We start from the raw sequence: 269,120 nt of genomic DNA on the forward strand, positions 1-269,120 counted from the left end.
GCCCGGCCGCAGCTCCAAAGCCAAGCCGGCGTGGAATTGGAAGAGGTCGAGCACCCCCAGTCCAGCACAATTCTCCACCCGTGGACACCAGTTAGGACCTCAGAAGCCGGCTGGTGGCCTTTCTAGTAGCTATGGGCCGCGGTCCGACTGTGGCCGCGGCGCCGCTTCCCGGGTCGGCCGGCCCCGACTGCGGCTTTGACGGCGCGCAGCAGTTTTTTTCTCAAAGTATACTTACACACAGAGCTGTTATATCTATCTGTTGGTTGTCAGAAGTTTCTAGGTAGGTATATACAATACAGCCAAGGCCGTAGCTATTAGGGGTAGGTAGGGGAAAGTGGGGTAAGACCAGGGGCGTCGCCACGGGTCCCCAACTTGTACGGACACATTCTGTCAGCCGTATATAATACTCGTCAGATGTGTTAACCCACGCGGACCCAGGGAGGGTGTTTTTCGTCCTCCCCTCCCCCCCCCCCCACACACACACACACCTCGGACGAATAGTTGCGATAGCCCCGAATGCCTAGTGGTTTCGGGAAAAAATACAAACACATTTTTGATACCAACCTACATTAGGTCAAAGGGTTAGCGACATTAGGTCAAAGGTTAGGTTAGCGACCCCGAGCTGCGGCTTTTTTTTGCAGATTTCTTCACCAAAAAAGGTCCTAGACCTAAAGCAGTGGTACCAACGCATTCGTCATGTCAAGACGCGTCGAATGACATATAGGTTGTTTGAAAAGGTCAAGTTTTATGTTGACCTCATGTGACCTCGAATGGCCTTTGGTTGACGTTTACACATGATCAGTCTCATTTGCTGTATTTGAAGTCACTGGCCACGATATCGTCATTCCTTTTGATCTAAGCATTCATTTAGAGCCTCAGGATGACAAAAGTGACATGATTAACCTTCCAGGCGGTGGGGGGGGCATTTTTTTGCCCCCCCCCTTTACTTTTTTCGATATATCTCGAGAACCGCTGCGCCGATCGTCACCAAACTTTCAGTACCCTCCCGGGAGCAGCTAGCGCACATGGTGACCAAAAATTTTTCCAAAGGCTATGATAGGTTGGCCGCTAATGACGTAAGAGTGACGTCATTTTTGCCATTTTCGACCCAAAAAAAGTTTCGCGGGAAGAGCTGTCCGGCCTACAGCTTTAGAGATACAGAAAAATGTTTTCGACATAAAAGGTGTGGAATCAATAGGGCTACAAAACTGCTATTTCGGTTTTTCGAATTTTTTGGATTTTGACCCCCAAAAATCAAAAAATAGATTTTTTGAATATTATAGCCAAAAAAAATCCAAAAAGTTTTTTGAATTTCGAAAAAACCGGAATATATGTGATAGTCCCTACCGCCTTCTATCTACATACCAAATTTGAGATCGATACCTCGTTTTTTGGCCAAGTTATAGCGAAAAAAACTGTTCAAAATTGATGACGTCAAATTTTCAAACTCAATTTTTAGCAATTCTAGACCTCGTAGCGCAAAACAAAGACCACCATTAGACTCCCCGTGACGAGCTGCATCGAATCGATACCCATTTTATGCAAAAATATCAACTTTGAAATTTGACCTTTTTGACCTGACCTTGACCTGACCTCCACCAGAAAGTGACCTAAACCGTACCTGATGGTCTTATAACCAACACCATTGAGTTGGAAATAAAAAACTGGCCATAAAACATGCATCACATAACCTTAGTAAAGTTGGGCTCATGTGGTGACCCTTGGTGACCTTTGGTGACCTGACCTGTGACCTGACCTGGTATGACCAGTGACCTCTAATAGCAACATATGTACTAGACAACTGACGCCTTATCGCTGATTTTCGACAAAATGCGTTTTACTCGGTGTTATAGCGCTTTCCCTAGAAGCCCTGTGAACGGTGAAACATTTTATCTTTGACCTGACCTGTGACGTCATCGGTGACCCCGAGGTCAATGAAATTTGGTTTCCTTCGACAAATTTGACAGGGCTATCGAACGCCGTTTGAATTTTCCGGATCCGTCCAGTAGTTTCGGAGATACGGGGGGGGGGGCAAAAAAGTGCCCCCCCCCCCCACCGCGTGGAAGGTGGCTGGTAGGCCCACCGCCTGCCGGGTTAACCCGCGCGGGGCTGGGGTCTCCAGCCGAACGCGCGGGGCTGGGGGGGGTAAATTTTACCCCCCCCCTGTTATCTCCCGAACTAACGGTCCGATTTGGAAAATTCAAACGCCAATCGAAAGCTCTCATCACGAACTACTAAAAACATGTACTTAATTTAAAGTTTGAGGTCAAGGTCAAGGTCAGGTCAAGGGTACAAATTGCAAGTTTCTACAGTATGGGCCTTGCACCGTAGTTGCCGACGAATGGAGTCATGGACTGAGACTGATCGCCCAAAACGTGTTCTTAGGCTACCAAGACAATATTCGTTGCATACAATATCATTCAGAGGTCAAGGTCAAGGTCAGGTCAGGTCAGGTCAGGTCACCAAAAAACAAAATATAGAAAAGGGCATGTGCGACACATGTTTTATGGGTCACTTTACTCATAGAATTCAATAGGCACACTCAATAAGTGAGATGGACCACCTCTGGATGAATTTCAGGTCGAGGTCAGGTCAAGGTCAGGTCAAGTGAGGTCAAATTTTGAAGTTGGTTGTTAAGGCCTAAAAAGGTGTCTATCTGATGCAGTTGTTCACGGCGAATCGAATGGTGCTATTTTTGTTTCCGTACGAGGTCTAGAACTTCCAAAAAAGTCATTTTTCAAAAATTTTGTGTGTCGTGACGTCATAAAATTTTGAATAACTCCCACATTTTTGAACCGATTCTTCTAAAATTTGGTATGTAGGTGCACATAGACCACTTCTCTGACATATATTCCGTTTTTTCGATAGACTCAAAATTTTGGATTTTATAATGATTTTCCCAAAAAAGTCAGTTTTTTGAAAAAAATTAGGCCAAAATCCAAAATTTTCAAAAAACCGAGATAGCCATTTGATAGACAAAGTAAAATTACGTATAACCTTTTTTGTTACGTCTTGATTCCTTTAAAAATGAATATGTTAGCGGCGTTTGAACTTTTGCCGTTTTTGAGGCGAAAATGACGAACATGACGTCACTAAAACGTCAATTTCTCAAAAATTTTCCGACGGATTTCGCTCAAATTTTCAGGGAACGTGTCAAATTGATGTAAGAAAAGGTACTGAAAGTTTGGCGGCGCTGCGCGCCGCCGTTTTTGAGATATCGCAAAAATTCGCGAGGGGGGGTAAAATTTACCCCCCAGCCCCGCGCGGGTTAAATGTAATATGACTGAATACCAGTAAAATAGCATTTAGAAGGATACAGGGTGTAACGAAATCATCCGGTAACCTTCTTCCCGCTGCGATTAAGAAACAAGACAGCCTGAGGTCTTCCTTTTGATGAAGATATCGCCAACTTTCATAAAATCATAATTAAAAATCCCTGGAACATTCCAGCTACTGGGTTTTCAAGCAGTAGGTTTGATGTGGACAGACGCCGTATTAGCATGTGCTCACATACAGTTGGGCGGTCCTGCAGTGCCGGGTGTCCCCTTATTCACCTCCCGCTGGACAAAAATCCTTAAGATCTCTATGAAATCAGGATGACAACTATTTCCAAGTCGTAGCCGGTTAGTCCAGAAGGATAAGAGCTTCTCTCGGCGTCACTTCTCATTCTCCTACGGACTTAAATGTAGCGCTCCAGCCTGCACGAAAGCAGCGTGGCTTGAATCAAACATCAGTGCGCTTTTAGAAATGGAGCCCTCTCGTGCCGTCCGGTTGAGCGGCTCCAATTATTTGTTTGCCAGGATGCTGCTTCAGTAATAATCGTCACTGAAGGTGGTCTTCTGTGACACAATGCACAGCTGGAACATCGCACATAAGCTGAACATGTTCCAGACCTGGATCTTGGCCGGATGTTTGACGCCGGTGACGGCCGGCACGTTTGAGTTACTGGCAGCCAACACAAGGCCGCTTTGACGGCTCAAAGGACAATACAGCGCGAATAGCTGCCCACTCCACCAAACGCTCATGTCTTCCTTCGACCAGTGCAGTGGATGTGTCTTGGTGTGAGGCCAAAGGTGGTGCACTAGCTATTTTCCCGTCCATTGCGTTGTCTTTTTCAGTTTGATGGGCAGAAGAACCAAGTTAAGGGGTGGACAGTGGTGGGCCATGATGTGGGCCTTCTTATTATCTGCCTTGCCAAGAATACAAGTCAATCTGCAGATTGATTGTTGTCGTTTCCTTGTCGCTATCTTGACAACTCTCCTAACCACTTTAGCGTTCGCGGCCGGGCTGAGTTCTAATAAAAAAGATGTCCGAATAATTTCGTCACACCCTATACCTATACCTACTCTTGCGTGACATTGACTTTGGGGCGGCCTTGGATCGTAACTTTAACCACAAATAGGGGGTCTGATAAGCTTTAACCTGCTTCAAACATGTGCGAAGACTGCATTTTTGCGGTCGACGAAACTTGTACGGACATTCCGTACAAGTTTCAGGGCCTTCCAAAACTTGTACGGACACTGTCCGTAGTGTCCGTAGTGGTGGCGACGCCCATGGGTAAGACGGTCAGGGTAGGTAAGACGGGCACCCCTTCTGCAGACCAAACCAATAGCGCTACGCGCGAGAAAAATTAGGACCAGAATATTGCCTTAAAGCCTTTCCCACTACATACCTACCACCATTGAAGTCTGGTAAATTTGTGTAGAGTCGATAATCTTTTAGGTATTTTGATTTCTTTAAACATGGGTGTAACTTTGTATACTTTCGAGGTCCCATGTGGGACCCCAATGCGAACATTTGGGACCCCAATTGTCATTTTGGGACCCCAATAGTGGAGGCCCCCGAGACGCACCAGTCACTACAAATGGAGGTCCGATGTTCATATAGAAGGTTCTCTGTATAAATATAAATAGGAGGCCCTGTTGGACAGATGGGAGGCCCCCTGGACAAATAGGAGGCCCCCTGAACAAGTAGGAGGCCCCCTGAACAAGTAGGAGGCCCCCTGAACAAGTAGGACGCCCCCTGAAAAAGTAGGAGGCCCCCGGAAAACAGGAGGCCCCCTGGAGAAATAGGAGGCTCTCTGGACAAGCAGGACTCCTGGACAAATAAGAGGCCCTAGACAAATAAGAGGCCCCTAGACAAATAGGAGGCCCCATGGACAAATAGGAGGCCCTCTGTACAAATAAGAAGCCCTCTGAACAAATAGGAGGCCCCATGGACAAGTCAGAGGCCCTCTGTACAAATAGGAGGCCCCCTGCAAAAATAGGAGGCCCACTGGACAAATAGGAGACCCTAGACCTAGACAAACAGGAGGCCCCTTTCACAAAAAGAGCCCTGGACAAATAGAAGGCCCTTTCACAAAAGGAGGCCCCCTGGACAAATAGGAGGCCCCCTGGACGAATAGAAGGCCCCTGGATAAATAGGAGGCCCCCTGAACAAGAAGGAGGCCCCCTGGATAAAGAGGAGGCCCCCTAAAAATAGGAGCCCTCTGGACAATAGGAGGCCGCTTGGAGAATAAGAGGCTTCTTTAACCAAAAGGAGGCCCCCTGAACAAGTAGGAGGCCCGTTGGACAAATAAGAGACCTCTTGGACAAATAGGAGGCCCCCTAGAAAAACAGCAGGCCCCTTGAACAAATAGGAGGCCCCCTGGACAAATAGGAGGCCCCCTGTACAAATAGGGGACCTCTTGAACAAAAAGGAGGCCCCATGGACAAGTAGGAGCTAGAGGCCCTCTGTACGAATAGGAGGCCCCCTGGACAAATAGAAGGCTCCCTAAACAAAAAGGAGGCCCTTCAAAAAAGGAGGCCCCTGGACAAGTAGGAGACCCCTGCACAAATATGAGACCCCTGGTCGAATAAAAGACCCCTGGATAAATAGGAGGCCCCCTAGACAAATAGGAGGCCCTCTGTAACAGTAGAGGTTCTCTGTACGTACAAATAGGAGAACGGCGCTCGACCTGTAGAAGCTCAGCTGTATGTACAAAAAGGAGGCTCTCTGTGCAAGTAGTCGAAGTAGGAGGCTCTCTGTACTGTGCCTACAAATAAAAGGCCCCCTGGGCAACTTAGATGCTACACAAATCTGAGGTCACCTATAAAAAGCGGGACTCTGTTGGAGTACCTGTTTAAATAAATTATTTTCCTGATATTCAAATTATTTAATCCTCACCCGCACATGGGGGGGGGCAGTGGTTGCCACCCCCCCCCCCCCCCAGGTAGTTTTTTTCTGCTCTGCGCTCAACATTTTGTTGGCTAGAAGCCGGATGTTTCGTATAGCTGCTTCTCTATCCTTTCTTAGCGTCCACTGAAAATTTCAAGTTTCTGTGGTTTTTTGGTTTCGGAGATATTGATATGACCATTATATGACCTTATTCTTCAGGTGATGTCATAGCCCAAATGACAAATACCCAATACCTATCTTGCGTTGGCTATGGGTCTTGTGAGCTTTTGACACTTTGATTTCGGCCTTTTTGCCAGTCTTACCTCCCACCTATCATGGAACATGTTGTTCGATGGTGTAGAGATGCCAGGGTCAGGGTCAAGGTCAACCTAGGTCGTCTAAAATATTGCGTTTTAGGCAAGCTGAATTTACTTTCGTGAAGTTTCATTGACTGTATTTTTGGTAAAAGCTTCTCAGTTCATGATCTCATGTAATATGGACACATTCACAATCGGTGCAAACATCAGTATACACACAGACACGCACAGACATACAAACACATATCATTGACCTTGACCTAACTTGACCTGAAATGATCACAGCCAGCAAAAACCTAGTCGGATAGTGTGACAAAGAGGTTCTAGCTGGCTTGGCACCACAATACGGCAGCGTCATCGGTATATGATGAGCAGCACACGTGATATTCCAACGGGCAGCGGTGAGCCCAAACAGCAACATTCTTTAGTTTGACCTGACCTGGAAGGTCAATGACTGACCTGATGAGATAAAATTTGGTATCATTGGATTCGTCTCTTCCCAAAGAATCTGTTGCTCTTGACCGGGAACTGGGAAGCTTAAAATCTTGGAAGAAAACATTGTGGTGATGTTGAATAAAATACCTACACAAGCAGCGGACCAACCCATCATATACCGATGACGCTGCCGTATTAGTGCCAAGCCAGCTAGAACAGCTCTTTGTCACACTATCCGACTAATTTGCTGGCTGTGGTCATTTCATGTCAAGTTAGGTCAAGGTCAATGATATGTGTTTGTATGTCTGTGTATGTCTGTGTATGTACTGATGTGTGCACAGATTGGTTTGTGTTTCCCTATTACATGATATCATGAACTGAGAAACTTTTACTAAACATGCAGTCAAAGAAACTTCACAAAAAGTAAATTCAGCTTGTCTAAAACGCAATAGTTTTAGATGACCTAGGTTGACCTTGACCCTGACCCTGACATCTGTACATCGCAAAACAACATGTTCAATGATAGGTGGGAGGTAAGACTGGCAAAAAAGCCGAAATCAGGGTGTCAAAAGCTCACAAGGCCCATAGCCAACGCAAGATATTGGGTATTCGTTATTTAGGGCATGACATGACCTGAAGAACAAGGTCATATCTCCAAACCCAAAAGCCACAGAAACTTGAAATTTTCAATGGACGCTGAGAAAAGATAGAAAAGCAGCTATACAAAAAAAATCAGGTTTCTACCTTTAAAAATGTTCAGTGTAGAGCAGAAAAACTAATTTGGGGGTGGCAACCAACCCCCCAGGTGCAGGCGAGGGTTAACCCTCACACTTTCTGGGGTCGACTAGATTCGTTGCGCAATGCTGTGCCGTTAAATTATTTTTTTTCTAAAATAAAGGCATTTTGTTTTATTGTCGAAATTGAAAAAGCCAGAAATTTTCGTCGATTTCGGACGCCGCGGGGGATATTTACATACAATGTCACCCTGCTGGCCTGGATCCACCAGTAGGGTTGGTGACCTACCATTTCTTTATTAATATTAAAAAAAAATTAGATCATGACATCCGAGCTGTGACGAAAAATAAGTGACCTAAATCCGATGAGAAAACTGGATTTGGGGGTACCCTAAGTTTGGCCTCTGAGCCTCTGGTCCCCCAGTGAAAATTTCTTAGAGGAGGCCCTGGCGTGGTTCGTAAATTACCGCTTCCGCAATTGGAGGCCCCTAATTGCTTGGAGGCCCCCACTAAATGGAGGCCCCCTTGGACGTTTGGGACCCCAATGGTGATGTCAAAGTTTCACCCATGTCTTTAAAACACTCATTTCATTGAAAATATCCATAATGTATTGTGCAAGCTGTTGTGTGCAGCACTATAGTGCTAAAAACTCGCAATCACTTGTGGTACACTCATATGCCACCACTTGGTTCTCCTTCATCCATGACACCACATGACACTGCCTTGCTTATGACTTTTTAGTGACTATCACAACATGGCGGATGGAGTAGGAGGTAGGTACTCTGCTACATTCACACCGCGCGCGCCGGTTTATGCCGCGGAATTTGCGCTGTGATTATAATTGAAGTCGACACGCTTGTCGCCGTCGGCGTGTTTGTAGAAATTCTTAATTTTTGAATTATTCAGAGTGTTGAAGTGCTGAAGTTTCCAGGTTTTGTGTTTTTCATTCAGTTAATGCCTCATAATGTTTCCTTATATCGAATATAAGATTTCATTTGCCACACTGAACTTCACTACAGTGCAAGGGCGTGCTTAAATAACCCATACCCATGCCTTTATTATTACTATTGTTGTCATATTTCCACATTTTTTTTGTAAGAAAAAACAAAGCAAAATAAACTACAGGAATGAACATTAATGAAAATATAGATAAGTTGCTTATTCTTTTCCCACAATTATGGCTGCATAGCTTCATGTATTTGAAAGCCTAAGAATTAAAGCTAGAGCTAAAGATAATTCAGATTTTCAGTAATTTACGATATACCTACAAACAATTAACTCCGTTAGGGTTTTAAATGTCAAGTCGTATGATAGTGCTGTAGGACTAGGTAGGTTTTGGTGCTACTGGTGGTTGGACACGACTGTAAACAGTAAAATTGCCCAATAAATGGGATTTTTCATCTAATTCATAATAATGTTGTAGTCCTGAACTGATCATTTGTGATCACATTAGAATCTCCTACAAAATTAGGGTGAGGCCTGGTGAGATAAGAAATAAGAATCTGTTAGTGCTAATGATAGTTAGCCTTTCTAAAATTGTGTTCTTTAATAACTTAATAGGTAAACTAAATATGAAAATTTGACTTAACACACCACATGCTATATTCACACTTCACACTTGATTTGCTTGTATGTTATCTACTATCTAGCACAATATTTCTTATTCCATTATTTTTATCATGCCAAGAGCTGTAATTGACCGTAATTGACAAATGACAGCAATCCTCAAAACGTAATCTACTATCCATCCTTCAGTATCTTGTCAGCTCTTGGCTGTTGATCTTCCTACAAGTCCAGCTCTAGCTTCCCAGTTCATTAGTCAGTAACAGAGTTATCAATGACATGCTAGGTACCTACCTATTGCAGGTAAACACCTACACCTACTAAATACCATTACCAATATTATCTTACACCAAAGTCAGGTAGGTACTGGACCGGAAGCTAACTGTGTTGTATATCAATGGAGCATATCAGTATCCTCAAACCTGGTCTACAAATAAAGTGGCTGTGGTCTCTGTGATTTAAGATAGAGCTTTTCATGCACACATACAGGGTGTTTCACTAAAAGTGTCAAAAAGTAAAAGGCTCTAATGCACATAATAACAATGTTTTCTATGGACATTTGCACATCATTCCATCCGCGATTGTTGGACATTTGAATATATAAAAATGATATCACCGTCACTCAAACCTATTCCACATATCCGCCGCTTCTTTTGATGCACCGTTTCGGCACGTGTCCGGAGGTGCCTCACAGCCCGTTTTCATCTTCAGCGTCCAGACTGTCAGCAAAGCCTTGCATTGTGCTCTTCAGCTCCAAAAGTGATGCGACTTAAGTCTTCCTCAGCTCTGCGAGAGCTACTGACCAAAACCAGAAGGCTAGCGGTGACAGATCGGGGCCTCGCGCTGGCCAGGGGCGGGCGGTGAGGCAGCTGATTATTCGGCCCGGGAACGGAACTTCTGGTCCAGCCAGTTCTTGGTGGCTACAGCCGTTACGGTGGTTGTTTCTGATAAATTGGGGGCTTGGCTATTTCTGATGTTGAAATAAGCTTCTTGTTATCTTAAAAGGCCCTAAAAAAAACCTGACCTTTTCAACGATTTCCGCCGAGATGTGGGGGCGACCCGCCTTTTTTTGGACTGGAACCGGCATCAAAGGAACCCTTTTAAACCTCTCAAGAAGCCCTTTGAAACTTTTATAATCTGGGTCGTAGCGAGGTGAGAGAGTGAAACGTTTCCTGAAAAGTCGGCGTACGGTTTCAATGTTTCTGATAGCGCCAAATGTAAGTGTAATCCACCGCTCCTGTTGCGGTGTAAATAACCTGTTCTTGTTCTGTATAAGGAAAAAAACGACTAGTAACTTTGGCCTCCTACCCTCGCTCCGTATGAGTGTAAAATATATCTTAAGTGGCCAAAGCATAAATGTCCAAAAATTTGCAACAAAACCACGTGCGCAACCACGTGCTTTGCGTATTTTATATATCTTTAATAAGCATTTACTTTTTGACACTTTTAGTGAAACACCCTGTAGACACACATAATTGCATTGTCCCTGGCTTTCCTATAAAGATGCCTCAAGTCTCAACAGATTGTTGCTTTACCACATGTCTAATGAAGCAACTGAGGTACCCACCTATCTCAGTAGGAAAATAACCTTTTGGCAAATGAAACTCAGTATTACTGAGTCTGAAGCTGAGGTTCACATAATTTTGAACCATAAATTTTGCTGCTTTCCATGTTTTTCAATGTCCTGAATCTAAAAATGATGCTCATTAGTGCAGTTAATATCATGACACCTAATCCATTGAGGGTAGGTCACCTGACCCAACCTTATCTGGCCCAACCCAGCCTGTTTTTCTGCCACAGGCTGGTGTAAGGTGTTAGGTAGGTATAGGTAAGTTTAGTTCAGGTTAGGCTGAGTTGAGTTAGGTAGAGTAGTTGGTGCTAGATCAGGATGAATGAAGTCAGATTAGCAAAAGTAAGGTGCTCTCAACTCGCTGTATCATGATATTTGTTGCACTAATAAACATCATTTATGGATTCAGGGGGTTGTAAAACATAGAAAGGAGCAAAATTTATTCTTGAAAAATCATGTGGACCTCAGCTTCAGTTCTACCAGAAACTGTTAGTTAAGTTTTTTCATGGTGGTAAAAAACTATCATTGTTTGGTGTGGGTAGTTGGGTCAGGGTTCTGTTAAATGTTAATCCTAGACCTACTCTTAGTATCTAGGTACTTTCACTAATTGTATGACAAATTAGGTAACTATTGGAAATGTGTTTTGCCAGAGTTGGGTAGTCATCAGGTCAATTACCACGTTGTGCATACCTTTCCTACAGGTGGAGACTGAATCGTGGTGCCCCGCCCGCGTCTGAGCACTATTCAACATCACCAGTGGTTGTGCTGCCCCTGGTGACGGCCGAGCTCTGTTAGTGCCCGCCCGGCCCTCCCGGTGACTGTGCTATTCTAGCGGCGCCGGTCCAGCTGTCATGTCCGGCTGTGACGATTGGGGCGCGCTGCCGGTGACGGTGGCGCCGCTCTGGAGGCCGCCGCAGCCGGCCGCGCGCGACGAGGACGGCCAGTTCTCGGACGCTGCCGGCTCGGAGGACGAGGAGGATCCGGCCGAGGGCGCCGCCTGCTCCCTGCAGACGGTCGTGGCCGCGCCGGCCGCCGCCGTGCCGCGGCTGGCGCTCAGTGAGATGGTGGCCGCGCCGCAGCCGGTGCCGGCGGGCGGAGGCGACTGGGAGGTGCCGCCGCTGCCCGGCCGGCTCTCCGAGCTCAGCCTGGACGACAGCGGCGCGGACCGGCCCGGCGGCGCCGCCTCGGCCGACGTCAGCCCGCGCTCCGTGGCCGGGACGGCCAGCGTGTCTCTGCGCAGCTACCTGGACCCGGCGGCGGTGGCCGCCGACCTCACGGCCGATATGACCGACTGCGAGACGCTGGACCAGCTGGCAGAGCTGGTGGACACGGGACGGACCGTGCGGCCGGCGCCGTCCGCGTCACCGACCGGCTCCATCAGCCCCGAGACCGCCGGAGCAGCCAGCCGGCCGGCCGGGGACACCGCGGAACACACCGGCCAGCCGACCAGCCAGACTGTCAACTTCACTGCCAGCCACACTGCAAACTTCACTGCCAGCCAACCAGCCAGCCACACTGCACCCTACAGCAGCCAATCGGCCAGCCACACCGCAAACTTCACTGCCAACCCGGCCGCCAGCCACTCAACTAGCCGTGTCACGGCATGGGGTGATCAGGCGAGTCAGCCCGACAGCCAATCTCAGGAACCCAGCGCTCGGTGTGCGGGGACCTACGGCTACCTCCCGACTTTACCCGCCCGATCGCCGGCCGACGGTAGAGGTCTGACGGCAGGACAGGACGCGGTGATCTCAGTGACGAGTGGTGTGACGCTCCAGCGGCCGCTGCAGGAGGGTGAGGTCAGGACGGAGGTGGTGACCGCCGGCGGGCTGACCATGCTGAAGGAGTCATGTCGCGGCGGCACGGTTACGTCGTTCATGATGACGGAGAAGGTGACGCAGTCGGTCCGAGGCGTGGGCGGAGTGGAAGGTGGGATAGTGCTTCAGTCTGGTGAGCAGGCCGCGAGAGGTGACGGAGAGCATCGGCAGAGTCTCGCTGCTGGGCCGGTGATGGAACGTGGTGGCGGCGACCTGGACGGAGCACACAGTGCTAATGTGACCTCAGCGGATGGTACCCGGACCGCAGTCACGGCGCCGGACCGTGGAGCGCCCGCGCCACTCCCGCCGGCCGCTCCGCCGCCGGCCGTAGTGGTCTCACCGGCCCCTCCAGCTCCCTCTGTGCAGCCCGGCCCGCCGGCAGAGTCCTCTGACAGCGGCCGGGGCGACTCTGCTCCTCCCGCCGCCGGCGCGGGGCCGGCGCCGCCCTGTCCCGTGCACGGCTCACCGAGCCGGCGCCGCGCCTTCAAACGGTCACCGGCGCGGCGGCTGTCCTTTACTCTGGAGAGTCCCAGTCCCCTCCTGGTGGAGTACTACATGAAACACCCCGAGGAACGGCTGAAGGTGGGTGCGGCCGGATTACCGTTGTGCGGGTGGCTGGTTTAATTAGTCACTCTGCTGATGGCTGAAGTGAGCAGAGATATTATTTAGGCCTATTACATGGTCTGCCGTTATTATAAGGGCTCACATTGCCAGTATTTCTGCTGTCCGGCTCGTTCGCAAACTTGCACTGGAAAGGCGACTACTTCGTGACAATCATTGCGGCTACCTCTGTGATAATTATTATGTCTCATGGGCGTAAATTTCACTTTCGAGATCCCTTGTGAGCCTGAAGGCGCCACCGTGTGTCACTACAGCAGAGCCCCCATTTCCAGGTTCTGGAGAGCGCGGCGGCGGTGGACCCCGACGTGCTGGAACTGTCGGGGACGGCGCCGGTCGAGCCAGAGTCTCCCGAGCCGCCGGCCCGGCCGGCCGCGGACCCCGCCGACGGCGACCCCCAGGCACCCCACTCGGCAGAGACGGGCGGCGACCGGCCCCGGCGCCGCTGGGCCGACGACGCGGCCTCGGCGGCCGACCTGCGCGCTGCGCTGGCCGGCCGGCGCGCCTCTGAGGACACGGTGCTGAGCTCACCGCGCCCTGAGGAGCCGCCCGCCCCCGCCCCCGCCGCCCGTGCCCGGATCCCAGACATACCTCTGGGCTGGGGCAGCGTGCTGCGAAACCTCTCAGCGACGGAGGAGGGTGGTGCGCCTCCCCCTCACCACCACCAGCACCAGTCGGCGGCACCACCCGCCCGGTGGCGGGTGTCTGCACCACCGCCGCCCCCAGCCACCCTGGAGATGTCCCCCAGACAGGCGGCAGGTGCGTGGGTCTCCGAGGGGTTGGGGTAGGGGTCACTGCTTCAGGGAGGGGTGAGGGGCTGCTGGGTGACGTGCATTAATCGTGCCCTATGATAGTTTGGCCTGTGGTGCGTAGGAAGTTTTGATTTTAGGGTCTAGTCGAAATGCTGGTAGATTATTGGTGTCTCGCTGATAATATGGGTGCTAACTAACTGGTGCCACTTGTGGTTTATACTGACCTTCACACACCAGTCACTGAAGCAGTGGGTTTCAACAGTGTCTAACTAGTGAGTGCGCCTACCTGACTAGTGACTGTGCCGTCCGCCCGTCCGTCCGTTTGCTGACTTATGACCGCCCCATGTGTCTCCCCGTTCCGCAGGGTCTCCGTCCGGCCGCCGTCGCCGTGTGCGCGGCTCCCCCCGGCCGCGCCGAGCGCCACCCGCTCTCTCCCCTCTCGCTCTGTCCCGGCGGCCCACCCCCAACTTTGACTCGCACGCGGTTCAGGTGAGCACAGGCTCTGGGCTCTCAGGGACCGTCTGAGAAGGAGTGATATCTGGCTGATTGTTTGTGAAGAAGAGGGATTTTTCCTGATTAGTCATTAAATTATTTTAGTCGTTTCATTGTAGTTTCGTTTCATTTCATTCCTATGGTTGATGCATTTGGATAGTCCGTGTGAAATAGACGTTTTCCTTACAACAAAAATGAACGAATCATTGCCCAGTGTTCGAGTTCACTGTAACCGAGCGTGTAGTTGGTTAACCTACCCTACCTGCTGCTCAATAATCGTTGATGATACTCAATGCTGTCATATGCTGTTTCAGGAGATAGTTCAGGATCGCAGCCCGGGCGCGGACGTCGGCTGGGCCACGCCCTCCCCACCGCCGCGGGGGCCGATCCGGCGGTCTCCGGCCGCCCCCGCCCCGGCCGCTGCCGCCCAGGACCGCCTCACTGCCACTGGTGCCGCCGACCCGGCCGCGGCTGCCGCTGAGCTTCAGGACGTATTCAGGCTGTGAGTCGCTAAGTGGTTTTTATCGTTTGTGGTGGTGAGGACGCAGATCCACTGACCTTTCACATATTTATACTGGACATCGTAGGATGCTTTACATGGCAGTACACGCTACTGAACCTGATTGAGCCCCGCCAGAAGGTCGTGGATTTACATATACCACTATTTCTTCGGCTATGTCTGTGAGCCACTCCTGTACGCTGAGAAAAGACTGACGAACTTCCGATCGCCGTCAGTGCACCCCTGACTATCTTGCTTTATTCCAGTCCCTTTGCTAGTCTGTGATTATCTCGTCTGACATCCTCAGCTGTCAGTCACTGACCCATCTGAGCCCCTTTCAGTCCGGCGCTGGACGAGCTGCGCCAGCTGCTGTCGCTCCACGAGCGGCAGATGGCGGCGCTGGTGGAGCAGCAGCGGCGCCAGCGGCGCGCCCTGGAGGCCGCCTGCCGCCGCCGCGAGGACGCCGTGCTGCAGCGGCTGCGCCGGCAGCTGGCCGCTGCTGAGCTGCTGGCCGCACCACCGGCCGACAGCCAGCCGCCCTCGCCGCCCGTGGAGGCGCCGATGGCCGGCGGAGACGGCCCCTCCACGTCCCCGGCGGCTGCTGGGTGGCGCCGGGCGCCCCGGCCCGACCCCCGGCCCGAGTCGGGTCAGCTGACCTACCGCTGTGAGCCGCACTCGCCGCCGGCCACCCGCCAGGTCAGTGGACGAGGGAGGGGTGAGGTGGTTATACCACGGGAGAAAGGGCTGCTGGTGAAAATATGCTGAGAAGGCGTGGCTGATATGTGTCCTATTTGCTTCCGATCGTTATAGCTTTAAGCGCCTCATAATGTTCTGCAGAAGCCAAAAACTTCTTTTCATACTTTCTGTACTGATTCCAGCTCAAAGACGCTTCTTTTTGTCACCGCTGGTTGTCTGATTTCTAACGAGACTAATCATGTGCTGAACCGTGAAATACAGCCGAACCCTCACCTGACCTGCGCTACTGTGAACACCCCCAGTCGGAGTCCGACCAGCCGTCTGCGTATGAGCGGTACGAGGCGCAGCCCAGCACCCCTCCCGCCCGCGAGAGGCCGCCGCGGCCCGCCTCGGACCCGGTACCGACTCCGGTGGCCCGCCGGCTGGCGGCGTCACCCGGACTTGCAGAACACCCCGTCTGTGTGCCACCGGAGGTGAGCGGGCGAATAGTGGAGGGAGGGGAAGAGAGGGACAGGAGAGGGGAGAGGTAGTGTGATTGTAGGGTAAATGTACGGAGGAAATGAACTCTGGGCGCTGCAGAGGTCTATTAGAGCTTAATGTATTGGAAGGGGCCTATATCAAGGATGTTTGTGTGCTATCGGTGCAGTAATTGATGCATCGATTATAACAAGAGGTAGCTGCCTGAAGTTTGGAACTTGTCCTTTTTTCCCACCGAGAGCTGTTCTGATTTCACTAATCAACACGACATTCCCTTCGTTCAGCTATTCTCTGTAAATTGCCTTCTAGGTTGTCCCCCTGTGCAGTATCGCCGTGTCCAAGACCCCACCACGTCCCCCTGACTCATCTGACCCCCTGTTGGTCCGTGTCACCAGGCGCTCGCACCGGGAATGGAGGCGCGCTACGCTCGGGTCACGGCCGCCGCCCGCGGCTTCCTCACCCGCAGACTGATGCGCACAGAGAAGGTCAGTAACTCGCGAGTCGCGACACGCATGCTGTTAGCATGGCGCATGCTGCATCGGGTGTCATATCCTGGTTTGCAGGCCTTATCAGAATCATGATTTCATCACATTTGCATCGTAAATCAACGGGACTCTAATTTGCATGTTCAGGCAGCAATATTGTGTAGTAAAATTCATTATTTCCAATATTCCGACTGGCAGTCAGTTGCATATGTTTAGTGTTCTTACCGTCCTTTGCCTCTGTTTCCGTCATGTCACTAATATGAACGCTTCTCTCTCCATTTGCCTCATCCAGGTGCAGTCGCTGATTGCCGCGGTCAAAGAGTCGATGGTTTGCGCGCTCCGACTGCAGAGAGAAGTCGACCTCACCAAACAGATTACCAAGCAGGACCTGGAGCTGCACGAGCGACTCTTCAACCAGGTAGGCCGACCGGCGGCTATCAGTCAGTGGCAGGGATGGTCTCCTGATATCAAATCGTGGTCATTGACAGAGTCTGCCGTGTGATCGAGTGAGAATGGCGGCTGCGTCTTCAGTCGATTCGTAATTATACTTTCTTTTCGCTGGTATTGTTTCGCTTTGTCTGTAATTGTTGTTCGTAAGATTATCATTGTTTACGTGTGATGCAAATATTTGACAAAAATATTGATACTTTACTGTATAGTTTGTACAGGGCAGTAGAATGTGTCACCCTCAACTTCAGCCTCTGACTGTCTGTCCCTCCCTCCCCGTCAGGTGCGCGGCGCGTGCTACTCGCTGCACCAGTTCCACCCTCTGACTATGTGCCCCTCTCCGCAGGTTCGCGGCGCGTGCTACTCGCTGCACCAGTTCCACCCTCTGACTGTCCCTCCTTCCCGGCAGGTGCGCGGCGCGTGCTACTCGCTGCACCAGCTGTGTATCGCCTCCACCCCGCAGCAGCGGCTGGCGGTGATCGCCGCCGACCGGGCGGCCCGCGCGCACGCCGCGGAGAGGAGACGCAGTGGGGACGCCGCTCTGCGACTCTCGCATGCCACGCTGGTCTCACAGCAGCGCAGAAAGTATAGGTGAGGCAACCGCAACCGGTAACTGGAGAAGGTTAGTAGGAAGGGGGTTACTAGGAAGATGGTCAATTATGGCAATTGGCTCAGTGGGATTCCAGTTTGGTGAGAAGAGCAGTGTCTGTCACAATGTGTCGGAGACGTGGATGTGTTAGTATTGTCGTGGGGGGGGGGGTCGCTCTGCCAGCGCAGTTTTACAAAGCCGCCGCATGGTGGTGTCAGCTTTGCCTTACGAGAGCTTACGGACGTCTATCATTTTGTTTGTCACCCGTGATAGCGCAAGCAACCCCTTACTTTTATCGGTCCATGCGTTTTCTTTGCGTCTGTTATTCCATTCGTAGTGTTCAGCTCTTGACCAAGTCCATTCGTTTCCGGATGTATGGCTAATCTTGACTTGGATTTGTGATGTTTTATGGATAATTAGATTATTTTAAGTCTCATGATTTCGCTTTATATGTCTGACGGTACCGCCTCGCCTCTGCCGCACAGGGAGCCGATGTCGGGCCGGCCGGGGTCCGCCGTGCCGCGGCTGAGGGCCCGGCCCTCCTCAGGCGCCGTCTCCGTGTCGCCCAAGACGCGCTCGTCGCCGTCGGGCCGCCCGCGCCGCGTGGTGGCTCACTCGCCGCGCTCGGCCAGCCGCAGCAGCCTCGCCTCCGAGAGGACAGGTATAGTGGGGGCACGGCGGGCTCAGAGACTGGATGTGGGAGGGAATTGGCAAAGGGACGCCCCTTCTTAAACGTCTGTACGAAGTCTGTTAGCACGCCTGTGTTATCACGATTGGATCCAAAGACATAATTATATCTTTGTCGTATTGTCCGCTGGCCCTGTAAGTCTGAAAGTCATGAGGTTGTAGGGCTGTCAGCTGTATGCGGCCCGCTTTATTATGGCCCTTCAGCCGCCGAGCTCATCAGTCCACTACAGCCGATCACAGCCAGTAGCTGGCGGTATTACGTCTCTGGTTCACCTGCGCGGTGGCCCCTACACAGCTGTTCGTGAAGTGAATGCTACCATCGTTATATCCGTTCCCGGGAAATCTCAGACCTGTCGGACAGTAATCCACTAAGAGCCATCGCCGGCCGCCGTGAAGTCCAAAACGGCGCCTGTAGAACGCAGGCCGGGTCGATAGGTGGCCCTTTATACGAGTCGGCGGCGGAGTGGATGGCCCTCGCCGGCCGGTAGTTAGGAGCGAAGGGCCGTTTGATGTCACTGGTGGCTGTATTTACAGTGGACTATGGCAACCGCCAGTGTCCCGGTGAGATTCATCACTGACACGCCGCGTGCTGGTCAATGGATGAGTATTTCTTGCTGAGTTATAATCTCGTGACAGGTCACGACTTAAAAGAATCACGGTCTTGTCCTAGGAAAACACTCATGTCACGACTCCATGATTATTTCCTAAGGTTTTGTTTGTCTTTTCTTCAAAGCAGTATTGCTATGAATTGATCGTAGTGGTCTTCCATCAATAAGTGAGCCACTCGATGAAACATTATCAATTATGCGTAGTTTGGGGCACTAACCACAAGATGTTATCCGTAGCTGTTGTTGTTGTTGTTGTTTCTTCCCCACGCAGCGGTCGCTACGTAGCCTCTCGGCTCTGGAGGTACCTGGCGGCGGCCCCCAGGGCCGCCACCACGCCGCTGCCTCGGACCTCCTCCTCGCTCGGGTGTATGTTGCCTAGATGTCGTAGGCGTAGTCGCATCAGTGCCGGGCAGCGTAGCAGGATGTGTGCCGGCGTGTCTGCCTCCTCTTCGCCACAGCAGCGGCAGCCGGCCGCCCGGCACGTCAGCGAGTTGCACTGCGCGCAGTCCCGGCCGGGGTTCCTGCCGATCCGATGCAGGTACTGCGCAGATCCCGACCAGTGACCAGCGCGCAGTTGGTGCACATCAACCGCCACCTCTCGTGGAGTAGTGCTGGGCAGCGGCGCGGGTAGGTGGCCGTCCATCAGCCGCCTATACCAGCCGTCCGGCCAGTTGCTGATCGCCTCCTTTCTGGCCATCCGGGACGCCGCACGGTACACTGTGCGGACGTCAACCGGGACTCCCTGCTGTGGGAGGGCGGCGGCTTCCTTGGCGATAGCGTCCACCCGCTCATTTCCCTCCAGCTCACAGTGGGACGGCACCCACTGGAGGTGGACCCTACGGTCCCCGCCAGCCACCAGTGCCGCCATGTGCTCCCAGATGGCGGCACCTAGAGGGGACGTCTGGGCCGCTGGTCCTCCTCTCAGCGTCGCAAGTGACGCCTGTGAGTCGGAGCATATGATGATATCCTGTTCGAGGGGTGGGTGCTCCAGGAGATGACGCACTGCCGTCTTCAGCGCCACCATCTCAGCCCGGTAACTAGAGCATATTTTTCCCGCCGCCTCTCGCAGAGCTTCCGTCGTTCCGTCTGGGTGTTCGATTAGGACCCCGGCACCGCCATTCGTCACTCCGCCGGTCGCCGACCCGTCGGTCCAGGCCCACGTCGCACACTGGGGGAGCGCTCCCAGGCACGCCTCCGCAGCGCTTCGCCTCATCGACGCGGTCGCTCCGATCGGGAGCGGGCCGATGTCCAGGCGGATCGTCACGTTTTCCGTCGCTGTCCACGGGGGCGGCCTCGTGGCTAGGCGAGCCTCGACGGGTAGCTCCACGCCGGCGCGGTCCCACACCGCTCTCCCTCGGTCTCTCCATCCGGTCACGGACTTGAGGCGCGGCACGGGGGCGGCCTCCGCCACGGCGTGCAGCGGGTCCTCCGGCGGGAGAGAGTGCGCTTTCGCCAGCAGGCGTGCTGCCAGCGCATCCCTCCTCGCCGCCATCGGCACGACGCCCGCCTCTGCTCTCACGGCGTGTCTCGGGGTGGAGATCGGACAGCCAGTGATGGTGCGTGCCGCCGCCAACATCTCCACTTCCAAGACGCCGAGATGCGTTGTCGCAGCCGCAGGCAGCCACGCCGCCGCCGCGTGTTCTATGGCGCCGCGGATGTATCCGTTTGCCACCGTCCGGAGGAGTCTCTCGCCGAGCCCCCACGACCTTCCGGTGAGCTGTCTGAGTTGGTTGATTCGTGGTCTTGTCTTTCTTCGTAGACGACGGCAGTGCGGCCCGAAGTGTAGGAGTCTGTCCAGTGTGACGCCCAGAAGGTGGAGGGTCTCCTGCGCCTCGACTGTGTTTCCAGCTACCTTGATGCGGCAGTCCTTGGCGTCCTTGGCTTGCTGCGAGAGAACCAGGAGTTGGGTCTTCTCGCCGGAGACCCTCATCTTGGCTTCGCGCGCCCACCTTGTCAGCGCGTCGGCTGCCCTCTGGGCCCTCTCCCTCGCCACTTCAATAGTGTTGCCCGCGCAGAGCACCGCCGTGTCATCCGCATACATGTAGGGTGTGCATCCGGGGATCTTCTTGATGACCTGGACCAGCGGCGCCGCCCACAACGCAAACAAACTGGGCGACAGCACGCTGCCCTGGGGTAATCCGGCGCGAAAGACCCGCTCACCGGACAGAGCCCCGCGAACTTCCACTCTCGTCCTTCGGTCTCTCAGCCACTGCCACACCCAGCGGACGAGGCACAGCGGCAGTCCCTGCTCGGTCAGGTTGAGCCGGAGGAGGCGGTGGTCCACTACATCATACGCTCGGGCAAAATCAAAAGCCACGAGGACGTATTTCTGTGCCACGCTTCCATCAGGCCTCCTCGCCGCCGTTCTTCGATCGACCGCCGGTCTCTGCCATCCGTCCTGCACCTCTTGGACGAGGCGGCCGATGTTGTCCTCCACCGACCGCCCCGCTCGGAAACCCGTCTGTTCTGGAGGGAGCAACCCTCGGCTCTCCGCGAAGTAGGTAAGTCGGGCCAAGATCATGCGCTCCAACAGCTTGCTCAGGTTGCTGGTGAGTGCTATCGGCCTGTAGCTGCCCAAGAGCCTCTTGTCTTTGCCGGCTTTCGGAATCGGTATCACCGTCGCGACGCGCCACTCTTTCGGGACCTCTCCGGAGCTCCACGAACTGTTAAATGTCCTGAGGAGTTCTTTCTTGGCAATCGGGCCGAGGTGGCGGAGCATCTCGTTGGTGATACCGTCGGGGCCCGGCGATTTCCCGTAAATCCGTAGCTCGCTCGTAAGGGCTGTACTGGGGACGGCTCGGGTCAGCCTTAGCCCGGCTCGGCTCAGCCAGCGGTGCCGGGAGCAGCGGCTGATGGGTCTCCGCGGGCCCACCTGGCCGGCCGGCCGGCCGCCGCCGGTACCTCCCCAGTCCAGGGGAGGGGTGTTGCACGTGCAGCCTGTCTGCGGGGGGGGGGGGGGGGGTGGCTGGCGGCATCGATTTTAGACCTGCCCTGGCCGGGCGCGGGTCGGTGCCGGCGACTGTGTCGGCCGTTAGACGCGCCGCCTTACCACAGGCGGGCCGAAATGACCGGGTATGGCAGGGGGCCGGAGGGGCGGTGGGCCGCCACAGCCGGCTGGTCCAGCCTTACCAGACACACTCGGAGCCGCCAACCACATACGATCCAAAGTCGTCGGTCACTGGCGCCGCGCTGTTATGACGGTGTGCGCGACGACGGGTGCTGGCCGTTTGATGTGACGGCGCGTTAAGTACTTTTTGCATTAGCTAAAAAGGGAACCTGTTTGAAGAGCAATTAACTTTTAGCTACCTCCAATGAAATGGCGGCCGTGCCCGGAGCCTGTCTCCTCCCCTGTCTCTGGGTCTGTCTACATGTCCACCCGTCAGTATTTACGGCGGCCTTTCCGGAACCCCGTGCTCGTCCTGTCTCCGGGCGGGCCCGTCCGGTCGGCCGGCTGCGCTGTGCGGCCGGCCGGCCCGTCGGCCTGATGTGAGACGTGTCTGCCGTGCTGATCAGCGGCCCGACCCGTGTCGCCGTGTCGCCCAAGGCCGCTGTCGGTCACCGGGACCCACCGACCCACCGACCGACCGATTGACCGACTGATTGACCGACTGACCGGGGGCTGTGAGGGTGGGAGGGTGGTCGCAGTGGGGCACGGTCGTGTCGAGGGCTGGACAGCAGGATTGGATGGTTTCTGTGCTGATTAGATGGACGAACTGGTCCGATGGAAAACATGTGCGACGTGATGTTTGGAGCTGCTTTAAGTCTGCTGATAACTGCAAGTAGTTTTCAAAGCGTAATAATGTTGTTTGCAGCAACAGTCGCTTTCCGTAGGAAGCTTGTTTTTGCGTTTTTCTGTAGGTGTCTCTGCAATAACGTTCCGTTTCTTTTTCAGCCGCCGCCGGTCGCGCCTCGCGCTCCGCGCGCAGTCTGGTTCAGCTGGCCAACATTTACGCGCCAAATCCGGTGCGCCGCGCCAAATCCAGCCAATCGCAGCTGACGAGCGGTGGTTACGGCGGCGCGCCGCAGACGGCCGAGCCCAAGCGGCGCCAGCGGAGCGGGCGCGCCTGGCGCTGAGCGCCGCCCGCCGCCTCCCGCCGCCCGTGATACATCGCCGGCCGCCGCGCGCCCCCTGCAGGTACGCGCCATGTTCCATTGCACTCATTTGTATCCAACTTTCGGCTGTTATCTTCTTCGGTTAAGGACGTCTAGTCGCACGGCACAACGATGTGTCAACGAATGTGTTTTGTAAAATACGTGTCGCGAACGGACATCCCACAAATGCGCGGTAGAACCATGCACATATCCAGTAATGGCTGCTGATGTTAAATACAGATATTCATGCTTTCCATCTGATTTTTAGCGCTGTTCTTACAACGGTGGCGGCCACAATACCACTTCCAATAGTCGGTTCAGACAAAAGCCGGGATCGCAGCTATTGTTATTCGTGCTGCATTGATCCTGTTTGGAGACGCCGTCGGCCGGGAGCAGAAATCTGCGTGTTCCTTGGCGGCGCGGTACTATCGACTAGCCGGGACTGGGAACTGAGCTGTTGGACTGGCCCAGTTACTGACAGGGGGTACGAGTGGGGGTACGACAGACAACGATGCTTAGCGCAAATTGTTAGGAGCCAGAAGGGCGTCCCACTGACTGCACTGGTGGTCGCTAAATTGGCAAATGAAGAATGAGTGATGGCATTGCACGTACCAGGAAATAGCAACGTGTGGCTGCCCAGCCTCGGTCCTTTTCTCGGAGGCTGGCCAATTTACAGAAGTTTTCATAGTGTAGTTGTGTGTCTATCTTACCCTGTAACGGCACCCGTAGACCGATCACGGAGGCTGACTGATAAACATTAAAAACAATGACGGCTCAGGCGTTCTGGCTGCCTGCCTGCCTGTTCTCCTGTAGCTCGACTCCCCCCCCCCCCCCCCCCTCCATCCCCTACGTGCTGCTAAGGTCGTCTGTGTTCATCCGGCACGTGTCGCACCGGACGCGATGTCACCTTTGTTATACCATCCCAGACCTGTAAATAACCAGTCGTGGATAGAAGATACTTGATGCTGAATGGTTAAAACCCACCTAGCTGGTATTGTGTCGCTCGCATTGCGGCTTTCCGGTTACTAGTGAGCGCTGAACTTTGAGGTCTTCGCTGAATGATGTTATACGCGCCATCCGATCCCCGGCAGGTTATTTCTGGCGTCCCGGTGCCCGATATAGACTCGCCGCCCGACCTAATAGATCCGGGGACGCTAGCGTACGTGGTGACGTCACTCGCTAGCACTGCAATGACTAGTTGGTGGACTGTGCGGCGTATCACTCGATGGCCAAATTGCTACCATCCGGACGTTTTTCGCGGAAAATTAATCCCCCTGGACGATGGACGATGGTTGTAAGCGCTGTTTCGCAAGCCCGTGTACGGCATGCAATTGGCACAGCTTTCCTGGCCCGTGATGATAGTCGACCTCTGCACACGTAGTCATGGTTCCCCGCCAGTCCCGCTTAAAGGGACCCTCCCACCTTAACATTAGATTTGAGTTGAGATAGCCAAAATGGGGTCCCTGGCTCACAATTACCGGTTTCGGCACTCACAACTTCGAGAAATGCCTTAAATCGGAAATATTGAATTTCAAAATTGCAGTATTTTGATTCAGAGGGGCTAATGCATAGGAATACCCCTCTGAATGTGTGACGTCAGCGCAGATATCTAACGATTTTTAAATGTTTGACTAAAACGTTTTGTAGCACGCGGTGGTATATGCTGCTTTGCGCGCAACAAGTGCCGCACTTTCAGCTGCCAAACTATTGCTTCCAAATAAAGTCGCTAGGAACAGCGGAGATCCCAAAAAGTAAACAAAAGTAAAAGTCTAATATCTTGAAAACCGGTGAATATTTTTCGGTGAAATTTGGTAGATATTCGTTTTCGCTCTTTCTGAACCGAGCGACATCACTTTCATGCCAATTCATAAACTTTTTTGAAGGTGGGAGGGTCCCTTTAACCCGCGCCCTGGTGGGGTCTGTTTATAACGCGACCTGGTGGGGGGGGGCTATTTTTTGCCCCCCCTCGTATCTCCGAAACTACTGGACGGATCCGCAAAATTCAAACGGCGTTCGAAAGGCCTGTCAAATTTGTCGAAGGAAACCGAATTTCATTGACCTCGGGGTCACCGATGACGTCACAGGTCAGGTCAAAGATGAAATGTTTCACCGTTCACGGGTCTTCTAGGGAATGCGCTATAACACCGAGGAAAACGCATTTTGTCGAGAATCAGCGGTAGGGCGTCAGTTGCCTAGTAGATATGTTGCTATTAGAGGTCACTAGCAATACCAGGTCAGGTCACAGGTCAGGTCACCAAGGGTCACAGGTCAGGTCACATGAGCCCAACTTTACTAAGGTTGTGTGATACATGTTTTATGGCCAATTTTTCATTTCCAACTCAATGGTGTTGGTTATAACACTCAGGTACGGCTTAGGTCACTTTCTGGTGAAGTTCAGGTCAAGGTCAGGTCAAGGTCAGGCCAAAAAAGGTCAAATTTTAAAGTTGATATTTTTGCATAAATTGGGTATTGATTCGATGCAGCTCGTCACGGGGAGTCTAATGGTGGTCTTTGTTTTGCGCTACGGGGTCTAGAACTGCTAAAAATTGAGTTTGAAAATTTGACGTCATCAATTTTGAACAGTTTTTTCGCTATAACTTCGCCAAAAAAGGAGGTATCAATCTCAAATTTGGTATGTGGATGGAAGGCGGTAAGGACTATCACATATATTCCGGTTTTTGCGAAATTCAAAAAACTTTTTGGATTTTTCGATTAGTATATTCAAAAAATCTATTTTTTGATTTTTGGGGGTCAAAATCCAAAAATTTCAAAAATCCGAGATAGCAGTTTTGTAGCCCTGTCTAATCTACAGCTTTTATGTCTTTATCATTTTTCTGTATTTGCAAAGCTATAGGCCTGACAGCTCTTCCCGCGAAACCCTTTTTTGGGTCGAAAACGGCAGAACATGACGTCACTCTGACGTCATTTCCGGCCAACCTATCATAGCCTTTGGAAAAATTTTTGGTCACAATGTGTAAAATTGATGTCCGGGAGGGTACTGAAAGTTTGGTGACGATCGGCGCAGCGGTTCTGGAGATATATCGAAAAGTCTGGAGGGGGGGCAAAAAATAGCCCCCCCCCCCCACCAGGGCGCGGGTTAACCCTATTCCTGGCGGGCTCCGCCGGGACAAGAAACTGGCGGGGGGGCCGATTCGGCCCCCCCTTCAGATCTCAAAAACTACACATCGCAGCGACAAACGGCGAACGGCGTTTGATAGGTCGTTTTAAGATCTACAACTTTTACAAAAAACATTTTCAGGTCAGGTCAATATTGAGGTCACCAGAGGTCATCAACGATAAAATGTTTTGGAATTAGTTACCTATATAACTTTTAAACTAAGAAACATAGAGACATAAAACCAATACATTTTTTGTTGCTCTCGCCGAGGCGATGCGAAATAAGTATAAGATGACCTTCACAGGTCAATTTAAAATTTGACCTGAGGTCAAGGTCAGGTCATTCATCAATGAAGTTGTGGGGTGTGGTCATGCTGCATACCAAACGACGCGCCTTGACCAGGCGAGCAGTTTGGTACTACTTACAAGTCTTTAGCACCATCATGTCGTGATTTATTGACAGAAAAACGATTACTTACTGGTCTTACTGGTCGAGCGGCAGCGTCGTTAGCCGGCGGAGGCCCAATAGTTGGCCCCAAGCAGCCTCTGCTCCTCCTAGCTGGAACACCCTGGTCAGCGCCGCTCGGGAGAGAGTACCTGTGGCCAGCTGGCACATCGTGTGGGCAGCGCGGCCACGGGAGGTGGATTTCGCCACCCAACCCCGCTGCAGGCCTCTCTCGCTCATCCTCTTCTCCTCCCACGACCCGTCGTCGCGGCTGCTCAGCTGTCGATCCCGTATGATGAGTTGGATGTCCTGCGTCCCGAGCTCCAGGTAGTCGGAAGCAGAACCGCTGCCAGCCAGGTGATCGGCTCTGTCGTTCAGTTGGACTCCGGCGTGCCCTGGGCAGTATACCCATACGACTTGTTGAGGTAGGTCGTGCCACTCCGGAGGAGCCGATCCGCTCTCTAGTTTGCGTAGGAGAGACTGAGAGTCGGTGCAGATGATGCACGCGGCTAGATCAGGGTGGGCGCTTCTGGCAAGATCCAGACCGCGGAAGATGGCCTCCAGCTCAGCCCTCATGCTAGAGAGGCGAAGGTTACAGCCTCCACGGTGGGTCTGCAGGCTGCCGTCTGACTCCCTCATCACACACCCCCATCCCGATCTTGGGGCGCTTGTGGTGACAGAACCGTCAGTGGCCAGGACGACGAGGGGCTGTGGGAGCTCACTGCTGGTGTCGGCCAGGACCTCCTCAAACATGGCGTTCACTACGTGTGGTGGTAGCTCACGGTCGGTGCGGCTGAAGAGGTCGATCTTGAAGGTCCATCGGCATCTGGTGGCGGGAGGCGTCGCAGACCACAGGTGAGATCTGCGGATCTTGTGCCGACCGCAGAGACCGCGCAGAGCTTTGGTCCCATCGCGCAGCCAGCCCGTGCGCTGCAGACGTGCCAGTGGAGCGCGTGCCAGGGCTTGGTCGACGAAGCCGTGCAAGGGATGGCCGCAGTCGGAGGCGACGATGCACACCGCTCTGGCTCGTAGGACTTCGTGTAGGTCGACGATGGAGGGCAGGTCAAACATGTACCTCAGCGCAGTGACCGGCGTCTGTCTGGGGCATCCGGTGGCGAGTCGGAGAGCGCTGTTCTGGATCCGCTCGAGCTTGTCCATCGTTGTCTTCAGCGGATTGATGATCTCGAGTCCGTAGGTGATTCGAGAGAGGACAAGCGAGCGATAGAGATGACTGATCCGTCTCAAGTCAACTCCCCTGCTGTAGGCCGCTTTCAGCGTTGACAGAGCGCGAACGCATCTGCTGCGCACTGAGTCGGCGTGGGCGTTAAAGGTGAGAGCCGGGTCCAGCGTCACGCCCAGCAGCTTTACTTGATCAGAGTAGGAGATGGGTTCACCCCCGTAGACCACCGCTTCCAACGGTTGGGTGGGGCGGCGCTTCCCAAAGACAGTGACGGATGCCTTCTGAGGGTTGATGACCATGTCGAGATGGTCGCATGCGGCCTTCACATTGTTGACCACCTCCTGAGCGGTGCCGATTGCTGAGGAGATGTCCCTGTGCCACGCGACGATGGTGATGTCATCTGCGTAGCACAAAAGGATTGCGTTGTCAGGCGTGATGATGGAGGCGATGGGCTGCAAGTAGGCGTTGAAGCAGATGGGCGAGAGGGGTGACCCCTGGGGCAGTGCGGTGGGAACGTCCGTCCAGTCGGACATCCACCTGCCACACTTCATGGAGCATCTCCGGGATCGCAGCGCTGCCATGATCCATCTGGTCAGCCGCACGTCCGTGTCGAGGACGAGGAGACGATGGGCCAGCTTGGGGAGAGACACCATGTTGTAAGCGTCCTGAAGATCGAGGGCGACCAGGACGGCTTGCTCTCGACGTTCGAAGGCCTCGGAGATGACGTGCGTTACCACCCCTGCGTTTGTCCACGTGGACCGTCCCTTGCGGTATGCGCCCATGCCGGGAGGCATCCGAGGCTCCAGATGTGACGCCAGCCTCTCGCATACCATGGATTCAGCCACCTTCCCAAGCAGATTTTGTACTGCTATTATCCGGTGGCCCTCGAGGCGGTGGTGATCCTTCCCTGGCTTGGGAACTGGGACGAGGACGCTGTCGCACCACTCGGTGGGCACGATGCCGGAGACCAGGGACTCGTTGATCTCTGAGAGGAGCCGACTTTTCGACTGAGCAGAGAGGTTCTTGAGAGCAGAGGCTGGAATCCTGTCGGGTCCTGGGGATACTTGTCCTATGCGCTCGATCGCCCGAGTGAGGTCGTCCATGCCGAAGAGTTCAGATGGAGCGAGTTGCGGTAGTCTGGACGAAAGGTCTCGGATTGCTTCGTCTCTCCTGGCCATGTCGCCGCGGGAGCACTGGTCAACAAAACGCTGCAGAAAGGCGGATCCCTTCTCCTCGTCGGTACGCAGGATGCGGGAGCCCGCCACCATCTGCATGCTGGAGGTCTGCGGTTTTGAGTCGCCCATGGAGCCGATGAAACGCCAGAACTGGCCTGAGTCTCTGTAGCTATCCTGCAAGAAGACGTCCCAACACCTGCGTTTGGACGAGATGGTGATCCGCTTCCATACGGCGTCGGCCTTGTTTCTGGCTGAGCGAGCAGTCTCCCTGGTGGAGGCGTCAGACGATGTTTTGGCGGCACGCCAATGTTTCAGCGCGAAGCGTTTGTTGCGCCATGCTGCATCTACCTCCGGTGTCCACCATTGCTTCCGAGTGGGCATCGCGGCTGCTTCTCGTCCCTGGCGCCGTCTTGACTTGGCTTCATTTATGACGTCACATGACCTCAGATGACCTTTGCCGGTGCCCCTGTCAATTAGCGGCACCAGGATCATCACCGATGAGATAATCTTCCATAATACTGAAAGAACTGGGTGGTTTTAACTCGTTTACACGAAGCAGGAGGCGTTTCAATATTTTCCCATAGGCTTGCAATGTAAAGGTCACGAGTCTGGCCTGACCTCAGGTCACAGATATGAAAATTCTGAGATGTACAAATTGCACATACTGGTACCCTAACTAAAGCCTGAAGAGAAGAAATTGATCGGTCAAAAACTCTAGCTCTGGCGTGATTGCAAACTTTTCTGAGGTAGGGTCACCAAACCGCCTCTGGTGACCTGACCTGAGGTCAGATCAACTCAAAATTTTCAGAAATGTTGCGTAAAAGCCTTTTATAAAAAGTCAGAAAATTTGAGCTTCCTAGCTCAAAGCGTTTGGGAGATATAACCAAAAAACCTCAGGGGGGGGGGCTCCTGAGCCCCCCCCCCGCCAGGAATAGGGTTAACGGGTTTGGCTGTTTGCGATGCTTTCATTTTGTTCTGTTGGCGAATGGATTGTGTATTTCTTTCCTTCTTTCGTCAGAATATTTACGGAGCGATGTGTGGATATAGGGCCCTGGTGTATGACTTCGCACAGGACAAGTTTCTGACATCACACACCGGGCTGGAAAATATGCAAATTGTATTTCCATTGCACACACATTCGAAGCGTTACAACAGCGTGACGTCAACAAGGGTGACCCCTCAGAGGTCACAGGTCACAGGGGTCAGGCCGCAGCGCGCGCTTAGCAGACACAGAGGTGCACCAATGCGACTATTGTACCCTCGCGAGCACCTAAATAAGCCGGACAGCATAGGGACGGTGTCTGAGTGACGCTAACATTGCGTCCGTTAACCACCGCACACATCAGCAGCAGCGCGCACAACGAACGCCGAACACTGGCCGCGTGTATTGAGTGACGGGTGGCTTGGTTCGACCCGCGCACTGCGATATTTTATACCAGTCCCTCCGGCTCCATTGGGATCCAGTGGAACCCAGGGACTGGCCACCCACCCTGATACACCCTGCGGCTCCCTCCCAGCCCCGGGGATGACGCGGGAGGAACGCAGCAGCGGTGACTCGTGGTGACATGGCGGACCCCCGGGAGGGGGCTGCAGATTACCCGAGAGCCGACCCTGACTGACGGCGGCTGGACCGGACCGGGCCGGTCCCAGATGGTCTGCGGTGGTCCCGTCCCACGGGATCTGGTCCCGATGGGAGGGCCGATACCGATAGGGCTGCGCCACTACCCCTGGGTTGTGAGGGTGGATAGGTCGAACGAGGTTTGCAGGGGATCCTCACAGTCCGGGAGGTTCGAGACGGGGCACGGCGGGCTTAACGCTGCGGTACGATCACAGCCGGTCCGCGGGACTCTCGGCTCTTACACTAATGATATGTGGTGCGGGGGACAGCCGGCGGCGCCCTCCCCGTCAACAAGGCATCACCCGGGGCAGCGGCGACACTCCGCTCGAGCCGCACACGGCCGTCCGATCGCCCAGCCGCGCGGCCCGAGACACTCCGTGAGCACCGCTATCAGCAGCGGTATCACCATTATCATCAGCGTCTCGCATCACATGAGCCCCATCAGGCTAAGAGCGTACTGTCCGGAGCGCGCGGCAGTAACATATGACGCCCGTCCGGCCGGGCGGGCCGAGCTGGACACGGAATCGGCCCCGGTCTTATACTGGCTGCGTTTGACAGAGCCCTCTCATAGCGGGACATCAGCGCTGCTGGACTAACGGTTAGCACATCCTCTAGCTGAAAGCATCGGCATCACAATTCACCCGTCTCTCGCATCCAGACATTCTATGAACAAACAACGCGCGTCCACTGATCACATGCCACTCAACGGCGACAAAAATAAACGGCTATCACCGTGTCCCTGCTCTCCGCGGGATATTTGATTGCATGTCCGGTGGTGTCCGCCGCTCTGGCCCTTTGTAACGACCGTGCTGCGGTGTCGGGCGGCGGCTGGCTGACCGTCACAAGGGCTAGGGGCGGCGCGGCCGGCCGGCGGGCACACGGGCCAGGTCACCCGGATCAATACTGACACCGGCGGCCGGCGGCTCCACTGGCGGCGCCGCCGGCGGACACGGACGCACACAGATACACGCGCACCGAGCACCGGGCATCGGGCGGCGGCCGAGTTCGGACTGAGTCGACTGTCCAGAGAGCCGTCAGAGCTACCTCGCGATTAGGACGTGAACGGTTGGGCTATCCAGGACAAGTAAAACTGTGCGTTTCGGACTTTTGCGCGATGTTTTGTGAATAATTCCAGTATTGGCCTTTGAGTTGACGAGTTTGTTGAACCTTACCATAAAATTCGCTCGCGTGCCTGGTCTGCTCAATACATTGCACACAAACTCAACAGCAATAGCAATTAATTTACAACATGGCTATATTACAGTGTTTGCGTAAAAACATTGCCGGCACGTCCACACTATAAACAACTGCGTTGTGTTAAAACTCTTCCATCAACACGAGGAACATTGGACCGGTTTGGGCGAGACTGCTGCCCTCGCCTCTACTCTGGTGACGCTCCGCCTCCAAGCGGGACGGCTCGGCCTTGTGACGGCCTGTGACGGGGCGTCACGGTCACGTCAGTGTCACAGCATGCGTCACACCTCTGTCCGACGTCCGGTCCTACGTCACGTCCAGGAGGTCGCGGCGCAGGAGGGGCGGCAGGCTCAGCAGCAGCGGCAGCAGCAGCAGACTGCCGGTGCCGGCCGGCCGGCCGCCGGCGTCTGTGGCTCCTATCCGACAGTGGAGATTCTCGGCTCGCAGGTCCATGATGGGCGTCTCGGCACCGGTCCTGTAGAGGCGGGGAGGGATTCAGCTCAATGTCAGAGGTGGAAGTTGATCTGGAAGAGTTGACTAAGCGCGCACCGAATGACGCCTGTGCAGCTAAACATCGGTGATGAGAACGCTTGAGTTCACTGTTCAAACAAGCAAGATGGCCCAAGCCCATATGCTACGCATTTATCATCGCAGAAAATCTCTCAGAATAGCAGCTAGTTATCTTGCAGGATAAATTGGACGGCCGCGCTCGCCCGGCTCTCTGACACAATGATTAGACAGTGCTAATGAGACGGACATCAGGGCCCCCGTCCAATATCATTTGGCAGCCGTAATCCCGTTGCGGGGACGGCCAATAACCTGCCTGCCGTCTGGGCTGGGCTGTAATCTGGCCCGTGGTGTGGTCTGTTTATGGTCTGGTCGTTTTTGGTCTTGTTTATGGTGTGGCCTGTGCATAGTCTATCCTATGCGTGGTCTGGGCTTTTGTCTCTTGTCGTCGATGACTTGGGCTGATCAGTAACCTGAGGTCGGTAGAGGTGGTCTGGTCTGTGGTCTGTGGTCTGTGACTGGTCACTGACCTGAGGTCGGTGCAGGTGGCCTGCCGCACCAGTCGCTGCACGTGCTGAGCGTTTCTCGGCACCTCCGTGTGGATTCGGAGGCTCTCGCGCACCCAGCGCCGCTGCCACTGACCGAGCCACAGGAGGCCGCAGTCGCACACCCAGCGGTTGTGGCTCAGAGCGATACCACCTGTGACAAACGTACAGTGAGGGTTACAAAGACAGCCCTGCCTCCGACAGTCGCACAGAGCACACCGGTTGCGGGTGAGCGCGATGCCGCCTGCATTATACACAGAGTCACAGACACAGTGCTGGTTACATGGCCACACCTCCTGCAACACACAGACGGCGACGGTTACACAGACACCGTGGTCAATGCCACGTGAATATGGAACTGGGAATAAAAGGCTTGCTGAAAGCAGGCTTGGAAGCATGACACGTTTAGACAAAAAACTGGAGGCAAAGTTGGCACTTGGCTTCATCGATTTCAGCTTCTTTGTTATGAGATAGCACTATCTCAAAACGGCAAACGAATATTGAAAACAGGTTACCGGAACCGAGCACAAGGCTACAGTACTTCGGTGTAATTTTCAAAGCTTAGGCACCGTCTCCCTTCTTTTCTTCTTTTCTTCTTACATCTTCTCGATGTAAGATGACGGCTTCTCTCACCCCTCAATGTATTTCCCTACAGCCTACATCTACCGATCTGCGGTAGAAACATCCCCGCAGCAGAACTGATCGATCCCGTGGAAAGCCGAGCGGTGCTGACCGCCGTTATCGCCCGCTCAGGGTCGAGGCCGAGCCATTACCACCGGAAGCATCAACAGCGTCTTCACCGCCGGGAACGGCACCGTGCCAAATGCACGTCCGCCACCAGTGTGCGGCCCCCTCGTGAGCGATTCGTCGCGCTGCCTTCTCTCAGTCGGTCAGCTGTGTCGCCCGCCGCCGACTGCTCCGGCTCTGGAGGGTAGGCTGTGCCGCAGTACATGAGAGTCGTGCGGCGCAGTCTACCTCCCAGGTTCTGCTCGACCGCGAGAGAATCGGCCGGCGCGGCGCGGCGGTGGGAGTTTCCTGACTTTTTTCAGAAGTCGATCCAGTGGTAAAATATCATTTTATGTCCCCAATCAAACTTATCCAGTCCTGGGAAAGGACTGTGGCTCAGGTGACAAAAATTTCTCCTTTTTCTATTGTAAGGCATCTGATCCGCCTCCCTCGTCCCTGCGTGGGTTAGCCAGAAACTGGGGCATTGCGGAGCTTAGACAGCCCGTGGGCAGCCATGTGGACGATCGACCCGGCTCTTTTTTATGGCGTTGGGCGGGAATCGGCACAGGGGTGTGGCGTCGGTGGCGACGCCCACGGGCGCCACAACACTTGTGATTGCTACTTCGGAACTTTCAACGGAATTAGGAGTGAAAAGATGACCCCCGCATCGCACATGCAAATGATTTTGAGCAGGTTTGGATGGAGAGGTTGTGTCCTATCGAGACTTGTAGGCGCAGGCTCGTCCTATCGACTCATTTTTGTGCAGCCCACCGTTCAAAGCTAGTTGGTATTATCGGTTGCACATTTGCAGACTGCGTTGAGGTTCGGTTCATAATCGCTTATTTAACTGGCAAATATTTGCATGCGGGCTGCAGAAGTTGCTAACAGCGGTTAGCCTTTTCTGTTCACCTGACGAACGTATTTTGAAAAAGAAAATATAAATAAGATCAAACACTTCTTGCGCGTGCCGTCATCAAAGAACGCTCTGGCAGAGCGGCATCGAGCGCGATCGTTTTTGCCGGCGGCAACATCGTTAATGGGGGTCGTCCGTCAGCTCTGTGGGAGGGCCGGGAGGGAAAGGGATGGGCTGTCGGGGTCTGAGTGAGCGCCGCCTGGTCTGCCAGCGCGCCGCTCCGTCGCCGGAGGGTCAGGGGTCATCAGGAGCCGGTCAGCGCCGGGTCGGCCGGACAGAGGGTCACTGGTGCTGGACACAGCGGCAGACCCAGCGGCCCACGGGCTCAGCCGTCAGCCGTGGTCAGACGCTGTAGTCACTCGATAGAAAGCCCGGGAATCAGGAACAGGCTGGGATAGCACTGCACTTGCAATTTATCCTCCTGAGCTTCACACTCTGCTTTACGACAGCAAAGTGTGACAGCAAAGTTACCACTTCTGCCCTCGCTGAGTTTTTGTTTTCACTCGGTACCCCGTCCTCCTGCCTCCTTGCTCCCGTGCCGTCCCCTCCCCCTCCTCTTCCCGGACACTAAGGGGACGTCCGTGGCCGGCCGAGAAGAGCACGGTGTCTGGAAATCAATGACGCCGGCCGCCCGTCTAATGATGCCCGCTGCCGGCCGGCGCCAAATTAGGCTCGTTACCTGAGAGAGACGCCCGGCTCTGTGTCAGCTCTCGTCTCTAGCCGTGCGACCAACCGTACTGCTGTGCTACCCGACACTCCACAGACAGGACTGTAGTGTTTGATGCAGGGGCGTAATGACTACTGCTGATAAATGATGAAGCTACAGAGGAGGCTCCTTAATAGGCAAACGGCAAACAACCGGTGGGGGCTGGTATAACTGGAAATATGACCCGTTTTTGGCTGTAAAATAATTTGTACGTATTGTACAAAACGCAGATTTAGGTAAGGGCTTTTAAAAATCAAGGTCAGTAAGTCACCTTCTGGTAGCCAAAATGTAGGCTGCTAGCTTCAGATAATTAAGAACCCTTAGGTACAAATGTAACCGCGCTAATGTTTGCAGCCTCTGCACGCAGGCACAAATGAACGGGTGATGCCGATAATGTATGTCGTTCCGTCGGCTGTCCCATATGTTAATGTGTAGCACCCCCGTCCGGGGCTCCAACAGAGCGTTAAATCGCTAACGAGGCGGAACAAAATGGGGAAAATTTGGCACACGGACCTATTTCCATGTGACCCTGATTGGAACGGCGCTGTTTTGGGTCTCCCGCGAAAATGTTTATGAAATCAACACACAGTCGACATACGTTCGATCTAGGTCAGCTGAATGCTCTGCTTCTGTGATTGCTAATGAACAATGAAGAGGTCAACCGTGCGGAGTACTCATCTCGGTGTGGTGGGTATTTGACCTTTCACATTGATGATTGATCACTGATTTTAGTTTACGTTTCAGCATATGAACTATAGCACGGAGAACGATGCAATCGTGTAATCTTTATTTACAAAGCTAGCAGCATATCGCAATACGTTGATTATGCAACCGTGTATGCTGCGCCTGGTCGTTTTTGTGTTATTATACAAATGCTGAAAGAACAAGAAGATGTACCTACCTATGTACTTATGCAGATGGCTGTGTTGTGAATTTGCTCGATTTGCATCGCAAGGCAGTCCGAGTTTTGGTGCAATCAATTGAATATTAAATCGACTTTTGACCTTTCATTGTCAGCGTGACAGCTTCTGTGTTAAGTTCAGACGGAGGTGCGCATTACTCAAGGCGCCGCAGTTGATTTGAGCAGTGATTGCATTACTCAATTTCCGGTGGTCGGCGGAACTCATTACACCAGAGTGACGCGTCCTTCCCGGAGTGGGACAGCATCACCTGGTCCGGAGGCCATCAGCCAGTGGCCAAGTGAAAACAACAGCACCCGTGACGTCATCAGGGGTGGACCTGCGTCACTTCCGCCGCAGGTCGGCGTCAACTGCAGGCGAGGATCGACTGATACCGTCCCAGGACTGTCCAGCGTTCAAGTCTAAACTGATGAGTGCAATCTGCTATATGGCCGAAGACGATGCTGTGCCTTCGTTACATTTCTCAAATGAAACTTATCAAAGGAAACATAACCCCGACAGAAACGACATCGATGACGTCACGCCATTCAATAAAACACCTGAATGATTTGTTTACCATTCACGTCAGCGAGTCGTGCCGTCGCACAAGGCTGGTGATCGGGGTGTCATTTGTATCGGCTGGTGGCGGCGACAGCAGATGGCCGGGGGCCATTTGGCACCGCTCGGCCGGCCAGAGTGGGCGGTGGTCGTCCGTGGTGGGGGCGGAGGGGAGAGGTGGAGGGCGGCGGTGGAAAATACAGGGTTGTGCCCAGGTGGTGGACGGGTGAGTGGGTGGTGGTGTCGGCGGTGGCCGACGGTGGTGGGTACAGGGCGGTGACGTGGGGCGCATAGCGGCACAGAGGTGTCGAAAGGCGTTAGGGGGAGGGCGGTAGGATCGCTGCGGAATTCATGTCCGCCACTCTCAGCCTTTGTCTCCAGTATCAGCGCGGTCACTACTCATTGGTTCATCGCCCGGTAAAGACTGTTTGGGAATCATGGGCCTGAATGATACTGCACTTTGCATCGTACCAGACCAAACCTAGTCGTGGCACGTATGTTGGTTTACTGAAAATAGAAACCCGGGTATTTACCCGATCACTTTTTTGTTTTCCTCTCTCGAGAATGGTATTTCAGGCGCCTTGGTATTTTGCTCGTCTTGTGTGGGTGCTTCCGACGTCTCCTGAACACGTCGACGGCCAGCATTTGACCTTTGTCCTTGCCCAGAACCGTGAGAGACATTTACCTCTTAACCTTTGCACTTTAGATCTTCTTTGTGCCTCTGCTCGACAAAGGACCAGGATGCACTTTGCTGTGCTTTTTATATCTGATAGCTCACCCGATGTGCTATCTCCCACACAATTTCCTCACAAGGCGCCGTGCTCTTTTTCTCTGAAAGTTCACTTCGTTGTTACTTGCCCACACTGTCTTCGCTGACCTTCGGGCAGTTGAGACGCGATCGACCGCATGTGCGGCGCATTGCAGAATGCAGGCCCACCTTTGACCAACATATACCGGTGTTGTCACCTTTGGCCAGTTGTGTTGTGAGGCCCGAGGGTCACACCTTTGACCGTCTGCGTTACTAGAGCCCCATCTTTGGCCAGCTGTGTCCCAGGGGTCCCACCTCTGACCAGCTGCGTTCCGCGGCTCCTATCTTTCACCAGCTGCGCACCGTTGCTCTCACCTTTGACCAGCTGCGTGCCGGGGCTCCCATCTTTGACCAGCTGTGTGTCAGGTGTCTCACCTTTGACCAGCTGTGTGCCGGGTGTCTCCCAGTCGGAGCCGTTGCGGTACAGGGTGCTCGGACTGAGGTTGATGAGTCGGTTCCTGCGCAGGTCGAGTGTCAGCGCCGTGACGTGTCGCAGGTGGCGCAGCAGGTCGTCCGGCAGCTCCGACACCGAGGTGTCCGTCAGCTGCAGCACCAGCTCGTGGTGGCCCTGGAATCCCTGCGGGAGCACAGCGCCGACAGCCATCAGCGACGCAGACAGTGCAGGTTCTGCTTGTCAGTTCCCGACGATTTACGGCCTGTGTTGTAACGCTGTTCACACGAAACTCTGTACGAAAATCAGTTAGTCATATGATGAATTACATCTTTATTCTATATATCACGCTTGTTTCCAGTCTCCGGTTGCACCCTTGCACTTGCCACCGGCCCCACCGGTTGCACCCTTGCACTTGCCAACGGCCCGCTCAGCAGAGCCCCCACCTTGAAGGCCTCCGGGTCGACCTGTCGCAGGCTGGCGCCGGTCAGTCGCAGCTCCGTCAGCTTCGGTCCGAAGCCGCCCCACAGCTGGTCGTCCAGCTTGTTCTCCCGCACCTCGACGTGAAGACGCCGCACCGACTGGAGGCCGTTCAGGACACCGCCCAGTCGGAACCTGGAGAGACGGCATGGACGGTGGGGAAGTACTTACTCGTATAGTCGGTCAAATATGTATCTTTCCCGGCCGGCCCACCCCACGCTGGGCAGGTCGGTAACTTGGCTGAATCCGCCGGCCGCTGCGAGTACTACGGAGGGGAGGGGACAGGTTGTGCGGTTGCCGCGTCGGCCAATGAGCGCGGACCTGGCGAGCGGGCTGGGGCCACGGCGTGTTGACCTAATATGGTCAAAGGTTCATGCCCTGCGGGTATGGTCTGCGGCAGGGGCGCGGGAACTACTTTCCGACTGGGGGGGCACACCATAATAGAGATTAAACTAGGGTACCCCCAAATCTAGGTTTCTCACCGGTTTTAGGCCACTTATTTTTCACCCCTCGGATTTTTCAACAAAAAAAGAAAACATTTGCAAAAAAAGTGTGGTATTCCGTCTCAAAGCTGTGGGGGCACCGCCCCCACGGCCCCAGAGTTGGGGGGGCAAGCTGCCCCCACTGCCCCCCCGGCTCCCGCGCCTATGGTCTGCGGCCAGCTGGCCCACTGATTGAGCCACAGCACCGGGTCGCGGAAAGGTTTCGATAGGTATCCGAATTGGAGAGTGGAGACCGTTAGCTTGAACTTGAGTGTAGTCGCTCTAGGTTTGAGATGCCGTATCACTGCACCGTTTTTGAAAAGGGGAGAATTATTCAGTTGAGTGATGAGGGTAGAACGGTTGCAGAAATCGCACATCAAGTTGGCCGGTCATAAATAAATAATTGGCCGGTCGTAAATAACCGGTCATAATTCGATTAAATATTTCTCTTGCGCTAATCATCATATCACCAAGCATTCGATCGTATCAAGAGCAACCATCTTAATTTTTAGGTCAGCGACCCCTGTTGAAACACCAGATAATCCTTTGATAGCTCATAGCACTCAGTCTACAATTTACACGGCGCATGAAAGCACAGCCATCATTAGACCATCGCGCTGCCCTCACATTCGTTAGATTCCTAACGCATCCGCTTGCTCGCCTCTCCCGGCCAGACCCGCCGGAGCACCCGGCGGCGAGGCCGTCCAGTGCTGGTCTGCGGTCACTCCAGCCGGCCGCTGTGTAGCTCCGCCCCCCGCGCGTGACGTCACAGGGCCGCCAGAGCCGCCAGGGCAGCTGGGGTGTGGGCTCAGCCAACTATCGAATCCAGACCGTAGCGCCACTTGGCGGCCGGGAAAGATACATATTTGACCGACTATACATAGGTCAGTTGGGACCATTGAACTGACTGATAATGCTGTGGCTGTTTCTTTGCAGTTGATGAAAATGAGCAAGGAGAGAAGTGATGAAGACGGAAGACGTGAACGCATGACACAATTGCACGACCTTTGATCATATCCATCCACTGCGGGCGCACGTTCTCACCCCACTGACCAATAAAATGATGACTACATACTGGGAACAATAACACTGGTCAAATAATGCGTCCCGATTACCATATAAATCGCTATTTGCTGTCGGCTGTGTGGCGTTATGTGCAATGCGGACGGCGCGGTATACGGGAGTGCAATATTCCATCTGTGCCTTATGAGAGCGCCTGCCGGCATCCATCTGTGACTCTCTCGGTCAGCCGGAGAATATCAAACAGCGACTGATTGTATCGGTCGCCGGACGGGCGTCCCTCTGTGGTCGTCCTGTTCCGGAGATGGGCTATTGAGCCGTTCCATCTGGCCCCAACGCTTGGTTTTGTTCTTCTAATAGATAGTGGCCGCATAGCTGCATGATGATTGCCGCATCGTTCATAGTAATGAATGTTTTGGCGGTTTCTGACAGCCATCTAGCTCAAGGGTTGAGCCTAGATATGAGTGAGAATTGTTGCGGTTTGGTGGGGTTTAAAGCATCGCATTCATGGGCACTTGGGGCGAAATCATGCCACATTCGAGTTGAATGTGGGAAAATAAAACCTTCATAAAGATCAAACCAACCGAGCTGGGACATGAAAAGGTCGTAGAGGTCCGGTGAGTGCCCGTCGTGGTCGGCATATCTGCCCGATGGCGGCTCCATTGGGCGGCGAGGGCCGGCGGCCGGCGGCGCCCGCTCTGTACGAGGCTGGTCGGCCGTTAGGACGGCTGACCTGACCCGAGTGGTGGTGCCCTGCGGGACCGGCGGCGAACGATAAACCGTGGCGCGGGGAGGGGAGGTGACCGTATCTGACGGGAAACCGACTCAGTGTCCGCAGAAGGGAGATGGATGGGTCGGGAGACCAGATGATAGGCGACGCCGGAAGAGGGCCGAGGAAAAGGCGAAAATAAAGAAGGGGAGGGACGGGAAAAGAATAAGAGGGAGAAAGGAACTTGGGAATGATAGCAAAGAAAAGATAAAATATATGTGGATACAGAGTTGAAGCCGGGATATATCTCGTGCCTATCCTTTTCGATCGGCTATCGGATGGTGTTACGCAGGGCACTGCTCTATCCCCAGTACTTTTCGATCTATGGGCAGGTAAACGCAGCGAACACCTCTCACCTGTACTTTTCGATCTGCGGGCAGGTGGTGATGCGCAGCGTGTCCAACTCTCGCATGCCGAGCAGTGTGTCCGTGTCAAAGCGGATCAGCTGGTGCAGTCCGCCCAGCCCCAGGTCACGCAGGTGGTCCAGCCCGGCGAACGAGTCGCCTGAGGCGGGTCAGAGGTCAGGTGATAGGTCACAGGGTACGCCCCGTCTCCCGACCCGGCAGTGATGACCGGCTTATTGGGCTGTCGGTGGTCTTAATAGAAGCACAGGCTTAGTTCACTCAGGTTGATATCGTACGTAACAAGTATTTCCAGAATTTTTGCTCAATATTGCATTGTCATTTTAGGGAATAAGTCGAAGTGGATGTCGAATATGACAAGAGCAAAAAACAGTCGAAGTTTCAAATGGAATTCCAAGTGATTTTTCGTATCCATATAAACTTACATACCTAAATCAGAAGACCAAACAATATTACCCCCAACACACCTATTTCCACCAAATCATCCCGAAGCTCTCGGGCAACTGACCATTGAGTATCTGCACCGGGTTCCCGGAGATGTGGAGTGTGTGCAGCAAAGGCGTATGCATCCAGGTTTTGCTGGGCACCTGAAAAAAAACGGGATCTCAATGAGCTCGTGGTGGTCGCTGGAACATGTTAATAACGTCAGTCTCCATAAATCCATTGCGCTCAAGCTCACGGAAGTGTCTGACCGGGTTAGCGAAAACATGACGTGGGGCTCACGGCTGTCTTATGCGGTATGAACGCAACACTCGGATGGCGACAGCAACTCACTGAGGCTATATTTTCTAGGAACCATCAGAAACTGATTTCTCGGCAACAGTTGTCACCAAGTGCTGCGGAAGCTTCCGTTCAACTTATATTTCAATCGACCGAATAAGTCTGCTCCGGGTGTTACTGAGTGCTGTTCAAGAGTGTCGGTGACAGATAAGGGGATCAGAGACGAATGCTGAGCGTGATGTCATTTCGTCGTCCACGAAGTCGACATTTATCAAAATGAGCCCTTATGTCAAACACAGGCGGCTGATAAAAAACAGTTTTTAGTGGGAATCGTGACTTCATATCATAAAACTGAGCTATTGTTCCACACGCAGAGTGCCAATGAAGCCTCACCTCTGCGAAGGCGTTGTTGCTCAGGTCGAGCACCCGAAGGCTCCTCATCATGCCGAACGATCCGAACGGAATCTGCGTCATGCCGTTGGAGGAGAGGTTCAGGTGTACCAGGTTCGGTAGGGGCAGGTCGGGCGCCTTCTCCAGACCCACGGAGGCCAGACGCAGCTCCTGAAACGGGGTGAGGTGGCCAGGAAACCACTGACGTCAGAGCTCGGTGACTGGCATAGTTATGTGGAGATGGAACTTTTCGCCTAAACAGTATAATCAATTCATAGTTGGGTCACAGCTTCTTAGCAGTCCTTACAGGCAATCTTTTTTGCACAAACCAATTTCACCTTACGGAGGGAATTCTGTTTGTAAAGTCAGTGAAATAACTTTGGAAATAAGAGCAAGTGCGGTTAGATCGACCCAATCGGTATGTCTTTGCCACCACTAACCAAAGGCGATCGGTGCCAGCGCTGTGGTTGGCTCACCTGCAGCTGTTGGAGATAGTGGAACAGCTCCTTGTAGTTGGTGCGCAGCGGGTTGTCGCTGAGGTCCAGGCTGAGCAGCCGCGGCAGGCTGAGGAACACCGTGTCCGGCAGCACCGAGAGCCTGTTGCGCGCCAGGCTGAGTCGGCTGAGCCGCGGCAGTCGGGCGAACATGATGCCGTCTAGCTGGTCCAGACGGTTGTCGGAGAGGTCGAGTCTGGCCAGCGAGCTGCCGACGGCCGCCAGCGCCGCCGAGGGCAGCACGCGCAGCCGGTTACCGCTCAAGTCGAGTGACTCGAGCGGCGCGTTCTGCAGCAGTGGCTGTGGCAGCGTCTCCAGCTGGTTGTGCGCCAGGGTGAGGTGACGCAGCGCGGTCAGTCTCCGCAGCAGCGTCTCCGGTAGCTGCGCTATGGAGTTGCGGCTGAGGTCGAGGATCTGCACCGCGCCGACGCCCTCCAGCGACTTTTCGTCCAGCTGACGGATAGCGTTTCCTCGCAGATTTAGAACTTGGAGTTTATCTAGCGTCGAGAACGCGCCGCCATCCAATCGCTCAATGACGTTGAAGCTGAGGTCGAGGTGACGGAGTGAGACTGACACACCCTGTAGGAAGCCTGTCGGGACCTCTATGAGACGGTTGTGACTGAGGTCGAGAGTCTTCACGAACAGCGGGGTGCCCGTCGGATACGGATACAGAGCGTTGATCTCGTTACTGCTCAGGTTCAGCGTCAGCGGCATATGCTCGTTGGTGACGTTGAAGAAAGTCTTCATTGAGAAGTCCCGGAGCCGGTTGTTCTGAAGATCCAGCTGAAGGAGGTTTGGCAGTCCGTGAAATGCCGGGGCGCCGAGCTCGGAGATTCGGTTGGAGTCCAGCGTCACTGTGATTAGTCTGACGAGGTTACTAAAGGCCAGATTGTCGACCATTGAGATCTTATTTCCCATGAGCACCACGGTGTTCAGACCCTCCAGACCGCTGAACGTCTCCCTCTCTAGCCGAGTGATCTCGTTGTAGGAGAGACGCACGTCGCTCAGCTTCTTGTGCACATCTTTGTGGAACAGCGCGGTGGGCAGCGAGCGGAGCCGGTTTGACTCGAGGTTCACATACTCCAGCTCAGGCATCGTGTACAACGCGCTGTCGCCTATCCTGCGGAAGCCATTATTGTCCATCACCAGCCATCGAAGCGAGGCGAGCGGTTGAACGAGTTCGTAGGGGAACTCCCTCCCCTGAACAGCAAAACTTGCTTCTAGATTGACCAGCGAACTGGCCAGATCTGCCAGTGACTGGGAAGTAAAGTGCCGCAGCCGATTGAAAGAGAGACTTAGCTTACGGATGTTGGGCGCCGCCTGGAACGTTCGCTCAGGGAGCCACGTCAGGAGGTTGTTTCGTAGCAGGAGGTGCACCAGCTTCCCGGCCCAGCCCACCCAGTCCTGGTCGCTGATATTGCGCAGACGATTTCCGTCGAGGTTCAGCGACGTGAGCTGGGAGCAGCCGCGCAGAGCCGCTGCCGGCACGTTCTCCAATAGATTTTCTGCCAGACTGAGAGACTCCAGCGAGTCCTGGAAGGGGATGAGCGCGCCCGCCGGCACCTCCGACAGGCCGTTGTTGGCCAGTGTGAGAAAGCGCAGCTTCCGGAGCGTCCGCAGTGCAGGCGGCACCTCCATCAGCTGGTTCCCTTCCAGATCTAGGAAGGTCAGACTGTGGCCCACCTGCACGGGAGAACGGACTTTCTGTAACCTACTGCGGTGGTACTTCAACATCATCAACAAAAACAACAACATTGGTATCGCCCAGAAACGGGTACAATGGCCAAGAGCCAGGAGTGATGAGCCACGCGCAGTGGAAGACATGCGATGTTCCACTCACCACGTGGACCTTGGTCCACTCACCCCGTGGAAGGCGTCGGCGTCGACCCAGGTGAGCCGGTTGTAGCCGAGGAACAGGCGCGCCAGGTGGAGGCCGGCGAACGCTGAGCGGCGCAGCGCGCTCAGCTGGTTGTACTGCAGGTGCAGGTCGTGCACGCGCGTCGAGCCGTTGAACAGTCGGCCGGGTAGCTCGGTGAGCAGGTTGTGGGAGAGCCGCAGCTCCACCAGACGGCGCGCACCACCCAGGGAGGTGGCCGGCAGCTCGGTGATGTGATTGCCTGCGGCGGCGGGAGACGAACGGAGGTTAACAACGGGCCTGAAGGAGGAGGACATAAGGGATCCTTCCGAGAGTGACCACTTAGCTACAAGCTTCTTACTTTCCACTAGCTCGAAATATGCCACGAACTCTGGTAAGATTTCATGACTTTGATGAGTAACTATAACTATTATAGAATTCATGACTTCATGTAACCATCAAGGCTGTTCCCGATTTTTTCAACACTCGTCTCACCCTGGAAATAGAGCCAGTTGAGCCGGCGCAGTTTGTGAAGTGCTGCGGTCGGCAGCCGGGTCAACAGGTTGTTGTTGACGTTCAGCATGTGCAGCGTGTCGGGCAGCGCGTCTGCCGGCAGCTCCTTGAGCAGGTTGCCGTCCAGGTTGAGTGTGGTCAGCTGCCTGAAGCCGGCGAAGGTGCCCGGCTCCAGCTTGCACAGCTCGTTCTCACCAACAAAGGCCTGTGTGAGCGAATGGCGCATCTTCCGCCAGTCGGACGGCCGCAGCTCGCTCAGAAAGTTTCTGTCGCGTCAGAAAATGGCCGGTAAGACACAGGAAGAGATATAGCCCATAGAGGCATTCAGGGATAACAGCCAGGTACTCCGTGATTTCGTTTGCAAGTCATCAATTGGCCATCAGTCGTGTATTGATAAATCCCTGCGACCAGCTATTTCTAACAGTGTAGCAAGAAACCAAAACAAATAAAAGGCACTCCGATGATCACTTGTTTTTTGCTAATGGCGCACTATCTGATTGCCTCCGCGGATTGGCTCAGATTGGTCAGCTAATCCGGGCGTGTTGTTTTTTCCGCCGAAAAGGCTCACCGTCGGGCGGCGCAGAGGCAATAAAGACGGCGACTGTACCAGTGTCGGACCACACCTGGAGCTTAGAGCCACTCTCCTTCCTCTCTCTCCGTCTGTCCTTCCCTCTCTTTCTCTCTCTCTCTCTCTCTCTCTCTCTCTCTCTCTCTCTCTCTCTCTCTCTCTCTCTCTCTCTCTCTCTCTCTCTCTCTCTCCCCCTCTCTCTCTCCCATCTCTCTCTCCCTCTCCCTCTCCCTCTCTCTCCCTCTCTCTCTCTCTCTCTCTCTCTCTCTCTCTCTCTCTCTCGGGACACCCTGGAGACACTGAGGTCACTGACCCGCGCAGGTTGACGAAGCTGACGTTGCTCATGGCGCGGAACATCTCGGACGGCAACGAGTAGAGCCGGTTGAAGCTGACGTCGATGGAAATCAGAGATCCGGCCACCGACCTGAGAAAGAGCAGTGAGTTAACCGCACGAGCTGGTTCAATACTGTATTGATCAAATGAATGGAACTGCTGGCGCCAGGTAAAACGCGGACGATTCACGAATCCGATATCGATTAGCACCTAGCAATGTGCATGCAGATACAATGCAGTAGTATTATCCCTCGCCGGCCGAGGGGGGGGGGGCGGGTGCCGCCCTCCCCCCATAGGGTTTTTTCGCGATAGCTCCGAACACGCTGGCGATAGAGAGCTGAAACTTGGCATACCTGACCTTTGATCCAAGCCGCATCTTTTGACACCAACCGCATTTTTGGGTCAGGTCAGGTCACTGACCTATGACGTCATAAGTGAACCTCTGCACGGTCTTCAGATGTCGCAACTTCGCAACGCCCTCACTGCCAGAGGAGATGTCACAGGGAAATGAAACTTGCAGGATCTAGTATCCATTATGAGTCTCACAACTTGTATATCTCGGATTTTTCCTAAAGGTCATATGAGGTCAGGTCATTTTCGTGACCTCACCATTATAAGTCAATGGGGAAAAATTCAAACTGCTATTCTGGCGCCGGGAACGATCTCCAACTATCTCAAGCACACAGAATCGTGATTTGATGCACTCCTTGCAAGGTTAGATGCGTCACTTTTGCAATGTTGACCTTCCGTGACGTCATTTATGACGTCATCAAGGTCATATTAGTTTTTCGTCAATAACTTCCGATCAAATTGAGCTAGCGAGTCGGGAAAGCCACCAATGGACTCAGGAAGACCTGCCGAATCGAATGATATGCGACATGACCTCTTTCGACCAACTTCGTGACCTGGGGGTGCTGACCTGACCTTGACCTGAGGTCAACACCCCAAGTTGACCTGACCCGGACAAAAAGTATATCATTCGACGCGCCTGATCAAGGCGAACACGATGCTGCCAAAATCGCGGCTCTGCGGCCGTTTTTTACGAAGTTATTCACATAAAACTTAACCGTACCCTGGGGCACTTGACCTGACCTCAGAGGTCACCGGTTGACCTAGGACCTTAAAATCGGGTACCAATCTCTGCGTCTCGTAACGGCGCACACGCTCGTTTTTTCCGCGACGCGCTAGCTCCACCAGGGGCGAAACGGCGAGGGGGGGTCGTACCCGCCCCCCCCCCCTCGGCCGGCGCGTATGTAGAAAACCAATAGGTCCGGCGAGGGTTATAGGTGAAGAAACTCATGTTTTATATCGGAGCTGTGGAGCTCCAACCAAACCTTTCCGGAATCCTACATGGAACCGTGCAGATGTCGATAAACTCCTTACGCCCTTGTCTATTTAAATGCATTCTACCTCTTCTCAACTGAGATAATAAAACGACCTGCATCGTCAAAGACCCTTCAAAAGAAAGGGGAGACAGTATTCTAGGAGAAAGATCACGGATGTCGCTCATTGCAGCGCGCACCCCATGAATTTAGCGCTTTCCGGTCACGGCTACTACGCTCTCGTGGAAAATCGGCGCCCGACTTGGGCCTGCAGTTGGCGCTGGGTGGTCATTAACCCTGGTCGTGACGGACGGCTATACGGCGGTCGCTTCCACGGCACCGGCGAGTTTCGAGGGGGCACTGATGGGGAAGTCGCGCCACTTGTCAGCGATTGGGCGCCGACCGGTGCCTTTAATGACGAGTCTGCACACCAGCTGCTATCGGTGCAGGAGCCGGTAACGGCGGTACAGCGGCGCAGGAAACCGTAACACCGCCATAACAGCGCAGCCAATATAGCGCTGCTTTACCTATCTGTGATGGATGGAGATATCGGTGATCAATGCCGTCGGTGCAGAAAAGTTGTTACCCAATATGTTGCGTGATTTTTTCGTCGATTTATGAATTATACATCTACTGGTTTTACAAGCACGAAGAGTGCGTACTTTTGATCCACCACCTTTGTCTGGACCTCTGGACTCCTGGCTGGCTAAAATTGGTTCGGGCTCGGAAAAGGTGTCCATTTTTGGCCCGGATGCTGCTATATATGCTTCAATTCCTTGACACCAGTGGGCTCGAGGGTAGCCGAGAATGCTAAAAGGTGAAAGTTCTTAATCTTTTGTGGAACTTTTAGGTTCTGCTGGCACTATGAGGCGTGTAGAGAACCGGCCATTCTTTGAACCAACCACACGAATGACAATGAAAGCTTGGAAACTTCTATTTATAGGAGATTAATCGTTTCATAATGTATAGCCTCAAAGGTTTCAAAAGTTTAGTTATATGCTGGAAACTTTTATACGTGGACTGGATGTGGCAACTGGCAACTGCCTACGGCTTACTAAGAAAGAACTTGTTTGCATTCGCACTCCATGAAGTACTTACAAACTTCAGATGATAGCCATGTCAACGACGACATGTCGGCGAAAGCCCCCAGAAGTCCCACCCCCATAAGTCGCTGATGTCAAGGTTAACCCAAAGATAACGCCTACCTGAGGGTGGCGGGGTGGGTCCCAGGGTCACTGACCTCAGGACGACGGGTCGACATTAACCCTCGCATGTGTGCGGCGTTTGCCAGCTTCTAATGTGTAGGGGGGGTCGGTTGGACCCCCCCCCCTTGCCGTTTGGCCCCTGATCGAGCTAGAGCTTCGCGGAAAAAACGAGCGTGTTGCCCGTGACGAGAGGAAGCCGATGATACCCAATTTTAAGGTCCTAGGTCATTGGTTGACCTTCCAGGTCAGATCAATGACCCAAAGTCGGGAAATCGGGACCTGGTAGAAAGTCGTAAAGTGTGGCTGCTAAGGGGTTTTTCGGGGTGCTGATCACGAATATCGTGTTAGTTTTGATCACAGATGATGTCTTGAAGCATTTAGACCAGGTCGGGTCAGGTCAGGTCAGGTCAACCAGTAGGCGTCGTGACGGGTATTCGTAGTACGTGTCGACCGCCTCTGACAGCTTCGTAACATGTTACGAAGTCACCAAAACTACTTCGTAAATGTTCAAATGGTTGCTAAATTCGAATTCAGCTCCAAAAACTAGCCTAGAAACATGTAAAACTCGAAAAAGTGACCCGAGGTCACCCGAGGTCACCAAAGGTCAATGACCTGACCTGACCTTCAGGTGACCTTGACACACACGGGAGTAACATCAAATCACATGTTTGAACGTTTGAAACCACGAAAAGCTTGCAAACACGCGGCTAGTGCGAGCCGACATACGCGAAATCGCGATTCCGGCCAAACATGGTCTCGGAAAAGAGGTCACAGGTCAAAGGTCATTTGGGTCAGGGTCATGAAATTTTCAGGGTAGGTGTAAAATTGATCAATGCGAGGGTACTGAAAGTTTCGTCGCGATCGGCCGCTTTTTACGCGAGTTATTCGCGAAAAACCATGGGGGGGGGTCCATCCGACCCCCCCCCCCCTACACATGCGAGGGTTAAGATCACCTACCTGAGGGCGGCGGGGTGGATCCAGGTGATGTGGTTGCTCATCAGGCGCAGCGTCTCGACCCGGGTTCCGCGGAAGCTGTCCTCGTCCAGCCGCTCCAGGCCAGAGTTGATCAGCTCGATGGACGCCAGCGGACCCAGAGGGAGGTCTGGAACCAGCACAGGACGGTGCTGATTAACGACACTGATCATTAAATGGTTTTTAAATAATTTAGGTATCAGCTATGCTTTTGGTAGCTTATTAGTGAATTCACGGTGCAACATATTTACATCCAACTTCTCATCATTTCCTTCTATGTTGCTGCTGTCACAACTTTTGTGACAATGTGACAGAACCAGGCATCAGTTTGGGCTGTTTGGTCGTATTTAGGTTGTTTTAAAGTGTTAGTTAATAATTTTTGCTTTATCTAAATATACAATGTTACGCCTAATGGTTTAGGTCGTTTACAATATCTAAGCAATAGCTGTTATTTATTCGAAATGCAAGCATTGTCACAGATATTCGAGATTCTTGAAATAATTTATCTGCAAAAAATCAACACCATTCCCAACACATGTATGGCAAACCAGGGATGCGGAGCCGTGGAAATTTCAGACGGCTCCGGCTCCGGCTCCGGCTCCGGATAAAAAAAAATCGGCTCCGGCTCCGGCTTCGGCTCCGGGTGAAATGTCATGGCGGCTCCGGCTCCGGCTCCGGCTCCGAGTAAAATGATCCGGCTCCGGCGGCTCCGGCTCCGCCTCCGGCTTCTGCTCAGTACATCCCCTATGCGATCAATTAAATACGGGTGGAAGAAAAAAGGCGATGGGATTGGTACACGTTGCTTCTGTATTTGTATAACAAGGCTATTTTGTATACCACGTTGTTTTACGCCTTGTACTGTCAAACCGAACTAGGTAAATAATTGTTTCCTCTTAAGAAAAGGAGCCGGAGTCGCCCCCTTTTTTGACAGCTCCGGCTCCGGCTCCGGCTCCGGGCTATATTGTTTCACGGCTCCGGCTCCGGCTCCGGCTCCGGCTCCGGCTCCGCATCCCTGGGCAAAACCTATCCAGGTTGCCCCACACATAGGAATTTACGGTGGTGCTGTTTTAGGAACGTGGAGCCACACAGTGCTACAAACAGTCGACATTACGCTAACATTTGCTACAATGGCTCTGGAACCGCTGCAGAACAACACCACAGCCCGAGAAATGTCTACTTAACCCCGGGAAAAGGACGCACTCGGCCCTCCGACGACACTTCACGGATTGCCAATCTGGCCAGAGCTTTCAGAGTTTCTCCGACTCAAAACAATGTCAAAACAAACTCCAGAGCGCCGCACGATTTCCAAGGGCAGTATCCCTCTGCAGTTCATGCGTACCCCCCGGCGGAACATTATCCCCAAACGATCCTCTCGGGCGCTCTCCATCCACACGAGCGGCGGCGCCCGCGGAGAGCGGCCGGGCTGCGTCCGCTAACTTCCCCGTCACCGGAGTTCGTGTGCGAGAATCAGCAATCAGCACCGGTTCAGCCCGGCAGGCGAGTGTGGAGCCGGGGAGCCGCGCCGCACCGGAACTCTTGTTTGGAAAACTGGCACAGCAAATAGAACGTACCGCACATCTGTTTGGGAGAGAGCGGCGACACCAGAATAAGCATGAGAGAAGTCGGTATAGGGCTCGTTCGGGAAACGTGCATCTGAAATGAGGAAGTCCTAATTGGGAATTCAATGGAACAAGGCTAGTAGGACGTTCACAGCTGATTTTTTAGTACTGTGAGATCAGCTAGCATTCCAAGTACGGTGGGAGGGAGAGGGAGAGGGAGAGGGAGAGAGAGAGAGAGAGAGAGAGGGAGAGAGAGAGAGAGAGGGAGAGAGAGAGAGAGAGAGAGAGAGAGAGAGAGAGAGAGAGAGAGAGAGAGAGAGAGAGAGAGAGAGAGAGAGAGAGATCGGTGATTTTCCTGCGTCGATCGCTCGTTTACCGTCGCTCAGAATGGGGCAGTTATCTGCTGAGAGGCCCCGAGTAATGGGTAAGTGTCGAAGGCAATGGGGTGCGCACAATGCCCTGCTTCGGCTCAGTCGACTGATAGCATCTGAGAGGCCGGCAGGGCACCATCATCGAACGTCCACCCGGAGGTACTGAGTAGCGCTACGGTGATAGGGGCTGCAGTGAGGAGGGGAGGGGAGGGCCATGTTGTGATACGATACCGATCGGAGCATTATGGCAGCCCAGCCAATCATCAGCAGCCCGGGACAGCCAATCAGCCCAGTCACCCGGTATCAACGCGACAGTAATCAGTGTTGTCATTTTTCTTTGAATGAGCTGAAATCCAGCTGCCTTCACTTCACAGCAACTTCTTTGAGATTCTTATTCATTTTTCTATCCCCTCCAGACCCCAACTCTGCCTTTTACTGTAGCCGCCACGGCTGTGAGCACCATGTGCTCAGCAGCACACTGCAGTGACCCGCTTTGGCAGTTATGAGTTCGCTCGATGGTCAAACTGTCGCCGTTGTCCCTTCGTGGACGCGGAATTACCGAGTCGTCAAGTGAAGAGAAGAATGACGAATTTGGCCAGCGCTGTCGACGAAAAACGACGGAACGGCTGGTAGTCTGCGCTACAACTCGCCTGGACAAAAAAATGTGTCCGGTTTTATGCTAAGTAAAAGAGAAGTTCACCAAAGTGTTTTCAATGTCCTTCAAAATGGGTTTTTGATTCAAAATGTTTCATTCAAGGGACATCGTCAAACAAGGGTGCATGACGTTATTGTGAAATTTGTCTTATAGGAGCAGTCACGCAAGCGGCGCTACAGTTGTATTGCAGTATATGAAGATAAATGCAAGGCCATGATGAATAAATCTTTACTCCGCACGTTATTGCTCAATTTATTTGAAAATATAGGAAAATTATCATGTTATTTTACCAGAAGGATTCTAACGAGATTCTATCTATAATACCACGGAATGCAATGCGCCTAGCAGGACTCCGAAGGGCACTCAGGCCCGTGAACTCACCTGGCAGGACTCCGAAGGGCACTCCGACGCAGCGCACCTGTTGTGTGTGCGCCCCGCCAGCGCCGGCCAGCACGGCACACGAGCACATGGGATTGAAGTCGCACGGACGCTGCACGGGCCGGTCGAGGCCGGCCGCCGGACCGATCAGCACCACCGTCACCAGCACCGTCACCAGCACCACCGACAGAGACATCTGAAGGCAGAAAAAACGGAGTTACAGTGAGCGTTGTGGAGTTCTGGATTATAGGTATGCGTGCTAGATAATTTTGGCTTTTGGTGCGTGCCTCGGATTTGGAAGATTTTGATGTTGTCAGACCTGATACATGCTGGACACAAAAACATAAGCTCATCACGTTTTGCATCGTTTCCTTTTGTAAAATCATGTTTCCTTTTTTAACGTAAGCTTCATTTTTAATGTAGAGGTATCTAAAGAGAATGAGTGGAACCCTGTGAATACCAAAATGACTTACACCTTTTTTACTTAACTTAACTTACATTCTACTCACCCCACAATAAAACACACCCGTAAGTTGGAAAAAGAAAGCAAGGTTCCTATATGGCCGCACCGCTCAGCAGCCGTTCTACTGAAGGGAGCCAGCCTAGGACGAGCTGACCGCGTTCTTCCTGTCAGCGCCAATAGAATCGGAAGGGCGCCGCAAAAATAGCCGGCTCCATATGAAATAAGTTTCGCAGAGAAACTCGCAGTGGAGTTTCGTCGACGAAAGAAGGAAGTAATTAATAAATCTTACGACGCTTTAGAATTGACGCTTTGGAACTAATTTGTTTATGGGGAATAGTTCACTTTCTCGAAATTAGTTTTTTTGGCAATGGATTTATGATTTTATGCTCAAGGTGGTCAGCAGACGAGGAGCCGTTGTGTGCTGCGGTGAAGGTGTCCATGAAATTGGCCCGTTCAATGGACAGTGATCACATCGATAAACAGCAGTTCATCAGGTACCAAATCGAAGCTATAGCCTGAAAAACAAAACTGAGTTAGGATTGACAAACTTGAAGTGAAACCCCATTCCGGCGCGGCTGCACGAGTTATAACTTCTTCCAAAGTTTAGTTTCATTCGGTGAATGCATGCGTGCTCGTCTTTCGACAGCAGCCTTACTTCAATCAGAGCCCATTCAAAGTTTTTGCCTCGTGAATCATTGAATTCCTTTTCGTGAGTCATTGAATTTGGTACAGTAATTTGTCGAAATAGCCACCACGTCTGGAATCAATGAAGGTGCCATTAAATGGCCGGCATGATGTGAATGAGCGTCACAGTCAATGGTGATTTGACCTAACGACGTCCGCTAACCACGCTTTTTTTACCCAGCATGCCCAAACCTTGAAAAGCCATACATACAAGGCCTGCCTCAAAATAAAGACAGTTGATGGGTGCTTCGACGTGGTAGGTGGCTAAATTGTTTGTTTTTTCAGGTAGTCATAACTCACAAACTTGTTGAGACTTGAGCATAATGAATACTTCAGTGAGAAGTAAACTTCTTACTTATGGCGGACTTAAGTATCATTTGGAGGTGTCATTTCCAGGCTTTATGGACGGAGACGTGGGTGGTTCATTGTCTTTTCTAAGCCATCAGTCAAATCGAGACAGTCTCGCAAGCCGACAGTCTATTCCCGGGTCCAAAACGGTGACTAGCGCAGATATATGGCCGAAACATGCAGGTTGCCGCAAAATCGCAGGCCTGTTGATGGAATCTATTTTGCATTCCTGCTGAAATAAATCCACTCCGGCTCCAGACGGCTAGAATGTCTAGTCGATAAACTGCCTCTGAAATATATCATATAACCATATGTTTAAATGACATATCGACTAACGTCACAGGTAATCGATGCGGTTCTTGATATAAATATTCGCTGTAATCGTGAAAGGAATATAAAATAAAATATTTTACGTTTCAGCCTGCTGTAAATTTTATTTCGATCTATGCTCAGCTGTAGGCCTTTTGTATTGCCATTGTTACCATTCTGGCGCAGTGAGACCGATTGTTTTCCATTCGAGTCTCGGCCCGTTCCCTGTTTACCGACTGGGCGCAGTTTGGTGCGAGTGCTGGTGTAATTCCAGCCGCGTTCGACTGTGCTTATGGGGGGGGGGGGGGCACTGCCTCAGGGCGACTCCAGTCGAGAGAATGACCTGAGTGCCGAACTCTGAACAAATCGACAGGAAATGGGCGGCATTTGTCTCTGAAACTGAGTCATCCAATATCCCCCGCCCAAGGCCTAGCCGTCCTGTCCACCGTCCACCATCCACCGTCCACCGTCCACAGTCAGCCGTCCACCGTCCACCACCCACCGTCGACAGTTCGCCGACGACTGTGGTGACCACCGTCCACCGCCCACCAAACCACAGATTAATGCGATCGATTGAGCCATGGCGCGTCGTCTGCATTCGCTCCGTGACACTATTGAAAACTCCGCTGGTTTCAGCTGCGCATATGTAATGTATGTAGTCGCGCATATGGTCGTGCTGTGACTGAGTTTCCAGCGCGCTTGAAATCAAATATATGCAGATGCTCTGCGTGGATAGAGCCAACTAATTTTGATTAATGATAAACCAGAATTGCTTATGCACACGTATTTTATCACAAGAAATTGTTTTCAACTTCCTCTTTATTGAAATGTTTCACGGACCAATAATAAGAAAAAACTGCACATGAAAATAATTATTATATCTAATAGCGCCCATTGGTTGGATACGTTTCAGCTTCTAGAAATAACACAAGAGTGTCTCCAGTGACTTATAACTAATGCAAGCAAAGATCTCAATGCCGGATCCAAACTCTGGGTCGCTAAGGTCTCAACTTTGGCGCTGTATGACCCGGAAGTGACCTTTGGCCGGCGCGTGGCGGAGTTCCGGTCTGCTCAAAACGGTCACGTATACTCACACCGCGCCGGGGCGACGAGATCTCGGGGACGGGTCACAGGGTGTGTGTGCGGGGGAGGGGAGGTGGGCGCAGTCGGCTCGATACCGTGCAGTGTGTGTTGGCACTCATTTGTAAGCGAGCTGTCAGTTTTTATCCAGCTGCATGTGGTTAACTCGTAAGTTTTTTTTTGCATTTGCCACGTCTGTAACCTAATTTTTTTGGCTTGTCTGGTTCTGACCCATTTTTTTTGTTCTGGGGTTCTCTCTCTCTCTCTCTCTCTCTCTCTCTCTCTCTCTCTCTCTCTCTCTCTCTCTCTCTTCTCTCTCTTTTGTTTTAGAAATTCTCTAATCCACCAAACATACTTTTATCCGCTCTGTTCTATCCTCCTTTGATGTGTCCTGTCCTCTCCCCTGCGTACGATTCCTCCCCGCTCTCTCCCGGATATCCCCACGGAAAGGGAAGCGCGCCACAATGAGCACACACCGTGAGACACGCGCCGCTTTTGTCACTGGCCGCCGGTCGCGTGCAGCCAGGAATTGCGGCGAGGTGTGGCGGCCTATTTGGCGCATCTGCGGCGACCAACTGGCGCGGCGGATCAGTTGGCGCGATATCGGCGCGGTGGTCTCTGCCGCGCCACAGTTGGCCGCGCGGTGCCGCCGGCCGCCGCTGTCTACAGTTGGCCGCCGGGCCGGGCCGGGTCGGGCCGGTGCTCCCCGGCCCCGCTGCCAGCCTGTGTCAGCCGCCAGCAGAGCTGACAAACATGTCACTCGTCTGACACACGGCTCAGATAATGATGACAGATCGAGCGTGTTGTAAACAGATGGCGAGACGGCAGCTCCGGTCAGAGGTGGGCTCCGATGGTCACCCGAGACGCCGGGTCGGAGCAATCGGACGGCTGATGGCGTCATTTTGATCAGGTTACTTCATATCACATGCAGGTACGGGCTACGGTAAACATTCGAAAACCATGCGTCTAATCTGCTGGTCATGCTAGCCATGCCTCACTCTGTTATTGATAAAGCATTTGTGGTGCAAATATATCTCATTATACGGATAAGCCAAACAAAAATGCCTCGTTAGGCGCACCGTGGTGCGGATAGAATGCATCAACCTTCACCGGCAGGTGCTATACGGATGACGCCGCGGCACCGCTGAATATTTCATGAGCAAACATCATCTCTGCTCCGGCCGCCACGTGCTGGTTATTAATTGGCGCGGCGGGTCACACGGGGCTCCATGTGGTGGGAATACGTCCTCAATGATGGGAGGGATGGCGGGGTTTAGATGGAATTAACAGCAGTGCGGAGATGCTGCTATCTGTGTGAGTGCCATGCTGGCGTCACTGATCAGATTGTGAGAACATGCGAGGAAATAGCGTTTGCAAAGGTCGATGATAGGATCCGCTTGTTGCTTCGAAATATTTCTAAATATGCGAAAAAATAGATAATGAATTTCATTTAAAGATGTTCAAGAAGCTCGGAGTTAAAAATATTCAAGATGCAATGATAAACTGCAGTGCTGCAGCTACTCGGCATTGGTGCCACTCTGCAGCTGCCTGCTTTTTAGCAGCTGCAGCTCATTTCACCAGCTACACCAGCCAGGCGACTCAGCAGCCGCCGCCCAGTTCAATATTCATTACACTCAACTTTAAAACCGTCCGCTGGATGTCGCAAAGTTTACGCTAAGTGCTGGAGTTTTAAATTGACTTGGCCAACTGGCCGGGAATATCAGCTCTGTTGAGACTAACTGTTTCACACCACGCTAAGTGGGAGCTCAGTTAACCCGCGCCCTGCTGGGGGGGGGGGGTGTTTGAACACCCCCCCCCTTGTGGTTTTTCGCGAATATCTCAAAAATGGCGGCGCGGAGCGCCGCCGTTTTTGGTACACCTTATCATACATCAATTCTACACATGTTGTGAAAATTTCAGACCAAGGTCATTCAAGGTCAGGTCACCAGGTCACTTGAAGTGACCTCACCTCATAAAAACTTTCAATGTCTGTCATAGCTACACCGAGTGACCGATCGCTTTGAAACTTTCAGCGATTGCTAAGAGCAATAGCATGTACAAAATGTATATCTCAGAATTTTGATATCGATGACCTAAGGTCAGGTCAATTTTGCGACCTTTCCATTATAAGTCAATGGGAGAAAATTGAACTGCGCCTCTTTTGGATGAAAGACATTATAAACACTCCCAAACACCGAATTACAAGTCGTTTAGACACACTGAACTTGAAAATGGTGTCCGTGACCCTTGCTTATGCCCTGAGGTCATCTTAGGTCACGAATGGTATCTAACAGTTTTTCGCAAATAACTTTTGATAGAGGCATGCTAGAGCGATGAAAACGCCTTAGATGTGTTCAGCTCGACGATACAGATCGACTGATATGCAACATGACCCTTTCCGGTCAGGTCATGACCTTGACCTGAGGTCAAATTTTCAAGTTGACCTTTCAAGGTCAAGTTATAGTTCATTCGATGCGTCTTGACGAGAGGAACACGAAAAGTTATTGCAGAAAAACTGTTTCCGAAAAAAAATCGGCTATTTTTGCAGTTTTTGCCCCCTGCAGGCAAAACCGTTGACGTTAGGTCAAATCTGAGAGAATTACTCAGAAAGGGCGTTAATAGGGCTATCGAATGCGCTTTTCCGCGGCGCTGTAGCTCTATTGGTTCCCGAGTTATGCGTTGGCTTCTTGGAAATTTTCGACATTCGACCTGGAAATCGGCGAAATTTTGCCTTCAATGACCTCTGGTGACCTGACCTTTGACCTGACCAAAAAATTGACCGAAGTGATTTCGTCATTATTTTTTACGCTCTTTCGAACGCCGCCTTCCTCGTATCGCTACGTGGCCCAGGAGCCGAGTTAGAAGGGGGGGGTGTTCAAACACCCCCCCCCCCCCAGCAGGGCGTGGAAATCCAGGACCCCCAGCAGGGCGCGGGTTAAGGGATAACGAATGGCACTCTGAAGGGTATATTTGGATAGCACGGAAGATTACAGACGGATTCACAGCCGGGGCTGAAAGGTTTAAAGCGTTCGGCAATGCTGTAAAATCGACCCGTTGAAAGGTAAATGATTTATATGCCTACAAATGGATTTCAGACATACGCCACTGTACGGCAAGACAAATATCAAGCAAGCATAGAGAAGCAGGAAGCACATGAATTAAAATACAACTCGTCATTGTGCCCCGTATATCACAATCAGTGACCACGTGGTTTCCAAGCGTTCCAGATGGATAAGTTTCGAAATCATGGATTGTTGCCAGTACATATACCTAATCTAAAGGAACAGAACTCACCCATTTGCGAGCATTTTATGTTCTTCTTAATCCAGCCCAAGAGCAGCAATAACTCGGTTACCTGGTAGCTACATTTATCATGTCTAGATATGCCATTCAAACCATGTCCGAGGCTCACATTTCCGGAACTAAAACCATCTGTAGCGGTCTCACTTTGGAATCTCAATAGGAACTATCTGAGAGCACATTGTTGGCTAAACCTGTGAGCAGTGTGATATCGCACGGCCCATTTCTTCCACTGAGCTCATCTCACGGCGCTCTGAGACGAGAATGACTCAATTATTCAGATGGCCGCGGATACGAGATTTATGAGCGGACCCGCTTCAAATGGAAGCCGCGAGATTCCGCGCGCCGGTGCGGATTTCCTATCCACTAAGGTGGTCGGCTGAAAAATGGGAGACATAGGAAAGAATCGCTCGGTAAAATGCGAGAACAGTGCGAAGGAAAAGAGCAGGGGCTGGAAACATTCGGGTGCTTGACACAATGACGGCAAAAAAACGCCACAATAGAGGCCTGTCCTGAACCGCTGCAAATGTGTAACGCGCACCCTGCAGTGTAATGGTTTCTGCGTTTACGTGCTGGGCGCCGTTCCCACTCTGTGTACCCGAAATGGCCGGCAGGGCTGGCTACCGACACTGTTCCTCACCCTCATGTGGGTATGCACCCTTCCGACCGTCCCTCGCCCGCCTTGTGCCCGGCTGACTGTCCCTCGCCCGCCATGTGCCCGGCTGACTGTCCCTCGCCCTCCGATCGTCCCGGCGTCCGGCCGACTCACGACCGGTCGATGTGTGCAGCCCGCCCACCCCATCCGTCAGACGGGGGTGCCCTCCCATCTGTACGGTCAGCAACCCCTCCCAGATCCCCCCCCCCCCCCCGGTGGTTAGAAGTGGGCGTGGCCGCTGATGGCGTGGGCCGCTAGTCCCGCTCCGGGACGCATTAGCGCGGCCCCTCAGCACCCGCAGCCGCAGAGGACGAGAGCTCTCGTCCCGATCCCGCCGGCACAGAGGGGGCTATTGCGGGCGCATGCCGCTCTTACTTGTAAGTATCGCCAACACTTGTCGGAGCTCGTGGAGAACCCTGGGGACTGATTTAAGTTGCCAGTTGCAATAAAAGACCGACCCAGGGACGTAGTAGGGTAGTAAGAGGCTGAACGCCGTACTCTGAGGAGGTATAGGAGGTTCTCGAGTCTAAAGGAAAACTGACACTAACAGAGTGCACAACGTGCATTTAGAACTTTCAGTTCAAAACATTGTTATGTCGAACAATGTGTTATGTAAATTACATGCCTATAATCTTACTTCTAAAAAATGCACATGGGTGTTCAAAACTGGGAAAAATAAAACGGGACACAATAGTTCAGACAAATATATCGATCCTCTGCAGCCGCGGCCGTCAGTTCAGTACAGTCTAGGCATGCAGGCTCTGTAGCTGTCCAATCTAGTCCCGGTATGCAGCTATTTGCCGTCAACAGTGAGTGACAGGGCGTGCTCCGGTGGGCCGGAGTTGGGCCGGGCGTGACTCAGGACGGTGATAATTAGAGGTCGTGGGACGTGACCCGACAGAATGGGACTAGCACGCCCCTGATTAGCACCAACTGTGTCCAACTCCGCACTGCATGCGACACGACGCTGCATCGGCTACAGGGGGCCACGTTACGACTATAAAAAGGTTTATGGCTTACCAATACCATACTACTTTTCATTTACTACATAACGGGTTTTCTTACGCTTACTTAGATGTAACTACATATACGCTTCACAATGTTCGAGCGCATGCTAGAAAGTCGACAGATTTGCTTGGAATGGACTGGTTCCAAGAGCAGCATTCTTGGCGAAACTGAGACTTGTTCGCAGGTGGTTTCCTACTGCTGACTCCATTTCTGCATCCCTGGGAGCATTTTATGTATTCTAGGCATGTTCCGCCGGAAGAGCCTGCATTAGAGCCTCTAAACAGCTGGTGATTCTTGTCTGTCAAGTTGCTAGGAAACGTGCTAACATGTCGATATCTTGCAGTAAATCTCTGTCAGCCAGCAGGGATTGAAAAATCAATTGCTTGCTGCATGCCGCTAAAGTCTATCTTCAATCCACTTAACCTGATTTATCAGTTCCTAAGCCATTTCATGCACTTATTTCTATTATCTATGTGCATTTTGTTCCCATAAGAAGTCTGTGTCCCCGCTCCATACAAACCATAGTCCATACTCCATCTACAGAGAGCGGGGGTCCGCCCCCCCCCCCCCCCCGGTTTCCGCCGCTCGCCGGCTTACCGACGCGACTGGGATCGACGGTCAGCGGCCAGCGCGTCCGGCCGGCGCGACAAATGGAGGTGGATCGTCGACCGACGGCGCCTGTCCGGCCGAGAGTCGATGAGTCGGCGGTTAAATCGAGCACCATCCGTCACGCGCCACTCCCGGCCGGTCGAGACGGTCAGAGTTCCGTGTCTGTGGCTTTATAAATCATTTTCTGTCGGCTTATTTGAGACTCCTTGAGCTATGTCTGCTCTGTGTCTCCCGGCACCTTTTCAGCTATTTCAGTTTCCGTGTTCTCACTGTCTCTGCGGCGGTCAGCTCTCGGCCGAACAGGTTCGCTCACAGTTACCCTGTTCGGAGGCGGCACTGACGCCGCGCTGGCCACCGAGTCCGGTACTGACTCCGCAACGCGCGGTCATCTCTCACAGCCCCCTGACACGCCCAATTACTATTAACCCCGCTGATGACGTATGGGGCCTGTGGCGGTCTGGCGCACAGTCAGATATAATCGGGGCAGTGGTAGTAGAACTGTTCTGGTCGGGTGAACACAGCACTCTGATGCACTGTAATGACGGGATGGTAAACGAGAGATGGAACATCTGCGAGCGGCCGAATTTTCGCCGGCAGCTAATAGATTCTGTGTAGGCACCGCGGACGCACTGTCGTGTGCTTGATCCGCATTTCCAGACAGTTTTTTTTTGTATCACCACCTGCAATATTTGAAAATAGTTTTGCATTTATAAGTTCAATCATCAATGTAACTTATTTTTTTACCTGACCTGCAACGGCCTGAACAAACTTGCCCCATATTGAAATATAATAAAATTGTCTTTCAGCTAAATTGGTGCCATCATTCGCATCCGACCCAGAAAGCAATTGAAAACGGACATTAGCCCATCGGAACTCCCAGCGCTATTGTAGCAATAACGCCCCAATCAGTGGCGTTTTCCGGTGATTTTACCGGGGAATCGTAATGGATCTGTGTGCTACTGCGCCATCGAACGCCGTCAGTGCGCCGGCCGGCTTCCGCGGGCGGATGTTGAGCGGCGCTTTTGGTGCTGTTACCGGCCCCGGGCGGGCCGTTACCGGCTCGACCGACGTCACGAGAACACCGGCTAGGGAACCACCGACCGCCCGACCGCGGCTCACCAGTAAAACGGCGGCCCAAATGTGGCCCAGAGTCGGCCAGAAACAGCCCTCATCCCGGCCGTGGCAGAAGCGATGGGACAGGATCGAAATGAGCGTGGCATGCATACAGTGTGATACATTTGACAGCTTGGACTTGATAATTCAGACAAGCGTAAGCGGAAAGATAATTTGAGTCCATTGTCTTGCTGCAGCCTGCACTCATCAAGCTTACTCTGTCGTAAACAGCCAAATAACAACTTCGCTGCAATCCCAAGCATATTCTTACACGGAGTGCGATATTCTACGAGCTCTAAATAATTATCACTTTTATAAATTCCACAAACAGAGCACAGTGCGTCGAGCCTCCCATATCTCTTTGCTCACCGGTAAGCCGGGACTGGTCCTCTGGGCAGGAGATATTTCAGCCGGGACGGCTGGTATGTACGACGACACTAATTTTGCGCGGGCCTTCTGGACGACAGCCGGGCGGCCATTCAGCTGTGGGGCGGCGACACTGCTCACAGCACAGAGCTTGGCACAGGCCACGGAGTGGTGTAGCTCACTTCACTGCTTGTAAAACTTACTGGCCAGATGGTATAGCTCGCTGGATTGCTAAAATAGCGCATAGACCTCTTGCTATAGCTCGTCGGACCGCTCGTATAGCTCACCGACTCGTTGGTATAGCTCACCAAGATTGTTATCTTGGCTCAACGACCCATTGCTATATCTCAGAACCACGCCTGCGGCACATTGATACTCCGGGCCTCAGGGCAGCTTACCTGAGCACTGTGGGTGTCAGCTGTCAGCCGGAGTCTGGGGAACTTCACCGACAGACACCGCTCCCCACCGACCGCCCTCGCTGGCCCGTTGGAGCCAGTCACATGTGAATTCCGTGGGCCGGATCGGATACCGCATGGGTGTGACGTGGGAGCACCTTGCGTCAGGTGTCAGCTGATCGACTGCGCGGCGCCGGGACGATTGCAGAGTCGCTGAACCCGACCGGGCCTGCCAGATCGCCGGCGGCGGCGGAAGTGTGACGTGGGCTGGAGCGGTGCCCGCCGTCAGCGGCGAGGTGCCGACCAGCGCCCCGTCCTGTCACCGACTGTGATTTATTCACCGGCTCCCTGGACCCGCGCCGCCGCTTCCGGCGATTCCCACGCCCCCCCCCCCCCTCCCCCCCTCCCCCGCCGCCTCGCCCGACATCGAAACCGTATCAATCTTGGTAGAAACGGAACTATGAAGAAGCCGGACAATGGACCGCCATGGGAACGGACGAGCGGTATCGGAAATGAAGCTAAGTTTTCATCGGTGATTGGTAGAAAAGGAAACCGTCAAACATTTCCGAAAACAGAGTTCTAAGGAACAAAAACGGGATCGATGTCTCTCTGGCACTCCATCCGGCCGCCTCGCCAGTCCCGGACCGACCCAGCCGGAAATGGCGGCTGCCTGTTGAAAAACTCTGACAGACTGTGCAGATCTGATGCATGGGGCCGTTGATCGTGCCTCTGAGTCACACAAATAATCCACTGTGTTTACGGCGCTGTCGTGTCTTATCTGAGGAGCGGAGCGGCCGCCGGCCCGGAAAACGGCATGGAAATGTCAGCCCTGCCAATGTGAGTTACCGGATACCGTGAACGTTTGACAGATGTAGATATTTTCGAATAGTCAGGCAATCGGAAATCAAAACAGGATAGGAAAATATACTGAGATATCAGCGCTTGAAGAAGGCGATTTTTGCCTACGATTGGCAATGGCTTTCATCACATCGGCGCCACATGAGTTTGCAGCGAAGTGTTTGTGCTTTGTAATATGAATGTCGAATGTTCAGCATCCCATGGTACTCAGCACATTGTTGTAGCCCGTCAGTGTACAATAGGAGCATGAGTTGCCTGCTCAGCGATTAGGTCATTTATTAACAACAAAGGGGTCGCGTGTTTACTACCTACCATTGATCGCGTGTTTACCACCATTGTCTGCGGGCGTAACGATAAGTGTTGACCTGTCATCGCCCGCGGTAACCTGATCCACTCAGCAAATGCGCTCTGCTGCTGTTCTGTCAATGACAGTTGGAGACCTGGCTCGACGTGTGACCTGCCATCAATCCATGACGTAGTCCGCTGCTCCCAAGGCTCGCCTGTTGTGTGGGTGGGATGCCCGTGCACTGGGGACCCTACTGATCGCCCTGACGCCCACACACACCACCCACCCGCCGACTGTGACAGTCCCGGCGGCTCGAGCGAGCGGCGCCGGAAGACCCATACATCCGGCGGGCACCGGGCCGCGGCCGAGCCCGCTGAGGGCAGGGTATATAACTGAGGGGCCGTGGAGGTCAGCCGGCTCATCACAGACTTCTACAGAGTCAGTGCACTGGCAACAGATGAAACGGGACGGCGAGAATCGCACCGACAGCGTGAACACATCAAACATGTCTCATCCCACAGCCCAGATCAGATAGATATGTATATGTAACTAGACGCTCCTCTCGATCGCGTACCCAATTGCCTGCTCTTCCATCTCCTCTTTCTGTCCTATTCTACCTTTCTCCCTTATGCCATCTTTCTCTCATTTACATCCAATTACATCCCGATTCAGGACATCCTGGAAAGCGTAATCTAGCCTGATAAGCTGAGATCAAGGCGCCTACACCGAACCGAAACTCAATATCCAATCGGTGGGAATCCTGTTCGCAGCAAATCGCTTTTCAATAGGTTTTCTGATTACTTATGGCATCGTATGTACGTAAGCACGTAATCATGTCTGGAAAATAATCACATAACTGCAGATTCATGAAACATTTGTCTTGCGTTACTGGCATTGTTCTGCCAAAACTAACATCTGGCACTGAGCTTTCGGAGAGTGAAATAGGCATGCTGGCGTGGGCCGCATACATTCCACAAATGCATTCTCTAAAATGGTTTTTAAATTCAACAGCCGGAAAAAGAGGATGCATTGTGACACATTAATCAAAATTGGCATGCTGAGGATAAAAGCGATATTTTTGCTTTCTATTTATGATACCATAGTCGTCTGATTTATACAAGTACAGCGCGAAACTAAAATATGTGTTAAATTTATGGGACAGCGCATGATATTACATATTTATTCCTTTTTAAGTACACATCAAACATGGATTTTTCAGCCATCGATCATTAACCTTCCAGGCGGTGGGGGGGGGCATTTTTTGCCCCCCCCCCCTTTAGTTTTTTCAATATATCTCGAGAACCGCTGCGCCGATCGTCACCAAACTTTCAGTACCCTCCCGGGAGCAGCTAGCGCACATGGTGACCAAAAATTTTTCCAAAGGCTATGATAGGTTGGCCGCTAATGACGTCAGAGTGACGTCATTTTTGCCATTTTCGACCCAAAAAAAGGTTTCGCGGGAAGAGCTGTCAGGCCTACAGCTTTAGAGATACAGAAAAATGTTTCGACATAAAAGGTGTAGAATTTAAAGGGCTAAAAAACTGCTATTTCGGTTTTCGAATTTTTTGGATTTTGACCCCCAAAAACCCAAAAATAGATTTTTTGAATATAATAGCCAAAAAATCCAAAAAGTTTTTAGAATTTCGAAAAACCGGAACATATGTGATAGTCCCTACCGCCTTCTATCTACATACCAACTTTGAGATCGATACCTCTTTTTTGGCCAAGTTACAGCGAAAAAAACTGTTCAAAATTGATGACGTCAAATTTTCAAACTCAATTTTTAGCAATTCTAGACCTCGTAGCGCAAAACAAAGACCACCATTAGACTCCTCGTGACGAGCTGCATCGAATCGATACCCATTTTATGCAAAACTATCAACTTTGAAATTTGACCTTTTTTGACCTGACCTTGACCTGACCCCCACCAGAAAGTGACCTAAACCGTACCTGATGGTCTTATAACCAACACCATTGAGTTGGAAATGAAAAACTGGCCATAAAACATGCATCGCATAACCTTAGTAAAGTTGGGCTCATGTGGTGACCCTTGGTGACCTTTGGTGACCTGACCTGTGACCTGACCTGGTATGACCAGTGACCTCTAATAGCAACATATGTACTAGACAACTGACGCCTTATCGCTGATTTTCGACAAAATGCGTTTTACTCGGTGTTATAGCGTTTTCCCTAGAAGCCCCGTGAACGGTGAAACATTTTATCTTTGACCTGACCTGTGACGTCATCGGTGACCCCGAGGTCAATGAAATTTGATTTCCCTCAACAAATTTGACAGGGCTATTGAACGCCGTTTGAATTTTCCGGATCCGTCCAGTAGTTTCGGAGATACGGGGGGGGGGGGCAAAAAAATGCCCCCCCCCCGCGCGGAAGGTGGCTGGGAGGCCCACCGCCTGCCGGGTTAAGATTCGGTGATTCGTAGCATCCGAACGAAATGTAAACCTATGCATTATGCGATTTTGTGTCTGATTAGCAGAACAGGAGTCCCATTTAATTCTGTTCACGCCAGTTCGTGCGGGAATAGCCAGTGATTGTTTTTTGGCTGACGATGGTCTGATGAAGCGAGTCGTCTCCACAGAGGTAGGAGACGAACCTGCTGGAGCAGTCCTTTATGGGTGTCTGACGGAGCCAGACACAGGGAAGACAGGCACCTAACGACCAGATTCAGACCCGACTTCAAAACGAACTCCGCAGAAACTGGCAGATCTCGGGGAGGAGCAGAGAGGCAACGACACTTCAGTTACGTTTGAAATTGGTGAAAAATTTCATTTAACTAGTTACAAAAATTGCTACAAACGTAATTTGCTAAATTATTGTTTGATGTCTTTGTCTTGTTTCTGAACGTACCATTCAAGATTGTCGTCAGAAACGATAAGCATTAATGGAAAACCTGTTCAGCACTGTTAATCTTCAGCATTATGAAAAGAGGTCCGTTGTTCGCCATATTGTATGTCTTAACATCAACTACCTGTTGATTGTTTCGGTCTGAAATTGGAGTCTCTTAGTGCCATTAGCCGTGACAGCTTTTAATGATCAACCAAAAAGTTCAGACCCCGTCAGCAACAAGTATGTAGACTGCTGCTTTGAAGATAATTCATAGTACCATTAGCTTTGATTTTTAAGTTGCATTCTGCTTATTGTCAGAGTGGCGTAGTTCTGCCGTTTTCTAGCCCTCATGAATATGCCATTACGGTGGAACTACGGCCTATAAATGTGTTGGTTAAATAAGCTTTACAAAGCAAAGCTCTTCAGAGCCTTTTCAGTTATCGACTCCTAAATTCTAAGCCTTTGGAGTGTTTGCACGAAATGATACCGCGGAAGAGTGACTGCAGGACAGATAAAATGCTTGCCAACTGTTCAAAGTCCATTTGCCTTTTGTGACTACCGCGCAGTTCCAGGGGACCACTCTAGTGAAGGGCCCTTTACAATATATTTTTTGAACCCAGCGCGACAGAAAATAGCGCCCACCCGACCTCTGCTGTCATTTTTCAGGGAGTCGACACGCTCGCTGCGTCAGAAGTCTGTAAAACTAAAATAATCCCGGCCAGGATTGTATGGTGGGGTGGGCACGCTTGGTGGTGGGATGGGATAGGGGGAGGGTATTATACGACCTGTCCAGCCGGGCTCCGAATCCGCCATTGATCCTCATATTGGCCAACTGAATGATTGATGGCTGTGAAACAAGCCCGCCCGAGCGGCGGACTCTGGATTACCAGTGTTGGCTGCCGTTCGCGGTGCTGAACCAGCCGGCCCGGACTGACGTGGTTGGGAAAATCGTTTTGTTTCCAGTTGATTGTTGTTTCAGAAAAACAAGTTTATCTTTCGCATCCCTACTCCACTGGTAACGGGCAGGACGAGCAAGTAGCAGGGACCAGAACCTAGCATCACAAATAGCAGTGCCGACACATTGTAAGCAACACCTTGGCTCGAAAGATAACTAAGTAAAAAATAGTCCGTAATACGGAATATGTTGCCTACTAACAAGAAAGCCAATGGGCAGTTGAAAACTGATTGGTGGTAAACTAAGCATCGTAGCAGTAGCTGACGCCAGACTAAAAACAGCACTTTGTCAGGCAATACTGGTTGTAAGCATGAGCATCGCATAACTTGATTGATACCTCTCAGAAAGCTATCCCTAGATAGCATTATTCCATCAAACATTGTAAGTAAGCCTTGTCAATTTGATATAGTATAAACCGTTGCAACGAAACTAAGATGATGAAACTTTTTGATAATCAATTCAAATCTAGTATTCCCTGCAGGACCATCCATATTCAATGTTTGTGCTTTTCATTCCCTGAGACCAGAGCTCAGCTGTTTTCCGCCATCAGAACTCAATAATGAGCCTCATTTCTCTCACATCCAGCAGAGTAACACCCCAGCCAGTCCCTAATCCCTGATCATGATCAATCGCCCCCCCCCCCCCCCCGTCTCGCTCGGCCGACCGTCCATCCGTGCCGGGTCGAGGTCAGGTCCTCGCCGTGAGTCTGATCCCCCCTCCCCCCGCCCCTGTCCCACCTGACGCGACCTTCGATCGCGTCGTCCAATCGCGCGAGGCGGAAGGCTGAGCCGCTCAATAGCGCCGTGCGGCGGCAATACACGGCTGGGAGCGCTGTTCGCGCCGCTGAGGGCCACTTTCCGGCGGCTGGCGAGGTCAGGTCAACGCCGAGCGATCGACCGCCATAGGATGTAGGTATACAGAGAGGCTACAGGACAGGTGGTGACGCGACGCATCCACTGAGTCTGACTCATTGGACAGCGCCTGTTTTCAATCGAGCGGATTATGGGCTGGAGATGATGTCTGGTGCCCGAGCTATGTTTCAGTATGTTTGAAAATCACGTAAAAGCAAACTCATTTGCCAAGACCCATAATGCATCCGCAGCAAAATCCATTGTATTCATGAAAGTGTTGCAACCAATAATGCTCGAAATGCACAAATGCTTTTTATTGATGAAGCTCGACGGCGTAACTAAAAAAAAATAATTTGTAGGCACAATATGCTTCAAAGATAATGAAAATGGAAACACTAGTTTTCAAATGGTTACAGATGAACTGAACAAACAGTTCAAAAGAAAATAAAGCTAATTTTTCACCTTCTCATCGCATAAGTAAGCAACATTTTAAATATCACATTCCTCACCTTGCACTCGTTTATAGATATCATCGAACCATTTTCAAATGGCTGTAGAAGAAAGCATATTTTAAAACTATTTATTTTAAAAAAAAGTTGATAAATCAAAATTAACACGCTTTGATTAATAAAATAATATTAATGGAAGCATATGGAAGTTATACTAACTAAGCATTACTTAGAAGAAATGTGCCTCCCTTCCATACATAAATGTGCATTTTACAGAATTGTTTGCTATGACAGTGCAAGTGCTCCAGTCTGTGATATTAGCGACATTCACAAAGGTCCGGGTTCAGCATTTATCAAAACAAAGTTGCTTTTGATCTAACTGGCATACTGCAGACGTAAAACGATGACTGGAGTAAAAAACGATTGATCGTTCAAAGACGAAGCATGACGTCATTAAATTTGATTTGTGGTCTTGAGGTTGATGCATTTAGCATTTTTAGCGTAAAAGTTATATTTCAGTGAAGAAAGTAGCATTTAGTCAATGGCCTAGTATACAGTGTGTCAGCCCTCCGTCGGTGACCCAGTATACAGTGTGTCAGCCTCCCGTCGGCGATTGGCACCCGAAGTGGAGCCATAAACCGCGCCTGATCACGGAGCGAGCTCTTACGCCGGCCGTTGGGCGGGAGTGCGGCCGGCCCGGCCGACGAGAGAACTTCCGTCTCAGAACACATCAGCGGTGAGTGTCGTCTGCTCCAGACAGACTCGCGGCTCTAAACAGGAGCGGGCTGTGAGACTGGGGAGGACAGGGAGACCGGAGGGGCCGCGGGACGGCCCTGCAGATGATCTGTTCAGTTACAGCCTGCCCGTCAAGGCAAGTCGTCGAAAAAAGGAAACAAGAGTATTGAGAGCCTAACAATGTCAAGAGAACCTTCTAAAGCAATGCTGTACTAGACAATTGTTTATCTTCACTTACTGAGAGCAGAAGATAAAGCTTTGATTGTACTGCCGTCACCCGGTGATTGGACGCGTCTGTTGACACAGTGTGGAGCCGCAATTACGAGGCCTGTTGGCACCACGCGGCTGACAGCCGAAGAACAGCGGAGGGATAGGCTCGCCCCAAATGGATTTAATTGGCAATCCGGTCAACAAAACACGACATCAAGAGCCGAGGCGGGCGTGGTCACCATGGTAGCCCCTGTCCAAACTCACACCAGCAGCGAATCTGCAGGTGTGCTCCCGTCTCAGCAAGGGATGCGTCATTGAACCTACCTGCATTCCGGAATGGATGTTGGATGGCTGTTTCATGCATAACATCTGTGTTCGGGAAATAGCTCACATTAAAAAACAACTTTCGTTTGTGCTTTTAAACTATTTTGAAGAAAAAAAATGCGCTGCTAAAGAGAGTTTGCTTTCACTGCAAATGCAGGAATGATTTCTAATGCTGAGGTTATGATGAAGTCCAGTGAAGTTCATGCTGAAACTGATAGGCTTAAGCAAAATCTGTTTTTTTTCTTTTTAGGAAAATCTGATCGCCAAATCTCCAGCCAATAGTGTTCGTATTTCCCGGCCAAAGCACTTAACACTGGACGCTCAATAAACAAGCCTTTCAGTACATACAGCCAGCCTCGCACCTGGGTGGTAGGCTGTACCGCAGCTCTTGCCTGCATTGCGGCGCAGCATAACCCGGCAGTTGCTGGGGTATTTCGCCACCCACCGTTTGCTGGGGGGGGGGGGCGTTAAACGCCCCCAGCCGATAACTCGAGAACCAATAGGCGCAGCGAAACGCACGAGGCGGCAAACGAAAGAACGCGACGAGACGCTTCAGATGAGTACCTAAAAGGTGAATTTTGAGGTCACAGGTCGGGTCAAGGTCAGGTCAAACACCTGAAATCGGGCTGTCAGTAGCATGGACTTCAGGACTTCGCAATGGGCGCCTCTCGTCATAAACTCTGTCAAAACGGTGCACAATCCATCATATAAGGCCTACAAGAGTGTCAGCTCCATGTAGGGGTCAGTCAAGCATAGGTCAGGGTCAAGGTCAGGTCAACCGAGTAGGCACATATCCCCGAAAATCAAAACTGATATTCGCAGCCTGTGACACATGTTTTATAGGTAATTTGGGGCGTAGAACACGATGGTGACATTCATTTTATCATATGTGTACGTGTTTGGCTAAAAAAGTTCAATTTAAGAAATGCATGTATCATGGTCGTGAAGTAGTCACGAAAAATTGCCAAGATTCAGTTCAAGATTATGGAAAATGTGGAACGATAATCAATAATCGAAGATAGCCATTTGATTGATCATGGTATTGGCAGTCTAATGGCGTTTACGGCATGTCTGTATGTCTATTCTGTGATTTTATATGATTTTTTGAACATATGCCGTTTTTGGTCGAAAACTCAGAAATCATGACGTCACTAAAACCTCGATATCTCAAAAATTTTCCGACCGATTTTTTTGAAGCTTTGTCACAATAAACTTCAATCAATTCCCTACAAGTACCTAAAATTTGGCGCGCCTGCGGCGCGCCGTTTTTATGCCATGGCCCGGCGAAAAAAGTGGGGGCGTTTAACGCCCCCCCCCCCAGCAACTCGCGGGATAAGCTGCAGGCAGAAAGCCGACCGTGAAGATACGCCTCGCGCCGTAACATCAACATAGTCTTACATATGTTGATGAATGTAAATGCTTGTGGATATTCAGACCACCTCAAGTGCTCACCATAAGAAGCAAAAGACCAAAGGACCTAGGGAACAGTGCGCTCCTTACGGAAATTCAGCACTTAAGCACGCACAACCTGGACGTAATGCAAACTATCTAAAGTGTAAAATATGTATGTACAGGCCCTGCCGAGCTGTCCCTGTGACAGCACATCAAGAATGTGCATTAATTTTCCTACGCTGAGCCAAATCTGAATAGCAAATCATTTTTGGATAATCGCTGCATCTTAGATTACAGCAAAATACAAGTCTAAGAGCTGATTTGTAACTTGATGCTATTGTGATTGCAAGACACTTCTGTCTCATGGCAAAGCTCCTAGAATAAATGCTTATTTTCTTCATATGCAGCAATTCTTAGAACATTTTTAGCCGACGCAATTTTAGTGATGCACGAAACTGGTCGTTCATAAGATGAGATTTTCAGACAGTCTATTTGCCTTCAGCGGCAAAAACCGAGGCTTTCCCAGGCGCGTGTTGGGGACAGCTCACAGCGCACGGCAACTCCCGGTCTCATTTCCTCTCTCAAATACGTGCTCCATTTCCAGACCCTGGTCACCAAACGAGATGGGGTCAATTTGTCTGTAAGCAGCGGGCGGTGTCGGCGATAAAACTCACCGTGAGGAGCGGCGGGTCCAGTGGGCGGCGGACGCCCGGTGCGATGACCGTCCGTCGGCGGGGCCGCGCCGGGCCGGAGGGGCAGGGACGGTCTTCTGTACGGCACTGGCGCTCCACGGCGGTCGATACACGGCGCACCGGAGTCCCCGATGGAATCCCCGACGGAATCCAGGCGGATTCCCCGCCGCGGGAGCTCACACTAAAGGCCGCCGCGAAATCCCAGCAGGATATCCGTGGTTCTTCTAGCAGAGGTCTCAGCGGTCTTGTCAAGCTTTGAGGCAGCGGCGGCAGAGACGAGATATCAATTTGTTTACGCAGGAACCTGAAACACGTGTTTTTAGTGTTTTTTAGTGTGAACAACTCATCTACGACACTATGTCTTGATAGTGTTATGGTGTTATGATGCATAGGTATTGTAATGCATAATAAGGCGTATTGACCAGCTGAAAGCTTATCACAAAGTGCATACGGTGTTCTAGCGATGCATCAGCAACATGATGGGACATTGCATTATGCACCGTAAAGATCCGGCTCAAAGTTTCATTTTCATTTTTGTTTTTGCCACTAGTTGTTCTTTTTCAAAAGGAAGCCAAAATTGTCTAAATTTAAATGGGCACGCAATTCAAATACTTAGCACATTATGTGGTCAGATGATGTTGAATGCAATCATGGCATGTCACAGTCACGCAGTATCTCCTCGTTTGTCCCAGCATCCGCGTCTTTTTTCCTAGCTTTCATTACCTAAGAGCGAACAACACACGTTTTCATAACAAACATAGCAAGTAAAGCAGTTTTTCGTCGACAGATAGCTGACAAGGTTCTAATAGAAAGCTATGGATATCCAGAAACCACGGCGGCCATGGGCAGCTGAATGGCGGCGCTGGGTGTATGATTCATCCCGCTATCGGTCTATCGTCACCTCAGTCGGCGCCGCGCGCCTGTCAGCGAGGCCCACACAGAGCTCACCGGCTAATCCCCGACATGGCATGCCTCAAGTGGTGCGTTCATCCAGCCACTCGACACTCGGCCGCAGGCTGTCACTCGCACCGAGGTTTGAGAGCAGCGCGAGCCTCCAGCGCCGGCTCTGCGGAACTTATACCGGGAAACGCTCGCAGTCGCCGCCGGCGGACTCGGCGTATCTGCGGCGCAGGGCGCTGAGCGATGGGGCCACTCCACTTCCCCAGATTTACTGCGCGGTCACAGCCAGATGTGCTCGCCAGGATAGGAGAGCAGTGCCTTGGGGCAGAAAAAAAAATATTGACAAGCTATATGCTTGTCGCATAACCCTCCCGCAAAATACATAGATGCAAACCGAAGATTAGCAGATCGATACATCAGGAATAAACATAATTCCAGTAATTTTGCTATTTAAATACAATATGCTTCACATTCCTGACTTTTAAAAGTTGGGAAGGCATTGTTTCTTCGTTAAAGACGTATCATCTCAGGGCTCCGTTATTGAAAAGATAGATAAAATACACAATATGCATGGTCAGAGTTCCAGAAATGCGTAGGCGCCCACCTGTCTTTGATCCTTACAGCAAACAGCGGCGATATTCACAAATCCAACGGAAGATAGTCGGCTTGAAGTCGGCAAACGTCGCGGCCCTGTTGGGCCAGGGATTGGGCCAGGGATTGGAGGGATTTGTCGCATTAGCGGACCGATAGCACATCCGGCTGACACGCGATGCCGACCGCTGTCTGGTCTCTGTCCACAGTCTACAGAGGCTACAACGACAGGTGGACAGTGCGGGGGAGGGGGCAGGGGACACGGGTCAGGTCCGTGACAGCAGCGGCAGGAGCGGCGGGCAGTCTGGTCCCAGGGCTCGGTGACTGAACAGTGAACACCCATCTGACAAGTAGTATACGGCGTGTTTTGTGGCCAGGAACTCTTGCAGAAATAATAATCGTCTCTTTTGAAGTTTTCTTTACAGTGGGAATTGCCTTACAATTATGGCTAGGATTGTCAGTGTGTTTATAGCTCTTTTCGCTTCAAGCCTGCCAGGTAAGCCTCCCCATATGTTCACCAACTTCGGTACATTCATATGAACAACACTGCCTCATCACCAACTGATTTTCAACAGTGTCACTTTTCTCTATCTAAATCATGCCGTATCGGCCCAGTTTGAAGGAAATACATCGGAAATTAGAAATGCTTTAATCGTATCGCTCTAGCCTGCAAAAAAAGAGAAGATAACTCCGGTGTAAAAGAAGACTGGAATGTGTACCCGAGCAACGAAGGCGAATTAACTATTGGCATTGTCTTTGATCGCTCTAAGTACTTACCTAAAACCGCTAGCTCATATATTTGTTTCCGCAGGTGTGCAGAAGGTGACAGGACAAGTCGAAACGCCCTCGGACATAGTATTTGGTACCGCTTCTACGCCTTGTAAGTCGCTGCCATTGTTACATTAGTTCTACCATCGAATGTTTAATCGAAATACCAGCTATGAGTGATTCTAAACATATTTCAAATAATTCAAAACTAAAGCTAACATGTAGCTTTCGTCCCATTTCTCCACCTGTTTTCAGCTCCGACTGGCGCGCCGTGCACGCCGCTGCTGTTTGACCAGCGCCAGTATCGCCTACAAACCACTGAGAGCTTCATCGGCGTGCTGACGGTGTTGATTCCGGCGGCCAACTCGGGTGTGAGCGGCTACAACGTGCGCACGCCCGGCTACGGTGAGTCGCGCGCCGCTGGCTTATGTCTGAGTGAAGCAGACTCAAGCAGATCCAGCTTGGGTAAAACGTACTACAGTGGTGAGGTGCATGCTGCACGCTGCATAGCGCTCAGTGCGCGCTGCATCCGTTGCATGCGCTGCATGCGCTCAGTGCGCGCTGCAAAGTTCCGAACTGTACATTTACCGCTGATAGTTTTTTCTCTCTAAAACTCTGGATTGTGTCAGCAATGGTGTATTTTTTCTTGCAGAGTCAAGCCTTATTCTGAACAACATCACAGGAATATTGCAGAAGGCTCGCAAGATGCCATACCAGCGGGTAAGTCCCGAGACCCAGGTCAGATGCACTCTGAGCTGGAGGGACTCTAACCTAATGGACCAGCAGCCTGTTTTTTTTTTTTTTACTCTCGTCAAACAAATATAATACTTACCTTGTGTTCGATTAGACTTTCTCTCGGGGCTAACATGTGAAATAAAGATAAACCATACATACATACTTTCCAACGCAAGGGAGAATCATTTATCTCCCGCGTGTCGCCAGTTCTCAGTGTGGCCCCTCCCGGTTATCGTTGTGTCAACATATACTCGTCTGCCGCGTATGCCGCCCGCTTTCCGGAGTGGCCGGCACCGTTTGTATGCAACTCTGTGTCCGGTGTCCCAGGACAATCTGTTGCTCGGCCGGGCCGCAGGCTGGCCTGGGAGCAAAACATCGGCTCACCGGCCAGCTACAGCGAAACTGGCGTCCAGGGAGCGCCCGGCCGATCTGAGCCGGCGTTACCGGCAGATATTGCTGATATGATGAAGGGCCGTTTTCTGCAAAATAGGATCGACTGCTCCGAGACTTCATTCAAGGAACATGAGTCACACTGGGGCCGTCATGTACCAGCTATACTACTGAATTGTTGACGAGCTGCGCATTGTTGTCAGGTGGAGTTATTGGTGCAGGGCGAGACGGCAACATCTGAGAAGAAAAATGCCACAAACAGCACGGACATCGTGGATGTGGATGAAACATTGATCATCATTGACATTATGGTAAAAATGAATGTTGTCTGACGTTTGATAAGATTTGAATGTTACATCATCAGCGTATTATTACGGAGCGAGCGAAGCGAGCGTAGTCTTTCCTTAGATTAACCCTAGAACGCCTAGGGGGGAGGGGGGGTTGTATCAACCCCCCCCCCTGAGGTTTTTTCAAAGTGCACGCTAAACGGCTTGTCGTAGCGGGCTGAAATTTTCAATACCCTCTGGGGCAACCTTTGCGCATCTTTTGCCGAAAAAAAATTGATCGGGTCATGTCAGGTCACGGAGTTATGACGTCATAAGAGGTACAGCCTCCGGCCGACAGTTACCAAACGTGTGCGCCAAATCCCTAGGTTTTCTGCCGGTGATACCCACATTGTTTGATGGATCATGATGAAACTTCCCATGCATGTTGGGGCAAGCATTGGCTATCGTGTGGTGCAAGAAAATTGACCGGGTCAGGTCAGGTCACGGAGTTATGACGTCATAAGAGGAGCAGCGTCCGGTACTATTTTTGAAAAGCGCCCGAACCACTATTTTGCTAATTCTTGTCACCTCAATGGGAATATGCAGCAATATTAGCTTCTATAGGGAGCAAATGGACCTCTCAAATCCAAAAATACAATCAGATTTCAAAAATTTAAATTTTGATTTTTCGAATTTCTGCCGCCGACTGTGACCTTGCCGACTTCCGGCGCTCCCAACGCGCCATTTTTAGAGCTAGGGAAACGAAATACATACCAAACGATAGAGAATTGATCAAGGAACACGATAGTGAAGTTTTCAAGTCGATATCTCCCACCGTTTTGCCGCAATCGCCGCGGAAAGTTGAAAAAGTCTATTTTTCCGAAAATTTGACCTTTGACCGGTCAAAAGTAGGTCAAATGTTGACCTAGGACCAAAAAATATACCACCAATCGCGAGATCTCGTTGAGAGCAATCCGTTGGTTTTTTCCGCTAAGCTCTACGACCTTCCGTTTCGAAACGCCAGGGGGGGGGCGTAACAACCCCCCCCCCCCCTGGTCGTTCGTGTTATGAGAAATGGCCTGGTCGTGCGAGGGTTAACGGAAATTTCTGAGTATGAGCGGCCGGCCGGCCGGCCGGCCGTGCGGACGCTTTTGCGAGGCTTATATCTCAGCAACCACTTGACCGATTTACACGCGGTAATTTTTGTAGGGTAGCTTCATTCCTTCTACCAAGTATCGGACTATTCCCGATGCATGTGGGTGACCCCTTATGCACGTGCCACGTGCAAAACGAAGAGGTGTCAGTTTTGTAATTGTTGCAATATCTCGGTAACTACTTGGCCGATTGCGCTGGAAGTTGGCATGTAGGCAGGCACCCACTAGGCACTGCATATCCATGTGCCAGAGTTGGGGTGCTGCTGCACGTGCGCACGTGCAGGGGTCGTTTCCAGATCTCGAGAACGGCTGGACCGATGGCGCTCAAATTTGGTACACGGTTAGGGACCAGTTAGTAGGGTGCCGTGCTAAAGTCAGTTGGAGGTACCCCCTCGAAATTTCGCACGTGCAAGACTCACCCCCTCGCTCGCTCCGTTAGTCGCCCCAAAAGGCGCTATACTGGTGTAAATTATATGGCTTGGATACCTTCAATGTATGATCTTTTCTAAGCCAAAAAGCAATGCTTTCTTTAAACTATTTTCTTTTCAGGAAAGCAATGGCCTCTAACAACTTGGCGAGTCGTGCTGCCGCTCAGTTTTGACAATGTCTTTGTTTCAGGATGAAAACGACTCGCCTCCGCTGATGGATTGCTCTCTGTACGGCGACACCTGCGATAATTTAGTGGTGGGGTTCCCCGTGTCGCCGACCGCCGTTCTTCCAGCGCCGCTGCTGCGGCTCACTGTGAGTGAGAGACACGAGCTCAGAGAGCCATGGCTCAGCTCAGAGAGAGGCAGCTCAGCCTTAGGTGTCCCTTAGCTCAAAGAGTCGTACCTTAGCTCAGAAAGGGCGTGCCCTAGCTCAGAAAGGACGTGCCTTAGCTCACAGAGGGCGTGCCCTAGCTCAGAAAGGTCGTGCCTTAGCTCAAAGAGGCCGTGCCTTAGCTCAAAGAGGCTGTACCATAGCTCAGAGAGGCTACACTCGATTACGGAGGCCGCATCTAAGCTTAGCGAGTCGTACCTTGGCTCGCCTCATGGAATCGTACATTAGCCCAGAGCGGCCGTCCGTTAGCTCAGAAGACCGCATCTTAGTTCAGAGAGCCGTAACTTAGTTCATTGAGGTTCGCTGGCCCAGAGAAGCCGCACCTTAGCTCACATAGGCCCTACCTAGCTCAGTGAGCTGTATGTTAGTAGTCACCGTCTACACTATCAGTCACCGTCCTTCTCTCTTGTTGGTCTCAGGTGACGGACGCGGACACGGGCTCGTTCGGTGTGGCTGGTGTCCAGTACTCGGTCAACTCGACCTCCTTCAGCGTGGACCCGAGCGGTCTTCTCTGGCTGGTCGACCCAGACCTGTGAGCGGCGACAGGCCACTTTGCCGGGGACACGGAGGGAATAGCCCGGCGTCCGCTGTGTGACGGGGCAGAGATGTCGGGACCGCTTCAGTCACGCTATTTATTTATAATCCCCTTTCCAGCTATCGTGTCACAATGGGAACGATTCATTGGTCCCCTATACTTATTTTCAGTCCAAAGTTTCCTGTTGGTTAGAACATTAGCATGATTATTCGACTACTTTCCAGAAGTGACGAGCAAGTAGTCGTCCTGACAGCGAAAGACAACTTAGGTCGGCAGCCTTACATGCAGTCGCAAGCTTCAATCACAGTAAGTATTTGGCGTCGAGTCTCCACTCCACCGTTTTTCTATCATGTAATCGCTCAGAATCAACCTCATAACGAGCATTTCACTCACACAGGATTTCTTAAGTCTGACCAGATTCCAGGTCCACCGCTGCCTTGCTGACGATTAGCGCGGTGGTTTTCCTGCCTCGTCTCGTCGTCTGTCAGCTGCCGGCTGTGATCCCGCCTGTCCCGGTGTGGCCCGCAGGCGCTGCCCGTCACCGACCGACAGCTGTTCTTCGTCAGCGCCCAGCGCCAGCTGACGGCCGCTAGTGACGTCACTGAACTGCTGGAGGATATCCGCTCGGCCGGCGGGTTCAGTGCGGTGCTCTCTCCCCAGCTCCAGGGCATCAACTACGGCGGTCAGGTGCGACAGGGACAGAGAGAGAGCTGTTACTGAATGATTGCAGATGGAGTGTGGTCACATGCATACGGAAAGCAGGAGTCGCCTAGGCCTTGGGAACATTGTTGGTTAACGGTCTTACGATTTTCTCCGGTATTCGGTCAATCTTTGAAGTTTTACATCACCTGGAAGCATTGCTAACACACCCATGCGCAAGCTGCAAGCAAATGGTGACAGAATATTAGAAAAACCGTCTTTGTGTCCTGACTCGATTGACCTAGCAGATTCAATTGACCTGTCTGTCCGTGACCTGACTGATAATTCCCTGTCTCATGACCTGACCTTTTCTGGTGTTCTGATACAGGTGGACAGAGTGCCGGCCTCGCCAGGGAACGGCACGAGTCAGCTGTACGTCTACGCCATCGGTCGGGACAGTGACGGAGCGTACCGCGTGGTGGAGCGAGACGAGTTTCTGAGGTGCGGACATCTGGCACTATGGCTAGTTTTGCATTCAGCATTTGTAGTGGTGGTATGGTGGTTTGCAATCCATAAACTATTTATTTGAATGATAGACAGGTTAAGAATCCTTTGTTGAATGTATAAACATGGTAAATAGTTATTTGTCCTTTACATTACACAGAATAATTTTATAGGTACCTAATTCATCAAATTATGTGGGAACTCTTGCTATATTTTCCCTTATTCTCGTAAATAACTGGTGTTTCAAAGTGTTTTAACGGTAAACAAACCACTGAACACATTTTTTTACCAGGCAATATTATGATGAGCTTTGTGTGTTGTGCGCTGAGCCCTTACCCGGTCCTGGTTTCTGTCAGCGCGCTGGGAAAAATGGCGGAGTCAGACACCGTGCGGTACGTCGAGAGCAAGGAAGACCAAATGAACAGAGGTACGTACGGTCAGCCGAAATGGTAAAAATGGTTATTTGGAGTTTCCCGAATGCTCAATCACTTCGTGGTCAATGGTCATGGACATTGCATTTGTGGGGCGTTTTGCGTCAGTGTAGGTTGTTTTATGAGGGAACTTTCCGCTGGATTTTGTTCTTTTTTATTTTTAGGGACATCAGAATACCAAAAACAGGTTTTCCTTATATCTTAGCTCTACAGCGAAATCCGTAACAACTATTATAACAACAGTGCACCACGCCGAGGCCAATAATGGCCATCAACTACACTCTAACGCTGCGTTGTTCGGGGTTGGATTAGCGTGCCCGAGTGGGCCCGTTGACCGAGTCTCCCTTCGACCCCCCAGGGGGCGGGGAGGAGGACACGGAGACGGGACTGATTGTCGCCCTGGCCGTCGTCTCCTGCCTGCTGGCGGCGGTCATTGTCGCCGCTGTGTTCAGAGATTACACAGTTCGACGGCGCAGCAGGGACGACTGAACAGGTAGCGTGTTGCGGAAACAGTAATTTTCCTCACCCTGAATATAGCCGATGATATAAGGCTTACAGCTGAGTGATCTTAGACGTGTCCGTGAAAATGAAATTTCATCGGACTGATGCAGTCTTCTAAATGTAACCAGCCACCACTGTGTGTTTCAGGAGACAACTCAAAAGGAAGCAGTCTGATTAATGGTGATAAGGTTACGGGCCGGACATCAAAGATTCAGCGCCAGGCCTAAGTTATCGAACCAACAACAGGAATTCCGAGAATTGATGAATCGCGTGCAGCATGTTCCGGTGAAAATTGATAGCCTTTTGATGTAGTGCTAAGAAATTTATTTAGACGTGAAAAGCCGGATATATCATTGAATACGGTGAAGGATGAGTGGAATTTACAGCAATGGTGCATCGATTCATTCCAAACAACGAGACAATAACTCTTTTCTAAATACCAATGACCCGGAAGCTATTCAGAGAAAGTCCCAATAATTTCCTACGACGGGCATTCTATTCAATGGCCTAGCCAATAACCATAGGTGAATGTAAGTACCTCATCATAACATGTCTATACATCGATACCCACATGCCGACAGGAATAGCTGCCGTGAGTGGATGGATATACCAGCAGGTCAGGTCACAGAAGGGGTCACATTTTCATTCAGCACACCGTAAGGCGTAAACTGTAGCATACTGAGCATTACATAAGCTTGTAGGGTCATCCACTCGACCGGCAGGCATAGTTAGACACATGAAACATTATGGGAGCTGGCTGGACTGCCCGCTGCCCCTGGTTTGTTTTTAAGTGTCCAGCTGTGTCAGCCGTGGTTTATTCTACCTCAAATAAATAGATAATGTAGCAGAATGTGTGGCAACATGTCAAATGGTGTGATTGTTCGATTATTGCATAGTCAATACCTACATGGATTCTTGTAATAAAATAATGTGTGATGCGAGTAGCATTTAAATATTTATTTTGAACGACAACGGGATGCTGATCAAGTGCATTTTGTTCCATGTTTGTAGATAGCAAATAAACACCGCCATTTTACCTCCCCGTTTACGTTTGTCAACCGCAGACATTGCCTAGTAAGCACAAAGTACTTCGTTCGTTGAAACGCATGCTTTTCATTTCATTTTCTGCCGTCATCTAGTTCCTGTTGTACATCTGACGAGTTCACAGCCAGATTATGAGATAATCTTGCGTATCAGAATGCCATAAAGGAGAGTCATCCATCACGGAGGTAAAGTGTCGCATTCTCTCACTCAACACTCTCTCCTGTGTTTGCGCCCATGAAGATGGTCGACTCTGGGCTGTGGCATGAAGCATGGAAGACGGATTTACCTCGCGGGGTGGACCTCAACCGCTACACCGCATGGGGCACCATCATCGGCCCCACCCCAGCCGCACGGAGCGGTACTGGGACTATAGACGGCCTCCGGACGTACTGGCTTATATATCGGCCTGTGTGGGCTATAGACACCACCGCCTCGCCGGCTGCCGCCCCGCGGGGTGCTGGGACTTTGGTCGATAGCGGGCCGGTCGCCAGCGCGACACCATTGACTAAAACCGCCACCACAATTCAGACACCGCGGCAACAGAGTCCGCGACTGGCAACCAGACTGCTGAAACGGCCGAAACTCTGCCGAGACAGTCTTCAACGCTCATGAAGCATGCTAAACTGGTCCACAACGTAACAGAGACTGCTGAAACAGATTTCACAACAGAACTAATGATTCTGCTGGAATGGAAGTCAGTGGAAGTCAGTGTTTGAAGTCACTGGTCACAAAACATGGCCTCAGACAAAACGGTTTCAATTGCCTGCAACCTTTTTCTCCCCGCTACCTAAACGTACAATTTACCCTACATCAAATTGTTGTCAGATTCAGTCCTGTGTCACCAGCAAACAAGTTTTATAATGCTTCAATTTCAACGTTTTCGAGCCGCCTACACACCTGTAAGCACGGATAATGGCTGTTTTAATCTTCCTACCGCTTGGGTTATTTTGCCTCATATTTCCGCACGGAGTCATCTCGAGTGCTCTGTTGTTTTTCCGGGTGCGTCCCCTCATCCAAGAACTAATTTAGTTAACCCGCGCCCGGCTGGGGGTCCTGGATTTCCACGCCCTGCTGGGGGGGGGGGGTGTTTGAACACCCCCCCTTCTAACTCGGCTCCTGGGCCACGTAGCGACACGCGGAAGGCGGCGTTCGAAAGAGCGTCAAAAATAATGAGGAAATCACTTCGGTCAATTTTTTGGTCAGGTCAAAGGTCAGGTCACCAGAGGTCATTTAAGGCAAAATTTCGCCGATTTCAAGGTCGAATGTCGACAATTTCCAAGAAGCCAACGTATAACTCGGGAACAAATAGAGCTACAGCGGCGCGGTAAAGCGCATTCGATAGCCCTATTAACGCCCTTTCTGAGTAATTCTCTCAGATTTGACCTAACGTCAACGGTTTTGCCTGCAGGGGGCAAAAACTGCAAAAATAGCCGATTTTTTCGGAAACAGTTTTTCTGCAATAACTTTTGACTCAAGCCTTGTACGAGCTTACTTTTACCGGCATCGTGTTCCTCTCGTCAAGACGCATCGAATGAACTATAACTTGACCTTGAAAGGTCAACTTGAAAATTTGACCTCAGGTCAAGGTCATGACCTGACCGGAAAGGGTCGTGTTGCATATCAGTCGATCCGTATCGTCGAGCTGAACACATCTAAGGCGTTTTCATCGCTCTAGCATGCCTCTATCAAAAGTTATTTGCGAAAAACTGTTAGATACTATTCGTGACCTTAGATGACCTCAGGGCATAAACAGGGGTCACGGACACCATTTTCATGTTCAGTGTGTCTAAACCACTTGTAATTCGGTGTTTGGGAGTGTTTATAATGTCTTTCGTCCAAAAGAGGCGCATTTGAATTTTCTCCCATTGACTTATAATGGGGAGGTCGCAAAATTGACCTGACCTTAGGTCATCGATATCAAAATTCTGAGATATACATTTTGTACATGCTATTGCTCTTAGCAATCGCTGAAAGTTTCAAAGCAATCGGTCACTCGGTGTAGCTATGACAGACATTGAAACTTTTTATGAGGTGAGGTCACTTCAAGTGACCTGGTGACCTGACCTTGAATGACCTTGGTCTGAAATTTTTACAACATGTGTAGAATTGATGTATGATAAGGTATACCAAAAACGGCGGCGCTCCGCGCCGCCGTTTTTGAGATATTCGCGAAAAACCACAGGGGGGGGTGTTCAAACACCCCCCCCAGCAGGGCGCGGGTTAAATCGATGATCCTTGTTGCCAGTTTATCGGCCAATTTAACGAGCCGGCGCAGCAGTGTTGGTAAGTGCACTTACGCGGCTCACATTACCAGTTCAAGGACGGTACGAAAGCCGCCTAGGTCAACACACAAGTTCAACTGAAACGCTGGCCTGGCTGATAAAGCTTATTTCTCCGCTGCTCGAACGTTGAAGCTCAACCGACAATACCCCGAAAAGTTCGACCATCCAAATCAGTCAAAGAGATCACTTTGCTGGGTGCTCAGCTGCCGATAGGTAAATGTAGAAAAATCCAGAAGATTTTGATGCAGTGTCATCCAGTACGGCCAATGTATCATAGTTTAGCCCAGTAAAGATCAGCAGACGGTCATGCGCAGAGAGCACGTGTCTGAAAGTCGGCGGTGAAGCCGACCAGACCAGACCCAGTCCTGTATTGGACCACCAGGAGCGGTCCGCCCGCGCTGTGGACAGGTCGGACCCTGCTTTGGTGTCGGTGACGGCGGGCTGGTCAGGTCGGGTCTCGGCTGTGGCGGCAGTAGGCTGATCAGACCAGCCCGGCTGCAGTGTTGTGCCCATATCAGACCAGCGCTGTTGTGACCGTGTTGTGCCGATCAGACCAGCGCTGTTGTGACCGTGGGCTGGCCGGTCGGGAGGGCCCGGCTGTCGTGTTGTGCCAATCAGAGTTCCTCTGTTGTGACCGTGGGCCGGCCGGTCGGGCCACCGTTCGGTCGATGGTGAGTCGTGTCGGTGGGTCCGCTGGCCGGCCACCGGCGCCCCGACTGAATAAAACATCCCCGGCCGGTGCCGGACGCGCCGGTAACTCAGTTACCCTGCGCCGCCGACTGCCGCGTGCCCCTACTGAGGGGGAGGGGGCGTCACGTGACACACAGCCGTCCGTCACGGCACGCACGGCAGTCGTGGGGCGGCGTCACGCGGCACCGTGACGGTCACTGACAGCGGAGACCTTACAGGGACCCCACTGGAATGGGTCTGTAGGCAGTCGGGAATGGACAGATTCCCGAATAAAATTCTGATGGACGCACAAAGTACGAATCGCGCCGCCATAATAGATCCGTATTTCGATGATCAACATAGTGGAAAAATCGAACAAGTTGAAATAATTGTTACCAATTGTCCCACCTAAAGTAATAACGGTAACGAAGCCGTAAAGCTAAAAAGCTTTTCACTTGTTTTGTATTGCTGGCCTCCCATCCTACCACTTTTCCTCTGATAAATTCATCACATGCTGCTGCGCCAGGTTGATGCAACACCGTCGCTTTGTAATACCCAGTGTCTACATGAGCGTCATGAAGTCCAGTTCCCGGGCTCCAATGGAACCGTGCGGCTGCATCCCCCATCGACCCGATCGACCGGGACCGCGATCGTATGGTCATGCCACTGGCCGTGTGTATTATGAACGGCGCAGACATGCTCCAGTGCGATGTTTGTCAGGGAAGCGCACCGATGACTCTATGCAATTTGCAGTTTGTCTTTGCCTGCACGAATTTGCCTTGTACGAATGTGTCTGTTTTTATTGCTCGGTAGAATGAATCTACGAAGTGTTTGGCGTTTGCGTTGCAGCAAACGCCAAACAGTGTCTGACGGTGCAGAGTACGTGCCAAGAGCTCAGGACATCCTGGAAGTGTTCTCTCAGCGCGTGCATTTGTCTGTCCACACAATGTCCACACAGTTTGCCCGGCGCTGACACTCGTCCTTCGTCGCGGTGCCATCACTCGGCTCTGGTGCTCCGCGCCGGCCTATCGCCGCTCTCTGTTTACCCATCCAGGTCCCGTGACACGGCTATAGCCGCAGCGAGACCGACCGTTCCGGGGAGCGGGCCACATCACAGGCCGGCAGCGCCCCCCGGGACCGCCCTCTGCGCCGCGCCGAACTGGTGTTTACTTCCCACTGATGTCGATACGGCCGACACTCGCGGCGCGGCGCGGCGTTTGATGACGCGGCTGCAGCGCGGGATCTCCGGTGGAGACGTAAGGCCAGACAGCCAGACGCCCAAGGAAGGCGTGTGGCCGGATCGTGACCCGAAAACTGGGTCTGGGCTGTGCAGGGTGAATATTAGGTGTTTTCACGACGACCATCTGGTGCACATTTAGTGCAGATTAGGTGCAGATTTGGTCAAATTAGGTTCAGTGTGTCTCTTAGCAGCTATCAGCTAGGGTTGCACTTATTGCTTATATACCTGCTTTGTTATATTATCAGAGAGCATCATCGATTAAAACACTGAAATAAATTCATAAAATGAAGATATTTGCTGTAAAAGAAATTAGGTGCAGATTTGGTCAAATTAGGTGCATTCGCCGAATAGCCCGTCGTGAAAACGGCTATTTCAGGCTGCCTAAGGCTCCTATCAGCAGCTGTGGGTGACCCTGAGCTCAGCACTCGAATCAGGTCACGCCCAAACGCTTTGCGCTGTTTAATCTGCGTCAAACAACGCACAAGAGTAACCAATGGTGCAAAGATTATGTTAAACTGAAGTGTTGAGTGAGTAAGCCTTTTCACAGGCGGTTTCCAGTGAATAGGGGAGAGCGGGGAGAGTTGTATCATGTCCAAGTTGTATCAGGGCGAATTGTGCCAAACTTATCCAATGGATGGCGCTCGCGACACGACCAGCCGACGAGGTTTTCCGAGCGCCATCTTTCCCTGTTCTGTCTTGTGGCTGAGTGGACGCGTCTCGAGGGGAGAGCCGATTTTATGTTTTTTTAATGTCATTCTAAAAAAATAAGTTGCAAGAAAATGTGTGTTCTGGGCATTTAGATGTGCACGAATTTGAAAGATCTCCGCAGCGGTGGTGAGGGTAGGTTCTAAGGCTGCGTGAGTGAAAACGGATTTCTCCAGCTGTCCGCTGTTTTTTAGCACGAGGATGTTTTTTCCAAGATGGCGGCTAGGCACATGTTGTATCAGAGCCGGGTGGGGTATGTTGTAACATGTATGTATGTATGTATGTATGTATGTATGGGTATGTTGCTTTTGATCGCAAAAGCTAAGCCCTGGCTCGCGTTTGTAGGTAGCTAGTCAATGCTCGTTCCATTTCGGCACAATGTGTGGGCTTCTTTGCTCTTAACGGGCCACTTTTGCGTCTAGTCTGTTGATGTTTCGTTCAGATTGCATTGACCTAAGTTTGGTCTAATAAAGTGAAGCCTTTGAGCATACCTATACATTGTATTAACCCCATTTAACCCGCGCCCCAGTGGCGGTCTCCGCCAACTTCGCCCTAGTGGGGGGAGGGGGGCATATGTTACCACCCACCTCTAACTCAAAAACTAAGAGGGCTAGAAAGACGCCGTAAAAAGCAGTCGATAGCTCTTGATGCGTACGTTTGAAAATATTTCGGTCATTTTTCATCTTAGAGCAATATTGGGGTCACCAGAGGTCATCAAAGGTCAAAATTTGCGAATTGTCATTATATTTTTCAGAAAACATGTCATTATCTCAGGAACTATGATAGCTAGAAAAACGCTGGGAAAAGCAATCGATAGCTTTTGAACTCTTCTTTTGATAAGGTCATCATCAAAAATGACCTCAGGTCAACGGTTTAGCCTCCAGAGGGCAAAAACTCAAAAAATAGCTGTTTTTAAGAGAAGTGTTTTTCGATAAAAACTTTTGACTAAAAAAGCTAAGTCATTTCTAATGCCAGAATCGTGTTCCTCTCGCCGAGACGCGTCGAATGAACTATAATTTGACCTTGAAAGGTCAACTTCAAAATTTGACCTCAGGTCAAGGTCATGACCTGACCGGAAAAGGTCATGTTGCATATCAGTCGATGCGTCTCGGCAAGACAAACACAATGAGGCCAACCCCAGCGTTCTATCTCTTTCCAATCGAGAGTTATTGGCAAAAAACTGTTTGTAGCCTCAAATGACCTCGGATGACCTTTCAAGAGGCTATCAGCAAAAAAGACACCTTGGTCGTCACGGGTGGTCCAAATCATTGTTATCCTGAAATATTTGGACTGTTCCTATGCGTACACACGGATCTAGAGGCATTTTCGTTTTTCTCCATTGACTTATAATGGAAAGGTCACGCCACTGACCTGACCTTAGGTCACGCATATAAAAAATCCGAGATATACAAATTGTAGGCACCCATAACATCATGTAATCACCAAGTTTGAAACCTCTCTGACAAACACTGCAGGCTGGACATGATTGCAAACTTTTTTTTAGGCTTGGTCAGTTAACTTGACCTAGTGACCTGACCTGACATGACCTGGGGTCAAAAATTTCACACATTGTCCAAAATTGATGTACCAAAAGCTACCCCAAGCGGCGCGGCGCTACGCGCCGTGGTTTTTTATTTATACGAAAAAAACGCGACAGGGTGGTAACATATGCCCCCCCCCCCCCACTGGGGCGAAGGTTAATGTTGTTGTTATGTTCAAAACCAGTAGCAAGCACACTCCCTGAAACGTGAAATAGTGATACAAATTACCCCACCATGTGATACAACTCATCCAAGCCATGGGGCAAGTTGTATCAAAAACATTGTTCTATTCGGGAGACCGTAGAAGAAAAACTGGTAGAGGTAGCGGAAAAGTTACTTTGCACAAAAAAGCAGAAGAATCAAGGAAGGGGATGGTATGGAAATAATGAGTTTATCACGGATAGTTACGAGGTTATGGGTCTCGGAGTAAAAACTGATACAACCCACCCCACTCTCCCCTACATCAACATTTATTTAAGCTGAGAGCTAAGACAGTGCCAAGGCCAAGAGATGTTAGGTATTCGCCTGGGTAGGACAAAAAGTTTGAGAGTACCGTTATGCAGTTTTGGTGCCCTTTAGTAGACTAAAGCGGTTGAGGAAGAGAAGTAGACAGAAGAAAGTAGAAAGTAAACATATGAAGAAGAAGCATTTTTTCCAGATCAACCAAATGGCGCGTATTACGCATTAGTGAAAATGACGCCTTCAAGATGAACACCTGTCCTTCAGAAGGTGAGAGGTAAGGTTGCGGTTCAATAGTTTAGCAGTCCCTTATTGGATTGCTTTCCCGAGTGGTGTTACAACTTCACAGCAATCAGACTAATGGGGCGCGGGTGTCACCGCAGGGTCTGCACATGTCTCAGTGACGTCAGAGGGCCCCCATGACATCACAGGTGCACTGGCCAATCACCGGGATTCTCGCGTAGAGCTGCAGAAGTAGATCGAGCTGACGGACGGGTCTTGGTATTGCTAATTTCATTGCCCCGAGCAATTAACAGGCATATTAGCGGATCATAAAAAACAATTGTCAAAAATGATAAATGCTTGAGCAATAGAGGCAGAGCTACCATTCAACCAGTGTGGGTTTCGACAAATTACAAAAATTGACCACAAGGAGCATAAATATAATTTTACGACCACGGTTAATGGCTGCCATTTATTTTCGCAGAACAGTCCAAGTTTCCGGTGGCGCCGCAGAGGCACAGGTATATCGGAACAAGGCCATTGGAGTGCATGATGAATACATGTGGATGGCTGCACACATGTGGATAATGACGTAATATTGACGAGTGCGTCAAAGTGCTGGCTGGGATATTTCTCTGATATAACCGATTCTGCGATGGAACGTTGTAACTGATATAGTAGCACAACTTGCTTTAACCTTTTTGCCTGCCACATTTAGGATTTCAGCAAAAGTAATGAAAGATTATAAAAACGGCAACTACAAAGAATGAATTAGAACATAGGCGGCGGAACGGGGAGGGCACCGGGGCACCGTGCCCCCCTTTGATTTTGGCATTTTAACATTAGCCCTATGGGCGTTGCATGGAAAGAATGGGACCAAAAGTCGGCAGTGCCCCCCTTAATTGAGGGTGTTCCGCCGCTACTGAATTAGAATGAGTGGTAAGACAAGTTGCCTTGTTTGCTTGTAGGAATGCACGTGCAGAAACATATAAATAAGATAAGCTGCAGTTTGTGACCTTGCAGCAATGGCAGGAAGCACCGGACCCGTGTCCGAAGATAACGGTTCTAAATTGGTCCTCCGGATTTGTATATTGCTTTCCGGTCGAATACACGCGTCTGCAGCATTCACTGCACGCCTTTCGACTCGAATGTATAAACTGTTTGGCTTTTGACAGGGTGGAATATGGCTGACATCACTTCCTTGTAGGGACTGTGGACAAATCCGTTGCTTTATTTAGGCTACTCACCAGGGATCAATGATCAAGTATACCCGGGGCACTATTCTAGGAGTAATGGGCAGAGAAGGTAGGTAGATGGCGACGAACAGAGATCTAAGAGGGATGATTATAATAGTGCTTGGTGTTATATTCAACTAACATTCAGCCTATCTAGTTGCAAATAAGCAGCAACACACAGTATTTGCGTCTGACACGTACCTCCTGACAAAACTGACCAGTATACGACTGGCCATTTACACGGCGCGGGACTGGTGCCTCAACTTATCGTGCTGGCATTGATTGCGTAGTCTACAATGTGTATAATGAGGCCGCCTGTTACCTGGTTCGGTTTATGCTATGATGTGTGACAACCCCAAGGTAGTGAACGGATCATTGTATTTGTGACCAAAGTTTCTGTTAACATTTCCAAACCTACCTATTAGTATCAAATAGCTAGCATCAAAACAAATCGCAACATCACACATGTATAAGCAGTTGGCAATAACATCACCAGGAACTTCAGATGGTTGTGCCCACGCAAATTTGTGTTGTGTTTTGAAGCATAGGATGCATCTTTTCAACGCATGATGAAGCACAACGATTGAGCAGACGCTTAGAGCTCTCGACCAAGCAAGTCCGTGAAACAAATCCAATAAACTTACCTGTCTCGGAGAAACTTCTGCAACAAATCTCATGCTTCAACGAGCATACTGCGATTTCGCAAATGTTTTTGGCGCCTTTTATCTGCAATATGACCACCACGAAGCGATGCAAGTCACCTTCCAGTGGCGCACCAATGTCCCCCTGGCCACTGCGCACAGAGTCTGCTGTCACTGAGCCACCAGCCCCGGCCCTGTGCTATTCCAGCGGCACCGCGATGGTTTCAGTCTCTCACCTCCCCCGCCGTCCGCCGCCGCGCGCCGCGCCGGCCTTACTGCCTGTCGGCGGCGCCGGCGGCCAGTCGTCGGCTCCGACACGGCGCGCGTCGGCTCCGACGCGGCCGACAGGTGTCGCCACCGTCCCAGGTGCGCCGAAATAGACCTCAATGGCAAAGGGCAGACGTTAGTGGTACCGCGGGGATGAAGCGTGTAGGCAAGAGTGAGGGTCATAGTTCACTGTACGAAAGAACAACGCGTTCATGGCCCGTCGGTCAGCTTGCTGCATTTATAGAAAGGCTCACTCGAACGATTGAATCTATGCCAGCAATCGTGCTTTACATTTTATTATTTGAAGTGCGGTTAAATCAAGGAAACTTTCGATATTTGTCATAATTAAGCATAGCAAAGTCAAACAATTAATTGTACGCAATATCGACCACTCTTATTTCTAATTTATAAACAAATAACAATGAAATTTCGAAAACAGGACCCAAACAGTCAAAGTTATGTATGGCCGAACGGCTAAAGTGACATGTTTTCGCGTGTGTTTCTACTCACACAAGTAACACAAGTGACTTATCGAAATTTAGCTACAACTCTGCGCCACATTCATAGTCTAATAGATATAGTACACATTAAAAGATCCTTTGTTAGGGAAAGCGGGGGGAGCACCGCCACCCAGCTAATATGCGCAGTAAAAACGAAGCTCTTTTGCATTCATGTGAAAGTAGGAATGTTTTCCTACATGTAAGCATAGTTTCCAGCGCTCCATTATAAAATTTCGCTACTTTACAGACATTGAAAACAAGTCCTGCATTTTCCGTCCTCCAAAAAATGTGCGGGTAGCACCGCCACTGATGGCGATGTTATCCACATATCGGCCTTATGGTGACAGCCACCCTTGGAAGCGTTACTGCTGTCTGAAATAGTAACTCAAACTCATATAAGACACACAAGAGTTGGTTGTTTGTTTGTCACAGATCAGACTGTTTGTTGCGGACAATATGCATACAAAGCATGACAAATTCACGTTTATTTCGAAACATCCAGTGAAGTCAAACGTGAGGTTAAAAAACAGACGACGTTTGCGGCCTAACTAAAGCTCTTCTCCGAGCCGTGTGAGTCATCATTGCAGCTTTATCCATTTTGCCACCCCTTGGGGTAGCACCGCCGAGCATGGCGGTGTTACCCCACACACAGTCATGGACCGACAACGCCCCGACATGAAAACAAGCCGGGACGCGATTCTTCTGTAATTCCTTTCTCAACGAAGAGCACTTCATGCCCTCAAATTTAACGTAAAAATCAAGGCATTTCGACTTGAAATGACCACTTACTTGCTGCTAAAACATGCCAAATGATTACAACGATGGTTTGAAATTCACAATATGGGCAATTGCGATCTCAAAATCAAATAAATCTTAGCGAAACCTACCTCACGCGGCGCCCCGTTTCCGTTCGGACACCGAAATGGCGGGTGTTTACATTTACAATTCAGAGTTTTGCCGATAGAGAGGATGGCGGTGTTTCCCACATGGCGGTGCTACCCCCGCTTCCCCTATTTTTTATCATCAAGGCAAAATTGTGTGTTTCACATACAGACCCAATGCGGACCTACTGCTTTACGAATGTCACGTATGTGCGCGTGACAGAGAGTGTATTCGTGCGTGCTCATAGGTGTGCCATCAATCACCAACACACACCCTCGCGTGACTGTCGTAGCACGACGTCTACCATGCCTCCTCAGTCCTCAGTGTACCCGCGAGGAAAGGAGGAAGCTGCGAGAGGCCTCTAGCACCGACAGTTGACACCCCATCCAATCCCGCCGGTTCAATATTGGCTCGGCGGCGAGCCTGTTTGGTGAGCTCTGTGTGGCCGCGCCGCAGGCAGCTGCGATTTGCTCCCACAATCGGGTCGGAGGGTGTCCGCCGCCAGCTGCCAGCGGCTGACAGAGTCGTGACAGCGCGTTATTCCCCTGACAATTACCTATACTGCTGCCTTCTTTGACCAAACGGCAGCGCAGGATGTGTAAAATGGCGTCGTGGCCGGGGACGGTTTGACGCACCCCTAGCAGTATTCCCTCGCAAATGCCTAACACGAAGCTTTATTATACATTTTTTAACCCGCGCACCGACGGGGGTCTGCGCCAGCTTAGAACCGACGGGGGGGGGGAGGGCGGATGACTGCCCCCCTGACATCTCGAGAACGAAGCAAGATAGCGACAAGCGGTAAACGGCATGGGATATGCACGGACAAGGTCTACAATTTTTACAGAGGTCATTTTCAAGTCAGGTTAAAGATGACGTCACAGGGGTCAAAAAAGTCAAAATGGCGGCGCTAGACATGGAGAGTTTTTCTCGAATAACATTCGAACTAGTCAATAAAGGGAAAAACTAAGGACAGCATCGTGATCCTCTCGTCAATCAACATCGAATGATAAATATGTTGACCTCGAAAGGTCAAGATCAAAGGTTGACCCCAGGTCACGTGACCTCGAGGTCATCATGTATATCACTCAATGCGTCTTGACAAGCTGAACACAATGAGACCATCCGCGCGGCTGTATCTTGTTCCTGTACGGAGTTATTGGCAAAAAACCGCTGGTGACCTTTGATGACGTCACATGACCTTACAGCTGCCAACCGCAAAACTGACCTCAAGGTAGTGAAGGTCGATCGTATATGAGGTCATGTATGGTTTATTGGGCCATTCTGACCTGTTTTAGTGGTAAAAACAGGGAGTTGATTTTTCCCCCATTGACTTATAATGGGGAGGTCAAGAGATTGACCTGACCTTAGGTCATCGATATCAAAATTCCGAGATATACACATTGTAGCTACTAATAACCTTATAACATCCTGCGACTTTCAAAGGCCTCCGACATTTACTGCAGCTCTGGCACGGTGACAAAGTTGCCAAGAAGTGACTTGAGGTTGGGTCATTCAAAGTGACCTGGTGACCTGACCTTAACCCGCGCCCTGGTGGGGTCTGTTTATAACGCGACCTGGTGGGGGGGGGGCTATTTTTTGCCCCCCCCCCTCGTATCTCCGAAACTACTGGACGGATCCGCAAAATTCAAACGGCGTTCGAAAGGCCTGTCAAATTTGTCGAGGAAAACCAAATTTCATTGACCTCGGGGTCACCGATGACGTCACAGGTCAGGTCAAAGATGAAATGTTTCACCGTTCACGGGTCTTCTAGGGAATGCGCTATAACACCGAGGAAAACGCATTTTGTCGAGAATCAGCGATAGGGCGTCAGTTGCCTAGTAGATATATTACTATTAGAGGTCACTGACAATACCAGGTCAGGTCACAGGTCAGGTCACCAAGGGTCACAGGTCAGGTCACATGAGCCCAACTTTACTAGGGTTGTGTGATGCATGTTTTATGGCCAATTTTTCATTTCCAACTCAATGGTATTGGTTATAAGACTATCAGGTACGGCTTAGGTCACTTTCTGGTGAAGTTCAGGTCAAGGTCAGGTCAAGGTCAGGCCAAAAAAGGTCAAATTTTAAAGTTGATAGTTTTGCATAAAATGGGTATTGATTCGATGCAGCTCGTCACGGGGAGTCTAATGGTGGTCTTTGTTTTGCGCTACGGGGTCTAGAATTGCTAAAAATTGAGTTTGAAAATTTGACGTCATCAATTTTGAACAGTTTTTTCGCTATAACTTCGCCAAAAAAAGAGGTATCGATCTCAAATTTTGTGTGTGGATGGAAGGCGGTAAGGACTATCACATATATTCCGGTTTTTGCGAAATTCAAAAAACTTTTTGGATTTTTCGATTATTATATGCAAAAAATTTATTTTTTGAATTCTGGGGGTCAAAATCCAAAAATTTCAAAAATCCGAGATAGCAGTTTTGTAGCCCTGTTGATTCTACAGCTTTTATGTCTTTATCATTTTTCTGTATTTGCAAAGCTATAGGCCTGACAGCTCTTCCCGCGAAACCCTTTTTTGGGTCGAAAACGGCAGAACATGACGTCACTCTGACGTCATTTCCGGCCAACCTATCATAGCCTTTGGAAAAATTTTTGGTCACAATGTATAAAATTGATGTCCGGGAGGGTACTGAAAGTTTGGTGACGATCGGCGCAGCGGTTCTGGAGATATATCAAAAAGTCTGGAGGGGGGGCAAAAAATAGCCCCCCCCCCACCAGGGCGCGGGTTAAAAGTTAGGAGGTTCAAACTTGCACACCATGTGTAAAATTGATGAGGTTATAGTCATACCAAATTTCGTGGCGCTATGCGCCGCAGTTTTCCCGCTATCTACGAAAAACCTCAGGGGGGGGGGGGGCGGATATCCGCCCCCCCCCCCGTCGGTGCGCGGGCTAAGATCACATGGTCTCCGGTCGGTCAGGTGACCTCATCATTAGGAAGTCAATGGGAGAAATTTAGAAACTGTTATTTTGGTGCCGCAATGATCTGAAACTTCCTGTAGTTTGTTTCAGATACAGCACACGAACTCGAATTACATTTACCTACCTACTACTCGCAATTCGCAAGGTCCTCTGTTTCGCTTTTGCATTGTTGACCTTACGTGACGTCATTTATGACGCCACTAAGGCGGTATTCGTTTTTCGTCAATAACTTCCGATCAAATCGAGCCAGCTAGTCAAGAAAGTCACCAATGGACCCGGAAAGACCTGCCAAATCGAATGCCATACGGCATACGATATGATCTCCTTTGACCATGTTTTGTGACCTGAGCGGCTCTGACGTGACCTTAACCCGAGGTCAAGGTCACCTTAAGCTGACCTCACCGGAACAAAAAGTAGGTAGGTCCTATACCATTCGACGCACCTGAGGTAGAAAAGAAGACTAAGAAAACACCATGTTGCCAAAATCATCTTTCTGACTCTGCGATCATTTTTGGCGAAGTTATTTACCAAAAACGGAGCCCCATGCTTTGGGCAGCTTGACCTGACCTGACCTCAGTCCTCAGAGGCCACCGGTTAGCTTCAGACCAATCGGGTATCAATCGCTTCGTCTCGTAACGGCGCACACTCGCTCCTTTTTCCGCGAGGCTCTAGGAGAAAGTGGGTGTATTGCGCCCTCCTAACCAATTGCGCCCACCAACATTCCCACGGATTCAATGGCATGTTTAGATTTTTGTGTTCGAAAACATTATTTTCACCACTGGATAGATCATTTTATGGCCCAAACTCTCTGATGAAGCCAATTAGCAAGGCTCATTACGCTATTAAAGATGTTATGGCGTTTTCTTAACTTTTTTGCAGTATTTTGAACCGTTGGCTATAAAAATTTGCGATATTTGTGTGATTTTTAGAGTGATATTTAGAAAGAAAACCCCTTTTTTCATTGTATTTCACTGAAACAGTAAACATCCTTCAACATCTTTATGATAACTTCTACGCTTTTATTAAAAAGTAGGTACCTCAATTTTAATTGCGCCCATGGCAATTGCGCCAGGGGGGCGCAAATAGAATAATGCTGTAGTCATTGTATCACGACAGTATGAATGCATCATTAACTGATTGCAATAAAGCAGGAGTTTAATGTCAGGCAAGGGAGCAGCCCGCTGTCGTCAGTCCGCAAATTATTTCTCTCGTCAAACTTACCTATAATGCACTTGCCATTTAGGCTACGGCTTGTGGTGTAATGGACAAAATACGACATTTTTAACATGGACTCAGGCGTGAGAAGTGACAGCTATGATAAAAAACTAAAAACTGATGTCATTAAGTTTTCAAAACGATAAAAATTATTAATTTTGCGAGAAACGATTGAAAATTTAACTGTATAGGCGCAAACGTTCACATATATCTAGTCGGTTACAATAAACGTTTTCGTTGCACTTTTACAAGCGTACGGACACATGTAAAGTTATCTACCTGGGCAAAAAACATCGCGATTTATATCTACATTTATTATTTATCCAGCCTGAATAACATTATAAATGTTTAGGTAAGCCGCAATGACATTAGACTGCCGGGGTGTATGCATTCCGTCTCATTCACTTAGCCATGTTAAAGTATAGGGCGCAATTGGGTTCTAATTGCGCCTTCCCCCTGGCGCAATTTACAGCAGTTGTTGGCAAATGCGCCCTTTTGCATGTTTCTGAAAAAGCAGATGTCAGAAGCAGACGAAACATTTTCAATTGATCGGGAGGCTCTTAAATCGTAGCTAATGAGTTCCTCTTTGAAATGGTTACCAGTGCATGCTTATATCTCCAGCGGTTTTCTTACAAATAGCGTTTTTCGTTAAGGTGGCGCAATTCACCCTCCTTCCCCTAACTCAATTAGGAGAAATCTGTGAGCGGGGGTGGTATGGTAGTATTATCCCCCCATCGGCCGAGGCATGTAAAAAAAAGGTCTGACGAGGATAAACCCACACCCCGCGGGGACTCCTAGATTTCCACGCCTTGCCGGGGGTTGGGGGACGAATGTGTTTGAACACCCCTCCCCTTCTAACTCGGCTCCTGGGCCACGTAGCGATACCTACGGGGTAGAATGGGCGGTCGAAAGAGCGTCGATAACCTAATGACGAAATTACTTCGGTGACCCTTTTTGGTCCGGTCAAAGGTCAGGCCACCACCGTTGATCAAAGGTCAAATTACGCCATTTTTTTTTGTCGAATGACAACAATTTTCGAAATGGCGCGTAAATCGGAAACCAGTAGACTAGCCCGCGCCCGGCTGGGGGTCCTGGATTTCCACGCCCTGCTGGGGGGGGGGGGGTGTTTGAACACCCCCCCTTCTAACTCGGCTCCTGGGCCACGTAGCGATACGCGGAAGGCGGCGTTCGAAAGAGCGTCAAAAATAATGAGGAAATCACTTCGGTCAATTTTTTGGTCAGGTCAAAGGTCAGGTCACCAGAGGTCATTGAAGGCAAAATTTCGCCGATTTCCAGGTCGAATGTCGACAATTTCCAAGAAGCCAACGCATAACTCGGGAACCAATAGAGCTAGAGCGCCGCGGAAAAGCGCATTCGATAGCCCTATTAACGCCCGTTCTGAATAATTCTCTCAGATTTGACCTAACGTCAACGGTTTTGCCTGCAGGGGGCAAAAACTGCAAAAATAGCCGATTTTTTTTCGGAAACAGTTTTTCTGCAATAACTTTTGACCCAAGCCTTGTACGAGCTTACTTTTACCGGCATCGTGTTCCTCTCGTCAAGACGCATCGAATGAACTATAACTTGACCTTGAAAGGTCAACTTGAAAATTTGACCTCAGGTCAAGGTCATGACCTGACCGGAAAGGGTCATGTTGCATATCAGTCGATCCGTATAGTCGTGCTGAACACATCTAAGGCGTTTTCATCGATCTAGCATGCCTATATCAAAAGTTATTTGCGAAAAACTGTTAGATACCATTCGTGACCTAAGATGACCTCAGGCCTCAGGGCATAAACAGGGGTCACGGACACCATTTTCATGTTCAGTGTGTCTAAACCACTTGTAATTCAGTGTTTGGGAGTGTTTATAATGTCTTTCGTTCAAAAGAGGCGCATTTCAATCCCCCCCAGCAGGGCGCGGGCTAGAGCCACAGCGCCTCGGTAAAGCGCATTTGATAGCCCTAGTATCGTTCTTTCTAAATAAATTTCTCGGATTTTACCTAACTCATTCGCTTGCAAAGGGGCTAAACCTAAAAAATCGACGATTTTTTCGGAAAAAGCTTGATGCGTGGGTTAAAATAGGTTTTTGATGTCATATTAGTAGATGATAATCTCTCCTAAGGCATTGCCTTCGGCACTGCACCGCTTCGCCACGAGCATTCAGACGTCGCTTTCCATATTGTATTGGTGCTTTTAAACTTGTCGGTCGGCAGCGAATCCACCGCTACCAAGGAAAAGCGAAGATGCGGGAAAAAGCGCCCGCGCCGACGGGACTCAAACCCGCAACATTCGTATCATGGTGCAAGCACTTTCACCACTAGGCCAGGCGGTCAGCTGATTCCAAATGAGAGGACGCCCGGAATCCAGCCGGAATATTCGTAGTGCTTAGTCTGATCTGACCAATGGGCGAGCAGAGTCACTGCTCTGACCAATGGACGTTCAGCGTTGCTATGACGTCACATCGTGGTGAGATATACACACAGCTGCCCTCTCTGTGTATTCCTCACCCGGGTGTGATTTACACTACGTAGTAGATTTTGTGTATATCACACCGGGGTGGGTGTGATTTACACAAATGGCCGGTATTGTGTAAATCTCACCGTGGTGTGATATACACGGTCCCTTCTCAATATCGCGAGTGAGCGCTGAGAAACGGCAATACCTGCTCATGATTGCATATTTCCTGCTGAAAATAGGCCTAATACGTCATCACCACTGATTATTGAACATATTTATCTGTGTTCCTGCCTCAGCTGTGTGCACACTTTTTTCATTTTGAAATCAAAGTGGAGCAAAAAGAAAGAAGCTGAAGGACTTAATTTTGTGCTGGTGAGTTGATTATCAAAGGCAATGTAAAATAAATTGTTTCATTGAACAGTCCATTAGGCATTAATGCTACATTTAAGCTATGTGTGCTCTTGATGACAGAGACTGAAATTAATCAAGCTTTACATTTCTTCCCATTGAAGCTTGCATTATGACCCTATACCTACCTACATTCTAGGTAAAGGTATGTTAGGTATTGTTTTTTCATCATTTCAACAATTGCATTTTGCTGTTATTGATTATCTGCTCTGTTGTAGATGCCTTACTGTGTATGACTTTTCCCTATTTATTGTTAGCTATAAAGTATACCTAGCTAATTTAAACTTTGTCATTTCATGTTTCTAATTTTGATTCAGCAGCTGGGGCATTCCACGATAGATCGTACCACTTTTTTCCAATTTGACACCCTCATCTCTCGGAATTTGACGAGAATTGGTCTCAGGGGTAATCAGGGGCTCTGAATCCACCTGTAACAATTTCAGGCTTATCAGATAAGTATTTTCTGAGTTATGGTGTATCACATTTTTTGGATCTTGCTTTGCAGCGCTAAGTTTGGCGGGCTGTAACTCTAAGACGGATTATTCAAATGCCAAATGTTATATAACATTGAACTTGCAATGAAACAGTGATTAATATGTATTTGTGAAATTTCGAAAAATACGCTATTTTTGATATATGACATATCGAGTTTTCTTTCATTTGTATTTTTTGGACTCTGGGACCAAATTTTTTTGAATTTTTATTTCTTTAAAAAAATATTTGGCTCATTGTTAAGAAGTATGCAAAAAATTAGGAAGGTGTTCTTTCTATAAATGTATTTATTTTACGTCACGATAACGGTTTCGAATAGTGATTTCGGGAGGGGAGCTTACAAATGGCGTGGTAAAGCTGCCTAGTGACATCACGGGTTACTGAAATTTCAATTCAAGTCTGAGTCATCTGAAAAAAGTGAAAAGAGGGTTCATTCAACCCTCTTTCCTATAAGCGTGAGGGTGAAAAAGGCTGTTTGGTTCTGACATTGTTTTGGACGCCAATGACCATAGCTGTCCGAGATTAAAGTTACAGGACGCATACATGGTGTCCTCTAGAGGTCTCACAACTTGTATATCTGGGAATTTTTCAAGGTTACATGAGGTCAGGTCGGTCACGTGACATCACTGTTATAAATCAATGGGGAAATATAAAAACTGTTATTTTGGCGCCGAGAATGATCTAAAACTATCCCACGTACATGGCATCGTGATTTCATGCACTCCTTGCAAAGTCCAATGCTTTACTTTTGCATTGTTAACCTTGCGTGACGTCATTTATGACGTCACTAGGGTCGTACGAGTTTTTCGTCAATAACTCCTGATCAAATGGAGCTAGAGAGTCGGGAAAGCCACCAATGGACTTGGGAAGACCTTCCGAATCGAATGATATGCCATATGATACCCTTTGCCTAGCTTCGTGACCTGAGGGTCTCTGACCTGACCTTGACCCGAGGTCAACTACTTAAGTTGACCTCACCCTAGCCAAAAGTATACCATTCGATGCACCTGAGCTAGGCGAACACAATGATGCCAAAATCGCGGCTCTGCGGCCATTTTTTTGCGAAGTTATTTACTAAAAACCGAACCCGTAACTTCAGTCACGTGACCTGACCTCAGACGCTACCGGTTAACCTGAGACCTTAAAATCGGGTACCAAGTGCTGCGATTTGTAACGGCACACACGCTCGTTTTTTCCGCGAGGCTCTAGCTCTATTAGAAGCGAAACGGCGTGCTGGGGTCGTATTAACCCCTCCGAAACCCATTTTGTTTGCGGGAAAATGAGGAACTTATAGAAAGAACACCTTTCTATTTTTTTGCATGTCGATTTGCAATGACATGAAGATTATTTTGAAAAAATAAAAATGTGAAAAATTTTGGTCCCAAAAGTCCTTAGAGGCAAATGAGAAAAAATTATGGTTTTTGCTCAACAATAAAATTTTTTCTTTGGAATTTTTAAATAGTAATATTAATTTTTGATTCATCGCAAGCTTAGTGTTGTTTACTTTTTGTTGGTTGCTTAACCCGTTCTTGAGTTATAGGCCATCAAACTTACCGTTACATACCAAAGTTAAAAAAATGTAATGCAATATAACTCAAAAAGTTTTGATCTGAGAAGTCTGATATTTTGCCAGGCGTCTTTGGGGCCTATGGTTACCCCTAGGACCGATTTTCATTAAAATCTGAGAGATGAGGGTGACGGGCCTGGTACGATCTATCGTGGAATGCCCCAGCTATTAAATGCTTGAAAATAGTTGTTCTGCTGCATATTCCCTGGCCAACTTCTTGATATGCCTACCTATCTCATTGCAGGGCTGAAAGTTTGAAAAATGGCAGGTCAGCTGGCTCGTAAAATACACTTATTGCTGCCACGTGCAGACCTGCCTGCTGCAATGCAGTACTTGCAGAAGAATGGTCCAGACTGTTGTGTTCGGGTATAGGGGGTGTAGACTTGGACCGCCTCTGCGGCCCCACCTCTGTGTGCCTGGGAGCGCCCCTGCCGGCGCTCAGCTGTCCGTGCGCGCCAAGCGGCGTGAGTGGCGCACGGGACGAAAACTGACGCTCGCCATACTTGTTTACTTTTTTCGGGTATCTTTTCGGCCTAACGTCTCGCAGTCAATAAATCGCATTTTTCCGTTTCTACATTTCCATTTCGAACCGATCAACAACAACTTAACATGGCGCGGTCGGTAACTGGTTATGTATGCGGATTTTAAAGTGCAGTGAACAGTGGTAGGTGCGTGATGAGTGACATTGATAAACTGACCCAGCTGCTCCTGCAGCAGGCGCAGCTGTCGGCGCAGCGTGAGGAGCGCCTCGGTCAGCTCGTGGAGCGGCTGGTCGCCGATCGACAGCCGCCCGCTGTCGTCGCCGGGGATGAGGTACCCCCCGCGACCCGGCCGCCGGCGGCCGGGTCCGTGCGGCTGCCGGCTGCTGCGACACCGGCGCCGCATCTGTCGTCATCTACGTCGCTGCGTGACTTCGCCGTTTGGAGGGAAAAGCTGGACGGATATATGCTTCTCACTGGCGCGTCAGCACTACCTGTTACTGCACAGCGAGCCGCTCTCCTAAGCCTCCTGGACGAGGACTGGCACCGGGTGCTGCGTTACGGCCTCAGCGTCACGGACGACTCTCCCCTCTCCGAGGTGGTGGACGCGATGGAGAGCCACCTCCGAAAACAACGCAGTGTCCTGGTGGACCGTCGGGCCTTCTACGCCCGTGTGCAAGAGGAGGGCGAAAACTTTGAGGAGTTTTTGTGTGGTGCAAAGGAGCTCGCCGCGTTTTGTGACTTTTGCACGCACTGTTACGATTCACGGTTGCGTGATAAGATCGTGTGCGGCCTGCGAGATGAAGAAACCGTAAAACGGCTGCTGGAGGATCCGGAACTCGACCTGAAGAAGGCCGTAGATATCTGTCGTGCGTCGGAAAACGCCCGCGCTACCTGCTCTGATCTCCGCGCGCCGAACGCATCGCTGAACCGGCTGTCAGCGTACCGCCGGTCAAAGTCGCGCGATGCGCGCCCCGCGGCCCAACCCGGCGGGCGTTCCGCGGGTGCAGCTGGCGTGCGCCGCCCCCTGGCGCGCGATGCGCGCCCCGCGGCCCAACCTGGCGGGCGCTCCGCGGGCGCGGCCGGCGCGCGCTGCTGCCGCTGCGGGCGGGCCGCCCACGCAGACCCGGCGGCGTGCCGCGCCACTAGCGCCACCTGTAACTCGTGCGGCCAGCGCGGCCACTTTGCAGTGGTATGTGTCCAGGTGGCGCGCGAGAGCACCGTTGCCCCCGTCGAGCACGCAGCACCAGAGCCGCACATCGGCCGTCTAATACGAGACGTCTATGTAAACGGCGTCTCTACACGGCCGACACCTCCCGTGTCTGTTCGACTGTCTACCGCAGCTGGTGTGTTCACCATGGCGGCCCGGGCCGACTCCGGTGCCGAGGCGACAGTCATCGGAGAAGACAGCCTGTCTTCTATCTGCGTGGAACCAGCGCAGTTGGAGCCCTGTATCGGCCAGCCCTTCTCAGCAGTGGGGAGACACCCGCTCACCTGTATCGGGTCGTTCCAGGCTGCTCTGGAGCTGGGCGACCGATCGACCACCGCCGCCGTGTTCGTCATCAAGGAGATGACTGGCCTGCTACTCAGCTGGTTCGACTGTGTGGCGCTGGGGATTCTGCCGAGGGATTTTCCGGCACAGATCCGGTCTGTCGAGGACGCACCGCGCCCCACTGATGACACCACTCACTCTGGTGACGTCACACCCTCTGATGACGTCACACCGTCTGCACTGCCGGCCGTTGCCGGCTCTGCTCGATGCGCCAGCGACCGCCCTACCCCGTGTGAGACGCCGCGTGACAGGCTCTGTCCGGCCACCGGGGCCGAGACGGGCGGGCCGGCGCCGCCGGCCGATGGACCCAGCCCGGCCGCCGGCCTCGGCGGTCCGCTGCCGGCCTGGAACAGCGACTCAGACCCACCGGAGGCGGTCCGTGCCGCTCATGCCGCCGCTCTGGTGCAGTGTTTCCCGCGCGTGTTCGGGCAAGATTCGACTCTCCGAGTCATGGACGGCGGCCCGATGAAGATCGAACTCCGGCCCGACGCGAGTCCGACGTCGGTCACCGCCGCGAGACCGATTCCCTTCGCCTGGCGGGCGGAGGTGAAGGCGCAGCTGGACGACCTGCTGAACCGCGGCATCATCGTACCCGTGGACTACCCGACGGAATGGTGTCATCCCATTTCGTGCGTGCCGAAGAACCCGTCCGGGTTTCGACTCTGCGTGGACCTGACGGGACTCAATCGGTACGTGAATCGACCCACGTACCCCTGCCGGTCTCCTCACGATGCCGTGACGAGTCTGCCCGCCGGGCACCGATGGATGTCGACTCTGGACGCCAAGATGGGCTACTTCCAGGTGCCGCTCGCTGAGTCAAGTCAGGACCTCACCTGCTTCATCACGCCGTGGGGCAGGTTCAAGTTCGTCCGCTGTCCGATGGGATGTAGTGCGTCTGGAGACGAGTACAACCGGCGCGGCGATGCAGCGCTCGGCGACATCCCAAACTGTGTCAAAATTGTTGATGACATCCTGGCCGTGGCACAGACGTACCGGCAGCACCTGCAGCAGGTGATCGAAGTCCTCCGGCGCTGTGACGACCGAGGAATCACGCTGAACCCGCAGAAGTTCAAGTTCGCCCAGAATGAGGTCAAATTCTGCGGCTACAAGATCACACCGGCCGGCTACACCACCGACCATGAGAAGGCCCGCGCCATCGCTGATTTTCCGAGACCGGAAAACGTCACCGACCTGCGGTCCTTCATGGGTCTGGTGAATCAGCTGAGCGGCCTCACACCGGAGCTGGCAGGCTCGACTCAGGCCTTCAGAGACCTCCTCAAGTCGCGCCGGGTCTGGCGCTGGACTGAGCAGCACGAGGCAGCGTTTCTGCACACGAAGATTGTGCTGTCGTCACCGCCGGTGATGGCATTCTTCGACCCGCAGCTGCCGACCGTGCTACAGACTGACGCTGCTAAAACCCGAGGGCTGGGTTTTGCACTGCTCCAGAAGCACGGCGAGGACTGGCGTGTGGTCCAGTATGGCTCACGGTTCCTGACAGATACCGAGAGTCGGTATGCCGTCATCGAGGTGGAGCTGGCTGCTGTACTCTGGGCCTGCAAGAAGTGTCATGTCTACCTGGCTGGCATGCCGCACTTCGACCTGGTGGTCGACCACCGGCCGCTGGTGACCATCCTGAACTACAAACAGCTCAACTCGATCGACAACCCGCGTCTGCAAAGGATGAGAGAGAAGTTGTCGGCCTACAGCTTCACCACCAGCTGGCAGAAGGGTTCGAGTCACGTGATCCCAGACGCGCTCTCACGAGCGCCCACCAGTGACCCCGCCGCCGACGACGACGGAGAGGTGGACGCAGCGGACGACCCGCTACACGCCTGCGTCATTGCCGCGCTGCAGGCCTCCGATCGGTCGGAAGATGGCGTCCAGCTGGCCCCGCTGATCGACTCAGCACTCGACAGAGTCCGCGCCGCCGCGGAGCGCGACCCCGAGCACCGGGCTCTCAGCGAGGTGATTCTCGCCGGATTCCCAGAGAACCGGCACGAGGCGCCCCCGGCAGTGCGAGCTTACTGGGGAGTGCGCCATCAGCTCGCCATCGACGACGGGCTGGTGGTATATGGCGCTCGGCTGGTCGTCCCGTCCGCCCTCCGGCGCGGTGTGCTGGAGAAGCTCCATGACTCACACCAGGGCGTCGACCGCACCAAGCGCCGTGCCCGGCTCAGTGTGTACTGGCCGGGCATAGACAAACAGATCGCTGACACCGTCGCCGCCTGCGCTCAGTGCCGTCAGCGCCTGCCCAGTCACGCTCGGGAGCCGATGTGGCGGGAGGACGGCGTACCGACGCGCGTCTTCGAGTCAGTCTCGGCCGACTACTTCTCCGCTGGAGGACACACGTACCTGGTGTACGTGGACCGGCTGTCCGGGTGGCCGTATGTCACTGTGTGTCCCCGCACGGCCTCGGCGGACCACCTGACGCGGCAGCTCCGACTGATGTTCTCGCAGACGGGCGTCCCGACCGTGTTCCGGTCAGACGGCGGACCCCAGTTTGCATCGGGCACGCTCCGCCGGTTCCTCCAGCGCTGGGATGTACGACATGAGATGTCATCACCGCACTACCCGCGCTCTAACGGGCACGCGGAGGCCTGCGTGAAGACAGCAAAGAAGCTGGTGCTGGCTGCGTCTTCATCGGGCAAACTGGACCAGGACCAACTGGACCGAAGTCTGCTCGAACTCCGTAACACGCCCCGAGCAGACGGGCGGTCGCCGGGGTGGGATGTTGTGTTCGGGTATAGGGGGTGTAGACTTGGACCGCCTCTGCGGCCCCACCTCTGTGTGCCTGGGAGCGCCCCTGCCGGCGCTCAGCTGTCCGTGCGCGCCAAGCGGCGTGAGTGGCGCACGGGACGAAAACTGACGCTCGCCATACTTGTTTACTTTTTTCGGGTATCTTTTCGGCCTAACGTCTCGCAGTCAATAAATCGCATTTTTCCGTTTCTACATTTCCATTTCGAACCGATCAACAACAACTTAACACAGACTACTGCAGTTATGTTCAACTTCCTGTTGAAGGTTAGGAATATTCTGCTCCGTTCAGAACTGATGAATGTTTCAAAATATAACAATGATTTATCTTCCTCAACATGTGATTTATTGAATTGTTTTGTTCTGTTCTCCATCATTATTCAAAGTGAAAATGGTTATTTTTCGATCATTATGACAATATCTTGCTGTTTTTTTCAGGATGCTTAAATTGCCGGCATTTTTTGAATTCCCGCAATGAAATAGCTTGCAAAAATGGTCCTTATATGATGTCTGACATCAATGGCATCAGTAATTGCTAATATTTGAGGTGCTGCAGATGTCAGAGATCGTCTCCCTGGGCTGTTGCAGATGGCGCTGCGATCACGGCCGCCGACCGGGCCGAGCTGGCCTCTGCCGAGGTACTGGTCACCACGGCGCCGCTGCTGGGCTCGACGCTCTACTCCCTGCCGCGGCTGCAGTGGGCGCAACTCACCTTCGCCGGCGTGGAGAAACTCATGCAGTTTTATCAGCCGGACAAGGTAGCTGTTTGAGCGGCATTCACGCGGTCGGAACTTTATCGCAATTCGCAATCAACCTTTGAGCGCAAAAATATAAAATACACAGAAGTTCTTAGGTGTACCATGGATAGTGTGATTCCTCTGTATGTCCTCTGCACTGGCCGTCCCACTGACTGGCCCCCTCTGCCCGGCAGCCGGCGCCGCCGTTCGCCGTCACGCGGATGGCCAGCACAGCCTTCAGCCGCGAGCTGGCCGAGTGGGTGCTGGCGGCAGTGCTGGGACACGAGCGCGGCTTCGGGAGGCTGTGGGCGGCCCAGCGGCGGCGCGCCTGGACCCAGAGCACCTACACGTACCGACCCGTCTCGGAGCTGACCATTGGAGTGCTCGGGACGGGGCAGATGGGGAGAGAAGGTGAGGGGACGAGAGGACGGATGGGGAGGGGAGGTGAGAGGGCGAGAGGACGGACGGGGAGAGAAGGTGAGAGGGCGAGAGGACGGATGGGGAGAGAAGGTGAGAGGCCGAGAGGACGGACAGGGAGAGAAGGTGAGAGGGCGAGATCTCGGAACGGATCAGGAGGGAAAGCGGGGACTAGGGCCGGTCAGAAGGTAGGGCGGGTTGACGGATCACGGGACTGTAACAATAAAAGGTGGATGATGAACATATGTGAGGATAATACGGGGATTGGCGTGAAGGAAGGTCATCAATCGCATAATTTTCAATGGGCTAATGTTGTCTGCATTGATGCTGCGTCTGTAAATTGTGATTTTCGCTAACATTGTGTAAGTTCGTCTCTGTTTAGTGTGCCCCTAGTGTGTGGCGACGGACTATAAGCCATGTTCTCTATATAAGATGTTCTCTATAAGCCGGAATGCTGATGGTGCGTTGACCCGACGGCGGTTCTGTTCGCAGTGGGGCTGCTGTTCAAAAAGCTGGGGTGCACCGTGAACGGACTCTCGCGAACGGAGAAACCCGCCGATGACGCATTTGACAACATGTTGTAAGTGTTGAACTGGGGTGGTGGCTGGGGCGGTGGCTGAGCCTTCTTATCGCGATATGCGCTCACACGGTTAACGTGTTTTGTTCATTAGTTTCCAGCTAATCAGTATGTTACCGATCGTGTTTTGCTACATATCACAAATGAATGTATAGATGTTTACTGGGTGAGCGATCCTGAGCATTGGGCACGTTTTTAATCCATCATCTCATTGTTTACCATCAACTTACAGTTTACACCCATTGAGTTAGACACAGAGCCAACACACCAACAGCCGAAGAGCGCTACCCTCTACTGGCAGCTATTGATAGCCGTCTGACCCCTCCCCCCCCCCCCGGCAGCACGTCCGACCGTCTCTCGGAGTTCCTGCGCTCTGCCGACTACCTGTGCAGCGTCTTGCCGAGCACCCCGTCCACCCGGCACCTACTGACCGCCGCCCGGCTGGCCGACCTGCCCCGCCGACCGGTGCTCGTTAACGCCGGCCGCGGAGACCTCATCACTGAGCGGGAGCTGGTGACGGCCCTGCGCGCGGGCTCGCTCTCCGGCGCCGTGCTGGATGTGTTCGAGACAGAGCCGCTGCCCGCGGACAGCGAGCTCTGGGACATGGAACAGGTGGGCGGAGTGGACATGACGTCACTAAATCCGGCGTTACCTTCACGTACCGCGTGTGACAATAGCCGGTGTGAGCCATCGCCCCTATAGATTAGGGCACACATGCCTGCATGTTAGACTATCTATGTTTGGTATTCACCTGTGTAACCTTGATGTGTGTGGTCTTTGCCGAGTGTTACCCTACTTCCTTATGTCTTCACCTGACATGTTGAATTAACCTGTGTGACATTGTTAGCCCTTTACGTGCCTCATCACCGTGTGACATTCACACATATATAATCCCACGTCTGCGCCTCCCCAGGTAACCATTTCGCCGCACGTGGCCAACCTCAGTCGTCCGGAGCTGGTATGTGCCGCCTTCCTGGAGAACCTGGAGCGGTTCACTGGCGGCCGGCCGCTGCTGCATAGGGTCGAGTGGGACCGCGGCTACTGAGCCAGACGGGAGGTGAGGGCGCCAGTCGACCTGACAGGGAGGTGAGGACACCAGCCGGCTGGGTAGGGGTGAGGGCGCCCGCCGGCCGGCCAGGGACGGGTGGGAGCGGGTAGCTGATGTCTGGTGCGGTATATGGCGGCCCCAGGTACTTTGAAAGAGGTTATTTAGGCGAGATTGAAACGTAGTAGCGAATTGATGGTATTGGTCAGGCGACGTGGGAAAGAAGGAAGCTTGTGGTTGAGTGGGGAAGATATCCGCGGATCGGGTGTTACAAGAACATGGCGACAAGCCCGAGCTATTGCCTGCGAACGAAGCACAGTTTATGTCCTTACGTGACTTTATTGGCAGATGCTGGTTCGTTGTTGGGATTTGTACTTGATGGTACGTTTAGTGCTTGACTGCCTGTTGTACTCGTGAGTAAATGTTCTGGCCTGGCATACCACCGCCTGGGCCGGGTCGTTGGTAATGGCATTGGGCAGTGATACGCTTAAGGGATGGCTGGTAACCCTGCATACGCAATAGTGAGCAATGGAGCACCATGTTTCATAAGATAATATAGATGCCCATTGCTCTTTTATATTTGTAGGCATGTGTGCCAACCTGACTGTAAGTTAAAATACGTTTTCTGCATTTGCCGTATTATAACTGTCTAACAAATGTTAAGAAAACAATATTTTGAATGTGCAATAAATTGCGATGACTTTTTAACTCCGAATCTTGGGGAAAGACCTTTTTAACATTCAACCTACGTCCTACGACATAGCAGAACGTAGGTATGCACGTGCTACATAGCTATATAAAAAGCCATAGTGCCTTTTTATAACAGTCTGCTTTATTGATGTTTACATAATTTGCACAAAACATTGTGTGGTGCAGCGGGAGCTAAGCAACATCTCAACATTCACTGCAAGATGGCGCCGAAATATGTATGATAAAAATTAAAAGACTCGCTGCGTGTTTACCATATGCTATTGCTATGCTACTGTAGTGCAGCACGAGTTCTCACACAGCGCTGATGCATATAAAAATGGACGCCCTGTCACAATGCGATATCCTGCATCGCAACTACCACACTGCTCAAACTCAAACTCCGCCCATAGGAAACTGAATCAGGCCCCAAAGCGCAACACAAAACTTGCGACCCTACAGTAAAAATATCTACGAGCTCATGATTCACCCCTTAAGCGCTCGTAAAAACTTGGCTCGTGTGTTTGGTTTTGAATCTCGATTATTGCATATGTGATAATCGAGATTCAAAACCAAACACTTTCAACACTCATAGTGATGCCAATGATTTGAAGAAAGCTTGTGATAATTGCGCTCACTAAGCTCTACATGTCCGATCCAGTGATAACGACTATAGTCTGTTCCATATCAAGCTTGCAGTCGGAGTTTCTACGGCAGATCGCTCCTCCGCTCAACAATTTATGTCTTAAAATGTAAGTAAGAGCTGTATATACAGAAATCACGCACTGCTTTCAGCAGGGCACTTCGGCTGCAAACTTGAAACGGAACAGAGTATAGGCTGGCGCACCAAACGCGCCAAAGCGTTTTTAATTGATCACGGAGCGCTGATCCAGAACCAAGCTGCATCACAGCTTTCCCAGCTGCACTCAGCCCCCACGCCGAGCGTTCACTGGGCTGGCACCGCAACACTTTGTCCCTGGGGCAGCAACCAACTCGCAAAGGCTTATCAAAATCACCTCATCCACGAGCGGCGGCAAAAAGGCACAAACATATTGTGACCAGAGTTACAAAACGACCACACCCTCACCGGATCACACCCTCATCACACGCAATGATTAAATTGTTTTCACTCGCCTCAGACTGTCGCCTCGAGGCGTTTTCACCGCTTCATAAAACTACGAGTTTCTCGCATCATCAGCACTACCAAAGGCACTCGATGATCACGCGTCCGGCTGTGACCTCTGGTGACCTCATTAACCGTGACCGCTATGGTGACCTCAGGTTAGTTTTGAAGGCTTTAGCGACCTCAGGCTCACTGTGACCGCTATGGTGACCTCAGGTCAGTTGTGACCGATAAGGTGATCCCGGGTGACCTCTGTATGTAGTGACCCGGGGCCAGCTGTTACCTTCGGGTAAGCTCAGGTCATATGACCGCTATGTTGACCCCGAAGTCAGCCGTGACCGTCGGGTCAGCTCAGGTCATGACCGCTGAGAATCCATACCCGGTGGGCGCGTACTGCAGCGAGCTTTCGGTGCTGAAGGGGATGAAACCCTCCTGTTCCGTGTCGGCGGAGCTGGTCACGGGCCGTTTGACTGGTTTGGTGTTGCCGCGGAACTGGAACACAAACTGCAGCTCGCGGCTGATCTCCGTCAGCAGAGGCACCTGGCGGCGGGCGGGCGAAACACAGTGGCGTCAGATAGGTCAAAGTGAACGCCCCGGATCTGGCACACAGTGCAACCGGGAAACTGCCGACTGAAAATACTTTCAAGTCACATTATTTTACTTGATATTGTGATAGAAGTGGCTGCTAAAGGCGCCGACACTTATCCTACCCAACAGTAGACAACTACCGAATTGATTCGTAATGTAGGTACTGTGTGATGCACCGCTTCATTTCAGCTGAGTTGATCAGGAGGCCTCATATCACCTTCAATCTTATTCGGATAGTAGGTACCCAGCCCCCTGGACAATTCTCACCCGTTCTTCCCGGCTGGTTTTGTAGGCCTCCAGCACAAACTCGGCTATACTGACCATGGTGGCCACACAGAGACCGAGCACCAGACACACGAACACGCCGCCCACGTTCTTCAGCGACAGCGGGGCCGTGGCGGTGCTCTCCTTGGCCTGGCGAGAGGAGGAATGGAGTGAATGGGAGCACGGGTGACTAGTGTAGGGGCGTCACCGATCTGGTACAGCGGCAGGATGTCTGCTATGGGTGGTGGTCAAACTCAATGTTTTGGCCGTTTCGGCGGCTCTTTGCTTTTTAATTAGTGGGCAGTCTTGCAGGCAGTAGAACATTGTACCTACACTTATAAATTCGGACCTTATCATATTTTTTTTTTTTAATTCAAGTTCACATACTCCCGAGACTGAGAGGGCAATTGTTGACTTGGTCCTCAAATCACATTTGACAGCACACGTCACATCACACTTGACGCCTTTAAACAGCACAACTGACGTCACCAAGCGACCCAGCTGACGTCACAGTTGAACTCACGTCGCAGTTGACTCCCCCGGTCTCTCCCTTCCACCACTTGTGCTTCAGCTTGGAGAGGTAGCCCTCCTCCTGCAGCTGGATGATGGTGACGCTCAGGTCAGAGGCCTGGATCGGCGACTCTGAAACGATCGATAGCAACACTAAGATCAGAGGTCTGAATCAGTTACTCTGAAACGATCGGATGGGAGTGGAAGGGAGCGAAGTCATATGTCGTGACGGCCTTGTGGCAAGGATTGCGCAGCGTGAATAGCGTATGGGAGAAAATATGGCCGCATTTCTCTGGACATCAGCGGCATTGGCAATCGCGGTTCAAGTTCGATGTTCAAGGCAAGTTCGATGACCTCCTCCGTTGTCTGACTCACGGGGTCCGACGCCGATGCCGTAGCCCTTGTTGTCGAGCAGACCGCCGACCTGGGTCAGCTGACAGCGGCGCGCTACGTAGTACTCGATCGACGACGACTCCATGAAGTAGGCGAACTTGCCGTTGGCCTTGATGACGCTGTTGATGCCGTCCTCGTCGCTGGCTCGGAACTCCTCTGTGCTGTTCATCACTTCCCACATCTCCATGTAGGGCTCCACCTTGGAGCGCCTGCCGCAAACGGGTGCCGTGGTCAACCATGCAGCGATCCATGAGTCAGCCATGATAAAAATCACACTACAATCAAACCCAGATATCTCAACATTTGTAAACAATCGAGCTTTTTAGCGGTGAGTCAGACCAGACAAAAGCGAGGATGGACGCTTTACACGGCTCTCGCAACTCATTCATCAGCGCGAATGGTGTCCACAATGCATTCCCAATATAGACCAATTCCTTCCGTAATCCGTCATCCCGAGCCCCGGCGCCGCGTCACTCACTTGAAAAAGTCGGCCGTGGAGCCCTTCTCGTAGAGCCCGTACTTGATGTGTTTGTTGCGCGGCTTCACCAGGTCGCCGACGCTCTCGATGGGCGAGTACCGCGTCTCGATGGTGAGGAAGGCGGCCAAGTTGGCCGTGTAGGAGGAGATCATGATGAGTGTGAAGCCCCACCAGATGCCGGCAATCATGCGGGTCGACATGGCCCTGGAGGGGTGAGCGAACGAGGAGGCTGGAGTTACAGAACTGGCAGCGAGGAAAGGGGAACGAAAAGCTGGTAATACGATGGTGAGCTTTATAAAAACTGAAACCCTCGGCGTTCGACAGAACAGAACTAATTGCGTACCAGGAGACAACAGACTGATCGATCGAGACAATAATTTAGGAATTAGGTAGATATAACAATTTTTGATGTTTCAACATTCAACAATGTCAGAATAGGTCCTTTTCTGCAACTTCGAGGTGTTTCCTCCTGCTTCAATTTTCAAATAACCTTACGTCGTATATATTATCGGTAGACGGTAACCATGTTTTGTAGCCTTTTAAGTGTATTTGATGTTGCTGATTTATGCGTGTCAAAAATATTTTTTCAATGCAAGCTGTTCATGTCCAAAGTCCGTAGATTGTAGACGTTTTAGGATTATCTGCTCTCGGGAGAGAAAGCTATAACTATATTGCATGTTTTGGACTGTTCATCGTGCCAAAATAATAGTATTTCGGATTTATCAATCTCATTCTTATATGGCTGGAAAAACAATTTGATTGTGATTTGTGGGTATCATAACTTTGCGAGGTATACATTTCTAGCTTGCTGTCTGTGTAAATAAATGACAGTTATTTGTTATGGCACAGATAACAGTAGTACTGGATTGGAAACAGGATTCCGGTGGCTGCAGTAAGAGGCCGAAAACAGAACCGAATATTTCGTGCCTAGACTTCGATATCTCCTCTCACAGGCAACAAAAAAAAATATTGGTTTATGTGAATGAAACTTATAAAGAAGCAATCTAGCCGTGCTCGTGTTTATTGTTGCATTTTTGCATAATGGCAACTTATTTTACTAAACGTTGCTGCACTTTCCTCACCGTAGTGAGGGAACGTATGCCACTGATTTGATTATAATGATTCCTCACTCTCATCCACAAAAAGCACTTTTACATGTGAGTTTGCTCTCTTTATTTACATGCTCATCGACACCAGTCCTGTCACAACGAGCCATCCAAACGTCACAATTCAAACCAACGTCACAAAACACCCCTTCAAGTGTCACTTCGCTTCGCCTGCCCTCCCAATTTTATCAGCGACCTTACTTCCCCGCCTTACATCTTCTTGACCCTGCTGAACTTTGGCCTCTTGTCGCTCCTCGATCGGGTTGCACCAGTGGCTGGGGTGTCTGCTTCCTGACTTTCGATGGACAGCACTGTCTTGAGTGTCTGTCTCACTTATCAGTTACCATGTTTCCACACTTTCCAGCAAATAGATTGAAGACCGTCGCATACATCTCTGGAAGGAGGCTCCTAACGACGTCGTGGCTATGATTGCAAACGAGTTCCGGTCAGTTCGACATCCCGTTTTACGACTATCTTCGTCACTTCTGCGTCACTTCTTGGTTGATCGCAGACCAGCAGCTGGTTCCTGTTAGCTTCCGTCTTCGGCAGTTGCCTCCAAATATGGCAGATCCTTACGATGAGGTCGATGTCTTCCTCGTCTTTCTCCAGTCGTACCTCCAGCGGCGTAGCCCCATGATAGATCAGCACGCTGGCGGAGGCAACGTTACTTGTCACGCCTGGTGGCCGAGCGTGCCAAGGCGCCGGAGCTGTGTCCCAGGGAGGCCTTGGCGCTGTCATCCAGGTCCTCCATTTCAGTGGATTTCGCCACCGCGGCCACTAGCTCCTGGATGACAAGAGCACCATCCTGCTGTCACTCCTGCTGTGATGGTGCCATTCGGGCGGAGGCGTCGGCGGGGCTGAAACGTGACCAGTGACCACCATCTGAGGCCCTTAATTCGACTTTGGAGTACCGCCTCATTCTCCGGGAACTGTCGGACACTCGACCAGTTGTAGTTGCCACCTGATAGCTGATATTGTCATTCGTGAAGAACGCATCGGTCTGGCCCTTCATAACCTGCTTCTGGTGTGAGTGGCGTGCGTATGCCATGGCTGGTTTCGCTGGCCGCTCGTGCACAGGGGGCATCGCGTAATCCACGCTGGTTAATACTGACAGGACTGCGCCGCTCTTGAGCCGACGGCGCTGTCTCTGCATGCCGGTGCGAAATGACCGATCATCTTCGAAATCTTCCTTTCTGAAATGCAGCTCACACACAGCGGAATAGTCCTGATCCCACTCAGCCCGGTCACGGTGACCCATGGCGCCAACCCACTGAGCCCGTAGAGATGTTTCGGTGAGAGAAGCGAATAGGTGGCATGTGAGACATCTCTTGTTCCTCTTGGTTCGTTGGGTTGTAGCCAGAACGGCACTTTTTTACCGCTCATTCCCCTCCTCCATTGTTGATGTACCTAGGTATACGTATGTAAGGCTTTGCACCACAATTTTTCAAAAGAAAACACCACGCATTGTGCCCTCTAAATGATCAAATTAAAAGTGAAATACTTTAAGTTTTAAGCAAATGAAAGTAACATTGGTAGCTTCGATTTTAAATGTAAACGACAAAACACAAAAATGACGATTTCTTGCAATACACAACATTCATTCATTTATTCACAAATTATCCATTCAGCTGCACGCGAGAATCCCATTTTGGCGCCGTCGCATAAAAACATTCGGCCTCTTACTGCAACTGCCAATATTCTGTTTCCAATCCAGTACTACTGTTATCTGTGGTTATGGTTATTTACCCTGCACTACAACAGGTTAGGACACGTATCTACCAATAAAAACTGCTTCAACAGCCGGCGACTGCGCTAATATTGCGTCTATTACGGCGCGCTCCATGCTCCGAGAGGCACCGAGCCGTTTTCTGGAGCAACGACTCGGCGTTTGCCAGCTCCCGATTAACCCGCGCACCGACGGGGGTCTGCGCCAACTTAGTACCGACGGGGGGGGGGGGGGGGGGCGGATGACCGCCCCCCCTGAGATCTCGAGAACGAAGCAAGATAGCGACAAGCGGTAAACGGCATCGGATACGCACGGTCAAGATCTACAATTTTTACAAAGGTCATTTTCAGGTCAGGTCAAAGATGACGTCACAGGGGTCGAAAAAGTCAAAATGGCGGCGCTAAATATGGAGAGAGTTTTTCTCGAATAACTTTCGAATTAGTCAAGATAGGAACAAACTAAGGGCATCATCGTGATCCTCTCGTCAATCCGCATCGAATGATATATATGTTGACCTCGAAAGGTCAAGGTCAAAGGTTGACCTCAGGTCACGTGACCTCGAGGTCATCATGTATATCATTCGATGCGTCTTGACGAGCTGAACACAATGAGACCATCCACGCGTCTGCATCTTGTTCCTGTACGGAGTTATTGGCCAAAAACCTTTGGTGACCTTTGATGACGTCACATGACCTCACACCTGCCCAACAGCAAAACAGACCTCAAGGTAGTGCAGGTTGATCGTATATGAAGTCATGTATGGTATATGGGGCCATTCCGACCCGTTTTAGTGGTAAAAACAGGGAGTTGATTTTTCCCCCATTGACTTATAATGGGGAGGTCGCGAAATTGACCTGACCTTAGGTCACCGATATCAAAATTCCGAGATATACAAATTGTAGCTACTAATGACCTAATAACATCCTGCGACTTTCAAAGGCCTCCGACATCTACTGTAGCTCTGGCACGGTGACAAAGTTGCAAAAAAGTGACTTGAGGTTGGGTCATTCAAAGTGACCTGGTGACCTGACCTTGAAAGGTAGGGGGTTCAAACTTGCACACCATGTGTAAAATTGATAAGGGAATAGTCATACCAAATTTCGCGGCGCTACGCGCCGCGGTTTTCCCGCTATTCGCAAAAAACCTCAGGGGGGGGGGGGGGGGCGGATATCCGCCCCCCCCCCCGTCGGTGCGCGGGTTAAGGCCTTCAGTTTACTGCGGTGCAGACATGCAGTTTACCTGTGACGGCACATAGACACTCGCACACGCACACACGTGACGTCACACACACACGGGAGAGATGACGTCACTGGCCGGTGCTAAAAACGCGCTGCCACTCCCTCTAGTCATCACGAACTGTTAGCAGCCGCTCATTCTGGGCTGGATCCTCTTACTTGGGCGCAATATCGGACCCCTGCTGCATGAGCGAACCAATGGCAAACCAGAAGCTGTTGCGCGTGGTTAGAATGTTCTCGAGCTCCTCGGGCTCGTCGTCGCAGGGGTGCGGGTTCTGCCACTCGTAAGGACTGAATCTGCAACACGCGGTACGGGTCAGAGCTGGTCGGTCCAGTCCGGCCCGGTCCATCTCTCCCCCGAGACTGCCGCTGCTCCTCCGTCCGTCTGTAAACAATGGGAGGTCAGCGCATCAGCCGCGGCGGCCGGGAGCGATGACTTACTTGGGCAGGATGTCGGATCCCTGCTGCATGACCGAGCCGCAGCTGAACCAGAAGCTGCTGCGGATGCCGAAGCTGTTGGTGAGCGTTGTCTGGTCGGCGTGACAGGGGTGCGGCACCGTCCACTCGAACGGACTGAACCTGCGGAACACGGACTGAAACGGACTGACATGGACTGACCGAAATTGTGCAGACTGAGACACACGCTGAGACTGACTGCCAAACGGATTGAAAGACACCGACACGGACTGGCACGGGCTGACATGGACTAAAGGAGACTGACTCGGACTGAAAGAGACGCTAATCGACTGACACGGACTGACACCTTTGATTAAACCGGACTGATTTAAACCTATACGGACTGACACGTATTGACACAATTTTACTTTGTCTCAGAGGAACTGAGACAGTCTGACATGGACTGAAACCGACTGAGACGGACATTACATCGATGGAGACGGGATGTAGGTACTGTGGATGCTAGCATGTAGTTATTCGGTTTTCTTGAATGAGAAGGGCATGAATAAGCATGGGTATAAGCAAATGTTTTTTTTCGAAGTCATCATTGTACGGTACGCTATCGTATGCGTTTTGGGTTTTCATATACCCATGGTATACGATATGCAGCATTCTTGAAACATCTGAAGAAAACAAAGTGAGCCAACAATGAAGAGGTAAGAAAAGCGGCTTGTTAGAGGTGAACGTGTTTACATTCACGAAACATTTATGCCAGTCGAGCTCGTCGGACCGCACTTATGTTTAGATAACTGGTCGGAAAAGTATCAAAGGATCTGAATTTATTGCCGGGTTGGCGTGCTACCTACAGCGAGAAAGAGAGAAGGGGCCACGAAGAAAAATAAATAGAGAAAGAAAGAGAGAGAGAGAGAGAGAGAGAGAGAGAGAGAGAGAGAGAGAGGGGGAGGGAGAGAGCCAGGGCATTCCAGACCTTGTTTCACTAGAGTTGTTCATTGGAAAAATTATGAAGTTATCGTCGCCCAGATGGCCCAGCCGCCCAGTTGACCAGTATCAGGCCAGCTTGGGTCTCTGCTGGCCTTTGACAGACACTATGCACGGAATCGCGGGGTCATGTCAGTTCAAGACGTGCTGTGCTGTGAATTTGATCATTGCCTACAGCAGGAACTTCCGTGACCATTGAACTGAGCCCCCTGACCTACACTGAACGCTTGCGAGTGACACGACCTACCTGGCGAGGACGAACATGAGCAGCGACACGCCCACCATGGCCATGCCCATGTAGGCCCACACCTCCTTGGAGAAGGGCGCCAGAAACGAGAACAGCGACGGCGGCTGCTTGGAGGGCTTGGTGTACACCATGCTGATACCTGGCGGTGCGCCACATGTGCGTCATCGTCATCGTCATCATCATCATCATCATCATCATCATCATCATCATCATCATCATCATCATCATCATCATCATCATCATCATCATCATCATCATCATCATCATCATCATCATCATCATCATCATCATCAGCCGCTCACCTAGACTCATCCACTGGGTGGTGAAGTTGATGGCCTTCCCTCTCGTAGCCGTTATTGTCAGGTCAGCGATGGCAAGATGCGCTTTCTGAAATCACAGGAAGCGTCACCAAAGGCGGAATATCCCCCGCTTCCCAGCCTCCTCGTGTCCCTCCCCGCTCACTGGCTTCTCTCGTGTCTTACCCCTCTCACCAGCCTGTTCTTACTCTCATCCCTCTCGGCCAGTCAGTCTCAGTCTCCTAACTCTTACAGCAGCCCCCTTCTCTCTCTCGCCATCCCACCATCCTTCCTCTCTCGTCCTCTCACCAGCCTTTCATTTCTCGCCTTATCGTCGCCACCTCCAGTCGCTCACTGTTTTACTAGCCCTCCTTCCCTCTCATCCTTTCACCCCCCCCCCCCCCCCTGTATCTCACCCCGCTGAGGAGGTCTCCGATCATGCCGTTCCAGCGGCCCTCGCTGTCCGGCTTCCCGGCGGTGCCCTCCGGGTTGACGATCAGCGTGTAGTTGAAGTTGTGGATCTCGGCGAGCCTGTCCATCAGCTCCACACAGATCCCCGTGTAGCGGTCGTTTCCGTGCTTCTGGTCCGAGGATGGCTTGAGCATCGTGTATGGCGGCTTCTGCGGGTCGGTGGAGGGAGAGGGAGGGAGGGAGAGAGAGAGAGAGAGAGAGAGAGAGAGAGAGAGAGAGGGGGACAGCGTGAGCCTGGCAGTAGATATAAGGCTGGATAACGGGCTGGTTGTTTTGAGAACATGCTGCTCATGTTATGAGTAGTAGGGACCATCACATGCATTTTCCACGTTTTTATGCATTTTCCACGTTTATATTTCGCCAACGAATGGTCTCACAGGCTCTATAACTTACCATGACTGTGGTGACGATGATGGTTTGATTTTTCCTGTTGATGATCTCTGCCAGGTCGAAGTTCATGGTCTCTATGCCGCTTGGCGACCACGATCCAATCTTTACCTGTAATTGGCGCCGGTTGGATGTTACAATGCTAGGTATTTGGGAAAATAACACCTACTAGGCACAAGCCGTTTCCCTGAAAAGTTCCCTGTGATAAATTTTTGTCTACTTAGTTGAAAGAAAATGGCGACATTGAAAGCGCATGTATGGATGTTCATAATCATTGGGTATGCGCGTTTATAATTCAGCAAAAGTTGCATATCTGCGCGTTTGTTAGTCAGCAGAAGTTACATATTGCATTTTTTACTTACCAGTGCGGGCTCCTGGAGCTGGATGATGTCCAATTGAAACGAGCGCCTCAGTCCGCCCGAGTCGAACGAAACGTGTCCCGTCAGACCATCAAACTGAACCTGTAAAATGGAGCACATGCCATTTAAACTGAACCTGTGACGAAGGGTGAAAACCGTAAGTGGGCAGCATGAGCAGCAGAGCTCATTTCAAGCTCGACCTCGTTAGCCAAGTCGTTTGTATCTGCCTGCTGTCAGAACACCGTGTTTCTGTAATCGTTCCTGGAGCGGCCGAAGATCTATGGCTGCCTGCGCTGAGTTCAATTATTTGGTGCGTTCGTCCGTACCAAACCCATCCCTGCACTATGGCTGCCTGGGCGCGCCCGTGCGACATGACCGGGAGTGGGTCGGCCACGCGGCCCGCGCCAGTCATTGACCTGGGAGGCATGAGAGCGGGTCATGTTTTGAGACGGACAGTGTGCGCAGTGGTGCATTATTCAGGGAGTGAATTGCTCACCGCCGACAAGTGACATAATGCTCTGCGTCATCGACGTCTGCTGTGAACTCCAGCAAGCTCCTGCACCACCATTTGCAGCTAAGTCCTGGCACCCGCCACTTCAACTACGAAGTAGTTGGCCCGCACCTGCAGCAGGTAATTGATGAGCGTCTCTCCGTGCTTCCAGGCGCTCTGGGTGCCACAGTCCAGCGGCTCTCTGCTGACGTTGAAGCTGCCCGGCCCGCCGGAGCCGTAGAGGCTGTCCAGCGCTCTGGCCAGCAGCTCGACGGCGTCCCAGGTCAGGGCGGCCTCCGTCTGCGGGGTCAGGGCAGGTCAGGGTGGCCTCCGTCTGCGGGGTCAGGGATCAATGCCAGGTCAGCGCGGCCTCCGTCTGCGGGGTCAGGGCAGGTCAGGACGGCCTCCGTCTGCGGGGTCAGGGCAGGTCAGGGCGGCCTCCGTCTGCGGGGTCATGGATCAATATCAGGACAGGGAGACCTCCGTCTGTAGAGACAAGGTCTGTAGATAACGCTGCCCACTGTGTGCCGGGAGAGGATCTAGTGTTAGGTCAGCATGGCCTGCGAACTGACCTCAGTAACTCAATGATATGTGTATGACTAGATAAGTGATTTTTTTTTTTTAATGTAAAGGTATTGAATTTGAAGACGTCTTATCAACTACAGTGACATTTACTGTATTCACTATTGCATGTCCCCTTATGCTGCTACAAAATCGCTGTCTAACATCCATCCACATAATATGACGTTAGACAGTATAGACACCGCAGTTTCTGCCCGTCCGCCCGCTCTCTCACGGTGAGTTCGGCGGACGGCGGCAGGTATAAGGATCCTGGAGCCACCGCCGCCGTCGGCCGCACCAGCCGCAGGCCGGTGATGTTGCTCCCGCTGTAGAGGAAGTCCTCCAGGGGCAGCGTGTGCAGGTCCTAGCAACACGAGGGGAGGGATAATCGGTCCGGGCTCACACACGGGGTTAACATCACTTAAACAGATACAATCTGCCGAGTGGCGCACCATGATAATACCTTCAGTTTATGATAGGTACGCGATAGGCTCCTAAAAAGTCTTCGATCTTCACCTTCACCGAAACGTATAAGTTTGAGCTGTGGGATACCCAAATGATGACATAAGAGACTTGCGTGACACCATCCAATCGACCAAGCGCCGTCGCCAACTTACCAGAGACGTAATGAAGTACGAGTATTTTTGGATGATCATCCCAACCATCTGGGCGTGCTTCAGGAACTTCAGCACGTTATCTCTGCTGCAGGCGACCAGAAAGTTGACTGCACCTTCGTCCCGCAGTTTGCGCAGCATGTGACTGAAACAAATCACAATTTGTGTACCGATTAAACGCTCCACAGTTCACTTCGTGGCAACTGATGCTGTGCCGCAATAAGTCTATGTCTTGCGGCATAGTATAACGAACGGTGTAGTGAAATAGCCATTCTCCTTCTCGGTTTTATACTACATTGTGCCTGTGTGGCACTGCGCGGCCAGTATTATTTTACACAAGGCGTGCGCAAGGAAACAATTAATGATGTAACATTTACCACTTGCTATGTAAATAGCAGCAATCAGCATATATATGTCGACACATAGGTACAAACGATTACGAATGCGTGCGCATGTCCTATCGGTACACTTTTTGTTTACTTTGCGCTGTCTTCCACGACAAAGACAATCAAAACAAAAAGCAGCAGATGCCTAATTACCTTAGCGAGTTTGGCACGCAAAGTGCTTCGGTGACAGGTGTGGAGAAGGAAATCATGGCCTCCCACTCCCCGATGGAGGCCCCAATTCCCTATCTTGTCTAGACTCTCTTTTTCTCCGTCTGGCTCACTTCTGTCTTCCGTCTGGGTGTCTGGGGCGCCCAGCAACACGGGACCGTCGGCTCTTGGCCGTCGGCCACCCGGTCACGTGACGGCGTCCCGACACCCCATAAAAACCTATGTTTCTGTGAATACACCACTCACTTCTCCGCCACCGTCTTTGCCGGACGCAGTGCCGGACCCGTCTCCGAGGGCGGTCTAATCAGCCGTCCGAAACTCGTTTTGTACTAAATCCCGCGAAATGTGAATTCATGAAAACTCAGATAAAATATTTGGGTTTCATACTAGACAAACATGGAGTTCGTCCAGATATATCCAAATTGCAAGCAGTTCAAGACTTTCCAACACCAAAAGCTGTGAAAGATGTTCGTGCCTTTCTTGGCTTTGCAAATTACTATCGTAGGCATATTCCAAAAATGTCTGAACTTGCAGCTCCTTTAGTCCACTTGACAAAGAAAAATGTTGAATTTATTTGGTCTCAGGAATGCGAAGATGCATTCTCATCAATCAAAGAATCGTTAGTGAAGTATCCTGTGCTGAGATTCCCGAACTTTGAAAAAGATTTTTACTTATCTACAGATGCAAGTGACTTTGCCATTAGTGGCGTATTGGAACAAAAATATGGTGATCATTTTCACCCCATTGCTTTTATTAGTCGACAGCTCAACAAAGCTGAAAGGAATTATTCAACCACAGAAAAGGAGTGTCTTGCAATTACTTGGTCATTTGACAATTTGCGATGCTATCTCTTAGGTCATTTTACTCATATCATGACTGATCATTTACCATTGAAAGGTATTTTCAAGTCGACTAACCCTGGTGGTCGTCTAACCAGGTGGTCTTTGAAATTAACAGAGTACGATTTTGATGTCACTTATGTCCCAGGAAAGTTAAATGTCAAAGCAGATGTCTTGTCTCGTATCAAAATAGATTCACAAACCAAGACGGACTTTCTTGGTCATGTTGCCGCAAATGCCATCAAAAGTGAAGGCTGGACAAGAGAAAAGATCAAAGCAGAACAACGCAAAGACCCAGATCTGATACCGATCATCGACCGTCTCGTCAAACCGAAAGCTAAAGGCCCCGATCTGAAGCTACATGAACCTCTTTCAAATTTTTTCCTGAGTGCAGATGGTTTACTTTACCACGTAGCCACCCAAAACAACAAAACTCGTCCATTTATGGATCAGCTCGTGGTCCCATATACTATGAAAAAGCTGATTGTTCAAAGATTCCATGATACCATTTGGTCGGGACACCTCAAATTTGAAAAGACTCTTTCCAAAATTCGACTTCAATTTTATTGGAGACACATGTACACTGATGTCAAAAAGTACGTAGAATCATGTCGCTTGTGCATGGAAAGAAGCGCTCATAAATCCATCAAACGTGCACCATTACAACGCACGATGACACCTGAGCACCCCATGCACATCTGTAGTTTTGATATCGTTGGTCCACTAAAAACAAGCTATCGTGGTAATTCATACTATCTCTCTTGGATAGAACATTTTTCAAGATGGCCTGAGGCAATTCCATTGACCGCTACTGATACTACTACAGTGGCCAAAGCATTCGTTGAAGGAATCATTTCTCGACACGGCATCAGCAAATATTTACTTAGTGATCGTGGTTCCAATTTCACATCAAAGCTCATGAAAGAAATTTGCAAACTTTTAGGAACAAAACAACTTTTCACTACTCCCATTCACCCGATGGCCAATGGCCGTGTGGAAAGACTGCATTCAACAATCGGCAACATCCTATCTCATTTTGTAGATGAAACTCAGAAAAATTGGGATGAAGTTTTGCCCTTAGCGCTTTTGGCGATTCGTAGTTCCGTGCATCGATCAACAGGTGATACACCTGCCCAAATTTTTACGGGTCGTGATATATCTTTACCTTTTGACGTAGACTCCAAACTTCCTCATGACCCGTACCATTCGATAGACTCATATCGTGATCTTCTAATTCGGCATTTAACAACATTGCATGAAACTGTTCGTGAAAACAACGAATCTGCGATCCAAGCCCAAGAACGGTCACATCCCACACAATCGAGTCCAATTACGTTCAAACCAGGGATGCTGGCATATTTACATCACCCAAGTTTCAAACCAAATTTAACGCGAAAACTTCAAAAAGTTAACCGCGGCCCATATCGTATCCTCGACATGACGAGCCCGGTTAACGCCAAAATTCAACATTTGTCCAATATCGGAGACATCCAAACGGTCCATATAAATCGTCTTCGAAAGTTTGAAGAAGACGACCCGTTTCACACCTGTGTAGACACACCATCTCTCAGCAATGACTCTACCATTCGTTCCGTGCGTAATGCCTCAAAGAGCAGTAACACCGGTGCGCGTCCGCCCGTTACACTGCCGGCAAAGCCAGGGACGTTGGAGGCTCCTTCTGACGAGAATGTGCTCGACCAGGGTGATATTGCCCGGCTGGAGGAGGACTGGCGTATTTATCACGCAGACCACCGTGAGGTTCCCCAGGCTGATCACCTGCGGTATAACCTCCGGCCTCGCACAAATATACGCCCTCCAGACCGCTATGGCAATTGAGAAGCCAACTGATGGCTACATGGTGACTGAGATCCCATGAAAGTTGTTGCGCTAAGAAGGTTGATGGTTATCCCTCGCGCCTATACACCAGCGAAACGCTGAAGGCTACATGGTGACTGAGATCCCATGAAAGTTGTTGCGCTAGTAGGTTGATTGTATATCCCTCGCGCCTATACACCAGCGAAACGCTGAAGGTGTACTGGAGTACACAAGCAATTGCCCTTTCATATCTAGTAGCGCTACATCTGCATTGTATATATAAGCATCCACTGTACATAGTATGTCAGATGAATGAATCTTTGTATGATGATTACCAAAGAATATGTTGTTGCTTGCTGTTGTCATCAATTCTTTGCATATGTTGCAATGCCAAAAACGTCTTGATACTGACACATTAGCCCTGTTTCTTTTTCAGGATCTCACTTCTTGTGGCGGAGCGAGTGCAGCGTCAAAAAATACCCGAAGACAGCATGCATCTCGTTACCTATCATACTAACCATCGGTTAAGTTATACGATTGGCCAACTAAACCGACCAGAAGGTTATTCTACAATATTAACCCTAGTTCTTATTAAATCTATTTATTTAAAACAGTTAAGTTGATAAACTGCAGTATCGAAAGGTTGTCATTGTCGTGAAATCAGTTGTTATTTTGCTTGTATGCCCTCCCAAGCACACAATTTCATGGGTATGACGCCCCTAGGTGCACTCGTTCGCAAGACGCCACTCTGCAAAAGGACTTCAAAATCTAATGATTATATTTTTCCCAACAACTTATCAGACCTAACACAATAGTAAGATTTTCCAATAATACTTAACACACTAACCTACTGGCCTCTTCAATTAATTCTTTAAAGTAAGTCACTTGGCAGTATTATTCGGAACCGGTCATTTTGTAAGTCATTGGCTCATTAGCCGCTATTTTTTTCCCCTCGTTCAACTTTTATCATTAACGATCTCTCGATCGAATGACCGGAGGTATTGCCCGTTTTAACAACAATCAAATGTTTTGCCATCTGCTGTGTCAAAAACGTCTTTTCTGTCATTTCTGTCACACCGTCTTCCATGGTCTTCCGCCTCTACAAATGTATATTTCTATGTTACCATGACTGTTATACAACGCAACGGCAAATGTATATTGGTGACACAGCGATAGCACAACATTAAAAAAAACTACATGTGTGTGGATGTGGATGTTTGTTTACAGACTTACGGAAAGTAGTTCTGACTGTTGACGGATCCGAATGTTTGTGACTATCGTAGTCAATGGGTCCGTGGCACACCTGGGTAACCAACACAACAGAGGTGTCATACAGAGATCTGTCTTTTTCTCTCTCCCTCTGTTACCCAGTGTTATGTATGTGCTTTTTGATAAATGTGTTATACATATAATGCCAATGAATGACTGATTTGTTGTATGATGTATGTTTGTATGGGGCATCGTTTTGGCATACTTTGATCCGTTTTCTTTTCTTTCGCAGTCCTTGAGTTTCTGTTACCCATCTGGGAGTGGCCACTATCCGACTCCCCGAGCAGCGACTTCGGAGAAAAACCGATACGCATCACGGTCTGCAAAAGCTGGCTGTTCATAGTCATGATGGGACCGGACGCTCTTCTCCGACCCGTCTGACTGTCTCAGTCGCTCTGCATCTGGTCCACGCAGCATACACTGCAACAGCGGACGCCATCGCCAACTGCAACGGCTCAAACAGTGCCATGGGTCCACTGCCATCGCTTGGCTGACCCACATCACCTGCCGCGGTAACTCTATCTGCTCATCGTTCACCTGCTTCACCTGCTTCGTCTGCTCCATCTGCTCCATCTGCTCCATCTGCTCTGTCCATTCGTCTCGTCACTCTCGTCGGTGCCAGCCGCTCATAACCATGGCTGGGCACCCACCGTCGCCAACCCGTTGTCAGTTCACAACGAAGGCACCAACAACCTCGCTGGCGGTTTACCAATCTCGACAAGCTGACGACTTCCGGCATCCGTGCTGTGCGGCGGCAGCCAACGCCACGCTGACGGTTACGGCGCCCAACCGTCACGGCACTCCATGGCCGCTGCCCCTCACTATCAATGCGGATGTCATCAGCTTCCCGCAGCAGTGTCTGGCGCCTCACACCGACAACGGTTGACCACCACGGCGACGATGACAACAACGACGATGATGGCGAGACAAGCAGCAGCAGCAGCAGTAGCAGCAGCCGCAGTAGTAGCAGCAGCAGCAGCAGCGGTAGCAGCAGCCGCAGTAGCAGCAGCAGCAGTAGCAGCAGCCGCAGTAGCAGCAGCCGCAGTAGCAGCAGCAGCAGCAGCAGCAGGAGCAGCCGCAGCAGTTGTACTTGGCGTCCCGTGCGCGGTGTCATACGTGGATCAATGCAGTTTAGGACCGTGATTGCTTATTGGTCGCCTCCTCTTGTCGGCTTGTTGGGGGAGGAAAGATATGTGGAGAAGGAAATCATGGCCTCCCACTCCCCGATGGAGGCCCCAATTCCCTATCTTGTCTAGACTCTCTTTTTCTCCGTCTGGCTCACTTCTGTCTTCCGTCTGGGTGTCTGGGGCGCCCAGCAACACGGGACCGTCGGCTCTTGGCCGTCGGCCACCCGGTCACGTGACGGCGTCCCGACACCCCATAAAAACCTATGTTTCTGTGAATACACCACTCACTTCTCCGCCACCGTCTTTGCCGGACGCAGTGCCGGACCCGTCTCCGAGGGCGGTCTAATCAGCCGTCCGACACAGGTCCCGACGTAAACAAAACAGCGGCCGGTGAGTGGTTTGAACAGGCAGCGCTGACAAAAATGACTGCAGTTGTGATCGGTTTTGTTTGTTGATAATAATGAGGTGGAATCTAACTAGGCAAGATGGGCCCATGATGATTATCTAGATGTGATAATTAAAGATAAACAGAGGTGAAAATCCGCCGGTAATCGCTAGTGGACAATCACGGAATTTAATGTATCTTACCGATAGTCTCCGTATGGAGGCAGCTGCTTCACGGTGATTCGGATGGAGTCGTTGCCCATGGTGAGCTTCAGCGCATCCTGAACGCTGATCAGCGACTGGTTATCTTCGTAGACCACGGAGACATTGCGCCAGCCGCTGAGGCGCAGAATGTCGGCTACGGCCTGTTGAGAACGGTGATAATGTCAGTCTCAGTGTGACTGAGAGCAGAAAATGTCAGTCACAGACTCAAAGCCCAGTGACAATGTCAGACATAGCCTATCAACCACAGTGACATCAATAGCATTGCCTTGTAGGGATTGACAGAATACGGCGCAGCCTTCCCACCAACGCAAACATCTGTTTCAGTCTATATGTCGGCCAAGGACGCTGTTATGACGCCTTTGTCGTTTCAGCTACTGGTCATGTGTATGTCCCTCCGCCGTTGGCAGTTGGCACCTACCCTGCTGAGAGTGCTCAGGATATGCGACATCCCCGTTTACCTTACTGAGAGTTCCCGGCTGTGTGACATCCCCGTTTACCTTACTGAGAGTTCCCGGCTGTGTGACATCCCCGTTTACCTTACTGAGAGTTCCCGGCTGTGTGACATCCCCGTTTACCTTACTGAGAGTTCCCGGCTGTGTGACATCCCCGTTTACCTTACTGAGAGTTCCCGGCTGTGTGACATCCCCGTTTACCTTACTGAGAGTTCCCGGCTGTGTGACATCCCCGTTTACCTTACTGAGAGTGCCCGTGTGCGGGTGGAGGTTGATGGAAGCCTGCGGTCGCCGGGAGGCGGGGCTCCACCTCGTCTCCAGCAGCGGCACCGACTTGTGGTCGCACATGGAGCGCACGTGGTCGGAGAGGAGGTCCGAGCTGGGGCCCAGGATGGCCACCACGCCCTTCTCGAATAGCTGACACACTGCCGAAGTGGAAGTAACATCATACAGACGGCCGAAATAGCTGACACTGCATGCCTAAGGCGGAGGGAGGGTGTTAGAAACAACCCAAGCCGGTGACTATCGATATTGTGGTATTTAAAACGGATGTCGAAAAGCACAATAGATGCTGTGAAAATTGAGGAACTAAATGAAAAGCGTAATAGTGGCAGACAAAGCATCGCAAAGAAGAGAGAAGGAGCGTGTGGCCCACCCGGCGGCACTGACCTCGTCTGGAGGTGGTGAAGCTCTGCTCTCCGTCACCCAGTCGCTCCACGGTGATGTTGACGGTGGTGGAGCGGTTACTGTTGTGGTTGACGGCGTACTGGGCGTTCCGCAGCGCCTGCTCCTTCAGCAGCTGCTCTGGGTCCGTGGGCATCAGCAGCGCGCCTGGCGACGCACAGACACAATGAGGCAAGCGACAGGTACTGTCCAGTGCGCCTGGATGGACCGACAAAGAGACTCGGCTCCAGGGCGCCTGGACGGAGGCCGGACCGCCATACATACAAACTCAGTCAAATGGCATGCCAGTCAGCACGCCTGGACGGACTGATCCATAGACATGGCTTCAGACAAAGAGACCGGCATGCTAACTAAAAATAGCATGTGGCATTTCACAACAGACTGTTGTGCTATATAGCGGTAATAACTTTTGCGGGCCTTTATAACAACTTATGACTCAGTACAATGATAGCTCGTGTTTCTATCCCTCCTGCCCACATCGACCAGGAGAGTGAATACATAGTATATTAAAATGGAGCTCCTTGAATCAAAAGTTGAATTGCAAAATACGTGAAATTAGACACCGACTCCAGTCGGTTTGGCGGTCAGTTTTGCTCAATGCTCGCAGCGTCTCGCCGCAGCGATTTTCGCTCCGCTCGTCGATCACGGCCCGTCGGCGGGTTGACGCAACACGGACACGGCTCAGCGCTGCAGGTGCCGATCTGGCGCGGCTCCCGCGGCGGTGCAACAGCTCGGCCGGCAGTGGCACGGCGTCCCGGGTGATCAGGAAATTACACACCGCTGAGACGGGTCGGGAATCCGCCGGCCTGCCAGCGACAACATCCGCTCCAGACGAGCGGCGCCGCGCGGCCGAAAATCACAGGCGCCGGTCTTCAACGGCAAATCACACATCGGTCTCCGCCGGCAAATCACAGTCCACCGGAAAATCATGCACTCTTCTCCACTGCCGGCAAATTACACATCGGTCTCTTCCGGCAAATCACACTTCGGCCGCCACCGGCAAATCACAGTCCACCGGAAAATCATGCACTGTTCTCCACTGCCAGTAAATCGCACACCGCCACCCTCCCCTGGCATACCTATTACAGAAACCAACGGCAAATCACCACGGCACCGATAAATCACCACCACCGGCAAATCACACAGTGCCCTCCGCCGGCCAAGCTACGCAGATTTCTGGGCAGAAAATCGCTGACAAAGTGCTGCCAAAGACCGGTTTCATTGACAGAGAAAGTTTCACGAGCATGCTCGATGTTTATGCATCACGAATTTTATGCTACTGTTTTCGTTTGATTCGAAATGTTTCAAGATTTTTTTTCGTTAGATATGTCTTCATGTTATCCTAGCTCATTCTCATTAGTATGTTCATTGTTCATTCCTGTTTATACCTACAGGTCACCGCAGCGGTTTCCTCTGGTGACACTTGTCCAAACACGGTCTGATTTGCGGCGCTGATTTGTTTGACTGACGAGGCCCGTTGGACATTCGTCTTGTGTGTTCACCGGGTGGTCGCGCCATGAGCAGTCAGCTGGCCGCTGTTGGCGGGCCGCATCTGCACCCCGTCCCGTCCTACCCCACTGCCAGCGCAGCACAGGGTGCCCGCCTAGCGACAGACCAGACAGTTTAATCACGCCTTAATTTGAGACACCCGCATCTGTGATTGTTGCTGAGATAGCTGTGGCGAACGCCAACACTTTTATTCATAACTTATGATAAGCATAAAGTCATTCGGTAGGTAATATTTTGAAAAATAAATAAACTTGAATAGTTATTTTTGATTGTTACTAAGAATGCGTAGAGGATGTTATTTTCTGGCAAACGTTAACTTATAACCTAAGTTATGCTAGGCTCGGATAATTAGCAGAAATAATTTCATTTCATAAATACTCCTACACCAGTATAACGCCTTTTGGGGCGATTAACGGAGCGAGCGAGAGGGTGGGCCTTGCACGTGCGAAATTGCGAGGGGGTACCTCCAACTGACTTGTGCACGGCACCCTACTAACCGGTTTCTAGCGATGTGCCAAATTTGGGCACAATCGGCCCAGCAGTTCTCGAGATCTGGAAGCGGCACCCTGCACGTGCGCACGTGCAAAATGGGTCCCAACTGACTTGTGCACGGCACCCTACTAACTGGTCCCTAACTGTGTACCAAATTTGAGCGCAATCGGTCGAGCCATTCTCGAGATCTGGAAACGACCCCTGCACGTGCGCACGTGCAGCAGCACCCCAACTGTGACACATGGATATGCAGTGCCTAGTGGGTGCCTACCTACATGCCAACTTTCAGCGCAATCGGCCAAGTAGTTACCGAGATATTGCAACAATTACAAAACGGACACCTCCTCGTTTTGCACGTGGCACGTGCATAAGGGGTCACCCACATGCATCAGGAATAGTCCAATACTTGGTAGAAGGAATGAAGCTACCCTACAAAAATTACCGCATGTAAATCGGTCAAGTGGTTGCTGAGATATAAGCATCGCAAAAGCGTGACCACGGCCGGCCGGCCGGCCGCTCATACTCAGAAATTTCCGTTAATCTAAGGAAAGACTACGCTCGCTTCGCTCGCTCCGTAACAAGAAATAAACACTAACCACTGGTAGTAGTCACTTGATAGAATTGTACACTTAAATATGATGTTTTGTTTTGAATTTGTTAATTCTACCATTTATCAATGTCTTTGTTTTAGTTTGATATGACGGTAACCGAGCAATTCACTTGCACAAGCAATGCGTTCAGTTCTGTCAGCTGTGTGTGTCGAGGCTCCCTGCAGGTGCAGCACAACACACACAGTCACCTACATAACCAGCCACACATACACATGCACAGGCGCGCCGGCGGCGTGATTTTCAGCCCGTCGATCCATAAACAATCCATTAGCGTGCCTGTACCAGAAGCGAGCCAACGCAAACAGGTGCATCGTCATCGGCCCGTCCGGCCAGAGCGGGAAGCCGCGGCGAGCCAGCGGATCCGGTCCGCCCGGCGAGCGGCGCAGAGCGGTCAGTGACTAACCCCCCCCCCCCCCCCGGCCCCCCAACACACACTGCACGGTCACTGGGTGCCTACCCAGTACCTACCCAGTACCCAGCTAGCCGCTCCGGTCCGCCCCCTGCGAGCGGTCAGTGAGTGGCTGATCTCACCTCCGGTCACTGAGGGGGCCACCTCTTCCCTTTCGGTCACTGAGTGACCACTTTTTCCGCCGGTCACTGGGTGGATACCCCGTCCGATCACTGAGAGTCCACCTCCCCTCCGGTCACTCTATGACTAACGGATATCATCAAGTCACTGATTCAGTGAAGGACCAACACCGTTTCTGGTTAATGATGAGCTCATGTTAGCATAAGAATGAGTAATTTGTCAGCTCTCAGGCCAATTTGGCCCTACCGTTTAGGCGCCTGAGACGGACCGGACCCCCCTTTCAGAGAAGACCAGCACTTACCGACTATGGCGTCCACCGCGGAGACTGTGGAGACCACAGACAGACAGCAGAGCGCCAGAACCCATAGTCGACACATTGTCTGCACCGTCCTCTGGACCAACGGATGTCTGTCTGAAAAAGCAGAGATTTTATTGTCATCAAATGAGACCAATTGACAGCAGCACAAATAGAAGAGGCCGCCATTTGTCAAGGGACAGCCTCAGGCTAAGGGCAGCCGCAGCCCCGCCGGAGGTGACGAGGCGATCTAGCGCATCATCCAGGGAAGTACTATTCGATTTTTTTTCATTATCTGCGCAATTCAGTCACCAATGTGATGAGAAATGTTTGTAGTGGAGGGAGATAGCCGAGTAAATGCTTCCTCTCTGGGCGGCGAAGACCACTCATAGCGCGAATAAACGCATCCAGAAATAGGTCCCCATGAAATGCTTTTAGCCCGCTATTCACGAAACAAGGCCGCGAGGGTCGGAAAGGTAAACAAATGGTCCGAGCCCGTGGTGAGTTTGTTCCCCCCCCCCCCCTCTGGCTGACCCAGTCCCCACCCCCTCACGTACACACCGCCCGGGGTAGGCTCCGCACTGCCGCCGACCAGCGCATCAGCTAGCACCGCGGCCCGGGGCGGTTTATCCGGGGCTCACGCTGAGAATGAGGAGGGCGAAGGCGCACCTCCCGCCGCCTGTTTATTGAAAAGAGCTCTTGGTAACAAAGCAGCATTACTGGCTCTTCAGAAAGTCTGTACCAAATAGCAGTCATGTGGTAGACATACATATTTTGCCACATGCAGTAAAGTCTCACTGAGATAACGATTCCGCTTCCATGGACACTTGTGATCTGCACAAGCCAAAATTGTTGTACTGTATTTGCAAAGTCATTAGAGATGGACGGTATATGGAAATCGTAGAAAGCTATCGAGTCGTTGTGCTATGGTGTTGCGCCTGAATTCTCTCTTTGTAATGAAAGGTCGTGACTTTACCCCACACCGGCGCTGGTGGGTGCTTTACATACGCCAGTCTCTTAGCTCAGAGCAGCGTTGAGCATAATTTTAGACGCAGAGCAAGGCCTGTCAGCCGGAGGCCGCTCGGTCACTGCCATCACTCCATCAGCCAGTAGACGTGGACTTCTGTCATGCCCCCCTAGGTCACTGTTCCGCCTCAAAGGACTCCCTGTTGATCTGATCACTAAAAACGTCCCACTTTGCTTCAAGGAACGACAAGCGTTACTTGCTTTTCTTTACGTCAATTGTCTAAGTCTTCATGAATATGTAATTGAGAGAGCCGCTTACGAGTCTCTTTGGTGAAGGGATGATGCGCATGCAAGTTGACTTCGAGATTCAAGATGTACCTACGAAAAATATTTATAGAAAACAAGCTTTACTTTTCATTAACTTATCTTTCTTATAGAGTCAAGAAAGGTTTACCTCTCTAGCACTCGCTAGCCTTATTTCTCTCTACCTTTTACCCCAGTGGCGCACAGTGACACTCTTGGTGACGCTCGCTGCTTCCTGAAATTCGCACCGACACGGGGACTTTACGCTGACTGTACCGCATTCTTTCATAATTACGTCGGCTGCTGCGTATCCAGCCCCTAGAGATGATGATAGGTCGCTGCAGGTGCCACACTACGAACCTACTGATTTCATGCCAAGTAGTGTGAGAAGGCACCGCACCACTAAATGCCTGCCGTAATTTGGCAGTGAGTACCTAGGTACAAAATGCTTAGCACGCATTTGTGTTGACAATGACATGTCTAAATAATTTTGCGCGATAGGAATCAGTATCCTGGCGCTTCTCCACATTCGTAACACCCATTTATTAGAAAATCTTTCTTTACCGTGCAACGCCACAAGAGTCCGTTTGTTCGGCTGAGCCCAGGCGTGTATTGCGGGCCTGCCTACCTTCAGTCAAACATGGTGTGATGCAGGTCAGTCTACCACTCAGGCGTCGGCTGTCTGCTATCTCTCGTCGTTTTGAAGGAGGGCGGGCTTTGGCTGTCGGGATGCGTGTGTTTTGTTCGGTTGATGCCTGGATGGCGGCACCGAGAGTTGCGCGGGTACGCTGTTGTGGCTGATGCCGGGTGTGGCACAAACTCGAGAGGCTGCCAAGAGAAACTAGCCGAAGGACTGGAATGAATCAGCAATGATAAGTAACCCTGCCTCGTTGTACCGATCGGGGAGTGAAAGAGAGATAGAGAGAGAGAGAGAGAGAGAGAGAGAGAGAGAGAGAGAGAGAGAGAGAGAGAGAGAGAGGGACAGAGGTGTTAATTGGATAGGCAGGGACGAGACAGGGGTTTTATATATTTTCTCGTTTGCCATCTAATATTTTAGTCTCCGCTCTGTCTGTCTGTCTCTCTCTCTCTCTTTCTTTCTCTCTCTCTCTCTCTCTCTCTCTCTCTCTCTCTCTCTCTCTCTCTCTCTCTCTCTCTCTCTCTCTCTCTCTCTCTCTCTCTCTCTCTCTCTCTCTCTGTCTCTCTCTCTCTCTGTCTCTGTCTCTCTCTCTCTCTCTCTCTCTCTCTCTCTCTCTCTCTCTCTCTCTCTCTCTCTCTCTCTTCTCTGTCTCTGTCTCTGTCTCTGTCTCTGTCTCTGTCTCTGTCTCTCTCTCTGTCTCTCTCTCTCTCTCTCTCTCTCTCTCTCTCTCTCTCTCTCTCTCTCTCTCTTTCTCTCTGTATATCTACTTCTTCCCTTTCTTCTACTTCCTCTGTTTTGGTCAAATATGGAATGGGAATAAATGGATAAAAACCAGTAAAAATAACTCACATTTTGCATCACTAATTAGTAAAAAATTTGGTAGCTTGTTCAGTATCACTGCTTTTTACACTAATGGAATACCTATGCAGAAGCTTTTTTCTTAGGCAGCAACTTACCTTTTATCCAGTGCTCCTCGTCAGTGACGCCCTCCGACACTCGCACAACCTCCCACAATCCGCCGCTGCTGGCGCGGACCGTGTCTCCTCACCCGCTCACACGCCGGCAGATCGGCCGCCCTTTGTTCACCTCTGCTCCACACCTGTGCCGCACTCACTCCCTCGATCCTCGGCCAGTTTTCCGCCGACACTCCGCGGCTCTCGGCTGTCCCAGATCCACCGACCGGGGGCCGGGGCTGAGCGGCGCCGCGCACCTGTGCACGCCCCGCCAGCACCTGGGTCGAACACCGATCGGAGGGATTTATTTTTACCGGCGGCGTGTAGACCCCTGGGGCACGTGCCGTCCGAACAGAACGTAACAACGGTGTACCGCTCGGCTGAGTGTTCCAGCGCGACTGGAGAGGCCACTGCTCCGTCCAACTCCAGACCGTCGGCCGCACGTCGGTTGGACGCCGAGACTGTCGGCTTCGACGGCCCCGTCGACGCCGCGCCCGCCGCCCGGACGCCGGTCTCGGGTTGTCAGCGACCTGCACCTGTTACCGGGGCGATCGATCGAGTTGGAACGAGATCACGACAAGCTGACTCGTGGAGTTATGACGGAAGTGAATTTTCTGCGGAAGACAAATCTGTGTTTAGTAGATCATCCATTTAGGCATGAGCTGTTGTTCTTTCTCATGTAGGCACGTATAATTTTACGAGACCTGAATGCGTTGAGAATGGTTTAGAAATGCTTTTTTTGACTTGATCTTTGCAAACGTTCGCTTATAAGTTGCATGTACATACCTACGTTCCTAAGGAATTTAATGGCAATATCAACGGGATTTGTTTCAATGCTGTGGCTTTGCTATAACTTATGTGTGCGTGATTTCATTGATTTTCATTTATAGTTTATACTTCAGCTATATAAAGACCCGTATCATATGATCACACACATACACAACCAACAATGCAAAAGGACGAAAAGTTACAGGTTTTTATAGACAGTACAAATGCGGATTTCTGCAATCGGATAGCGTTGTGCCGTGGTTTTTAGCGACCACTTCAAAGACAAAGTGATCCTTTTCAGTATCATTTATCATCACCACCTGTTCGCTCATGTAACCTAAAATGTAAATTACAAACAGCCGAAACAGCCTGTGATTTCTGCATAAAGAACAGCACCTATACCCCACCCAGGTGGAAGGGATGGTGACGACTGGCAAATCCCTCGCATTAGTGGCTTTGTTCGAATGCGGTACACTCTTTCATATTGGCACGTGTAGCATTGTGTGAACCTGTCCAAAAACCACAATCTTGCTTGACTCTTGAAGGATCTCGAAACTTAATCTTTTGTAATTTCATATTATAGGTGTAAAATTAACAAAATCAAATTATGAAGCTTCGACCGCGAGACGCCATTTTCATAACGACCATATTTACGCTTTCAGTTATTTCAAATGCAGAACATTGCGATTACAAAGGTTTACAGGAGGAGTGGATTCCATGTTCTGAGTCGTATGAATGTGATAATCCGAAATATCCACTGAAAGTTGTTTCTCTGAAAGATTTTTGCCCCAACGGCTGCCGATGTTTTATTGACGAAGACCCAGACGCGCCTCTTCCCAGCCACTATTCGGAGACCACAAGACCACCTCCGGGTCCAGACTCGGTGCCCACGTGTAACGGTGGCTGGTTCCTGATGGACGGCATGTGCTACACCCTGACGGACAGACCCGTGGCCGGCCACGACATCGTCAGCGCCTGCTCCGAGATGGGTGGTGCCACCCCAGTGTACGAAACCTCTGAGGCTGACAGCGAGTATGTCGTCAAAGTTTTGAAGAACTACAACCGACCCCTGGCCTGGGCGATTCTTCAGGCTAAGACTCGCCCGTCTACGGCCGACTGGACGCACTGGTTCAAGTGTTTGGGTGAAGACTGCAAATGCACAACGATCAATGCTGACTACGGGCAATGGGCCACGCGAAGCTGTGATGACAAATATCCAGCAGCGTGTAAGCGAGAGCCCAGACACCAATACTGAGCCAATTTCGAAGCCTCGAAAATAAAAATTTTCTTATTTCCTGTCAAGTAGGTGACATTATGTAACAATAATGATAATTCCAAAATTGCCAAAATATGTATTCGTTGAAACGCTATTTAGGCGAGCATGAATAAAATAGTTGGCTGTTGTATACGTACCTTTGTTTATTGATAATTAATAAATACAAATGCAAGCTGTCAACTATCCTTTGTAGGCGAAGTAAATCACAATGGTGTGCAAAAATAATTTGATATTATCTCGTCCATATACATAACACATATACCTGTACTCGTAGGTACCTTTATTTTCACTTAAATACACGTGCACCAGATTGTCCCGCGAGGGGAACCTCATACCAGAACCTAGATCACCTGGCCCACAAGAAATTCTGCAAAAAATCAGAGTTTTTGGAGCTGCCATTTTTTCTGGTATCAAGATGTGCTGATCTCAGGCAGCTTTTGCCAAATTGTCAGGAAATTCAGATTTATTTTTCAATTCAATTCAATTCAGATTTCTTTTTCAAACACAATTCTAACGAATAGTGTTTTAACTATATTGACAACAAACCATCGGTTATCTCCAAATCTTCGCAGAGTAGGCCGCTGATGAGAATAACATGCATGTTTTTCCTTTTTAGGTTTCTGCTTGAAAGCATAACTTTTTGAAACATCCCAATGAAAATAACATTCGAGTAAACTAACAGTTTATTTAAAAATAATTCAACCTAGTTTTATTATAAAATAGGAATACGCTCGAACAATTTTTCCAGATCGTTTAGGCTGGTAGAATAGCATCTGATTGACTTCTCACATAGGTAAAACCTCAGAAATCAGTTTCATTTTTGGCCTTTGAGCCCGTTATACAGAATGTATTGTCTTCATTTTGTGAGCTCACAAGAATATTATTGCACTTCCATGATGCTTTTTTGTTGTTATAGATATTTTTGTTTTGTTTTTTTTCTCATAGCTCATTAAATGGTTTGCTGGAAGATCTCCAAGTAATAAGTCACGAATATCCCTACCAGCATATTTGTTGCCCCGCTGTCATTTGAAATCGCCGCTGAAATCATTTCATTTGACCATGCTTCGGGTAAATTATTCAGTTTTAGAATATTTATTGGTATCAGAAAGTTATAAGACTGCATTATTAGAATAACTATGCCGTAGTTACTGATCTCAATAATTGATCTCCGAAAATCTGTCCAATCTTCCGACATGTGATCAAGCTGATCAAAGCGTATGCGCGTCGGCTGTGCGCGTCTGAGTTCACCACGGCGGGGGATGGCTCCCACAGCCTGGCGCCGACTAGGGGAGACGGGTCGCTGGGTCGGCGCCGTGTCGCCGGTGAGGATGGGCTCCAGTACCCCTCGCCGACGGCATCCTCCTCCTCATCGTCATCGTTCCGCTACGACACCCCAGCATCCCGCTCTACGGCATCAACAGCCAGATCTGAGTGTTTGGCGAGCGAGACCGACATCCAGCGCTGGGTACGCACCGTGTCTCGGACCACTCAGTACCTGGCATCGAAAACCTCCGCAGTGGCCCTACCGGCCGGAGCCACGGGCCTGGAAAATCTGGGGAATACCTGCTATATGAATGCCGTGTTACAGGTGCTTGCACAAACACAGGATTTGGTTAACTATATGGTGAGTGAGTTTTTCTACGAAGATTTGAATCAAAATTCAATAAATCAAGGTCAAATAGCGAAGGAAATCGCTCAATTATTGGGTGTTATCTGGTCGCGAAAGTTTCGATATGTGTCGCCTCACCGTTTCCGTAATGCAGTTAGCGCACGCCGAAGGGACTTCGGCGGCATGCGCATGCACGACGCTCACGAGTTTATCATATTACTGTTGGAGTGGCTGCACGACGACCTGAACATTGCGGCCGCGGCTGGAGCGCCGCCTCAGAGACCGTCCGCCGACAACCTGCCCGACCACGAGGCGGGCGAGGCTGTGTGGCGCCAGTTCCGGCGCGCCAACGACTCGATCGTGACGCGCCTGTTCCACGGCCTGCAGAAGTCGACTCTGCTCTGCACTGCCTGCGGCTTCGAGTCGGCCACGTTCGAGACGTTCTCGCTGCTGTCGCTGCCGCTGCCGCTGCCGTCCGCCGGCAGGGCCAGTCTGTACCACTGCCTGGACCAGTACGTGCGAGGAGACCTCACCAACGACTGGAGCTGCCCCAAGTGCCGGCGCCGCCACGACGTCTACAAGAAGCTCGACCTGTGGCGACTGCCGCCCGTCGTCATCCTGCACCTGAAGCGGTTCAGCTTCGCCGGCAGCACGGCGCGCAAGGCGCACGCCCAGGTGTCGTTTCCGCTGCGTGACCTTGACCTCAGTCAGCTGGCGATCGGGCCGCACCCGGACTCGCACAGTCTGGTGTACGACCTGTACGGCGTGGTGGAGCACCACGGCAGCCAGCACAGCGGCCACTACACGGCCTACTGCTTCAACCACCCCGCCGCCAGCTGGCTCTTCATCGACGATACCGTGGTGAAAGAGAGCTCCGCTGCGAGTGTGCGCGACGCCACCGCCTACCTGTTGTGCTACAGCGCCAGGGAGGTGGCGTAGAGGGACGTCCTCTACCTTCTCTGCTACAGCGCCCGGGAGGTGGCGTAGAGGGACGCTACCACCTACCTGCTGCGCTACAGCGCCAGGGAGGTCGTGTAAAAAGGCGCCACCGCCTACCTGCTGTGCTACAACGCCCGGGAGGTGGCGTAGAGGGGGACGCCACCACCTACTTGCTGCGCTACAGTGCCCGCGAGGTGTTGTATGTAGAAAAGACGCCAACGCCTACCTCTGCTTCAGCGCCCGAGAGGTTGTGTAGAGAGATGCTACAGACTCTCCCCAAAGCTATAGTGCCCGAAAGATGGTGTAAAAGGGCATCATCTACCTGCTCTGTTACAGCGCCAGTGGAGTGGCGTGGGGAGGTGTCATCGCCTACCTTCCATGATACAGCGCCCGCGAGGTGATGCTGGTAGTTTGTTCCCATGCTCAACAGCGAAGCCTGGGGCGTGCCACTTTTGATTTGGGTTAACGGTTGCTTTATTTTGTAGCTTAGTTTTGGTATAGTTATCAATGCAATAATTTACGATTTGTTTTTGCCTTTAGCTAGAATATAACAACAATGCAATTATGCCTTTTAATTAACCCGCGCCCTGATGGGGGGGGGGCCATTTTGCCCCCCCCCCCTTTGGTTTTTCCTAAATAGCGAGAAAACGGCGGCGGGCGCCAAATTTTGGTTACCTTACCGGGCATCAATTTGACACCTTTATACAAAATTTCAAGTCACAGGTCACCTCAGGTCAGGAGTTATTGAGGTCAAGCTGAGGTCATGTTCGAGTAAAAATGAGCAAAAAACATGACATCTTGAAACGCTCACCAATTCTACAGTTAACAAGCAATTTTAAAATTCTTTGTGTGGTTGTGTAGAGAAAAGACGGTGCTACAAAACTGCTATCTCAAATTTTCGAAATTTTGGGATTTTGATCCCCAAAAACAAAAAAAAAATGATTTTCTTTAGAAAAACTAAAAAAATTCCAAGAAATTTTCGAATTTCGAAAAACCGGAAGATATGTGATAGTCCCTGCGCTCTTCGATATACATACCAAATTTTAGATCGATACCTCTTTTTTTGGCCAAGTTATAGCGAAAAAAAAACTGTTAAAAATTGATGACGTCAAATTTTTGAACTCAATTTTAAGCAATTATAGACCTCGTAGCGCAAAACAGAGACCACCATTGAACTCCCCGTGACGAGCTGCATCGAATCAATACCGATTTTATGCAAAAATATCAACTTTGAAATTTGACCTAATTTGACCTGACCTTGACCTGACCTTGACCTAACCTTGACCAAAACGAGGCCTAAGCTGGCCCAAAAGTCCGCCTGACCCACATAATCGCATTTGTCATGTAAAATGGACCATAAAACATGTATCACACGACACTTTCATATTGTGACCTCCCAGTGACCTGACCTCTGTGACCTGACCTGGTATCAGTGACCTCAAATAGCAAAATATGTGTTTGAAGAACATTTCCCCATCGATGATTTTCAATGAAATGCATTTTACTCGATTTTACAACGAAATATTATAAATATTTTTAATAAATATTATTTATATATATTATAATTATTTATATATATTATTATTATTTATATATATTATAAATATTACGAAATATTATTTCTTGAAATGCCTGTAAACGGTGAAAATTCGACCTTTGACCTGACCTGTGACGTCATCGGTTTGACCGAGGTCAATGAGATTGAGTCACAAGGTAGTTCCCCGTTGGGGCTATCCAACGCCGTTTACCGCTTGTCGCTATGTTGCGTGGTTCTCGAGATCTTAGGGGGGGGGGGCAAAATGCCCTCCCCCCCATCAGACCGCGTTGCTCGGCAGACCCCATCAGGGCGCGGGTTAAGTATGTACATAGATGTGTGAGAATATCAAAAACGTTACCTGGCATATGCTATAAGATGTATGGAAATGGTAATTACGTTTTTTTTTCATTCCTGTAGAGCTGGGCTTCGTTATACAATTTTGATAAGTATTGGTCAAGTATATTATTTCACAGGTACATTTATACCTACGTTGAATGGTTGTGTGACATAACGGACAGCTTACAGGCATTTCGAAATGAAAATAAGCAGAAATTATCGATATCAGACTGCGTCGCATCAGTAACTTACACACTACACAGTAACGGCAGCCCAGTACCAGCCATCTCGATTTGTCGCCAGCCGCTGCCGACACAGCTGACGCCATCAGTGGAGTACAGCGAGGACGACGGTCGCCAGCAGCGTCAGCCGGGTGACTGTGAGCAGGGCGGCGCACCCGGCGGCGGCGGCGCTGAAGCGCTCCTCGGCGTACGGGTGGAGGATGGGACTGGGTGTTCTGTCCTCCGGGTAACCGGCCGGCTTGGTGGTGTTAGTGGAGACCCAGGCGGGCAGCTCCTCCAACAGCGGAACCGTCGGCACCGCGCAGTACTCGTCGTGCAGCACCCACACTGGAGCGCACACAGACAGACAGGCACATGAAGTCAGCAGGTCACGCGGTGAAACGGGAGAGTTTAAAGGAACCCATTCCAGTGAGGATGTGGCATGTGCCATTGGCTATATGCCCCGGCTTACTGCGTTAGGCATATTGTTGAACACATGTTCTATTGATATCATTCTTCCATTTCACAAACTTTATGAACCGTCTCCGCATTCTCACAGTATTGACCTACAGGCATTTGCGTAACCAGTTTATTACCTGACTCGTTGATTGGTACATAGTTTGATTCAATTCCTTCCACACAGGAGTCGTAAAACTCCATGGTCATTTCGCAGTGCAGGCCAGACGTCTCATACAGACACTGTTGGCCTGAAATCAGATACGGGAAAATTGGTGGTCGCAGATAAATTACATTACAAATATCAGCGCACCTGATTACCGTAAATGGTTGAATGAACAGTTTATTATCTAAATTACATTATACTGAAAATTCAACTCCTGCGGCCAGGCGATACCCTGTTTCTGTTGACCTTTTCTATTCGATTATAATCCATCTAACGCATGTTGATAAGAGAAACCGTGTGTTTGTCATGTATTTTTTTTTTAATAACTTGTTGTGTCTTTCTGTAGAGTTCATTGACCTTTGCTTTGAACTTGATTGACCTTGCGATCCTCGTGTCAATGCAAAGTATAGCAAATGGAATCAACGATTTGAGCACACTTTTGCAAAGAGAAAGATGGAATGTCAATGAGGTATGTAAGTACTTACAGATAAGTTGAGTGGTGGTCAAATTTGCAATCGGATAATCGTCGTTGCTTGCGGTTCCATGTTGGACTGCCAAAATGCTTATCAACAAGAACAAAAGATGTATATTCATGGGTTGAAGACCGATAACATTTGAACCGTAATCGTGCACCTCAAGTGCCAGTCCATTACTGAAATATACTTTGAAGCGTTTTCAAGAACAAAATAATTTCAAATACGATATGGAACCAATTTTGACAGAGCCGATAAAAAGAAAACCATTTGATGGATGTGAGATGTGATTAGAAAAGGCCCTTGAAAAAGGCTACGAATTGAAATAAAAATGTTTGTATATCGTGACAAACATGGGGGCATTCACCCATCCCGCAGAAATGTGCCTAAATAAGTATGTTGATATAATTTCGTACCAAAATTCCGTGTAAGCACATAGCACATTATCGCTTTCACAGGAGCCGCTTTCCTTTCGAAGCCTCTCAAACATCCTTAGCCACCAAACAGCGTGTATTTTACTATCGATGCGCAGAGGGCCTTCAGAGTTTGGAGCGACAAACGGTGACGAGTTGGGGTGGGCGTCTGGCGCGGACCACCCGGGAGCCTGGCAGGCGCGGCGGGACCCGGACACAGGGTGGACTGGACCTATATAGAGTGAGCTATTCAGAGCGCTAAATGCTCGCCGACTACACCTAAACTCAAGTCGGGAGCAACTAGCAACTCGGCAAATGGCAGCCAGTTACACTTGGTCTATGTCGTTCTATATCTGACGGCTAGCAAGCAAATTAGTAATATGGACCATTATGGGGATTTTTTTACATAATCGTCATCGACAATATTCTGAGCACTATTATCAATATTTCTATCAGAAGGGAAACGGTGCTTAATTCGGTTGAACTGTAACGAAATACTGATCTGTCCCTTTGGAAGAATTAAGAAAGAACAAAGTTAGACAATCAGACAAGATTAATTTTGAATATTTCAAATAAAGTTTCCGTTATTAAATCGTGAAAATATCTTCAATTTAAGCGTGGTAACGGATTTGTATCTCCCTGTGAATGTGACGTTGCAGTGACCTCTGAAGAGACCGTGTCCGGGGTCGAGCCCTGCCTCTCCCCCAGAGTCAGGCCGCCGGGTGGTGCCGCCAGGGACATCTGGCGCCAAAAATTACAACTAGCAGTTAGCTAGAGGACAGCACAGTCGCCCTTCGCCGTCCGGCAGTGAAACGGTGCACCGGTGAAACCGGTGCTCGCTGACTCTGGGAGCGATGGGTTTCACTTCGCTCGAGTAACACATATTCTGGTATGAGAAGGTGACATAACACATAACACCAAACACAAAATATTTACTACAACAGTCGAACGGAAACACAAGCCTCAAGATGATCAACGAACTTCCACGGATAGGTAATTTATCGAGCGAGCCTCAGCCTGCGGGGTCAAGTTTTGACATTCACTGGGGACACTACACTTTCTTAGTTAGACAAATACAATGCGAGCAGAACATTCCACACAAACCTCGGACACTGAGAGGCAACACTGTTGCCGCTGGCTCAGGTAGCAGTCGCGCTCTAAATGTCGCATTATTGAGACGGCATGCCCTGACAATACGGTCAGTCGCTCATAAAGTGTACCTTGTTTATAAAAATAGCGAGACATCTACGACAACCCGACGGAAACCTCTCAGATTTTCACCAGAGCAAACAGTGAGACGTGTCATAAGCGCCGTTCTTGGCCCGTGAACGCATCTAAAAGTACAGGAAAATTAATTTGGGAATTGGAGTGAAGTGAACGTGGGAGCGTGAAGATGGTTGGGTATACCATAGCAGTCGCACATTTTTTCTTAATAACTTTAGGCAAAGTATGTTCAGAGAGAAGCGCAAATCTTACACGACATCGAGGAGAGATGGTACTGAATTGCTAACAAAGCAATGCCCTTGTTTATATGACGGCCCTCTAAAAACGGTCAGTTTAACGTATAGAGTCGCATCCAATTTTGAATTGGTGGTTGAAAAGATGTGAATCACTTTTAAAACACCTAACACAATAAATTTGAAAACGTTTACAGTCAGACTACTTGTGAAAGTGATTTGTGTCATGGTGACCTATGACCTATGACCTAGTGACCTATGTAATAATGAATAGAAAGAAAATATTGAAAGAGATAAGGATACATCTCGAATTGGATCTATATACTTTCTAGCTCCGCAGACGTTACAAGCCTTGATACCCAACGAATCAAAGACTGTCTCACGACTCACAGCTATGAATGGCAAAGTGACCTCTCAATGGCTCGTTTCTGAGTCACAATCTAAAAGCTTCTCTTAGAACGTTTCACGTCACCATCAATATACGAAGGTCACCATTTCATACTCGTAGCTCAGTTCAACGCTTTTATGTAAAGGTAATAGTTTTGGGGCGATTTTGGTGATGAAAACGTTAGCTAGCAATCACGTTCCGGAGGAAAATGTGTTCAGTCATGATCAGGAAGCATGAATATCTTTTTGGACGTCCACGATACGCAGAACATAGCGCTTCAGATTGCTTCCATGTAAATCGGCGCACGCAGCAGACGACGCAGGTGGTGCAGACTACAGAATAAGAGTTGAGCAATGAGCATCGATTTGAGCACCATCTATGGTCGTGGATTAGCCGCAGATCCTGTCAGAATTAATTAGCTCATCAGCAGCAACGCAAGGCCTTTGTCTGGTACCGGCAACCGCAAAAATGCGACTCGATAATTGTTCGCCAGCTCGGAAAACTATGTAGAGAACCATTGCAATGCACATAAAATGTTAATGTTTGTTCTTTTGAGGATGGCGTGTGAGAAGACAAAATGGTGTAAGAGTTGGTATGAGTTCTCTTGTAGGGTTAAGTACATCAATGAAAGCACATTTACCACCCGCTGCGCTTCGAATTGAACCATAGGAGGATCAGCATGCCGTACATCAATGGATCCACACATAACATCACAAACGACAGTCGATATCGTTCATAAAAACTCAACAGTTATTTGAAACCAATAATTACCGGGCTATGATTGACAATGAAGTTATGCAAAACATAACTAATTTTATCTCCATAAAGCTCTAAACGAAAGCATTATTGAGATTTTGCAGCTATTTTAAAATCAAACGCAACAATAGCGAACATACCACACGCCTTCCCGTACAGTTCGCAGCGGTCGCAGTCCTTTCAGCTGCCAGCAGCACTGTCGGCTCTGATCCTGCCAGCTCTATGACCCGCCGCGTTTGACGTACCAGCAGCACTGTCGGCTCCTGACCCTGCCAGCTCTACCCGCCGCGTTTGACGCCCATGCGGCCGACCGATTCGCCAGGCGGTGGTCGGCCTTTTGATTAGCACAAAGCTCTGCATTGTTTGCCACTACCTGCGGCCGTCTCTGTCTCTCTCAGATACCTCAGTCCGGCTGTGACGCGCGGACGCGGTCTGACGGCAAGCCGGTCTGATCGCTGTGGTCCACTCTGTTCCCCACATTGGCGCCACATAACACCGGTTCTGAAGACGACAGATACCTCGGACTCGGTGCTTGTCGCTGACTCGTCTCGCCACTCATTATATAAACAGTTAGCTGGGACGGGGCTATATTCGGAGAGAGTACCGACATTCCGCCCGACTCTGAAGTCGCACACGGGTGGGGCTCACCGAGGGTCCGCGGTACTCGTCCCCGGTTCTCACGGACATGGTCCCCTGCCGCGACCGGTGGCTCCGGGTCCGCAGCTCCGTCCCCGGTGCGGGTCGCGCCCCCGGGCCTGTAAAGCGGCGGGTGACCCCCGGGATCGCGCACATCCTACCGACCGCGCTGTCGGCCGACACACAGGTACTTTTGATGACTGTTCCGGCGGCGCTGGCCCGGCGCCCCGCGGCGGCGGCCAGTGTCTGAGCAGCGCGCTCACGGCGGGTCGTAGCCACGGTCCAGGTGCGCCGCTGGATAAAACACTGACCCTCGTGACCGGTACCGGCGGGCGCCGCACGGCTCCGCTCGCTCACTGCTGCCTCACGGCTCCGCCCGCTCACTGCTGCCGGCTTCGCAGCTCAGAGCATACGGCAAGCACTGCACTCGGCAGGTGACTGGTTTCTGCTCAGAACACGCCATGAGCGCAGTAACACACACCGAGTAGCTCTGAACTTTTGGCGAGAGCCCGTCTCGCCCGGACGGAGCGGCGACGAATCCCTCGGGTGACGCACAAGTCACCGTGACGTATGAGAAGCTCAGCCAGGACCGCGAGACCTTCCCTCGGAGTCTCCGCCTGGCAGTCGGGTCCTTCCTCAGACGGCGGTGACGTCCTGTTCCCGACTGCCGTCCGGTGTCGTCACCACGATGTTGTGCTGCCGCCTGCCTCCTCCGAACCGCAGCCAGCTGGGCAGTTTGAGCCGGCGGCGGCGGGTCCCGGCGCGCTGCCCCCCGGCGGTCACCGGCCTCCCGGTGGCGTCCAGTAGGCCCTGGCTCTCGGTGGACTTTGAGCCGGGGACTCCGAGGAAGGTGGCCGGGGGATCGGCGGGGCTGCTGCCGCGGCCCCGCACCGAGCTGCGCGCGCCGTTCACCGAGCGCTGAGAGCGCAGGGAGCTGCGCTTAGAGCTGTTACTGCGCGGGGAGCCGGTTCGCGAGAAGTCCGAGACGTTGCTGTAGGCTGTCGGTAGAGCAGACGGTACACCCGCCGCCTTTCCGAACCAGCACCGGCAAAACGTGACAAGAAATGTCTTGCGGTACTTGTCGCTCAGCGCGCAGTAGAGCACGAAGTTGATGGCGGCGTTGATGGCCACCAGCAGGTTGAAGATGTTGCCGAGGATGCGACGCACGCCGTCTTCGTCGCTGCTCTTGGGCGGTGAGACGGTGTAGATGAGCATCACGGCCGAGGGCAGCTGACAGAGCATGTAGATGATGACCACCGATATGAGCATGATGGTGATCTTGTTCTCCTGCTGCTGTGACTGGCTCTCGCCGGCGCAGAGGACGGCGCGCTGGCGGCGCGACTCCTTCACGGCCAGGATCAGGAACATGTTGAAGACGGCCAGCAGCACCAGCGGTATGAAGGTGAAGACGACGGCGCTGAACCAGTAGAAGGCCTTCTTGTACTCGTCGTTGTCGCCCAGGTGTTCGTTGTAGCCGGTGCTCAGCACGCTGCTGTTGGTCTGAGGGGGACGGAAATATGTCAAGGTCTAGACATGCTCCAACGGGAGAGGGAATAGAACGGGTGGGCAAGCGGGTCCTCTCTGAATGGACAAGTACTCGAACCAGAACGTTAAGCTAGATGGCCGTTTCTGGGACTGAAGGTTCGTGGTACCAGCACAACGTATCCCAGATCACTGTTTCATTTCACACGGCAATCGATGGCCTGAATAAATATAACAGAGGTCATGTCATCAGAGCCTGCAGTCTGTTGAGCTGACAATACATATCTCAACACTGCGAAACTCATAGCCCAACAGCAAACCATCCATCCGACATCGATACCACCCTCCATCCTCTCTCCCACTCAGCGTCATCTGCCCCTCCACGGCGCCGTCCCCCTCTCACCTCCTCATCGAGCCGCTCCTTGACCTCGAACTCGAACGGCGTGGAGAGCGTGGTGAGGAAGCAGAAGAGGTAGACGATGACGATCATCCGGCGCGCCCGCGACTCGGTGCAGTAGACCTGACCGCGGATCGGGTGGCACACGGCGATGTAGCGCTCCACCGTGAACGTCACCGTCAGCCAGGTGGATGTGCTGGCTGAAAAACGAGGGATGGGGTGTTAGAGGTATGTGCTGGCTGAAAAACAAGGGAAGGGGATGTCAGAGAGACGAGCTTGCTACAAAACGAAAGGAGAAAGGGAGTGTCAGAGGCAGGGCCTCGGCTAAGGAATTTTGAATGGTGGGCCACTTGGGCAGCGACATGGACTGACTTTCGTAGCCATAGCCCCCCCCCCCCCATTTTCGATTTATCCCCAGATTTCGGCCACTTTATTCTGCAAAAAACGTCAGGATGGCATTAAAAATGTAAAAAAAAAAAACGGGGCTCGACCCCCCCCCCCCCCGACTCTTCAGAGAGAGAAGAGAGAGTAGGGACCCACAACCTTCTCAGTGGTGATACTCCGGCGGTGCACATAAAATCGCACAAGTATGCACAAAATATTGACGCAGATTATAAAACTTTGGACGATAACTTACGGCCGGTCGTATGTTAAAAATCAGCGAGCCCTGAATGGATCGCTCGCCGACTAGTCGGAGATTCGGAAGCGATCGGACGGGATCGGGCGTTGTCGGGTGGATCGGGAGGAATTGTGAACAGCACGAGTGCAACTTTATATATAAAGTGGGTTGTAGCAGGAACCCCAAAAGGGGGTTGTAGCAGCAACCCCAACATCTCCGAAAATGATCATTAAGCCTATTGGTGTCGCATGGAAAAGAATTCACTCAAAAGCCCAAGCGCACTGCGCAACCCTAATATTTTCTTTAAAAAAAAAAAACTAAGTTATGTACACTTCTGGTGAACAGTGTCCTAAACTTCAGATTTCTCTTGGGTGTCTGAGTGGAAGATTATAGCCACCCAAAATGTGAGAGTGGAAAATTATCCATTCTTATTCTTGAATGTCATCTTCAGCCCAAATGAGAAATTTTTGGAACGCTGACTGTGAACGGTTCGAAATTCGTCCAACTGGTCAGATGTGCGACTGCAAGCATCATACCGTTCGTGAAGACACATAATATCGCTTGCAGACTTCAATCGGCTGGAAGTTGCCGACACTACCTCTAGTTTGACTCTGGCTTATATCGTGTCTATCGGCGAGCCGTCTGAGATCGCTCGCAGGCTTATCCCCGACCGTCTGAACTGGTCTGTTCTTTATTCGTAGTTTTTCTTGTAACCGACTGGTCTGCGGCAGATGCTTATGTGACTGTAACCACTCGATCGATCGGAAAGCTTGCAAGAACTTTCGCAGACCTCGATCGGCTGGAAGCCGCCGACACTATCTGTAATTGACAGAGGCAAACGTCTTTCACGATTATTGCATAAAATTTAAAGCCTCGGTCACACTTAAACGAATTGGACCAACGGACGAGAAACGGACGAGAACTGTCAGCGTCCGGTGATGTCCGTTTGTTTCCGTTGGACGTCCGTTTGTCATCCGTTAATATCCGTTCCATGTCCGGTGGTGTCCGGTTGAGCACACCGGACACCACCGGACATGGAACAGATATTACCTACCGGATGAGAAACGGACGTCCAACGGACACGAACGGACATCCCCCGGACATCACCGGACGCCGTCCGTTTCTCGTCCATTGGTCCAATCCGGTGAAGTGTGACCGAGGCTTAACCTACGGCTATCTCAAGAAACCGGGAATGGTGATGGTATTAGGCGGGCAACGACGATCAAGTTCTTACTTTTAATAAATGCAACAATGTAGTAGGGCCTCTGTCTCTGTATGTATCACAATGTTACCTATGTCGTGATGTAACATGTGAAAACTTCGATTTTTCAGAAAATTACTGGTGGGCCAATTCTTTGAGGCTGGTGGGCCATTTCCGGTCACTGGTGGGCCATTTGGCCCACCAGTTAACATGTTAGCCGAGGCCCTGGTCAGAGGCCAGAGGGGTGTGTGAGATGGAGGGAGTGTCAGGGAGTGTGCTAGGGCGGGAAATGTCTGTATAGGTAACTACATAATGCATATATAATTTCAATTACATATCGATGCTGTGCCGGTGCCGCACTGAGATGGTCCGAATCGAGAGGCCCGTCGTTCTGAATTGGTTGGCGAACACGAATGCACTTTGTTGCAGGGTAATCACGCAACATATTTTGCACAGCCACTATTCAGTGTCTCGGTCTAAAAAATAAATCAACTAACGAAGTTAATGATACTTTGATGAAGTTTTACAGAGGACCGTGAACAAGCACTGTGCTGCCTGCAGCCAGTTATGCCAAATTTTAAAAGCACTTTAGGTGGATTGCGAAACGAAATCGAGAAGTTAGCGGAACATCAAAGGGTTGCGATAAATCCTTAGAGTACGTATGTTGCAGTCACTTTAGAAAATCAGTCATTTTACAAAAAGACGGCTGTTTGAAAAATGACTGAACGCAACCAGGCTTTTTTCAAAATGGCTAGCCATTTAACAAAATGACTAGGCATTTTGCAAAATGCCTGACCAGCATAGAACGTAGATCCCACTACAGATACTATGGCCAACAGTTTTTGGACGTCTTCCTATACCCTATAGGTACGTGTTCAGCCTGTAGCTGATCGATTTGAAGCTCTGTGATGACGACAATGCTGAGTAACGACCAGGTTGACGCACGGACGCTCACTCACAGCCCACGGATCAACAAAGAAGCCCAGTGTGGACCACCCCTCCCCTCCTCAGTTGACTGGACAGCGCTCATTGGCTCTAAGGAACTTCAACAAGTCTACCCTAGGCCTAGTCCACACAATTGTTTACAGTATTATTGTTTAGGTTTTCTTCCTAACTTTTCTTTGGAATAAAAAAGCTCTCTGATCACAATGAATATTAAAGCAATAATTAACAAAACACGATTAATTTTGTTCTGTGGCAACAGCTTTGAGTACCTACTTGCATGGTCCCAGTTAAAAATATCAAGCTCCACATCGGGAGAATCATCAGGTCGCTTGGCGTAGGACGAGAGCGTTGGTTTCAGAAGACACTAACGCCTATGTACGTAAGTGTGTGGGATCGAATCCTCGCGACCTCTAATAGTTTTACAGATACAGGCCGGCATAGGGCCAGTCGTTTGTTGACGCTCCAGATCGATCATTTTAAATCCAGAAGCGTCGCTGACGTGGGGGTTGGAAATGTCGCGGGCCTGCATTTCTCAAAATAGAGGTAGATATGGACTTCCCACTGCTGGACTCCTCTGGTCATAATGCTGGACTCCTCGGTCCACCTACACGCTACCAAAACGTATATAATTAGGTACTCGTATCTACAACACGCTGCTCAGTCATTTTGTAAAATGGCTAGGTATTTTGTAAAATGCCTAGGCATTTTGCAAAATGACTGGAGAGTCAGTCATTTTGTAAAATGCCTAGGCATTTTGCAAAATGACTGGAGAGTCAGTCATTTTGTAAAATGCCTAGGCATTTTACAAAATGACTGATTTTCTAAAGTGCCTGCAACACGTATATTGTTTACCATTGCTTCCAATTGTTCGCAATGAAAGCTAAGAACGCTTTTGAGGCTGTGCGGCTGTACCTGCTAATGCATTTTTTCTTAGTTACTTCTGAGTTATGAGTGACACTGACTGGCAAAATGATTACCTTCCGACAACGGACATAGGCATGATGCATGCCATATGCATGAATAGAACGTCAATCACTGCTGCTGTGTAAACAGCGAAGTAGCGTTTTTTCTTTTATTTTTTAGACGGTCTAAACTCCGGCACATTGGCCCAGCACCTAAGAGAATGAAGGCGTCTTTCTACCCGTCTGAATTTTCGACTCTCTGTCACTGATTGCACTGTCTGACTGCCCGACTTCCTGACTGTCTGACTGTGTTTGTCAATTCTACCGACTACAGACCGTGCCTCAATCTGTTTATCTGACTTGTTTCCTGACTTACTGCCCCGTGTGACCGCGTGTATAACCCATTGTGTCCGGCATGGTTGACCGGTAACTGACTGGTCGGCTAACTAGGCTGTTCGTCTGCCCATGTCTGACCTATTCCATCGGCACGGGCAGCGCTGCTGGTAAAACATGGGAGCGTGCTGCACCATAGTTCACCCGCCTCCAATGCTGCCTCTGTGCAATCCGTCCCTCACATGTCACTTAGCGCCGAGTTAGACGGATTTCCAGTCGGCTCCTGTCAGCCCGACCACGTATTCTTCATTCCTCACCGCCGGTGAACAGGCGAGCAAAGCATTTCGAGCCAGATGAAGCAATGCATTTGGGAAAGTGCATACGTCGCCTGATTTATTGTGGCAGAAACTCGGGCGCCGTGGGCTCCAGTGCCGGTGGACGAAGCACGAATAATGTAATGCAGCGTGAGTGGGGTAATTCTATTAGCGAAAACGACTATTCCAGTGAATACGGATATATTTCTTCACCGATTTGGGTTAATGTGATGCATATTATTTATTGTGCATATTCACACTAAATACCTACCGTCCTACCTAATATACATTACACAAAGCAGTACAGCTGGCAGTGTGCAGCCAAGAATGCCGAATAAATTCAGACGGGCCATTGACCACTCCCCTACGGCCAGTGCCAGCCCAGTCTCCTAGTGGATTTTGTATAACAGTTCTTAGTATTGTGTCATAAAATGACGCCACTTATGATATCTTAGAATATTATTTTAAATAAAGCCATTTAAAGCTTGTGCATGCCTTTTCATACTCGCTTTTGAGACGAGCATGTTTAAAAAATGTATAAACGGAATGGTATGGCATATACGGTATAGAATGGAATGCTATGCAATGTGATTTTAAAATGCATGTAAATTATGCATGCAGAATGGTGATAACTGATATCACGTAGCATGAACAAAACACTTCGTTAGGAATTCCCTGGCTATCACTAAAATAGTAATGCTTCTGTTCTGCAAATGTGTCTTGTGCAATATGAATTTGACAAAGTAGGCCCAGCAATATTGCATTATCGCGGCGCAATAGCTTGCAATTTGAATAAATTTTGATACAACCTAATCTAACTTACACACTTTGGATGTGGTTAATGAGACAGCTCATGTCATATGACCATCCACCTTTCAAATCGTCCGTAAGTTTCAGGCTCTTGCGAAGAATCAGACGCTGATGTTCCTACTTCCTATGCGGCGGTGATGGCAATGCTATGCATATGGCACCCATTCAGACGGTACCCTCAGCGCGTTACGGCTGAGCGCCGCTAATCAATGCCTCGGCTGACGGCCGTTTGGTAAAAATAGAGCGACATGGAGCGGGGATCTGTATCAGTATCTGTCGTTCAACTCATCTCAGTCGGAATCCGACCACGAGCTGAGCTGACGCCGCGGGGCGCCGGACGCCCCGGTCCGTCATACGGGGCAGGACGCCCCGGTCCGTTACATGGGGCAGGGCGTCCCGCAATCGCAGCCGCTCGGACGCACCGCGTCCCCGGTCAAACGGTGATTCTGCCCGTCTTCCGCTCTGCCCATGTCGTCTCGGTCTGACGTCTACCATCGGCAAGGATGATTGGAATGAAAAAAAACAAGGACTTACAGGCAGGAGGATAGAAACTGGGCTGCCACATACAGTTCAGTTAATTCTTGCAGTTTTAGGAAAAGTGAGCTCACTTTCTCAGAAGAGATGGAAATTTATTCGCAAAGCTCGGTTCCATCGAACCTTGATGCGCATGCCATTTTCCATTTGCCGGTGGTGGCGTCGCGCTAACCAATTCCATCACGGTCTCCGCCCCTCGGTCCCAGCGTGGACGGTCGGAGAATGTCAGCGACAAAAGGTCGCGATCGAATCCCCCGCGCCATCCGTCGCGGCTGACCTGGAAACTCTCCCTGCTCACTCTCTGGTGAGAGGGGTGGGTGAGAGCCGCGGAGCCGGCCCGGAATAGCGCCGGCCGCCGGCTGGTGGCCGCCGCAGCGCCGCCGGTGCTCATGAATGTGCCCTCGGGGAGCCGGCCGGCCGGTCCGAGTGGCCGTTCGCCGCCGGCCGCGGTACCTCGCGGTCGGCAGCAGACGTCCATATGGCGCTCCTGTGTTGAGAGGGCGTCAGGTCGCGGCGGCTGCCGGGGGGAGCGAACACCCCGCCGCCTGCGCAGCCCGGGTGCGGCCCAGCACGTGAATGCACTTAGATGCCGCGATCTGATGTTGTGATAATGGCGGAAGGCTTATACGGCCAGGCGGCGGGCGCGGCGGTGCGCTCCCACGCTGTTGGCCGTTTGCGGACGGCTGCGCGGCGGAGCGCAGTCGGGTGGTGTCCTGATGAACGGCGGTGTCGCCGGCTATTTGTCACAGGGGCCGGCCGGCTGGGCCCGACACACCAGCCCGTGGCCTCCCTGTATGGCCCGCCGAGGGACCGGCAACAGTCCGCGCATATCGGAGCATCAGGCCGCGACCACAGCCGGCCGGCCTCATCTAAAAACCGGGCCAAACCCAGTCGCGGTTACGTCACCATTCAACCCCAGCTCACAGGAATGGCTGTCGACTTGTATTATTTGATATCCATCATCCATTGATAAAATGCCGGTGGTCCGCGGGATGCCTTATGTGCATGTCAGCGCGGGTCAAACAAGACAGGTGGCCTCCGTAAAGAGCCATAATCAGTAGCGCAGCAGCCTCCGGCCGCAGAATGCCCTCGCCCACCGATACGGACACATTTGGAGCCAGCTCATAACCGCAGGATAATTTGTCGGGATATGCGCACTTTTACAATGCAAATTCGGCTGTGGTACGTCACCCCACACGAGCTAACGCAGGGGGATGCTATGCCGATTGACAGGTGCCTTAGGTATGTGCGTCGCTGAATGACGAAGCCATCTATATCTGCAAAAGATAGGCATGTTTTTTTAGACATGCCGACATTTATGGTTGCGATTTTCCACCGATGACTAAATATACTGGTCACCGGTTTCCGTAGGACACATATATGTAATATATATTGCAGCAAAAAAAAAAAACATATTGGACCGGATTCTATAGGGAATAACATCAACAAGAGAATAAAATAATGCTAATAAAGAATAATAAAATAAAGGAAAACTAGCATTTCTGCAAAGAGCAATCATCTAGTGAAACGGCACTGTGACTAAGCCGTTTTCTAGTTTTTACAAAAGCTGCCTTAGCAGGCGCCTTTAGATATTACTCCCATAAAGGTCAACGTCAGGTTAGGAAACAAAATGAGGCATTATTACGGAGCGAGCGAAGCGAGCGGAGTCTTTCCGTAGATTAACGGAAATTTCTGAGTATGAGCGGCCGGCCGGCCGGCCGGCCGGCCGTGCGGACGCTTTTGCGAGGCTTATATCTCAGCAACCACTTGACCGATTTACATGCGGTAAATTTTGTAGGGTAGATTCATTCCTTCTACCAAGTATTGGACTATTCCCGATGCATGTGGGTGACCCCTTATGCACGTGCCACGTGCAAAACGAAGAGGTGTCAGTTTTGTAATTGTTGCAATATCTCGGTAACTACTTGGCCGATTGCGCTGAAAGTTGGCATGTAGGTAGGCACCCACTAGGCACCACATATCCATGTGCCAGAATTGGGGTGCTGCTGCACGTGCGCACGTGCAGGGGTCGTTTCCAGATCTCGAGAACGGCTCGACCGATTGCGCTCAAATTTGGTACACAGTTAGGGACCGGTTAGTAGGGTGCCGTGCACAAGTCAGTTGGGACCCATTTTGCACGTGCGCACGTGCAGGGTGCCGCTTCCAGATCTCGAGAACGGCTGGGCCGATTGTGCTCAAATTTGGCACATCGCTAGAGACCGGTTAGTAGGGTGCCGTGCACAAGTCAGTTGGAGGTACCCCTTCGAAATTTCGCATGTGCAAGGCTCACCCTCTCGCTCGCTCCGTTAGTCGCCCCAAAAGGCGTTATAATGGTCGGGTAGCAACTCGTAAAAAGCACAAACGTCAATCAATAAAACCGCAATGTGATGCATGCTTTGCGATACATAGATAAGTATTATTGGAACATTCAGGCCTTATGAAAATGTTAAAAGCGTGGCATTACACCATACCTCAATTGAATGAACGTGAGCAGTCTGCGATATGACATTTCCCGTAACCAGAGCTCTAAGTAATATCCTCCGACTGGGACTAGAGCTGCTCTCCGTACCGGCTTATATCGATCTCAGGTGCGCAAACTCCAGAAAGCAAACTTGCGCGACGACACCGTCGAATCTCGCACTGTGCGTTGGCTCTCTGAGTGCGATGAATTATTTTGAGAGCGGGAATGGATCAGCGGAAGCACTGTGCCGAGCGACTCCTGCAAGGCGAAGTTTGCTCATTACGGTATCCGGCTAAACTTAGACACGCTCAAGTTGGTGATTTTTTTTTTACTTCGCCTCGCCGTCATCACAACTGGTCTCGAGTCCTGTTGAGCGAGACGATGCAGCATGGACGCCTAAAATGCAAGTACAAGGCCTGGCATCTCCCGCGAAATAAGACGGACGGGATTCCTTCAGAAGGGGGTCAATGTCGTCCTGAATTGCGAGTCTCCAAAGCTACGTTTTACGGGGTACCTAAACAGTTGTGCTCAGTGTTGAATGACAATTAGCAATCATGCTACCTAGTACCTACCCCACCACTCAGCATGTGTTTCCAGCTGATTGATGATCGCTTTAGGTGAGGAATCCCTTATCCCAATAAGGATGTATTTATAGTTACTGCTTATCAATTGTAGACCGTACTTGTCTGCTAGACAATATTTTAATTTCGTAGTTTTTTCTTTTGTCTAGACGGAGTAAAATGACTCTGCTAGGTCAGTACCACGATCTTTTGTTTGAGAAAATGGTTACCAATTTATTCGGTCACTTAGAAAAAAAATGATTGCCACCACCCCTTATCCCCTCACCCTCCACTTTGGGTGATGTAACACCGGAGTATCCATAAGATGTACACTCCCCGTAACACCATCAGTAAACGGATCGTGCGCAAGAAGGCGGCCGATGGATGTTTATCGAGGCATGCTCGTCATTTGCAGACAGTCCTGCGGACTCTCGGCAAATCTCCAATATCAGTGTCTGTTTATCATGGTGTCCGTATGTGGCGGTTCTCAGACACATTTCAGCACGTTGGGATCTCAATGACGTATCTCCAGATCTCCGGACTTGGATGCAGTATGGACGTTCTTTAGGCGACTGAACGGTAGCCCGTTCGGTGGCATTAGGCAGACAGGCGGCCGCGTGACCCGCCTGCTAATGCATTATTCGCCAGCCGCTGCCGATAGTTCGATAGGATGCGATGGACACGGCGGCGCCGCAGTATCGGAGTGGACACGGCCCGTGTCTCACAGACACCTGAGGGTGATAGCAAATCGGTGCACTGACGGGGACCTGTCCTCGGCGGTCGGCTGACAAACCGACTCTGCGGGCGATCTGACTCGGGACATCGTTCAAACTATCAACGACATCGTGCAGGTCGTCAATCACGAGCGGAATTCATTCAAATGCAAAACTTTGAAAGACAATATGTAGCATACAATGCGAGTAGACTGACCATTTTCCATGAATTTTAATTCAGTTGAAAAATGTGTATTGATTGTAAGAGTTTGCAACATTCATGCATGGTTCATTCTTTCTGCAAAGAAGTGCCTGCCACTGCTGTATTTATATTCATCCAGTAATCGATGCTCCTGTCCGCCTGCGTCCGTCTACGTCCGTCCATGTCTGTACCAGCACAGGTAGACTATACCTGATGTTGTTCCACTTTACACAGCTAACACTCTAAAACCATTTTTGTGACCTCAGCTGACTAAACTAATCAGGCGACCCGTTAAATGTTAGGTCCTAAAATTGGCCAGACTCAAGCTGGATGTCGTTAACACTTTCCCGCCAAGATCATTGCCCTCCTCGTTACACAGAATCCCGGCTTAATTAGGACCCGGACGCGAGCAGATAGTACCGCCCTATCCCATCACACGGCCGGCGCGCTAAATACGTCAGACCACTCAGTGTGCGCCAGAGCTGATTCCAAGAAGATCAGTGGTGCCTGTTGATGTGCGACATCGGTGCTTTTATTGCCTGCGTTCGCGAGCATTGGCTATTTCTGATTTACGCGAGTGACTTATATCTAGACAAAAATTGACATATATTTGCTCTTATGGTATTATATATTGCACCTAGTGTTTTGGCTATCTGATAATGTTTGCTTGTTTTTTTATTGGTTTACATCATATATATTGATCTGCAGTTTATGAAATGCTAAGAAAATAGGGCGAAGTAATAGGCAATGGCTTTCTGGTGCAATTAGTAGTTGGTGGGTACTTTTTTCGACTGACCCGTTCTCCGGCTAAGAGATGATATTCAGCAGCGCCAACGGTCACGGCGATAAGCTCACTTCAAGTGAAGTTTCCCGTATGCACCCCTGACACAATAAACATGTTAGCAATTATCATATCTGGTGTGTTCGCGGCTGTATAGCATAAGCACCAAGGGAAGAAGGCAGCCTTTCTTTCCTGGAAAACATCTGTAAACATTTCGCTGCAAAAAAGCCGTGTCTGCGAAGAGGATAAGCACTCGGCACAGCTGTCGGTGGTATGAACCATACTTTGATCACGGGATTCCACGCCTGACTCACATGTCTTTCAAGGGAAGCCGCCACAGTGCAGCCGAAAGGGCGACTAGAGGATGATTCATTCATTCTGACAGGCTGTCACATCCCTGGAATGGTAGACTGTACCGCATATCACACGTGTCTTATATGTAGTGAGTGCGCGGAAGCAAACAGTGTCAATTCAGCCTGTCAAAAGCAGCACAGCTTACCATTCCAGTCTACTGGTGGTCAGTGTGAGAAGCTGAACGTCATGTCATCCAATTGACTGGCGATTGACACTAAGTGCCGCGCAGTCGCAGCTATGACATTGAGATGAATTAGCATGGCAACACAATTTTTCACATTATAGCGTATGGCTGCTGGAGAGACCTCGCCCAGGACCGATGGGAGACTATGTATGAAACCAGAACAGAGTAACAAGTACTGTATGAAGAAAAAAATGAGCGAGGTTGCAAAATGTTGCAAGGATATAGCTCGAACATCATGCATAAACGTTGTGAGTTATAACAAGCAGTAAGTTGTACACGTAACCACATAGTTATGTAGGTATGTTCGCTCAAGTCAGTTGTCTCTGTCACCGTTCTTGATATCCATTTTTTTAGCTTTTCCCACTTCTTCAGATATTTGTCAGCCACTCTAAAATAACAGTACCATTTCTTCAGTTAAAGATCACGGGGATCTCGGTAAATAAATAACTAATTAAATAAGTAAATAAATACCCTACGACGCTTGCTAGGTGCGCAGTGAGCTAAACCTGGTAAACGATGGCACCTGGAGCAGAAAAGCAGACGAAACACTCCTTTTAGCAGCTACCCTCCCCTGCGACGGGCGGATCGGGGGTCATCCCCAACTGAGCGTGAGCTATCAGCCTTTCAGAGGCGTCCGGCGCGGGTCCCTGCAGGAGCGTCCGTTTGCACAGACGCACGGCGAGGGAACACCAAAGGTCACGGAATGGCTGGAGATCTCCTGGGAGCAGGGTAAAGGTGACGCACTATGATGGCTCCAGAATATAGTCAGACGTCGCGAAGATCTCCTTCGAGTTGTAATTCTTTATGGAGAGTAACTGATTTTAGCGAGCGTGGCTGTCATCTGGTAAACTGTATGGATTGTGCTGTTGGTTAATGGCATTTCAAACGCCTTCATTTGGATTATTTCTGGCTACATTCATTACCTTGGTACGGTGCAATCCGGAGCTTTGGATATAATTTTAATCACTAAGACCATTATTATCGTGAACATCTAAAGACCATTGCGTTAATTGCAACACGTCTTTCACAAAATTTCAATACATGTTATGGTAACCATGTAAGAAGTGAATCGGATCATTTAATTGTAAATGTGGAAGTTTTGCTCATGAATCCCTCAATGACCGCTTTAATATGCATGACGCCCCCACGCATAAATTGATCTAATCTGAGCGGAACACCCATTCCAGTGTAAGATAAGCCGACATTAACGAGCCATACGCCGAGTGACGAACTGCGCTGCAAATTAAAACCAACCCCGCATGCTAATCCTGTGCGTAAGCGAATGTTAATTCCTTTTAAACCAGTCTATAATTTGGTAGCCCGTCAGTTCTCGTCAGTTCAATGTGGCGCTTGGCACGGGTCAACCGGCTATCCAAGATAGGTATAAATACTTCTGCGCATGTCAGCTGGAAGAACAGGTTTCATTCATTTTATCAATAGCGGCGAGGCAAGCCGTTGCGTTTCCATTGCAATGGCTAACATCACCCCGCATGACCACCCAGCTCAGAGTGAATATCTTGTCGAGCCTTCAGCCCACACCTTAGCTGCGCAGAACGCTGCTCTAACCGCACGCAGTCTCGCTGATTCCATGGCGAGTTAATTCAGAGATTATGTATAGTCAAACTTGATCACCAAATTTGATCAAACTTGACAAGAGCTGCCCCTCGTGCTGATAGCATGAGAGCTCGCTCGAGACAGGCAGTCCCCTGCTGAGAATTGGGATACATCTCGCTAATATTCCGCGCTGTGGAGACCGGGAAAGTGCTCCGCCCGCCCCCATCGCCAACGATGTGTGACCCAGCTCTGAGTATGACCCATCACATCGCTCACTCTTCCCCGCGGCCTGCCCATTAGCATGCCCCACGCGCCGGCAACACTGACCTCGGAGGGTCGGCTAGCACCGTCACCCCTTACCGGAGCCTCGGCCGCTCCCGCCACCTCCCGGCCCGCCGACTCCCGCCGGCACCAGCAGTCTACATCGGCAGTCGAGGAAGAGCTGATAGCTCCTTCATTTAATATGCCCTGGATAATATTTGCCCCGGTAGTAGTCCCAGATCTGACAGCACTACATACTCGATCTGCACTGCACAGCCACTGATCGGTCCCCCCAGCTCCAGCTGATTGTTGACAGCCCAGCTCCAGCTGATTATTGACGGTTCAACTGTGGCTGATTGTTGACAGTCCAGTCCCGTTTGGCTGTTGACGGTCCCACTGTGGCTGAATTGAAGGTCCAGCCTCTGCTGATTGTTGACTGCCGGCGCGGTCTCCGGGGGCGGACCCGCCGCTGAATGTGTCTGTTTTTGAGCCGGCTCGGCGCGCCGGGCGGCCGTTCATTGCAACAGGCGGCCCGACCATGAATCACAGACTGAATGCAGCCACCGAGCGGGCCGCCGCGCCGCCCGGGCCCGATTCAACTGCTCTGACACATTTCTGTCGGCACCCTAATCTAAATTGATGGCGTCGGAAGCTTAATGACTTTTGGATGCATCCATATTGAGGTTCCCGACGTTTCCGTGGCCATCAGCGACATTTATTGCAAATTACGCACGTAAACGGTGAGCGAAATTCGGGAATGTCGCGTTTTAAGGCGTGCGAATTGGCGGCACTACACTGAGGTTGAGTTTATGGTTGACAGGAGGCGGCGCTCTCCGTCAGTGCTGGCGGCGAAAATTGGCCATCTGGGCGGCGGGAGACCCCGAGCAGAGGCCTCCGGTGATCAATTCCGCCAGTCGCGCCGGTCATATGGTCAGAGGCCAGCCAATCGGTCAGCTTGGTGACCTCTAACCGGCGCCAGTTCCGGTCACAGGTTGCAATATCGGGGAACGCCAGCTGATCTAAATCCAGCCGAGCTCAACTCTCATTTATGTATGCAATAAGTAGCATATGCAATAAGTGGCTGCCGGATTCTGGGGCGGCTGGATATTGTTATATAGCTAAACAGCCCAGCGTTCTCGCTCCACTTTTAGTGACCTTGAGTTAGGCAGCATCACAGAGCTTCTGATATTATGGTTATTGAACTCTGCACGCGCCCCGCGAACTGCGCAGACTAGGGTCAAGGGATGTGTCATCAGGCAGGCATCACAGGCAGGCCTGGCCGCCATGGTTGGCAAGTTCCTCTCCGGAATAGCACAGTCGATATTGCAAGGCCTGCCACTTAGTCTCCACATCACCACAAGGAACTGTAGCTCCCGACACTCGACAGTCCAGTCCAGTCCAGGCTCTGAGGCCGCTTTTGTTTTGAGATCGGCTGATATTGACTTTATTCTGGAGAGACGCTCGGGGCCCATTGGCCGGGCCGTGTATCCTCTCTCTCAGTTGTGTTGACTCACTTCATCAGGTGGCAGTTGAAAAACAGGACGGTGTCACTCCGTCGGCGCTCCGCAGGGGCTCTAACGTGGACTGCCGCTGTCGACCTCCTCAAACGTCACCATCATGTTATTCTAACGATATTACGTGCCGCTGAATGTCAGAGTAACGGCATTCAGGTGAATTGTATAAGAATTTATCGTTCAACGTCATGTTGTAAATTGAAATCAGGTCGCACCTCTGCAGAACTTCTGTGTATCTTTCGACCCGTCTGCCTGTCCCTCCGTCTGTCCGTCTGTCTCTCGGCCACAATCGCCTGTCCCGCTCCGTTTGGCCGTCTATCGTCACTGGATCCACCCGTCAGTCTGTCCGCCAGAGCCTGATCGTCTGCCGTCCCTCCGCTCGAAGTTCGACTCGTCCGTCTGTCCCTCCGCCCGACCATCTGTCCCTCCGTTTGGTCGTCTGTCCCTCCGCCCGACCATCTGTCCCTCCTGGGTCGTCTGTCCCTCCGCCACTGTCGGACAAGACGACGATAAACTCGCACACCTTCGGGTGATTGCCGGGGTAAGTAATATATGGTAATCTTCTTACCAGTGGCTTCAATGCCAGTGGCGGCTCTACCAGTGGCGTCACTGAATAGGCTTCCTGGAAGACGGACCAGCGGCTCATAAGCTGCTCTTGTCGTGATAAGCTCTCCAGTCTGATGAATCGCACTTAAGCAAATATTTAGCCAGAGATAAGCCATAAAAAGGCACGGTAAGTGATTATTTACATATTCCGCGGCTTGATTTGCATGCTACATGGTTGCATGGGCTCGTTAGGGATTGGACAAGGTATTTCTGCAGCAGATTAAGGATTATGAAGAAAGCAGCAATCGCCATCCTTATCTCCTGAGCATTTCTTGGGGTTAGGCATTACATTTTTTACAGATTGGTGTCATTTTTCCATTATCTTTCAGGTACGTAAGTGGCCATTACGAGTACCCATGTTAATATACATAAATGGGCGTTGCGATGAAGAACTCGAATGCCCCTCATTCAATAATTCAACGCATAATTACGTTGCATTGTTTTCTGTAAGTAGGTACAGTCGTGTACAGGTTGATGGTCCCCTACTCTTTATCCACCGGGTTCCTATGGCTCAGCATTGGCAGCAGCCGCCTGGTACCGGTAGGCTGTGCCGCATGACCGGAGAGTGAAGCGGCACAGTCTACCCACGCCGTTTGACATCGGCTCGGGTCGCCGGGTGGAGCGCTTTGTAGACCAGCTGTCACGTCAGACCAGCGCGAGGGGAGGGGCTCGTCTCGGTGGTTGGCGTGGGCTGGGGAGTGGTGTGGGGCGTGTTGGTGGACCATGGGGGCTGGGCGGGTTGTGTGGTCACTTGCTGCATTGCACATTTTGCGTCGCTTAACAATTGCATTCCTGTTTTTGCTAAGCACAATGCACGGAAGACCCAGCGAATATAATTGACTTGTGCATTGTGCAAAACGTGATTTGGCACGGTATCGAGGCAACCATAGGTCTTGTGCCACATATATGCATGATATTTAGGCAATACGCTTATGAAAATGGTAGATTGATCCTGGATGTCAATTCGTATGCTAAATGTCGACATGTAATAAATGAACGAATGAATCAATCAATCAATCAATCAACAATCGACATGTAGATATAAAACCGTATAAATGGCTCGCAACCACTAAAATCAAACCAGATCCTAACTCGGAAAAGTAGCCGGAGCCCCGATGAGGCTCGAACCGGGACTCCTCGTTGAAAATTTTGCCAATGATCCATCATCATTCCACCAAGCTAGAGCGACCGGCACCCGAAACCACAAAAACATTCATTGACTTTGCTGCCAACCTCCCGGCCCCGCCGCCCGCCCGGCCAGACTTTGCCCCGGCCATGGCCACCATCCGGTGTAGCTCAGCGTAGGAGTGCTAGACTGTCAAACTGACCGGTAGTGAGAGGCCCGGTTCGAGACGCTTCGCGTGCTGGATGTTTATTTCTGTGTCCGAGGCTATGCGATTAGTCCACTTTTCAGAAAGATTATTTGGTGACAGGTCTGTTTTCTTTCTTTGCTGCAATTCATGAGGAGACCGTATGGACCCTTACCTGTCCTTCCGCACCCCACTTGGGAGATGGGTGTATGAACCCCCCTGGGTTTTGTGAATGTGAACTTTTGGAGGGTGGATTACGATCGGTTCTATGCGACAAGTGACCACACACACCCAGCCCCAGGTCCGCTCACTCCCTCCCCACATCACCCCCGCCCCACACCACACTCCAGCCCGCCTCATCCACCGAGCCGAGCCAAATAGGTCTGACCCTTACCCCCCCCCCCCCTCCCCCCATAACGCAGCGTCCGGTCAAATCGCTCTACCAGGCGACCCGAGCCGGTGTCATACAGTGTGGGTAGGCTGTGCTGCTTCACTCTCGGGTCATGCGGCACAGCCTACCGGTACCAGGCGGCTGCTGCCAATGCTGAGCCATAGGAACCCGGTGGATAAAGAGTAGGGGACCATCAACCTGTACACGACTGTACTACTGGGCCAAGACACCATAAAGGATTCAGAAGACGTGTGGACAGGTATGCACACATTTCTGTTATAACGTTTCACCGTGGATTACATCAGCTTGGTTGACATTCAGTGTCATACGAAGCAATGAATAGCGATCGGTTCTTGGAAGGAGCTTCTGCAGAAATGCAACGAATTAGAGATACCGGACATAGGCGATGACACATCTGATGACTGCCGAAGAGCAGAACAACAAACCTTTAGTCACGATGCCAGGAGCCTGTATCAGAGACATGCAAACATGTGAGAATCTCAGCAGACATTTACGATTGTCAGGAGTGACTTGCTGTTTGGAGTTCGAGTGCTCAGGTTTGAATACAAAGTAGCGCAGCACAGTACGACTCCGTCCCCAGACTACCCTTCTGCCCTGCACACAGTGTTTTGCATCGTTTTGCTGGGATTTCTTACCAGTGGCTATTATGGCTGCAATAAAATCCAGCACTTTTGTCGTGCACAGTTCGAGTCCGTGAGCTGTATAGATTGTTATGTGCTATTAAGGTTTGTTCGACCGGCGATAATTCTTTGCATGATCACTATAAACGTCGGTTTCGAGTGGGCGATAATCGGAACAGGCCGTGTCCGGGTGTCCGCGGACACGGACTGAGAGTGTCCGGGTGTCCGCGGACACGGACTGAGTGTGTCCGGGTGTCCGCGGACACGGACTGAGAGTGCCCGGGAGTTCGACACGCCGCTGTCACTATCAGAAATTGCCGCTTCAATGTCCATACGGCGGCTCTGTTTTAAAATCTGCCGAGAACAGGGAAAGAATTCATCAGCCGGTTGATGTATTGCTTGCTAGAACAGGATCCAATTCCAATCAACATCAAAGTGATACATTTTGTCCACGATTGGTTTCGTTCAAGTATGCACTTCCTGTGCCCGCAATGTTCAGTCATACGTGTTTTGTGCTTTGTTCTTTTATGTATTTATGTACTGTGCAACACAGCGTTAGTTCCTCAATCGACTTTGCGAATGGCAAACTACAGCTCATTTTGTTTTTGTCACAGAATCAAACGGATCTCATCAGTGTGCTGTCTCCGGCAGGGATCAACGTATCCGTATGTGGGTAGTCTCCCCTACAGGGAACGTAAGTGTTGTGTACCCTCCCCCCCCCACACACACACAGGGGGTTCAGTTTGCTATACCACTGCCCCAGTGGGGTAGCAAACTGAACCCTACTGTTCTGCATTCTGCATCGCTTAGAACATTCCCATCGGACTCATTTTCACATCCCATCGGAGACTCATTCCGACGTCCCACCGGAGACTTATTCTGACATCCCATCGGAGACTCATTCCGACGTCCCCCTCGGGCCCAGTCTGATGTGTTGTGTACCACCTCTTCTGGGGCTCGGCCTGCGTCCCCACGCCAGTGCCACCGGCGCAGTCCTGTCTGGTCTCTGTCAGCCGGGAGCCGGTGTGTGCCAACTGAGCTAAGCGATCGCCATCGGTCAGCCGTCCGGCTCGGCGCCGCTGGGGAATTCGAGGAGCGGCCGGCCTCTGGCGGGCAGACACGCCTCACATCAATAGACAAGCCGCCCGAGAAGTTGGCGCGCACACTAACTTGCTCAGCGCGCGGAGAAAACAAGGCGGACGCAAGGTCGGCAGGTGGATGGCCGGAGCTCAGTGTGACCTGCGTATGACAGGAGCGGAGTGGCTCGTCCCCGTCCCCAGCTCCTCGGGTGGGGTTGGAGGGGAGGGTCGGTTACTCAGGTCAGTCTCTCACCGCCCGGCGGGTGACGGCGGCCGAGCGGCGACCGGTGCCAGTCTTACACGGCCATCCGTCACTGTCGGACCCAGCCGGAGAGCAGCAGGTACCGCCGGGGGCTGTCACTGATCTGTGACCTGCGACCCGTAGCCAGTGACCTGTGACCCGTGGCCGGTGACCTGTGACCCGGGTATTACGGAGACGGGCGTATTTTGATTTCCTGGCAACCGACCGAAGGAAATATGAAAACAAAAAACATTACAACAAATGGATGCCAGAGGCAATGCATCAAGAGGTACGAAACAGAACAATCAACCTTATAATTTGAGAACCTTTCTGTGACCTAACCCCAGATCAATGTTGAATTGTGGCACGATAATCAATATGCATTGCTGTGGCTGTTTAACCCGCGCCCCAGTGGCGGTCTCAGCCAACTTCGCCCTAGTGGGGGGGGGGGGGGCATATGTTACCACCCACCTCTAACTCAAAAACTAAGAGGGCTAGAAAGGCGCGGTAAAAAGCAGTCGACAGCTCTCAATGCGTACGTTTGAAAGTATTTAGGTCATTTTCATCTTAGAGCAATATTGAGGTCACTGTAGGTCATCAAAGGTCAAAATTTGCCAAATGTCATTATATTTCTCAGAACACATGCCGCTATCTCAGGAACTATGGTAGCTAGAAAAACGCATAATCGATAGCTTTTGAACTCTTCTTTTGAAAAGGTCATTATCAATATTTACCTCAGGTCAACGGTTTAGCCTCCAGAGGGCAAAAACTCCAAAGATAGCTGTTTTTACGAAAAGTGTTTTTCGACAATAACTTTCGACTACAAAAAGCCACGACATTTATATTGCCAGAATCGTGTTCCCCTCGCCGAGACGCGTCGAATGAACTATAATTTGACCTTGAAAGGTCAACTTGAAAATTTGACCTCAGGTCAAGTTCATGACCTGACCGGAATAGGTCATGTTGCATATCAGTCGATGCGTCTCAACGAGACTAACACAATGAGACCATCCCCAGCGTCCTATCTCTTTCCAATCGCGAGTTATTGGCAAAAAACTGTTTGTAGCCTCAAATGACCTCGGATGACCTTTCTAGAGGCTATCAGTTAAAATGACACCTTGGTCATCACGAGTGGACTAAATCATTGTGATTCTGAAATATTTGGACTGTTCCTACGCGTACACACGGATCAAGAGGCATTTTCATTTTTCTCCATTGACTTGTAATGGTAAGGTCACGCCACTGACCTGACCTTAGATCACGGATATAAAAAATCCGAGATAAACAAATTGTAGGTGCCCATAACATCATGCAATCCACCAAGTTTGAAACCTTTCTGACAAACACTGCAGCCTGGACAGGATTGCAAACTTTTTTTTTAGGCTTGGTCAGTTAACTTGACCTGGTGACCTGACCTGACATGACCTGGGGTCAAAAATTTCACACATTGTCCAAAATTGATGTACCAAAAACTACCCCAAGCGGCGCGGCGCTACGCGCCGCGGTTTTTTATTCACACGCGAAAAACGCGACAGGGTGGTAACATATGCCCCCCCCCCCACACTGGGGCGAAGGTTAAAGAAACGTGTACTTACAGTTGTCCGTGTTATCTTGCGCTTCAGAAATAGCTGCAGAGGATGGAAATGCAATGCCTCCCGTCTCCGTCCGCCAGTATCTGACATTGATCCGGGAGTCCCTGAACCTACCGAGTAAAACAAGACTAGCGGACTGGGGATTCAGCGATGTCACATATCCCGAGCACGGGTATCAGGCCACTGCGGTGGGCAGCACTGCACTCTGCCATTACCGAGCGCGGCAGATGAGGAGTTCCGTGTAGTGCCAGTTCTGGTGAAACATGTCTCTGGCTCGCCGCTCAGTCTGTCGGCCGCTGGTTACAGCCGCGGACCGCAAATCCCTTCGCCGTGCTCAGCGGGCGTCACTGAACAGTGAACATACCCAGGCAGATTGACACTCGGCGCAGGCGCCGTTTGGGATGGAATATGCCGCAGCGAAGCAAATTGGAAGCAGTGCTTAGGTTTACTGAACCATTGAACGCTTATATTTTTTATACACATTACTTTTTTGCCGTTGGAAAACGCGTTTGAGACTTGCAGCTCGCAGCTGCGGTGACCGAATAACACCTATTCCTACCCATGGCCTCAAGAAGAGATCAGCGCTTGACAACCTTGCGTTGGGGAGCGGGATGGGAGCTGATGCCATTACACACCTGGCTAATCCACCATCGAATAAAGCAGCATTTAGCGCCGGTTGGCAGCGTTCGGCGATGGCCCCGATAACCTGTCTCGGCCCGGAGGTGGCTGCTGACGCCACCTCCCTCCCCGGCCCTCCAGTGACCGTTCGCTCGTTATCAGCCGAGCGGGGTCTGCAGCGCGCCGCCGGAGACGCCTCAATTACCGACATTAATCGTCACCGGTCGGCTGTCCCGCGGCTGGCTGACGACACCCGCCGGACCTGGGTATACGACCCGACCGGGGTCCGCTGTTAGTGGAGAGACGGCGGGGCTGCCCCGGGTGGCCTGACCGGCGACCGCCTCCCCACTGCCTGGGGTCGTGACCTGACCGCTTTGGGCTTCCTCGGGTGACCCGGCCGACTCCCCACTGGCCCAGAGTGACCACCCAGAGCCCCCAAGGCTGCCCGCGGTGACCTGACAGCCTCCCCGGCTGCCTGAGGTGAGGTGACCTGACCCATCCCCCCCCCCTCACTGGATGACCGGCGCCCCGCTAACAGTCCCGATTGGATCTCTCCACAGCAGAGGGGAACGGGCCGGCCCACATTCAGAGCGGTTCAACATGATGAACAGTGAGGTAGTGAAGGCACTGGCCGGGTGGTGTGAGGGTGGCGCTGGGGCTGATTCAGTACGATAGCGGGGTCACGGAGAACGCCGGCTCTCTGACAGAGTCCATTGAGCCGCGGTTACGGGCTTTTCTGGCAGCGCTCATCAGCGCAGATGAATTGGATGGAGTCGCGCAATGGGGAATTGGAAAGATTAACCCGCCAGAGCGAGAGATTATTCCAAGATTGCACATGAGAAGATGAAGATGATGTGTTACATGAAGCAAAGGCGAGAATGGTAACGGCGTTGCCTAACAAACGCTGCATCAACTCTGGCCTCCGAGACCTAGGAGCTATTTACTTTCGTTAATTAATTGGTGGAGTCGTTTAATGTTAAAAATAAATAACGCTGCCTAGCTCCGAAGGCGACAATTCTTGTTAACCGGGCGGCGTTTGGTGGCACAGCTAATTAATCAGCGAAGCAGCCATTCTGTTTTCGTCCACGAGCAATTGCTGACTCTGCATTTGTCAACAAGATAAATCGACGGGCGAGACAATCAGCTCGGAAAAGAAGTCGAAAGACGAATGTTCAGAGTAGTCACCCGAACATGACACAATCATTCAGAACGAACCGAAGCGGCTGAAGAGAAAAACACTTTTTAATCATTTTAGTGCCTGCCCCGAAAAAAATATCAGATATTTCGCTTGGGCATAAGCTTGCCAATTTTTCTCATTTAACTACTAGCGTGTTAATTTCATTAAGTTGTCTAATTAAATGTAATTGACAAGCGTTATTAATTTCACTAATTCTATCTTTTACAATCCTATCTTTTACAATGCTCTCTTTTAATATTTCTGGCCCTGCTCCGTTCGGGTAAGATAAAAGCCGACAGTTCAGCCGTCGCCCAGAAGCCGTACGACCGCCTCAGACAGGGTTACAGTTCCCACAGGAGCGGTATATATAGGGCCTTGCCTCTCCTGTTGCCGCCTGTGACGGTCGTCTGTCAGTCACACAGAAAATGGCTCGACCACAGGTTCAGCCCCAAAGGGCACCGGTCAAACACTCCGGGTATCCTTTACGTGAACAGAAGGAAGCTTCGTAATTTCTATACATATAGCTACTCATTACTCAAGTAACACGAGCTGGTGTGTTCACATCTCGCCCCTTTGTGGGGAGTTTATTATAGCGAGAAACCAAACACGACCGAGTACCTCTTGCGCTTTTCATTACGTCAGCTCATTTCTGCGAGACTCCCATGGGCTTAGCGGTGAGCGACGAAACGCAATTAGCGCAAAAAGCGCCATCATTACTGCAGGCTGCACACTGGCATCCCATTTCGGTAAAAATAACACAGATAATAACTGGGAAGAACCAGTGCATTTGATATACCTATAATCGCATCAAAGATCAGAGCTGGTATGGTATGTGCGTTGTCGCTTAGCATGTTGATGCCGTTGACTTCCAGGCTTCCCGTTGGAGGAATCGTCCAGAGATACGCGGTATAGAGGCTTCAATACATTTAAAAACCCGCATATTCCGTCTAGTTGTGTGATGGGACATGTAAGCGCTTGGTCCCGCCCAAGGGGTCGGTAGAGCGCCGCGGGGGTCGATAGAACGCCCGGTCATCGCCGCAAGGGTCGGTAGAACGCCCGGTCACCGCCGAAAGGGTCGGTAGAACGCCCGGTCACCGCCGCAGGGGTCGGTAGAACGCCCGCTCACTGCCGCAGGGGTCTGTAGAACGCCCGCTCACTGCCGCAGGGGTCGGTAGAACGCCCGGTCACCGCCGCAGGGGCCGTATCGTGGCCCGACAGAGGGTGGTTGGGCCGGTGCCGTCACGAGCGCTATTTGCCGAGCGTGTTGATGGTACTGAACAAACACTGGCGGAATGGTGAGCCGACAAACACAGGCGGATCCTCGCCACCGGCCACTCACGCGCAGACGGAGCCGGATCTACTGCTGCTGACACCTACATAGAGGACCCTGTCGGGGGCGACAATGCAGTTCATAGAGCTGTCTGAGTGTGAAGTTGCCTGGGGCTAAGGCTGTCTCAATAGAAAAACTATTGTTGCGCGTTGTGCCGGCTGATGCGGCTGATACAGCAACTGATGAGCCACTGGTGGCGCATCAGTGGAGTAGATGATGTTGGATGGCTGTAAATGTGATGAGGTGATCTGAGCATAATAAATGTATATTTTTAGCAAAAAAAAAAACTATGGTTTCACAGGGCTTGGATGGGCTAGAAAAGCGTGCCGAGTGTTTCATTGAGTATTTTTTGGGGACTGGACCGATTGTTGAGGATGTTTACCTGTTGTGGTCGCTTCTGTCGGCAGGTGACGGAGTCGTTCTTGGAAATAAACTGCCAAGGGACAGTTTTAATCAAAAGAATGACTGATTTAGGCCGTCGTATCACGCCATATTTGTGGCAACAAACAACTTCAAATGGCTCTCTCGAGTTTTACCCATGTATATTGTATGATTACGTCGACAGGCAGCACTCAAAATTACAGACCCTCTCCGATCAACCAAGCCAAACTCCAAAGCCCGGCGTCTGTATGCTGACAACTAACACACGTACTGGCAGAACATGACCCTCCCTTTTCACCCCGATCGATAAGTACCGCGGGACCATGACCCACCGCCAGGTCACCGCTGAGGCTGGCGCGGCCGGCGCGGCGGACGGGCGGACGCCTCATCCACTGCACGCCTTGTATTACTAACTGCGCTCGGGCCGGGCACCACCCACCAATTACCGCACCTGACCGGCCGTCGCTGTCCCGGGGAAGATACGACGGCGGCGGTCACGGCGCCCAGTCGACGAGACCGGCGTGGCCGCGCATGACGGGGCGGGCGGCGCGCCGGCGCCGATCGCGGCCCGCTATTGGCACTAATCAGTGGTGTCAGACGATTGTGCCGCCATTCGTCGCCATTAAAGTGACGCCAACGATGCGAGTCTCGGCCGCCTCGGCTGCGCTGGCGGTCGGAACGGGTGAGCGAGAGGAAAGGGGAGGAGGTGGAACAGGGCAGGGTTCAGGCTGTTAATCGTGTCGGACCTGACCTACCTGCCCGTTGAGAGGCTCTCAGATATACATATGTGACTCCGAGAGACAACAGACCGCGTCAAAGCTGATGCCGTGTCGCTGAGGCGCCGTGTCGCTGAGGAGAGGCGGAGACAAGTGTGGCCCGCCAGGGGTGACAAATACGGCCGGCCACCGCTCCGGTATAAACGAGAGCTGTGGCTGGGGTCAGACGGGAAGCCCCGGCTTCACCGAAAGGCCAAATGAACGGCTGTTCTTTTTGGGGAGAATTGGGAAGGCAGCCGTTTACTGAGCTGTTGTGGATATTACTGGGAAGAGCAACCAGCCAGGTATAAACCGTTATGACAGAAAGTGACATAACAGGGGCAAGTTTAAGAAGCTTATGTGGATTACTTTGGAGGCTTGTAAAACGAAGCCGTGTTTGCATGACAATATAGCTTCAGTCTCAAAGTTTCTTCTCAAAGCTCTCGCCTCAAATGTCATATTTGAGCTCCCCGCGTTTCGCTGTTTTTATGTCCACCATTATAGTTGTTTATGATAACCAGTTATCATTACCAAAGCCGTGCTTGTCATCCCGACCTGCGGCATTGTAAAGCCTCTGTTGGAGCATAGAAAATGATTGTTTAGCATACCACCATGTGATTATGATGTGCTTGAAGTTGATCCGTAACAAATCCAGCATAATGGAGTAATAAACTTGTCGATATCTAAAACTGTATTAAATGAAATAATAAATCAAGCTACTTGCAAAGACATTCAACCAATCTCAATCCAATAAATCAGATCACGGATCAAAGGATAAAAGCAAATCGTCTCCAAAGTTCCGAGCGATTCGAGCTCACGATTTCAGTTGTCGGGAAAAGTTGGCGGCATCGACCGCTCTCGGTCCCATGGGAGGCTGCGGTGCCCTGGTGACGCCACGTGCCCAGACTGCAGTGCAATGTGCTGGAACTCGGGCCATGGCGCGTCAAATGATGAACATATCGGCTGCTCTCCGCTGCCGTCGACAGCCGCCGGATGTCGTTCTTTTCAGACGGAACGGGAGGCCGATGACCCGGCCAATTACTCCAACTTACTCCCGGCGGGGGAAGTTGGCCGTCAGTCCGGTTGTGGCGCTGAACTTCATGGCCGGATGGTCTATCTTTGTGGATAGACTGGTCGGCCGCTTTGGGACACTAGCAGCAGGTGTCGGGCCCTCAGGGAGTTAAGAGTCGCGGGACTGAGACGGGCAGATGATGCTGCGCGGGACTTCGACTACGTTCTACGGCAGCGGTGAAATACCAGAAACTCGGAGATTCAGAAAGTCAGTTAGTGATCTCCTAACTAGCACTGTGCTGAAAATGTTTGGTAATATATTAGCCCGAAGTGAGCTGGTCAAATCGATGAACGGACAATCAGTGACGTAAGAAGATATCGACATTGGAGTCAGAGCGTAGCGCGAAAACAACCGGCCATTAGGGAGCTACAACGATGGATGCCCGTTTTGGCTCGGTGATCTGACAAGCCTTTCAGAGAGAACGGCATTTAATTGCACAGAATCGATGCAACTCATCATTCGGAAAATTGCCTTTGAATGATTTAGACCGAGCAACATTCGATTGTGAGTCGACTTTGGAGCCAGATGGTTACATAGTTTTAGTTTTCGATGCATTCCAAAGTGCCCAATGTATTTATTTCGATGTGATTCATTCACGCGTCAGGATTCATTGAAAGGAAATTCCAAGACGAGAAGATAAGTAACGGCAGACAACAGGAAAGCGCTTCGGAATTGTTTTATCATTGCCATCAATCGTCAGTTACATTTAACGAATGCAGCAACCGGAGTGTGTTTTGCCTCAGCGTTTACATGCAGGACTTGATAATTGGTAATTAGCCAGGAGTGTCGAGAGCTCGTGCAGCTGGCGGTCCCTGTTACGACCTGTTACGACCAGGACGTAAACGGGTGAATGAGCAGAGACACACTTCTCACTCCTCTATGGGGCGCTGAGGATATAACCTCGCTAATTAGTGGTCACTGGCCGCGGTCACGAAGGGCTAGCAGTCTGCCGGTGCGGCCCGGCCGGCCTCCTCCACTCTGCATGACCAGGCGGCGTTTCGGGATCATGCTGTTGGCCAGATTATCACAATTATGCATGAATTGCTCAATGAACATTATCTGTGTCGTAAACTATACAAGGGGCATTCAAGTCTGGTCAGTGGCCTCTACCAGAATGGTTCTACCGCGGGACTTGATAAACTACTGGCACGACGCTCTGCTGGGAACTTGTGAGTTTACCATAACTACCTTAAGCCGACAGCGAGCCCAGATAACTCACTGCACCTGTGATTATATAACGTAGACATTATCCCGCAGCCATCATTACATGTGGATTCCTGACCTTGCATCAGGCAATGGTTGCAATGCCAGGTATTTGTTTACGACTTATACGGTCAAAAAGAAAGCTACACATAATCAAACGGAAATAATCCGCACCACGTGACCCCACAAACCCCCAGGATTTTTATCTAGTTAATTAGAGCCCCATGGTCTCGGATCGGCCTCAGCTCGACAGGCCGTCTATCACTAGAGCAGCGATCCATTCGAACGTCGTTTGGAGCTGAGGGATTGTCTGAGGTGGTGTCGGTATTACGGACGCTGATCGCGGTATTGATCATCCGTTCTAACCGGATCAGTGGTGCCACAATCGACAGACATCCGGGGTGTCTGGTCAGCTAGTCGGCTAAGGAGAGTGTCTGAAATCAGACGCCGGGCCCACGCGTTTGCGAAGGGTTGATAAAATTAACCCGCGCCCTGATGGGGGGGGGGGGCCATTTTGGCCCCCCCCTGTGGTTTTTCTTAAATAGCGAGAAAACGGCGGCGCGCAGCGCCGCCAAATTTTGGGTACCTTACCGGACATCAATTTGACACCTTCACACAAAATTTCAAGTCACAGGTCACCTCAGGTCAGGAGTTATTGAGGTCAAACTGAGGTCATGTTCGAGTAAAAATGAGCAAAAAACATGACATCTTGAAACGCTCACCAATTCTACAGTTCACAAGCAATTTTAAAGTTCTTTATGTGGTTGTGTAGAGAAAAAAACGGCGCTACAAAACTGCTATCTCGGATTTTTGAAATTTTTGGATTTTGACCCCCAAAAATCAAAAAAATTGATTTTTTTAGAAAAACTCAAAAAATTTCCAAAAATTTTTCGAATTTCGAAAAAACCGGAATATATGTGATAGTCCCTGCGCTCTTCGATATACATACCAAATTTTAGATCGATATCTCTTTTTTTGGCCAAGTTATAGCGAAAAAAACTGTTAAAAATTGATGACGTCAAATTTTTGAACTCAATTTTTAGCAATTCTAGACCTCGTAGCGCAAAACGGAGACCACCATTGAACTCCCCGTGACGAGCTGCATCGAATCGATACCCATTTTATGCAAAAATATCAACTTTGAAATTTGACCTAATTTGACCTGACCTTGACCTGACCTTGACCTGACCTTGACCAAAACATGACCTAAGCTGGCCCTAAAGTCTGTCTGACCCACATAATCGCATTTGTCATGTAAAATGGACCATAAAACATGTATCACACGACACTTTCATATTGTGACCCCCCAGTGACCTGACCTCTGTGACCTGACCTGGTATCAGTGACCTCAAATAGCAAAATATGTGTTTGAAGAACATTTCCCCATCGATGATTTTCAATGAAATGCATTTTACACGATTTTACAACGCATTTCTTGAAATGCCTGTAAACGGTGAAAATTCGACCTTTGACCTGACCTGTGACGTCATCGGTTTGACCGAGGTCAATGAAATTGGGTCACAAGGTAGTTCCCTGTTGGGGCTATCCAACACCGTTTACCGCTTGTCGCTATGTTGCGTGGTTCTCGAGATCTGAGGGGGGGGGGCCAAAATGGCCCCCCCCCCCCCATCAGACCGCGCTGCTCGGCAGACCCCATCTGGGCGCGGGTTAAGGAATGAGAAGGGGATGAGAACGCTCGTAGAGTGAACTAGCAACATGCAAGGGAAGTGGTGTCATCTGAATACGCCAAGGGAGATGTGAATTATCCAGGGGAAGAAGAGGTGCTGATTTGCATGTCTGATGACACCTGAGACTGGGACGTGGTCGCTCGTAAGATGGACCTTACCACTTGTGTATCCTGTATGGTAAGACAAGACTGCCACGGCTAAAACATGACCTCCGACAGTGGGTACTCGGTGCCTTACACAAATGGTTGGACACTGCGTCCCCAGCGCGGCTGTGTTACCCACACACGGCGGTGTTACCCACATGACGCAGACAGAGCCGCACAAACACGGTCATTGCAGTGAGACCGGACATCGGAGCGACACGACCCCTCGCGCCGAGAGCGGCGCTCGCCATTCGTCTCCGAGGAAAGGTGACAGGCGCGGCGGCTAGCGGCGTGTAACCGATCCGCCGGCCGGCGGCTTACATCGTATTGTGCGGGTCCGGGTTGGGTCGGGGCTGAGCGGGGCTGGGTTGCGGTGCGCTGGGTTAGGCTGGTCGGGTCGAACCGGGCTGGGCCGGGTCGAACCGGGCTGGGCTGGGTCGGAGTGGGTCTGTCTGGGCTGGACTGAGCTGGTCTGGACTGGGTCGGACTGGGCCGCGGGTCGGAGCGCGGCTGGCCGCTCGGCGCCCAGTGGCTCCGGCTCCGTTCTCGTGTGCCGGTGATGATATGCCGGACAGGTGCCGGTGCCGTGTCTGGGTGCACTCCCTCTCGACCACACACTCTGCCGACTCTCCCAGGCCACTCTCAGCAGCCAGCCCGGGCCCGGGCACGTCCGCACCCGCCGCTGACTGGCCCGGAGCGCATTTCATCTCAACGAGCGCTGAGTTATCGGCAATCACCGCTAACAGCTCGCCGTAAAATTAGCGCACCGTTTGGCGCTGTTGGCGGGCCACCGCGCCGGCGGGTTAGCGTCCGGTGGGGCGTAGCAGTCTCCCGCTGCGGCCCGCTGTGTATTGCGGCGAGACACCGAGCTCGGCGGCACAGTCTATCAGGCCTGGCAGCCGGGCCGGCCGGGGGGCTAACAGTGAGGCGGTCAGCAGGGGACAGGCAGTTCGGCTAGTGACAGTCTGCCTGGCCAGTGAGCTGATAGAAGAGCAGGTCAACAGGCTGACAGCTAATTCAATTGGATCCATCTGGCCAGCAAGCTTACAATCGTGATGTCCTGCAAGCTGGTAGTCGGTGAAGCGAGATGACAGTCGCTCCATGATGTTCTTCTACCAAGTGCTGGTGTACTTCTCGTGGCTCTGCATGAACGTAACTAATACAATGGGAGTCATAAGCAGGCTTGCTTTCTTGTTCATTGGGATTTGTTTTTATTCAATTAGAAAGGCATGGCTCTTGCTCGTTGGTGATGTTTTTGTGGTCGTCCCCATTTCGTCCCTCGCTAAATTTAGCCTGCATTTTGTGTGGTAATTTGGCGATATTCGTGCCCATCAACTTCCAAAGAGCGACACTGATAGGCAGCTCGTAGTCACGCCCTTAGCCCGTGGTATAAAATATCCATTCCCAGCCGGGCATAACAGAACCCTGACTGATCTGGCTCTTCACAGGGATATTGCTGTTAAAGGAAGGGTGCCACCTTCCGAAATTTTTGTTCTATGAATCTATTTTACTTATTTGAATTTTTAGACGTGGTTAGCGCGTCCACAATATACAAAAAACCGAAACATTGCATTTAATACATTGGCCAAAAAAAGATCGTTGTTTATATCACCACTACAACTCAAGGTCGTTTGATGTGGCAGCTAGGACGGCTGGCATATCCTGTTGTCATGGCAACATATCATTCTGCCATTTGCATTGATGGCGCAACTGAGACAAAAAGATGAACAAATAAAAAGGAAGAAGATAACATGATTTGAACTAAGTTGTAGTAAGTAAGTTGAACTAAGTAAGATACGTCAAAAGAACATCAAATAAGTCGAGTAAAGGTTTTTCCTTTACAATGCTTAAGAGATCTATGGAACCCTTCACCCTTCATGCAACTTACTAGAAAAACTTCCCAATTAAAATTTTAAAACTTAAGTGTATACCATAAAGAAAAAATATACCCTTTCAAAATGATAAAACATGCTTCAAAAGTATAACTTTTATACATACCTTTGCTGATTTCATGTTTTATAAAATACCCTTAACACGACGAGGAAATAGTGCTGAAGATTTTTGCCTGCCCGAATGCTGGCAGCAAAACTCGCAAATGATAACTTCACGTGCGGATTCAATGCTGACCGTCTCGAGCATAGGTAAGTGAAGCCGGTTTTTAGGTTCATGTGAGGCTAATCTTGTAAAAACTGCGTTGTGTCCAAAAGGTGGCACCCTTCCTTTAAACAGCGCGCTTCAAAGCTGCATTTGTGATTGAAGGGCCCTGATCGTATTCGGAGCGGGGGCAGCCGGGCGGGTTATCGGAACACAAAGCCGTCTGATCTGTCTGATGTCTGCACTCGGGAGCCGCCTCTGTCTGCCGCTACACTCCTGCGATCTGGAGCGTGAACTGAACATGTGGAGAGTGATCGGACCAGATGATCGGACCATCTACAAAGCATAGCGTGCCATGTGCCGTGCACATCAAGGGCTCCCCTGTTCATAAAAACACGCAGCTGACGTAACACTCCAGACGTTGATCTTATCTTGTTTGATGATCTCGTATCTTTTATCAATTGGGCCATAAAATGTTAACGAAAGTGAGCTATAACACAGAAATATCGCCGAGACGTCTGCGTTGCATATAACGATGGAAGTATTGATCGTCACATTTAACAAGCACCTTAGCTGATGCATTTGAAAAACATCGCACTTGTTTGCTGGACGACATAGGACGGGTGGCTATGCAAAGGCCACATGTTGGACGGCGGCCGTTTATCTAACTAGCCTAAATAAAAAGCAAACGTTCATTTGGCTTGAGATACGCTTGGTCAAAATGCAAATCTTGTTTTCATGTGCGGTGTCATAAAATCATTTCTTTATACTATTTACTGTGCACCCATTCTTTATATCTTCTAAACTCATTAGTATAGTCGGGCAATAGCACACTTCTGCACTGCTCCGTTTCCAAAAATAGATCGTAAAATATTTCCGATCGGGTGCAGAGCTGCAAAAACTGTGACATTACGAGCTCACGAGCTATAGTCTCACGGAGACCCAGCAAAAATATTTGCTAATCCTGCCATTCCGGCACGTGGCGGTTTGAGAGACGGGCCGCCGGGTTTTCCGACGGCAGCACGCCCTCGTCGGCGGGTCATGTCAAAACGTTGCGCCATCTAATCTACTGGTGGTTGGCTCCGGCTTTTTGTATTTGCCGCTGATGAACAATCAGCTGGGGTGGGTCTCCGCGCCGTGCCGCACCGGCTTAAATCCGGCCGTAAACTGCCCGGGCAAGGTACAGCAAAGGCCACATGTCACGAGAGACCAAATGCCGGGCTTACCCGCTTAGCCCTTGTTATACGCTTGTGCGTCAATGAAGAACACAGAAGTGCTGAACGCATGCCTGCAATCAACTAAGTTATGAGCTACGATGGCCTCAGACAATCTCTTCGCTGTTTCATTACGATGTTCAAACTGGTTCAAACAGCGCTGTCCCGGAACTGTTGCGTGCCAATAAAGCTTGCCCACATATCATGAAGTCGCCGTAGCGAGCAGTGATCACTGCTCAAGCTTCCAAAAAAGTGATGAAGATTTTCATTACGGAGCGAGCGGAGTCTTTCGTTGATTAAAGGAAGACTGCCACCTTCAAAAAGTTTTCTCAGATCGGCCTATGATTTATTCCCTGGACAAAACAAAATTTTAGAATTCACCTGACAAAGTATCATCACGTGAATCGCGAAAAAATTATCGATTATCATACAATTATCAATCGGTTAATGTCTAGCGACAATGTTTACACATCACTAGACTTCAAGGTCATAAGATTATTACATTTTATTTGAAAAAGTAAGGTATTTTATGATTTACTAATATATGATTTCATAAGAAATTGGCCATGTTTAATTTATTTTGCATTTAACTTCGTAAAACATTACAACACACGGAAACAACACAACAACACACGGAAATTTCTGAGTATTGAGCGGCCGGCCGGTCGTGTGGACGCTTTTGCGAGGCTTACATCTCAACAACTAGTTATTTGACCGATTTACATGCGGCATTTTTTGTAGGGTAGCTTCATTCCTTCTAACTAGTATTGAACTATTACCGATGCATATGGGTGACCCCTTATGCACGTGCCACGTGCAAAACGAAAAGGTGTCAGTTTTGTAACAATTGCAATAGCCGTTTTCACGACGGCCATCTGGCACACATTTGGTGCACATCTGGTGCAGATTAGGTGCAGATTTGGTCAAATCAGGTGCATTCGCCGGATAGCCCGTCGTGAAAACGGCTAATATCTCGGTAACTGCTGGGCCGATTGCTCTGAAAGTTGGCATTTAGGTAGGCACACACTAGGCAACGAAAATCCATGTGCCACAGTTGGGGTGCCGCTGCACGTGCGCAGGTGCAGGGGTCGATTCCAGATCTTGAGAATGGCTGAACCGATTGCACTGAAATTTGGTACATAGTTAGGGACCGGTTAGAAGGTTGCTGTGCAAAAGTCAGTTGGGACCCATTTTGCACGTGCGCACGTGCATGGTGCTGCTTCCAGATCTCGAGAACGGCTAGGCCGATTGCGCTCAAATTTGGCACATCGCTAGTGGCCGGTTAGTAGGGTGCAGTTCACAAGCTAGTTGGAGATACCCGCTCGCAATTTCACAAGTGGAAGGCCCACCCTCTCACTCGCTCCGCTGGTCGCCCAAAAAGGCGTTTTACTGGTGATTTTTGAGCGTTGGTGAGTACAACAGCAATTGTCATGATTTAAAGCTGCATAATGTGATGCTTTTGTGTAAATAGGTGATACAAAACGTGATGCTCGTACATACCACGATATCAGTGCATGAAGACTCTCCCAACGACGTGATGGATTCACACAGGCTGCTGACTGCGATCCTTACCTGAAACAAACAAAGGCTCAGTCAGACATTGAGTCAGGTAATTGCCCATAGTTTTGGAGATGCGAGCTGGATAACAAGACAAAAACTCTCCCTGTGGTGAGGTACAAAAACGGTGGCGTGAACTCCACATGCAAGCATTTTTACTTCAGACTATACGCTGGTTTGCTTCATGAGCGGCTACCTTACATTCACAGGAACACGAGCGGGCTGTTTTTGTTCCACTATAAATAAGTCAGACGGTGGGCTTCCTAAAAAGCAGCAGAATGATGATCGCACAATTACATGTTGTCATAGCTGATAACTTGTCAGGAAAAGGATTTTGGCCCACTACCTGGATATCAGCTTAGTATCATCACACGATTTTCTCACGAATATTAGGCAACCACACCATTGGAGCAAAACTGAAAGAGAGCAATGGGTGACTTTGAGCTATTATGTCATTATTTCACGCTTTCTTGCCATTGAAGGCCAGCTTAAATTGTGTCGAGATTTGCGCCTATGTAATTTCATGACAATATGCTATGGATTTGGAAGTGATCGTTTTCTTATCCCGTTTATCTCATTAGTCGTCGATCTCGTCACACTGCTTATTTCTCCATCTGCGGGCCACGCCGCCTGTCATCCCGTATCGGGGCGACACTGTCTGTAATCCAGTCTCTGACCCAAGCTGTCTGTCATCCCCTGCCGAGCCAATACTTTCCGTCTGATCTCGTGTCGGACCGATACCGTCTGTCATATCCTGCAGGATTGATACTATCTGCTGTCTCCTGCCGGATCAGATCTGCCGTGCCGCCGGCCGCTGTGCCCTGTTGCTATATAGGCACTGTGGGAGGTCGGCTACCATCCCCTGACCGCTGTGGCAGGCCGTCTACCCTCCACTGGCCGCTGTGGTAGCCGCTCGCGCTGTGGTAGGCCGACTACCGCCGCCGGCCGCTGGTGTATATCCTCTCGAGTCTCGCGCTGCGGTAGGCCGACTACCACCACCGGCAGCTGACACCCGGCCAAGGACGATGACGGCCGCCACTTGTAGAGATCAATCAACCCCGTCATCTGTCGAAAGCCACCCCTCGCCGCCGCCGAGGCACTAAGCTCATCGGAGCGACGAGCTGCGGTCGAGAATTTCACCAGCGCACACGCCAGCGACATAGATTGATGACAGAGTGTCTGCGCCAGAACAAAATGAGGCTGCCGAAAGGACACCATGGAGCTCTGAAAAGAATAGCATCAATGGCGATATCTATTGATTGGTCCTGAATAAATGACTTATGCCGCCTTGGGTGGAAAAGCACGTAATTCCTTGTCAACAATGTGCGGCAACCGTCTGAGCTGGTTTATTCATGGCTACTGGCTGTCCATCATTATTTCGCTGTCCATTTTTCTTGAAAGAATGTATAGATTAGCGGCAAACCAAGATTATTTACAGAGATAGACTTCCCGCAACCCAGCTCATTGTTAACGAAAGACCATATGCAGCGCGATAAGAACAATTCATCCATTACATTTCGAAGTAAGAATCCAACATCAAAGCGACCGTCTTTCAAATTTAATGAGATCTTTGCTCTGGCCTGGCTCTCACCTGTAGTTTGACAGCTGAGGACCCTGGAAAGACATGGAAAAATGTCCGACAGGTAAGTGGTTGGCGAGCACGTCTCGGCGGAGCTGTAAAACGTGACTGCATTAGCGGCGCCCCGGGTAACCACTCAGCGCCGCCGAGTTCACCGCGGTGTCCACACATGTTCTCGGTGTTTGTGGCGGCGCTGTCTGAGCCGCTGCTCCGTGTCCTTGGCCGGCAGCTCAGACCCGGGCCCGCTGATCCCCCGTGAGCGCCCGCTCGGGGCTGGTGCCGGGGTGAACGGAGTCGGGACGGGACCGGGAGCTCTGGAGGAATGTGGCCACTCCCCGCGGCCACCGCGCCGGTCGGGCCGCCGGAGGGACGAGAGGGACGCGAGAGGGAGTCAGGAGGGATCAGGAGGGAGCGGTGGAGGGGGCTGGAAACGAAGGAGGGAATGCTGCAGAGCTGGGAAAGTTTCCTAACCCCTCCGGCCGGTTAGGGAAAGCTGCAGAGTTGCAGAGGACGGAAGATGGTAAGGGAGGCTGGTCACGCACAGGAGAGGAAGTGCATGGAAAAGATGGCAATAGGGTGTTAGCCCGCGCCCTGGTGGGGGGGGGGGGCTATTTTTTGCCCCCCCTCCAGCTTTTTCGATATATCTCCAGAACCGCTGCGCCGATCGTCACCAAACTTTCAGTACCCTCCCGGACATCAATTTTACACATTGTGACCAAAAATTTTTTTCCAAAGGCTATGATAGGTTGGCCGGAAATGACGTCAGAGTGACGTCATGTTCTGCCGTTTTCGACCCAAAAAAGGGTTTCGCGGGAAGAGCTGTCAGGCCTATAGCTTTGCAAATACAGAAAAACGATAAAGACATAAAAACTGTAGAATTGACAGGGCTACAAAACTGCTATCTCGGATTTTTGAAATTTTTGGATTTTGAGCCCCAAAAATCAAAAAATAGATTTTTTGATTATAATAACCGAAAAATCCAAAAAGTTTTTTGAATTTCGAAAAAACCGGAATATATGTGATAGTCCCTACCACCCTCTATCTACATACCAAATTTGAGATCGATACCTCTTTTTTTGGCCAAGTTATAGCGAAAAAACTGTTCAAAATTGATGACGTCAAATTTTCAAACTCAATTTTTAGCAATTATAGACCTCGTAGCGCAAAACAAAGACCACCATTAGACTCCCCGTGACGAGCTGCATCGAATCAATACCCATTTTATGCAAAAATATCAACTTTGAAATTTGACCTTTTTTGACCTGACCTTGACCTGACCTCCACCAGAAAGTGACCTAAGCCGTACCTGATAGTCTTATAACCAACACTATTGAGTTGGAAATGAAAAATTGGCCATAAAACATGCATCGCACAACCTTAGTATCTAAAGTTGGTTCATGTGACCTGACCTGTGACCCTTGGTGACCTGACCTGTGACCTGACCTGGTAATGTCAGTGACCTCTTATAGCAACATATGTACTAGGCAACCGACGCCCTATCGCTGATTCTCGACAAAATGCGTTTTCTTCGGTGTTATAGCGCATTCCCTAGATGACCCGTGAACGGTGAAACATTTCATCTTTGACCTGACCTGTGACGTCATCGGTGACTCCGAGGTCAATGAAATTTGATTTCCCTCGACAAATTTGACAGGCCTTTCGAACGCCGTTTGAATTTTGCGGATCCGTCCAGTAGTTTCGGAGATACGAGGGGGGGCAAAAAATAGCCCCCCCCCCCCCACCAGGTCGCGTTATAAACAGACCCCACCAGGGCGCGGGTTAAAACGGGAGATGGTACGGACAGAGAGGCGAGAGTTGAGACTATATAAAAATGGGGGACTAACGACCGATCAAGTTGGGTCAACGTTTCACTCCTCAGAGTGCTGCGAGCTGAGGTAAGGCGGCGCCGACGTCACGACATTGACTGATTGCTGGATAGTGGCCGGTGTTGTAAGAGGCAGCGCTACCCTAATGCATTCGCTGGTGGTCCCGGACGTCGGCTGTCGTCGGGGCCGGCTGGAGCTGATGGCGGCTGTCCCCGAGGTCCGCCGCGGGACTGGCGGGTTCCGTCGCCGTCTGCCACCAGCTCCGCGTCTCATACCGCGGCCGTCTCTCCGTCCGGTGACGTACGCGGCTCATTACGGGCCGCGCTGAGCCGACCATGCAGTCGCTGCTTATGGCTCGGCTCGCGGCACCAAACGGCTTAATCCGGCGCCGGGGCGCGTCTCACAGCGGCCGGACTTGCTGACGGCCGCGTCTCACAGCGGCCGGACGGGCTGACGGCCGCGCCGCTGATGTATGCCCTTCCCGAGACGGCTACCAGCGCTGTGCGGCGGCTCGGCGGCGGCGTCCGCGGCGGCCGGACGGGCTGACGGCCGCGCCGCTGATGTATGCCCTTCCCGAGACGACTACCAGCGCTGTGCGGCGGCTCGGCGGCGGCGTCCGCGGCGGCCGGACGGGCTGACGGCCGCGCCGCTGATGTATGCCCTTCCCGAGACGGCTACCAGCGCTGCGCGGCGGCTCGGCGGCGGCGTCCGCGGCAGATTACCGGCTCTGACGACAGCCGCTCATGTGTCTGAGCGCTGCACGGGCCCCGGGCGGGCCGCGGACACGGACCCACACCCGCCGCCGGCGACACACTAACGCTGATGACTGGTCTGGGAACCGTGCCATTGAGCCATCAGCCCGGCGGTTATCGATGACACCTTCAGGAAAATGTGACATATTTCCTGGTGTTGAAGCACCCCTTTTAGCCATGTATGAGTAGATTAGCATTATAATGGTTATATCGCATCATTCAATGTATCAAGTTATAGAGGGAAATTAAGCAACATAATTGTGGCTGTCAAGTCATTAACATCATTGCCGTAATTGTGCCGTTCTAAGAAGAGGTCGATTATTGGCTCCTTTGCACAATTATAATGCAAAGGCAGCCTCATTCGAACACTTGGGACACGGCTCTAGCCGCGGGCAATGAGACCATTGAAGGTGGCTGATAAACGCTCATTTCAACCCGATGGCGTCATCAAAATGTATATCTCCGACGATTTATCTAACGGATTTATCTAGTCAGAAGTCTGAACGATATGTTGTGAGTTAAATCAGGTTGGATTTACCACCGATGTCCAAAGGCAATTAATTTCGATTGGTGCCGGCTGCGACTGGCACTCCCAATCACCATTGACATGATGGTGTGTAATTAAATCCGACCAATAGCAAAAGCAAACGTGCAAATCCAATGGGATCAGTGGTATGTGCCACTTTGCAGTCTAATTAAATCAGTAGCGTATAAGTCAGAAATTTAGTTAACTGTGTTTCCTTTCATTTTACTGAAATTGTCATGAACGATGAGGAGCAAAATTAAAAAAAAAGATGTTCTGTTATATCCAAGGCATTTGGGTATAGTTAACCCTCGCCCATGTAGGGGGGGGTTGGTGCAACCCCCCCCCCTGAGGCTTTTCGGAAATAGTGCAAAAACGGCGGCGCGCAGCGCCGCCAAATTTTGGGTACCTTATGGGGCAAGCCTTGCGCATCTTTTGATAAAAAAAAAATTTGACCGGGTCATGTCAGGTCACGGAGTTATGACGTCACAAAGGGAACAGCCTCCGGCCGGATTTTCACAAACTGAGTGCCAACGCCCGAGGTTTCCTGCCGGTGGTACGGACATCGGTTGATGGATCGTGATGAAACTTCCCATGCATGTTGGGGCAAGTATTGGCTATCATATGGTATAAGAAACTTGACCGGGTCAGGTCAGGTCACGGAGCTATGACGTCACAAGAGGAACAGCGTCCGGTACTATTTTTGAAAAGCGCCCGAACCACTATTTTGCTAATTCTTGTCACCTCAATGGGAATATGCAGCAATATTAGCTTCTATAGGGAGCAAATGGACCTCCCAAATCCAAAAATACAATCAGATTTCAAAAATTTAAATTTTGATTTTTCGAATTTCTGCCGCCGACTGTGACCTTGCCGACTTCCGGCGCTCCCAACGCGCCATTTTTAGAGCTAGGGAAACGAAATACATACCAAACGATAGAGAATTGATCAAGGAACACGATAGTGAAGGTTTCAAGTCGATATCTCCCACCGTTTTGCCGCAATCGCCGCGGAAAGTTGAAAAAAGTCTATTTTTCCGAAAATATGACCTTTGACCGGTCAAAAGTAGGTCAAATGTTGACCTAGGACCAAAAAATATACCACCAATCGCGAGATCTCGGCGAAAGCAATCCGTTGGTCTTTTCCGCTAAGCTCTACGACGCTCCGTTTTCAAACGCCAAGGGGGGTCGCACCAACCCCCCCCCCCCCCCCTGCATGGGCGAAGGTGGCAGATCGCCGTTTACGGGCGAGGGTTAATTCATTCCTAATTTTATGTCTACACAGGTCACCTAACAGGAAAAGGTGAAATTACCCAGAAGAAAGCAACTAAATTTGGCCGTGTGGTGAGTCGACCTTGAGGGTCATTAGAAGATTTTGTACTAACCGGTGAATGCCTGCACCTGCGGAATGCTGCTTTATCGGTATACAATCTGCAGTTTTGGCTGCACTTATCCGTATGAGGACATGGCTGTGAGGAGTGTTTCATGGCGGACGAAAAAAGATGCGATTTCGGAGTGCTAAGTTCATCAGCTTCTTAGTACGTCCGGTGTCGTTGGCTGCGTAAATTTTGGGAGAGAAGCCAGTCGATTGGGCGCATAACTCGGTAACTGCACGAATAGAATGGAAGCAAAAATAACTAGCATGCCATGCTACGTGAAGTTATACATAAGTAGGCATACTTGCCACCAAAGCCATATGAAAGCAGATCATTTCATTAGGAGAATGCCGCGCATTCAATTCGCCATATCGCAATATTCATTTTTGCCATTTCCCCAGCGGCATACATCTCAGTCAACCGGAAAAAGGTAAGAAAGTGCATACCATTCCCCAGCCGCTATAAAATGGAAAGTCTCTTGGCTCTCCCTGTCATCATTCCATGCCTGAGGCAGCGTTCAAGTCAACACTGCGTGTTGCGCCGGCGGATATTACGCTATAAGTCTGCCGAACTCCCCAATCCCCGAGGGCGATTCGGCGGATCAGACCAGAGGCGGATCCAGCTCAGTTTTTTTTTTTGGGGGGGGGGGGGGCAAACCATAACAATTTATCGATTCTTTCCATGCCTCGTCCATAGGCGTAATGTTAAAATTATGCCGCTTGGGGGGGGAAATGCCCATTTTGCCCCCCCCCCCTGGATCCGCCACTGGTTCAGACTGCGTCGGCTCCGTCTGCCAACCCGTGGGACTCGGGATCGTGATTCTAGCAATCGAGAAAGGGTTTTTTTCAGTCGTCGTCTCGCACTGCCCCGCCGGCCGGGCCGGTTCCCGTCAGTATTGGCCGACTCGTCTCCCTTCGTACTGTACTAAAACATGCACTGCCTAGTGCCTACTGCTCTATCTACCGTCTCTACATATGCTAGGTAGATAGGCTGTACGTACACTGATTTTTTGCAACACTTTCACACCATGTAGGGGCATTGTGACAGCGACTTTGGCTGATTAACTAAGCTCAGATCAATCTCAGCTCACTCTCAGCTCGGCCCGACCCAGGCCCGTTCAGTTTTCAGTCTTTCAATGTACCAAATGTAGTCTGGCCTTAACCCTCGCCGGCCGAGGGGGGGGGGGGCGGGTGCCGCCCCCCCCCCCATAGGGTTTTTCGCGATAGCTCCGAACACGCTGGCGATAGAGAGCTAAAACTTGGCATACCTGACCTTTGATCCATGCCGGATCTTTTGACACCAACCGCATTTTTGGGTCAGGTCAGGTCACTGACCTATGACGTCATAAGTGAACCTCTGCACGGTCTTCAGATGTCGCAACTTCGCAACGCCCTCACTGCCAGAGGAGATGTCACAGGGAAATGAAACTTGCAGGATCTAGTATCCATTATGAGTCTCACAACTTGTATATCTCGGATTTTTCCTAAAGGTCATATGAGGTCAGGTCATTTTCGTGACCTCACCATTATAAGTCAATGGGGAAAAATTCAAACTGCTATTCTAGCGCCGGAAACGATCTCCAACTATCTCAAGCACACAGAATCGTGATTTGATGCACTCCTTGCAAGGTAAGATGCGTCACTTTTGCAATGTTGACCTTCCGTGACGTCATTTATGACGTCATCAAGGTCATATTAGTTTTTCGTCAATAACTCCCGATCAAATTGAGCTAGCGAGTCGGGAAAGCCACCAATGGACTCAGGAAGACCTGCCGAATCGAATGATATGCGACATGACCTCTTTCGACCATCTTCGTGACCTGGGGGTGCTGACCTGACCTTGACCTGAGGTCAACACCCTAAGTTGACCTGACCCGAACAAAAAGTATATCATTCGACGCGCCTGAGCAAGGCGAACACGATGCTGCCAAAATCACGGCTCTGCGGCCGTTTTTTGCGAAGTTATTCACCAAAAACTGAACCGTACCCTGGGGCACTTGACCTGACCTCAGAGGTCACCGGTTGACCTAGGACCTTAAAATCGGGTACCAATCTCTGCGTCTCGTAACGGCACACACGCTCGTTTTTTCCGCGACGCGCTAGCTCCACCAGGGGCGAAACGGCGAGGTGGGGTCCTACCCGCCCCCCCCCCCCTCGGCCGGCGCGTATGTAGAAAACCAATAGGTACGGCGAGGGTTAATACTACTGCCCACCTGCGCTTCTAACAGGTGTGTGCCAACCAATTACAGAGAGCCCAGTTCCAGCGATACCGTTAAAAATTGAAAACTCGCGCCGGCTGAAAGGTCGGTGCGCAGGTGGGCGTGCAGTGTTATTAAAGGCCGCACAAACTCAATAGGCGCGGTGACTGATAGTGGTCGCGGTCGTTAAGTTGGCTGGCAGCGGCCCGGTCGTAGGGCGGTGCAGGCAGAGTGCCGCCGCCTGTTGGCGCCGCGCCGCCTGCAGCGGCCGGAAGGAAGGGTTCACCTCACCCGAGGGGGCAGACTTCGTGCCCTGCCCCCCCCCCCCGGCCCCTCAATCGTGTCGGAGCCTATCTATAGGAATCTTATCGGAGCCAGCCCCCGCGGCCATCAAAAGCTAAAACCCGGTGCCGACGCAACAGTCGTTAAACTTTAAAGGCTCTTCGCCAGCAAACAGAACGAAATGTGTTTGCATCCTGTTTGGTGTACGGTTTACGTGTATACCCAGAATCGAGGCTTAAAATCAGTAGAATATGTAATTAGTTCTAGAACACGGATACCTATAATTTGGTGGGATCATACGGAAAAGGTAAACCATCATGGAATAAATGTATTCATGTCTGTAAAGATCAGTACATCATGAAAATAAATAAGCATGTATGAACTTGTGGTGCGCAAAGTACCATGTTGCGAGTCTTTGCGGCATGCATTTAAGATTAAAGTTGAAACAGTTAAATCTAAAAAATGGCTTGTATTGTCTTGACGTGTCAGCGAACGTTAGTTATTTAATCAAGGATTATTCGATACGGATCCAGATGAATTATTTTCGACGAACTTTGAAGTAAAATCTGCACGATTCATTGAAACTGCTGAACAGAAGCCTTGGTGAAACTCTGGTCCTTGGTAATGTCGATGACTGCGCCTCCCCCATCCACTATTCATGTGCTGATGGTGGGGAATTCATCACCACGGCGCTCTTCCGCGCCTAGGTGTCCGACCTGTAATCCCCGAAAACGACACTATCGCGAACAAGATATGCAAACAGCAGGGACACGATCTCCGGAGTCAGTGTAAAATTCCGCTAGAAAGCAGCATTTGTCAACGGTTAGCGATGCTGTGGGAATATATAAGTGTCTTTGTGTCATTGCAATATTACCATACGTATACCTACTCCTTTCACGCATGACGTGCAGCAATAAACAAACGTTTCCCCCAACCCACTTTCTATTATACGTATTTGTTGTTGCCAAAACAAGAGCACACATTTTATCGTTTTCTTATCGCTAAGCATCGAGGAGTTATAACATTCATTAGGCGTCCCTCTCAGCTGCTTTATCTCAAACTCGGTCTCCTCGAAAACGGCCACGCACAGAATGAAGCCCACATACAGCTCAAGTCGTCAGGATCACACAATTGAAAGCCATAGACAGCGCCCGACAGACCGACACTGCAGCAACGCAGCATAACGAGTGGACGAATATTTGGGTGGATAGAAGCACAGCCCGATATATGTAAAGTGACTGCATGACCCTGTCAGCGGGATAAGCCGTCCTTGACCAGACTTGGGCGACCCTGCTGGTTAGATATTAACCGGCCCGGCAGTATTTTACAGTCAGCTAAATGCAAAGCCGCGGTCTCACCCGGTTATTCGAGCGTTTGGGATGTGGCCGAAGTTACGATGCTCCGCAACTTTTGAACTCGTTCTCCCTGTACTCGAATTCCAATTGTGCCGGCTTATTTCATCCTGGGTTTTCACTATACATTACTATGCATAAGATGTTCTATTTTGATATCTATACACGCAACCATTCCAAAATAAAGTACACATTACGGGCTGTGTGTTCGAGACTTTCAATGCATCTTGCTTGAATCCGACGAACCTTTAGATCTTACGTCGTGAAGATGTGTTAAAATGTGTTGGGATGTCATCTATAGAAATGGGCAAATGGAACAGCTCCCGTATATGTCTGCCGTGTCAGTTCGCTCAATTTTCTGTGCGGACAGAGACATCGGACTCGTTCTCGGTTGATCGGTCAGCAGTGTCTCGGCGGGAAGCGGCAGACTGCGCCGGTCTGGGACGGGCGGACCCTCTCCACTGTCCCTGCCGACCGCCGCGCCTGAGTCAATAGGCGTTACGGCTGCGCTCGGTCGCTGCGAGCCGTATAGGGCGCCGTTCTGCCCTGTGAGAGGTGCTCGGCGCCTGATTACAGCCGGGCTGTGCTGACCCTCCCCTCCCCTCCCCTCCCCCTCCCACGCGGAGGAAGTGGGCCCATTGCGGCCGCCTGCGCCGTACTGATTGCATTGGCCCTCTGTACGAGCCCGGTTTGGCCGCGCCGGATATGGGACTAGAGCCGCGTACTAGGTGAATACGTGCTGTGCACCGGCGACCCGTGGCAGCTGGCGTCTCCGCCGAATCAAATATTCACCGGCCGCTCAATAATGCAGTCGGTAATTAACGAGCCATGGCCGTCCTCCAGCGCCGTGTGTGGAGGACGTAACTCATTTTTAATGAAAGGTAGCACGCCTCGGAAACGGGTCATTCGAATTGGTCCAGTGAAACACGGTGTCGATAAGGACGCGAAGTTCCAATTCAAGTATGAACACTGGAGTAAGAAACTAGGTCGACTTTTTGACACATTGTGGGTAAAAAAGTAGTTCGGCTTCATGTAGTATAACAACGCTTCACTAGCTATTACCCAATTTTCCCATATCACCAACTATAATGTGTGTGACCTGCATATTTGTATCCCGATTCCCGAACATGTGGCTTGAAGCAGAAAAAGTCACCATTTAGGTATTGTTGATTTTCCCTGCATTCGTGATGTGCGCAAATATACACATTAGGTACACAATGCAGCTAAAATGACAACATTGCCTGTTAGTAGGTACAGAAACGCTAAGATTTTCTTCCGAGTTCTTGTTTTAACTTTATAACTGAACACATGTTAGCTTCATTCCTTTTGCTCTTTTTTATAAATTTAGTCCGAACCTTTTGATAGGAAGGATTCACAAGGACATAGCCACCGCTAAGCTAAGCTTGTTGCGGTGACCCTGTCCTCTACCCTCCGATCGCGCAATTCCAGTTCTATGGCAGAATTTAAAGTTCAAAGTTTAACGTGCGCACATAGCCGCGCACGGCCGGTTCCCTCACTGACTTCGCCTGCCTACGGCCTGCCACCAACCGCAACCATACCTGTCAGGAGGCCCATAAATGTCAAGCACCCGTCGCGCTTCGAACCCGGACTGTTTTAACCGGGAACGCGTGCCCTCACCACGCGGAGTCCAACGCTCTACCAACTGAGCTACGGGACCGGCTCTCTTGTTCACGACGACAAACTTCTGGAAATCACCATACAAATGCCTCTCACAATTTCGCTTCTTTTCATCGTAATCAGAACTACAAACTTCTTTTCAGAATCAAGTGGTTGTTTGCTTTCTGGCTTGTCATAAAAAAAACCACCGAAGCATGCATCATGCTCATTTGGCACAAACTATAAAGACAAGAAAACGCTATCTATTATAGCGCCTATAAGTATCGTTGACCACAACATGCACGATTGGCCTTCTAATCAGCGGGGGCTATGTTCTATGAATAGTTGGGGTGCGGCAGCTGTGTCTCTAATTGGCCGTGCCATCTGTTGTTCTCATCTGTCTGGCTGTCGACGTCTGGACGCGGCCTGGCACCCGCCTAGGGCGCTCCATCAGCGTCACATGCGGCAGGAACGGCCCGAGGCGGCGCAGACACGCAGCGGGGGGGGGGGGGGGGGGTCCTCTGTGCATGCTAGCCATCGGCCTTCTAGTGCATTACCTTTTTGCAGGCGTGCCACTTCCTACAGGGCAAGTATGCGTACTTGAGACGGCTCTGCAGCCGGACACATCATTGTTGTTTGTCTGGTTGAAAATCTGCGACAGGTTTGGGTGATGGGAGCTCTTCAGTGAGACTCTGTAATGTGACAACCCTTGCTTACCTTCTGATTTACTAGAAATTGCAACCTATTTGTGTTTCATGACTTTATCAGTAATTAGACTACTCATGCCCGTTGATGTCCGGTGATTTACCCAAAATCAAAGGCCAACTCAATATTGCCAGGCCCATGCAACGGCATGTCATATGGGAACGAACTCCACCAAAGCACAGCGTTCAATCATAATCGTATAGCGGTTATTATAGCAGACGCGAGTGCCGTCAAAATATTGGCCACTGCGACGCAGGGGACAGTTCTGCCACGTTCAGTCAGCTTTGAAATGTGTTTGGTTCCTGAGTGGCTGTTTGTGTGTGCAAGTTGATGGCGGTCAGCGCACTACCAACAAAGGTGATCGCTCGTCGTCTCATGATCCATAAAACGGAACGTTTCCTGCCAACCAGCATAGGCCCAGCTATTTCAATCAATTCTGAGACCGGTCAGAGCTCAATGACTCCTACCTGGAGTTGGCCGGAATCGACGTTTGTTATCAAAGGGCCGTCTTTAAATAAGCTGGTAAATAGAAGTGCAGCATATCAAAGACGGAGCACTGTTGGTTCAGTACAGACCCCTATATTGAACATTACAAAGTGGCCGGATATTGCGATCAAAGGCCGTCGTTTCGGCCGGCTGCCGAAGCTGTAGGCTGTTTGATCTGCCGCTGTTCAATATACGGGTAGCATATGAATAGAATTGTTGTGAGGTGTTGTTTTGCGCCAAGTAAAGTGCTGAGCGATGATACAGGATCGATTGCGCAATAGGGCACACCGTACAAACCGGGAGTTACCATGCAGACAACATGTGGCAGCCCCGCCCATGGCTGAAAGGGATCCAGCTGCCAAAAAATTGGGACAACCACTGCACCGGATGTCCATTTCTTTTCATGCACGATAAGTGTGCCTGGGTGTAGGTGCACCTGATATTAAAACTGAACATTCAATGGGGCCGCAGGTGTGAATGACTCGGCCCAGTCCTCCTGCGGCTGTCAGTACACGTGGAGAGAATAGAAACTTTGTTCCATTTGTTTCATTTGCTCTTCAAAACCAAGGTAATCTTTTCGTGCTTCATTTCATTTGAAATTGTCAAACACAGCAGCCAACCATTTTTCTGAAACACGGGGTCGTTGAGCTTTACATACTATTTTACAACTCCTACCTACTTCAAAACATGCTCACAAAGCTAGCTTCATGATAAAAAACATCAGTTTTTCGATAGCTTTTAATATTATCTGGTCTTACGCTGATTCTGTGTCTACCCGTGCCGTTGGAATCTCCTAAGTCCCAATTACAACCAGCGACATGAACACCTGGAAAACACAGTCTAAAGCGGCGACAAAGCGAGGACAGTGCTACCGGACAAGCTGTCTGTTCAGAACAGCACGGCGGTGCTCGGTTCTCAGCGGTCACAAAAGTCGTGTACGAGGAAAACAGAAGCTCACTCGTGTAAAGCGCTGATAACAGCCATTGTAACAAAATTCGGTGGCAGTGTGTAGTCAATTAGCGCGGCTGAATCAGAGCTGCTCATCACGCATTTGTACTTTTTGTGATCTTACTGTGTACACTGAAAATGTGCGACATGTTATGTGTGTTGATGCATGATAAGAGCAAAGTGAAACCGTCTCTAATAAAACATTGTGTTCGAGCCACGTTTCAAGCTCTATTTAAACATCCAATATTCGAAACAAACAGCCGGCTCAAAGAAAAAAAAAAGAGAGGAAATATAACCCTCGCATGTGTGCGGCGTTTGCCAGCTTCTAATGTGTAGGGGGGGGGGGGGGTCGGTTAGACCCCCCTTGCCGTTTGGCCCCTGATCGAGCTAGAGCTTCGCGGAAAAAACGAGCGTGTTGCCCGTGACGAGAGGAAGCCGATGATACCCAATTTTAAGGTCCTAGGTGATTGGTTGACCTTCCAGGTCAGGTCAATGACCCAAAGTCGGGAAAATCGGGACCTGTTAGAAAGTCGTAAAGTGTGGCTGCTAAGGGGTTTTTCGGGGTGCTGATCACGAATATCGTGTTAGTTTTGATCACAGATGATGTCTTGAAGCATTTAGACCAGGTCGGGTCAGGTCAGGTCAGGTCAACCAGTAGGGGTCGTGACGGGTATTCGTAGTACGTGTCAACCGCCTCTGACAGCTTCGTAACATGTTACGAAGTCACCAAAACTACTTCGTAAATGTTCAAATGGTTGCTAAATTCGAATTCAGCTCCAAAAACTAGCCTAGAAACATGTAAAACTCGAAAAAGTGACCCGAGGTCACCCGAGGTCACCAAAGGTCAATGACCTGACCTGACCTTCAGGTGACCTTGACAAACACGGGAGTAATATCAAATCACATGTTTGAACGTTTGAAACCACGAAAAGCTTGCAAACACGCGGCTAGTGCGAGCCGTCATACGCGAAATCGCGATTCCGGCCAAACATGGTCTCGGAAAAGAGGTCACAGGTCAAAGGTCATTTGGGTCAGGGTCATGAAATTTTCAGGGTAGGTGTAAAATTGATCAATGCGAGGGTACTGAAAATTTTGTCGCGATCGGCCGCTTTTTACGCGAGTTATTCGCGAAAAACCATGGGGGGGGTCCATCCGACCCCCCCCCCCCCCTACACATGCGAGGGATAAAATACCTCAGTACCTTATAATGCACATATCGATATCAAAATATTCGCCTGATATTACCCAGGCCAATTGCGAATGATCCGTTCTAAAAATCGTCATAATATTTACAACTATAAAGATAATAATGCATGAAAAGTAGTTCTTGATCAGATAAGTTTGTGGTACCAGATATACGGACAAAATTATGGGACAACACCCCATTGTCATTGATAGTGAAATAACACAATATGCTAAGGAAAAGGTGCAAAGGAGCTCATATTGCTCAAAACCTGACAGGTAGTGGTTAAAATGAAAGACGTGTATACCTGGCTGCTTTACATGCAGCCCCGTCAACAGAATCCTGAATAGATTGGAGTGGTCAAGTTACAATGAAGTTCACCCCCGGCAAGCAACTGGTTTATGCTATGCCCTTAACGTTGGCGTCGCCGGTGCCTGCGTGGTGTGATGAGCCTGAACTGAGGGGCCGGACCTACCCGTCTCTTACCTCGGTATCCGGGAGGATTTGGCGTAGTGCGGCCTCGACCTCCGCCAGCTCCTATTGCGTGTGTTCCAGCTCTCCCTAGCAGAAAGACGCCGGAGTTGACGGAAGGAGACAAAGGAAAATTAAGAAAGAAAAAAAAAACGAAAAACATGAGCGGCCGCCGTCTGACGTGCCACTCACGCACTGGAGGCGCCCGGCGGCCGGCGCAGTGTCCTCGCCAGGCCGGGCGGACTGTGTTTGCTTATCCGACCGCTGGCGCTTATCTAGCCTCCAATTGGCGCCCGCACCCTCTGCGGCCGGCTCCCTCATATGCCGGGCACCTCCAGGAAACGGGGGGCCGGTTGCACCTCTAACGCCAAGCGTTAATGTATTTTGCACGGAACTGACGTGAAAAGACCATTAACGTTGGCGTCGCCGGTGCCTGCGTGGTGTGATGAGCCTGAACTGAGGGGCCGGACCTACCCGTCTCTTACCTCGGTATCCGGGAGGATTTGGCGTAGTGCGGCCTCGACCTCCGCCAGCTCCTATTGCGTGTGTTCCAGCTCTCCCTAGCTGAAAGACGCCAAAATTTGCCCAAATGTATGGGCACGATGCCGGCAAAGGGCGGCATGAGGTATGCCATGCGGGCGCGGGGGGATCATAAGTACCCCGGGACTTTTGGGGTGGAATAAACGAGCTCGGTGACGGCCGCTGTGAGGTCACGGGATAGCATTAGCAAACGTTTAATGCGTCACCAACCGGCCACGCTGGGTAGAAAGTGAGTGGAAACGGGGCGTAGCAGGGGCGCAGCGCTGGATATCGCGCCCGGTATCGCTGTACAAACTTCCATATAGCTCTCTGGGACTGAGCCTGGTCACTGGGATCCCAGAGACACACGGCGCACATGCCGCCCGGGCAAACCACTGAGCCGCGAGGGCTGCCAAGAGCGGGTGGGAGGCCGGCGGATAACGGCGTCGCCCATACGAGTGCGGGCAGGGAGGAGAGTGGGCGCCTAGCAAACAAGCGCGCGGTTGGCGATCGTCGGCGGTGGCTGGCCGCAGGCGGCAGTCCGAGCCCGAGGGACGGCGCGGCCTCCGACAGCGGGTTAGGCGGCGGTGGGAACGACATGGCGAACGGGCGGGGCGGTGCGGTCAGCGGCGGCACGACTGATGTGTTAGATGGCAAGGCGGCTTGAGGCGGTGCGTTTTCTAGCGGCGGCATGGCGGCTGTCGCTATAGGACTATGTGCGGTGAGCCGGTCAGTGACAGCGCAGGGCATGGTGTCAGTACATACGTGACGGTCGTACGGTAATTGCGAAACGTTACGGTGCGGCTGTTAGCCGCGGCGTGCGTATACCGCTGCACTGGGCTCAGGGCTGAGGGCTGTCGGCAGGACATGACAGTAGTATAGGCAACGGGTAAGACGCCCGTGTCGGGCACGGCACGGGTTGTCCGGAGAGGCATGACAGCAGCGGTGGGACATTGTTGAGGCGTGTTCGACAATCGACAGTGTAAGTGGAGTTGTTGGACTGACGTGAGATGGGAGGGACGCCTAGTCAGTTTGGCACAGTTATGGGGCAAAGTCAAGTGAGAACCGTCGTCTTTGAAGTGATCCGGCGAGAAGCGCTGTTAATGTAAATGATAAAAGAATATAACTGAAATACAGATGCAACAGATGTGCAATGGTGGATAGGATGCGCCACCTTAGGTAGCTTGTGACTGTCTCACAAATCATGTGTCGGGAGGGGTCTTGTTTATCTTTATTGTCTCCTAACATTCAGGTAGACAAAATTATTCCTGGTAGGGACGGATACCTCACAACGATGCGTACAACTCCGCCGATTCCTGGAATCAAGCTGGTCACCGGGCGATTTGGCCCGAATTGTCACACCGGCGGTTTCCCGCACTCTAACCAACACAACACGAGGCTGCGCTTGTCCGCGGCGAGTGAACGCGGTACAAGAGCGCTGAGGTGGGGGGGGGGGGGGGGGGGAGGGCGCTGAGCAAACAGGCGCCTACGAGCAACGGCCCGAGACGAGAGGGTTATCAGGCCGGCCGCGGCGGCGGGCGCGGCAGAACGAGTGCTGTCGGCGGGCGGTCTAGGCGGCGGGTGGGGGACGGCGTGGTACACGGGCCGCCGTCGGCGTCGGACATGACCGTTGCTCTGTCAGCGGCGGAGTGACGTTGATGTGTGACAGGCGGGCGGCTAGAGCGCTGGCATGACGAAGGGTCTGTCGGCGGCGGCATGACAGCCGGGGTGGCTGGGTAGATGATAGGAGTGCTTGTGGTAACGGCGGGATGGCGGTATGTGACAGAGGGGGTGGGCCTGGCGATTGCCGTGGTAGGTGTGCCCGGTGCCGTTGGCGGCGCGGCGGCGCGGCAGCGGTTAAGACGTACGGGTTGGTCCGGGCGGCGGCCGGGATGGGTAGAACTGGAGTGTCAGCATGGCGGCGGTATGTGGGAGACGTGTCGGTCCGGGCGCTTGGGCTAGACATGATCGTGAACGGTCGGAAGCAGCGTGATAGCAGTACCTACATATACGGCGGACAGACACTCAGTGCGTTAGACGTGACAGAAGTGTCAGCGGCGGCGTGGCAGTGGTTCGTGACAGGCGGACAGCCTGTGCGGCGGGGATGATAGATGATTGTCCGCAGCGGCGTGACAGTGCCAGGTTGTCGGCAGCGGCGTGACGGCATCGGCGTGGTAGCGGTATGTGACGGATAGGCAGCGCGTGCGATGAACCTGACAGGTCGGCCGGTGGTGGTGGCTTGACAGCAGCATATGACAGACGCGGTGACCGTGTAACGGGCATGACCGGCAGCAGCGTGACGGCTCGTGACGTAGCGGCGTAGGTGGCAACAAAGGCGCGATGCGCAGGCGCGCAGCCCCCAGCTGTGCTGAAGATACATTGCCTAACGCAGCGCAACGGTCCGGCGCCACCTGGGATCGAACCGGGACACCCTGGCGATAGTTCTAACGGCACACAAACGGATCCGTCACGCTAACCACCACACAACTATGGACGCAGCGTTCTGCGACAGAAGAGCGCAAAACAACGAGTGCTGGTGAGGAGGGCGGCGCTAAGCAAACAGACTTACGGCTGGGGGCCACCGGCCCGATACTGATAGGGTGGCCAGGGGCCGGTCGCGGCGGTGAGCGCGGCGAGACAAGTGCACCAGCTAAGGGGGGACGCCAGCAAACAAACGTGCGGCTGGCGCGGCGGTGGCCGGAGACAGCCCGGTCCTGGTCCAGAGAGGCGCCGCAGTGACTGGCAGGGTGACCAGGGGGATGGGTAGACGGCTCTGACGTCATGGCTGCGTCATGACGTCATGGTGGACGGTCCGCTGTGGCCAGTCCGACCGGCCACAGCGGTCGCTGCTGTGCGGTGACGGAAGGCTGACGTGGGGACGCAGTGGGCGGAGCTTGGAGGCTGTGTACGGTCCGACCGCACACAGGGCCCGTGAACAGCCCTCAGGCTTAGGTGGAAAATGGCAAACGGGAGAGACAGCCGGCGGTGATAGCGGTGGTGAAGAGCGCGGCGGGCATGACAGTTTGGTATGACATGAAAGATCAGCTGATCTCGGAAAGGTCATAGCTAGTTAGTGTTGTTGTTATAGCGAGTTGTTTTGTCGTCAGTGTAAGAGAGGGACGCGAGTATATGAGCAGGGCGAGCGCGATAGAATGGGCACCGGTGGGAAAGGCAGCGCTAAGCAAACAGACGGGCGGCTAGGGGCCGCGGGCGGCGGCCCGGGATGGGAGGGTGGCCAGGCCGGGGTGCGCGCGGCGGGGCGGGGCTGGCGGGAGGGAGGTGCCGCCGGGAGACAAAGGCACGGCCGGCGGCCTCAGGCGGTGGCAGGTGACAGTCCGGCTCGGAGAGACGACGGGGTGGCCGGGCGGCGGCCGGCGGGGGGGGGAGGGGTTGCCGCGGCGGCGGTCGGCCGGGCAGCGGCCGGCGGGGGGGGGGGGGGAGGGGTTGCCGGGCGGCGGCCGGCGGGGCGGCCAGGCGGCGGGCGGGTCGTGGCAAACGGCAGGACAGCCAGCGGAAGCGTCAGGTGTGACGGTGGGCTGTCGGCGGCGGCATGACAGCGGTGACGACGAACGTAGCGGGCGTGACGGTTGGGTGTGTCAGCGGCGGCGTGACATGTTGGGTGACGGGCGAGGCAGGGGCGGCGGCGGCAAGACCGAGGTCTGGCGGCGGCGTGACGGTGTTATGACAGACGAACAGTCCGTGTGACAGAAGAGGTAGTCAGCAGCGGCTTGACCACGTATGACAGACGGGACAGGCCGTGCAACGGGCGAGATAGTTGATTGTCAGCGGCGGCGTGACAGCGTATAAGACGGCACAGTCCAGGCGACTGACGATAGAAGCCATGCTAGCGGCGGCGTGACGGCCTAATAGCCGACGGGAAATCTCACCGGCGACGGGTGAGATGGGCGTTATAGTAGGGCAGGGCGGACTGGCCGTCCGAGAAACTTTCATGACATAAGCATGGGATGTCAGCTGCGGCGTGACGGCGCGGGACGTGTCGGCGGTAAGACAAGCAAAGGAGCAGTAATCGCCACGTGATCGCCACGGCAGTAATCGACACACAAGTGGAACGTGGACCACTCTGAAATGTTCAACACAACAATACGAGGGGGCGGTAGGTACGCCGGCACGGAGCGCCCGCGGGCCTAAGATTGCTGGTAGTGGGGTCGCTCGTGACAGCCTGGACCCAATGGGGAGACGCCAGCAAGCAAAGGCGTGACTTACCGGATGCCCTTTCGCGTGTGGAGCGTCCCATCTCCGGGAGATGATCGCAGCGACTTGAGCGCGCACGCACGAAAAACATGAGCGGCCGCCGTCTGACGTGCCACTCACGCACTGGAGGCGCCCGGCGGCCGGCGCAGTGTCCTCGCCAGGCCGGGCGGACTGTGTTTGCTTACCCGACCGCTGGCGCTTATCTAGCCTCCAATTGGCGCCCGCACCCTCTGCGGCCGGCTCCCTCATATGCCGGGCACCTCCAGGAAACGGGGGGCCGGTTGCACCTCTAACGCCAAGCGTTAATGTATTTTGCACGGAACTGACGTGAAAAGACCATAATCGTATAATAAATCGCCGCACTAAAACTGCGGCATTTCATTTCGGGAGCGGTAATTTTCGGCATGCGATTTGCGATCTAGCGGCTCGGTGGGAAATGATTTGTGGACATTGGCAAACGGCTGGAGCACGCCCTCGCTCATTGCGCCCATCTCATCAGGCGTTAGGGGCCTTCAATTAGGCCGATAGCCACCACTGTGAATGTGCCGCGAGGGAGGCCACACGGACAGTGGGCTGCGGGACTGCCGCGCAGAGCACAGAGAGCACAACGGCACGGGGTGCGAGCGTCCTCCACGCAGCCACACAGATAGCGGGCTGCGGTCGCCGCGCAGAGCACGCGGAGAGAACAGCGGTGGTCCTCCGCGAGAGCCACTCCTTGGGGAGATCTGCAGAGAGTGAGTGACGTGACCGAAATCAGAGATCGTAAAGGAATTATATTCATAATTCGGTATCTTTGGAGGAATGCTTTTGTTGTACAGAAGTTAGCAAAAACATGCATAATAAAGCCGAAAAGATCACCTATCCTGAGACAGATTGATGTCAGTTTTGTTATCACTCGCTGCTGAAGTCGACATTGCTTATTTTGGAATGGAAATATGTTGGCGACTGTACTGTTGATTGATCAGGTTAACGGTGAACAAGCTCGCCTACCGAATATCCATCATGCACTTCCTGGAACAAGACAGTGTCTGACTGGCGAGACGCAGTTTGAAAGGCGACCTGCCCGCGACCGCCCCCTGATCACGTGACCTGCGTGGCTGAATACCAGATCAATCACGCCTCTTCCCGTCCCCAGAGTCGGACTGCACCCAGTTGTATCAGTTCCAGAAACCTGCCAACAATTGGCATGGCCGGCCTGCAGGGTCTGTGGTCCACCGCGCCGGTCCGGTGATCGTGGTCTGTTGGTCCAGAGTCGGTGGTCCGTTGGTCCGGTGTCGGTGGTCCACTGGTCCGGAGTCGGTGAACCACTGGTCCAGAGTCGGTGGTCCACTGGTCCGGAGTCGGTTGTCCGTTGGTCCGGTGTCTGAAATGGCCGCACCAAGCCGGCTCGTTCCGATATACTGTTCCACAGCTAACCCACCGGGAGCCGGAGCGAGACATGCCCGGAATCCCAGCACCGCACGACCGGCGGGCCACTCACTGCCCAGTTGACATGCAGAGACCGTGCCCGGTTCGGTCGCATTATGCAGACAGCTGTTAGCCTGCATGGTACATTTGATTGATAATATGCAACCATTTGCCTGACAAGAGCATAGGGGATGTCGACAATTACAGCTATGTATGTCGTGGGGAACGATTTAACACCATAAAGTCATAAATCAGGGCGGCCGACCGCGCCACCATGAAGCGCATACAGCGACCGAAATAGCCTGAAACCGCCCCACATTTCAATCACTCTCTCTCTCTCTCCTCTCTCTCTCTCTCCTCTCTCTCTCTCTCTCTCTCTCTCTCTCTCTCTCTCTCTCTCTCTCTCTCTCTCTTTCTCTCTAGATCTCCAGATTTTTTTATCATCCTGACGTGACCCTCGTCCCCTCCCATTTCTCCCTCCCCGCTCCTCAGCTCTGTCGCCGGCGGCCCCGCTCCTCTGCCTCCTTCCCCGTCAGGTTCCGGCCATCAACGTCCCTGACGGTCCACCGGCGGAGATTCGGTGGTCACGCCAGTCACACGGATAGTTACCGCCCGGGGCAGCTGAGCAGTCTGAGCACTCTCCGTCGCCCGGGGCTACGGGAGTCAATTTTACACCTTTCCGGCGGCTGAGTTATCTTCTTCAAGCTAGCGCACGACAGTCGACGGCTGTCTAGGATGCTAGGATAGGATGTCACCGGTGAGATACCACGTAAAAGGTCGGACCGGTGACAGCAGTGCCGGTGAATGTCTTACTGGAACCTTGCATCAGAGACGTATTGTGGAGCACGTTGCTGTTGATCGGCAATTTGTCTCCAGCCTGATATACATGCATCAATGTCCGGCGCCTGACGGTTACCGTTTCTGCTGCTCTGTTGCTGCCAATATCCGGTAGTTGATTGCAACGTGTTGCATGCGTCCGACATGTGACATTGACCCGCTGAGGCCAATGGCGCGTCTCGCAGTTAATGCCGGGCTCCTTGGCAGACACAACTTGCCCAATACCGGGAAACTCGGCGCTTCAGGCAGACGCCGTGTCAGGCGTTGGGCACTGTTGAGCCATTCCACATCGTAATAATGAAAAGGATCAAATGTAGCCTCAGCGGGCTAAGGTCACTGCTCAGAGGGCATGCCATATTCATGTGACCATCAGCCTGAAAAGACAGTGAACCTAATCGCTAGTCGTTTCAAATCAAGTAGAACATGTCTTATAATTAGATAAATAAAAGAAGTTGATCTTTTCCTCGACATCAAATTTGTAAAAAAACGAGTAATATATTTTAGAAAGCGGTTAAAAATCGTCTTCTAACCCTCGCCCCGTTGGGGGGGGCCATTTTGGCCCCCCCCCTGTGGTTTTTCCTGAATAGCAAGAAAACGGCGGCGCGCAGCGCCGCCAAATTTTTAGTAGCTTTCCGGGCATCAATTTGACACCTTCACACCAAATTTCAAGTCTTAGGTCACCTTAGGTCAGGAGTTATTGAGGTCAAACTGAGGTCATGTTCGAGCAAAAATGAGCAAAAAACATGCAATCTTGAAACGCTCACCAAATCTACAGTTATCAAGCAATTTCAAAGTTCTTTATATGGTCTAATAGACAAAAAGCGGCGCTACAAAACTGCTATCTCGGATTTTCAAAATTTTGGGTTTTTGACCCAAAAAATTTCAAAAAATTGATTTTTTTAGAAAAACTAAAAAAAAATCCAAAATTTTTCCGAACTTCGAAAAAACCGGAATATATGTGATAGTCCCTGCGCTCTTCTATATACATACCAAATTTCAGATCGATATCTCGTTTTTTGGCCAAGTTATAGCGAAAAAACTGTTCAAAAATGATGACGTCAAATTTTTGAACTCAATTTTTAGCGATTCTAGACCTCGTACGGCAAAACAAAGACCACCATTGAACTCCCCGTGACGAGCTGCATCGATTCGATACCCATTTTATGCAAAAATATCAATTTTGAAATTTGACCTTATTTGACCTGACCTTGACCTGACCTTGACCTGACCTTGACCAAAACGTGACCCAAGCTGGCCCCAAAGGCTGCCTGACCCACATAATCGCATTTGTCATGTAAAATGGACCATAAAACATGTACCACGCGACACTTTCATATTGTGACCCCCCAGTGACCTGACCTCAGTGACCTGACCTGGTATCAGTGACCTCAACTAGCAAAATATGTGTTTGAAGAACATTTCCCCATCGATGATTTTCAATGAAATGCATTTTACTCGATTTTACAACGCATTTCTTGAAATGCCTGTAAACGGTGAAAATTGGACCTTTGACCTGACCTGTGACGTCATCGGTTTGACCTAGGTCAATAAAATTGGGTCACAAGGTAGTTCCCTGATAGGGCTATCCAACACCGTTTGTCGCTTGTCGCTACGTTGCGTGGTTCTCGAGATCTTAGGGGGGAGCCAAAATGGCCCCCCCCCCAACGGGGCGCGTTGCTCGGCAGAGCCCAACGGGGCGCGGGTTAACATTGTTATTACGTTGGTTTGATAAAGGCCAATGGCTGAAAGCTCGCCGTTTTTTTAAATATATTATTCGTTTTTTTAACATTTTGATGTCGAGGAAAAGGTAAATTTCTCTTATTTATCTAATTATATTCAGTATGTTCCTCGCTCGACCACTTAACCCTATTCCTGGCGGGGGGGGGGGCCTCAGGAGCCCCCCCCCTGAGGTTTTTTGGTTATTTCTCCCAAACGCGTTGAGCTAGGAAGCTCAAATTTTCTGACTTTTCCTATAAGGCTTCTACGCAACATGTCTGAAAATTTTGAGTTGATCTGACCTCAGGTCAGGTCACCAGAGGCGGTTTGGTGACCCTACCTCAGAAAAGTTTGCAATCACGCCAGAGCTAGAGTTTTTGACCGATCAATTTCTTCTCTTCAGGCTTTAGTTAGGGTACCAGTATGTGCAATTTGTATATCTCGGAATTTTGATATCGGTGACCTAAGGTCAGGTCAGTTTCGCGACCTCCCCATTATAAGTCAATGGGGGAAAAATCAACTCCCTGTTTTTACCACTAAAACGGGTCGGAATGGCCCCATATACCATACATGACTTCATATACGATTAACCTTCACTACCTTGAGGTCTGTTTTGCTGTTGGGCAGCTGTGAGGTCATGTGACGTCATCAAAGGTCACCAAAGGTTTTTGGCCAATAACTCCGTACAGGAACAAGATACAGACGCGTGGATGGTCTCATTGTGTTCAGCTCGTCAAGACGCATCGAATGATATACATGATGACCTCGAGGTCACGTGACCTGAGGTCAACTTTTGACCTTGACCTTTCGAGGTCAACATATATATCATTCGATGCGGATTGACGAGAGGATCACGATGATGCCCTTAGTTTGTTCCTATCTTGACTAATTCGAAAGTTATTCGAGAAAAACTCTCTCCATATCTAGCGCCGCCATTTTGACTTTTTCGACCACTGTGACGTCATCTTTGACCTGACCTGAAAATGACCTTAGTAAAAATTGTAGACCTTGTCCATGCGTATCCGATGCCGTTTACCGCTTGTCGCTATCTTGCTTCGTTCTCGAGATCTCAGGGGGGGGCCGAATCGGCCCCCCCCCCCCCGCCAGTTTCTTGTCCCGGCGGAGCCCGCCAGGAATAGGGTTAATAATATTACCAATCTAGAACATGTCTTACCCATAAGGAGGCTGGCTCCTATTTTGTTACTCAGACATGCTGCAGGGACTAGACAGGCAAGAAACATAAAACTGACTTATCTGATATTCATCTCGTATCTCACATAAGGAATCTCGCCTGAATAACCTTTGGATGGATGGGTGATTCGACAGCAGAATTTGCATATTAGAAAATGACGCGAACGGTGCAAATCCCATGCATTCTATACAGACATGGTACGACAAAAGAACCATAAAAATATGTAGCTCAAATGCCTACGAGCGAATCGCCAAGACCGATGTCTTTATCTGCGCTACTGATTTTGTTTTCGACCTAGACTTGACTGGCCTTCGAAACTTGAATCAGTTCAAGCGATGCTTCAAAAGAACCTATGCAGAAATAATTTTTGCTGGTTTGAACTGATTAAGTGTTTATTCAGACTCTGAATCAGCTTAAATTCGAATAAGTTACTTAGGTACTCTGTCTGATCTGGAAAATACCGATTGGTTTGAAAATCAAGCATTCCCCTCGGCTCTCAGTGGGAGTAAGTGATGCCTGCTTACGTCTATCCCCATTCGACAAAAATACATACATGCAAAAACTCTGTAGAGTGGCGCAATTGAAGCGTTGTTCTCAGTCGGAGAGAGTGCACATTTCCCGGAGCTGCCGAGGCGAGTCAACCAAATGGTGTTTGACAGACCGACGGCCCGCCATCACCTCAACTGACGTGTTATGCTGCGCGGTTCGTCAGACGGCGCGGGACCTAATGGCCCAGCCGTGTCAATACAGCATAGTCTGGTAACTCTCCGAAAAAACTTCTATCAGTGAAACCTGCACACGGCTGAGGCCCAAAACAGCAAAGTCAATAAGCCTTAAGCAGCGCTTGAATACTGAATATCTGTGGCAAAACCTACTGGATATTAAAACTTGTAACATTACATTTCTCATTTTTACTCATATGCGTTGCAAAGCATGCCGCTTACAAGGACAACAGTTAGCCAATAGCCAATAGGTAGTCATAGCTATGTGCAACCATAGTAATTTAATGCGGCAACTTCCGCCACGCCCACTTCATTTTCTCGCCCAGGAGCCATTGGATGTTCGAAACTCCTGTCACTGCTATAGTGAGTGAGGCAGCACACTCTTGCTCCTAGCGACTCGGAGGCCATAACGGACCAATCAGGCTCGTCTATCGCCGGCCGTCAAACACCACTTCGGTCTCTGATGGGGCCGTCGGGACCTGCCTCCCCCCCCCCCCCTGTCGGATGGTCAGGTCACGGAGCGACACTACCGTCCCAGACACGTGGCCCCCAATCTCAGACTGTTAGACTCGACCCTGGCACTATTTCAGCCCATCGCGTGCCCGAATCAGCAGCCGGGCGGCTTGTTAGCCGTCAGATCTGTCACACTTGCTGTTATTGTCAGCGCTCTAGATACGGCTATTTTTACTCGTCCGATGTAGAGGAGCGATCATTGGGGGCGTCACGATCGCCTGCGATCTTCATGGATACTCAACCGGATGGACACCAATCAGGTATAGACAGATGGCACGACGGGAATCCAATAGTCGGCCAATAGCTGTCGGATTCCCCCCCCCCTGCTCCCCCTCCCCGTCATTCTCGGTGCTTGTCTCAGGGTCAGCCAGTGACCAGACCGGTCTGCCCGGGGCGGCGGTCACTGCGGTCACTGCGGTCGGCGGTCGGTCTGTCGGTCGGGCGGTCGGTCTCCGGTCGGTCGGCGGTCTCCGGTCGGTCGGCGGTCGGTCGGCTGGTCGGCCCGGGTCGTCTGGTCTCCGGTCGGCGGTCGGCCCCGGTCGTCTGGTCGGCGGCCGGCCGATGCTGTCAGGTGTCGCGTGCTACACTCTGCTGCCGTCGGTCGTCGAGTGACGCGCCAGGCGGCCGGCGCCATCGGCCCCCGGCGCGCTCCGTTTGTGTTGGCCGTGGAGCGGCCGCCAGCCAGCCGGCTCGCCGCTCCGCCAGCCGGCCGCCGCGCCGGGCTGACCCGCCGGCCGGGAGACCGGCCCGCTGCGTGCCGCGGTCACTGCCGGCGCACCGCCGATCTCTGCTTACTCTGCACTCCACGGCCGCTGCCCGGATACGCAGACAAACATTGGGCCATGTCACATCAAATGAATAATGTAGGCCGGCAAACACGAAAATCGGATCACGCGCGCGGCCGCACCGATATCCGTATGGCGAGTTCCGCTGGAGCCGAGATGTGGAGGACAGTGCGCTGCCATGGCATATGGCGTAACCAGATTGTATGTCAGCATTAAAGAGCACACGACGTGCACAGAAAGTCACCAGGCTGCCCTGGCTGCCGCTCAGGATAGCAAATAGGCGGTGCCAATGGCCCTGACATTGACGCGACCTGCCGTGAATGAACTACGTCAGTCTGTCTAAACAGCCTGCGATAGGTTGTCAATCACAGCTAAATGTACAACATTCATCTCCTATAAACGAGGCGATAATAATTGATGTTATGTTATTTTACTTGAGTGCAGCGATCCGTTACCTTAGCTTCACCAGTCATCTCAAATAATCACAACAGCTAAAATGAAAATTTAAAACTTTTTTCACAAACCTAGCCTTCTAAAACCGCGGATCGGTTAGACCTCCTGGGCCTCGTTTGTTCGATGGCATTTTTTGCCGGTGTCCGCGGCAAACACGCCCTATTTTCGTCGGAGCGATGGAGAGGGACCCCCCCCCCCCCCCGTCGATGTCGGTTGACAGTTGGCTGGCCGGTCGGCGGACCGCTGGCGGCGTCCCGACAAACCACCATCGCTCACCCACCACCTAATTACCGTTTTTCCGTTCAAACACGCGCCCAATTGTGACACCGCGCTGGCCGCCGACCGTCGCTGGCCATCGCAGCACAGTCGCATTGTACGGTTTTTGGCCAAGGAGACACAAACAACCACTATCTTAGTAAAAACGGATCCATCAACAGATTCCGCTTTCCTTGCGGAAAAAAGGACTAGAAATGATCATTTTGAAATTCACGGCCCATTAAGTGGTTAAAAACCATTATTGCTCTGAAGAAAAAAATGTTTAAGTATCTCAAGCCGTTTTATGGTTCAAACACTTATTTTAAAAAAATCGTAAAACATCAATACAGCTTCTCTTTCATTGTAATTCGCTGGGCTTTAGCTGACCTCAGCGATCCTACTTTTACATGCGATGCATGCAGTGATATCCATACGAGAACACCAGCTCTCACATTGATGTCGCTGATCTATCCCAAAAACAAACCATCTTGATAACGTCCGTCAGGGCGGCAATTCACGGCAGCTGATGTCCGTCCAATCGCTATCGAGTGTGAGTGATGTCCGCGATAGCCCTGTGCAGTGTGCGCGGTGTGAGCCTCGGCTATCCAACCCACTGTCTAGAGAAGGCGCCGTCAAACGCTGGTGATCTGTCTCCGCGGCCTCCGTCTGCCGCCCGAACTCGGGTCGAGGGGTGTCGGTCAGAGGCGCCGGGGTTGGGTGGAGTGGGCTGGGGAGTCAGATAAGACGGGGCTGGAGTCAGAGTCGACTTATTGGGGTATACCAAGCCTTTGGTAACCATATATGGGCCAGATAGGACAAAAGGGCACCGATAGTGACCAAGCGGCCCCCGGTAGCGACCGAGTGGGCCCCGGCAGTGACGGAGGTCCCCGAGTGACCCTGTGGTGGTGGCGCGGGCCCCGTGTGGCTCCGCGGGGCGGCAGAGCTGGCCCCACGTGGCGCCGGTGGTTGTCCGTGTGGTTAGGAGGCTGCCGCACCCATGTGTTGTGGCCGGGCAGTGACGATAAGACGGCTCAGCGCTCACAGAAGCCGGGCCTTGGACTTACACGAACCAGCTCTCTGCGGCCGCAACAACCGGCCCGAGTCGCGCAGAGGCGGCAGGGATTCTGAGGCACCCGAGGGCCACAATCTCAGGGCTCCGCACTCCGCAGTCACGTGTACGAAGACGCTGTACTGCCTGTGGTTAAAGGTTCCCTTAGTCACTGGCAATAGCGACAAGTTTTGTGAGATACCATCAGTTGTTCACGATTCAAGAAAAAATAATAATTCAACCTTGAACGGTTTAGGGTAACATCAATGACAAGTGAAATTCAGGGAAGTCCTTTTCGAGACAGCTCAGATTCATAGCTAATGAAAAGTATGGCTTTCTTTCTATATGGCATTATTGGCAGTTCAAGAGTGTGCCGCATATGGAGAGCACCGACCCACATCCGACGTACAGGGCCACGAGGCTGTGCAGCGCGCGCTGTGTAGGTATGCAGCTGTTCCGGGAATCGGCCGCCCCCGACTGACCGACCGGGCAGGCTCGACGACCTGATACCCACAAATTTAGCACGCCCTTACGGGGGAATAACGGCCGTGGGACTGGCGTAAGCATCCACCCGGCCAGTTAAAAGGCCAAGATATGGCGCACATGACATTCATTCGTGTACTTGTGCTGAAAGCGGCGATTAGTACCGCTTGTAATGCGTTATTAGTTAACAAGGTATTACGTCACTTACTAGCCAAGTCAGGATTTTATTCATGTTTCAGGGCCGTTATCTCGGCATTAATGAAAAGCTTTTCAGACCACTTCTCTGGCGAGCCTCTGAAACATGTTTTATATTTTCCTTTTTCATCCACCATATTCACTAAGATTTTTGTCAGTCGGTAGCGTGTATACCCAATGCCGACCTTTTCTCCATAAACATAATTTTATTGTTCAGTGACTGACACGAGCCATCAATTTCAACGATGACATTTAATGACTGACAAAGATGGTTTTTCCGTCTTCTGGCACAGGATATCCACAACAATCTCAGTACACATCGCGGCTTTCGGTTTGCACAAATCCGGATGGGACTGGGCTCGAAATTCAACGTTAGGTCAGCAACATTACGTAAATATATTTGCTAGCTAGCCAGCAAAACAAAAAACAAAAAGATATCAGCTGAAGCAGCTAGGACAACCTCGTCTCGGTCAGTCAATCGTGTTTTGCGTTTGCTAAGTGCCGTTTGTGATATCCCACTACCACTCCTGGGTACCTCTAGCGACTACACCGTGCCAGACGCACCGGTCTTCATTTTCATGTCATCTCAGAGGGACCCGCACAGGCAGACGGAGTAACTCTGAGCATCATCACTTCATCAACTGACCAAACTGCCTCCGCTGCCGCTGCGGCCCGTCTGCGGGACGATCCGGCGCTCACGGCATGCGCTGCAGGTGCGCCCAACACCGGCATGTGTGTCTATTATAATAATCCGCCGGCCGCGGTTCGCCGAACAGCCCGTATCCTGTCGACAAGGCCGTCAGGATCCGTTCAGGGAACGGTGGCTGCTACCCCGTAAATGACCCGGGCACCATGACGCCGGAGAGGTGCCGAGGCAGCCGACCCAATGCTGTGACCAGTGGGTACCGTGTCATGACCTGTTCCATCCCTTTCAAGAATGTATATCTATAAGGTCTTGATTGCAATATCAATCCATACGTGTCATTACTAAGGAAAACCAGTTTCAACTTGGATGACATGTTTATTGATATTCAGGAGAGGCTTTGAAGACGAAAGGCATCAGAGTTCTGTTGTTTTAGAGGATATACTTATTACCTTATCCCTCGCCGGCACAGGCCATTTTGAGTCCTTCGACGGCACAAGGGGGGGGGGGTTGGTACGACCCCCCCCCCCCCTCGCGTTTGGCCCCTGATCGAGCTAGAGCTTCGCGAAAAAAAATGAGTGTGTTGCCCGTCACGAAAGGAAGCCGATGATACCCAACTTTAACCCGCGCCCGGCTGGGGGTCCTGGATTTCCACGCCCTGCTGGGGGGTGTTTGAACACCCCCCCCCCTTGTAACTCGGCTCCTGGGCCACGTAGCGATACGCGGAAGGCGGCGTTCGAAAGAGCGTAAAAAATAATGACGAAATCACTTCAATCAATTTTTTGGTCAGGTCAAAGGTCAGGTCACCAGAGGTCATTGAAGGCAAAATTTCGCCGATTTCCAGGTCGAATGTCGAAAATTTCCAAGAAGCCAACGCATAACTCGGGAACCAATAGAGCTACAGCGCCGCGGAAAAGCGCATTCGATAGCCCTATTAACGCCCTTTCTGATTAATTCTCTCAGATTTGACCTAACGTCAACGGTTTTGCCTGCAGGGGGCAAAAACTGCAAAAACAGCCGATTTTTTCGGAAACAGTTTTTCTGCAATAACTTTTGACCCAAGCCTCGTACGAGCTTACTTTTACCGGCATCGTGTTCCTCTCGTCAAGACGCATCGAATGAACTATAACTTGACCTTGAAAGGTCAACTTGAAAATTTGACCTCAGGTCAAGGTCATGACCTGACCGGAAAGAGTCATGTTGCATATCAGTCGATCCGTATCGTCGAGCTGAACACATATAAGGCGTTTTTATCGCTCTAGCATGCCTCTATCAAAAGTTATTTGCGAATAACTGTTAGATACCCTCCGTGACCCAAGATGACCTCAGGGCACAAACAAGGGTCACGGACACCATTTTCATGTTCAATGTGTCTGAGCCACTTGTAATTCGGTGTTTGGGAGTGTTTATAATGTCTTTCATCCAAAAGAGGCGCATTTCAATTTTCTCCAATTGACTTATACCTAATGGGGAGGTCGCCAAATTGACCTGACCTTAGGTCATCGATATCAAAATTCTGAGATATACATTTTGTACATGCTATTGCTCTTAGCAATCGCTGAAAGTTTCAAAGCGATCGGTCACTCGGTGTAGCTATGACAGACATTGAAACTTTTTATGAGGTGAGGTCACTTCAAGTGACTTGGTGACCTGACCTTGAACGACCTTGGTCTGAAATTTTCACATGTGTAGAATTGATGTATGATAAGGTGTACCAAAAACGGCGGCGCGGAGCGACGCCGTTTTTGAGATATTCGCGAAAAACCACAAGGGGGGTGTTCAAACACCCCCCCCCCCCCAGCAGGGCGCGGGTTAAGGTCCTAGGTCATCGGGTGACCTTCCAGGTCAGGTCAATGACCCGAAAACCGGGAAAATCGGGACCTGTTAGAAAGTCGTAAAATGTGGCTGCTATGTGGTTTTCCGGGGTGCTGATCACGAATATCGTGTTAGTTTTGATCATAGATGATGTCTCTAAGCATTTAGACCAGGTCGGGTCAGGTCAGGTCAGGTCAACCGGTAGGGGCTGTGACGGGTATTCGTAATACGTGTCAACCGCCTCGGACAGCTTCGTAACATGTTACGAAGGCACCAAAACTACTTCGTAAATGTTCAAATGGTTGCTAAATTCGAATTCAGCTCCAAAAAGTAGCCTAGAAACATGTAAAACTCGAAAAAGTGAACCGAGGTCACCCGAGGTCACCAAAGGTCAATGACCTGACCTGACCTTCAGGTGACCTTGACACCCACCCTAATGCATGGGAGCAACATCAAATCACATGTTTGAACGTTTGAAACCACGAAAAGCTTGCAAACGCGCGGCTAATGCGAGCCGACATGCGCCGAACCGCGATTTCGGCCAAACATGGTCACAGAAAAGAGGTCACAGGTCAAAGGTCATTGGGGTCAGGGTCATGAAATTTTCAGAGTAGGTGTAAAATTGATCAATGCGAAGGTACTGAAAGTTTCGTCGCGATCGGCCGCTTTTTACGCGAGTTATTCGCGAAAAACCTTAGGGGGGTTGCATCAACCCCCCCCCCCCTGTGCCAGCGAGGGTTATATAACAGTCTCCAAACAGACCTTGACTCTGAAATGGCTAACATCTGACGAATTTCCCATTATCAGTTTAGTTAGTTTGCGCGCCACCTATTTAGGTACACAATTCAAACTGTTGTAAGGAACGTCGCATGCCCTGCCAAGAACAGCATCAACAAGAAATACGATTAGTATTCAAAAGTGTTCCGAGAATTCGCATGAATGCTGTGACGCTGGTGGCTAAAAATAGACCCTTGCGAGGTTGGTCGACGCTAGAAATGATTATATCCTTGTCGTCGTTCACTAATCGCTGCTTTGTTCATAAATTTCAGATATGCCCTTAGTGCTGGGATAGATAAACGATAATAAGCAATCAAGGACGATATGAAGAAGGTAATATTTATATCACCGTGATGTTCCACGTTGGCCACAAGAGTTATACCTATCAGTTGCCTGTGCCAATCGTATATGTGGGGGTGTGGCTTATAAGTCATGTGCAACTGTTATTTACTCATCACAGTATTGCGGCCTCGATTTGGCATTCATTAAACGGTTATTTTGGTGCAGCGTTTTTGTGAGTGAAATAGGTGTCCGAAAGAAAATTTGCAATCATTTTGTTTCTTCAAGTGCTAAATGCGCTAGATCCTGTACTAAGTGAACTTTGATGAAAAATCATTTTTCTTACATTTGTCCTCTAGGCAGTACAGTGAATTAGGTATATGCGGTATACCTCAGGTGTACGTAGGGTGAATGAAAAGTTTTGAGCCTAACATAGTTGCAGGTGACGCAGATTAATGAAACTTTGGTCACATATTCTGCCACTATTGATATGGATGGACACCAAATTGTGAAGTCCTAGCACTTTTTTCCTCACTTTTTTAGCGCCTTGAATCATGCTATTTTGGGTAAGTGCTCGCGGTGTCAATAACGTCATTATTTTTTGTGAAGCGTCATCCAGTCAGTTTTTTCTTTAGGCTTAGAAAGAAATAGACACCCTAAGGATGCCAATGTTGGTTAAAAGATTAAATTTGGGATACATTGGAAGGCTCAGTAATTGATTGTTTACATTGCAACCAGTGAAAAATACCCTGATTTATTGTCTTGGTGAAACACGACCAATTTTGTCAGCATTGCCCTTCTGATCTTCCTGATTTTCTAACAAAGGTGTATCAGTGGTTCATCCTAGTAATGCCCAATTACAGTAAGACCCTTTGAAAGAAGTGCACTTGCAAGACATCTCATTTATTTTCCGAGTTACGGAACACTTTCCTCCTTGTTGTGACTCCGAAATTTAATTTTTCAGATTAGAGTAGAGACGTTGTTTCACTGATTCCACTGTTCCTCCCATGCTGGATTGAAGTGAAACACCCACAGTTTATCATCGGTAGCGAAAAGTGACTTTGAATTCTCAGAATCTGCTTCAACTAGCGCCAAATGTCATTACACATCTTTCGTCGTGCTCTGCAGCAAAAAGCCGAGAGGCCCAATGAGCAGAGACCTTTCTCATGTCATGCCCATTGTTGAGAATGTCGCCAGCTTGCTCATGGGAGATGTCCATTCTTACCTCTATCTGATGAACTCATATTCTTGGATCCAGCATCCACACCCCTAGAGCAGGGTCAACGATTTCGGATTTTGTCACATTCTACGGCGTTATTGAGATTTGTTCATTTTGGACGCTATTCCTGCCCTGCTTGAAATTAGCAGCTCAAGCCTTAACAGTGCCATATGATGGGCCACAACCAATAAGTTTAATTTCAAGTCCTTATTAATTTCAGATGAAGGCATGGCTTTGAAATCGCAATACTTTATACAAGTTCGGTTCTCGATTTTCTCCCTTTTCACCGAACGCGTAATCTTCTTCACTTTAACGGGCTCTAAAAACGAAACGAAAAGGACTAGGACTTCAAAACTTGGTGTACACACCTAAAAATAGTGGCAAAATGTGTGACCAAATTTTCATTAGCCTGCGTCACCTGTAACTGTGTTAGGCTCAAAACTTTTCATTCACCCCACGTACTGTCGAACCAGTAGTTCATTGCCGAAGCTTGTATTTGCCTAGCCTGGCACTGAGCTCAACTGCAGGCAAAGGCGACGCAGGGAACACTGAATATATGTAATTATTTTCTAGAACTTCAGCACCCAGAAAAGTATTCGGTTGGATGCCCTTTGGAACCATCTATAAGAAATAATATCACACGCAAACGGACAAAAACAGGTTGGTGCTCGGCGACGGAAAAATAGGTGTGTGCTGGAGCTGGTGTGGAATAATCGATGACCACACCGGGAGGCGGCGGTGGGGACTTTTCGACAAACAGCTCCTCTGCTGGTCCGAGACGATGGTATTGCAGGCCCCCGCACTGCATGGCGCGGCGGTGCACGCTCTTGTGATAAGAGCACACCCCAGACGGCCGTCATTCGGCCCCAGGGTGACCGTTTGAGCGACCAGTTGGTCCGTCTCATCACGCGCGGGGCCTGTCGTCCGGTGGGACGGACTCAGCTAATGCGGCGCACTAGTCGATGCGGTGGGAGAATATTTCCAAAGAAAAAAATGGAAGTGATTCTGCCAATTGCCTGCAGCGCACTGACGCATACACACACGTCTGTTCAAATTACCATACTCGTCTGTATTTTGGCGGCCGGACGTCGGGGCTTCCCTCTCCGGCCCGAGAGACCACGCTGGGACCTGTTTCCCTTCCTCGGACACGCCATGATCAGTGTGTGCAACTGACAGCCAATAGACATAGCTTACACCTTCCCGGCCTCTCTGAATGGAGACCGGAGGCGGTTCAATGAGGCACATTGCCCTGTTCGTGGCAGGCCGAGACGCAGAACCATGCGGGGCTGTGCTCCATGGATGTTTACCATGTAGAGTGGGTTACATGAACCGGGGAATAACTCCCTCATACTGGCCCTCTATGTGACGAGGCTGGGTGGTAATGACAGCCGCTGCTAGAGAGTAATGCTGCTCTTAGAAAACACTTTTTCCACCCAATTTTCGTGCGTATGTGTCGCTTTAGATAATTATCGTATTTGTGCGCGCTGGGTGCCGTTAATTCCTGGGATAGTGTGTCACTGCCGTATAGGAGCTGCCCTTTGAAGCGGTGTTTTGCCCAGTTACAGCGCTCGCTCTCCGCCGAAAATCGTAGGACGGCGTCTGCGTCTGCCTGATAGAGTAATCCTCCAGGCCTCCACTCCGACCCCTCGAGCCCTCCGAACCGTCCTCCGCCAGCTACGAACGGCAGGCAAACGCCAGTGGATGGGGTAATACTACGCTACTGAAAAAGGGGGTAATATAATGAAGGTGTTACTTACGCTACACTGACGAAGGCAACATACTTATACCACCACTCATACTTACCACGGATGACGTCTCTGCACTGCCACGAACCGGGGTGATACACCACCTCAGGCCAATACCTGCACTGCTGTTTGGGGTGATGCACTTCCACAGCCCAATACCACCACCTCTGTTCGGGCTGATGCACCGCCGCTGTCCGAGTGATACACTGCCGGTGCTGACAGCCAGCCGACGGTCCGTCCTGCCGATGGCTATATTGGCAGCTGAGGCGACGGCAGCCGGCAGCATTGGACACATTTCGGCCGGCGCCGGCTGTACACAGGTAGCCAGAGACGTTAGACGGGCGGTATCCGTCCCAGATGCCCAACAGTAGTGGTAGTGTGCCGCGACTGTGCCGGGATAGTATTGGCCTTATCAGCAGCCTAAGACAGGTTTGTGTGGGTTTAGTGGTAGTTACTCGCAATGGGCTATGGCCAGTTACCTCTATTAGAGTATCATACGTATATGGTACCGGCTTCATAGTGTCATCAGCCGATAACAACGCGAAATAGATTGTCCGTTGAGTCTTATTTCAACGGCAGTATGTTTGTCAAATAATTTACCAGTAGCAGCTTCATGACGTCATCACAGTACAGCCCTTCCAGTTCCGTCTTTTTGTGTCCTATAACCCTGCCGACTGGCTCGCTCAGATCAGCAGTGGTATTTGACCGATCTCTGGGCCACCCAGTCACTTCTCCTGCCCTCTGCTCACCAGCCCTGAGCGGTGATACCAAAGCACACATAGCGTGCGGTTATCTGGAAAGCCAACATAAGAAATGGCCACACTCGGACCTTAATCATCTCGGTCCGGAAATTCCCGGCACTCGCCACGTGGTGCCTCTGGAACGCCCGAGCAAAGGCCTCCTTATGGAAAACGCCAGGCCGATGGGGCAGATAGTCTGGAACAGAATTAGACCATCTTCATTTAAGGCTAAAGTTGAGGAGTCTCCACTGAGCGTAGTAATTTGCTGGCATGACGGCGACAGCTACGCCGGCTTAAAACGAATAATTTATTGGTGGCAGAACATCATGAGCGCCCAAAGGAGATAACGTATCCCGATCATATACGAGATTCGAGAAAAATCATCTGCAATGGAATTAGATATAGCATAGCGGTAACATAGCGGCGTTTGATTTGCTGTTAATTTAGAGGCTAGCGTCTTTTCATAAAAGGAAGTGGCTTACCAAATTGGCCCCTCATTTCTCCCATCAATCCTTCCTCGTCTCTCTCTCTCTCTCTCTCTCTCTCTCTCTCTCTCTCTCTCTCTCTCTCTCTCTCTCTCTCTCTCTCTCTCTCTCTCTCGCTCTCTCTCTCTCTCTCTCTCTCTCTCTCTCTCTCTCTCTCTCTCTCTCTCTCTCTCTCTCTCTCTCTCTCTCTCTCTCTCTCTCTCTCCGTCGCGGTTTTTCTGTAATCGCATCTTTATTTTCCAATGTTTACTTTTTCTGCCATAAATCCATACGGCTGCTCTGCGAGCCGAGGGCGATCCATCTCCTTGATAATGACGGATGGCGGGCGTCATCACAACTAACACGGCTGACACTGATTAGCGGGGGATGGCACGTTTCCGTCGGTGGTATCTGGACGTGCGGTACATCTCCGATCCGTGGCTGAGCCGCGGGGGCCGATATATTGGCCCGGCCGGCGATAACAGAGGCGCGACACGCCCGAGCGCCACGCCGCGGCTGCGGTGCTACAGGACCTGCCGCTCTTCCAACGCCTTGAGAAAGACTGCGCGGACAGCATAGTGGCTAAACAGTCATGAATCCACGAACGGTTGGACCATTGAACAGTTCAGGTCTGGGTCAGCTAGCTTCATGAGAAGTTATTTGTTTTCCTGCTAGTTTGTTCTCCGAGCAAGAGAAGAGTCGACTTCAGATGGGGTTATTTTGTACCTGGGCGGTCAGGATGGACGTTAGGATCCATCCTGCCGCAATAGCTCTTGCTTACCCCTGTGTACCGCCCTGAAACAGTGAGTCCCTGGAGTATCGCTTGGTGGCATTATAGAGAAGCCAGTGGACTCATTCGTTTCTTCTCCGCGCGCGTCGTGCCTGGTGGCTCTGGAATGGCCCATCCAGGTCCCGTGTCCGGCTGTGGGGAGTCAGCCTGGCTCAAACTGTGACTGCCCGACTGAGAGTGGCTCAGTTTGGCTCAGTTTAGCTCAGTTTAGCTCAGTTTGGCTCAGTTTGGCTCAGTTCAGCTCAGTTTGGCTCAGTTCAGCTCGTATCCGGTCAACGACAGACGGACGCCAATGACGACAAGCAGTCTCGTGAGCTGGGGCTGGTGGATGGATCTGTCTTCCATGCATGCCTTCCGGTGCACCATGTTCACACGGACACACGTGTCGGAAGCAGCCGTGACGTCATCAGACCCACTGAGGCGAAAGGCGCCACACGGTGGACCGTGGTAAATTTCGCGTGGTGGAAAGGTGTGAGGCAGTGTGCGGTTAGTTGAGCATTACCAAAAATATGATATATAACTAGTTTGCATGTATCCAGGCTACTCTTCAAAACAGAATGAAGCACGAAACCTGAGGGCACTAAAAATAGCACAACGATTTTGAGCTTGCAGTATAAAGAGAGCCGAGAGGCCATATAATCATATAACATTTCAAGCGGTATGGTGCGGTCCCAATGGAAATCTCATTTATCTAATAGGTACTCTGTCTTGATGTAAGAAGCGCAATGTCCCCGGTCCCTGAGTATAGCTCCCCAAAGAGACACGACAACAAAGATACATTGCGGCTATTGCTGGCCTCTTTATCTTCATACACCGACAAACGCATCCGCAATTAGGACGCATTGGGAGATAAACAGCCTTTCAGGGATCTGGTGGCCTGCCAAGCGGTGCCCCTTGCCCTTCCGAATAGACCCACACCCATTCCCGCTCCTCTGACCCCCATCAGAGGGCGAAAGCCCCGGGTCTGCGGGCGGGCATCAGTCCATGATCGTAACTGATTGCCCCTCGGACGGGCGGCATCAGCCGATGTACCGGCTGGGCTATTATCTGGTCCAGTAAACAGGAATCAGGGGGGATCGGTTAGACGGGTTCCGATGGGGCGGCGCTGCCACTCACCTGTCGATGCGCCCCAATTAACACGGAAAAACATGGACCGTCAAACAGACACCGGTTGTCTGTAGCGCAACTAGTTCTCCAACAAAACTGAATTTACGATCGTGCACCGTCTGTTTCGAACAGGAACAGTTGTCACGTATGGATTAACTGGACAACTCATCAACTTTGTTGCATAGTTGGGGTCTGCAGCAGCCGTTCAAAACAGTTTGTGATTTTGAGGTCAGCGTAAACTAAGAAATAATTGGCACATGCACTGTAAAAAAAAAAACTTACAAGCCACTCGTAGAGGAATTCTCAGCGCAATAATAACATTGCAGGAGCGTGTAAATTTGGCTAATTTTAGGCTAGTTGCCGAGTAACAAGCTTGTTCGACAAGGCTGTGCCTCGTATGCATACGACCACCGTGCTCCACCTAGTTTGACAACACGCACGTAAATAGCGTGGGTAGTGCGTCTTCTAGGTGTCATAATAGCCCCTGCCTGGTAAGGTAACTACCCACTGCCTACTAATCCATACCCAGTAATTGTACTAGCCCCCAAGGCTAGTAGTGGTACTAGCTCAAGGCCAGTAGTGGCACTAGTTAACCCGCGCCCTGGTGGGGTCTGTTTATAACGCGGGTAACACTGTGAGGCTGTGCGTAGTTCATTAACACTGCGCAAAATTAGGTTCCTGAACATGCTCTCGCTCGTAGGCATTTGTTCCACAAAGGGCATTGTTAACCCTCGCCCTGGCAGGGCATTTTTCATAACACGGCCTGGCAGGGGGGGGGGGTCGATGCGACCCCCCCTCGCGATTAGCTCCTATGGCACCTAGAAACACCAAATTTGGTAGGTAGGTGGGCCCCCTAGAGTTCTCGCCCCTGTGCAAATTTGGTTGCTCTAGGTCAATATTTAGGGGGGTTTTGGGGGGTATAAATGTAAAAATTTCGCTAAAAACTGGTCAAAAGTTTTTCGCTGATAACTTTTGATCTAATTAAGATAGAGCAAACAGAAAAGCACCAGTGAACTCAGCACGTCAAGGCGCGTCGAATGATATACTTTTTAGCTTGCTTAAGTGTACTTAAAGTTTTTCTTAAATTTTAAGTAAACTTAAATTAATAAATTAAGTTCAAGTTAACCAAATTGCATCATATCACATATCATTCGATTTGGCTGATCACCAGGAACACAATGATACCATTTTTTAAGCTCTAGCGTCATTATGTGCCAAGTTATTGGCAAAAACGTCATTTGACCTCAGTTGACCTCATTTGACCTGACCCATGGATAAGTACACCAAACAAAGAAGCACCAAGTGACCTGCTGTTAAGTACCGTGGTTTCAAAGCACAAAAGTGATAGAACGAAGCGGATATCTCCAGTATTTTCCGAATTTAGTATTTTCCCATAGGCTTAACATTACGACGTAATGACCTCTAACTGACCTCAGGTCAGTGACCTCAAAAAAGCCGGACTATATGTTATACAACTCGGTAAACTTAACACATCCTGAAAGTTTGAAGGAAATCAGTCAAAAACTGTGAGTTGGACAGGTGCAAGAAGAAAATTGAAATTTGATTATGACCTTGTACCGGTTTTTCTGACCTGGTGACCTGACCCAAGGTCGACCGGACCTGAAATTTTCAGGTCATATGTAAAAAGGTTGCCCCATAGGCTGTGCCAAATTTGGCGGCGCCCGTTTTTACGCTATCTTCGAAAAACCTTAGGGGGTCGCATCGACCCCCCCCCCCCCCTACCAGGGCGAGGGTTAACGTGCATGGCTCTGACTACTAATGTCCATATATGTTGTAACGAGGTGCAAGGGAGGCACTCGTAAAAAAATGCCTAATTTCAAAATCAGCTAGTCAATTTTTTACAGTGTGGGACATGGACGCGCTCATTCCATTTCACATTTCACTTCTGCACAATAATGAACGGGAGCACGGCTTTGCTTTCATCCCATTTAGACCGGTTGAAGGTGTCAATTACAAGAAAAAGCCGTCGTCAACAAGACGACACAACATAATAACAGAGCCTTTACCGCAATACATGAACAGATCCATGCATCCTGTGACCTAGTCTACGCCGGAATAAATGGGTTGGCGCGAAGGTAGGGGTAAAATTTACCTTAAAAGTGGACGGAATTAACCCGCGCCCCGCTGGGCTATTCAGCCATACGCGCCCTGCTGGGGGGGGGGGGGGGCAGATTCTGCCCCCCCTGTCTAACTTCCGAACCGATGGTCGTAGAAAGACGGGGAAAACGGCAATCGAAAGCTCTCAACAAGGCGGATCTTAAGAGCCCAAATTTTTTTGCTTAAGTAGGTCAGAGGTCAGGTCAAGGTCAGGTCAAGGGTACAAAATACAAGTTTCTACAGTATCGGCCTTGCACCGTAGTTGCCGAAGAATGGACTGAGACTGATTGCCCAAAACGTGTTCTTAGATTACCAAGACAATATTCATTGCACACAATGTCATTCAAAGGTCAAGGTCAAGGTCAGGTCAGGTCACCAAAAACAAAATATAGAAAAGGGCATGTGCGACACATGTTTTATGGGTCATTTTACTCATGGAATTCAATAGGCACACTCAATAAGTGATATGGACCACCTCTGGATGAATTTCAGGTCGAGGTCAGGTCAAGGTCAGGTCAAGTGAGGTCAAATTTTGAAGTTGGTTGTTAAGGCCTAAAAAGGTGTCTATTCGATGCAGTTTTTCACGGCGAATCGAATGGTGCTATTTTTGTTTCCGTACGAGGTCTAGAACTTTCAAAAAAATCATTTTTCAAATTTTTTGTGTGTCGTGACGTCATAAAATTTTGAATAACTCCCACATTTTTGAACCGATTCTTCTAAAAATTGGTATGTAGGTGCACATAGACCACGTCTTTGACATATATTCCGGTTTTTTCGATAAACTCAAAATTTTGGATTTTATAAATATTTTCCCAAAAAAGTCAGTTTTTTGGAAAAATTTTGGCCAAAATCCAAAATTTTCAAAAAACCGAGATAGCCATTTGGTAGACAAAGTAGAATCACGTATAACCTTTTTTGTTACGTCTTGATTCCTTTAAAAATGAAGATGTTAGCGGCGTTTGAAATTTTGCCGTTTTTGAGGCGAAAATGGCGAACATGACGTCACTAAAACGTCAATTTCTCAAATATTTTCCGACGGATTTTGCTCAAATTTTCAGGGAACGTGTCAAATTGATGTATAATAAGGTACTGAAAGTTTGACGTCGCTGGCGTAACGCGTTTAGAAGTTATTGGCGAAAAAAGGGAGGGGGGCAGATTCTGCCCCCCCCCCCCCAGCGGGGCGCGGGTTAATATCCGTCAACCAAATGCAGATTTCAAACCGGATCAGATTTATAGGTACTTCTCTGCTCCATATCTAAAAAAATTACGACTAGTGTTGAGGAATGGCAAGGCGTGAGATCACTGAGAAGCCCGCCACACCCAAATAAATGTCCGCCTATGTATGTACTAAGTGACATTCTGCGTTCACGTCGATGGACGGGATCACGCACCCGCGCCACCGACACGTCGTGGTGTGTCGATTTATTTCACTGACTGCCGCCCCCCTCCCCGTCCCCCCACGGGAAGACGGACGAGCGTCTGATGGCGGTCCGACCGGCGCTGACAGATATCGTCCGTATCCGTTGACAGATATCGTCCGTATTCGCTGACAGGTGGACACGGCCACTCACACACAGAGGTCTATGAGGGCCGACAGACGAGAGCAACTCCACCGACGGGCCCGGCCGAGACGCAGCTGTCTGGCGCACCAGTCATCGTCGACGGCGTAAGACAATGACCGGCAGGCCGTCACCATCAGACTATGACAGTCAGACTGCCGCTGTCAGAGATATGACACTGTCACGATCAGACTGCCACCATCAGACTGTCACTGTCGCTGTCACTGTCAGAGTATGACACTGTCACGATCAGACTGCCACCATCAGACTGTCACTAAAACGCTGTCACTGTCATACTGTCACCATCAGTCTGTTATCATAAGCGCTGTCACCGTCGGACTTTCACCATCAGACTGTCATTTTCAGACTGTCACCGTCAGATGACGACCGGGTCAGACTACTGACTAATTATCAAACGGCATACACGGTTATGCTTTTATCTTTATACTTCTCTTGTGTGACGGGTAACGTCATTTCTTGTGATGCTGATCGGCAGGACATAATCATGATCGAGCACCGCAACTACTGCCTGACTTATATTGGATAGAGCGGAATGGCCAGAACAGAGACCCTGCTTCTGCCTAATGGTTCACTCAGAGTAAATTATCCCAGGACCATTTCTCAACGAACATTGCTCAGTCGGAGTAGCTGCATGAATAAGGAAACAGTCTTAGAAGCAATATGGAAAAGGCAAGTGCCAAGAACGGCAGTCGTTACTCGTTTAGATAGTCGGCCAGGGTGTTTGTGTATAAAGCGGCTTAGGAATATTTTTGATAGACCAAGCACTAAACAATATGCAAGAACGACAAACTCCCAAAAATATCCGCTGTTGGTTGGAGACAGGTTTTGCATTCCAAGAACATCTTCGACGCAGTAATGTACGCTGCAAACTCGATTCGCTGCCCGGGCAACTCCCTCTTCTATACACATGCAAGCTTATTCATTCTATATTCGCATTCACGTATCCTCACAGCAACAGAGCTCCATCGAATGCCCATTGCCCATGTTGAGATGCAACATCTCTGTGACAAATGGGAGACATATTTGGCGAGCGCGATAGCGCTGGACGAAGACGCTGGAACACATCCTGTACCCTTAGCGTCACGGTGCAATGAGCAGTGAACACTCAGCCAGTATGTACAGTAGCTCATGACTAGGGCGCCTGGAGGGTCTGACGATGGCCCCTGTGGGTGGGTAGAAAAAAAACATCCAACGCAGTATTTCGTGCGTTTTTTTTTTATCAGGTAGCTGCGCGCTTGGCAATTGCCATACAGCTGGTTTGACCTGTCCGCGTTACTGACAGTCAATTCATCACAAACTGAGAGGTCACTGTCACGGCAGCCGTCAGCGCTCACCGTCAAGGTACTTGACCGATCGCTGTGATGAGTGAGTAACTGAGTGCCCCTGAATGTTGTTTATCCCGCGCGGGGCTGGGGTCCTCAGCCGAACGCGCGGGGCTGGGGGGGGGGGGTAAATTCTACCCCCCCCCCCTGTTATCTCCCGAACTAATGGTCCGATTTGGAAAATTCAAACGCCAATCGAAAGATCTCATCACGAACAACTAAAAACATGTACTTAATTTTAAGTTTGAGGTCAAGGTCAAGGTCAGGTCAAGGGTACAAATTGCAAGTTCCTACAGTATCGGCCTTGCACCGTAGTTGCCGAAGAATGGAGTCATGGACTGAGACTGATCTCCCAAAACGTGTTCTTAGGCTACCAAGACAATATTCGTTGCATACAATATCATTCAGAGGTCAAGGTCAAGGTCAGGTCAGGTCAGGTCAGGTCACCAAAAACAAAATATAGAAAAGGGCATGTGCGACACATGTTTTATGGGTCATTTTACTCATAGAATTCAATAGGCACACTCAATAAGTGATATGGACCACCTCTGGATGAATTTCAGGTCGAGGTCAGGTCAAGGTCAGGTCAAGTGAGGTCAAATTTTGAAGTTGGTTGCTAAGGCCTAAAAAGGTGTCTATCTGATGCAGTTTTTCACGGCGAGTCGAATGGTGCTATTTTCGTTTCCGTACAAGGTCTAGAACTTCCAAAAAAGTCATTTTTCAAAATTTTTGTGTGTCGTGACGTCATACAATTTTGAATAACTCCCACATTTTTGAACCGATTCTTCTAAAACTTGGTATGTAGGTACACATAGACCACTTCTCTGACATATATTCCGGTTTTTTCGATACACTCAAAATTTTGGATTTTACAGCTATTTTCCCAAAAAAAGTCAGTTTTTTTTGGAAAAATTTGGGCCAAAATCCAAAATTTTCAAAAAACCGAGATGGCCATTTGATAGACAAAGTAGAATTACGTATATCCTTTTTTTTGTTACGTCTTGATTCCTTTAAAAATGAAGATGTTAGCGGCGTTTGAACTTTTGCCGTTTTTGAGGCGAAAATGGCGAACATGACGTCACTAAAACGTCAATTTCTCAAAAATTTTCCGACGGATTTCGCTCAAATTTTCAGGGAACGTGTCAAATTGATGTAAGAAAAGGTACTGAAAGTTTGGCGGCGCTGCGCGCCGCCGTTTTTGAGATATTGCAAAAATTCGCGAGGGGGGGTAAAATTTACCCCCCCAGCCCCGCGCGGGTTATATCACCAGACGCCATACCGCTCCCAGTGCAATCGGCAGTCACATGGTGACACGTTATAGCTGAGTGAGTACACAAAACATGGCGAGACAGGATCTGTTACCACCTATAAGCTGCAATGCATCTCTACCGCTGTTTATTGTCTCAAGTGTAGCGGTTCTTTGTCTCCAGTGACCTGTGAAAAGTACCCTGGCCTCTAGCCATTGGTGACACTGTCCGTTCCCATAGTAACAGGTCACTCTGAGGGCCTGAGGCTAAATAAATATATAACATAATGACCTGAAACCACCGTTACAGGATTCTGTAAATTACCTCACTGTCACAATCACCTTCCTCATGTCAACTGGACCATGACAGCCACCTTCGCTGACCGCGGGTCACTGTGTCACTGCCACCAGGTCACTGTGTCAGGTCACGACACCTCAACAGCTGAGCAGGCCGTTTGTCATGCCGACCCGCCGCCGTGCTGGTTTCGACGGCGACAGAAAAACAACAGTTTCGGCTGTGGTCAAATGCTATAGATCGACGGAGGTCGACTTAAGACGCGGTGACTGAATTGAGCTGGGAAATTCATAAATTGTTTCCAATTTATTCAATTGAATATTGTTATATCAAATTTTCCGTTCGTCTTTCAAAACAGCAGCCAATAAGACTGCTGATGGGTACAGGCTCATTGTTTGTCGGGGCTCGGTGGCCCTCCAGGGCTGCAGGGAGACACCAGGGCTGGGAGCTATTTACTTTGACGCAGAGAGATTCATCGGACATGACAGCGGCAAATGGAAGCCCCATGAGAGCCAACAGTGGATGAGTAGCGTTAGTAGGACCTGTGCGGTCGGCTGGACAGACTGCGACATCGGGACAGAGTCATGTGACGTCATATCTACGTCACTAAATGCGTCAATAAAGACGCGTTGGTAGAAAATAGCGTACAGCTCATCTGTGTTTTTATCATCAAACCGATGAGCAGCATAGTTCGATCAGTAATCTGACAGATCGCCGGCACAAAATGACAACCAATACTCGTAGGTATTTCCAAAGTAATTACCTGATACCAAAATGGTATATCAGCGTAGCTTAGGAAGATCGTGGTAGCCTAAGCATGGAATGTGTCGGAATGTGTCGTAAAATTTCCAGCGTTCAATATTTTACGTTTATTTCTTTCACCGTTCAGTCAGCCTCTATCACAGAAATGTAATGACTTAGGTTTGGACATGTTTTTGCACAAGTTGATTACCTACTTGTCACTTGAACGCTTCAGCTTGATCACAGTGGAAGGGTTGCGAGTACTACGCCCAGTGGAAGGGGGCGGATGGCGCCCCCCCCCCCCCTAAGATCTCAGCTCCCAGTGAAGCTAGGAAGACGAAATTTCGAGGGTGGGTGGAGGCCATGGGGAACTCTGTTGTGTGTGAATTTCATGACCCTAGGTCAATATCTTTAAGGTCAAATGAGGTCAAATGTGGTCAAATCTGCCATTTGGGCGACTTTTTTGCGTTTACACGCCGATAACTCAAAAAGTTACCGGCCGATTTCCTTTTTTCTTTCACTATACGAAAGAACGGACATTTGTGAGTATGTATGGTGAATTTCTAGTTAATCAAACAATAAATATGGCAGTTAGAAACTTGCTAGGGGTAAGATGTCGCAGGCTGAAGCGGGATCAGCCGACGCGGGAAAAGCGGCAATCACAATTTTGTGTTTACACACACATAACTCAAGTTTTTACCGGCCGATTTTCAAAATTCTTTGACCATAAGATTACCTGTACATTTCTTAGTCTTCTCAACAAATTTGACGGGAATCGAATATAAACAGCGGTAAGGAGCGCGATGTAAGGACGGACCCATCCCTCCCCGGCACAGTCCACAATTCAGGCGGCGCGTAACGGCTAGCGCCGGCCGCCTCGGCGGCAGGATGTTTGACTTTACACCGCTATTACTAGAAAAGTTGCGAACCGATTTGCTTATTTCTTGCACGAGAAGATCCGCAATTCAATTCTGGCCAGGTAGCCAAAATTTCACACTAATATTATGTTTGCGGCGCGAGTTATTGGCGAAAACATGAGGGGTGGGCGAAATCCCCCCCCCCTTCCACTGCGCGTGTTAACATTGTGTAGGAATTTCACTAATATTCTAGGGATCTGCTTGGACTTTCCAGTCCACCTGATTAAAATAGAAGCACAACACGATGTTTTAGCAGGACTGTATGTGTACTTACATGTGTAGGGGAAGTTGGGGCAATGCCAGAGTTGGGGCAAAGCCGAAATTCGAGATATTTCTAAAACCGTACGACATGGATGCCACGTCTCAGTGATGCTCTGAAGCTAGTGACTACAATTATCGCATGTTTGCTACGAGTTGTCATTTGGAATACTTCGGCTGTGAGGGCGCCAAAAGCGTTTTCAAGGTACGTTTCCCTTGTACTACATGCGCCTTTGAAGCTGCATTTCTTACTCATTATGCTACCGTTTGTCTGGCCAATTCGGTCAAGTAATCTTCAGCATGTCTTTGCATAAGTGTGCTGCCTATTTGAAATTTATACAGCACGTTTAAAAGTTATGGGCCTGCAAATGAAAGTATGGCTGGCTGGGGTAATGCCGAAAACGTGCAATTACGCACGTTAAAGCACGCTACGTGAACTTTACTGCTGTAGAATAGCAACGCGTATTTTTAGTCAAACAAATTATACTTTCAGCCGGCACAACGGCCTGTTACCTATAAGGAATGATTTACCTAGCATTTTTTTTTTATTATATCACACAATTATAACTTCCAGTGTGCACCAAGCGTCCTCAAGCTCTTAAAACGCGTGTCAGCTTTGATGAATTTTGGATAAAGTTTGAGATAAATTGGCAAAACATCAATGTCTGCATTCCTCGTAGATCATTTATCCCATTTTCGGCTTTCCCCGCAGTCCGGGGCAACGCCGAAAAAGTCAGTTCTTTGATATTTTTAGTTTTTGCGCTTAACGGTATGCGAATTCATCAAATGCGCCTGGTATGTTTGAAAGACAAAAGACTGGCCTCTCGAATGACGCCAACAAGAATAGCTTATGTTGTCTACCTTGCGTGCTACGGGCGTCAGAAAAAAAGTATTCGGCGTTCCCCCAACTTCCCCTACACTTGATTCAGTCCACCGTAAATTTTGGGTTCCATGAAGGTCAATGCGTCGTCAGAACTGCCTTCACATTGACTACTTGTTACGGTAATTTCTAACCAAACGTGTCTTCGAAAAATGCCTTCAATACATAATGTTAAAGATGGAGCATACGTTAGTTGCTGTGTGCCGATGGAAAGAGACAGTGTGTTACCTTATAATGAGTTTCATTACCTCACACTGAGGCCAGGATATGTGGAGCATTAGTTATTTACTCTGAGGGAGGCCCGCCGAAGCAGCTAATTTGTCGTCATGCATGTTCGAAGAAGCTGCGAGTCGCAAAGGTCATCTGGCTGCTGTCCCGGCGGACGGTGGCTCCGTGAGGCGGTCCCCGGCCGGGCCATGGCGAAGATGGAGTCACACACCAGGCCGGTGACGTGACCGCTAGCGGGGTCACTGACCGGTCACTGAGAGGGCTGCGTCACTGACCGGTCACTGGACGACTCACTGATGGTGTGACCGGGTCACTGATCAGGCCACTGACTGTGAGTAGCTATACGGCGATCGCTCAAGGATGGGGAGAATCACAGTTCCAGTTTTTCTGGTAACCTAATTACTGAAGGCATGGCTCAATATCAAATTTTAGCTGATGGGACCCGACAAGTAACATGTTTAGAAAATAACCATGTCCATAATTGATGTCAAATCTTCTATGATAATACAACATTCGACGACGATGACCAGTTTCATGTACAAAATTGTCGCCTACGCCAGGTTCCTAGTGTTCCTCGTTTTGACTATGTGCCTGGAAATGTTACTTAAATGCACGGCTTAACTCCCCGGGAAGCAAATCATCGCGCAAATGACAGCGCCCGTGTCAACATAACATTCATCAATGCAATGCATTACGACAAAGCGGTCGTTAAACAGAAATGGATTGTGAATTTATGAGATTATTGTTCATTTCCGCTCGACAAACCAAGATTGATTTTTTTCGGTGTTGATAGAGTCTGAATCGGAACAGACAGTAAATATATAGTCTTCGTCATAAGCCTGTCCTAAAAACACTTGCAAGTAAAAATATAGAACGTCTTATTATGGTTTCGACTTCCATTCTTTTTTTTTGTAGTCAGTGCTACAAGTCACTCAAACAGCTTATTTTACTAGCAGGAGGCAGGAGATTTGTTGACTGTCGAATTTTTTGGTCCAATAAAAGATTCGTAGATCAAAGGTGATCGCAGGTCAGACAGTAGATCAAAGATTTGAATTCGGAAATATCACTGGGCTGCTGTAGAAAAAGTCGCACACCAACCCAAACGTCTCTGGCTGACCTTACCGGCCGCCCGCCGCCGGAAAGGTCTCTCACTCTTCTCTGTTCGGGAGCCTGGAATGCGTGTGCCGTGTTCGCTGAAGAACTGATGGGGCATCTCGTCTGTTTATTTCTGAGGGTGCACTGTGCATTAGCCGTCGCCAAACACCGTCTGTTTATTGTCTCCGGTCGCTGGGCGGAGCCGGCCGACGCGTCGCTCGGCGCACGGCTCAAAACAGTCTCGAGACTCAGCGCTTTTGTGAATGGAGTGAGATCTGAAAGAGGCGCTTAACTTCGTAATTTCGCTTACGCATTTAATTAAAACTGGAGCATATGTTTTCGCACAAGCTAGAGTACGAGTATAACTGTGAAAGATATGTTGGAAAGCGTTGTCTGCTTATGCGCGGCAAATGGGGACGGCGTTAATCTGCAGTGACGAGAAGGTACGCACATTGCACATTGCAGATTCTTCATCCTGGATAGCATGCCTCCAGCGGTACCCTTGGGTTAGTACTATATGTAGGGTATCGATTACCGCTGTCATTGGTCGGCCGGACGACCAGACACGGCGCGAACGGGGTGGCTATTATTCAGCGCCGGCTTCTACACAAAACAAAATCGGCGAGCTCGCACAGAAATGTCAGCACAAAAGCAGCCAGCTCGTATGCTAATTTGGTGTCTCCATTTCAAAAAAATGCATTAGCGCCTCAACACCAGAAGCCTCTGCTAGTTGAAGAATGCATACTTCAAACGTGACTACATAATATGCAACGTAACATCAAAGTGAGTAGGAGAAAAAAAAACTTTGAATTGCAGTACGGGCTCGAGCAAATGGGCATTATATCATGGGTGATGGATAAAAATGCCTATCGCAATGCGCATATGCGTCCAGAATTCTCCAAAATACACCGTAGTCTGAACTGAACTGTATGTCCCGTCAGACTATAGGAGTACGATTTCGTATTCTGTTTTAGGATGAATCAAGGAAATTAAGGTGTAAAAAGTTGTAAATACGAAGAACATTTTGACGGCTTATCAGCCTCTAAATCCACTATCAAACCGCTAGATAACAGATATTGCGCTCAAATACGGATTCACAGCTCATTCCCGAGTGTTCAGCGTATCTCTGTAAGTCGAGAATTCCACCAACGTCTGACAAATTCAGCTATCCAAAAGTTTCGGAGTTGAAGAAAGCCAGCGATAGGACGGGGCTGTTTTGAGCCACAAGATGTGGGATCTGTGGCACCTTCACCTCAACTGTTTTGACGTATGAATGCCTAAAAAAGCTTAACCCGCGCCCCACGGAGGGGGGGCTATTGATAACCCCCTCCTCCCGTTTTTCTGCAATAACTTCCAAACCGCCTGACGTATCGACGCCAAACTTTCAGTACTTTTGGCTGCACCAATTTGACACCTTGTGTCAAAATTTGAACTTCATATCTACCATAGGTCGGCTAAAAATGACGTCAGAGTGACGTCATGTTCGGCCGATTTCGACGCAAAACATTGAACCACGGCAATCGCTCCCAAGAGCTCAGTTTTTAAGCTAGATCCAATTTCTTTGCATGAAAGGACTCAAAATAGACTGCGCTATCAAACTGCTATCTCGGATTTTCGAAATTTGGAAAATTTCGAAAATTTATCATAATAAAATTCAAAGTTTATATTTTTACATTTTTTGCATAAAGTCTTTGACATTTCTAAAAAACCGAAATATATGTGATGGAACGTATTATTATGACTAACTCTAGCAATTTTTAGCTAAATATCTTCAAAAATGGCCAAGTTATACGCGTTATTGCAAAAAATTCACAATTATTAATTTTTCAAATCAATTTTTCAGCACGTATTTGACATCGTACGCCAATATAAATAGCACCATCGTGTTCCTGAGCTCCAACTGCATCAATTAGACACCTTTTTGTTGAAATATTTTAACTTCAAAATTTGACCTTTTTTTACCTGAAAGTGACCTGACCTAAGCTAAATTTGACTCAAAATGACCTCGAATGACACAGACGACATCAAATTCGAAATTTTTGGCCTAAATGGACCAAAAAACATGTGTCACGTGACCGACGCATGATATAATATTTTCGTGACCTGTGATGACCTGACCTTGACCTGAAAATCAAAGTACAAGTTTTGTACCCTCAGGGTATCTAGAGCATCTGTTCACGAGTGTGTGAACCAAAAATGACCCTGATCTGACTTGTAAGACGGCGGCCAGAGCCCAAAACGTGAAGAAGCCAAAATGCTAATTATTTTTACTTTGACCTGACCTGTGACGTCATCGGTGATCTCGAGGTCAATGAAATTAGGTTTCGCTCGATTAATATTACATTTGCGTTGTCTAGACTTTGGTGCATAAATGAGACGAACTTTCCCAAAACTTCGCTAGCTTTTCATGCACGTTTGTAAGTCAGCCATCGTGACTCAGTCGTTTTTTCGCAGCGCGTTCGACGCTGTCGGATTACTTGGAATATTGAACCTCCCCTTGCTTTCATTTGTGCCAGCATATGACAACCATAACATACATTGAGACTTGAGAGCCTCCTCAAGCTACATTTAGTCTAGCTCTGATTCGATTGCCTCTTCTTCATGGGACTAATCGATTATGGGCTTTCAGTATAGTGTATTTATCGTCACCTATAGCACTTTCAGCACAAAGAGCGCTGATCTTGGATTGGAGAGGGGCGACAAACGCAGTTCGATTGGCGCCGCGGAGGTCCTGATCATTCCAGGTCCGCTCTGGAGCCTGCGAACTCCACAAATGCTGATCAAAGAACGTCAAACACCGAGCGCGGCCCGCCGCTCCACGTAAGCCGGAGCGTCCGACACCCACTCTGTTTGAAGTGGCGATTGAGGCGCACGGTGGCGAACGTGATGCGCCTGTTTAGTGGCGAGATAAAAAACAGAAACATAATCTCAATATTTTGTACCTCCCGACTGTAGCAAAGGGCTAAAAAATAATCCGGGGCAACATACTGTATTCTGTATTCTGTATTTATTAGATCGCCAACAGGCCCATCGCCCTTTTACTGACGAAGTCAGTTACACACAAGCAATACACAAGATGACAGTACCTACATAAGAATAAACGTTCGATAAAACAAGATCGATAAAAGTAAAGCACGTGAGTGTGATGTAAAAGATCACATGAAAGTGCCTTGCGTAATTGTGAAGCCGATAGCGCGTGTTTTAAATGAGTATGAACTACCAGTAAAGAAGTCGGTGGTCGGGTCATGGAGCAAGAATGAGTTGCATGCAGCTGGGATCCTGACAAACAAACATCGTTGCACAGTGTTCACTCGCGCGCGCGGTGTGTTCCACAGAACCGTGCTCCTCGTCCTCCGTGCCGGTACGGCAAGACCGAACGCACCGACTAACACATCATTGTCCAGCTTCCCACGATGAATGTGGAATAAAAACATGATATCGTACTGTATGAATCTAGACTTGATGGAGCGCACTTTAAAATGTGAGAGTAAAACCAAGTAGTCCAGGTCGTCAGAGCGCCTGTCAGAGTAACGAGCTAACCACATCAGAAACTTGTGCTGCACTCGCTCGAGCCTTGTCAGGTGAGATGCAGCCGCTCCAGCCCATATGACACAGCCATACTCGATGATTGAACGCACATGAGCGTAGTACGTACACAACATGGTTTTGTGATCAAAGGCGGCTCTGCTGTAGCGTCGAGACAGTTGCATACTACGGATAATCAGTCCTAACATCCGGTTTGCCTTGGCAACAGTCTGGTCAACGTGGGCGGCAAACGTAAGCTTGGAGTCGAGGATTACTCCTAGGTCTCGGACTTCGGATCGGCGCTGTAGGGTAGTGCCATCTAGAGTGTATGTGGCTAGGATGGGAGATTTTCGTAGGGAGAAGGAGATGACATGACATTTGGTAGGATTTAATTTTAGACGCCATGCAGCAGACCAGGTGGAGAGACGGTTGAGGTCGGCCTGGAGCAGTTCTGTGTCAGAGTGGGAGGTGATGCGGTGGTAGAGTTTGATGTCGTCTGCGTACATGATACAGTTGGTTTGGATAAGGGTGGGCAGGTCGGCGGTAAGACAGATGAACAAGAGGGGACCACAGACACTCCCTTCCGGCACGCCGGATCTGACAGGAGCCCAGTCAGAGCACATGCCGTCTAGCACCACTCTCTGACGACGGTTGGTTAGGTAGGACCTGATCCAGGATAGAGCGCGCCCAGTGACGTTGAAGGATGTTTGGAGCTTGTGGAGGAGTAGGATGTGGTTGACACTGGTGAAGGCAGAGGAATAATCAGTATAAATGGAGTCAGTTTGAGCACCAGCCTGGATGGAGTCCCAGCTGTGTTTGAGGAACACGCTGAGGTTGGATGAACAGGATCGGTTGGGAAGGAAGCCATGCTGACTGGAAGGTAAGGACGGGAGAACGTGGGCCAGCAGGGTGTCACAGACGACTCTCTCCAGGACCTTGGAGCAGAGGGGGAGAAGGGAGATACCGCGATAGTTATTAGGATTCTTTTTGTCGCCTTTTTTGTGGATGGGGATAACGTTGGCGTCTTTCCAGACCTTGGGGAAGACAGCCTGAGAAACGGAGAGCCTGCAAAGAATTTCAAGGGGGACGGCCAACTCTGTGGCGCACTCGTGGATAATACGAGCGCTGAGCCCGTCTGGACCACAGGCATTGTGCTTACCAATGCTGAGAAGCAGCGAGTGAACTTTGCCAGGTGGAATAATGAATTGGTCTAGGATAGGAGAAGGAAAGACAGGAGCATCAGGTAGGCCGTCTACTTGGGGTTCACTAAACTTGGATCCAAAAGTGTCGTTAAAAATGTTGGCGCAGTCAGATGCTTTAGAGTAGGATTGACCGTTGTGAATCAGGGTAGCTGGGCGATGGGAGGATGACTTGAGAGTTTTGATGAAGGACCAGAAGCGTTTAGGATTATCACGGAAATCACGGACGAGGCTCAGTAGGTAGTCGCGATATTTGGAGTCTGCGACACGTTTAAAATCAGATCTGGCTCTGGAGAAGGCAAGGTCATGCTCAGGAGAGGGTTGGGATTTTTTCAGGCGATGGGCATGGTCCTTCTCTCTCAAAGCACAACACACGTCCCTGTCAAACCACGGCGGGAGGCGGCGAGATCGCGTCACGGTTGGCACATAGTCAGCAATAGCAGCGTTCAACAAGTCATAGAAGAGTTCAGCGGCAGAGTCTACGTCTAAATCATTCAAAATAGACCACGGAAGACATCTAAGAGCGGCACGTAACTGGTTAAAATCAGCGGCTCGATAGTTAAATCCAGAGGTTCTGGTGACCCGAGGAACGGCTGACAGTTGCACGATAAATCGAGAGCATGTCTCTAGGTGATCCGATTCAAACACACCCTCACCCACAGTCGTATCGATGTCCCCACCCCACGAGAGCACCAAATCTAGCACAGCATCGTTCCTTGTGGGAGCGTGCACAGATTGAGTAAGTCCGTTGATGTTCAGATTCTCAACGAATTGTTCAGATTCTCAATCAGGGTTGTATACCAATCAAGTCGATTGAATTGATTGATTTGATTCAACGCGTATTTTGAGTTGATTGGATTGAGTCGATTGACTTTTCGAGATGACTGGTTGACTGACTCGTTTGACATTAGCGACTGGTTGACTGATTTGATTCCCGAAAATTAGAGTGACTCATATGATTGAGTCGATTGAATGGAAAGTTCAAATAAGTTTTAGTTGACGAAAAATAATGACACCAATTGATGACATCAAAGATCACAAAACTACACTGAAAACTGCTTGTCATCACAACTGCAATATGGGGTAGATGGCCAAATAAAGAACAGGGCCTAAAGATGAACAGCCAACTTTGACTTTCAACTGCAATAACTGCTCCAATCCTGGTGATAGAACCTGGCGATGCACCTACCTACCTTTCTGCACTCAGCAGGAAACGTTTTTTTAAATCCAGATGATAAAGTGCAAGGCCCTATATACTAATAAAGTGTGATTAATTAATAATTCACATCTCCACATCTCCTCAGAAACAACCCACTGAACTCTATAAATATCTGAAACCCCTACAAAAATAACTGAAACAAAAGCGCCGTTTTCGTCTCGCCAAATTTGCTGCATTTGTTTAATTTGCAGCAGAACGTTTGTTGATCCTTTTCTCCTGAGAGCCTAAGCATAACATATTTAATATATTTCATTTCCCTTAAAATATTTTACCGAATATTATAAAGTGGTTTTATTTCAAATGAAATAATAATTAAAACGAAATTGGTGTTGTACAACCTTTTTATTTTATGATAATCTACATCTACCATACTACATGATTTTCAATGACGTCATCTCACCAAAAAATCAAAAGATGTAGAATAAGGATTTTTAAAAGCTTAGCATACTTGTTGGCAAAACGTTTTCTTTGTTTTTTTTTTTTCGCAGTCGCACCGTGCCGTTTTCGCGTTTTAATTTTCTCCTTGTTCCTACTTCCTTTGTCCTTAACTTATCCTGTGGTTCCAGAGTCCCTGTCCTCTCCATTTCCTTTTAAATATATTTTTAATCCTCATCCCTTTCCCCCAGTCCTAACAGTTTCAAATTGTATTGCAATAAAATGTTTTGAATTCTTCACATATAACCTATCTACCTTCGTTGGTACTGTTGGTAGCCAGTGACACATCTAGGCAGGTAAGTAGGTACCTACCTGCTTTCCTGCTGTCTTCATAAAGCATACCTAATGAAGTTGTGAAATTTGTAGCACATTTTCAACACTTTCATATGGTGTCAGTGTGGCATGAAACCTAGCTAGGTTCATTATGTTTAGGGTTCATTTCAGAAGAGCTCCGCATAACTCACATAAGAGACAGACAGGGGCTTTACATGGGGTAGATGGCCTGATGACTTAGCTGGAATATGGCCAAAGTTAAATTGACAACTTTTAGGTGAAAGGTGGTGATTTGGGTTAAGGGGCGAGTCAACTACTGGGTTATTTTGCACCCATTAAATGAAACATAGACCTCTACATACCATGTAGAGGTCTATGTAGAGGTATGTAGAGGTCTATGAATGAAACTTCTGCTCCAATTCTACCCATTGAACCTCAATATCATGATCCACCTGTCCATCACTAGGTATCCTTCCTTATTACATAGAATCTTTGAATGGCAATGCAATTTATAATTTTAAATGACAATATTTTTATGTTTCTTCTGTAGGTAGGTAGGTAGGTAGGTACACCAGACTGCTATGGACACTTTTCCAAGTTGGTGGGGCAAAAAACCTAATGTATGTCTTGGTTTGAGTCGTTTGATTGAGTTGATTGATTCCTTTCATTGTCGCGTTTGAGTCGATTGAATCAATTCCCGAAAACTGCTCTGACTTGATTGATTTGATTGGTTTCCCAAATTTGTCGTGATTGAATTGATTGCTATTGATTGAGTCGTATACAACCCTGTTCTCAATACTGGACAGCGTAAGAATAAAACAGTAGGATCTTACAAATCTAGTCAGATAGCGTTGGTTATTAAAAGGAAAAGGAGCACCGAGGCAGGATAAAGATAACATATTATACAGTTTATCCCTCCGATTTAAAGTTTGCATTATAAGCCGCTGTTAAATTTCAAACAGCAAAGCAGCAGACCATGCACAGCTGGCATACGTTGCAGGTCATCCCCGGGAGTTTCGGCCAAATATGTCACGACTCAAATTTGCATATTATGAGCACGGAATCTGACTATACCTACGCTGATATAGCTTGCTGTTAAATATTTTTCAAAAAAGAATCTCACAGGAAAATTCGCAGGAACTCCTGAAAAAATGTGTTTTGTAAATTGCAAACATCCGACTTACCTACTATTATTTCAAAGTGATGCATTCGCATAGTGTGGTATTTTAAATATGGAATTCCTGCAGCCAACCTTAGTGCTAGACTCGTCAAACCTAAGGACAGGTTGGGGGTGAAGGAGAAGGCTGGGCTGGTCTATCAGAATAAGTGTCAGTGCGGAAAAATTTATGTAGGAGAAACCGGGAGAAAGCTAAGGACGAGGGAATCGGAACACAAACGAGCTATAGCAAACGGAAACCGGGATCACTCAGGGATATCTAAACATGTGCTAGAGACAGGGCACTCTATCAAATGGGACGAAGTTAAAATTTTGGATTATGAAACGAACTGGGGTAAACGAAAGGTGAAGGAGGGTTTTTACATTTCCAGGGTAGATAGACACAATAGCATTAACATCTTACCTGGGTGGGAGGTGCCTGATATGTACCGGGCACTACGTGTGTAAGGCGCTTTTCGATGAGGCTGAGTGAGCTGTCAAAAATAGTCACACTTGCTTTTGGATTGTTGAAAATTGTTTTGTTGTATAGGCGTGTGGCTATCAGAGCGAATTTATGCAAGCTTGTGCGCCTGCGAGTATGTAACGATTACGATCCTATAACGATTACCATCGATTAATGTGTTATCACCCCGATTGTGCGAACTCGATTGTTACTCGATTGTTTTATTACGAACTCGATTGTTACTCGATTAATATGTCATGACCCCGATTGTGCGAACTCGATTGTTACGACCACGGATCACGAACTCGATTATTACGACCACGGATCACGATTAATGTCGAATGTTTTATTACGGATGTTACGGACGATGACGACCTAATTATGAGTTATTATTTGTTATCATGTATCAAACTGTTTTGTGCATCTATGCTTGAGACGTACCGTTACAACTTCTCCTCGTGGCGGTTTACTTTTTGGTAGACATGTTTGAAACGTATTGTCTTGTGTTCTAATGCATTTAAAAAGCAGGCTGATGAAGGAGGCAGCAGCCCCCGAAAGCTACCGATCATATACATATTACTGGTGTCGAATAATTCGTTTCTGAATACGCATAGTGTGGTAAAAATTCATCCGACCCACCCACTAAGTGTGACAGAAAAATTTTGATTTTAGACGGAATCTAATGGTCGCCTGCTAATGTCCTCGATCGACCAGTGATTTGATTTCTGAGTGTGTTATTACGTTTCATAACAAGCTGAATGTGAATTATATCGGTATTGTAGACGAGGTTTGTTGCACCACCTTGCATCGATCTACCTTGCCACCAGGTTCTGTACGTGCGTGCAGGGCCTCAGTCAACGGTTAATGAAAACGCTCCTTCGTGAACGCAATGGCTGGCCCAAGACACAGTGAAATATTGCTCGTCGCCAACTGAAACATGGTCAAACACGGTTCGTCCCTCCCCTGATTCTGCCAATATAGCGCGACGGTCTTTAACTATTAATCGGCTCTGCCATCCAAAGGAAAAATTAATAAAAAATAAAGCATTCCAAGTTATCGGCGACTCACATTTTCATCATTAATAATTAGTTCATGAAGAGTGTCGAAATGTCTTAAACTTGAGCCTGAAAGCGACTAACTAGCGTGGAACCTTTCGAAGCGTGAGCGTAAGTTGCGGGTTTTGTAGCCTGAACTTTGACCATCCAGCAACTCCACTTAGAACTTATCCAAGTGCAGACGTCAAGATTAAATATTGCAATATGATTACAATATGCGCTCGGGAAAAGGTCACGGCTAATCCAAAGCAAGGAGAGGGAGGTAGTGGTGCGGGGATGATTAGGAATGGGCACGGGGCGTCAAATCAGCGGACTAGTGACGTCAATTTCGGATCAGATATCTGGGATAAGGAAACCACAGAAAGCATAAAAATGAAAAAAGAACAATAGAAAACAAACAGTCAACTCATTAAAAGGGAAGAAAACATAAAAAGTGTATCGCTGATGCCTTTTAAAGGGTGATACAAATGTTGATTGATAGGTTAACTGCTTTTAGGTACTTGTGTTATGTGACGTGCAACGCTGGAAACCCATTTTATGGATGTATTCCTAAATATCTGATATGATATGATTTAGGTTTTTCAGTTAAAAAGCATTTGGCACAAAAGTACGTATAAAACAGCAAGAAAGCATACGTATTAAGAAAATTAAAAAAAAAACATACAAAACGGTACCTATATAGGTATATATAGGTGTATCAAATAGCATCCGATTGCCATTCCCAATCATGTTGAGACGGCCAGGCAACTTGGAGGCGGTCAAAGACGGACTTTCCATGCCACCCCGACGCCCGAGGCCTTTCCCACGTCCCGCGCCTGCCGGCCGGCCGGCCCGCGGACTGAGTTGGAGACTGAGTGACTGAGTGACTGAGACTTAGAGTGAGTGAGTGCCCGGTGGACTGACCTGCCGCGTCGACGATCCACCTGCCGATGGGGATGTAATGCCAGTACGGACGGTGGTCAGGGTGGCCGATACCGGGCACCGCGTGCTGCAGAGACAGCGTGAAACTGCCGGCCAGGTACAGCGTGTCCGAGACGGCCAGGGCCGTCAGGTAGCTGTTTGTCGAGCTGCGCATCCGGCGACGCGTCAGCACCAGGATGCTCACCAGGTTCCCCACCACGCCGAGCAGCATCACGATCGGAGTCAGGATACGCTGAATCACGAAACGCGTGTCGGCCACGGCCGCCGCCATCGCCGGCGAGAACGGCGACGACGCCGGTGTGGTGGCGTTCGTGGCATTATCAGCCAGCGAGGTCGTGACCTCGGCCAGCGACGGGCCGGCCAGCGTCGCGTTCGACATGGCGCCGACGGGAGGGAGCACGCGCCGGACACTCGCGCGCTGTCGACTCTCCGCACCGCCGCGCCGCACCGCACTGCCGCCCGGCCGGTGAGCCGCCGCCGCCGCCGCCGCCGCTTGCCCCCCGCCACAGCCCCCCCCCCCCTCCTCAGAGCCCCGGGCGGCGCGCATCGCCGGGGGGGGGGGGAAGACCGTGCCAGCACCGCGCGTGCGCCGTGCAAGGGATACAATGCTCGTCTCTCACCGGACGTGTAGAAGGTAAACATTGGGTAAATTCAATTATCTGCTTCCTCCAGCCGATTCCCTTTTATTATCCCGCTCAACACGTTAACCAAACTGCCATATATCGCCGAGCGTTAGCTATAGACAAACGCTAATATTATCAGCTCATCAGGCACTTGTAGATGTATGAAGAGTGCTCAAGATATGCTAATTATGTTGTAGTATTTTTCAATGATCTAAATATATGTTCTCAGTTACATCGTTGCGCTGAATATTTAAATCAGATACCTGAGAAGCAAACGAAAACAAGCATTTTATTAGAGGCTCCTGGCTCTCGGCTGAGCCATGGATAGGTACAGACTTTCTAAGAAGCTCAACTGTGGTTGTGGATCAAAATGTTGATCTTATCGATCGTTTGCAGCTCTGTGTCTGAAATACTAGACTCGCAAAGAAGAACGGTTTTGTGATTGCGTTTGACACGCAAACAGCTTAGCGCGGATCACCGTTTACTGCAGCTAACAGTTTAAGTCTATGTGATCGCTTTGTCATAGACTTGTGGTGTTGCAGGGCAGAACCAAAATTGCTTTCACCATCCAATTGTGTGTATATCTCCATACGAATCATGTGATATGGAAATGCGGCAGTAATTACGATGTACTTTGACTCAAACAGCTAGCAATGCTTTGTTCGCTTTTAGAGGGATAATAAGAGACGCTTCTTATCTCGACACTATTGATGGGTGCCAAAGTGCATCGCTAGAGCAGTGCGAGAGGCACATCCAACTTTCCCACGGTCGAAAGCGTAGAACTAAGGAGACACGCGATGGCAGCCGTTTTATTCAACAGCAGCCATTTACTATTCACGTATCCCAGTAGTTTCTTTTGACCAAGATTTACTATGGACGTCAAACCCCTTGAGACCCCACTTTTTTGCGATAATTTTTAAATGCGTCAACTCTCGTTGACAATATTCTGGCAATGTGTGTTTCAGAGCCTGCGGAAACTTTTATTACTAAGGTATTTTGACGCCAAACGATTATGAAAGGTACTTTTTATTCACTCGTAATGCTAAGGTCAATTCAGGCCCGGGCAGAGGCTTGCGCTCGGCCACACTGGAGCCCCGCCACCAGCGCCATCTGCTCTTAATGTCATCTACCAGCGCCCGCCACCGCTACCAGCTACCGCCCACCATCAAGCCTGAATGGAGCGCGAGACGCGAGTGACCGGTCGCCGGGCAAGGAGCGCCGGAGGGGTAGGGCGGAGCTTAGCGCTGACGTCATTACGTGGCTCCGCCCCACGAGCGCGTAGCCTCTACCCACACAGCAGATTCGTTCCGTGAAATTTAACATTGCGAGTGAATGAGAAGTACCTTTCATAATCGTTTGGCGTCAAAATACCTCAGTAATAAAAGTTTCGGCAGGTTCTGAAACACACATTACCAGAATATTGTCAACGAGAGTTGACGCATTTAAAAATTATCGCAAAAAAGTGGGGTCTCAAGGGGTTTGACGTCCATAGTAGGGGAAGTTGGGGGAACGCCGAAGACTTTTTTTCTGACGCCCGTAGCACGCAAGGTAGACAACATAAGCTATTCTTGTTGAAATCATTCGAGAGGCCAGTCTTTTGCCTTTCAAAAATACCAGGCGCATTTGATGAATTCGCATACCGTTAAACGCACAAACTAAAAATATCTAAGAAGTGACTTTTTCGGCGTTGCCCCGGACTGCGGGGAAAGCCGAAAATGGGAGAAATGATCTACGGGTAATGCCGACATTGATGTTTTGCCATTTTATCTCAAACTTTATCCAGAATTCATCAAAGCTGACACGCGTTTTAAGAGCTTGAGGACGCGGTGCACACTGGAAGTTATAATTGTGTGATATAATAAGAAAATGCCAGGTAAATCATTCCTTATAGGTAACAGGCCGTTGTGTCGGTTGAAAGTGTAATTTGTGTGACAAAAAATACGCGTTGCTATTCTACAGCAGTGAAGTCCACGTAGCGTGCTTTTAACCAGGGTTGTATACGACTCAATCAATAGCAATCAATTCAATCACGACAAATTTGGGAAACCAATCAAATCAATCAAGTCAGAGCAGTTTTCGGGAATTGATTCAATCGACTCAAACGCGACAATGAAAGGAATCAATCAACTCAATCAAACGACTCAAACCAAGACATACATTAGGTTTTTGCCCCACCAACTTGGAAAAGTGTCCATAGCAGTCTGGTGTACCTACCTACCTACCTACCTACCTACAGAAGAAACATAAAAATATTGTCATTTAAAATTATAAATGGCCATGCAATTCAAAGTTTCTATGTAATAAGGAAGGATACCTAGTGATGGACAGGTGGATCATGATATTAAGGTTCAATGGGTAGAATTGGAGCAGAAGTTTTATTTAATGGGTGAAAAATAGCCCAGTAGTTGACTCGCCCCTTAACCCAAATCACCACCTTTCACCTAAAAGTTGTCAATTTAATTTTGGCCATATTCCATCTCCATTTACACTAAATATCAGATATTGCAGTTGAAAGTTGGCTGCTTGGATTTTGGCAGTGTTCGTGATTTGGCCATTTACCCTACACCATGTCTATTTTAATGGATAATAGTTATGCATCAATAACATATTAACCATAGGGAAATAGAAATAAATATCTTACCTGCATCATGCATGTGACGGTTTCGGTTAGACAGAGACTGACGGGCAGCCTGAAAAATCTTTCCACACAATGTGCATTTGAGACGTGGGATGTTGTCAGATTGGGAAGGAAGAGATTTGAAGTATTTAGCGGTCCACGACTCTGGACGTAGCATGTCAATGTTAGGTACCTATATGTGAAGAATGCAAAACATTTTATTGCAATACAATTTGAAACTGTTAGGACTGGGGGATAGGGATGAGGATTAAAAATATATTTAAAAGGAAATGGAGAGGACAGGGACTCTGGAACCACAGGATAAGTTAAGGACAAAGGAAGTAGGAACAAGGAAAATTAAAACGCGAAAACGGCACGGTGCGGCTGCGAAACAATTGAAAACGTTTTGCCCATAAGTATGCTAAGCTTTTCTAAATCCTTATTCTACGTCTTTTGATATTTTGGTAAGATGACGTCATTGATTATCATGTTATATGGTAGATCATCATAAAATAAATCGGTTGTACAACACCAATTTCGTTTTAATTTTTATTTCGTTTGAAATAAAACCACTTAATAATATTCGGTAAAATATTTTGAGGAAAATGAAATATATCAAATATGTTATGCTTAGGCTCTCAGGAGAAAAGGATCAACAAACGTTCTGCTGCAAATTAAACAATGCAGCAAATTAGCTATTAATTAGTTACGTTACGTAAACGTAATTAGCGAGACGAAAACGGCGCTTTTGTTTCAGTTATTTTTGTAGGGGTTTCAGATATTTATAGAGTTCAGTGGGTTGTTTCTGAGGAGATGTAGTGGAGATGTGAATTGTTAATTAATCACACTTTATTAGTATATAGGGCCTTGCACTTTATCATCTGGATTAAAAAAAAATGTTTCCTGCTGAGTGCAGAAAGGTAGGTAGGTGCATCGCCAGGTTCTATCACCAGGATTGGAGCAGTTATTGCAGTTGAAAGTCAAAGTTGGCTATTCATGTTTAGGCCCTGTTCTTTATTTGGCCATCTACCCCATATTGCAGTTGTGATGACAAGCAGTTTTCAGTGCAGTTTTGTGATCTTTGATGTCATCAATTGGTGTCATTATTTTTCGTCAACTAAAACTTATTTGAACTTTCCATTCAATCGACTCAATCATACGAGTCACTCTAATTTTCGGGAATCAAATCAGTCAACCAGTCGCTAAAGTCAAACGAGTCAGTCAACCAGTCATCTCGAAAAGTCAATCGACTCAATCCAATCAACTCAAAATACGCGTTGAAACAAATCAATCAATTCAATCGACTTGATTGGTATACAACCCTGCTTTTAACACGTGCGTAATCGCACGTTTTCGGCATTACCCCAGCCAGCCATACTTTCATTTGCAGGCCCATAACTTTTCAACGTGCTGTATAAATTTCAAATAGGCAGCACACTTATGCAAAGACATGCTAAAGATTACTTGACCGAATTGGCCAGACAAACGGTAGCATAATGAGTAAGAAATGCAGCTTCAAAGGCGCATGTAGTATAAGGGAAATGTACCTTGAAAACGCTGTTGGCGCCCTCACAGTCGAAGTATTCCGAATGACGATTCGTAACAAACATGCGATAATTGTAGTTACTTAAGCTTCAGAGCATCACTGACAGGTGGCATCCATGTCTTACGGTTTTCGAAATATCTCGAATTTCGGCTTTGCCCCAACTCCGGCATTGCCCCAACTTCCCCTAGTAGCGCTTTGGTTTTGTAAAGCGTGTTACATTATAGAAAACTGGTAAAAATATGCGTTTTGAACAGTTGTTGCAGAATTCTTGAATCACTGTATCATAGTGGTGCTCTCTCTGTTTAAAAACACAGCCGCATGTAAGTCTGTAGTTCTGGCTAATAACACTTGTTTTTATCCCTGTCTGAACGGTAAATGGTCTTATGGATGGATAAAATATTAGTCATATCTATAGCCCACAGTGCAGCTTTGGACACGAAAACATTACTTCGTCGATAGCATATTGTGAGGAAAGGGAAAAAATTGTCTCGCCGCTTAATCGACTTTTTAAAACTCCGCTGCCAAATTGTAAATAGCATGCTAACGTGGCCGTTGACTGCATAGTGTTGTGGACCTGTTTCGGGCCGATTCTTGTAATACACAGCCATATGTATTTATAGTGCAAGGTCAGATATTAAGGAAGGCTGAGCCAGCAATGCTTTTGTTCCGCGCGGCGGTCGAATCGGATAGATATCCTCCATATCAATTGAAATTAAAGCAACAGCTTGAAACTCCAAATGGGTTCTTAGTTCCTCCTTCCTAGTTCCTACCTTAATTACATATAAGGTCATGGACAATTCTAACTGCGCTTTGCCATTTGGCTGCATTATTGGCTGCTGATTTGAATGCTGAGCGTAATCGATACCTGTGTGACGCATGTAGTCCTTACCAGTAGCGGCGAAACACCTTCAATCAAGGGGGGGGGGGGCACTGCCGACTTTTGGTCCCATTCTTTCCATGCAACGCCCGTAGAACTAATGTTAAAAAGCCAAAATCATAGGGGAGCACGGTGCCCCGGTGCCCTCCCCGTTCCGCCGCCTATGGTCCTTACTCCTTATTGTCCTAAAAAGCTTCTTGGGACTTTGGATTCGCGTACCTTCTACAATATACGTCACACTACTCGCAACACACCACATCTAAATCTGTGGCACTTGACGTCAGGTCTTTTGATAAGAAATGACACATTTTGCTAAGATTTATCGGAAACCCGATGTACAAATCACTAGATGAATGATGATTTTAGTCCACGAAAGGGTCCAGGCCTGCAATCACCATGAATTTCACTCGGTCATACTGTACAGTGTACATTACTTTTGGCAGCGCACCGACGTGCAAACCATTCAGCGGCTAGTAGCCTTTTAACCCTATTCCTGGCGGGCTCCGCCGGGACAAGAAACTGGCGGGGGGGGCCGATTCGGCCCCCCCCCCCTTCAGATCTCAAAAACTACACATCGCAGCGACAAACGGTAAACGGCATCGGATACGCACGGTCAAGATCTACAATTTTTACAAAGGTCATTTTCAGGTCAGGTCAAAGATGACGTCACAGGGGTCGAAAAAGTCAAAATGGCGGCGCTAGATATGGAGAGAGTTTTTCTCGAATAACTTTCGAATTAGACAAGATAGGAACAAACTAAGGGCATCATCGTGATCCTCTCGTCAATCCGCATCGAATGATATATATGTTGACCTCGAAAGGTCAAGGTCAAAGGTTGACCTCAGGTCACGTGACCTCGAGGTCATCATGTATATCATTCGCTGCGTCTTGACGAGCTGAACACAATGAGACCATCCACGCGTCTGTATCTTGTTCCTGTACGGAGTTATTGGCCAAAAACCTTTGGTAACCTTTGATGACGTCACATGACCTCACAGCTGCCCAACAGCAAAACAGACCTCAAGGTAGTGAAGGTTGATCGTATATGAAGTCAATGTCATGTATGGTATATGGGGCCATTCCGACCCGTTTTAGTGGTAAAAACGGGGAGTTGATTTTTCCCCCATTGACTTATAATGGGGAGGTCGCGAAACTGACCTGACCTTAGGTCACCGATATCAAAATTCCGAGATATACAAATTGCACATACTGGTACCCTAACTAAAGCCTGAAGAGAAGAAATTGATCGGTCAAAAACTCTAGCTCTGGCGTGATTGCAAACTTTTCTGAGGTAGGGTCACCAAACCGCCTCTGGTGACCTGACCTGAGGTCAGATCAACTCAAAACTTTCAGACATGTTGCGTAGAAGCCTTTTAGGAAAAGTCAGAAATTTTGAGCTTCCTAGCTCAACGCGTTTGGGAGAAATAACCAAAAAACCTCAGGGGGGGGGGGGCTCCTGAGGCCCCCCCCCCCGCCAGGAATAGGGTTAATTGGATGTTTTTATAATGCCTTAGACTGGATGTTATAAACTTTGACGGAATAAGCTGATGCTACAAACAAATTCGCGAATCGCGATAGTCGTCCGAGAACGGAATATATGTATTTATTACAAATTCCCAGCATCCCGTTCAGCCTATAATTCCAGCTCTTTTTTAACCATGATTGAAACAGTATCATTTGGTGTTTACTGATGTTGACCGGCTGACTTAGCCTGGTCACGACCGCAGGGCAAGTACGTGACCGAAATGTAGGAGCAAATATTGACACAGTCGACTTTCAGATGTGAATACCAACTGTTTGAGTCAGAATCGCCAAGGTGCAGTCCCGATTGTAAGTTTATCTAGTTTTCTCAGCACATTGGACGCTATTCCAATTGAAAACTTTATTTGGTTGTTGTAACTTACATTTATTGTAATGGTTAAATTTACCGTAACCGGACAAATCTTCGTATGGCATTTATTCGTCGCGCAATATTTCGTCCGCATTTCTTCGTCCGCAAATCTTCGTCGGCGCATTTATTCGTGTCGCATTACTTCGTCTCGCATTTCTTCGTAGGTGCAAAAATTCGTAGCGCATTTCTTCGTATCCGCATTTCTTCGTCGGCGCATTTCTTCGTCAAGCATTTTCTCGTCCACGCATTTCTTCGTCTACGCAGATCTTCGTCCGCATTTCTTCGTCCACGCAAATCTTCGTCTGCGCAAATCTTCGTCCGCAAATCTTCGTCCCCGCAAATCTTCGTCCGCAAATCTTCGTCCGCATTTTTTCGTCCACGCATTTCTTCGTCTACGCAAATCTTCGTCCGCATTTCTTCGTCCACGCAAATCTTCGTCCCCGCAAATCTTCGTCCGCAAATCTTCGTCCGCAAATCTTCGTCCGCAAATCTTCGTCCGCATTTTTCGTCCACGCATTTCTTCGTCCAATCAAATCTTCGTCCGCAAATCTTCGTCCGCAAATCTATGTCTGCGCTATCTTCGTCTCCGCAAACACTCGTCCACAAATGTGGTTCAATAAAACCATGAAGAAATATCAGACAGTCAAGTGAATGACGAATTTGATGCATGGAATGGATGATCGAAACTTTTGAAGTCAGGTAGATGAGGTCAGTCAGGTGAAGCTATTGTATTTGGAGCCGACAATTGTAACATTCCATATCATTTGTGTCCCGGACATTCTTTTTTTCGCGGTCGTTGAATGACAATATAATCTCTTGTACCCTCGCCGGCATAGGCGGCGGAACGGGGAGGGCACCGGGGCACCGTTCCCCTCTTTAATTTTGGCCTTTTAACAGTAGCCCTATGGGCGTTGCATGGAAAGCATATTGGACCAAAAGTCGGCAGTGCCGTGCCCCCCTTAATTGAAGATGTTCCGCCGCTACTGCCCGCCGGACCTATTTGTTTTTTACGGTACACGCCGGCCGAGGGGGCGGCCGGCGGGTACGACCCCCCCCCCCCATCGCCGTTTCGCCACTGGCGGAGCTAGCGCGTCGCGGAAAAAAACGAGCGTGTGCGCCATTACGAGCCGCAGAGATTAATACCCGATTCTAAGGCCTTCTAGGTCAGGGGTCGGCATACGGCCCGCGGGCCGGATCCGGCCAGGTGGGTGACGGTTGGATCCGGCCCGCGACCATCTGACGTCCGGCCCGCGGCTGGTATCAGCGACTTACATCGTGTTCCGGCCCGCCCCCCCCCCACACACACACACCGCCTGGAAGGTTAAGCGAGTAGACCACGTGAAGCCGCCAAGTGCACGCAGCTGCAGCAGTCGTTGATGCTGCGCGCAAAAGCTGCTGACCAAATCTTACCGTTAGAAGTTTTGTCTAGAAGTAGAATTAGACAAAAACACCCGCAAATGGTGTTTATAAACTCATGAAGTGAGCAAAGAAAGAACTGTTGTGCCAAAGCACATTTGAGTCACTTTTATATCGGAGTCGATTTATGAAGGAACCGCGGGCCGGAACACGATGTAAGTCGCTGATACCAGCCGCGGGCCGGACGTCAGCTGGTCGCGGGCCGGATCCAACCGTCACCCACCTTGCTGGATCCGGCCCGCGGGCCGTATGCCGACCCCTGACCTAGAAGGCCTTAGAATCGGGTATTAATCTCTGCGGCTCGTAACGGCGCACACGCTCGTTTTTTTCCGCGACGCGCTAGCTCCACCAGTGGCGAAACGGCGATGGGGGGGGGGGGTCGTACCCGCCCCCTCGGCCGGCGTGTACCGTAGAAAACAAATAGGTCCGGCGGGCAGTAGCGGCGGAACATCTTCAATTAAGGGGGGCACGGCACTGCCGACTTTTGGTCCAATATGCTTTCCATGCAACGCCCATAGGGCTACTGTTAAAAGGCCAAAATTAACCCGCGCCCCACTGGGGGGGGGCTATTTATAGCCCCCCCCCCCCTCCCGTTTTTCTGCAATAACTTCCAAACCGCTTGACGAATCGACACCAAACTTTCAGTACCTTCGGCTGCATCAATTTGACACCTTGTGTCAAAATTTGAACTTCGTAGCTACCATAGGTCGGCCGGAAATGACGTCAGAGTGACGTCATGTTCGTCCGATTTCGACGCAAAACATTGAACCACGGCAATCGCTCCCAAGAGCTCAGTTTTTAAGCTAGATCCAATTTCTTTGCATGAAAGAACTCAGAATTGACCACGCTATCAAACTGCTATCTCGGATTTTCAAAATTTTGAAAATTTCGAAAATTTTATATAATAATATTCAAAATTTATATTTTTATATTTTTTTTTCAAAAAGTTTTTGACTTTTCGAAAAAACCGGAATATATGTGACAGAATGCATGATTATGACTAACTCTAGCAAGTTTTAGCTAAATATCTTCAAAAATGGCCAAGTTATACGCATTATTGCAAAAAATTCACAATTATTAATTTTTCAAATCAATTTTTCAGTACGTATTTGGCATCGTACACCAATATAAATGGCACCATCGTGTTCCTGAGCTCAAACTGCATCCATTAGACACCTTTTTTGTTGAAAAATTTCAACTTCAAAATTTGACCTTTTTTTACCTGAAAGTGACCTGACCTAAGCTAATTTCGACTCAAAATGACCTTGAATGACACAGACGACATCAAATTCGAAATCTATGGCCTAAATGGACCATAAAACATGTGTCACGTGATCGACGCATGATATAATATTTTCGTGACCTGTGATGACCTGACCCTGACCTGAAAATCAAAGTACAAGTTTGGTACCCTCAAGGTATCTAGAGCATCTGTTCACGAGTGTGGAAACCAAAAATGAGCCTGATCTGACTTGTAAGACGGCGGCCAGAGCCCAAAATGTGAACAAGCCAAAGTGCTAATAATTTTTACTTTGACCTGACCTGTGACGTCATCGGTGACCTCGAGGTCAATGAAATTAGGTTTCGCTCGACAGTTTTTCCGAGGCTATCAGACGCCGTTTGAATTTTGACGATCGGCCCAGTAGTTTCGGAGTTAGGAGGGGGGCTATGAATAGCCCCCCCCCCCCCCCAGTAGGGCGTGTTATACACAGACCCCAGTGGGGCGCGGGTTAAAGAGGGGAACGGTGCCCCGGTGCCCTCCCCGTTCCGCCGCCTATGCCGGCGAGGTTACAAGACTCCAAGAGATTATATTGTCATTCAACGACCGCGAAAAAAAAAGAACGTCCGGGACACAAATGATATGGAATGTTACAATTGTCGGCTCCAAATACAATAGCTTCACCTGACTGACCTCATCTACCTGACTTCAAAAGTTTCGATCATCCATTCCATGCATCAAATTCGTCATTCACTTGACTGTCTGATATTTCCTCATGGTTTTATTGAACCACATTTGTGGACGAGTGTTTGCGGAGACGAAGATAGCGCAGACAAAGATTTGCGGACGAAGATTTGCGGACGAAGATTTGATTGGACGAAGAAATGCGTGGACGAAAAATGCAGACGAAAATTTGCAGACGAAGATTTGCGGACGAAGATTTGCGGACGAAGATTTGCGGGGACGAAGATTTGCGTGGACGAAGAAATGCGGACGAAGATTTGCGTAGACGAAGAAATGCGTGGACGAAAAAATGCGGACGAAGATTTGCGGACGAAGATTTGCGGGGACGAAGATTTGCGGACGAAGATTTGCGCAGACGAAGATTTGCGTGGACGAAGAAATGCGGACGAAGATTTGCGTAGACGAAGAAATGCGTGGACGAAAAAATGCTTGACGAAGAAATGCGCCGACGAAGAAATGCGGATACGAAGAAATGCGCTACGAATTTTTGCACCTACGAAGAAATGCGAGACGAAGTAATGCGACACGAATAAATGCGCCGACGAAGATTTGCGGACGAAGAAATGCGGACGAAGAATTGCGCGACGAAGAAATGCCATACGAAGATTTGTCCTGGAATCTAAATTTACAGTTAGAACGGTTAAAATGCAGGCTGGTAAAGAATCAAAGAATGCTGATAGTCAGAAGTATAAGGAGCGAATACGTATGCCAATGGAAAACAGAGGGAAGGGATGAGAAGGCCAGGATCAAATGTTAAAGGGAGGAACACTGAGGGTGAAGAAGAAATTAATTTTTTGCTTAGGATATCGACAACAACAAGTGACAAAACTGGACCATATTGCAGGCAGACTCAATAGGTAGGTATATCATTTTCTGTTGCATAGGCTTGGAAACAAATAAAAAATAGATACGTAACTTAATAAAAACTAAGGTAAGCCCTAAATTGCAGTGTTTCAGTTCGCTGTAACATGCCGTGAGCGCCCTCCTCCATGGAGGAGAAAACAACAGTGGAAGTAAAACAGTGCACTGTTTTACTTCCACCCCGTCCTTTTCTTCCGAGAACGCGCCGGCAGTATTTCGCTCCTGGCAGACGCTGCGCACCTCATAAATCCATCCGACGCTGCGGGGAGGGGAAAGACTCGGAGCTCCACACGAACGCCTCTTTACACTTTTGGTGAGAAGGATTTGGTGCTGCCGTAAACGATGTTTAAAAAAAAGCTGGTCTGGAAGTGAATGAGTCTGGCATATGTTTTGAGTCATGACACATTTTCGTATTAACCCGCGCCCGGCTGGGGGTCCTGGATTTCCACGCCCTGCTGGGGGGGGGGGGGTGTTTGAGCACCCCCCTTGTAACTCGGCTCCTGGGCCACGTAGCGATACGCGGAAGGCGGCGTTCGAAAGAGCGTCAAAAATAATGACGAAATCACTTTGGTCAATTTTTTGGTCAGGTCAAAGGTCAGGTCACCAGAGGTCATTAACGGCAAAATTTCGCCGATTTCCAGGTCGAATGTCGAAAATTTCCAAGAAGCCAACGCATAACTCGGGAACCAATAGAGCTACAGCACCGCGGAAAAGCGCACTCGATAGCCCTATTTAACCCTCGCCGGCCGAGGGGGGGGGGGGCAGGTGCCGCCCCCCCCATAGGGTTTTTTCGCGATAGCTCCGAACACGCTGGCGATAGAGAGCTGAAACTTGGCATACCTGATCTTTGATCCAAGCCGGATCTTTTGACACCAACCGCATTTTTGGGTCAGGTCAGGTCACTGACCTATGACGTCATAAGTGAACCTCTGCACGGTCTTCAGATGTCGCAACTTCGCAACGCCCTCACTGCCAGAGGAGATGTCACAGGGAAATGAAACTTGCAGGATCTAGTATCCATTATGAGTCCCACAACTTGTATATCTCGTATTTTTCCTAAAGGTCATATGAGGTCAGGTCATTTTCGTGACCTCACCATTAGGCATAAGTCAATGGGGAAAAATGAAAACTGCTATTCTGGCGCCGGGAACGATCTCCAACTGTCTCAAGCACACAGAATCGTGATTTGATGCACTCCTTGCAAGGTTAGATGCGTCACTTTTGCAATGTTGACCTTGCGTGACGTCATTTATGACGTCATCAAGGTCATATTAGTTTTTCGTCAATAACTCTTGATCAAATTGAGCTAGCGAGTCGCGAAAGCCACCAATGGACTCAGGAAGACCTGCCGAATCGAATGATATGCGACATGACCTCTTTCGACCAACTTCGTGACCTGGGGGTGCTGACCTGACCTTGACCTGAGGTCAACACCCCAAGTTGACCTGACCTGGACAAAAAGTATATCATTCGATGCGCCTGAGCGAGACGAACACGATGCTGCCAAAATCGGCGCTCTGCGGCCGTTTTTTGCGAAGTTATTCACCAAAAACTGAACCGTACCTTGGGGCACGTGACCTGACCTCAGAGGTCACCAGTTGACCTAGGACCTTAAAATCGGGTACCAATCTCTGCGTCTCGTAACGGCGCACACGCTCGTTTTTTTCCGCGACGCGCTAGCTCCACCAGGGGCGAAACGGCGAGGGGGGGTCGTACCCGCCCCCCCCCCCTCGGCCGGCGCGTATGTAGAAAACCAATAGGTCCGGCGAGGGTTAACGCCCTTTCTGAGTAATTCTCTCAGATTTGACCTAACGTCAACGGTTTTGCCTGCAGGGGGCAAAAACTGCAAAAATAGCCGATTTTTCGGAAACAGTTTTTCTGCAATAACTTTTGACCCAAGCCCTGTACGAGCTTACTTTTACCGGCATCGTGTTCCTCTCGTCAAGACGCATCGAATGAACTATATCCGGACCTTGAAAGGTCAACTTGAAAATTTGACCTCAGGTCAAGGTCATGACCTGACCGGAAAGGGTCATGTTGCATATCAGTCGATCCGTATCGTCGAGCTGAACACATCTAAGGCGTTTTCATCGCTCTAGCATGCCTCTATCAAAAGTTATTTGCGAAAAACTGTTAGATACCGTTCGTGACCTAAGATGACCTCAGGGCATAAACAAGGGTCACGAACACCATTTTCATGTTCAGTGTGTCTAAACCACTTGTAATTCGGTGTTTGGGAGTGTTTATAATGTCTTTAATCCAAAAGAGGCGCATTTCAATTTTCTCCCATTGACTTATAATGGGGAGGTCGCAAAATTGACCTGACCTTAGGTCATCGATATCAAAATTCTGAGATATACATTTTGTACATGCTATTGCTCTTAGCAATCGCTGAAAGTTTCAAAGCGATCGGTCACTCGGTGTAGCTATGACAGACATTGAAACATTTTATGAGGTGAGGTCACTTCAAGTGACCTGGTGACCTGACCTTGAATGACCTTGGTCTGAAATTTTTACAACATGTGTAGAATTGATGTATGATAAGGTGTACCAAAAACGGCGGCGCTCCGCGCCGCCGTTTTTGAGATATTCGCGAAAAACCACAAGGGGGGGTGTTCAAACACCCCCGAGCAGGGCGCGGGTTAATTAGTTTTAGGGAAGAGTTGTAACAATGAAGTGAATGAAGCGAACCGCGACACGGACGTTTGTACGTTTTACCTGCACAGCAGTGCAAACAAGCTAGCAGTGGTGCAGATGCTTCCCTCCTCAGATTAGCTCTCAGACAAGCAGCCAGCCCCTACAGAGCAGAGGTCGCCTTTCTGACCTCCGGCCATGCTCCGGCCGGGAAGATTAAACATGAATTTCTTATAGGGTGTGCCGTCATTTGTCCAGTTTACGGGAACCGGTAGCCATTTACGTCATCAGCTGTAGTCGTCAGAGTAGGTGCTTCATTCAACTATGTACCGGACGGGTGCACTCAGCGCAAGCATGGGTACCGGTCGGTGACCTACCTGCCGCACGCCGTAAAATTGCATGCCTACGCAGTTCAACAAGCTACATGTTAAATTTGTTAATGCTTTACACTTGTTATGTTTTGTTTTAGGTACAGTTAACTTTTTTTGAGGTGTTAACCCGCGCCGGGCTGGGGGGGGGGGGGGGTAAATTTTACCCATCCTCGCGATTTTTTGCAATAACTCAGAAACGGCGGCGCGCAGCGCCGCCAAACTTGCAGTACCTTTTTTACATCAATTTGACACATTCCCTGAAAATATGAGCGAAATCAGTCGGAAAATTTTTGAGAAATTGACGTTTTAGTGAAGTCATGTTCGCCATTTTCGCCTCAAAACGGTAAAATTTCAAACGCCGCTAACATCTTCATTTTTAAAGGAATCAAGACGTAACTAAAAGGGTTATACGTAATTCTACTTTGTCTATCAAATGGCTATCTCGGTTTTTTGAAAACTTTGGATTTTGGCCCAATTTTATTTTTAAAAAAACTGACTTTTTTGGGTAAATAATTATAAAATCCAAAATTTTGCGTGTATCGAAAAAACCGGAATATATGTCAGAGATGTGGTCTATGTGCACCTACATACCAATTTTTAGAAGAATCGGTTCAAAAATGTGGGAGTTATTAAAAATTTCATGACGTCACGACACACAAATTTTTTATAAAATGAGTTTTTGGAAGTTCTAGACCTCGTACGGAAACAAAAATAGCACCATTCGATTCGCCGTGAAAAAACTGCATCAGATAGACAACTTTTTAGGCCTTAACAACCAACTTCAAAATTTGACCTCACTTGACCTGACCTTGACCTGACCTCGACCTGAAATTCATCCAGATGTGGTCAATATCACCTATTGAGTGTGCCTATTGCATTCTATGAATAAAATGACCCATACAACATGTGTCGCACATGCCCTTTTCTATATTTTGTTTTTGGTGACATGACCTGACCTGACCTTGACCTTGACCTCCGAATGATATTTTATGCAGCGAATATTGTCTTGGTAGCCTAAGAACACGTTTTGGGCATTCAGTCTCAGTCCATTCTTCGGCAACTACGGTGCAAGGCCGATACTGTACCTACTTGCAATTTGCAAAATACTGTACCTACTTGTAGAAACTTGCAATTTGTACCCTTGACTTGACCTTGACCTTGACCTCAAGGCTCAAACTTTAAATTAAGTACATGTTTTTAGTTGTTCGTGATGAGATCTTTCGATTGGCGTTTGAATTTTCCAAATCGGACCATTAGTTCGGGAGATAACAGGGGGGTAAAATTTACCCACCCCAGCCCCGCGCGTTCGGCTGGAGACCCCAGCCCCGCGCGGGTTAACCCGCGCCCCGCTGGGCTATTCAGCCATACGCGCCCTGCTGGGGGGGGGGGGGCAGATTCTGCCCCCCCTGTCTAACTTCCGAACCGATGGTCGTAGAAAGACGGGGAAAACGGCAATCGAAAGCTCTCAACAAGGCGGATCTTAAGAGCCCAAATTTTTTTGCTTAAGTAGGTCAGAGGTCAGGTCAAGGTCAGGTCAAGGGTACAAAATACAAGTTTCTACAGTATCGGCCTTGCACCGTAGTTGCCGAAGAATAGACTGAGACTGATTGCCCAAAACGTGTTCTTAGACTACCAAGACAATATTCATTGCACACAATGTCATTCAAAGGTCAAGGTCAAGGTCAGGTCAGGTCAGGTCAGGTCACCAAAAACAAAATATAGAAAAGGGCATGTGCGACACATGTTTTATGGGTCATTTTACTCATGGAATTCAATAAGCACACTCAATAAGTGATATGGACCACCTCTGGATGAATTTCAGGTCGAGGTCAGGTCAAGGTCAGGTCAAGTGAGGTCAAATTTTGAAGTTGGTTGTTAAGGCCTAAAAAGGTGTCTATTCGACGCAGTTTTTCATGGCGAATCGAATGGTGCTATTTTTGTTTCCGTACGAGGTCTAGAACTTCCAAAAAAAATCATTTTTTCAAAATTTTTGTGTGTCGTGACGTAATAAAATTTTGAATAACTCCCACATTTTTGAACCGATTCTTCTAAAAATTGGTATGTAGGTGCACATAAACCACTTCTTTGACATATTTTCCGGTTTTTTTTCGATAAACGCAAAATTTTGGATTTTATAAATATTTTCCCAAAAAAGTCAGTTTTTTGGAAAAATTTTGGCCAAAATCCAAAATTTTCAAAAAACCGAGATAGCCATTTGATAGACAAAGTAGAATCACGTATAAGCTTTTTTGTTACGTCTTGATTCCTTTAAAAATGAAGATGTTAGGGGCGTTTGAAATTTTGCCGTTTTTGAGGCGAAAATAGCGAACATGACGTCACTAAAACGTCAATTTCTCAAACATTTTCCAACGGATTTTGCTCAAATTTTCAGGGAACGTGTCAAATTGATGTATGATAAGGTACTGAAAGTTTGACGTCGCTGGCGTAACGCGTTTAGAAGTTATTGGCGAAAAACGGGAGGGGGGGCAGATTCTGCCCCCCCCCCAGCGGGGCGCGGGTTAACATTTAAATAGCAAAAAAAAAAAAACTAATTGTTAGCAGATAATGATTCACGTGCGTCATTGGAATAGGAGTTAAAATGCGTTGCTACTCGCACAATCCCCTAAACTTAATAAAAGAACCAAAACACTATTTGGCCCGCCAAGTGTAGACTCTCGCCTCCCCTCGCAGTTTGCTCATTGCGTATTAATGGTTTCCAAACTACATACTAACACGGTTTCCAAGGAATCAGCAGAGCTTCTTTTTTGCCTAAAACACTTGGTTGGAAGAGCACATCCTAATTAAGGTTTAGGGGGAGGGGGGAGAATCGGTGATGATGCACTTGCACACCCTTGAGTTTTCAACGAATAGCCACAAATTGCAAAATGACTGCGCATAACGCCTCCACATGACTTTATTTCAATTTTACTATAAAGCCCTTTTCAGCATCCTGCACTGTCCTGGCGGGACAAACCAGTTTATTTTAACCCTATTAGTGGCAGGGGGGGGGGGTTGTTTTTATCCACCCCTCAGGTTTTTCGGGAATATCTCCGAAACCGCTGAAGCTACGATGCTGAAATTTTCTGACTTTTCCTAAAACTAAATTGGGCACATTCCCTGAAAATTTCAAGTTCATAACTTTACCAGGGGCGACTCCAGAGCACTGGGAATTGGGGGTCCTATTCGTGAAGCGAGTCATTTGGGCGAAGATCACGATGCTGCACCAGTTTTACGAACAGTGAATGAAAGGTATCATGTGATAACATATACAAAGTTATTGTGCATCCTCTTTTGACACGTTTTTGCTATAATAGGCGGATCCAGGCGTCCAAAAAGGGGGGTTATGTTTTACCTCCCAACATAGGTGCCCTGACACCGCCTATGCATGACCAATACAATTGTAGTCGTTCTCTCATAAGAAAATTGTAACATAACAAGACTACAGGGTGGAAAGTAATTACGCGAACATACTTTTTCGTCTTATAGCAATGGAAAAAGCGGCGGTGACATGAAAATTTCATCTTTTCATATATTCCTATTTATGTGCGATACACTGACAAAGGCGTTCAGGCATAATTGACATGAGCATGTCAAGCACTGTTGGCCAAAGCTTAGTCCACGCCTCCTGGAGCTGTCTGGTGAGGCAATCGATGTTAGTGGCTACTAGCAGCTCTTAGACGCTCTCCTGAAGAGTCGCCTGGATATTTTTGATCAAATTGAGGTCTGGGCTATTCCCAGATTGACCATTATATGCCCAGAAGAAGAACGGGTTCTCAAAGCACCAGTCTTGCGTCTTTTTGGCCGTGAGAGGAAGGACTTTATCAATCATGAAGAAGAGTTTCTTTGCGTCGGGCACAAAAGTGCGCTCAATCATTTTGCCCCTTTTGGTGCATTGATGGATTAGATAAAGAGACTCGTCTGGAAGGATGTTCCACTAGTTGTATACTTTATTTTTTGTGGCCTTGTTGGTCACTACATGCAATTCTGACACCACCCGGGCGCTCATAACACGCTGATGTGTGTTCCTTTGCCGGATGTTTGAAGGTTGGGACGGGCGGGACGTCGGACGCATCAGCAGCCCCCAACGCGTTGTTCTGCAGGTTTGACGGATGAAATAGCTTCGAAGATGTCTCACCCAACCACAAAGCCAGCTGCCTGTCCTCCTCTGTTCAGGTTTGGCGGTCGTAAGAAAACTTAAATTGACAATCCTGCTGTTAATTCATGAATTTTGGCCATCTCGATTGTTTGTACGGCTTGATTTTCGAATTTTCACGGATTTATGTATGAATCGTGATATCTTAGATGGGGTACCCGGCCAAAGTAAACCATTTCGCCTGTTTTCGGGTCGACTGTTGTCGTTTGGTCGCGGAAATGGTGACCACACATTCGGCGTGTGAATTCGCCGAGGTTTTACTGCCGCCAACGGCTTTGCTTTTTAAGTCCTCTTAACCTTCGCCCTGGTGGGGGGGGGCCATTTTGGCCCCCCCCTGTGGTTTTTCAGCGATAACTCAGAAACCACTTGAGTTAGCGCCCTGAAACTTTGTATAGCTGTTTATTCAACATTTTTACATCATATCCTTTTTTGGGGGGTTCGGGTCAGGTCAGGTCAGGTCACAAGGTCACCAAAACTGACACCACCTCTAAAAAAGTTCAAAGCTCTCTCAAAGGCACAGCTTTTATCCGATCGATGTAAAATTTACAGTACTTGAAGATGTCACCCAGCTCTACAAAATGGCTATCTCGGATTTTTTATAAATGTGACCTAAGGTCAGGTCAGGTCATCGCTGCTCCCCATTATAAGTCAATGGGAGAATCGAAAAGTAGTTGTTTTTCAGCTAAATCGGGCGTGATTGTTCCTATATTTCGTTATTGAAGTGTCTAGGGTCAGCAAATCACAGCCCATGTGAAACCATTTGCTTGTGACCTCGCTGAGGTCACGCTAGGTCATCTCCCTGGTCACCAGAGGTCACCAGCGGTTTTTTGCACTTACTTGTTATTGAATATAGATAGAGACTCCGTTCGACGTTCATCGTGTTTGTCTCGTCAATGCGGATCGAATGATATGCAGCATGACCTATTTCGGTAAGGTCATGACCTTGACCTGAGGTCAAATTTTCAAAATGACCTTTCGAGGTCAAACTATATATCATTCGACGCGTCTCGACGAGCCAAGCACGATGGTGCATGAATCGTTTCTCTATTTTTTCGTGAATGCATGCTATAGTTAAAAACATTTTCAACGAAATTTGCCAAGTTGACCTTGCATGACCTCTGTAGGCCAAACCGTTGAGCTGAGGTCAAATCTGACGAACCTTGGCGAAAGAGCTTGAAAAGAGCTATCGATTGCTTTTTTCCGCGGCTCTCTAGCTCTTCTAGTTTCCGAGCTACAGCGGAATATGTCCGGCAACACCGAAAACACTGAAATTTGACCTATGATGACCTCTAGCGACCTCAATATTGACCTTAGCGAAAAAATGACTGAAATACTTTCGAACGTACTTGTTATGGGCTTTCGTTTGCTTTTTTCTGCGTCTTCCTAGCCCTCTTCGTTTTCGAGTTAGACGGGGGGGGTCATTTTGCCCCCCCCCCCCCCACCAGGGCGAAGGTGGCTCAGACCCACACCAGGGCGCGGGTTAAGTTTTATTATGCTTCAACCAAACGTGTAATTGAGTAATGCTGGTGCCGAGACCGTTCCGAGTCCCTTCCGCACCAATCCAGCCAAAATAATCACAAACGCTTTCCCTGGCAACTTCAAATTGATCTCTTTGCCCATTTTGGTCTTGAGCAGCGTATGGCGTCAGCACCACTCGAAGCCGAGAGGTGTTGTAGACCTTCCAAGTCATTTTTCAAAGTAAGGTCACTTTTGTTAGATGAGGCGACAACAAACACGACCAGTCATGTTCCATAACAGCCCGCGCTCATGCAAAATCTCCACTGACAGGCGAAATTGTAAGAAAATACATGTTCGCGTAATTACTTTCCACCCTGTATTACCACCCTTTTTAGAAACAGTACCAACAAAAACCTTATTTACTATACTTTTTGTGTACCCCCAATCTCAATGATCTGTATCCGCCTATGATTTTTGAAAATGCATATTTTAGGATCCATGTGAATTCCTGGTTCATTCTCTATCGATCGACAAAAGTTGCGTTAAGATTGGTTCAGAAACCTGGCCGTGATAAACAGTCTAAAATGTATCTGCAATTTGCCCGTTTTTACCCCCCTCTACCCCCCCCCTATTGACATTTTTTTATTTTCATTTTTAGAAATGTAGATCACGTTGAGCGAAATTGAATGCCGTTTGAATTTTGAAAATCGGCCCGTTAGATCTCGAGATATCAAGGGGGGGGGGGTCGTAAACAGCCCCCCCCCCTGCCACTAATAGGGGTAGCCCAGGAGCCTGCCACTAATAGGGTTAACCCCGCACATAAGCGGGAGGGTGTTGGATGGACGTCTCTCGATTTTCTTCAAATCATGTAGGCACAAAGCGACGATTAGTATAAGGTAAATCGTGCTCAAAGCGCGACGAATAACGACTACCAACAGCTTCAAGACCCTCGAGCTATACATTATCGATACTCATAGCCCTGACCAAAATGACCTTTGGCCTGTGACCTGTTTCTCGAGACCATGCCACTGGCCATAATGGCGACCCGACGCATCCAGCATCCTCGCATATCAGCGCACTATAACCCGTCCCATCGGGACTAAAGCAGTCGAGTGCTCCATCTCAAACGATTCCCGCCAGCAATTTAGCAGTTGTATACTGCCGGAAATCACTGTCTTTCGGCCGCAGTCACATCATCCATACTCGTATATCCCGGACCGGGAGATTTGGACGGTCGTCAAGTTAGATGTAAGTGAATCCTAATCTATAATCTAAGATTCGGAATCAGGTGAGCCCCTACGATTTGGACCAAACTTGGTCAGTGGATAGTACGTAACGTCCTGATTACGATGCACCCAAAATCTAAGCTCGGCCCGCCATATTTACGAAGTAACGGATGTTTGAATTTCAAGGTCATTCGGGAGAGCCCCTGCGATTTCCTTCAAAATTTGTGTACGGACACTCTAGATGCTCCTCATTACGAATATCACAAAATTTAAGCTCGGCCCGCCATATTTACGAAGTTACGGAGGTTTGAATTTCAAGGTCATTTGGGTGAGCCCCTACGATTTCCGTCAAAATTTGTGTACGGACACTCCAGACGCTCCTCATTACGAATATCGCAAAATTTAAGCTCGGCCCGCCATATTTACGAAGTTACGGAGTCACAAAGTTACGGAATTTCAAGGTCATTCGGAGAGCCCCTCCGATTTTCGTCAAAATTTGTATGCGGACACATTACATGCTCCTCATTACGAATATCATAAAAGCTAAGCTCGGCCCGCACTATTTCAAAAGTTAGAGATGTTTGAATTTCAGTGAGTTTCAAACGTCAGTAACTTTGAAATAGTGCGGGCCGAGCTTAGCTTTTACGATATTCGTAATGAGGAGCATGTAATGTGTCCGCATACAAATTTTGACGAAAATCGGAGGGGCTCTCCGAATGACCTTGAAATTCCGTAACTTTGTGACTCCGTAACTTCGTAAATATGGCGGGCCGAGCTTAAATTTTGCGATATTCGTAATGAGGAGCGTCTGGAGTGTCCGTACACAAATTTTGACGGAAATCGTAGGGGCTCACCCAAATGACCTTGAAATTCAAACCTCCGTAACTTCGTAAATATGGCGGGCCGAGCTTAAATTTTGTGATATTCGTAATGAGGAGCATCTAGAGTGTCCGTACACAAATTTTGAAGGAAATCGCAGGGGCTCTCCCGAATGACCTTGAAATTCAAACATCCGTAACTTCGTAAATATGGCGGGCCGAGCTTAGATTTTGGGTGCATCGTAATCAGGACGTTACGTACTATCCACTGACCAAGTTTGGTCCAAATCGTAGGGGCTCTCCTGATTCCGAATCTTAGATTATAGATTAGGATTCACTTACATCTAACTTGACGACCGTGAGATTCGGAGCGATGTGTTCACGTCGCCGCGCCGGAGCCCTGATCGGCGGCCGGCTAGTACTCTTGCCCGCGCTCACATACGTGCACGTTACCCCGGCAACGGGCTATTGACCAATGAGAAGCGAGAAAAGTGTTACGTCACTGCGATTTTTCATATACCTGTGCCCCCCGGACGTGACGTAGTGTGCTCGCGCGCGTGCAGGGTCTCTGCGATCGAAAAAGAGCGCTAGCAGCGCGCCACTCGACGCCGCCATTGTCAAAAGCGGCGTGTTAGTATGCTTTATTATGGATGATGTGTGTAAAAGTGAGTTTTTATGTTGTTTATTTGGAGGAAATGGTTGGAATAAATTAAGTTATTTTTATTTCTGTTGGTTGGAGTTTTTATTTAAAAGATTTCGGTCTATACCATTGATATTTACTGAAGATACCTTGGCTTGAATAAATTGCAGATATTTGGCAACTGAAGTGTTAGGTAAGCCTAAATGATATGTAAAAAGGTAAGAGACACCCTGATTATCATTTGAGAAACGAAAAAATATGAATTTTCCTTATAAAACTCGCTCAATATGCTACTCCGCGGTTTATGCCCCGAGGGTGTCCGAGGGTTCCCGTTAGTTTGTCGTTGGCGCTCGGCTCGCGCGCGAGCCGACGTCACCGCCTGTGACGTCGGCTCGCAAAATACGTCATACCCTGCACACAAAATAGCCGGCTGCCGAACAGCGCTCCGGATGGCCGCCGTGCCGCGCCGGGATCGCCTCCACGGGAGCGGCCGCCTGGTGATCGCCTCCCGCGGGGGATCAGGGCCGAGACGGCGTCGCCGCCGGCACCGGACGCTAAATGACGGAGCCGCCGGGCGTCGCGGCCGACGTCCTTGGCGCCGATCGAGCGGAGAGACAGATCGACGATCCGCGCCGGCATCGTCAACGCCGGGGTTATGGGGCAACTGCATCTGGGATATGGAGAGGGCACTCCTCACCCGCCGATGAGGACCGCTGAAGAGATCGACTCGGTGGAGGTAGATATTGCGAGCTGGTGTGTAGAGTGAGTGAGAGAGAGAGAGAGAGAGAGAGAGAGAGAGAGAGAGAGAGAGAGAGAGGGAGAGAGAGAGAGAGAGAGAGAGAGAGGGAGAGAGAGAGAGAGAGAGAGAGAGAGAGAGAGAGAGAGAGAGAGAGAGAGAGAGAGAGAGAGAGAGAGAGAGAGAGAGAGAGAGAGAGAGAGAGAGAGAGAGAAAGAGAGAGAGAGAGAGAGAGAGGAGAGAGAGAGAGAGAGAGAGAGAGAGAGAGAGAGAGAGAGAGAGGAGGAGGAGGAGGAGAGTGCAGCAGAGTGGCTGATAGGCCTATCAGCCTCCCCTTCTCCGGTGCCAAGCTGGCTTGTCTTTTCTACCTATAGGCTATAGCTAGAAATATAGGTCTGGACCTGGTCCTACCTAAACCTGAAACTCCTAATAGTGACTCTCCGCCCCCGCCCGGTCCTAATTTGCATCCGCATCCGCACCCATCCGCATCGGATCCTCCACTCTCAAGCCAATTCCCTTTCCCGACCGGCGGAAAGGGTGCAGTGGCGAGGGCAAGTCTTCGTTGGATTACACCCTCTCCTCCGGGGTAACCCTTGAGTGGCATGGGTGGACTGTCCCATCGGAACATTCCTGTCCCATCGGGATATTTCCGCCCCACCGAGACCGTCTCTGCCGCTCGTCGGTGGTCACTGGTTCGCACTGCCCAATGTCAGCGACATATCCTATCGTCCCATAGCTCTTCGATGGCCTTTTGGCTTCTTAATGACAGGTATTGCTATCAACACAGGAAGCACCTCAATAACGAACACATTTTAAACTTCTTGCGTTGCTTATTGCTCATTATTAAATAAAATACACTTTTGAAAATAGTAAATACTCAAAGAGAATGTTGTTGTCAATGTGAATTTCACCAGCAATTGATTTAGTGCCGGTGTCCCTTATCTCGTAAAAGTCGCACTGCGCCAGGATTGACACAAACATTGGCGTGACGCCGGTGAACACGCCGCGCAGAGGTTTTGTAGATAGAATGAATTGATTTTTTATATGCTGTATGATTGTTAAGTGATTCAGATTGCCATCGAAAAGTCATCCTTGATAATATAATAGTAAGTATATGTGTTCATGCCTCTGTATTTATTCTGTGTTTATTTTGCGCTCTTCGTCAGTCAGTGCTGCTTCCGGCCCACAAGCCATTCCAATTCCAATTTGAATTCCACATTCTCTATGATCCGTTCGCTTAGGAATGGCATCACAAAGTTCTCAAATACACGCTGATCATCTTGCCTAGGATTCTGGCACTTCATCAAGTGACCCACCCTGCCATCTAAGTAGCGAGTTTGTTTGCACCATCTGAAAATGATTTCACACCCCAATTGTGGGCATTTGATGGCCATTCTTGTAATAATATAGTTAGACCCTAACACCCCACATTGGGATGCAAAGGGACAGTAATGAAAAATAATAAAAATAAGATGCAGGTATATATTTTTAAAACTTAAATGTAGCAGGCATGTAAAACACCAAATTCCACATAAAATGCAGACAATTTAAAGGGACTGTCCCACCTTAACATTAGAATTGAGTTGAGATAGCCATCTTGATGGGCGTTCTTTGAAAATCAGAGCCGTGAAAACCGTTTTCTCCAGCAATTACTTCATCGCAAAGAAATTTGGGTAAAAGTATACATTAGGTCCGAGTGCCTGTTAAAAGATGAAGTTTTCACATTCTTACATTATTTGACATCCTGAATCCAAAAATGATACTTACATGTACTGGAAACGTGGAAAAAACACCAAATCACCAACCCATTTCACTACAATACCACCCGGCGGCATACCACGCGACGAATGAAAACGTGGGCGTTGTAGCGCTGCCATATGTGGATTGCTGCCATTTCAGGGAATTTTAGGAACGGGTTTTGGGTGGGGAAAGAAAACGATACGAATGGTGATGAAAGTGACGTCATAATTAGAAAAAAAGGAACCTAACCTAACCTAACCTAACCTAACCTAACCTAACCTAACCTAACCTACTGATGTTTGCCTACCGGGGATAAGGAAAAAGTTACTTGCAGGAATAGATTGCAGGCAAGAGTAAATCAAATATTTTTAGGTTAAGTGGTCATGCATCAGCTTCAGGCCTTCGGCCTGAAGCCAGATACATAACCACTTAACCTAAAAATATTGATTTACTCTTGCCTGTAATCTCTCCTAAGGCATTGCCTTCGGCACTGCGCTGCTTCGCCGCGAGAAGTATTATGACGTCATTATTCACAGTTGAATAGCAGCTGTTAAATATCATCCTTGATTTTCTTGACCTTGGCCAGCTTTGCGCAAGTAATTGCCGCCAGGCACATTGCGATAGTGTGGAGTTGGTGTGGAGTGCGGTAGCGATTTGCGGTAACTGTAAGTATTTCATAGGGCTTTGATACTTGGTTCCAGAAGGAATAACTATCAGATATGAAATGAGAGTCAAAATACATCGTATAGTATGCTTTTCATAATCGGTTCGCCACTCGACCTTATATATACTAATACCGAACTTGACACCTGCCATTGATAAGTTCATGGCTCTTGCATTCTTCAGTCACATTTAGGACGGCCTCTTAACTATTAAATACAAAAATAAAAATACTACAAGAATTAGAAGACTATTAGAATTAGTTTGGCATATCAATTTATTTCTCCACCCGGAACGAATGGCGCTGTTCAAGGAGGCGTTGTTATTTTTCAAGGTTTCGATAAAAACAAGTCGACAGATACAGAAACTTCGGAAAGGCGGAAACGTCACAGGTTTTAAGTGCCAATACCAATACATTGTGGCACTTATTTGCACAGATGTCAAAATCAAACACAAATTTCGGTATTAGTATATATTACCTCAAGTTCAAGTGTGCAACTCTCTAAAATTAATCATAGTATCAAAATGATAATGATTTGCTCACTGCTGTTTCAACTTTCAACTCCATAATCAAGACATGCTCTGAGAAGTCCCACAATCTATTGATGGTGACAACTAAGGAAGAGACGATGAATGTTCACCTTTTTATTTCTGAGCATCCAAGACGACTACCTTGAGCCGTTAAACATTGATAATACCCTGTATGCTGAAGTGTGGGTGGCCTGAGGTCGCCATGCCTAGTAAAGAACGTTTGTTTGTATAAACCCATGCAAGATGTTTTGAAATAAATTT

General features: G+C 50.0%; 10 protein-coding genes and 1 long non-coding RNA gene across 13 annotated transcripts; 6 read left to right on the forward strand and 5 right to left on the reverse strand.

Moving 5' to 3' along the window:
* Positions 1-8,477: 8,477 nt before the first annotated feature.
* On the forward strand, positions 8,478-23,287 carry LOC122363317 (nascent polypeptide-associated complex subunit alpha, muscle-specific form-like). The gene is made up of 12 exons (XM_043332444.1): positions 8,478-8,514; positions 11,477-13,171; positions 13,483-13,966; positions 14,324-14,448; positions 14,766-14,953; positions 15,292-15,646; positions 15,949-16,119; positions 16,519-16,608; positions 16,901-17,026; positions 17,465-17,646; positions 18,130-18,305; positions 22,832-23,287. Exons 2-12 carry the CDS (start codon positions 11,627-11,629, stop codon positions 23,011-23,013), a joined length of 3,624 nt encoding a protein of 1,207 aa, XP_043188379.1. The 5' UTR covers positions 8,478-8,514; positions 11,477-11,626; the 3' UTR covers positions 23,014-23,287.
* Positions 23,288-30,048: 6,761 nt separating this feature from the next.
* On the reverse strand, positions 30,049-52,453 carry LOC122363321 (chaoptin-like). The gene is made up of 13 exons (XM_043332448.1): positions 52,265-52,453; positions 49,284-49,428; positions 45,780-45,890; positions 44,881-45,164; positions 44,394-44,647; positions 42,513-44,213; positions 42,040-42,207; positions 41,435-41,513; positions 40,921-41,068; positions 38,260-38,428; positions 37,798-37,999; positions 32,798-32,966; positions 30,049-32,235 (listed from the first exon to the last, which is right to left on the reverse strand). The coding sequence occupies exons 1-13, from the start codon at positions 52,350-52,352 to the stop codon at positions 32,067-32,069; spliced, it is 3,687 nt and encodes a 1,228-aa protein (XP_043188383.1). The 5' UTR covers positions 52,353-52,453; the 3' UTR covers positions 30,049-32,066.
* Positions 52,454-74,048: 21,595 nt separating this feature from the next.
* On the forward strand, positions 74,049-75,614 carry LOC122363318. The gene is made up of 5 exons (XM_043332445.1): positions 74,049-74,174; positions 74,490-74,558; positions 74,702-74,851; positions 75,099-75,166; positions 75,537-75,614. The coding sequence occupies exons 1-5, from the start codon at positions 74,123-74,125 to the stop codon at positions 75,612-75,614; spliced, it is 417 nt and encodes a 138-aa protein (XP_043188380.1). The 5' UTR covers positions 74,049-74,122.
* Positions 75,615-75,782: 168 nt separating this feature from the next.
* LOC122363323 lies at positions 75,783-78,293 on the forward strand. Its single transcript, XR_006253341.1, has 3 exons — positions 75,783-75,882; positions 77,610-77,732; positions 78,230-78,293. It is a non-coding gene; the product is annotated as an uncharacterized LOC122363323 (long non-coding RNA).
* A 288-nt stretch (positions 78,294-78,581) lies between these two features.
* Positions 78,582-81,458, forward strand: LOC122363322. The gene is made up of 6 exons (XM_043332449.1): positions 78,582-78,651; positions 78,874-79,032; positions 79,373-79,485; positions 79,845-79,915; positions 80,278-80,412; positions 80,568-81,458. Exons 1-5 carry the CDS (start codon positions 78,628-78,630, stop codon positions 80,406-80,408), a joined length of 498 nt encoding a protein of 165 aa, XP_043188384.1. The 5' UTR covers positions 78,582-78,627; the 3' UTR covers positions 80,409-80,412; positions 80,568-81,458.
* A 25,742-nt stretch (positions 81,459-107,200) lies between these two features.
* Positions 107,201-108,742, forward strand: LOC122363319 (glyoxylate/hydroxypyruvate reductase A-like). The gene is made up of 4 exons (XM_043332446.1): positions 107,201-107,213; positions 107,613-107,700; positions 108,039-108,309; positions 108,611-108,742. Exons 1-4 carry the CDS (start codon positions 107,201-107,203, stop codon positions 108,740-108,742), a joined length of 504 nt encoding a protein of 167 aa, XP_043188381.1.
* An 813-nt stretch (positions 108,743-109,555) lies between these two features.
* On the reverse strand, positions 109,556-135,750 carry LOC122363309 (glutamate receptor ionotropic, kainate 2-like). 2 transcript variants are annotated; one of them, XM_043332430.1, is made up of 19 exons: positions 135,320-135,750; positions 132,464-132,574; positions 129,007-129,168; positions 128,578-128,762; positions 127,865-128,025; positions 121,676-121,817; positions 121,294-121,422; positions 120,630-120,797; positions 120,011-120,109; positions 119,655-119,759; positions 119,207-119,410; positions 118,797-118,881; positions 118,495-118,633; positions 117,012-117,149; positions 112,786-112,989; positions 112,290-112,516; positions 111,928-112,046; positions 111,408-111,554; positions 109,556-111,092 (listed from the first exon to the last, which is right to left on the reverse strand). In XM_043332430.1, exons 2-19 carry the CDS (start codon positions 132,537-132,539, stop codon positions 110,904-110,906), a joined length of 2,679 nt encoding a protein of 892 aa, XP_043188365.1. In that variant the 5' UTR covers positions 132,540-132,574; positions 135,320-135,750; the 3' UTR covers positions 109,556-110,903. The 2 variants fall into 2 exon arrangements, with proteins under 2 accessions (XP_043188365.1, XP_043188366.1); XM_043332431.1 differs by lacking the exon at positions 117,012-117,149 and adding an exon at positions 117,294-117,431 and having other exon boundaries at positions 135,320-135,716.
* A 2,630-nt stretch (positions 135,751-138,380) lies between these two features.
* Positions 138,381-140,470, forward strand: LOC122363310 (ubiquitin carboxyl-terminal hydrolase 11-like). 2 transcript variants are annotated; one of them, XM_043332432.1, is made up of 2 exons: positions 138,381-139,899; positions 140,050-140,470. In XM_043332432.1, the coding sequence occupies exons 1-2, from the start codon at positions 138,931-138,933 to the stop codon at positions 140,056-140,058; spliced, it is 978 nt and encodes a 325-aa protein (XP_043188367.1). In that variant the 5' UTR covers positions 138,381-138,930; the 3' UTR covers positions 140,059-140,470. The 2 variants fall into 2 exon arrangements, with proteins under 2 accessions (XP_043188367.1, XP_043188368.1); XM_043332433.1 differs by having other exon boundaries at positions 138,381-139,862; positions 140,013-140,470.
* A 1,412-nt stretch (positions 140,471-141,882) lies between these two features.
* On the reverse strand, positions 141,883-143,418 carry LOC122363311. Its single transcript, XM_043332434.1, has 3 exons — positions 143,110-143,418; positions 142,599-142,709; positions 141,883-142,350 (listed from the first exon to the last, which is right to left on the reverse strand). Exons 1-3 carry the CDS (start codon positions 143,216-143,218, stop codon positions 142,109-142,111), a joined length of 462 nt encoding a protein of 153 aa, XP_043188369.1. The 5' UTR covers positions 143,219-143,418; the 3' UTR covers positions 141,883-142,108.
* Positions 143,419-143,595: 177 nt separating this feature from the next.
* On the reverse strand, positions 143,596-197,490 carry LOC122363312 (FMRFamide receptor-like). The gene is made up of 3 exons (XM_043332435.1): positions 197,272-197,490; positions 148,633-148,826; positions 143,596-148,247 (listed from the first exon to the last, which is right to left on the reverse strand). The coding sequence occupies exons 1-3, from the start codon at positions 197,417-197,419 to the stop codon at positions 147,384-147,386; spliced, it is 1,206 nt and encodes a 401-aa protein (XP_043188370.1). The 5' UTR covers positions 197,420-197,490; the 3' UTR covers positions 143,596-147,383.
* A 13,415-nt stretch (positions 197,491-210,905) lies between these two features.
* LOC122363320 lies at positions 210,906-242,524 on the reverse strand. The gene is made up of 2 exons (XM_043332447.1): positions 242,081-242,524; positions 210,906-210,991 (listed from the first exon to the last, which is right to left on the reverse strand). The coding sequence occupies exons 1-2, from the start codon at positions 242,475-242,477 to the stop codon at positions 210,906-210,908; spliced, it is 483 nt and encodes a 160-aa protein (XP_043188382.1). The 5' UTR covers positions 242,478-242,524.
* Between the last annotated feature and the right edge of the window lie 26,596 nt (positions 242,525-269,120).

The sequence above is a fragment of the Amphibalanus amphitrite genome, unplaced genomic scaffold, assembly GCF_019059575.1.
Source record: "Amphibalanus amphitrite isolate SeventyFive unplaced genomic scaffold, NRLGWU_Aamphi_draft 000615F_arrow, whole genome shotgun sequence".
In the NCBI taxonomy this organism is placed as follows: domain Eukaryota; kingdom Metazoa; phylum Arthropoda; class Thecostraca; order Balanomorpha; family Balanidae; genus Amphibalanus; species Amphibalanus amphitrite.

Excerpts from the sequence above, each read along its gene's own strand:
- LOC122363317 (XM_043332444.1), top strand. The coding sequence starts at position 11,627 with ATGTCCGGCTGTGACGATTGGGGCGCGCTGCCGGTGACGGTGGCGCCG. Across the intron at positions 13,967-14,323 it reads GTCCCCCAGACAGGCGGCAG|GGTCTCCGTCCGGCCGCCGT; the intron begins GTGCGTGGGTCT and ends CCCGTTCCGCAG. Across the intron at positions 16,120-16,518 it reads CCGTCTGTGTGCCACCGGAG|GCGCTCGCACCGGGAATGGA; the intron begins GTGAGCGGGCGA and ends CCGTGTCACCAG.
- LOC122363321 (XM_043332448.1), bottom strand. The coding sequence starts at position 52,352 with ATGTGCTCGTGTGCCGTGCTGGCCGGCGCTGGCGGGGCGCACACACAA. Across the intron at positions 41,069-41,434 it reads CCCGGTGCAGATACTCAATG|GCGACTCGTTCGCCGGGCTG; the intron begins GTCAGTTGCCCG and ends GACCCGCCTCAG. Across the intron at positions 32,236-32,797 it reads GCCACCTGCACCGACCTCAG|GACCGGTGCCGAGACGCCCA; the intron begins GTCAGTGACCAG and ends CCGCCTCTACAG.
- LOC122363318 (XM_043332445.1), top strand. The coding sequence starts at position 74,123 with ATGGCTAGGATTGTCAGTGTGTTTATAGCTCTTTTCGCTTCAAGCCTG. Across the intron at positions 74,852-75,098 it reads CGTGCGCACGCCCGGCTACG|AGTCAAGCCTTATTCTGAAC; the intron begins GTGAGTCGCGCG and ends TTTTTCTTGCAG. Across the intron at positions 75,167-75,536 it reads GCAAGATGCCATACCAGCGG|GCTGGCCTGGGAGCAAAACA; the intron begins GTAAGTCCCGAG and ends GCCGGGCCGCAG.
- LOC122363322 (XM_043332449.1), top strand. The coding sequence starts at position 78,628 with ATGCAGTCGCAAGCTTCAATCACA. Across the intron at positions 78,652-78,873 it reads AGTCGCAAGCTTCAATCACA|GCGCTGCCCGTCACCGACCG; the intron begins GTAAGTATTTGG and ends TGTGGCCCGCAG. Across the intron at positions 79,486-79,844 it reads GAGCGAGACGAGTTTCTGAG|CGCGCTGGGAAAAATGGCGG; the intron begins GTGCGGACATCT and ends GGTTTCTGTCAG.
- LOC122363319 (XM_043332446.1), top strand. Across the intron at positions 107,701-108,038 it reads GACGCATTTGACAACATGTT|CACGTCCGACCGTCTCTCGG; the intron begins GTAAGTGTTGAA and ends CCCCCCCGGCAG. Across the intron at positions 108,310-108,610 it reads AGCTCTGGGACATGGAACAG|GTAACCATTTCGCCGCACGT; the intron begins GTGGGCGGAGTG and ends GCGCCTCCCCAG.
- LOC122363309 (XM_043332430.1), bottom strand. The coding sequence starts at position 132,539 with ATGTGTCGACTATGGGTTCTGGCGCTCTGCTGTCTGTCTGTGGTCTCC. Across the intron at positions 121,818-127,864 it reads CCTCCATACGGAGACTATCG|TCACATGCTGCGCAAACTGC; the intron begins GTAAGATACATT and ends GATTTGTTTCAG. Across the intron at positions 117,150-118,494 it reads CTCATGTTCGTCCTCGCCAG|ATTCAGTCCTTACGAGTGGC; the intron begins GTAGGTCGTGTC and ends CGCGTGTTGCAG.
- LOC122363310 (XM_043332432.1), top strand. The coding sequence starts at position 138,931 with ATGAATGCCGTGTTACAGGTGCTTGCACAAACACAGGATTTGGTTAAC.
- LOC122363311 (XM_043332434.1), bottom strand. The coding sequence starts at position 143,218 with ATGAATATACATCTTTTGTTCTTGTTGATAAGCATTTTGGCAGTCCAA. Across the intron at positions 142,710-143,109 it reads GACCACCACTCAACTTATCT|GCCAACAGTGTCTGTATGAG; the intron begins GTAAGTACTTAC and ends ATCTGATTTCAG. Across the intron at positions 142,351-142,598 it reads TGTACCAATCAACGAGTCAG|TGTGGGTGCTGCACGACGAG; the intron begins GTAATAAACTGG and ends TGTGCGCTCCAG.
- LOC122363312 (XM_043332435.1), bottom strand. The coding sequence starts at position 197,419 with ATGTTTTTCGTTTTTTTTTTCTTTCTTAATTTTCCTTTGTCTCCTTCC. Across the intron at positions 148,827-197,271 it reads AAATCCTCCCGGATACCGAG|CCAGCACATCCACCTGGCTG; the intron begins GTAAGAGACGGG and ends CTCGTTTTTCAG. Across the intron at positions 148,248-148,632 it reads AGGAGCGGCTCGATGAGGAG|ACCAACAGCAGCGTGCTGAG; the intron begins GTGAGAGGGGGA and ends CGTCCCCCTCAG.
- LOC122363320 (XM_043332447.1), bottom strand. The coding sequence starts at position 242,477 with ATGTCGAACGCGACGCTGGCCGGCCCGTCGCTGGCCGAGGTCACGACC. Across the intron at positions 210,992-242,080 it reads GTGGATCGTCGACGCGGCAG|AATCCCTGCCGCCTCTGCGC; the intron begins GTCAGTCCACCG and ends CGGGTGCCTCAG.